General features: G+C 37.1%; 1 non-coding gene and 1 pseudogene across 1 annotated transcript; one reads left to right on the forward strand and one right to left on the reverse strand.

Moving 5' to 3' along the window:
* The first annotated feature begins 6651 nt into the window (after positions 1 to 6651).
* On the forward strand, positions 6652 to 7249 carry LOC133765944 (PRELI domain-containing protein 1, mitochondrial-like; annotated as a pseudogene).
* Positions 7250 to 280028: 272779 nt separating this feature from the next.
* Positions 280029 to 280163, reverse strand: LOC133768376 (U4 spliceosomal RNA). Its single transcript, XR_009866945.1, has one exon. It is a non-coding gene; the product is annotated as a U4 spliceosomal RNA (small nuclear RNA).
* Between the last annotated feature and the right edge of the window lie 8195 nt (positions 280164 to 288358).

The following is a 288358-nucleotide window of genomic DNA, read 5'->3' on the forward strand; positions in this document are numbered from 1 at the left end:
CTAATGAATTCTGAAGTTTTAATGACTTAACAGGTATGGACATATTATAGCTCAAGGACATCTGTCCAGTTTTGTGTACCCCTTAAACTAAAAATAGTTGTTTCTTTTCAAATGGTTTTAAAAATTAAACCATAAATACCATTTCACAATACATGAAGTTTATGAAATTCAAATTTCAGTGTTATGAAATTTTGTTGTCACACAGCCACAACCATTCATGCATGTATTGTCTTTTGCTGCTTTTGCTCAACGAGGGCAGAGTTGAGTAGTTGCAACAGAAACCACAGGGGCCACAAGGCTGAAAATATTCACTATCTAGCCTTGTAGAGAAAATATTTCCTTTCTTCTAGACCAAGATAATAGAAATTTGTTTCTTATTAAAAAAAAAAATCCTCGATCCACTGAAGTCCTTCCTCAAAGCATTGATTTCAGGACCTGGAGCCCCGCCATTTCTGCTCTCTGATGGTCATTTTTAATGTATTGTCCCATGGTTCCTGTGCTTATTTGCAACAAACTGTAGGGAGAAGAACATGGAAGAAAATGTACAAGCACATTTATGGAACAAGTTCTAGATATTATATACACTGATGCAGCTCACAGTGTTTTAGCTGAAAATCAATTCTGCAGCCACATTTACCCATGAGACTAAAAAATACAAGCTAGTTCTACAATATTAAATAAGAGGAAAATAAAATTAGTAATAAGCTGCAAGCTTCTGCTATAAACTTTTCTTTCAAAGTCTTCAACCATTTGAGACAAACATGTAAAGATAATTAGATTATCTTATTGATTTTATCAGTGAGTTGTAGGTAGAGTGAAAACAGGGAAAGGCAATTATCTAAAGATTTCTAAGAATGGAGCCAGGATTGTGCCATACAGGGTAATGCCACTACCTGTGATACAGGCATCCCATATGGGTTAAGGTTCACAACCTGGCTACTGCACTTCCCATCCAACTCCCTGCTAATGGCCTGAGAAAAGTAGCTGAAGATGGCCCTGGTGCTTGGTCCCCTGCCAGCCACCTGAGACCTGTACAAAGCTGGTGGGTACTGTCTTGGGCCTGGCCCAGCCCTAGCTATTGTGGCCATCTAGGGAGAGAAACAGCAGTTGGAGGGTTTCTCTCTGTGTCTGTCTCTCCTCCCTCTCTGTAACTCTGACTTTTAAATAAATAAATCTTTAAAAAAATTCTTTTTTAAACTTTTATTTAATAAATATAAATTTCCAAAGTACAACTTTTGGATTATAGCAGCTTTTTCTCCCCATAACCTCCCTCCCACCCGCAACCATCCCAACTCCCACTCCCTCTCCCATCCCATTCACATTGAGATTCATTTTCAATTATCTTTACATACAGAAGATCAATTTAGTATATACTAAGTAAAGATTTCAACAGTTTGCACCCACACGGAAACACAAAGTATAAAGTACTGTTAAGAATGGCAAACTTAAAAATATTACTGCAAAGAAATGATGGTACATGATATGTAAAATTTGATATAATATTATAAGATTCATTATAGAAATTTAAATAAAGTGTCAATGCAGCATAGAAATGTTAGAGAGGGTATCTAATTTTGTATGAGTGAATCAGGAAAATGTTTATATATGTTGAGAAATAGCCACTGTTTATTAATCATATATTATGTTTAAGACAAAACAAGATGTTTTATGGATTAAGTATTTTGTTTATCAGTTATCACCAAGTTAAAGTTTTTATTACCCATTTAATATATGAAAATATTGAGGATAAAATAATTTCATTTCTAAAATATCTGGAACTTTAAGCCACATCTTTATTGTACCTTTAACTTCTCTGTTATATCATATGAACAGGAAGATACAAAGGGAGCAATAGAACAGGGTCACTCTTGGTAGAAGATAATTTAATTGTAAATAAAAGTGTTTGACAAATCTTACCACAAAGAAAACAGGAGGTAACTCCAGGTGACTGGATTATGTGGGTCACATGGGAGAGTAGATGACGAAGATAGAAAGGCTAGTTGGAGGTCATCTTAGAGTTGTAGGGACCCAGCAAACATTTTGGCATGAGAGAGTGAGGTACCAAATTTGGGTCTCAGAGAGATTACTTGGCTGTCCAAGTAAAGGACACATTTGCTTGGAGAGATGAAGTATTTGAAGGGACATTTAAAATAAGCATCTATCATCTAGTCCATTCCACAAGTCTGGCAAGAAGAGTGAGGAAAAACATTGAAGATCCCCCAGAATAAGGCTCCTCTCTGCTTGTACTGAGGAACTCAACATTAGTTGGGTTGCATAGGTGGTCTCAGGAACAAGTTTTAATTAAATTGAGTAATAAAAAAGCACTGCACTTTATGGTGAGAAAGAACTCATAAAATTTTTGTACAAATGCCAGGTAATGTTTGCCTTAGTGTCCATGAGGGGTTTCATTTTTGCTGTTTTCAGCTCTATAAAAATTCTGCCTAAGAAAATAATGAAGATCCTAGTCTTCCTTAAGTGTTTCTTGAATCAAAGCTACTTCACAAGTTTGTCCATGGTGACTTTGGTAATCTAACTAAATCCATCACATACTAATAAAAAAAGCATGAGGTGACTTAAAAACCTCACACTACCTCATTATTTCTTCTTTGAAATTACATACATTAAAGCTTTTTTGGTTGGGGAGACTCTGATCAACTTTCTGTTTCTAGAATGATGTTGTTCTAAGAAAATCCCTTTCCCAAATGATAGATGCTTATTTTATCTGTCCCTTCAAATACTTCATCTCTCCAAGCAAATGTGTCCTTTACTTGGTCAGCCAAGTAATTTCTCTGAGACCTAAATTTGGTATGTCACTCTATTATGTCAAAATGTTTGCTGTGTCCCTACAACTCTAAGATGATCTCCAACCAGCCTTTCCATCCTCATTATCTACCTCTCCCATGTGGCCCACATAGTCCGGTCACCTGGAGTTACTCCCTGTTCTCCATGTGTTAAGTTCTGTCAAACTCTTTTATTCATGAAAATATTCTGTCTTTATATCCAAATACGTTAACCTGCTCAAATACATTTTTTCAGCCATATGAGGAGGAAACCAGTGGGTGGAAGATCTCTTTATCTGTCTGTCCTCCTCTGTAACATTGCCTTTCAAGTAAATAGAAAAATAAATTTTTTAAAAAGTTACTTTATCTAGGGCTTGAATTTTGTTATACTTTTCAAGGATAAACATATTTTGGGTATTGAATCAACAATATCAAATTTGAATATTTTTTACTCCAAAGCCATTCTATGGCAACAAGACCCTAGAGAGTGTATTTTCTAAGTTCTATATAGTTAGATTTCCTAGGTTTCCATGCTGCTGTCAGAACCATGTTTTTTCTCAAAAGGGTCACTTACGAGGAAGAAATTGCATAAGTTATAGCCTCCTTTACTGTCATTGTCACTCATCAATGTAATGTATTAGATGTAGTAGTCGACAATTAAATATTGCTAATATTATTCAAAGTAATAACAATGTTATGCTTTTTAAAATAAGAATCATTTTGAGTGTTTATGATGTGTATCATGATGGTTTGGATGGAGATCATGATTTGAGGGAACTGACAAATGTCCCCATTCATTTTCTAGTAGCACAATAGAAATCATTGTCAACATTAACAAAGCTTATGTGCTTGTATATGTATGTGAATATATAAAAAACACATATTTATGTATAGATATAGTGGAACTTTCTAATAAGCATTACTGTTAATATCTATAACAAGAATTGATTGCAGATCATCACTCTCGTAGGTCCACTTTTCAAGAAAATAGACTTTGAGTCACAAATTCGCATGCAAGAAGACTCTGAAGTTTTCTTTCTAGATAAACACTTAAGAAGAAGCAAAGAAAGGATGAATGGGTAAGAAGAAATGTTGATTTTTACTGTCATCAAAACAGAGGCCTCAGATTGCACCACAGGTGACAATAAAAAGGTTAATGAGGTGAAAGAGTTTTCCTCAATGCAGCTCTCCTCAACTACCTATTCTAGATGTCACTTTCCTTGGGCAGCACCTATGCTGGTCATGTTGGCTTACCTAGTGGATTTCTCAGACTCTCAGAGGTACTAACCTTTGATAATAATACCTATTAGACTAAGGTTACTACACTGGCCTATTACTTGTCAAAATAAGTTATTCAGTAGACTCCTAAACACTAAATGTAAACCACCTGACTACATGGATCAATATCAGCTCTACACTCTGATAATCGGAGTCAATTATGCTGCTTTCCCTACCTCATGGTCTGTTGGCAGGAGGGGAAAAAAAGTAGCTGGATGGCAGTCACAGGTGAAGGTTTAGAGGGATTCTGGTTGTGTTCCCTAGTGGAAGCATTCTTATTGTGAAAAGTAGGATCTCCAAACCCACAAATCCTAGAGATACAAGAAGCATATGCACAGATTGCCCAAGTAGATTACTGGATGTAGTGACTAGAGATATTACTCCAACTTCTATTTGGTTCCAGGACATATACATTCAGTGTGTTGATGATATGGCACCCTATAATGATAATTGGTTAAGGATATATGAGTATAGTATACAATGGAATATGATACCTCATTCTTCCAGATTTTAATCTCTAACCTGGTCTTCGTTAGTATCTTCAGAAGTTTTATTATTATTATTATTCTTACAGGCAGATGCTTTCTCAGTTGTACAGTATGTGATTGGACTTACTAACTTCATAAATTCGTCCTTATGGGAAGTTGCATGGCATCCTGTGTCTATGGATCTCACAACCTCAAAGCTCTCAGTAGATTCTCACCATACTTCTCCAGGATGGAAAAGCAAATCATGCCCAGAATGAATACTGTTTGTAAAAAGGAATTTCTCCCACTACTAAAGAAACAAAGGAAAGGTTCTATGAACTACCTAATGTGTCCACTCCAATTAGATTTATAGAGGTTGGAAATATGATCACCAGCTGCACTTAGGTATTCAAAGTACCCCACAGTGAGCTGGACCTAGACTAGGACTCCATTTATTGCCTGCCTTCCATATAACCCTAATTTAAACATGCCTCTGATTTTCTACATCAACTTAGACCATTTATTAAGTCACTCTTGAAAGTTTGGGTAGTTAGTCCCTATCAAAACTGCACATAAAAGAAGGTGTGATACTTCCTGAGTGGCCATATGTTGTTTTGCAAGACAGAAGCATTTATACTATCTCTTAGCAAAGGAGATTAACACTAGTTTATTCTGCTCACCTAGGGATGTTTATACATGTGGATGTGCATCTATCCACATGTATAAACATCCAGTCTCAGGATTCCCGTTTCCCATTCACAGCTCTGGCTTTCATGTGTTAGACTTGTCAGCATTGAGAATTGAACCTTAAGTCTTGCATATGATCTTAAACTTTTACTCAAATTTGGCTGAGGGAGGTCAGACTCTCCTTCGACATAGGTAAGAAGGCCATTTGGCTTTAAAATTAGCCTTAATTAGTAACTTTTCACCTCAGCATATTATTGTCTTTCTATCATGCATTGGTACCTCTCAGTAATACATTTCTGTTTCTAAATCTTCATAATAATCACATCTTCTGATGTTTAAAATCACCTAAAATACTGAAACTACTAATGCATTTCCTTCAAGTAATATTTCATCTCAGCACAGCAGTGGTAAAATGTTGACAATTTAGATAAACCACATGCCAGAAGCTATCAGTATTCCATCAAGGGCCACTACTGGGGTTCCTAATGTCATTCTAATGGCTGGTGTTTCAGATACTAATCTCCTTTTAGAGTTCAATTCCTTGGGTAATCTGTACCATATTCCTTAGGTTATACTCACAGGAAACACCCTCTGAGGTAGAACTTCTCATGCAGGAAAAGTTTTGGTGAAGGTCCTCAAAATCAACAGAGTAAGGGAGAGAAGAAAGGACTACAGAACAGAAGAAGATAAACTTTAGTCCATTTGCCATAGAAGTCTCAGATAACCCTATGAGAAGCCATGGAACTAGGGGTTTTAAATAGTAAATAAAAGAGATCCCAAACTAAAGAACATATATGGTTTTTTTGTTTGTTTTTCCCCTCCTGCTGCCCATTGCCAAGTCCCTGGCCATAAGCCAATCTTGGACATATCATGCCATTGGATAGGACAGCCTCTTCACCTAAAGGAAATTCCTGAGGAAGGGCTCAGTTTTGAGTCTACATTAGCTAACACCCCTGGCAGCTTACACAATGTGTGCTGTCTTGAAGTGAGGAGGGGAATGTGGGTGTGGGACCATAAAATTCAATAACCTAAAGCACTTTATTAGCTAAATATGTCCCAAACAAGATTATCTGAAATATTAAGTAAAACTATAGTAAAAATTGGGTAAGTATTCTTACCTTCAGAAATTTTTTTTGTGATATTGATGGAAGAATTATGGAAATAACCTATGCTGTTGGTCCAACAAAGGCATTTAAGTAAATATATCCCTATACGTAGAATGAAATAAATGTGACATAGAAGACAAGTACTCTGAGCCATGCCAGAAGTAGCACAGGACTGAGCAGGTCTTCATGGTGGTGGCTGCAGCTTAGGCAGTAAGGAGGTGACTGAATTGAGCTGTGAGCCTGGCCAATGTGTGCTGTGCCCTGGCAAACACATGTGCACAGGCTTCACAAACCTGGGGCTCTGCAGTTGCTAAGTCTGCTCTGGCCAGGATGATGGTAAAGTATTTCCTGGGCCAGAGCATGCTCTTACATTCTTGGGACCAAATATCCCTGGGACTGAATCTCTATAGCAAACATATCCTGATAGAAGAAACTACAAAGCAGGTGACCCCTAATCAGAAGCTCCTGTCTCATCAACACCTTACCAAGACCAACTGGATGCCCCACTAGGCAGGGCAATGGTTCCATGCCAATGTGTACATCCTGGAGGACTCTATGGTAGACCCAAAAAACTAGATCATGACCACATTCACTTGAAATGTCAGTCCCCCCTGGCTGATGGTTGTGGAGGAATTTCTTGGGTAAACTCAGACAATAACAGCTGAACTGAGCCTAAGTCTCATCCACTTTATTTGAGGTCTCTAGAGCTCTCCAGGAATTTAGTTCTTACCCCATTCGAAAGTCTTGGTCACCTTTGAATTTGAGTACATCTTGGCCAAGTTGCAAGGTGAGGCCCCTTACAAAATACTTGTTGGGACAGTCAAGGAAGTCTCAAGGACAAAGGAGAAGGCTCTGGCACCTACAGAGAGGGCCAAGACCCTTGCTAACAAAGCAGGAACAGCAACACCAGCAGCAACAACAGTTCATGTAGCCAGTTTGGTCCTGGTATGGCTAGGCCCTCCCCATCACAGCTTCTGCAGCCCAGACAGAGCAATCAGCCACCTCTGCCCATTGCCCATTGTGCTTTATTATTAAAAATAAGTTTCCAGGCCTGTGCCTTGGCTCAATAGGCTAATCCTCCGCCTGCAGTGCTGGCACACTGGGTTCTAGTCCTGGTCTGGGCACCGGATTCTGTCCCGGTTGCTCTTTTTCCAGGCCAGCTCTCTGCTGTGGCCCGGGAGTGCAGTGGAGGATGGCCCAGGTCCTTGGGTCCTGCACCTGCATGGGAGACGAGGAGGAGGCGCCTGATATGCTGGCTTCAGATTGGTGCAGCTCCGGCCATAGTGGCCATTGGGGAGTGAACCAACAGCAAAGGAAGACCTTTCTCTCTGTCTCTCTCTCTCACTGTCCACTCTGCCTGTCAAAAAAAAAAATAAATAAAAAATAAATAAAAAAATAAAAATTAGATTCCAAAAAGGAACCATCAAAGAAGGATGTAATTTTCTCTGAAGGGAGGAGAGAACTTCCACTTTGCATATGGCCCCATCTTAAAAACCAACAGAGTTTGTGAACTCAGAAGGCTTCCATAGCCTTGGCAGCTCATGACAAGAGCCTCGGATGATCACTGATGTCATAAATAAGAGTGTCAGTTGTTAAATCAACAACAGGAGTCACTGTGCACTTGTTGCCCATGTTGGACCTCTGTCCTTAATGAGTTGTAATATGAGAATTAACAGTAAAACTTGTCTTCAAACTGTACTTTGTGTGTCTGTGTGGGTGCAAATAGTTGAAATCTCTACTTAATATAGAGTTGGTTTTCTGTATATAAAGTCAATTAAAATGAATCTTAATGGAAAATGGAATGGGAGAAGGAATGGGAGTTGGGATGGGAGTTGGGGTGGGAGGTCAGGATTGGGAAGAAGATATATCCCTAAAAGCTGTACATATAAAAATTTGGATTCATTAAATGAAAAACTTAAAAAAATAAGCTTCTAGTCCTCTCTATTGTTTGGGTGGTAGACTGGAGCATACATATACACAAGGCATGTTATCTACATCAGTCTGTAGCCTGCTTTTTGCAGCTGACGTAAGAGGTACACACAGTGTGCAGGTAAAGGGGTAACAAACCACAGACTGGAAGCTCCCTGAGGGTCGAATTCAAGTTTTGCTTCTGAGGTATCCTAGTTAATTGGAACAATATCTAGTGCATAACTGACAATAAATATTTGCTTAATTTAGTCATTGCGCACTCTCCCAAAGAAGAAATAAAGAGTTATTCCCAATGTATTCAATAATATGGACACATATTTAGGAATCTGCATGTGAGTGCAAGATCATATATTGAAAATTCTTGAGGGACTTGTGGTCCTCTTCTATTGATCATTTTTCAAAGTAGTATCAAAATAATAGTGTCCACTTCTATTTATGGCAAAATATGTTATAACACACATTAGTCTTTTCTATTCAAATTCTCTAGGCCATTGTAAACCACACAACTGTAACAAGAAAGAAGTTATAGCAAATGAAAAGAAGCAGTCAATAAGATAAATTGGCCTGCAACATGACTATTTGATGATAAGCTGCACAATAAGAAAAGCTTAAAACATTGTATAGTTGGTATGATGAAATTTTAGATAAGTGAAGGTGGTTACCCAGTGAGTATGCCATTTCTATATAGACCTGAAGGAAGTGTGAAAGGAGTTTATGCAAATAGACAAAGGAAGAGTATCTCTGAATGAAAACATTGCAACTTGAAAAGACCTTTGAGGGGTGCATGCCTCTTTGTTCAAGAAATAAGAAAATATTGCAATGGGGACAAGAAGGAGACAAGGTGCAAGAGGTTCTAGGGACCATATCCTTTAAATCTTCAGTGTTTTTATCTGTTACAAAGACTTTGGCATCACGTTTAGTGAGAAAGGAAGCCATATGATCTGACTTTGCTTTCAAAGGACCACCCTTACTGCTGTGCTAAGAACAAACTTAGGAAGGCAAGGACAAAAGTTGGGAAAGGAGTTGAGAGGCTAGTCCAGGAACTGAGGGAAGATAATGTGAGGAGAATATGACAGTAGCTGTGGAATTTCCGAAAAGTCATCAGATTCTGGATGTCTGAGTATTCTGTGGTTGGAGCTGCCAGACTGTTCTGCAATGTTTGAGTTGAAGGGTGGCAGGAATGACTTTTTAGATTTCTGTGTTGAGTAACTCAAAGTATGATGAGCCTGTTTCCTGAGTTTGGGAAGGGTGTGGAAGGGGAAAGTGTCTTGTGGAGAGAATATAAGGAGCTCAGTCGCAACCTAAGTCTGAGATTGCTCTTAGACAGCCAAGTGGACTTGACACATTAGCAGCTGCATCCATGAGTCTGCAATCCAAGGAATAGGTCTAAGCTGAAAATGTACTTTTGGTGGCATTGCTCTATTAAGAGTTCTGGGGGTGCAGATAAACAAGAAACAAAACTAACAAACAGCCTGAGAGATAGAAGAACTAGGAAAGTAATATTTTGGAAACCAGGGAAGAATATTTTTGGGGGAAAAGAATTTTTTCACCATAACGTACAGAATATCATTTAACCATAATTTTAGAAATAACCCCTGAAGAAGTGTTTGGCTACAAGTCAGTAATCCAATAAGCCAATGGATATTTTCTCAATATACTAACCACAGGTATACAGAGATGAAGTAGTTTCTAGCTGCTAATTAGAGACGGGGTAAGTATTCAGGCTTCTTGAAGATTCGGGTTCCTGGAAGAATGTGGGTGTATCATTTTATCAGTAATATTCATTTGGAAAGAGGTTGTGTTCCTCCTTCATTTTGTGTTCAAAATTTTCCTACCGATATTGCTGTTACTACTGAAGCAGTGGTGCAAGGATATATACAAGTCATGGAGTTTCCATTATATAAAAATTTTAGAAATACTTTAATTTTTAACATCTGATAGAATAAGTAATAATCTCTAAGTCTTAAGCTTGTCCTAGATAAGCAAATACTAATGTAAAACTTATTTTGAATTAAGCAATTTCATGTCTATGAAACACCCTCTTAGAGATCTCAGTTATCCCATCTTTTGCTTTCATGTTGCTGAACTATAATGCTGTTAACATCTATTTCAAGTAATCTCCCTTCCCTGGTGATTGATGGTAGATACAACAATTATGATGCCAATGCTGGGGATAATTCTTCACAGATGTTGTAAAATTACAGGTTAAATGGGGAAAAGAGTTCCTTTCTTCCGGCCACCCACTCTTCATTCCCTTGAAATAGGTGCGTGGTGCTGTGTATCCTGTGCTGTAGGTATGCCAATTCCCCAGCCTGTCGCTCATCTGGTTTAAATGACTTCCATTTGCTATTTTAAAGCATGACAGAATGTTCATTTCAGACTGTTTTGCAGGTACTCTAAATGCAGTAATTCAGCCTTAAATTTTAACTGGCAATGGGAAGTCCATTGGGTCTGGCACAGCCATGCTAATTTTCCCCTTATTATAAATAACATTTGCCATTGCTAATAAAAAAATGAAATGATATGATGATTGTGATTTTCTTCAAAATAATATTACAGAAGGAAAGTGGCCTTGAACTAATAATTGGTAAAATTGGATGATAGATACATTGTGTCTACATCTTTCTCTGTTTAACTTTCCAATTTAAAAAACATTAAAAATAAAAACAGAGTTTATGTTATTTTAACCCTTCATAAACCTATATGTTCTCACAGGGAGGAAATATAAAAATTCCACAGGTAATTCTGCTCTCATTTAAAATAGTGAAGTCATGTTTCCTTGGTCAATTTGGACCAATAGATTATGGTACAGCATTTCTTTAGTTTTGCTTTGTTTTTCTAAGTGAGTTCATTGCAATTCTCATCAGAGGAAGTGGAAAGGATTTGGGATGAGGGACAGAAGAAAGAAAAGGATACTTGAATTGTCAAGTAAACAAGGAAGGTTAGAATGAAGGGTTTGGGGATTTAAGTTTTAGCCTAACCCAGCAGCTGACAAGTTTTAAGTCAAGGAAATCTGATCTATGATTTAGCTGAAATTTCTCCACCTGGATAAACTGGGGATGATTATTTGAATTATTCCCATAGATGTGTCAGGAAGCTCTACAAGTAAATATGAATGCAGAATATAACATTAAAGATGCACCACATCTCTCAATGCAGAAGAATAGTGACAGGTGTTTTTTGTTGTATGACATAATTTATTTTAAATGCCATCTTCCTACTCCATATTGAAATAATGTAAGTGACAAGTTTCTTTCATTTTTTGGAACCACTGATAGTCACATGCTCATCTGATGTAACCCAATCCACCTTGGAAACATTTCATTAGACATTCAGCCAATAAGTTGGTCTAATTTTTTTTGTTGTTGTTAATCTCCAGAGGTAGAGAGCATTTCTTTTCTTTAAATCCATTGCCAGTATCTCCAAGTATAATAATTGGAAAGTATTTCCAAGTGCCTAATTGAAATACTTACCACCACAATTTATTATAATTAACCTTGGAATTTTGAGGTATATTCATCAATCTTATTTCATCATTCTTATTATTTCTTAATGACCTGTATATAATTTTGCTTGTAATAAACTGAATGAGTTCAACTGCAAAGCTTTCCAGGCAAGAAACTGAAAGGGAAATAGAGGAAAATGGAAGTGGAGAAACAAAGAAATATACTTACTCAGTGGTTTTACTATTGAATATTAGATAACAAATAAACTACGTTTCATTATGCCAAAAAGAATGGAATTTGGAATCAGGTATGTGTCAAAGCTGCTAAGTCACCACCAGAGAGTCTGCATCTTGCATCAGAGTGCCTGGGTTCCAGTCCCTGCTCAAATCCTGAGCCAACTTTCTGCTAATGGGCAGCTAGGATGGGGTTAACAGGTGATGGCTCCACGCTTGGGTCCCTTTCACCAAGCCTTGGATAGAGTTCTTAGCTCTTGAATTCAGCCTGTCCTAGTTCAAACGTTATAGGTAACTTAGGAGTGAACCAACATATGGAAGATAACTGTCTCTTTCTCTGTTTTTTTTTCTTTTTTTTTTGAATAAAAATTAAGGTTAGAGTTTGTGAACTCAAGAGGCTTCCATAGCTTTGGCAGCTTATGACAAGAGCCTCGGGTAATCACTGACATCATAAACAAGAATGTCAATTGTTAAATCAACAACAGGAGTCACTGTGCACTTACTCCCCATGTAGGATCTCTGTCCTTAATGTGTTGTACTATGTGAATTAATGGTATAACTAGTACTCAAACAGTACTTTGTGTGTCTGTATGGGTGCAAACTATTGAAATCTTTACTTAGTATACACTAAGTCGATCTTCTGTATATAAAGATAATTAAAAATTGAATCTTAAGGAAGAATAAGATGGAAGAGGAAGTAGGAGATGGGATGGTTTGTGGGTGGGAGGGTGGTTATGGGGGAAATACTGCTATAATCCAAAAGTTATACTTTTGAAATTTATATCTATTAAATAAAAATTTTAAAAAATAAATAAATGGAAATATTAATTTTCTCAATATGTATATTCAATAAAATATGATCTTAGGGTGAGGTATGGAAAAGGGAAGGCTCCAAGCAACTGTTAAACTGAATAATATTTCCACCCAATTTGAATTAGTGACTAGAATTATGAAGGAGGACATTTTTGTATCTCATTATGAGGTTCTGAAAAGCTAAATGAAATCATGATGACCTATTATAAACATGTTTCCAAATGTTCACCTTGCCCTATATCCATATCCTTTATAATATGGCTTTCTTTTTCCCATCAAACAAGTAGTCTATTGTTTCCACCACTGGACGTGGTTGGCTTTGGACTTGCTTTGACTGATACTCACGGAGTGACCACTTCCATGTTCTCTTTGGGACCTCTATCCATGTGATGTGAGAAAGTGCTGACCAGTCTGCTTGACACATGAGACATAAACAGAAGAACCACTGGTCAAACATAACCAAGGAGTCAGAAGACCAGAAAAACTGACCAGTTAAGCTCAGTCAAAACTACAGACTTGTGGGATCATAAGTTAAATAGAATTGTTTAATGCACTGTGTTTTGGAATGGTTTATAACACAACAGATAACATATACAAAGATGCTAGGGAAACTGACAGGAAAAGCTTGTGTTCAATATGAAACTCCCTTTCTATAATGCAAATCAGGAACACACACAGTCACATACATTAGAAAACTATAGATAAGGCCGGCGCCGTGGCTCACTTGGCTAATCCTCCACCTGTGGCACTGGCACACTGGGTTCTAGTCCTGGTCAGGGCGCCGGATTCTATCCCGGTTGCTCCTCTTCCAGTCCAGCTCTCTGCTGTGACCCGGGAAGGCAGTGGAGGATGGCCCAAGTGCTTGGGCCCTGCACCCGCATGGGAGACCAGGAGGAAGCACCTGGCTCCTGGCTTTGGATGGGCGCAGCAGTCATTTGGGGGATGAACCAACGGAAACATGAAGACCTTTCTCTCTGTCTCTCTCTCTCACTGTCTAACTCTGCCTGTCAAAAAAAAAAAAAAAAAAAGAAAAGAAAAGAAAAGAAAACTATAGATAAGGTAAAATGTGTGATTGTAATTCCATGACCTGGTGATGCCTGAAATTAGCCCCAAGTTTTAACCACATTGCTTCATTCAGTGTTATTGTCATTAGAAAAATTTCTTCTAGTCTTTCTCAAAGACAATGGGGCTGTTTGCACGTTGTATTTGATAGTTCCTTCTCAAAAGAACTGAAGATTAGGATTTCTAGCAGTCTAAGAATTAAATGGCATTGGTACTTTTCTTGCACTGAGATAACCTAAATCATCCCAATATGTTTGCCAAGTTTCTTAGGATAATGCAGTACTCCAATGAAGAAAATCAGTGCTAATGCATTATTCTTAGAGACAATTGTTTGTTTGGTTACATCTTTTAACCTTAAAAATAAATAGATACTATTGTGTTTGTAGACATAGTAAACCAAAAGGCAGGAACTATGTATTATGGTTTTCTTAAATATTTGTTTTATTCACTTAAATAGGGGAAAGAGAGAGAGAGAGAGACCTGCCATCCTCCGATTTACTCCCCAGATGGCTGCAATGACCAGGACTGGGACAGGCCAAAGCTTCTTCTGGGTCTTCCACAAATATGTCAGGGGTCCAAGTGCTTGGACCATCTTCCACTGCTTTTCCAGGCCATGAGAATGGAGATGGATTGGAAATGGAGAAGCTGGGACTTGAGTTAGTGCTGGCATTGCAGGCAGCAGCTTTACCTGCCATGCCACAAAGCTGGCCCTCTGTTTTTCACTCTGAAATCCTAGCAACCTATTAGAGTACCTGACACACACCAGGCATTGGATACATAAGTTGAAACTGGATGGAATTAAGGAAATTTAACTGTTCATGTATTGAAGTATTCAAATCTATTCATGTACTAATTTTAAGGTATACAGATGCCAAGGTCATACTTAATAAATCAGTAGGTATATAAATAATGTAAATTTTGGTAGAAAATATGATCCAAATATGAAGTGTTCCTGGGAGGACTTGAGAAATTTTTCAGGTAAGATTTTTAGGAAATATGCTTCTGATGTCCTTTTAGTAGGAATTTTAATTATGTAAAATAGTCACTGGCAATGGGGTAGAGATAAATAAAGCAATAAAAACTTTTGTAAAGAGAACTGCTCAATACTATGAATTCAATATATATACTCCACTTTTTTGGTGTTTTTTTCCAAAGATTTATGTTATTTATTTGAAAGACAGAATTACAGAGAGAGAAGGGAAGAGAGAGAGAGAGATGTTGTCCATCATCTGTCTCACTCCTCTAATGGCCACAAGGGCCAGAGCTGAGCCAGGCTGAAGCCAGGAGCATCTTCCACTGCTTTCCCAGACAATTAGCATGGAACTGGATTGGAAATAAAGCTTCTATATGGGGAGCTGGAATTGCAGGAGGCAGCTTAACCTGCCATACCACAATGCTGGCCACTATACTTTACTTTTGCACAGATTGAATTAACTATCCATTGTTTTTTTTTTTAATTTTTTTTTACTTTTATTTAATGAATATAAATTTCCAGTGTACAGCTTATGGATTACAATGGCTTCCCCCTCCCATAAAATCCCTCTCACCCGCAACCCTCCCCTCTCCCGCTCCCTTTCCCCTTCCATTTGCATCAAGATTCATTTTCAATTCTCTTTATATACAGAAGATCAATTTAGTATATATTAAGTAAAGATTTCAACAGTTTGCACCCACATAGAAACACAAAGTGAAACATACTGTTTGAGTACTAGTTATAGCATTAAGTCAAAATGTACAGCACATTAAGGACAGAGATCCCACATGAGGAGCAAGTGCACAGTGGCTGCTGTTGTTGACCCAACAAATTGACACTCTAGTTTATGGCGCCAGTAACCACCCTAGGCTGTTGTCATGAGTTGCCAAGGCTATGGAAGCCTTCCAAGTTTGCTGACTCTGATCATATTTAGACAAGGTCATAAAAGACAGAGTGAGGATAGTAACCAATGATCCTAAGAGTGGCATTTACCAGGTTTGAACAATAATACAGCATTAAGTGGGGAAGAGGACCATCAGTACACACAGGGTGGGAGTAGAGCCATTGGTGGTAGAGTAGAGGTTATGATTACAAAGGAATGAGGCCCAAGTACGCTAGACAGGGTCTAGAACAAAGGACAGAGTCATTATTAGAGGAGCTAAGAAAGGTGCTGTCTAAGCTACAATTAAGTTTTCTGATTGAGAGGCAAATAGAACCGGATAGAAGGGGCTTGATAATAATCTGGTGGGCTTTAGGCCTTGTAAGTTAAGAGGCCCAGACCTATCTATCTCTTCACATGGGGTATATCCTAAGGGAGGTGTGAACCTCCTAGGGGAAGGCACTCTGTTGACTTTCATTACTTGGCTGGCCTGGGAGGAGAGCTGGCCAGGTAAAGGCAAGTGGCATCTCTAACAAGAAATTTACAGTTCTGCCTGCAATGTTGCTGACCCTACTTGACCATCCCCTCAGCTGCGGTGGTCACTTTGGAAGTTGGGCTGAGTGAAGGGCTTTTCAGCTTAGAGCCAATAAGATCTGTGGCTCTGACCTGGGCATCCTTCGACTCCAGGGCAGGTCCATTTCCAGTGATCCAACTCTTGGCAGAGCTGCCAGGGCTCTTCACAAGCTGACTTCTGCTGAAGCCCAGGCTTACCACATTGAAAGCCACTGCAGTGGACTGGCCTGTTGGGTCTCCTTGAGGGCAGATCACTGTACAGATCAGCCATTAATAGGCCTGCCACCCATTGCTTCTGATGCCTAGCTTTCTTTTCCTCCTGGTTTGTGTTAAAGCAGACCAGAGGATGCAAGTCAAGGGAGTGCCCGTGTCCCATCTCTAATCTTCGGTGGCCTGAACTACAAGTCTATAGTCACAGGCATGTTCTGTAGTAGTTTTTCTAAGGTAGACAATGTCCATGAGGAAAATTATATTCTCACATTAAAACTTTCTTTCCCTTTGGTCTGAAAGGGAGGTTTTTGAATCTAGCTATGAGATTATTATTTAAGTTCTTATTTTGGCTATGCTATTACAGAAAAAATGTTAGCCATCTCTTTTATAAGGTCTAAAGATTAAATTGTGCGTCCTACAGATTCCTTCATAATAGAATTAGTTTCCTACCTTGAAGAGAATAGAGAAATGAAAGAACAAGTTGGGCTTAGAATAGAGAAATGAGGGAGCAAGTCCTAGATCGCTTGCTGACAATAGCAATATCACATGAATACTTAGCAAACAGTTTCAACCATTAGATAACAACTTAAGAAAACATTTACCAGAAGGTCCAATGCCTTCTAGAAATTTTAAGAATCATGTATTTGAAAACACCTCTTAAATATCTAACATGGTGTAGTTTGTTTAACCAGTAAACTTAAGCACAACCATCTAATATGTTTTTAGTTTCTTTCTACCAACAAGTCTAAAACATATGATACACAGATTCAGGTCCCACAAATTAAAATGTATCTTTGATTGATTTTAGCAGCTTAAATTTATGGACAATCTTATCTATAAGCCATTTAAAATAAAACTCTTAATAAAATTTCCCCATGTGGACATACAATATGTACACACATATAATAGAGCATAATAGACCAATATAGCAATTTTAATAATAGCTTTTAAAATCTTTAACTCTTTTTGTATTTTGCCAATTGATTTGAATTGCTTTTTCTTTTTAGTAACCTCAGTTAACCATACTTTCTCTCAGTTGGTACTATTAATACATTATTGGCTTCATCTGTTTACAGAGCCATCCCAAAGTACTGAATACAATAGAAGTGGCTGGAAAAAGTCCATAGGAACCTATAGGAGGACAGCTAAACACAGAACCAACAACGCTTTAGTTTTATGAGCAGCAAATCATATATAACTGTGGATGACAAAAGACTTTAAGTCGCCATGTTTAAAATTATAAACTCATCAACCAACAAGAGGCACTTGCTTACTTCACAGTATTTTTGAAAGCACCTGTAGGATTTTACAAGTATTTAACCTTTAGGCCTCTGGGGCTTTCTCATTAAGATAACTATCATGTCTAGTAACACACGATCATTAGACTTTTTAATTCTCAAACATTTATATTAATAGCATTTTCCATTATAGAAACTTAAAGTTTGGTACCACATCACATCTTGACAGTACTTCTAATATAATCCAAATAGCCTGATTGGTTGGTGTCTCTATAAGATGAGAGACATAGGTCCTTCGATTTTTTTCAGTTGGGCCCAAACTGGAAAAACCAAAGTCCAGGATTTACTGGAAATTTTAGAGACCAGATTGTTTGAAACTTTGATTTTCTGAATGCCTGTCAAGAATGCCAAGAAGGCTCAAAATCCAAAATATCTGGTTGAAATAAGATTCCTTAAAATCATGACATAACATAGACCAAATTTGATCATTGTTACAAGGTGATTATTCAAATCTTTGAAAATAAGCACATATTTCAATAACCCATAGCTCTTAATAAAAATTCAGCTGTTTTTGAACAATTAGAATTTAACAGACATCAAGAGAACATAATAGATTACTTTAACACATTGCTTTAACAGAGCATCAGAGTTTAATTCTATGTCAAAGAGAAATTGAGCTTCCTGTGATCTTTTGCTGTGAGGTTTCCTTCCTTTACCTTCTTTCATACTGGTGACCATGTTTCTGTGTTTCTGTGTGTAACACATCTTTAAGCATCTTTTGCAGGGCAGGATGAGTGGCAACAAATTCTTTCAGTTTCTGTTTGCTATGAAAAGTCTTAATTTCACCTTCATTCACAAATGAGAGCTTTGCAGGATATAATATTCTGGGCTGGCAGTTTTTCTCTCTTAGTACCTGGGCTATGTCTCGCCACTCCCTTCTAGCTTGTAGGGTTTCAGATGAGAAGTCTGCTGTGAGTCTAATTGGAGATCCTCTAAGAGTAATCTGGCGTTTCTCTCTTGCACATTTTAGGATCTTTTCTTTATGTTTCACTGTGGTGAGTTTGATTACAACATGTCGTGGTGAGGATCTCTTTTGGTCGTGTTTATTAGGGGTTCTATAAGCTTCCTGTACTAAGATGCCTCTGATCTTCTCCAAACCTGGGAAATTTTCTGCTAGTATCCCGCTGAAAATGCCTTCTAATCCTTTCTCCCTCTCCATGCCTTCAGGAACTCCTAGAACCCGAATGTTGGGCTTTTTAATAGTATCCTGTAGATTCTCGACAATATTTTTTAGATTTCTAATTTCTTCTTCTTTTCTTTGGTTTGCCTGTTTCCTTTCCTGTTCTCTGTCTTCTAAGTCTGATATTCTCTCTTCTGCTTCACCCATTCTGTTTTTAAGGCTCTCTAATGTGTTTGTCATTTGATCTATTGAATTCTTCATTTCATTACGATTTCTCGCCACTATCACAGTTTCTTGTTCCACTAGTTGTTTCATTTCATTTTGGTTCCTCCTTAATGTTTCATTTTCACGAGAGAGATTTTCTATCTTGTCCATTAAGGATTTCTGTAGTTCAAGAATTTGTTTTTGAGAACTTCCTAATATTCTTATCAATTTTTTGAGATCTGCTTCTTGCATTTCTTCGATCTCATCATCTTCATAATCTTGAATTGGGTTGTCTTTTTCATTTGGGGGCGTCATAGTGTCTTCCTTGTTCTTGTTAGCTTGGTTTTTGCGTTTGTTGTTTGGCATGTTGGAGATATTTGGTTTCTTCACTGTGGTGTTTTTTCTTGTTACACTATGGCTCTATATTAAGTGGACTGTCTGCTTTCAGTGGAGCCTTAGAGGCTTGAGATGAGTGTGGACTGAGAGCTGTGTTTGGTTCCTCAGGGTTGAGGATGTGTCAAAGATGACACTCCCAGGTTAGGTGTGGTAAATCTGTCTTTCTTTCTTTCCTTTTTTGATTCAAAAGGGAAGTAATTCCACACAGCTGAACTTAATTGGAGGTAGTTAGCAGGCAAATGATATACCCACAGGAGCCAGAGATCGGAAGCTCCTTCTCAAGGATCACACAGGGAATCTGTGCTGCCCTCAGTGTGGGCTCCAATTCTCCTGCAGTCTCCTACTGGGTTGCCAAGTTAGATGCTAATCTGTTATTTCACCCCTCCCCCCAGAGTCAGGTGTTTCTGCTAGGCTCAGGGCCGGTGCAGACCTGAGGTCGCCCTGCTTATGACGTATTTCAAAATGGCGCCTGCTCTTTGTCTTGCTCGCCTTTGAGAGGTGAGCGGAGAGAGAGAAACTCGTGTCCGTATCGGTCACTTTTTTTTTTCCTCTCTATCTTCTAGTTAGCCTGGTGAACTTTTCTCCACGGAGTTTCAAGCCTCATCCCCTCTAGTCTCCTCTTTCCGCTTGCCCGCTGGTGTCTTGGGCTATGGAGGTTCGGCTCACCTCGCGTTCCAGCGCTGGTGTGTTGAGTCAGCCGCTGGTGTCCCAAACTTGGGCTCCCACGCTCTCCACGCACATCCACTGTGAATCACTAGTTCCAGAAGAGTTTCCTCTGCTGTTTCTTCCCCTACTCTTCCTTGACTCTGCAGTATCTCCACTTATATTAAACTGTCTCTCCCCCGGACTAATCTTGTGCTCCCTGCCTATTCCGCCATCTTGCCACTCCCCCTATCCATTGTTTTTTTGATTACAGTGTCAAATATATTAATTATGGTGAGCATTTGGCATAGCAATTAAGATACCAGGAAGCTGTGTCCCATGCATGAATGGCTCTCTCTGTCTCTCTTGTGCTCTTTCTCTGCCTGCTAAATAAATAAATGAATAAATTTCAAAATATAAATCTTTTCAAATGATGTTGATAAAACTTGATAGATTTTATCACTGAGTGAAAATTTTTCATTGATAAATTGAATTTTCTCCAATGTTTGCTCAGGTTGAGAATTCAAATATTTTAAGTTTAGTGTAGAAACTCAAATATGTGAATTGCTAAAAGACAAAAATAACGGATATTAAGAACCAAATTTTCAGTTTGGCTGGGGTTGGATGAGGCATACAAGTAAACCAACAATCTTTTTTCTTAGTAGACAGCTTGGAAAAACTCCCTGCAAAATTGCTAAAGATGTTTTAGGGAAAGGCTGCATTATTTCTGTTTAATAAAGTAAGCAGAATTATTTCTACATGAGCATATAACTGATAAGCTAAATACAATGGTGATTATTCTTTGTTATAATTCTATGCTTATTAAAAAATTTCAGGTTTTCTGGCCGACGCCATGGCTTAACAGGCTCCACCTTGCGGCGCCGGCACACCAGGTTCTAGTCCCGGTTGGGGTGCCGGATTCTATCCCAGTTGCCCCTCTTCCAGGCCAGCTCTCTGCTATGGCCTGGGAGTGCAGTGGAGGATGGCCCAAGTGCTTGGGCCCTGCACCCACATGGGAGACCAGGGGAAGCACCTGGCTCCTGGCTTTGGATCAGCAAGATGTGCCGGCGGCAGCGGCAATTGGAAGGTGAACCAACGGCAAAAAGGAAGACTTTTCTCTCTGTCTCTCTCTCTCTCACTATCCACTCTGCCTGTCAAAAAAAAAAAAAAAAAAGAAAGAAAGAAAGAAAAAGAAAAAAATTTTCAGGTTTTCAAGTTTATTTATTTATTTTTTGACAGGCAGAGTGAACAGTGAGAGAGAGAGAGAGAGAGAGAGAGAGAAAGGTCTTCCTTTACCGTTGGTTCACCCTCTAATGGCCGCTGCGGCTGGCGCGCTGCGGCCGGCGCACCACGCTGATGCGAAGCCAGGAGCCAGGTGCTTATCCTGTTGTCTCACGCAGGTGCAGGGCTCAAGGACTTGGGCCATCCTCCACTGGACTCCCTGGCCACAGCAGAGAGCTGGCCTGGAAGAGGGGCAACCAGGACAGAATCCGGCGCCCCGACCAGGACTAGAACCCAGTGTGCCGGCGCCGTAGGCAGAGGATTAACCTATTGAGCCGCAGCGCCAGACTCAAGTTTATTTTTTACATCAATGTAGGAAGGTGATATAATAGAGCCCAGAGAAATATTGAAGGAAAAAGCTGTGCCTTCAAGTTAAGTGTGGGAAGCTGGGTTAGCAGGGTTTCTCACCTTTGGTACCAATGACATTTTAGAACCAATAATTTTTGTTTGGGGAGAACCAAATGGCAATACATTGTACAATATTTAGAAATATCTGGCCTCAACCTACTTGAAGCTCCCTCAAGTTGTGACTTTCAAAATTCTTTTGGCCAGTGTGAAGTATCCTATGGGGAGTAAATACATTCTGAGTTGAAGACTTGTTCTGATCAATCACATATAGTTAAAAATTTTTTCAATTTGATACACAGTTACAATCAATTAATTTGAAATATTTGTTTTACTTATTTTTAAGCTGATTAAATATTCCAAATTCACCAGTTGATATTGTAACAGTAGTTAATTTAAACCATGACAATAATTTAAGTCATGAATGAAATAGTCATTCATCAAATCATTCAACAAGATGTATTATTGGTCACCTCTACCTACATTGCATTGAAATGAGCTTTTAAGAGAATACAAAATAAATTTCAGTTTTAAAAATAGCTAATAAAGATTTAGGAATATAGTGACATTTCCCACCCCACTCTTCCTCTTGATATGTCAGACTTTATTGGAATAAGTCTACTATGGCAGTAGAAATGTTTTTTCTTTTGTAGCTGTTATAGTAAATCTACAAGCATATGCACCTATAACTAGAGTATATATTTATACACAACATATACTACATACACTTATATTCTAGGTAACACGGACTTTTTCTAAAAAGCAGCATCCAGTACCTACCGTTTATGGCAATCATTTAGAAAACATGTGTAAAATATTCAAGTTAACTTGTATAAAAAGTATCCAAAAGGCCATGTCTCTATAACAGCAGAGCAGTGCTCCAAATCTCTGTTTAGATAAGGTCATTTAGTTATTTGAATTTATGGCAGGATTTATATTGCTATCTACAAATAGATATCAATAGTTAAAGAGATTTTATAGCTTTTTGACATTCAATATATTATGCAGGTTTAAAAGGCTCTGGAAAATGGATGAACTATCTGAGCTGAATAACTTTTCACTTGTAAAAATGTTTCTTGAAGTACAGAGCCCTCAGATTTAATACTTAGTCTTGCTTGTTTAAGCACAGGATAGAATGTGGACAGGTTTTTTTCCTTTGATAGAACAATCCCGAGGAACAATGCAATCTCCACAGGGTTAAAGCCAACATTAAAAAAAAAAAAGACATATCTTATTAAGGGAGATAATTTAAGTAATGCTTAGTTTGAGTGTTTCTCTTGAGCAATACAATTTTATTTCTCTTTTGACATGAAGTGTTTTTCCTTACCCATGGTGAGTTTAATTTTTTCATAGTCTAGGAATATTTTTATTCCTGAAATTAAAAAGTTTTTAGCAGTCCAAGTGTCTGAGATATTGCAGAAGCTCTCTTACATTGCTTTGCATTTATGAATAGCTTGTTATATTCTGCATTAAGGACTTACAAGAGTAATTTCAATTTATCAGTTAATAGTTTAGACAAAAGCCTGACATCCTGTGACCAACTAAGCCTCCAGGGCAGGCATTATCCATTTGACAAAACCATTGAAGACAGAGAAGTTGTATATCTTTGACTAACACAAATGATAGAAATTTTCCTAAGTAATGCATGGTCCTGAGTACTTCCAATGCAGTAATTCATGAATGTGACTTTTTTTTTTCATTGTAGATGTTATAAAATTTGTTTGTTGGAGGTAGGGAAGGAAATGTAATTAAAGGCTAAATTCAGACTCACATTTCATTTTAACCAAAAGAATATGTGTGATTTGGACACCAGTCACCTAAGTACTTCCTAGTTTGAGGCAGTGCACATAGTCAGCAAATCAAATTATCCAATAGCAAAACTACATCTGGCAGAGCTAACTATGCCAGGTAACCTTAAATGGAAGCTTGAGGATAATTAACTGTGTTGCAACAGTGGACTTTGCAGGTAAAAGTTATCAGAAGTTCCTCTTCATAGAATTATTATTAGAAGAATAAAATAGGAAGAGGTGAAATGAAAACATTAAACTTGTGGTATATGTATGTGTTTTAATGTCCCCTCTGCATTTGAAAGTGCTAAGAACAGCATATTTAATAAAAAGCAACTCTGGGGGGGTTCATTTTGTACTCTTTCAGTTTTTAATTTTGGTGTTAGCATCTGGTCCTTAGAAAAGGAAGTTTTAGATCAAATATGTTGCAAGAAAAGCCTTTGATAGATCATTTACATTTAGAATATCAAGGGGCTTTGAAAGTGGATTGATTCAGGTACCACTCTAACCTGAAAATGCCAAATGACTTTATTTTTGTTGTTGCCATTAATAATCTGAAGGGAAGATTTAATTTTTAACCTATCAAAGAAGATTGTGGATGCCTAGTTGTAATCATTTTTTACATAATTTATTACATTTTTGGATGGCTATTTCAAATTCATATTTGTGGAGTGCACAACACACACAGCCATGTAAATCCACACATACATTCCTAAAGTCTGATAACTTCAGACCTGGTAACACTTTTTTTCCTCTTACAATCCAAAATACAACTTCTATATGAAACCCAACGTGGGCCTGGAATCTCTATTAAGGTTATACATTTAGTGTTGTTTCTGAGGTTTGTTTTATTATAAATATTAAATGAAAGCCCCAGTCTTTCTGATATGCCTCATTCCAAGCAAATTTGTTTACAGGTATGACAAATTGTCTCCCTGGCTCTGAATCAGTGGTGATGTTTTAGGAGACAGTATGATTCTTTTAAAAGTAAAAGAAACAAGGCCGGAACCGCACTCAATAGGCTAATCCTCCGCCTTGCGGCGCCGGCACACCAGGTTCTAGTCCCAGTCGGGGCACTGGATTCTGTCCCGGTTGCCCCTCTTCCAGGCCAGCTCTCTGCTATGGCCCGGGAGTGCAGTGGAGGATGGCCCAAGTCCTTGGGCCCTGCACCCACATGGGAGACCAGGAGAAACACCTAGCTCCTGGCTTCGGATCAGTGTGGTGCGCTGGCCGCAGCGGCCATTGGAGGGTGAACCAACGGCAAAAAGGAAGACCTTTCTCTCTGTCTCTCTCTCTCTCACTATTCACTCTGTCAAAAAAAAAAAATTAAAAGAAACAAAAAAACAAATCTTGTGACTGAGTCTTTGGGGATATATGAGTTCAAAACTACATTTTCCTAGGCTGCCTAAAAAAGGCAGGGACAAATCTAGACTCTTCTAGTAAGACTCTTCTGGTAAGTTGAGTTAACATTGTCCCAACAATGAGTTCGTGTGAGGGATTTGATGTCTTTAAGCCTTATTGCAAGTATTTGAAGAACAATTTTAACTTTTTCAAGGCTAATTGTTCCCTGAAATACAATAGTTTCAATTTTAGCTAAACACTAGGAAAGAGTATGGAAAGAGGGACATTTAGAGCAAGGGATTAAGAATTTCATAAAGCTGTGAATCAACTTACAAATAACCTGCATATGAAACCCAAACACACTAGTTTTTTCACCCTAAGATTGTCCATCCTGTAACTCAAAACCCTTTGTCAGGTCTGAGAAATGGTTTGTTTTCATAACCTGATGTTGTTTTAAAGGGCAATACCCAGATGTTCTGAGTTTGTGATAAAGACAGAATTAATGAGTCTGTCTGTCCAACTGGAGCCTACTTATGAATTTGTATGGATGCCAATTGCAGGGTAAAGTGCGATGTTCTCTGTGCACAGAGGACTCACAAACATTTCAGAGCAAATAAAAGATTGCAATTAATCTTTGCTTTGAATGCTATTTTTTATAGTCTACCAACAAATAGTTTCAGGCATGTTCTGGGATCATTTTAAAATCCTGACTGTTATTTTTCCTCTTCTCTTCTCCATTTGTGAAACCTTAGAGCAATTGCTTCTGTTGATGCAAGTTGGATTTTACTATGTTTTGTTTCTTTAACCTTAAGCTTTACAGTAAGATGTACAAGTGAAAGTTATAGATTTCTCTTCATTTTCCAAGTTGCTTCCCTGGAAGAAATCCCTTCTGCCTTTTTCCTAAAAGACGAAAAATGTGTTTGAATAGAAACTGTAGCAGTAATGACCTTGGCTGAAGTTTTGGCCAAGCAGATCCCATGTGAACTAAGAGGAAAATTCTACCTAAGGAAAGCTGAAGGTCACTAGGGCCTTCTCAAAGTATTTTGACAAAGCTATTCCATTTCATTTCTTTCTTTATGTTTTTCAAAGCATTGAACATAAGAAATTATGGTGCAAATAGGTTCTATATCCAGTGTCTCTTGACACATGAAATATTGACATTTTCTGCCTCGTAGTAGTTTGATTGCTGATTTCTGTCTAAAAACTGAAAATGATCCTGTTGGGTTAAGGTTCTCCTTTAGCTATGTAAGGGAATTTGTATGTAAATCTCATTATACTGCATGGCTGGTTGGGTGTATGTCAATTGCTAGGACTGTGCCCCATGAAACTGGTGTGCTGGTTTAGAAATTATAATGTGTAAATTTAATAATAATTTTATAGTGCAGTTAGTTAATCTCAATTTAGTGCCTGTAGTCAAATGAAGGTGTAGACTTTTATTTTAATCCAATCTTTAATTTAGGATATCATCAATGTCTATTTAGTTAACTATTTGAGGACTTAGCATCTGTGGCCTGTCTTCCTAAAACACTTAACCATTAATGTATGTAGCAAAAATCATAATGAATTTCTAGGTTTGTAACATAAGATTGTAAAAATGAGTCTCAAAACTATTCTGTCAAAGAGAGGGAAACTAATAGTCCAAATTCTTTTAAAGATTTTATGTTAAGATAATATACAAGTATAAAATAATTTCCTTTTCTGGAATACAGCACATTTTAATTATTTATAAATAAGCACTTTTATTCTAAGTGTTTTAGTGATTTCTGGAACTTGACTTCACTTATTTCCTTTTGTGGGACTTGACAGTGCTTATCTTTTGTTATTTCAAGATATAGTGGAGAGGGGCTCAATGTTCATTTTTTAAGAAGAATATTTACTACAAGTTCTAAATTTATATTGTTTAATCATAAATCTTTTGTATATTATAGGAAAAATAATTATATTTTTGTTTTTTACCATGAGCTCAAAGTTAATTTAATTGAAATTTTTAGCTTAGTAATAGGGCATAATTGTAAATCACCTAAGTGTTCATAGAAATAATGTTTCTCATTATAGCTTAAATTAACTAACTAAGCTAAATCATATTTTAAGCTAAATTTGCAGGTAAATGAGATTTGACATCCTACTTTGGGTGATACAGCTAACCTAACTTCCAATTTCCAACTTTAATCCACATAATTTTATCCACATAATTTTTAATTCATGTATATATTTATTATATATATATACATATATATAACCCCACCTACTTGCATAAGAAATTTGATGTAAATCCCATAGTCTTGGGCTTTTTTGTATTATGACTGTCCTTTCAGAATTTCTTATCCATATATTTAAATTTCTTGCTTTGGACACCTTTCCCCCTCCAAAAAAAAGGGAAAATACTTTAAATTTTTAGCTGACATTGGATTTCCAATCCAAATTCCTCTGTCCAGAAGGTTGAGACATCCAGAAATGCCTGAAAATCTAAGATAAACATCAAATTTCTAACAGATAAAGAGAGAAAATAAAAGATAGAGGCTAAACAAAAATAATGGAAAATTATATCATTTGAAGATTCTACTGTAAAAAAATCAGGCGGTGATTATTTAGAACAATTCCTGAATTCTTCATCTCACACCATTTAGCCTGTCATGGATTATCCTTAAGCCCTACGGACTTTCTTTGATTTTTCTCAACCATGGAAAGCTCGTTTCCATCTCATAACCTCTGTGTTGGACATTTCCTCTGCTTAGAAAGCACTCCTCTGGCTGGCTCCTTCTCATCTTTAATAAAGTTAAATGTCATGTCATCATTGCTCTTTTCTGATAATTCAATCTAAAATGCATAATTAGGTTTTTTTAAAAAAAGATTTATTTATTTCAAAGGCAGAGTTACACAGAGAAGCAGAGGCAGAGAGAGAGGTCTGCCATCCACTGGTCCACTCCCCAGTTAGCTGCAACGGACAGAACTGAGCTGCACCAATCCAAAGCCAGGAGCCAGGAACTTCCCCCAGGTCTCCCATGTGGGTGCAGGGGCCCAAGGACTTGGGCCATCCTCTACTGCCTTCCCAGGCCATAGCAGAGAGCTGGATGGGAAGTGGAGCACCCGGGACTTGAACTGACGCCCATATTGGATGCTGACACTGCAGGTGGCGGCTTTACTCGCTATGCCACAGTGCTGGCACCCATGCATAATTACTTTTAAAACTTCATGGAAAATGGAATTATAATTAAATTAATTTTCATGCAAAGAAATTTTGAGGTTCTGATGCTGTGGTGCAGCGGGTTAAGCTGCCATTTGTAGCTCCATCATCCCACATGGGCACCAGTTCTAGTCCTGGCTGCTCCACCTCTGATCCAGCTCCCTGCTAATGCATTAATGGAAGCAACAGAGGATATCCCAAGTTCTTTGGCCCTGCCACCCATGTGGGAAACCTGGGTGAACCTCCTGGCTCCTGGATTTGGCCTAGCCTAGCCCAAGATACTGCAACAATTTAGAGAGTGAAGAATCAGTGGATGGAAGATTTCTAATGTATGCAGGGATTTCAGGGGTTTTGTTTTGCATCCAAATAAACTTTTAATATCATTTTCATGAATTTTTTGAAGTCCCCTTATAGTTACTATCTCTGAAATCATCGCCTTCTGTTTCCTTTCAGAACAATGACCAAAATATTTATTCTTTATATGTTCACCTGCTGCTTTATTTACTTTTTTAGTCATTAGCCTGTAATTTTTTATGAGGATGCTATTTTTTTTCCTGTCCATTATGTACCCAGAAGTTAGTACAGCCTCTGTTACATAGTAGATAACTAATAAATGTTTAAAATTAAAGTATTATTGAAGGCTGTGGCATAACCAGAGAACTAAAATCCTATCTCAAGAACCCTAGCTCTTACTGAGACATGTGAGAATCAAAAACAGTAATATAAGGTAGTCTATCACTTACTGATACAGTTAAAGTTAGAGTGAATGAGGAATCAGAAGTTCAGTGTTGTCTTAATACAACTGATATGACTTAAGGTTTGATGAAAATCACAGCTTAAATGACACTGTCAATATAGACTAAACTAATCTACTAATGGGGAATGGGACACCTTTTATTTTGTCATCTAAGTAATGCTTTTGAGTACATTCAATGTTGAAAACCCAAAGATAAAGCAACAAACAAAACAGACAAGTCTGGCTCTCAGGGAGTAATGTGACTTCTTGACTAATTCTTGAAGTTGTGTTTTAAATTTCAATTTCCTCGTTTGTCACACTGGGATAAAAATACTCATTTGTAGTTAGTACTATGAGTGTCACACCAGACCTTGATTTTCCATTATGAACTCTGTATGACCCTCCCCCTCCAATTTCTACATATTTTGCTACAAATTGGACATGTTATTAGTCCTTGTTGCCTTCCTGGAACATCAGATTGAAAAATACTATGCAGCTGCTTTCTGGATACATGGCAAAGACAGTTGTGATTAATTTGTGATGTGTTACTTGGGCACAGAAAGAATTACTTTTGATATGAAGTTAGGTATCTTCACATATGCCAACTAGAAGCAAGGAAACTGCTATGAGACTTTTATAATGATGCAATTCAAATGTGAGTTCTGGACTGAGTAGATGGCAGTTTTCATGGAGAAAGAAGAATAGATGCTAATTATATTGTAAAGAAAAGATTTTGCATGCTTTGTTAGCTAATTGAATCAAGGTGGTTGGTAAATGTAGGACAAGGAGTAACAAGACAAAGAAATCAAGCAAATTTGATGTCTTTTGGTCAGGAAAAATAGTACTAATGATAGAAACATGCAGGTGATGTAGTCTTCCCTTATCTATGGGAGATATATTCTAAGTTCCTCAGTGGATGCTTGAAACTAAATATTACCAAACTTTATTATACTGTGTTTATTCCTATATAAAAATAGATAAAGTTTAATTCATAAATTAGAATCCGTAAGGTATTAAATTAAGTGTGGGTACCGGGTCCTGGTCCTGGTTGCTCCTCTTCCGGTCCGGCTCTCTGCTGTGGCCTGGTAGGGCAGTGGAGGATGGCCTGGGTGCTTGGGCCCCTGTACCCACATGAGGGACAGGGAGGAGGTTCCTGGCTCCTGGCTTCTGATTGGTGCAGCGAGGGCCATGGCAGCCGTTTAGGAGGTGAGCCAGTGGAGGGGGGACCTTTCTCTCTGTCTCTCTCTCACTGTCTAACTCTACCTGTCAAATTAAAAAAAATAATAGAAAGATCATAACAATTTCACAGATAAAAGATCCATTCTTAGCCCTAGATTTTAGCTGCAGCAGTAAGCAATTGTTTTTCTTTCCTAATCAGGTTGAGAATTCTTACCTTTCCACTTGAAGGAATAAATTTATGGCTTCTCTTTCATATTTCTGGTATTACTATTTTTGTGTTTGGGTTCCTTATTAAGTAAAATAAGGGTTACTTGAAGACACAAGTACTGTGATATGAACAGTCACCTGATAAGTGAGAAAGATAGTGACTAACAGAGAAATAGTGAATACAGCCTGCATATGCTGCACAAAAGAATGATGCACATCTACATGAGATGAGATGGAGTGGGATAGCATGGGATTGCATCATATTATTCAAAACAGCAAGTGGTTTAAAATTTAAGAATTGCTTGTTTCTGGAATATTTCATTTAATTTTTCATATCTCAGTTGAAGTGTGTAACAAGTCACAGAAAGCAAAAGTAGATAAAAGGGGCCAGTGTAACTACCTTAAGCACTGAAGTTGGTTTGAGGAAAAGAGATGACACATTGAGTGTAAGTAGGTCTGATGAGATGAGCTGGAAAAGCTAACTCGCAATTCAAGTTGTAGTTCAGAGTTGGGGAAAGGATATAAATAATATTAGAAATGATGGTGGGAATAGAGTATTCAAATGATAGGCCAGAGATTAAATTATATACATGTTCACTCCTTTTCCTAGAAGCTCTCCAAGGTATTGAGTCCAATTGATATTCAGAAAGTTAATGAAAAATGCATATCACTGCAAAACTATGCATGGACTTCAAGTTTTTGAACTAAAACAAACTTATTTTTAAATTCCATTTCCACATGAGCATTCTGACATCCCTTGAATATGAAGATCACTAGTAAAGAAGGTGAAATGGCAGCTAATTTTAAGGAACTGGAGAGCCAAATACTGAGTTAAAGCTGGGTAGGAACTCATAGCAGACATCTTCACTTAAATTAAATTTTACTTAATCTTTATTTATGCTAAGCTAATCCTTGCTCTTTTTTTTGCTGTTGTTGTTGCTGTTGCATAAACATTTTATTGTTCTGCCTTTCCTATTTAAACTTTTTAAAATTTTATTTAAGGTATACATACAATTCTCATGCATTTCATATACACAGATTTAGAAACAAAGTGATGTTTTTCACCATACCTTCTTCCCACACATACTCCCATCCTTCTTCCTCCTCTTTCTCCTATTTCCACTATTAATTTTTACAAAGATCTATTTTCAATTTGATACTCATAAGATTAAACTTACAGTAAAAGTTCGACAAATAGTAACAGGGGAAAAAACAAAGGAATAAAAAATGCTGTTCCTCAACAGCAGAGACAAGAGCTGTAAACAGTTATTGAAACTCAAAATATCAATTTCACTCCTATACATTACATTTTATATACTCTATTAGTTACCACAGATCAGGGAAAACATATGGTACTTGCCTATTTGGGACTGGCTAATTTCACTGTTTCCAGTTTCATCTGTTTTGTTGCAAAATACAGGATTTCATTTTTAAAAGATTTTATCGATTTATTTGAGAGGTAGAGTTAAAGACAGAGATAGGCAGAGAGAGAAAGGTCTTCCATCCACTGGTTTACTCCCCAGATGGCACAACCAGCCAGAGTTGGAATGATTCAAAGCCAGGAGCCAGGAGCTTCTTCCAGGTCTCCCCCGTGGGTGCAGGGACCCAAGCACATGGGCCATATTCTACTGCTTTTACGAGCCAGGAAAGAGGAGCAGCCAGGACTAGAACCAGTGCAATAGGCATGTCTGCGCCACTTAGCCTACTAACCTAGAGCCCTAGCCCCCATTTTTTTTTAATTTTTGGCTAAGTAGTACTCCATAGTGTATATATGCCATAATTTCTTTATCCAGTCTTCAGTTGATGGACATCTGGGTTGATTCCATATCTTAGCTATTGTGAATTGAGCTGCAATGAATATGGGGGTGCAGATAACTGTTGTTTCATATGCTGATTTCATTTCCCATAGATAAACTCCCTCTTTCTTATTTCTTCTAATTCTTTACAATTACAAAAAATATATCCGTTCACATTCTAACAAAGGTAATTGGACCCAAGGAGTTTAGTCCATCTACTTATCAGACTTGCAAGTTGAGTTATAACACCTTGTTACTATAGCAAGGAAATCTGTCCCAGTAATACAGGAAGAGTATGTGAAAAGCAGTTTAACCATAATGCCAAAGGCAGAGCTGACCTAAGCATCCAACACTGGAGGAGAGTAGAGGTCTCTATCAAGCCAACCTTATAGTCTTAACATTTCAAGAGCTTTGAAGAGAAGAGTGACTGTATATTCTTATCACTCTGATCTTTTGAAAATTCTACTCCTAGCAAAGAGAGACTAATACTTGTCTTCAGATGTTAACCTAAATCCCTTTAAATTTGAAATAGAGAGGGAAAGTAGGAGCATTGAGCTCCCTAAAGGCAACTCACAGAGAGCAAGCCCTGGGGAGACAATAGAAATTTGAGAGTCTTTCAGATATTTGCAGGGAAGCATTTAAAGAGAGATGAGGGATATCCTGACAGCTTAGTCTTAATTTATTCTCAAGTCAGCAAAGGAAACAATAACTGTGCAAAGAAATGGGGTGCTGATTTGAGGTAAGCTAAGGATACCATGCCAAGAGGTAGCATACACCATGCAAAGAATGAGAAGGAGGTCTACTAAGCAAGTAATCTTCAGTCCTTTGCATTTGATGATTCAGAGATTATGACTGCTTTTTCAAAAAAAGTTTATGTAATATTTTCTTTTCTAATTTGAAAGGCACAGCAACAAAGGGAGATATATTTCATTTGGTAGTTCACTTTCCGTATGTCCACAATACCCAAGGTTGGGCCAGGCGAAAGTCAGTGGCCAGGAACTCCATCCAGATATCCCATAAATGTGGCAGGAAGCCAAGAACTTGTGTCGTCCCCTGCTATCTGCCAGCATGCATTTTAGCTGGAAGTTGTATTGAAAGCTGAGATAGGACTCAATCTCAGGCACTGTAATATGGGATGTGGGAGCATCAAGCACTGGTTTAACACACTACACCAGAATGGCAGCCCCTGATGGCAACTTTGACAGGCAGTTTTTCAGGAAGAACATGTCAAAAAATGTATTGACTACAAGTATAGCCAAATAATGTATATAAAATGAAATTATATGATGCATACCAAAGACAGGTATCACTGTCGATTTGATTCCTCTTTAAATGTATAAAACAGTGGCAGTGTTAGGGACTCATAGATCAACTATTTTTGAGAAATTGCATGAAAGTTCCCCTTTGAACACCTTCGCAGAGGTTTCACTGTGCTAGCATGGATTCTGGAGCTTACTGTACAGAGGGTATGGTGGCTGATATTCCATCTTCTCTTACCTTATATCGAATGCCTTGTGGATTCAGAATTTTGAGGAACACATTGTTGGAAACGTGGACCTATTATACTTAAAGCAGAAACCTGATCATGAAAAGTTAGAAGTTGAGGAGGATTGAAGAAGAGGTGGAGGGGAGGTAATTATCTTAACTCTGTCTATGAAACTTAATATACAAACAGATGATGTGCAACCCATGCACAAAAATAGAATCTTGATCCACAACCTTCAGCAAACAGCCCAGGAAACTAAACCTCTTATGTATGCCAAATCCAAAAAGGCAACCTGTTAAAGGTTAGACTTGAAAATCAGAATGATCTCTCCAGTGACAATGCAGGAAGCTAAGTAATAACTTCTGTAACAAGTGGTCCCAAATGACCAGTTCTTGATTAATAACTGGCAGCTTTAATTTTTTCCTCTAATTTTTTCATCTTAGGGTCAACTAGAGAAAGTCAAATGTGCACCCCTAACACATCACCTAGTATGCTTCACCTCTAGTTAACTCCCCTACAATAGCTTCCTTACTCCAGCCAATTGCCTCCAATCAGGGCACATCTAAAGTCTGCTTTTTCTCAGTATAAAACTTTCCTACTGTTAAGCTTGTCTTCAAATTTTTTCCAAAACCCAAGTGGTGGAGGATGATTCCCTTGCTATAGGAAACTTTCAATAAACATTACTTTCCTCATGTGGTGGGCGCTGGGTTATTTCCTCATCTGTATTTGACTAAATAAGATAAATTAATTAGGGTAGAATCTTGAGCAAAGAACACATTTGAATAAAGGGTTAAATTTCAGAACTTTCCATGTTTCAAAGCAAAACTGTAGGAGTCAGCAGAAAGAAGATTGAAGGTACCGTTGAGGGGTAGAGAGGCAGAGGGAACACATGACAGAACTAGGTCAGCAAGGAAGTAGGAGTGAAAAGCAGGGGTGAGACTTACAAAACAACGTAGATGAAGGTATAACTTTTTATCTCCTCACCCTCCATCCTTGCTCTCAAGGTCCAGGCTGAAGTGCCCTGAAGCTAAGTCCTGGCATTCTATTCAGCACAGAACACGAAATAGACTACTATTAAGGGCCTGGCATTTTAATTATTTTGGAGTTGCTTTGAATTGTCAAGTAATTACTTGACCACACAATAATTTTTGTTTCTTCAACAATGGAATTCAGAAAAAATGATTCACATGGAACAGTTTCAGCTTCTCAATTTGATTACGTTAAGGTCAGCATGAATCAGACAAACCTGTTCTTAATGTAATGGTAATCAGGATTCTCCACCCTGTTGCTCTGTTGTTTTCTTCTCCTCCCAGGTCTTCTTTGCCAAGAAATTCTCCACATCTCCACCTCTGCCGTTGATAAGTTTATTTCAGTCTCACAGCAACTTCCAAGCGTCAGTATTCATTTAGCTTCCTTGGATTTGCAGTTATTCTTGTTATTTCCAGCAAGGGACTTAATTTAAAGAGCTCTTACATTGGTCAAATTAGATGAATGTTTGAAATCAACCATGTCTTGCCTGATACTTAAAGTTGACTGAAGTTCTCTTGGAGTTTGTTAAACATGTTAAACACCAGGACTTATCCCAGGCCCCGGTATCAGAAACATTTCCAGTCAGACTCCCCAGTTCATATTTTAGCATCCCCTTCAGGTGAATTCAAATTCTTGAAGACAACTGTTATTGGACAGAGATAGGAAACTATACTTGGTGAATTAATTCTAGCTAGCTGTTCATTTTGGTTCAAGCCTATGAGCTAAGAACATTTTTTTTAAAACATTTTTAAATGACTTTTAAAATTCAAAACTCAAAAAATAATTCCAGAAGTCTCCAAGACTCAAATGTCAATTGTCTTTTTTCTATATCTACTCCCTTTTTAAAGGTGACTCATCTAATTTTTTTTAAGATTTATTTATTTATTTGAAAGTCAGAGTTACACAGAGAAACAAGGAGAGGCAAAAAGAGAGAGAGGGAGACAGAAGTCTTCCATCTGCTCGTTCACTCCCCAACTGGCCACAACAGTTGGAGCTGTGCCAGTCAGAAGCCAGGAGCCAAGAGCTTCTTCCAGGTTTCCCATCCGGCTGCAGGGGCCCAAGGACTTGGGACATCTTCTACTGCTTTCCCAGGCCCTAGCAGAGAGCTGGATCAGAAGTGGAGCAGCCAGGACTGGAACCAGCACCCATATGGGATGCTGGCACTGCAGGCGGCAGCTTTACCTGCTACACCACAGCACTGGACCCCTTGAGTGCTTTCACAAATTGAGTAAGTGTGAGCATGATTGAATGGTCCATTAGATCGGAAACGTTTTACAGTCTGGACCTTTGCAGAAGATGTTGGCTCCCTTGTTGTAGATCATGAGCTCCCTAGAATCAATAATATGTGTTAGAGAGAAGTAGCAAAAATTACTCTACCTTCTGCATTTTTCTCCTAGAACTGGCTTAGTCTTTAGGTCTAGGAATTCAGTAGCATTTCCTCCGTAAGGCTCCTTTTATTCCCCCAAAGGCAGCCTAATCAGAGTTGCTTCACAGCAGAGACAATGTCATAATAAAGGGGATTCTCTGCCTTGGAAATGTTCATTATAGTTACTTTTCTCAGAATGGCAAAAATTGGAGATATTCTCTGGAAATATCATGCTGCTGCCTTAGCTGAGGTTCTCAGTTTGGCTGTGCATTGAATCACCTACAAAACATGATGAAAATATAGATTCTCAAAGCAAATGCCAGAGGATCTGAATCAGAAATTCCATACTGGACACAAGGAATCTGGATATTTTCAAACACATTGTAGCTGAATCTGAATCTGAAGAATTTGCTTTTTGGAAATATTAACTTACAGAAATACTACAAGAAGATTATTGTTGTTATTAGAGAATAAGCTGATGGTAGTCACAGTAATTGGGTTCTGTTAGAATTCCCTCCATTGCTACTGAATAGTGACAGACTAGTTTTCAGGCTGAGGCATTCGATTTGGGTTTAAAAAAGGAGAAAATTTTCCAAAAAATGTGTATTTCTGAAACCTTGAGTAGATTAATGGGAAATCCAATGAGGAGAGGTTTGCAGGAATCTGTACCACATTAAGTGGGGGCATCATTTTGAAGTCAGAAAGATGCTCAAGATGATTTTATATTCTGTTTGTTTATCTAAGATTTCTTTGTAACTTGACCATTTTTTGTATTTCATTTCTTTTTGATTTTAAGGCTTCTCTTCAAAAGAAAACAAATCAACTTGTGGAATTATCTACAACTTGACCAAAGCCTATTCATTATTCCCTTAAGTTATCAAATCCTTTCTTTCTCTTTGAATCTTATTTCTCTAAATTGGGAAGAACAGGGACTTTTTGTGTACTTTCTGTATGAAACCATTCATATGAAGAATGAAAATTGCAAATTAAAGAAATATGAACCTAAAAAAAAGAACTGTGGGCCTTAAAATACTTATCTTTTCTCACTTCTCAATATTTCTAATTATATTCACCCTGCTTGCTACCAATTTTAGTAATATCACAAGCTTTTCATGATATCTTCTAGTAGAAAGCCTGCTATAAAATAAGTTCATATCTATATGTGTATATATATAAAATATATCAGACTATATATCATTCAACTATAAAAAGAAATGGCATTCTTAAAATCCCCACTCCCTTTCTGGTAATCAATAATTTCAAGTGGCATTCTGCTTTTTTGATTTGATTTGAGAAGTAACTCATTTAATAACCACCACGATAAGAACACATTAATTCATGTTCATTTTAAACAGATCATATAAGCAATTGTATGGAACAACTGAGTAAATATTTTCAGTTCTAGATCAGAATCTCTAGCCAGAAACACAAGGGTTATTTGGTTCATCAAAGCCCTAAGTACATAAGAGTGACCTACAATCTTGAGGCCTATGAACCTGATGCTGTGAATTAGAGAAAGATCTACTAGTCCGAGAGTGTTCGAACAATCCCAAGGCCCAGCCAGGAAGATGAAATATTCGTTTACTTCCTTCCCTTGCACTCTTTGACTTACCCCTCTGCCAGCAAGTCTAAGGGAGAGGATGAATCATTCCAGGAAGGTGGGGTGCATCAGCTGTCTCCATGAGCCCAGCTTGCACTGACTCATCTCTGAGGAACCAGGATACTTTTATGGCAGAGGTCAGTTATTTATTTATTTGTTGCATGCATTTGCTTTTCCAGACTTACACCATCAGCCTGCTGAGTGGGTTCCAGGAGCGAAAAAAAAAATTCATAAATTGAATGCATATGGAGAAATCCAGTCCCCAGCCAAGACCGCACAGGCTCCCCACCCTACAATCCAAGTCCACACCCTCCTGGTTTACATAGCACCTTTCTTCCAAGGAACCTAGCGAAGCTGCTCCAGCATGAGGGAATTAGACTAAGAGAAGGCTGTGTTTGAGCCTCCTTTTTGTCTAGTAAAAAGAACTACTGGGCCTCTGGAGCTCAAGGCCTCAGAGACTGTGGAATCAAATTAAACCTAAGTTTCTAGGTGTTTATCCTCACATTTTAGAACATCCAAATCTGAGAGAGAAAAGTATAAGGGAGAAGAGTTTGCCTCTGGAAGTGTATTCTCTGTAATCCCATTTCCACTAGACTTCTAACCATTTATCACACTCTTTTCACAAATATCAAGGGCTTTTTTGATGTCTTAATGTAGTATGATGTGACTAGTCATTCCATGATATTGATATTTTTTTTGAAAAGTTCTAAGGGATACATAAGTCATTGCAAATGAAGGAATTTGATGCATTCTAAGGATATATTTTTCCATTAATGACTTATTTCATCAACCTGTGCATATATAAGCTACTTTCATCTCTGCTTATTTTAAGGCCTAAACAAGGCTGAGCCTGAGGTAATATTCAGTCTATCTAGGTTGCCCTGTGATAGCTGCTATTTCTACCTGTGCATCTCATCTTCACACTCAGGTATTGCTTTATATTACTGGCAAAAAAAGTGAGAATTTGGGTCAAACTTTGAATGTTAACAATGTATAAAAACCTAGGGTCTGAGCCAAGTTCAGCTTCATCCCCAGCCTAGGCTAAATTACTAGTAATGCATCATGTCTCTTTCCCCATCCCATGGTTGTAACTTGTGGCACCTGCTGGTTCCTGTCTGCTTTGTTTCAATATCTGGATTCAATCTCCAGGTTCTGGACACCAGAACACTTATCTGTCCACGCTCTGATGCCTGGTTTCATTGATTCGGGATTTATTGCTCTAAGAAATGTAAGACCAGTCTTTTCTTTCCCAGTCAGGCCCCTTTACCTTTCACTCACAGCTTTCTTCCTCATACCTTCTGCAATGACTGTGAAGAACATTCAGAGTGATGCAGAGATGGCACCAAACATTCAATCCCCAATATGTGGAAATAAATGAGCCAGAACCCTTGAAAGACCAGCCTTTCCAAACTTCCCTACCATCATCATACCTTGCTGCAAGCAACTTGGCGGAAGAAGCAAACATCAGGGGAACATGATCATGTTATTAGGGATTTACAACAGTTGACATCACAATAAACCCGCAAACAAATGAACTCTAAGTAGCATTAAAGGCTCTTGAAACAGGATCTTAGAATTCTTTAGCTGCGAATAGCAAAACTTAAAAAGGTGGAATTAAATTTTCCAAGACCATAAAGTTTCTTACAATGTATATGAGGGTTTGGTTTCTTGAATCTCTATGACAGTATACACCTTGCTAATGTCTTGTAACATTTTCAATTGTGCATCATGACGTATCATTTTGATTCAAGTCTCCCAACTCTCAGTGCCATTCTCAGCCAGCTTCATTGATACCTGTTGAAGGACTTTGAAGTTTTTGCTTGTATTAGATAAAGAAAGCTAAACCCACCAAAATTAATCTTTCCCTAATCCCTCCTAAGCTCATATTTTGATCATATTTGTTATCTAAAACCCTTTACATGTCATAATCTCATTTTCCCAAAATTCTGATTATTATTTCTATATACATATATTACTTCTATTTTGTATAATTTTGCTTTTAGCAGCAAAGTAACCTCTCATTTACTGTAGGTGCATCTCTATTTGGAAAAAGCACTGACATCAATATATGTTCCTCCTAATTTCTTACTCTCTATATATCCTTAGTTTCACAATCCAATAATTCAGATATTTTATTCTCTGAACATTTCAAGTAATTGTACTTTAGAATCTATCAAATTTTAGGAGTGACAATGTTCTAGATATAAATTGAAAATCACCCCTTTTCCTAAATAATTTGGGTTCTAATTGTCAGGGCAGGACACATGGGCAGGATTCAGGTTTGTAGACCAAACAAGTAAATACATACTTGTTGTTGAGATGTCCTCTTTAAATGGTAGACTATAGCTCATTCGAGTTATAATATTAAAAAATCAAAAAATGAAAATCTTGTTACTTTTCTTCTGTAGCACTTAATCATGTCTATTGCTGGAGAATGAAATTCTTACAAGTGATGCGCATTGTCTTGCCATGGTCCAAACAATCAGTAATGTTCCTGTTCCTTTCTCAGTTGCCTCCTTAGATCTGTGTGCTGGTATTTTTCTTCCATCTACTGATACCACGGGTTTACTCTTCACCACCCACTCAAATGCTGGTGAATAAATCACATGTGCACAGTTTCATCTTTTCTTCCTTTTCTTTTTTAGAATATGTTAGGGCTGAGTAACAAGGGAGGTTTTTCCATGCAATGAAAACAATGGTATCCACTTCCAAATGAGTATCATTTATCTACTTCTACCTGTGAATCAAAGAATAAATTAAGCATGCCTCTGCACAGATAGTATTGTTTCCTACAGTATGAAGTCCAGGATAAGCAAATATCAACTTTGAACTCTTCACAGCACTGATGCTAGGTATCAAGTGTTTCCTGTAGGAGCAATTCCAAGTACCAAACCAACAGGAATGAATTTCTCTCTTTCTTTTTCACTCTGCAAGAGCACTATAGGAGGGAAAATTTTGTAATATTACTAAAAATAGACAAATTTAGAAAAAAATACCAAAAGTCTTTTTAGAATGTACTTTAGGTTGTGAAATTAGAGTGAAAAATATCATCTTGGATGTTATCCAACCTTTCATGAGGTTTCATATACTTTGGTCTCTCCTTTACAAAAGCGATTAATAATCTATTGATGCAAATCTTGGAAGTATTAGAAAACAACAACAAAAATTACACAGAAAGAAAATACTCTTAGCTACCAACAAGCTATCCAATTCTTCTGGTAATAAAGACTTTGCTTAGAATGGATTCTGTCTTAAACTTTTTTCATGTCTTTGCTAGCTCAGCAGACCTTTGTTCTGAATGCTTTTTGACCATTAGTGCCTTTGATTATAGATTACACCACCACTTGATTTATTTTTTTCTCAGGGGCAACATATTTCTTTCATTGAGCAACATTCTGAAACTTGGAAATCTAACCTGTGTTTTAGTCTTAGGGAAAGAACATTCATATGGTAAATCCTCCCCAGTTGGATTTGGTATTCATTCAACTCTTATATGGTTGATTTCAGGCCAGATTTAATTATGCAATCACCCTCTACTCAAAAAGGATAGTAAAATGTACAAGCACTTTCCAAGGCTTCTATTTAGTGGAGTGCCAGTTTTCTGGAAGAAGAAAAAAAATGGGAAACATTAATATTTTAAAATGAAGTAATAGTCTCTAAATGCAATTCTAGAGGACAACAATATCCATTTATTGCATAATTAGACATCTCTTAGGTATGAAATCCAGGCAGACCTCCTTGCATGTCTCTGCCAGTATTCAGAAAAAAAAATATTTTTAATCCTTCCTTTTATCAGAAAGAAGAAGGAAATGAGGGACCTGACCCGAATGTTTCATGATTTGAAATAAAAAAAAAAATTAAACATACCAGTACCACCTCTGAATTCAGGTTTTTTCTTCAAGAAAATTGTGGTCGCTTTAAACAGTTTCCAGGGAAGTATGTTTTTACACATTCTGAATTGCTTGTCCAGTCATTTTCTTATATTACATTACTCACATCCCTTGCTGGAGGAAATTCCCTCTTACAAATGCTGTATCACTGGGATGTATGTATATTTATGTAACCCCGGTGGTTTTGTTTCTTCTTAGGCAAACTCAGTGGCACTATTTCCTGAACTGAACTCTGTGTCTCCATTAATATTAATTTCACACTCACAAAAGACAAAATGCTCTCAAATCTCTCAGGTCTTTTCTGCAGAATCTTTATAGCTAGCAAGCTTTGCTCTGATGTAGGAGTTTACTAGAGAGTCCTCAAACTTCCTGGAAAACTCAGCATTGTAATGTGTTGGTTGAATGCTTCCAGGACAACTGTTCCCTTCCATACTGGCATGTATTTTCTCTCTACTAATGATCCAGAACAAGGATAAATCAGAGACCCTTAGCGCTAGCAAAAAGAAACATATTCAACAAATAAACAAGCTGGAAAGTTGAGCACTTCAGAGAGCTGAGACCCCCACACGTGTCTGGCTCATTTGAATGACCCAGAAAGGTTATGCAGACTTCTTGTCTTACATGAGCCTAGGAGGCCCCCTGGGAACAGCGACAGGCTCAACAGCCTTGACATGCTTGCCATAATAGAGAACAGCCCAGGGGCTCACCCTCTTTGTGACAATACGTTGGGATCTCACATGGTACATGACCCATATCCAGGAACCTAGGCACCATAAGTTGCAATATATGGATATAATGGCGACATGAGTCTGATCTGTTTCTTGTTTGTTTTGCTTTTTGCTAAACATGGAGGATGTTTTGGGAAAGTGGAACAGTTAACAGTGAGCTAGTAGTTAGGAACCATTTTCCTATGTCCTTAGACTTTCAGAAAGTGAATGTATGTTTATTGTTTTGACCTTTAAATAACTTGGAAGGGTACTACACCTTTAAATAATTATTGTTTAAAAAATACTGAGCTTACATGCAGATTAAGTAGCATGACTGCTTTATTTCCTTTCTCATTGCTGCAACGTGAGTACAGATTATTATCTTAACTATATACTTTAAGATTTTTCTGAATGGTTCACTTAATTCATATGTAAGTTTAAGAGAACATTTGGTAGGAAAATTTTACAAGTGTCTCTGTCCTAATTACTGTCTAAATATTATAATATGCATGCTTTTACATAAGTTTTTCTGAGTAGACAAAACCATTTTCCTAAATATTTAAGCCATAATGGTTTGCACTGTTACTCTTCACTAATTTTTCTTAGAAATGCTTTCTGTAAAGGTATTGGGCTGACTTCTTGCTTTTCTGTAAATGTGTGATCTCAACACTGAAAGAATCCTCCTGAATCCCTTTTCATTACTCACACATAGTTGATCATGTTAAGAGGCTTAGAACTATTTGGCAAACATTCCATGTCTCATGATTTCATGCAAGGCAGCAGAAAACCAATTATTGTGGTATTTCTTTTAAAAAAAAATAGAAAGTTCTCATCTGAGTTGAAGGCTGGGTGGAGCCCAGGGTGTATCTTCTCTTTGCTGGTTTTCAGTGAGGTCAACTTTTTTTCACAGGAGGCTCACTTATTCGATATAGACCAGGACAAAAGTACTGAGAGTATTAATGTAATGTGAATTTTTTCTGGGCAATCATAAATTGATTTTTAATCTGTTCTAGACCCAGATTCAGCAAACTGGATTTTGAGGAGACTCTTTAGAATTTCCAGAGGAATTGTAATATGAGAGGGTATCTGAGAGAGGTGGTGTTGAGGTTGGGGAGAGGAGCCTGGGAGACTGCTTATGCAATAATATGGTAGATTTGGGTTCATATTATGACTTAAGGAGATCCCTGTTACATCTCATTAACCTTTCAGCCCATTTCTTGCAGAGACTATCTGGGTGGCCAGAATAAGGAAGAATCAATGCAACTGGAACCTGAAAAAAAAATCAATGTGGAAGGATTGGTATTTGGGGGGAGGGGCAATGTTTTTGTTAGCGATTGACAAAGAAAATATGGCTTCAAAGTTAGGACATGAACCAGTGAGTTTTCACTTTTTTCCTCTTAACCAGACACGTACCTTAGATAAATAATTTGTTATTTCTCAGTTCCACAGAATTTAGAATTGTAGAGAAATAATACATCTAGAGGCAGTTAGAACAAAATTTGAAGCAAAAATTGCAACACTATCATGAATTGTGAAATTGAAAATTTTATGACAAGGGTCAAAACTTCATTTGGAAGTTGAAAAGCAGAAGTCTCTCTCTCTCTCTCTCTCTCTCTCTCTCTTCCTTAGGCAGAGTTACAGAAAGGCACAGGCAGGGAGAAAGATCTTCTATCCGCTGGTTCACACCCAGGTGGCTGTAACAGCTGGAGATATGCTGATCCAAAGCCAGGAGCCAGGAGCTTCTTCTGGGTCTCCCACATGGAATCAGGAGTTCAAGGACTTGGGCCATCTTTCTACTGCTTTCCCAGGCCACAGCAGAGAGCTGGATCAAAGTGGAGCAACCAGGCCATGAACCAGTGCCCACATGGGATGCTGGCACTGCACACGGCGGCTTTAACCGCTACACCACACCAGCCAGAAGTCTTATGTAATTACTGTGACTGTAATCTTATTCTTTCTTTTCTTAGCCCTACCCCCCCCACCCCCTCCCTGGCCAAGATGCAGGAAAATTGTGATCTACTCCATTGCAAGGCTTGGTCTTAAACAGATTTCAACCTGAACTAGCTTTATTTTTAATGCATCTCAGTAAATGGAACTGGATCATTAACCTCCCCAAATGAAAGTGGTCATTCCAGAGGAAGCAGGCTCTTCTTGGCCCTCAACCCTGGCACACTGTGGACCCTTCTTTTCCCTGACGACATCCCTTAAGCCTGACTGGAAAGTTTCCTATGCTGCAGCAGGTCTAAGGGGCATCCTGTGCAGTTCATCTCTCTCTCAATTGCTAATGGTAATTACCAGATTGAAAAGCCCAGATCATTATAAGGGATGCAAACAAATAATATCATTTTAGAATTTTAAATCTCATGGTTTTGTGCTTTTTCCCCCCATCATTGTACTGCTGGCAAACATCCTAATGAATCTCAGGATTGTCAAAATACTTGTTAGGAATAAAAAAGAATAGAATTATTGATAATCCACTACTAATAATCTATGTATGCTTTAAAAAGTATATCACATGTTTCTCAGCTGCTGGAGAGAAAATTTTGTCCTTTACTTTGCTTTCTTATGCATTTAAACAAAATCAATCATTTCATTTAGTGAAAAGAGTGACATTTCAGTCAAAAAGAAATCTCTCCCAAGCACACCCCTCTTGTCGCCCTCCATCTCTCTCCCTCTGCCCCTAGTCCTCTCTCACATACATATGCACTTTTCCAGCACTTTTATGCATAACACCCATTAGCACAGTTCCACATTTACAGCCACCACTATATCTGACCCCTCATTCATGAAAGCTCCTGCTGCTTAGCCTTAAGCTATTGGACTCCTGTCATTTCCCACTGAGCACACTGGGGTGGATTTGGGTGTCTTGCCCTCATTTACAATCTGAACAAAAGAAAGCCAAGCCAAGAAAGCAGCTGGCATCATAAAAACAGTAAAAACTCTAGCTGGCATCTCTGGCTGCCACTGACTAGCCAACTATCCACAGAAGGTAGTGCCAATATAGATTTCTGGGAAAAAACAACAAAATAGATTTTTGTCAATAAACATTGATTTGACAAGAAGTCTGACAAATCTATCCATAGCAACTGACACATACATCCACAGAGTACCAAACCAATGAGTACATTATGGACAAATTGAAAATCTGCCTGAGCTGGATTCATACATGGCACATGCTCTCCAAGGTCTTTATTTGCCAAATATGGTTATATGTTAGGTGTCAGTGTTGCACTCTGATACTGCTATCAGTTGACAACACAGTCCATGAACACAGAATGAAAACACATACCATTGGTCTGGGGTTGATATTTTTCAAACTTTAACGTCAATATAGGGCAAAGAATATATTCTGTAGTACAGCCTAAGATATGCACAGATATACAAAGGATAAATGAAATAAAAATCTCACAGAACAATACTTAACACTGTTGTATGTGACCAACTCAGTTGTATTCTTTCTTTTCATATTTTATTCATTTAATTTTACTAATACTTTAAATATTTGAACTATTACTATGACCATTGAAGTTGATTATATGAGTTGTGACATAATTTTAAATGTATGATTCAGCAATAAAAACTTCTTCATACTTCAGTATTTGCTTGTAATTCTCAATAACGTTGTGGGTTAGGTGTGATAAAGCTTTCTTTTCTGGTTATAAATGCATAACCATTATGCTAGCATTCCCAATAATAGATGTGGATCAAAAAAATTAACTGTATCAAATTTAATGGACACCGATTGAGTTTCTGCTATGTGCATGACTCTGGGAAAAATGTTCTAAAGACTCCTAAAGTTCAACCTGAAATTTTCTGTTAAGATCATTCATTATATCTAAGTTACCTAAATTATATTTAAAGAGTTGAAATAGGGGCCAGTGCTATGGCGTAGTGGGTAAAGCCACTGCTTGCAGTGCTGGCATCCTAAATGGGTGCCAGTTTGAGTCCCGGCTGCTCCACTTCCAATCCGCTCTCTACTTTGGCCTGGAGAAGCAGCGGAAGATGGCCCAAGTCCTTGGGCCCCAGCCCTCGCATGGGAGACCAGAAAGAAGCACCTGGCTCCTAGCTTCTGATTGGTGCAGCTCCGGCCATTGCAGTCATTTGGGGAATGAACCAGCGAGTGGAAGACCTCTCTCTCTCTCTCTGTCTCTGCCTCTCTGTAACTTTGCCTTTCAAATAAATAAATCTTTTTTAAAAAGTTAAAATAAACTATGCCTTTTTAAAGTTGATTATTCATTGATAATTGACTTACTGAATAAATTAGAAACAAGGAATCAATGAGAAAGGCAGAAACGCAACACAGTGTCAGGTCAACTAGTCTTTTTTTCTATGTAGGAAAAAATAATGCTGAAGTATTCACTGAACTTAGGGATGTTAGTGGGAGTTATAAGTGGAAACTCTTCAGTTTTGCAACTAGTAAGAGACAAGACGATCACTGGGATAAACCAGTATCCCTTTCAGTTTGTTGGTTAATTGTGGGGAAGTCACACTCCTTGATTCCAGAAATGAGCATTTGAACCATGAAATCAGAATATCTCAATGATCTGGTAGCTCAATATGGGCACATGACCCATGAGAATTATTCTTGAAAAACATGAGAGTTTTAAAAGTGTAGCTTTTCTTTCCAAATAGTTTAGACTTGATTGTTTTAGTGACTGTGTTAAAATATAAGCCTTGAAAAAAGTTACCTAGTTAAAACCTATTTAACAATAAATCTTTTCAATAAATGGTACTGAGAAAACTGGATATCCACATGCTGAAGAATAAAATTAGACCGCTATTTCTTACGACATACAAAATAAATCAAAATGGATTAAGCTTTAAAATTAAAGAAACTACTAGAAGAAAACTTAGAGCAAAGAGTTTAAGATATTAGAAGGGAAAGGATTTTTGGAACAGACCACAAAAGCAAGACTACACGAATAAGATCAACAGAGTGAAGAGACAGCAACAGAATGGGAGAAAATATTTGCAAATTATTCATCTGTCAAAAGTTTAGTCACTAGGATGTATAAGGAACTCACATAAGTAAGAAAATTTAATTAGAAAATTTATAACCTAGGCAAACATTTTTCTAAGGATGACATACAATGGCCAACAGCTATGCAAGATAAGTCAGACATCACAAATCAAGGAAACCGAATCAAAGTCAAACATAAGAACAAATCAAAATCACAATGAGATATCACCTCATTCCAGTTAGATTGGCTATTTTAAAAAAAAAAAAAACAAGAGAGACTGGTGTTGTGGTACAGCAAGTTAAATCACCACTTTTGATACTGACATCACGTATCAGGGAGTCAGTTCCATTCTTGGCTACTGTGTTGCCCAACCAGCTTCCTGCTAATGCACCTGGGAAGGCATTAGGAAATGTGGTCATTTGGGGAATGAGCCAGCAGAAGGGACAGTGCCCTCTCACTCTCTCTCTCTGTCTCTCTGTCTCTCTCCCCCTATATTTTTATATGCCTTTCAAATAAATAAGTAAACCATTAAAAGAAAAGACAACGTGAAGAAGATGGAACACTTGCACACTGTTGGTGAGAATGTTAGTAAAGCCATTGTGGAAAACAGTATGGAGCCTTTTCACATAATTAAAAAATAAATCTAATAGAACTATCATAAGATGCAGCAATTCTTTAAGGTGCAAACAACTTTTTTGTTTGCCAATTTAATTTCCTTAGGGTAAATTCCAAGGAGTGGGAAGGCTGGGTTGTATGGTAGGGTTATATTCAGGTTTCTGAGGAATCTCCAAACTGACTTCCATAGTGGCTTACCAGCTTGAATTCCCATCAACAGTGGGTTAGTGTCCCTTTTTCCCCATATCCTCGCCAGCATCTGTTGTTGGTAGATTTCTGAATGTGAGCCATTCTAACCGGGGTGAGGTGAAACCTCATTGTGGTTTTGATTTGCATTTCCCTGATGGCTAGTGATCCTGAACATTTTTTCATGTGTCTGTTGGCCATTTGGATTTCCTCTTTTGAAAAATGTCTATTGAGGTCCTTGGCCCATCTCTTAAGTGGGTTGTTTGTTTTGATGTTGTGGAATTGCTTGATCTCTGTAGATTCTGGTTATTAACCCTCTTTCTGTAGCATAGTTTGCAAATATTTTTCCCATTCTGTCGGGTTGCCTCTTCACTTTCCTGACTGTTTCTTTTGCAGTACAGAAACTTCTCGACTTGATACAATCCCAAATGTTAATTTTGGCTTTGACTACCTGTGCTTTCAGGATCTTTTCCAAGAAGTCTTTGCCAGTGACTATACATTGCAGGGTTTCTCCAATGTTCTCTAATAATTTGATGGTTTTGGGTCGTAGATTTAAGTCTTTAATCCATGTTGAGTGGGTTTTTATGTAAGGTGAAAGGTAGGGGTCTTGCTTCATGGTTCTGCACATGGAAATCCAATTTTCCCAGCACCATTTATTGAATAGACTGTCCTTACTCCAGGGATTGGTTTTAGATCCTCGATCATATATAAGTTGGCTGTCGATGTTTGGATTGATTTCTGGTGTTTCTATTCTGTTCCATTGGTCTATCCATCTGTTTCTGTGCCAGTACCATGCTGTTTTGATAACAACTGCCCTGTAGTAGGTCCTGAAATCTGGTATTGTTATGCCTTTGGCTTTGTTTTTGTTGTACAAGATTCTTTAGCTATTCGAGGTCTCCTGTGTCTCCATATGAATTTCAGCATCATTTTTTCCAGATCTGAGAAAAATGTCTTTGGTATCTTGATTGGTATTGCATTGAATATATAAATTGCTTTTGGGAGAATGGACATTTTGATGATATTGATTCTTCCAATCCATGAAAATGGAAGATTTTTCCAACTTTTGATATCTTCTTCTATTTCTTTCTTTAAGATTTTGTAATTTTCATCATAGAGATCTTTAGCGTTCTTGGTTAAGTTTATTCCAAGATATTTGATTGTTTTTGTAGCTATTGTGAATGTTTATTGCAGCTCAATTCACAATAGCTAAGACATGGAATCAACCCAAATGTCCATCAACAGTACACTGGATAAAAAAATTATGGGACATGTACTCCATAGAATACTATACAACAATAAAAAAACAATGAAATCTGGTCATTTGCAACAAAATGGAGGAATCTGGAAAACATCATGCTGAGTGAATTAAGTCAGTCCCAAAGGGACAAATATCATATGTTCTCCCTGAATGGTGACAACTAACCAACCACAAAAAAGGAAACCTGTTGAAGTGAAAGGGACCCTATGAGAAACAGTGACTTGATCATCCCTTGTCCCGACTGTTGATGTACAACTTAATACTTTATCCCTTTTAGTATTTTTTTTTTGTTCTAGTTAATACTATTGGTTGAACTCTGTAATTAACACACATTTATTCTTAGGTGTTGAAATTTAATTGAAAAGTGATCCCTGTTAAATATAAGAGTGGGAATAAGAGAGGGAGGAGATGTACAATTTGGGACATGCTGAATCGGACTTGCCCCAAATGGTGGAGCTAGAAATGTGCCAGGGGATTCCAATACAATCCCATCAAGATTGCATGTACCAATGCCATCTCACTAGTCCAAGTGATCAATTTCAGTTCACAATTGATCACACTGATAGGTCTAAGAGTCAAAGGGATCACACAAACAAGACTAGTGTCTGTGAATACTAACTGATAGATTAAAAAAGGGAGAGAACGACCCACATGGGAAGTGGGAAACACAGCAGACTCATAGAATGGCAGATGTCCTAAACAGCACTCTGGCCTCAGAATCAGCCCTTAAGGCATTCAGATCTTGCTGAAGAGCCCACGAGAGTATTTTAGGCATGGAAAGCTAAGACACTCTGGGAAAAAAAAAATAAAAGACCTAAATGAAAGATCTCTGCGAGTGTGATCCCAGTGGAAAGAACAGGTCATCAAAGAAGGAGGTAGCTTACTCTTAAGGGGATTAGAGAACTTCCACTTTGACTATGACCTTGTCTAAATAAGATCGAATTCAGCAAACTGCATAGCCTTGGAAACTCCTGACTAGAGCCTACGGAGATTTCTGACGCCATAAACAAGAGTGTCAAATTGTTAAGTCAACAACAAGAGTCACTGTGCACTTACTTCTGATGTGGGATCTCTGTCCTTAATGTGTTGTCCAATGTGAAGTAATGCTATAACTAGTACTCAAACAGTATTTTACACTTTATGTTCTGTGTGGGTGCAAACTGATGAAATCTTTACTTAATATATACTAAATCCATCTTCTGTATATAAAGATAATTGAAAATGAATCTTGATGTGAATGGAATGGAAGAGGGAGCAGGAGATGGGAGAAGTGCAAGTGGGAGGGAAGTTATGGAGGAGAAAAAGCAATTGTAATCCATAAGCTCTACTTTGGAAATTATATTTACTAAATAAAAGTTTAAAAAAAAACAAAAAAAAAAAAGAAAAGAACAACAACAAAAAAAGACGCAGCAATTCTACTACTTACTGGGTATATAGCCAAAGGAAATTAAATCATTATGTATATATCCAAAGGTATGAAATCAGTGTGTCAAGAAACATCTATACTCCCATGTTTTGGGCAGCAAAAATAGTCACACTAGGCAAGAAAAGGAAAAAAAAAATCTAAATTCTCACCAAGTGATGAATGAATAAAGAAATTGTGGCACATATACACAACGGAATACTATTCAACCTCAAAAGTAAGTGGAATTTTGTCTTTTGAAACAATATCTATGGAAATGGAGGTCATTATGTTAAGTAAAATAAACCAGGCACAGAAAGACAGGTACCATATGATCTCACTCATATGTGAAATCTACAAAGTTGATATCTTCGAAGTTGAAAGTAGAGTGGTGATTGCCAAACGCTGGGGAGTGCAAGATTGAGGGAAGGATGGGCAAAGTTTGAATAAAGTTCAATTAACTACACAAATTTAACCTTTTTTATATTTTGCCATATTCACATTAAACATATATAATATATATATATATATACACATATATGTGTTCTATTTTGAAAACAAGGGAGTATGTATTAATATCACATATATGGGATTCATGAAAAAGACCATAAAATGAAGAAAGAAGGCCCTATTTGTATGTAAGGAGTATAATTCAGTGAACAGAACATTTACAAATTGCTATATACTAAATAATATGGCATCCACATCATGTGTGGGTGTGTCTGAATTTTTGAAGTATTTTTGTCTAGATGAATGTGTATGGGTTTGATACTCAAAATAATATTTGAAAAAGCATCTAAAGTAAACACTATAAATAGTAACACTATTAAAATCTCTAAACTTTGTAATCAGGATAAATTAATTTTTGAAGAAAAACTCCTGTATGTCTTTCTATCTCTGTTTGTAGACTGACCTGATTGGTAGTTGCACTCTAGAGAAAATAAATCAGCAAATCAGATAGTTTTGAAATTCTGCATCACCAGCACATTAGGCCCTATTCATAAATGGAATTTGTAGAGTTGCACTAAGAAATTTTCCTTTCTCTATCATATTCATTCCACTAATTGTGGATGTTACGGGTGACCAATAAATGGAAAGAAAAAAACCTGAGATCAACTGAAGAATAGAGAAAAATCAGAGTTTACAAAATTCCATTGTTTATAAAAATGAACAAAATAGAGGACTGACAACATGTTTTAACTATTCTGTGTAGTTTAATTATTTGAAGAAGAAATAGTTGTTTGAGGAGAAGAAAAATAAGAGGATTTGAAGCGTCTTACACATGAAGTCTTCTTTCTCTTTAGTATTTCTGTGGGGAAGAGGGAATCATTCATTAATGGTGTGTGTTAAGTAGAATGGTGACAGACATAAATTTACCCCAATTTGAGCAATATTTTTTTAAGTTTTTATTTGATGAATGCATTTTTTCATAGATACAACTTCAGGAATATAGTGGTTCTTTCCCCCATATCCACCATTCCACCCTGATCCCATTCCACCTCCCTCTCCCGCTCCCATCTACTTTTTCATTATGGTTCATTTTTAGTTTGAATTTATATGCAGAAGTCCAACTCCATGTTAAGCATAGATTTCAACAGTTTGCACCCACACTACACACAACATACAGAGAACAAGATTTGCAGTCGATTCTCATAAAACAACTCATTTAGGACAGAGGTCCTACATGGGGAGTAAGTGCACAGTGACTTCTGTTGTTCCTTTAACAATTAACACTCTTATTTATGTGGTCAGCATCATTTTGTCTCTAAAAATGTAAAGATAACTCTTCTTACCCAAACCAGGAGTTTTAAGATCATTTCTTTGCTTTTTTTAGTTTGGATATTTTCAAGCTAAAAAATGGAAAAGATGCAGGTAATAGCTTGATTTTCCATTAGGAGTAATTATTGTCTGATCATAGTTACTTTGATATACATTTTTTAAAAGAGTTATTTATGAGTTGAGCTGCAATGAACATGGTGGTACAGAGATCTCTTTCATATACTGATTTCGTTTCCCTTGGGTAAATTTTCAGGAGTGAGATTGCTGGGTCATATGGTAGATCTATTTTTGGATATCTGAGCTATCTCAATACTTCCACAAAGGCTGAAACTGTTTACATTATACACCAACAATGGATTAGGGTACCTTTTTCCCCACATCCTCGTCAGCATTTATTGTTTGTTGATTTCTGTATGAGAGCCATTCTAACAGGAGTGAGGTGAAATCTCTTTTTTTTTTTTTTTTTTTTGACAGGCAGAGTGGATAGTGAGAGACAGAGGCAGAGAGAAAGGTCTTCCTTTTTGCCGTTGGTTCACCCTCCAATGGCCGCTGCGGCCGGCACATCGCGCTGATCCAAAGCTAGAAGCCAGGTGCTTCTCCTGGTCTCCCATGTGGGTGCAGGGCCCAAGGACTTGGGCCATCCTCCACTGCCTTCCCGGGCCACAGGAGAGAGCTGGCCTGGAAGAGGGCAACAGGGATAGAATCGGCGCCCCAACCGGGACTAGTCATTGTGTTTTTATCTGCTTTTCCTTGATGGCTAGTGATCTTGAACATTTTTTTCATGTGTCTGCTGGCCATTTGAATTTCCTCTCTTAAAAAATACATGTTCATGGGGCCGACATGGTGGCATAGTAGGTTAATCCTCCGCCTGCGGCATCAGCATCCCATATGGGTGCCGGTTCTATTCCCGGCTGCTCCTCTTCCAGTCCAGCTCTCTGCTATGGCCTGGGAAAGCAGTGGAAGATGGCCCAAGTGCTTGGGCCCCTGCACCCATATGGGAGACTGGGAAGTAGTACCTGGCTCCTGGCTTCAGATAGGTATAGCTCCAGCCATTGCAGCCATTTGGAGAGTGAATCAATGAAAGGAAGACCTTTCTCTCTGTCTCTCCCTCTCACCGTATATAACCCTATCTTTCAAAAAAAAAAAAAAAACTGTTCACATCTCTTTTGGGTGCCTCTTTAACTTTGCTTAGTGTTTCTTTTGCAGTGTAGAAGCTTCTCAGCTTGATGTAATCCAAGTTGTCAATTTTGGTTTTGTTACCTGTGCTTCTTGGCTCTTTTCTAAGAAGGCTTTGCCTATGCCAATGTCTTGAAGAGTTTCCCTAATATTCTTTAGTAATTTGTTCATAGATTTAGGTCCTTGATCCACTTTGACTAGATTTTTGTGTGTGATAGAATAAAGAAATTATGGTATATATATATATATATATATATATATATATATATATATATATATATATATATATATGCTATGGAGTACTACTCAGCTGTAAAAACTAAAATGAAATCCTGCCTTTTGCAACAAAATGGATGCACCTGGAAACCATTATATTTAGTGAAATAAACCAATCCCAAAAAGACAGATACCATATGCTTTCCCTGATCTGTGGTAACTAATAGAGTATGTAAAATGTAATGTATATGAGTGAAATTGACATTTTGAGATTCGATGATTGTTTGCAGCCCTGTCTCTACCATTGGGGAACTGTAATTTTTTTTTCTATATACTATTTTTAGACTCTTTGTTTAGTGCAGGGTGAATCTTATGAGGACAAAGTAAACTGAAAATAGATCTTTGTAAAAATTAAGAGTGGGTATATGAGAAAGAAGAGGAACAAAGGTGGGAATGTGGGCAGGAGGGAGGAAGGGTGGGAAGTATCATTAGATTCCTAAATATGTATATATGAAATACATGAAACTTCTGTACTGTAACAAAATCTAAAAAAGAAACGTAGTTATTTATGTATCTGAAAGACAGAGATACGGGGATGGGAAGAAGACAGAAACAGAGAGAGATCTTCCATCTTGTTTCATTCCCCAGATGACTGCTTTGGCCAGGGCTGAGCCAGGCTTGAGCCAGGAGCCAGGAGCTTCTTCCAGGTCTTCCACTTGGATAACAGGGGCCCAAACACTTGAGCCATCTTCCACTTCCTTCACCAGGCCATTGGTAGGGATCTAGATCTGAAGTAGATCAGCTGGGACTTGAACCAACATCTATATGGGATACCAGCATTGCAGGTGGCAGCTTTACCTGCTGCCACAACACTGGCGCAATTGTGAATTTAAGTAGGAAATGATCTCATATATTTTGTAAGCTGTTCTGAATGATCAACGAGTATATTCTCATCATCGAAAAAATTCCATTTAAAACATCTGTCTTCTGATAACAGCAAAGTACAACCGATGAGACTGTGGGGACAAAAGCAGTATTTAAGCTGTAATAGGCACATAAAGAAGAAAGACATATTTACTTTGCTTGTGTTTCTTTGTGTACTTTGATTGTCCCTTTTTGATTATTAATAGATAGAGATTCTGTTTTTATACATTGTTGAGAAACAAGTCCTGGTTAGCTTATAAAGGAAAAAGTAGATTATAAACTCTATGAAATTTTTGAATTCAAAGACTTTTTGATATATTTTGATTTGAATCATTAATGTGAATAGATCAAAACCTTACTCCCAAGTTTGAAGACTAATTCATTGTATTTATTTGGGAAACATTGTAATCCTATCTGTAGTTTTTGTGTATTTATTTTTAAATGAAAGTATTTGTGGAATTTCTGACTTATATCTAACACTATTCTAATTCATGTTATATAGCAATGAACAAAATAGATACAGTTATTATCATACTTAAATTTGCATTCTAGAGTGGCTAAATGGATATGAAATACCGGAAAAAAATCATAAATATGTGTTCATTTACTTGATGGTTTCTTTGGATTTTTGCAATTCCAATGTGGAAAACATAGCAGAATAAGGAGTTATAGGTTCATGGTGGAGGTAGACATTGATCACTTTGTAAGGTCATCAGGAAGAGCTTCGCTGAAAGGATGATGCTTGAATAAAGAATTGTAGAAAATCGGAGCTGGTGCTGTGGAGCAGTGGGTTAACACCCTGGCCTGAGGCGCCGGCATCTCATATGGGCACTGGTTCAAGACCTGGCTGCTCCACTTCTGATCCAGCTCTCTGCTATGGCCCAGGAAAGCAGTAGAAGATGGCTCAAGTCCTTGGGCCCCTGCACCCATGTGGGAGACCTGGAAGAACCTCCTGGCTCCTGGCTTCGGATCAGTGCAGCTCCGGCCATTGCGGCCAATTGGGGAGTGAATCATCAGGTGGAAGACCTCTCTCCTGCTCTCTCTCTCTTCCTCTTTTTCTCTCTCTCTCCTCTCTCTGTATAACTCTGACTTTCAAGTAAAATAAATAAATCTTTTTTTTAAAAAAAGGATTTTAACTTTTATTCCTGGTGAGAATCAAGTTACTGAAAACTTTTAAACCAATGATTAACATCAATGGGTGTTGAGTGTGAGAGAAAGGATGAAGGAAATGACTCTGCGTTTAGACCTAAGCAAATGGAAAAAGTGATCTGCCATTACTGAAGTGAGAATCACTACGGGTGTGAGGTGAGTGCACAGGGATCAGGAGTCTCACATTATTTAAATTAGATTTGAGAGTCTTCATCAACATCCAAAGTAGGATGATAGGTAGAGAGATGAACTTAAAATTCTGCAGTTCAATGTAGCTATAAGCTGTGGAATTGTTAGGTTCTAAAGAATATTTAAACCCATAAAATTAGGTGGAGTCAGGGGCTGGCCTTGTGGTGTAACAGGAAAAGCCACTACCTGCAGTGCCAGCACCCCATATGGACACCAATTCGAGTCCCAGCTGCTCCACTTCTGACCCTGTTCTCTGCTATGGCCTGGGAAAGCAGTGGAAGATACCCAATTCCTTGGGCCCCTGCACCCATGTGGGAGACCAAGAAAAAAGCTCCTTGCACCTGGCTTCAGCTCTGGTTGGTGCAGTCAATTGGGAAGTGAACCAGAGGATGGAAGACCTCTCTCTCTCTCTCTGTGCCTCTCCTTCTCTCTGTGTAACTCTTTCAAATAAATAAATAAATCTTAAAATAATTAGGAGAGTCACCTTTAAAAAGTGAGTAAATATAGAAAAAAAGATATTTGAGTCTTGGAATATTCTGGAATTATTTTTTGAGTTTGAATAGATGCAAAAGAACTTCCAAAAGAGGCTGTGACGACGTGAACTGTGAGGCTGAACCACAGCACTGGGACATTGTGTCCTGGAAGGCATATGCAAAATCACAGCAGTGATCGGTCATGTGTAAAAATATTGTTGATATTTCAAGCAGGAAGAGAGCAGAGGATTGATCACCGTGTTTAGTAACACAGAATTTGTTTAAGTGAAGATTATCCAAAATATATGTACTAGCTTATATCATATACTTATGTTCCCTAATACAGAACAACTAGAACATGGCCTGACACATAGTAGAAATTCAGAAAACATTGAAAAAACACGAGTTTCTAAAATAAAAAATTGAACTAAGGAGAGTAGCTAAAAGAAAATGGAAGTAGAGAACAGAATAAAATGAACTTCCTATGGGTTTTAACTAAATACTTAGTTCACAATATATAGTTCACAATATATCTATACTTTGATACTTTGATTTTTTTTGAAAGATTTTATTTATTTTATTTGAGAGGAAGAGTTACAGACTGTGAGAAGGAGAGAGAAAGGTCTTCCTTCTGTTGGTTCACTCTCCAAATGGCCACAACGTCTGGAACTTCACCGATCCAAAGCCAGGAGCCCCAAGCTTCTTCCCAGTCTCCCACACTGATGCAGGGGCCCAAGGACTTGGGCCATCTTCTACTGCTTTCCCAGGCCATAGCAGAGAGCTGGATGGGAAGTGGAGTAGCCGGGACCAGAACTGGCACCCATATGGGATGCTGGCACCACAGGCAGAGGTTTAACTTACGGCACCATGGTGCCAGCCCCAATACTTTGATATTTTATATTTAGTGTTTATTTATTTTTATTTGAAAGGCAGAGAGAGAGAAAGATAGAGAGACAGAGAGGGAGAGGGAGAGGGAGAGGGAGAGGGAGAGGGAGAGGGAGAGAGAGAGAGAGAGAGAGAGAGAGAGAGAGAGAGAGAGAGAGAGAGAGGCTGGTGCTGTGGCATAGTAGGTAAAGCCTTGGGGTTCATTGCCGGCATCCCATATGGATGCTGGTTGGAGTCTCAGCTGCTCCACTTCTGATCCAGCTCTCTTCTATGGCCTAGGAAAGCAGTAGAAGATGGCCCATGTCCTTGGGCCTCTGCACCTACTTGGGATACCTCGAAGAAGCTCCTGGCTCCAGATCGGTGCAGCTGCGGCCCTTGTGGCCATCTGAGAAGACTTCTCTCACTCTTTCTCTCTCTCTAACTCTCTTTCTTTCTCTGCCTCTGTATCTCTGTAACTCTGTCTTTCAAATAAATAAATAATTCTTTAAAGAGAGAGAGAGAGAGAGAGAGAGAGAAGGAGCTGGTTTGCATTGCACATGCCCACAACAGCCAAGGCTGGGCTAGGAGCTCCATCTGAGTCTTTGACATGGGTGGCAGCGACACCAGTACTTGAGCCACCACTACTGCATCCCAGGGTACACATTAAAGGAAGCTAGATTGTAAACAACTAGAACCCAGGCAATCTTCTATGGAATGCAGGCATCCCAAATGACAATGTAACCTGCCATCCACAACACTCAACCATTGTTTTTTTGTTTTAATATAAATAAATGTAGATTATACACATACACACACAAAGAAGTGTTTTCTACAGTATTTCTTAGAATCACAAAAATTAATATTAATACTCTAAATTTAAGTGATTTGGGGATGTGTAGGTTATTATCAGTGCCACTTTGTTAAATGATAATAATGAAGTCCTTCACAAGTTAATATTCAGATCCAGCATTACAGCACAGAGGATTACCATATCAGGGTCTGCTTCACATACCAACTCTTCCACTTCCAATCCAGCTCCCTGCTAATGTGCCTGGGAAAGCAGAGGAAGATGGCTCAAGTACTTGGACCCACTGTGACTCACATGGAAAACGCCAAGGGAGTTCCAGGCATAGTGGGTAAGGTTACCATCTGTAATATCAATATCTCATAGGGATGCCAGTTCATATCCTGGCTGCTCCACTTCCAATACAGCTCCTTGCTCACGGCCTGGGGAAAGCAGCACAGGATGGCCCAAGTGTTTGGGTCCTTGCATCCATGTAGGAGACATAGAGGAAGCTCCAGGCCTCAGCCTGGCCAGGCCTGGATGTTGCAGATATCTGGGGAGTGAACTAGTAGATGGGATATCTCTATCTCATCCTCTCTCTTGCAGCCTGTAACTCTGAGTTTCAAATAAATCTATAAATCTCTGCAGATTTAAGAAAAAAACTGCAAAAAGGAAAATATTTGTTAAAAATTATGAACGCTTGGTAGAAAGCACAAAAGTTTTTTGGGGGAAAGAAAAATAGAAAATATGTAGTTTAAAACCAGATTTAGTATTTCAGTCATCCATTTATCTAAGAATTATTGAGTAGCTCATAGATGATAAGTGTAATTTTGGACACTGAAGACCATATCCCTTTATTAAAACCTGCCAGTTACCCATAACATATGCTTTTCTTTTTTACTGTTAGAATCTTTTTGCAGAGGATAATGTGTGCTCTCCAAAATTTTCATTTTCCCAGACTTTCTTTTAACAAGGCTATAGGTATGTTTGTGGTATATGCATGGCAATGAGATGTAAGGAAATTTATAGATAATAGATCTCAGAAATTTTTTAGGAATTTTTAGGAATTATTTTAGGAAACTCACTCATTGTTGTCTTCTTTTCTCTTTTTTCTTGTCAATTTTGTGGTTATGACACCTGAAGATTAAGCTATCTGTGACCACTAGGCAACCAAGACAAGTATGGAGTCCTACAGGCAAGAGAAAAACTCCATTCCCTATTAGTATAATTAACCCTCAGTACTTGCTCTGGACCACCTATCCTGTAATTCTGGTTTCATGAAAACAATGATCCCTTTTCCTATATCTGCTGTCATTTATTAGATTTTATGGTTTAAGAATACCCTATTCTCAATGTTGCCACAGTATAGTAGAAAGAAAATACAGGTGAATACATTATTATTCTTAGGGTTATTAGATTAACAAAAGAAATGAGCACAAACATGGAATAACACAGGGCAGAGCTCTGTCTGGTGGATACAATAAACATTTAATTTAACTGTTACTCAAACCAACCCTTATGCATGAATAGTCATTAATCTGAAGAAGGCAGGAAAGGGTATTCTAGGCAGAGAACACAACATAACAAAAACAGGATAAAGTTTTAATCAGGAAAGCATAGTACATGAATTATTGTCATGTATCTGGAATTGGAGTGGAAGTTAATTATTATCAAGAACTCAGGCAGAAAGTGAGGCAGACGCAAGAAGATGAGGGGTCTTCTGGCCAATGTTTTGATGGCTGGGCTTTATTTTGGAGGCAGTGGGAAATCACTAGAAGATTGTAAGCAGGGACTGACATTATCAATTTGTGTTTTTGATAGAGTTGGCAGCAATGTGGAATATGAAACATAAGTGCCATCTCCCTTTCCTCCACATCAACCAAAAAGATATTGAATAAAATCCAAATATGCGGAAACTAAGGGATAAATACTGTCGTCGAGTATATGAAACATTTATGAGAAGGATGCTCAGCAGTTGTTCTGAGTGTCTGTGACAGACCAAACACAAAGGAATACACTTGAATAAAAGCAGTAGAGTTGAGTTGGACTATCAGCAAAAAAAAAAAAAAAAAAAAAAAAAAAAAAGAAAAATCTCAATTCTGGGCAGCCCTATAGAGCAGTAGCACCAGAATGGGCTGAAGCGGGCACCTGGAAATTTTCCTCCTAAATTGCTGAGACAAATGAAAGAGGCATTCACTTATGGAAAATTTTGAAATATTAGCTTTCCTGAGAGCAAAAGATTTGATGAAATATGTTTGGAATAGCCTTCAGCTTCATTGTTTTATGAGCTTTAAATCTGGAAGTGAGTTATTGTGTCCATCATCACCCCTAGTAAAAATACTCAGCTACATAGAATGCACACAAACAAAATACTAATCACTAGTATTCATAACCTATCATTCATCTCTCCAATTCAATGATTATACCAATAGAAATCAACATTACAATAAGTCCTTCAATAGTTCTAATAATTTGGGATACATTTTTCCACTACATGAAATGCCCTATTTTGCTTCTAAATATTTGCTAAATGGGTTTATAAAAAATAATTTTTTCCTGTATAATACCTCAAAAATTGAATGTTCAAAATGAATCTCCAGTAGGCTTATGTGATATAAAACATGCATTTATGTAAATCATTTGATCATAGAACTCCATTTTTCTAAATGAAGCTACAAGTTATTTACAAAAATCACTATGTATGAGGTGATAATATTTGTAAATTTCATTTGAAGAATATTTGTTAATAGAATATTAGGTTTCCTTAGTTGTAAAAAGAAGACAGAAAACATACATATATTGAGTGCAGTACTGTTCCATAAATGTTACATTTAATTTCCAAGATGTGTAGCAGCATATTATCTCATGAGGAAAAAGAGAGAAGTTGTTTTCTCATTGTCTCACTTCTAATAAATAACTACAAACTTTAATGGTGGGATTGTAATATAGACTATCTTTTAAACTTTCCTGAGTACTCAGCTGAGATGTAAGATGAGACAAGAGTACTACAGTTATAACATAAAATAATTTTTATAATATAACTTTATTAAGCTTTATTTTTATATTTGGTAGACACATAAGGTGATTGTGTTGATAATTATTCTTAAAAATAATATTTTAAGGGGCCAGCACTGTCGGTGCCTGCAGTGCTGGCATCCCAAAAGGGTGACAGTTCGAGACCCAGCTGCTCCACTTCCAATTCAGCTTTCTGCTGTGGCCTTGGAAAGCAGTAGAAGATGGCCCAAGTCCTTGGACCCCTGCACTCACGTGGGAGACCTGGAAGAAGCACCTGGCTCCTGGCTTCCGATTAGAGCAGCTCTGGCCATTGTGGCCAACTGGGGAATAAACCAGCGGGTGGAAGACCTCTCTCTCTCTCTCTCTCTCTCTGCCTCTCCTTCTCTCTCTGTGTAACTGTAACTTTAAAATAAAACAAATAAATTTTTAAAAAATAAAATTTCAAATTCTAAACCAGAGAGTCAACTTGAATAGACTGTTGGCAAAGGAGTTTCATATTATTGGGCTTTGCGTCCCATTATTCTACACAAGTTCTCAAATATCATTTAATCTAAATTCCTGGCACTAATCATTTATTGAGTTAATGTCATTTTTCTTGCTTTAAGTTTGTTTTTCTTTAAATAAACAGAAAACTACCAGTTCTTTAATGTGCAATGCAGTTGCAACCTTCTTAACATCTCCCTTTCCTTATATATCCTCCTAGCAATGATCTCTCTTTCCATAATTCTTTGATGTTCAATTTAGGCAACTAACTGGATGACTCTTGTCCAATTGGCCTTCTATTGCAACTATTTACACAATTACCTTAACTTTAGTATTAATCAAGACTGCTTGAGAGTAAAAACTATTTATACATTTGTTATATCAGAACACTTTGTATCCCACAAGACATTTTGTATTTTGGCTAATAGGTAAAGATTTGGTTTTTTTTTGTTTGTTTTTTTTTTTTTTATTTTTTATTTTTTGACAGGCAGAGTAGACAGTGAGAGAGAGAGACAGAGAGAAAAGTCTTCCTTTTCTGTTGGTTCACCCTCCAATGGCTGCCGCGGCTGGTGTGCTGCGGCCGGTGCACCACACTGATCCGAAGGCAGGAGCCAGGTGCTTCCTCCTGGTCTCCCATGTGGGTGCAGGGCCCAAGCATTTGGGCCATCCTCCACTGCACTCCTGGGCCACAGCAGAGAGCTGGCCTGGAAGAGGGGCAACCGGGACAGAATCCGGCACCCTGACCGGGACTAGAACCCTGTGTGTCAGTGCCGCAGGCGGAGGATTAGCCTATTGAGCCACGGCGCAGGCCTAAAAATTTGTTTTTTAAAAGTATCACTGGGGGCCGGCGCCGTGGCTTAACAGGCTAATCCTCCGGCTTGCGTCGCCGGCACACGTGGGTCTAGTCCCGGTCGGGGCGCCGGATTCTATCCCGGTTGCCCCTCTTCCAGGCCAGCTCTCTGCTACGGCCAGGGAGTGCAGTGGAGGATGGCCCAAGTCCTTGGGCCCTGCACCCCATGGGAGACCAGGAGAAGCACCTGGCTCCTGGCTTCGGATCAGCGAGATGCACCAGCAGCGGCGGCCATTGGAGGGTGAACCAACGGCAAAAAGGAAGACCTTTCTCTCTGTCTCTCTCTCTCACTATCCACTCTGCCTGTCAAAACAACAACAACAACAACAACAACAACAACAACAAATAAAAGTATCACTGGGGTCCAGTGCTGTGGTGCAGCAGGTTAACACCCTGGCCTGAGGCGCCGGCAATCCATATGGGTGCCAGTTGGAGACCTGGCTGTTCTACTTCCAATCCAGCTCTCTGCTATGGCCTGAGAAGGCAGTGGAAGATGGCCCAAGTCGTTGGGCCCCTGCACACATGTGGGAGACCCGGAAGAACCTCCTGGCATCTGGCTCCTGATCGGAGTAGCTCCAGCCGTCGCGGCCAATTGGGGAGTGAGCCATTGGATGGAAGACCTCTCTCTCTCTCTGCCTCTCCTCTATGTAACTCTGGCTTTCAAATAAATAAATAAATCTTAAAAAAATAAATAAATAAAAGTATCATTGGATGAATAAATGAACAGATGGATTCTGGAATTCCAGTGGCGTAGTATAATGGAATTATGCTTCATCATTGATTTCTACTATTTTCAGGCTTTAGATATTAGCTTGGGGTTGAGAGAAAGAATAGATAAACTGAGAAGTTCAAAACAAGATGAACTGAATAATAGAAATATGATATAGACATGTGACATATTTGTGTAAGTTGCTCATGATAAAATTAAAAATACCATCCACTCTGTCCACATTAATATATTGGGAAGTATCTATTATAAGGGACATGTTTATTCTCAGTTTTTTGTTTATTTTTTGCCCTTGAATTGTTTTCCTAAATAGATTAAATCTGAGATTTAAAACCTAGCAGCATTCACAAGATATACAGATAGCAGATATAACTTGGTTGTTTTGCAGCTATACATTCTTCAAAGACACATTTTTTTCTGTTCTTTTTTTTTATTTATTTGACATGTAAAGTTATAGACAGTGAGAGAGATAGACAGAGAGAAAGGTCTTCCTTCCATTAATTCACTCCCCAAATGGGCGCCACTGCCGGCGCTGCACCGATCTGAAGCCAGGAGCCAGGTGCTTCCTCCCAGTCTCCCATGCGGGTGCAGGGCCCAAGCACTTGGGCCATCCTCCACTGTCTTCCTGGGCCACAGCAGAGAGCTGGACTGGAAGAGGAGCAACAGAGAGTAGAACCCGGTGCCCATATGGGATACTGGCGCTGGAGGCGGAGGATTAACCAAGTGAACCATGACACCGGCCCCCAAAACACATTTTTTTCACCACTCTTTGCTGACCTGAAATTTCCAGACTTATGTAGGAGGCAAACATTAATCAAATGATCACGGTAATAAATGTGAAAGAGTTACTCTAAAATAAGATTTGTATAGCAAATGAGCGCATGTCATAGCAAATCTGACCTAGTGATCGAGGAACAGTCACATTTTCTTTATATAAATTTTAAAATCTGAAGAAATAATGAGTTAACTAGCAAATATTTGAAAAAGATGTTTTGTATGGTGGAACAACTCTGTGGTGGAACGCTCTATGATGATCAGGTGCATTTGTTGAAGCTAACAAAAACAAAAACACGAGCAGTAGGGGGGCATCTAAGGCTATAATACTTCTTTAGTCCTTGATAAGCAGAGAAGCAAACCATCAAGTCCAATAAATGAAAGAATCATACATATGGTTGTGGTTCCAAAATATCACAACCTTGGAAGAGTGAAGTTATGTGTCATTATCCAATCTAACAGAAAAGTTGCACATAATAAATTTTTAGAGATGGAAGAATGAATAAATGCTATTACAAAGTTCACTGCAGAAACTATATAAATGAATAACTTTGATTTTCTTTTCTCTCTATGGTATGCCTAGAGGTTTCAGGATTATGAAGGAAGCATCTGCTTTTTATAGGTTTTTAGTCTTCCATTGTTGTTTATTAGGAAGTCTGTAGTCAGCATTTTAATATCGATTTCTATTAAAGGGATGATGTATTTCTCATGAACTCTTAATAAGTTTCTCTCCCTCACTCATTCTGTTTTTTTATCCTATCCTATCCTATCAAAAATAACTGAACAAGGTGATATAAAATGCCCATTCCATTCAGTTTCCTGCCAGATGCTGTCAGATTGGGTGTTTAATACTCAGAGGCTAACCTTAAATTTCATGTCTTGACAATAGGCCAAGCCCTGAGCTAGGTGCTAGGGACATAGCAGAAAATATTATAATTTATTTATTTTCAAAAAACTTATTTTAAATGTGGAGAGACAGACACGAAACAAGTTTGTAAAAAAGAAGATGAATTGTGAGCATGGAAAACGCTGAGATATAAATATGATTAAGATAGAGTACTACTGGAGGATGACTTCTTCAGTTATAATGGACAAAAGCAAGTGAAAATTAGAAATATTTCTTCAAGGTCTCTGTTGAAAGAACATAACTATAGACTTTTATTTCAACAGTTCACTATAGGTGTTTAACATGTTTTAAAATTTGGTTTGATTTTTTTATGCTATCCATACCAAATATGTAAGAAGCTCTAAGTCCTCTAACATATAATCAGATTATATTAAAACATTCTTCTAGAAATTTGATATATTTTCCAGATGAGGAACACACATTTTTAAAATGTTAAATTTAAGTTAGATTATCAGGTTGGCTTGTCAGTCCTTGACAGTGTAACTTGCAGGGTCACTTGGTCCTCTCATTATCCTGCAGCCTTTGTAAGAAGTTATTATTCTACTGTTGGATGAACTTCACAGTGAGGATGTACTTACCAGACCAGAGCAAATAAGATTAATTCTGAACGCCAACTGAAACTGAAATTTTCCTAGGAAAAGGAGAAAAACGAGAGGGTTAAGATGAATCTGGGAGAAAGAGAACCAGTGGGAGGACAAGGAAGGGGAAGAGACAAATTGAGAGAACACAGAGGAGGGTTCTGAGGAGCCCAGAATGTAGACAAACACCTGCTGTTACAGGCTATTGCCCATGCTGCGGGCAGGTAGGGATTCTTCTCCACACAGTTTCCTAGAGGGCTCAGGACTTTACTGTTTATTTACATTGTCAAGTTCTTTACAAACTAGGGAGTGTGGTGAGGTTCATGGTCATTTAAAATTCAAGCTGAGAACGTTTACCAAAATGCCATTCTTGATAGGAGGTAACGGCCATGGTGTTCCTCAGAAATGCAATTCAATCCATATTCTTAAGTGAATAACTAAACTGAAGACAGACTACCATATTTATTTACCATATTTGCCTCCATACCTAACTACCTTCTTAAAGACACAAAATAAACTAAGATATGAAAATTTGGAATGGTGAGAATTTACCTAAAATCTCATTCTAATTCACCTTTGTTTCCACCAAAAACAGAACAAGAACAAATAAACCAAAAAGAAAATGTTAGGTAGGCCCTCTGGATCTCAATGTCTTTAACTAGGTAATGAGTTGAAAAAGACCTACACCATAGAGTTATTAGAGATGTTAAATGAGATTATTTGGGACTGGCATTGTAGCGCAGCAGGTTAAGCCACCATTTATGATCCCAGCATCTTTCCTCAGAGTGCCAGTTCAAGTCCCAGCTGCTCTGCTTCCAATTCAGCTCCTTGGTAATACACCTGGGAAAACAGTGGAAGATGTCCCAAATTCTTGGGCTACCACCAGCCACGTTGGAGATCCAGATGGCGTTCCAGGCTCTCAGCTCAGCCCTAGTTGCTGTGCTCATTTGGAGAATGAAGCAATGGATGTAAGATCCCTTCTCCGTCTCTCCCTCTCTCTGTCACTCTGCCTTTCAAATATGTAAAGGAAATATCTTTTAAAATAGTAATTGATATTATTTGTCTAAAATGTACTACATAGCAGTTTAAATGAATATTGGTCCCTAGGCAATATTGAATTGGGCAGGCAATGGGAGTAAAGAAAACCTCAATGGAGTAATATCAAACATTCAACTGAGTTACATATTGGCTCTTAAACAGAAATAAACATAAATCACTTTTCCATCCCAGAATTTTAAGATATATCAGGACATACTTGGGTGCCTAAGAGTGAATCGGGAAAGTGAATGTATTTCTGAAATCAGGTAGTGATATCTTTAATGGAGAATGAGAATTAGCTAAAAGAAAAAGTAACTGAAAAAATTAGAAAAACTGATTAAAGAGCACTTGAGTCTTTAAAATTTTTTAAAAATTTATTTTATTTACTTGAAAGGCAAATCCAGGGGAGGGAGGGGGAAGAGAGAGAGAGAGAGAGAGAGAGTGAGAGAGAGAGAGAGAGAGAGAATCTTCTATCTGCTGGTTCACTTCCAAAATAGCTGCAACAGCCAGCACTGTGTCAGGTTGAAGCCAGGAGCCAGGAGCTTCTTCTGGGTTACCCACGGGAAGTTCAGGGGCCCAAGCAGTTGAGACACCTTCCACTGTTTTCCCAGGCATATTTTCAGGGAGCTGGGTTGGAAATGGAGTATTTAGGACTTGAACCGGCACCCATATGGGATGCTAGTGTCACAGTCAAAGGCTTTACTTACTACACTACAATGCTGATACCATAAACAGCATTTTAAGGAAGAGCAGTTGATAGTGTCCAATGTTATTGTGTAAGAAATGAGAAATGTTTTTTGCATTTATCAACAGGGAGAAGAACTTAGAAACTTTGGAAGAAGTTGCTGTTGCAGAGGGATGAGGAGATGAATTGCTTCAGTTTTAGAAGTGAATTGTTCAGACCTGGTTAATGCCACTCTTAGGATCATTGGTTACTACCCTCACCCTGTCTTTTATGACCTTGTCTAAATATGATCAGAGTCAGCGAACTTGGAAGGCTTCCATAGCCTTGGCAACTCATGACGAGAGCCTAGGGTGGTTACTGGCGCCATAAACTAGAGTGTCAATTTGTTGGGTCAACAACAGGAGTCACTGTGCACATGCTCCTCATGTGGGATCTCTGTCTTTAATGTGCTGTACATTTTGATTTAATGCTATAACTAGTACTCAAACAGTATGTTTCACTTTGTGTTTCTATGTGGGTGAAAACTGTTGAAATCTTTACTTAATGTATACTAAATTGATCTTCTGTATATAAAGAGAATTGAAAATGAATCTTGATATGAATGGAAGGGGAGAGGGAGTGGGAGAGGGGAGGGTTGCAGGTGGGAGGGAAGTTATGGGAGGGGGAAGCCATTGTAATCCATAAGCTGTACATTGGAAATTTATATTCATTAAATAAAAGTTTAATAAAGAAAAAAAAGTGAATGGGAAAGAACAGGGAGAACGTATGATATTTGTCCCTTTGGGACTGACTTAATTCACTCAGCATGATGTTTTCCAGATTCCTCCATTTTGTTGCAAATGACCAGATTTCATTTTTTACTGCTGTATAGTATTCTATAGAGTACATATCCCATAATTTCTTTATCCAGTCTTCTGTTGATGGGCATTTAGGTTAATTCCATGTCTTACCTATTGTGAATTGAGCTGCAATAAACATTGAGGTGCAGACAGCTCTTTTATTTGCCAATTTAATTTCATTTGGGTAAATTCCAAGGAGTGGGATGCCTGGGTTATATGGTAGGGTTATATTCAGGTTTCTGAGGAATCTCCAAACTGACTTCCATAGAGTTTTACCAGGTTGCATTCCCACCAACAGTGGGTTAGTGTCCCTTTTTCCCCATATCCTTGCCAGCATCTGTTGTTGGTAGATTTCTGTATGTGAGCCATTCTAACCGGGGTGAGGTGAAACCTCATTGTGGTTTTGATTTGCATTTCCCTGATGGCTAGTGATCCTGAACATTTTTTCATGTGTCTGATGGCCATCTGGATTTCCTCTTTTGAAAAATGTCTATTGAGGTCCTTGGCCCATCTCTTAAGTGGGTTGTTTGTTTTGTTGTGTAGTTTATTTTTTTTATTTTTAATTTTTTTTTTATTTTTGACAGACAGAGTGGACAGTGAGAGAGAGAGAGAGACAGAGAGAAAGGTCTTCCTTTGCCGTTGGTTCACCCTCAAATGGCCGCTGCGGCCGGCGCGCTGCGGCCAGCACACCACGCTGATCCGAAGGCAGGAGCCAGGTGCTTCTCCTGGTCTCCCATGGGGTACAGGGCCCAAGCACTTGGGCCATCCTCCACTGCACTCCCAGGCCATAGCAGAGAGCTGGCCTGGAAGAGGGGCAACCGGGACAGAATCGGTGCCCTGACCGGGACTAGAACCCAGTGTGCAGGCGCTGCAAGGCGGAGGATTATCCTGTTGAGCCACGGCGCGGGCTTGTGTAGTTTCTTGATCTCTTTGTAGATCCTGGTTATTAATCCTTTTTCTGTTGCATAGTTTGCAAATATTTTTTTTTTCCATTCTGTCGGTTGCCTCTTCACTTTCCTGACTGTTTCTTTTGAAGTACAGAAACTTCTCAATTTGATGTAATCCCAATTGTTAATTTTGTCTTTGACTGACTGTGCCTCCGGGGTCTTTTCCAAGAAGTCTTTGCCTGTGCCTATACATTGCAGGGTTTCTCTAATGTTCTCTAATAATCTGATGGTGTCGGGCCGTAGATTTAAGTCTTTAATCCATGTTGAGTGGTTTTTTATGTAAGGTGTAAGGTGGGGGTCTTGCTTAATGTTTCTGCACATGGAAATCCAGTTTTCCCAGCACCATTTGTTGAATAGACTGTCCTTACTCCAGGAATTGGTTTTAGATCCTCGATCAAATATAAGTTGGCTGTAGATGTTTGGATTGATTTCTGGTGTTTCTATTCTGTTCCATTGGTCTATCCATCTGTTTCTGTACCAGTACCACACTGTTTTGATAACAACTGCCCTGTAGTATGTCCTGAAATCTGGTATTGTGATGCCTCTGGCTTTGTTTTTGTTGTACAAGATTGCTTTAGCTATTCGAGGTCTCCTGTGTCTCCATATGAATTTCAGCATCATTTTTTCCAGATCTGAGAAGAATGTCTTTGGTATTTTGATTGGTATCACATTGAATCTATAAATTGCTTTTGGGAGAATGGACATTTTGATGATATTGATTCTTCCAATCCCTGAAAATGGAAGATTTTTCCATCTTTTGGTATCCTCTTCTATTTCTTTCTTTAAGGTTTTGTAATTCTCATAGTAGAGATCTTTGAAACCCTTGGTTAAGTTTATTTCAAGGTATTTGATTGTTTTTGTAGCTATTGTGAATGGAATTGATCTTAGAAGTTCTTTCTCAGCTGTGGCATTGCCTGTGTACACAAATGCTGTTGATTTTTGTGCATTGATTTTATATCCTGCTACTTTGCCAAACTCTTCTATGAGTTCCAATAGTCTCTTATATAGAGTTCTTTGGATCCCCTAAATAATCAATCATATCATCTGCAAAGAGCAATAGTTTGACTTCTTCCTTCCCAATTTGTATCCCTTTAATTTATTTTTCTTGCCTAAAGGCTCTGGCGAAAACTTCCAGAACTATATTGAATAGCAGTGGTGAGAGTGGGCATCCCTGTCTGGTACCAGATCTCAGTGGAAATGCTTCCAACTTTTTCCCATTCAATAGGATGCTGGCTGTGGGTTTTTCATAAATTGCTTTGATTGTATTAAGGAATGTTCCTTTTATACCCAATTTGCTTACAATTTTCATCAGGAAAGGGTATTGTATTTTATCAAATGCTTTCTCTTCATCTATTGAGATAATCATATGGTTTTTCTTCTGCTGTTTGTTAATGTGGTGTATCTCTGTGAACAAAGTGCTAAAGTCAGATGTTGGTGAGATAAGAATACTTTGGTCAAAGATTTGATGAGATTGAGAAAGAATGCCAACAATCACTGAGAGGAACAATAAAAGAAACTGACAGTCATTCAAGGCAGCAGGGAACATTCACCTGGAATTGATGACCTTGACTTTATAAAGACACCAGCATGCCCACTTATGAGTATCTCAGGCAGTGATAATACTTATCTAAGTGTGGAGTAAGTTAATCTATTGGCTTGCAATGCCATTGGTATTTTGATATATGGAGATTATACAGATAATAAAGTGAAAAACTATAACATTTGGCCTAGAAATTTTTCAGTTGTGATGGTTAATAATTTTAAAGATTTTTTGGTTTATTTGAAAGGCAAAATTACAAAGCTGAGGGGAGGGAAATAGAGAGAGATCTTCCATCCACTGTTACATTCCTCAAGTGGCCACGATGGCTGGTGCTGGCCAGATCTGAAGCTAGGAGCTAGGAGTTTATTCCAAGTCTCCCACGTGGGTGCAGGGGCCCAAGCACTTGAGCCACCTTCTACTGATTTCTTAGACACTAATAGTAGCAGAGAGAGCTGGACTGGAAGTAGAGAGGCTAGGACTGGAACCAGTGCCCATATATGATATCGGCACTGCAGGCAGTGGCATTTTCTGCTACAGTATAGTGCCGGTCCCTTTGATGGTTTTAATTTTAGATGTCAACTTGAGTAGATGAAGGAAAACTTAGAACATTGTTTCTTGGTGTGTCTGTGAGATTGGCATGTGAGTTGGTAGACTGAGTGAGGAAGATCTGTCCTCACTATGAGTATGCAACAACCAGCTAGGGCCTGGTAGAACAAAAAGAGAAAGATAGTCTTTCTTTCTCTAGAATCTAGTACACATTCTTCTATTCTTGCCCTTGGACATCAGAACTCTTAGGCTCTCCAGCACTGGGACTCCAGGCTTACATTACTGTTACCCCATATTTGCAGGTCTTTAGTTTTGGAATGAGAATTATACCACTGAGGCTTTTAGGTGTGGGTTGAGCCACATAACCAGCATCCCAGGGTCTCCAGGTTGCAAACAGACTGTTTTGGGACCTCTCACCTTCTATAATTGCATGGGCCAATTCCTCTATAAGTAAATTCTCATTTGTCTCTCTGCAAGTATCTGTCTCTCTAGAGAACACCACTAGTAAGAGTGGATAAGCAGAGTGCCATTCACCCATCCTGTACCATTTTGTCAGATTTCTCTTCTATTTTCTGAGGCCCACAAGGCTGACCTCTGTGAAATGTATGATGTAGCCTCTCATAGCTCTGACTTGAGTTTCTTGAATGAAGCATCCATCAGGAGGTTAAAGGCAAGCAAAAAAGAGAGAAGATGGAGTGTTATCCCTGTTGCTTCCTGACTCCCTGCCTTCATTCTGTTGGTGATTGCATTCTGGTAACATTTTCACTCAGACAGTCCTTTCTTCTGTATAGACTCTAACAACACTATATCATTGTATTTCTCCTACAAATCTAGGAATCATAGTGGCTTCTCATTTTTGTTTCCTAATGATTTCCATAATTGTTTTTCTTAACCCCTACTAACACTTCTGTAAATTATTATGTGCCATTATTAAATTTTCCTTGGTGAAACCCTTGTGTGTACCATAAACTTCCTGTTAAGACCCTGACTAATGTAGTCTTGAAGGCCACTGTAAGGCCATTGTTCTTATTCATCATGAGATATGAAATCTTGGGATTATGTTGAGGCCTACTTGGATGTGTACTTTTGAATAGGTCACATTGCCCTGCTTTAATGTATTGATCTATAAAAGGAAATAATTGGACTATTGCATCATCTGTATTTTTTAAAGATTTATTTATTTTTTATTTGAAAGGCAGATTTTCAGAGGCAGAGGCAGAGAGAAAGAGAAGTCGTCCATCCTCCCTGAGGCAAGGAGTCAAGAGCTTCTTCCAGGTCTCCATGTGGGTGAAGAGGTCCAAGGACTTCGGCCATCTTTTACTGCTTTCCCAGACCATAGCTGAGAGCTAGAACGGAAGTGAAGCAGCCAGGACTGGCACCCATGTGGGATACTGGCATTGCAGGCAGTGGCTTTACCTGCTATGCCACAGTGCCAGCCTCCATCTGTATTTTCAAAACTATGAATTATATTAATCATCTTTACATTGGTTATTCTAATTTTTAAATAACTATATGGGTCAAAGATATGTCCTTTCCTCAAATCAGGGAATGCATCCATACCAAGCAATTCTTAAAAATGTCCTCCTTGGAGATTATTTCCTTTTAAATGTACTTCTATGCACTCTTTGATCATAGCTGTACTTTACCTATTTCAATGGTTGCAAATTTATATTTTATATATTCTATCTACTTGCTATAACTTTTGAGAAAATGTGTTCATAAAGACATAGGTAGCAAGGTTGTTTTCTAACAGTAAATTTAATACTGCATGGGCAATTATTACAAACTTTAAAATGACCATGTTTGGTTATCTATTTCTAATTCACAGGTGTTGACTATAAGATGAAAGGTCCAAGAAGAGATTCTAGGGGTCCAGCACTGTGTCATAGTAGGCTAGGTAGGAGCTGAGTTTCAGCTCCTCCTCTTCCGATCCAGCTCTCTGCTGATGGCTAGAGAAAGCAGTGGAAGATGGCCAAACTGCTTGGCCCCTGCACCCCTGTGGGAGACCTGGAAAAAGTTCCTGTATCCTGACTTCCATCTGGTGCAATTCCAACTGTGTGGCCATTTGGGGAGTGGACCAGCAGGTGGAAGACCTTTCTCTCTGTCTCTCCCTCTCTCTGTCTGTAACTCTACCTCTTGAGTAAATAAATAAAATTTAAAAAAAATATTCTAAATGTGCTCTTGCAAACCTACTTTTTACATATTTTAAACATGTGTAAGGTATTTATGAATCACCAGATAATCGTATTCAGCAATTGGAAATAGGTATTTTATTTATTTATATGGCCTTTTCCCATAATTTTGTTTGCTCAAAGCTAGTCAATTTGATTCTTCCAACTGTTTCTTAATATTTTAACTATTGGTATCACTTGAGAAATTATGAGTAATAAACATTAAAAAAACCTTTCAAAGAAAATATATTATTCCTTTGAACATTAATGGCTTTAGCATAGCTTATTGTAAGTTATATTTTGGCTTTTTAGTATTTAATATTTCTATAATTGCCCTTGAAAGTGCAGATTTTTAAAAATCATAATAGGTCCATTATCATTTTTGCCTTCTAGATATTTTAATGTATGCTTATTTCTACTTCAGCAGAAGTATAAAAAGGGGAATAATCACAACAGATCATATCTTATCTAGAAGAATAGAAAGGTTGCACTGATTTTTTGTGATAACAACAGTTAGATTTTATTGGCTGATTTTAGCAGTTTTTCATATGAATCATGTACATTTTGGCATCAATATGTAAAGTCTTCTATTGATTTACCATTGAATTTTTAATTATTTCTCTGACCTAGAATTTAAGGACCCAGAATCCTTAAGGTGACAGGAAATACACCAGTCCCCTACATCTTCTATATAAATGTGCATCTCTTTCAAAGCACAGGGTGAGGAGGATTACTGGCAGATGAGGGGCAGTATCTGTGCTAAGACGTCCCTTATATCACTACAAAAACTAATCCAGGTTGTTGTGTATTTACTTGTCTTATTCCTCACAAGGTTATTTGTACTTTGAAGTTAGGGATACTGATACTGTCATATTCACTGCTATATGCAGAACAAATCACTTCACCTGGTATTACCAAAACATAATAATTATAAATATATCCATCCAAAGGACAAGAAAATGAGTGTCAAGAAATAAAATACTCTTTCCAAATGTTTTAACTAATTAGTGGAACAAGGACTGAAATTCACATCTTGTGACTCAAAGACCAGTTTATGCCTTGCTTTTGCTACTTTCCTGGAACTTCTTTAACTTCCTGCATCCTATCTCTTACCTTGAACTCATTCCAACAAATAACTATTGAATATGTTTGTTTCTAAATTTCATGAGTGATTTTGTAAATCTGAAGAAAATTTTTCTTCAAAGGATATTTTCCACTTCTGCTACTGTTATCAGGGACATTCCCTTATGCTATGCCTATTTATGCTCTTGCTCAATCCTTTTCTGAAGGATGAAATATTGGACTTGTAATGATGCACATATGTTATGTAAATTATAGCAGCATTTTGTATTGCTTTGACCTTTACAACACCCTATAATTTGATTGGTTGACTAGTCAAGTTCATAGTGTTTACAGTCTTGCCCTTACTTGGATGGACATGATAAGATATGGTAATCCAACCAATCAAAAAATAGAATATCAAAAAGGTCAAAGTAGTATAATGTTTTCTTAAACTACAGTCTTCCTTTTACTGGTCAAATAACACATTCTCATAAAAACAGATAAATCATGTGAAATAAAACATATGTGAGATTAATAAATGTAACAAACGTTTTGATTTGATTGAGTTGATGTCAACTTCCTATTTTCAAATCTGGTTGTCTTTGAACCACTTGGATTTTTATTGGATTCTTGTTTTCACAAACTGTTCTACTTTTATTTGCACCTTTAGTAATATCATAGAGTAGAGCTCAGTTTATAGTTAGGGAATAGAAAAATAAAATCTGAAACATATATCAAAATTGGCCCATTCTCTTCCCCTTGACTGTATCAATTGCATTTTCTTTGTTTAGCCACTTCTTGGTCTCTTTGGAAATGATGTCTCATTTGTGAAATCTCTCAAGTTTCAGTACCAACGTATCTTCCCATTTGTTCTTTCCTTTCAGAAAATGTATCCAGAAAAACAGATTTTAAATTTTATTGACAAGCCAATATCTTTCAAATTTATATCTCTACCACTCTCATCTAAGTAACAGATTTTTATGTCTAATTACCTATTTGAATTTACCATTTGAGTTCCAGAAGAAACTCAGTTTCATTATGTCAACAAACAAACCATGACTTTCCTTATCATACTTTAGTTTCTCCAAATGTCCTTACTTCAGTCAATGACATCATCATCCATTTTCACTCAGAAGAAATCAAGCATTCTTGACACTTCTCTGACTCCCATTCAATATGTTGCATACTTAAACATTCTATTGTATTCAACTTTCTCTTTAATCACTCTGAATTTTCAGCTTAAAGTTATTACCATCTTTTACTGAGGCCACTGGATAGCAACCTTTTTTCTATCTGCAATCATTCTCATCTGGCAGCCAGAATTATATGTTCAAAATAAAAACATGACAATACCATACCTCTGCCATTCTCTTCCTCTGCAATACCACATTGATCTCAGGATACAGACTAAAATCTTTTAAGCTGTCCACAGGTTTCACATGCTCTAGTATCTGTTTAGTCTCCAACCACCACCTCTCTCCTGCTCTATGTTTCCATTATGCACTAAGGTTCTTAAAATGTTCTTGGGGCCTGCATTGTGATGTAGCGGGTAAAGCCACCTCCTGGAACACCAGCATTCCCTATGGGAGCTGGTTCAAGTCCTGTCTGCTCCAATTCCAGCCCAGCTCCCTGTTAATATGCCTGAGAAAACAGTGTAAGATAGCCCAACTGCTTTGGTCCCTGCACTCACGTGGGAGTCCTGGAAGAAGCTGATAGCTCCTAGCTTCAGCCTGGCCCCGTCCTGACTATTGCAGCTATTTGGGTAGTGAACCAGCAGAAGGAAGACCTCTCTGTATCTCCCTCTCTCTGTCTCTGTAACTTTCAAGTTAAAAAAATAAATCTTAAAAAAATAAAAAAAATATATTTTCTATTAGTGGAGGGTCATTGTCTCTATTTTTGTCTACCTAAAGAATTTTTTTCTTTAGTTTGGAAGAGTGGAACTAAGAATAGATTGTTCAGTAAATGAGTGAATATGGTCTGAGAAAAATAGATTGTTAACATCCACAAAGAAAAAAAAAAAGCAAGTAGATCTAGTTCTATCTTACCTGGATCCATAAATAAACATATGTCAATAACTGTAAAACAAGCAAAAAGTAAAATCATTACAGAAAGCCAAGGGACTTTGTTACAAATACATTTGTTACTAAATATACATTCTGTGAAAGTCATCCTGTGTCTTTAATCAAAGAACATAAAAAGAATATCAGTAATCTATGTCACCTATATCTGTGCTTTTGGCTCAAGACCAAATCAGAGTCATCATTCTGGGGTTATCCCTCCTCATGATAGCTCAGGTGGATTTGAGAAGAAGGAATAAGCTTATACAAATTTCCTTGGATTCTATAATGTTTGTGAAATAGCCACTGTTTCTATTTTCTAGAGTTCTAAATTCCTCAATTGTTTCTTTTAATCATTTATTAATTTATAGTGCATTTCAGGGCCGGCGCTGTGGCGCATTAGGTTAATCCCCCACCTGCGGCCACCAGCATCCCAGTGGGCACCTGGTTCTAGTCACAGTTGCTCCTCTTCCAGTCCAGCTCTCAGCTGTGGCCCAGAAAGGTGTTGTTGTTGTTGTTCTAGTACTACTGGTTGAACTCTGTAATTAACACACAATTATTCTTAGGTGTTTAAATTGTAACTGAAAAGTGATCCCTGTTAAATATAAGAGTGGGAATAAGAGAGGGAGGAGATGTACAATTTGGGACATGCTGAATCGGACTTGCCGCAAATGGTGGAGTTAGAAATGTGCCAGGGGATTCCAACACAATCCCATCAAGGTGGCATGTACCAATGCCATCTCACTAGTCCAAGTGATCAATCTCAGTTCACAATTGATGACTCTGATAGGTCTAAGAGTCAAAGGGATCACACAAACAAGACAAGTGTCTGCTAATACTAACTGATAGAATCAAAAAGGGAGAGAAAGATCCAACATGGGAAGCGGGATACACAGCAGACTCATAGAATGGCAGATGTCCTAAACAACACTCTGGCCTCAGAATCAGCCCTCAAGGCATTCGGATCTGGCTGAAGAGCCCATGAGAGTATAGTAGGCATGGAAAGCCAAGATATCATGGAAAAGAAAAAAAGAAGACCTAAGTGAAAGATCTCTGTGAGTGAGATCCCAGTGGAAAGAACGGGGCCATCAAAGAAGGAGGTACCTTTCTCCGAAGGGAGGAGAGAACTTCCACTTTGACTATGACCCTATCGGAATAAGATCAAAGTCAGCGAACCCTAAAGGCTTCCATAGCCATGGCAACTCATGACTAGAGCCTAGGGAGATTACTGACGCCATGAACAGGAGTGTCAAATTGTTAAGTCAGCAACAGGAGTCACTGTGTACTTACTTCTCATGTGGGATCTGTCCTTAATGTGTTGTCTAATGTGAAGTGATGCTCTAACTAGTACTGAAACATTATTTTTACACTTTGTGTTTCTGTGTGGGTACAAACTGATGAGGTCTTTACTAATTATATACTGAATTGATCTTCTGTATATAAAGAGAATTGGAAATAAAAAAAAAACAACCTGGTGTTAAATTGGAAATGGCATAGAAAATTAATTAATTTTTTTAAAAATATCATGTAGGATCTCTGTCTTTAATGTGCTGTACATTGTTATTTAATGCTATAATTAGTACTCCAATGGTAGTTTTTTCACTTTATGTTGCTAGATGGGCAAACTGTTGAAATCTTTACCTAATATATACTAAACTGATCTTCTGTATATAAAGAGAATTGAAAATGAATCTTGATGTGAATGGAAGGGGAAAGGGAGCGGGAAAGGGGAGGGTTGCGGGCGGGAGGGAAGTTATGGGAGGGGGGAAGCCATTGTAACCCATAAGCTGTACTTTGGAAATTTATATTCATTAAATAAAAGTTTAATAAAAAAAAAATCTACCAGATGATCCCACTTGACCCAGGAAGGCTTTCTGGAGGAAGTGATCATTGGGACTGAGATCTGACTGATGAATAACAGTCAGCTAGCATAAATCCAATCCAGGATGTAACTCTACTGCCAATGGTCTTCCAACAGCTTCACATCTCCAACAGAGAAATCCAAATCCCTGAGCATGACCTTCAAGGCCCTTTTCCTAAAAATGCTCTTTCTTACATTCACATACTTTGCTTCCCTTTGTCATTCCATAATGTACTTAAATGTCACTTTCACAAATTTCCAATTTAAGAAACAATACATTACTCAAATTGTTTTAATCTTATAAGTATTTCTGAACTTCCCTTGTTTTCTTATTTATCATCTACCTCCCTCAGAACAATACAGGCTCATTAGAGATTAATACTGGTTTTTGTTTCTCACTATATCTAAACCACCTAGAATTGTACTTGGCACAGAGAGTTTGCTAAATATTCCTTCAATGAATGAATACTATTTTGAATGACAGTATCTTTAGGTCAATTATAATCCCATTTATATTTGATTTTTTGCTTCTGTTTTGAAACCACACTAAATTAAATTTCAAAAATTGGAATAAATATTAATTTAAACATAAATCTTAAACAAACCAAAGCAATTATTTAAGTAAGATTATGTACATTCAAGACAATGTAGGAAGAGTATTAATTTTTCTTATTTCTCTGTTCTTTTAAGCATGCAAGGACAGCTTTACATATAAGCAAATTAAAAAAAAAATCTTCTCAGATTTTAAAGTTGACTCTGAAAGAACCAGGGTTAAGATCAAACTTGATTTTCTGGAACACTTGCCAATTTTGTGCCTTGTTCAAGCCAGAGTCATTTAGCACACTTACTAAGAACTTTCCTGCCTCTTTGGGCTAGAAAATATGTTGTGGGAGAGACCAAGAATTATTCATTCAGGCATTGGTAATAATGTAAATAAGTAGTCAAGACAATGGTCAAAGGAGAAATAATTTATGGATTAAAAGAGAAGCACATATAATTGTTTTCTGCTGACACCCCTTTGTGGTTTTGATCAGTTGAGGAAAACATAATGAAACAGTAAGTTTCTTCTTTTCAGCAGACTTAAAGATCTATCTTAAAACATAGGCAATGTACTTTACTGGAAAGTCACTAGTTTTAGTGAGGAATTCAAATGAGTCAAACAATTCAAATAAAATTAATTGAACATTATTTGTCAACTAACGTTTAGTAGAATACCTCTGGCACCTATTGACTACCGAATGCTTCTTTTCAAGGCCAAATCTTAGATCTAGAAAGCCTGAATATTTTCCATGTAAATTACCTTAATGACAAATAAGTGATGCATTCAAGGATTTCAGGTGAAATCCCAAACTACTTACAAAAATGAAATAAATTCTTTAATATAACATAGTTTATCCTAAAATTCATGAAGATTCTATTTTGTATACCAGATACATCTTCTCCATATTTTCCAATTCCCCAAATCTATGAGTAAAATTATGCTTCAGAGAAATGTGATTCTTAATTTCCAGCCTAATTCATTGACACTTTGAAAGATACTCATTTAGATGTTGCTAAAAATTGAACCATCACAGAATGCTGGAGTTAGAATAAAATTAGAGTATGCGGTGGGGAGGGGTCGACGCCTTGGCGCAGTGGGTTAATCCTTCTCCTGTGGCGCTGATTCTAATCCCGGCTGCTCCACTTGTGATCCAGCTCTCTGCTATGGCCTGGGGAAGCAGTAAAAAATGGCCCAAGTCCTGGGGCTCCTGCGTGCACGTGGGAGACCGGGAAGAAGCACCTGGCTCCTGGCTTCAGATTGGTGCAGCTCCAGCCGTTGCAACCATTTGGGGAGTGAACCAGTGGATGGAAGATCTTTCTCTCTGTCTCTCTCTCACTGTCCTTAACTCTACCTCTCAAATAAAATCTTTAAAAAATAAAATACAATAAAATAAAATAGAGTATGGCTCCACCCCTTTTGCATTAAAGAGGTTGTAAAATGGCTCACCAATATGCCCTGTAGTTTATTAGTACCTGATACTCCTTTTAAAGCCTTGAACTTTGATGTCCTCCCACACCATCCAGTCACCTTCCCACTGACCCTATGACACATTGCTGCTACATCTTTGTTCAATATAATTTCATGTTTCTGTGTAATTTCTTTAGCAACTACACGAAGTAGAATAGTTGAAACATCATGTCAAGTAAAGCCCATGGTAAACACATGACAAGTTTTGAGAGATGTTGCCTCATACTAAATTATTTTCTGAACACATTTCAATCCTCTCATAAAATCCTGGGCAATATAAAGATTATATTAGCGTGGTATATTATTAAAAAACAAAGAAGTTAGTGGGTGTTGGAAAATCAATAAAATAGTGAAGTCTGTCTTCTGGAAACCTTAACTACTGTACTCACACTCTTTATAGAAAATCAGGAAGCTTTCTGCATTATCACCATCACCTGAGCAGCTTGGTAGTCAACACTGTCAATAGTGTGCTCTCAGAAGTATCAGTATTGAAGAGGAGAACAAAGGAAATACTTTCAGACTTATGAAGTTTTAAATGCATGCTTGATTGATGATGTATTAAATACATAATAGCAAATAAATGCAAACAAAGGTTTTCACCACTTAAAGGATTGCTTTCTTAAGAACTACAGAAACTGCAGAGATACTTGTTCCAAAATGAGAGAATTAATATAAGAGAGAGAGAAAGAGGGAGACAGGGAGGACAGTTAAAATGGTATTATATTTGAAAGTGAATTGAAACAGGGAATTCCTTCACCAGTGATTTTTTTTTTTAAATTAAACTTTGGACCCAAGTATCTTGTATTCAACTATTTTCAACAATTTAACAAGAAGAGAATTTCCTCTCCCTCCCCCCCACCTCATCTATGCAGATATATGGATATATAACATCCTGGCTTTATAACCCCTGGAAGCATATCTAAAATCAGAAGCATCTAAGATTAAAATCTGGTGTTTAACTTATAAATGGTATACGTTGGGTCTTTTTAGGAATTTATTGGTCAGAATACTCCTTATAAAGTGGAAAGAACATTTTGATGAAGGAAAAACATTTCTAACAAGAGACCCTAAACAATAGTTTCCTCAGATTTTGAAGCCACTCCCTCAACACGTGATCCTTCTCTAATTCCCTGGCTGAGCAAATAACCATTTTAATTAGACTCTGAGGCAAGCAACATTGTGTCCATGGTAACAGGTATAAAAAGAACTTTAAAAAAAGGGGAAAAATGTGATAACTGAAAATGTGTTTAAATCATGATAAAAGGATTTAAACAGATGTTATTTTTTTCAATGTGTTATTTTAAAAAAGAATTTTAAAGGGCTCTTGATATGAAAAAAAATCATTTTTGGATGTGTCTTTAGGGAAGGTTTCTCACTCCTAAATTCTGTAGTTCATGGTTGCCATGAGTGAGTTAGGTACCTGTTAAACAAAAGGGATGCCAGAGGGGATATATCAGAAAGTAAAATTAAGGCACCTTCAGTTAGAAGCTTAAATTCTATTCAGTTAAATTTTCTTCTGTGCTATTTAATAGGTTGTATGTATAACAGTCCTTTTGATTAAAGTTTGTGTTCTGAAAACAGAAAGTGCCGAACTTGAATTTTAGAACTGACAGGTATGGGGATAAATCTACACATTTTTTTTTTTTTTTTTAGAAAATAAGATAGAAAGGAGGGAAACAGAATGGTCAATCCTTAAATGGTAGATGCACTTGTTTTGCACAATATGGGCCTGAAGTTGACCACCTCTGCCGTGTGTGCATTCCTTTTATAGATAGGTGACAGCTAGAGGTAGATTAGAAGATAAATGATAGATAGATAGATAGATAGATAGATAGATAGATAGATGATAGATAGATGATAGATGATAAATAGATGATAGATAGATAGATGATAGATGATAGATGATAGATAGATGATAAATAGATGATAGATAGATAGATAGATAGATAGATAGATAGATAGATAGAGCGAGCAGTGGCTAAGCATGGCTAAGGGACTGTGCCTTCTCTAGCAACCTGTTTTCAGTTTTCAGAATTAGCAGAAAGCCACCATGAACAAGGCTAAAGGAAGACAAGGACTTGTCCTTCCTGAGTTCATTTTCTGGTTTCTGCCAAGTTACATTTTTCCAGGAATAGTGACTCTGCCACTTTATTTGAAATGGCTAATAATTCCGTAAAGTGAACTTTTCCTCTGAGAGCACGGGCAAGTTCCACAGAGCTAAGTGAAGGATAAAGTAATAAGAGGAAACCCAGAGAAAGGAGGAGGAAGGGAGGCTGTGAGCTTGGCAAAAGGGTGGCTTATTTTGGCTGGATTCCTCCTGAAGTTTAAATACCTTCTGACTGAAGGCAAATTGGATGCTATGAAAAGCTGGAGTGCCCATGTAAAGGAAAACAAACAAGCAGTGACCCCGAGTTGGTCTTAGAGGAAGTCAGATCTCTGGTCGCTTTGCCTCAAATGTTGAAAGAACCTAACGCTTGATTTGTGTGCAACATGATTTTTAGTTTTATGGGTTTTTGTAAATAAACTGGTTTTCTGAGAAAACAGTGGAGATGAACTCTGAGGCACAGGAGAACATGTGGAAAAATAGAAGAATGTAAAAGACTTTGTTTTAAATTTCTATTCAGATCTGATATTTAAATTAATAGGCTTTCTAAGCTTAGTAAGTCTCTATTTATCATATATTAATAAGATAAAGAGTAAAATAGCAGTGATTACAAATCCTTTCTTATTGAGCAAGAAATCATACTCCACACATCATTCATAAATTGCCATAGTAATTAAAGACATTCTTAATTCTACACACATTCATTTGAAGATATACAAATACAAATACACACATTTACACGTATACACCCACATACAAATGGAAACAATATAACTGCATCATAGCTGTAGTTGGAGCTTTGTATTATTGTTTGATTTCACCTCTGTTTCTCTATCACAATATGCTACAATACCTACTTATAGTTAAATTCTACATCCTGAAGTTTCATTTTTCATTGTATCAATTTGATTAATAGTAAAATCTTGAGTATTTCTAAGACAATAGTAAGAAAAGAGGAATATTTTCCCATAGAGTATTATATATGAGATATGATTTCTAGGGCATTAATTGGTGACCGATGAGGAAGAGGTCTCTAGGTACATATGCTTATAGAAATGATGGCCTAGGTGTGGGCATTTGGTGCAGTGGCTAAAAACTGCTTTGAGGGGCTGGCGCTGTGGGATAGCAGATAAAGCCACCCCCTACAGTGCTGGCATCCCATATGGGCACCGGTTCAAGTACTGGCTGCTCCACTTCTGATCCAGCTCTCTGCTGTGGCCTGGAAAAGTAGAAGATGGCCCAAGTCCTTGGGCCCTTGCACCCACATGGGAGACCCGGAAGAAGCTCCTGGCTTCAGATCGGGGCAGCTCCAGCCGTTGCAACCAGTTAGGGAGTAAACCAGCAGGTGGAAGACCTCTCCCTGCCTCTCCTCTCTCTGTGTAACTGACAATAAATAAATAAATCTTAAAAAAAAAAAAAAAACTGCTTGGAATGTCTTGGTTTGTGCCTAAACTCTACTCCTGATTTCATTGTCCTACTAGTTTGCACCCTGGGGAGCAGTATGTGTTGGCTTGAGTTGCTGAGTATGTGCCACCAGTGTGGGATAATTGGAAGGAGTTCTGGACCCCTGACTTTGGCCTGACTCAATCCTAGGTTTGAAGGCAATTGGAGGAGTGAACTAGCAGATGGGAGATCTCTGTCACATTTCTCTATCGCTCTGTAATACAAATAAATAAAAAAAAAAGTAAGAAATTATAGGTCCAATTAAGTCATTAGTTTATGAAAAACTTCATGATTTCTAACCTGTTGATTGTGAATCCCTTGATGAAAAAGAGTTATTTAGCACTTGTCAAAGAAAGATGTTCATAGGATATTGTTTTTCACAGCTTCTTTTAAGAATAATAGAACTGAAGATGTGTACACTGGCAAACGGGAAGTTGCCCTGGATCCAGTCACTACTGCTCAAAGACTATATCTTTTTTTTTTTTTTTTTGACAGGCAGAGTAGACAGTGAGAGAGACAGAGAAAGGTCCTCCTTTGGCATTGGTTCACCCTCCAATGGCCGCCGGGGCCCGCGTGCTGCGGCCGGCACACCGCGTTGATCCGAAGCCAGGAGCCAGGTGCTTCTCCTGGTCTCCCATGGGGTGCAGGGCCCAAGCACTTGGCCCAAGCACTTGGGCCATCCTCCACTGCACTCCCTGGCCATAGCAGAGAGCTGGCCTGGAAGAGGGGCAACTGGGACAGAATCCGGCGCCCCGACTGGGACTAGAACCCGGTGTGCCGGCGCCGCAAGGCGGAGGATTAGCCTATTGAGCCACAGTGCTGGCCCAAAGACTATATCCTTTTAAAATGAATGCTGGTTACAATTGTATACACATTGGGTGAAATATTGTACAACAAGTTATTTTATCCTTAGGAAAATTCCATGGAATTAATATCTGCATTGAATGGATGAACAAAGGTCCAGAGAAGCTTAATGTTTTCCCAAGTCCACGTATCTCAGTGAAAAGAAGGAGCTAGCATTTGTAACATCTTTGTTTTTCTTGTAGGCTCTGTTCTGCCAGGGATAATAAGCAGCCAACAACTTACTTTTCAGATTCAAGACTTAACCACGAACCAGCCATGTACTATGTGAGTAAGAATACCATTCTGTGAAAGCAGAGAAAATAATCTTTGCATTCTGATCACAAAGGTGTTAGGAAGTATCCCCTCCAAAAAACAACTACAAAAACTATCTATGTAATGTAAAACTTACGAGTACAATTGCTTCATTTAAAAGATTTGTTCTGTTATTTGAAACTTCAAGTATGGGAATATTTTAAAATGCTCATAGAAAATTTACAATTAAAATATATTTCTGTGTATGGATATTCCATGCTTGAGACAATACACCCCATGTTGGAGTTTGTGGTTCAAGTTTTAGATCTGTTTATGATCGCAGATTTCTGCAAATGTGCACCCTTAGAGGTAGCAGATGATGGCTCAAGAACTTGGCTCCTTATCACCCACATGGGAGGCCAAGATAGGGTTCTTGGACCCTGGCTTCAACCTGGCCCAGCACTGACTACTGCCAGCATTTGCAGAGTGAACCAGTAGATGGAAGATATCTGTTTCTCTCTCTCTCTCTTTCTTTCTCTCTCTCACACACTTTCTGTCTCTCTCTCTGTCTCTCTGTCTCTCTCTCTCTCTATATATATATGTATATATATAAAAATACATATGTATCTCTTTGTCTCTCCCCTCCCTTCTCTCTGTCTCTGTCTCTGCCTTTCAAAATTAACTAATTAAAAATAATCTTTAAGAAATATAAATCTATTTTTTTGTGTAAAAGAATTTTGAAATCCTGGCATAGTTTTTTTCACAATAGCCATGTTCCAAAAACTTTTTGAAGACACTTGTATCTTCCAAATATTTTAAAGCTGTCTTAGTACTCAAAAGAAGTCTTAAAATCTGGTTGAGAAGCAGCACTACTTAAAGAAAACTTTAGAAAAAAATAAATAAAACCACCTCACAAAACATTAGCTCTTTCGAAACACAGTATCCAAAACTTGAGTTCAGATATATTAAGTTTTTGAAGTTCTCCAGATAATTTTAGTAATCACTACATATATCTTTATCCATATTATTCTTTCTCAGTGCAAATGGATTCTTTAGAGAAACATTATAACATTTAAATAACCATTAATATTGAGTCATAGGATTTTTTTTTTTGACAGGCAGAGTGGACAGTGAGAGAGAGAGAGAGAGAGAGAGACAGAGAAAGGTCTTCCTTTACCGTTGGTTCACCCTCCAATGGCTGCTGTGGGCAGCACGCTGCAGCTGGCACACCACGCAGATCCAAAGCCAGGAGCCAGGTGCTTCTCCTGGTCTCCCATGCGGGTGCAGGGCCCAAGCACTTGGGCCATCCTCCACTGCACTCCCTAGCCATAGCAGAGAGCTGGCCTGGAAGAGGGGCAACTGGAACAGAATCCAGCTCCCTGACCGGGACTAGAATCTGGTGTGTCGGCACCGCTAGGCGGAGGATTAGCTTATGGAGCCGCGGTGCTGGCCCCATAGGAATTTTTTAAGTCACACCTTCACCCTTTTATATTTGTGAGACCCTGGATAAAGTAAATCACATTCTCTCATCTTCAGAGTCCTCACACTATATTGGTAATAATAATATTGATTATAACACTATTATTAAACATATAGCAGCTCCAAAGATCTGTTTGCACACTATATACTTAACCTTTTATATTTTTTCTTTAAAAATTGTTATTTACAATAAATATACATGTTTATGAACTACATTGCAACATTTCAATACAGGTATAAAATATGTACCTATCAAATGAGGGTCATCAACATTTCCCTTTCTTTGACATTACTTCACGATCAGAGGCTTTGAGCTTCTTCTACTTGTTCATAAAATACATACTACATCATTGTGACCTATAGCATCCTCACTGTGAGGTGTAACATTAGGAATTTTATTCATGGTGACAAAGAGAAGTACTAAGATACTAATTGTTTCACTGCTAGGGATGATGGGACAAAGGGGAAAAAGGCAAAGCTAGGAATAGGAACCTGCTAGGCTTTCTCCTTGGTCTTTCTGTATTTGTACGTAATCATTCCCCAAGTTTTTTTTTAATCTATCTATCTTCCTTTCTGTCTATCTATCTATCTATCTATCTATCTATCTATCTATCTATCTATCATCTATCTCTTTGGAAAGCAGAGTGACAAAAAGAGAGGGAGAGACAGAAAGAAAGATCTTCCAACCACTGGCTTACTCCTCAAATGGCTACAACAATCAAGTACAGGAGAGGCCAAAGCCAGGAGCTTATAGGTCTATCTGGATCTCTCACTTGGGTAGCAAGGACACAAGTATTTCACCCATCTTCCGCAGCCTTCCCAGAGAGCTGGATCCAAAGCAGAGCAGCCAACACTCTAATACCTGGTACTGGCTTTCCAATTACAGGTTTAATCTGCTGTGACACAAAGCCAGTTCCTCTCCAGGTCATGTTCATCAAAACAGAACGTGAGGTATATGCTTTAGTTTCAGATATATTTTCCTTGTCTTCAAGACTGAATCCGGGTTAAATACTTTGTATTTTCACATTTCTTATTGATAACAAATACCCTTTTAAGTAAAATTGAATCTATGACCAAACCAGGCACTAAGATATATCTGCAGGCTTTATTAAATCTGCTAAGAGACCATGTTATCTTCAGAACATGCATTTGAAGAATTCACATGAACCACTTCAAGAGTTCACAGAGTGATCTTAAGATATTTTCAATATCAAGAATATCAAGTTCATTTTAATACTAAATATGTCTCAAAGATGAATTGTTAATAATAATTATAAATACAGATAGAGTTTTCTTGTGCTTGAGTAACCAATGATTTTCACTGAACAAGTACAAGGTAATACAAAATTGTATACCTTTGCTTTTGTTTTTGTTTCAATTGGTTAATTTTCTCAGTCCCTTGTCTTGGCTCAATCTGGAAATTTTTAATCATTGAAAAACATTAATTGGCTATTTTAAAGAGACTCACATTTGTAAGTCTATTTTGAAAGATATTTTTCATCTTGCATACTATCACTTCCCAATTTAAAGGTACAAAATCTCAATTTTTGTGTAAATAGTATAAGATATTGTCAAGATGTTATTAACGAAAAACAATGCATTGCAATAAAAAATGAAAGAGTCCAAGTGATTGTAATATCTTAAAATAAACAATTTTGTTACATTTTTACAATGATGGAAATAGTTTTTTTCCATTAATGTCACAAATTTGTCATTATAAGAAAAGCAAACATGACTGGTTTTAATACTTTTGTGTTTAACTTTTAAAAAAGGTTCTACTATGTTATACAATGAATGTGTGTTAAAATAAAATAGTCTCCATTATGTGAGCAATGTTGATAAATACCTTTGAAATATCCTGGGCAGTCAAAATGTTTGAAAGTATTCCTCTACACAGCAGTAAAAAAAAATGAAATCTTTGCATTTCCAACAAAATGGGTGAATTTGGAAAACATCATACTTAGTGAAATAAGACAATCCCAAAGGGATAAATATCATATGTTCTCCCTGATCTGTGACAACTAACTGAGCACCTAAAAGGAAACCTGTAGAAGTGGAATTGACACTATGAGAAGCAATGACTTGATAAGCCCTTGTCCTGACTGTCGAGGAACAGCTTATTGCTTTTTTTTTTTTTTTACTATTTTCTTTTTCTACTTAATACACTAACTGAACACTTCTCTTAACACAGAATTATTCATGGATGTTTAAATCCAATTGAAAATTGATTCCAGTAAAAAATAAGAGTGCAAATAAGAGAGGGAGGAGATATACAGTTTGGCACAGGTTCCTATGGACTTACCCCTAAGGGTAAAGCTAAAAACTTGCCAGGGGTCTCCAAATCCCATTAAGCTGGGTGGTACTAATGCTATCTTACTAGTGAAAGTGATCAAGTGCATAACTGATCATATGTAAAGGAATAAGTGCCAAAGGGATCACATAAATAAGACCAAGTGTCTGCTAATAATAAGAGACAGAATTAAAAAGGAGAGAATGAGCCAACATGGGAAGCAGGCCGCACAGCAGATTCGTAGAATGACAAATGCTCTGAACAGCACTCTGTCCTCAGACTCAGCTCTTAAGGAATTCAGATATGGCTAAAAAGCCCATGAGAGCATTTCAGGCATGGAAAGCCAAGACACTTTGGCAAAAAATGACCTACATGAAGGATCTCTGTGAGTGAGACCCTAGTGGAATTAAAGAGTCGTCAAAGAAGGAGGTACCTTTCTCTGAAGGGAGGAGAGAACTTCTACTTTTCTATGGCCCTGTCTAAATACTGATGGAGTTTGTGGACTCAAGAGGCTTCCATAGCCTTGGCAACTCATGGCAAGAGCCTTGGGTGGTCACTGAGGTCATAAATAAGAGTGTCAATTGTTAACAACAAGAGTTACTGTGCACTTGATCCCCATGTAGGACCTCTGTCCTTAATGAGTTGTACTAATGAGAATTAACAATAAAATGTGTATTCAAACAGTATGTTATACTTTGTGTGTCTGTGTGGGTGCAACTGTTGAAATCTTTACTTAGTATGGATTTGGTCTTCTATCTATAAAGACAATTAAAATGAATCTTAATGAAGATGGGGATGGGAGAGGGAGAAGGAGGTGGGATGGGAGTATGGGTGGGAGTGCATGTATGGGGAGAACTGCTATATTCCTAGTTATACCTATGAAATTTATATTTATTAAATAAAAGCTTTAAAAAAGCATTCCTGATCCCATTCTGCCAATAATTCAGTCCTTCCCTCTTAATAGAAAATCAACTACCAAGAAATAAGTTGATCTATATGGAATTGCCAATATTTAACAATCTTTATCTACAAAATGTGGCAATTTCTTAAAGTTCCTTTCAATAGTAAGTTTACTGTGGGGCAGAGGATACTCAAGTTAATATTATTGAGTCTATCAAGAAGTGCATCCTCCTTCAAATAAGAATGAAATAGAAAAATGTTAAGGCACAGTAAATTCCAATAGTTTAAAAAATAAACTCTATGTAGTACAAATAATTTTCTAAATATATAAAAGCATAGATCACCTTTATTTTGTAGGATGTTAAAGAGAATGAGCTTTATTATAATTACCTCTTCCAATTTGTAATTGCTGCAATAACTTCTTCAATTGTCACATTAAAATGCCACTGTTAATGACATGAAAATTGTTTTGAACACTAGTTATGACACACAGTGCTAATGCTACAACAATCTGCAGTTTATCCATTCATTGAGAAATAATGAAGAAAATAGAGAGCTTAAATAAGTCTCACACAAACTGGTACAAAATAGCATGTGTTAATGATCAGTAAGAACAATGTAGTTGTTTCATGAGATAAATTGCTATGAAAAGGTTTTAAGATATGGATTATTGAGATTATTCCAGAAGAGTAACTCCAAAAACTGAAATTCTAAGAGTAAAACCAATACTTGGCGTTTGGGAAAACTGGCACAGTCTCCCATGAGTATAAGTTTAATATGTGAGTAAAATGTATTATCATGATATATGTTATAATTTTCTGCTGAGGTATCTCATTTATACTTGTTAGTACTTCAAGAACCAGATTGGGAGGCCACGGGTAGTTAATGAGAGTTTAGAGTCAAACCCAGATCTTTTTATTCTGCCTTTAAAATTTCTCCTGACTAGTCAAACTTCTTCACTGTGTGAATCATTCTAAAACAAAATATCTGCAACATAGATTTCTTCTCAGTCAGGGTAGATTTTATTCCAAATATTAAGCCCTGTGGTAAATCAAAATAAATAGAAATGTTTAAAATATGCCCTCCTGTGAACTTCACTTCCCATCCCCTTTCTTCCTTTTTCTCTCTGCCGTGACTTTAAAGTGGATGTTCACAGTGACGAGCTCTGCTGCTTACCATTGGTCTTCAATTGTGGAGGAGGGTGTGGCAAGGGGCATCTTTCTTCCTTAAAGTTCAATTTATTATTTATTTGAAAGTCAGAGTTAAAGAGAGAGACAGACGAGAGGTCCTCCATCTGCTTGTTCACTCCTCAGATGACGGCAATGATTGCCTCCCGGCCAGGTGGAAGCCAGAAACTAAGAGCTACTTCTAGGTCTCCCAGGTGGACAGCAGGGACCCAAGCACTTGGGCCACCTTCTGCTGCTTTTCCCAGGCCCTTAGCAATGAGCTGTATCAGAAGTGGAGCACTGGGACAAGAAGTGGCACTTCTGTTGGATGCAATAATTTCAGGAAGTGGCTATGCCTGCTGTGCCACAACTCTGGTCCCAAGAATCATCTTTTTTTAAACCAAAAAACATTTTATTTAAGGTAAATAAGCACAATGCATTTCAAAAATACAACGTTAGGAACATAATGATTCTTCTGAGCTTACCTGCACTTGCATCTGCACTCCCACATTTTTCCTCCTCTACTAGTCCCCTTATTTTTTGCTAAGATCTATTTTCAACCAACTTTACACAGTAATATTAATTCTATACTAAGAAAACAATTCAACAAATAATATGAAAAAAAAAACTGTTCCTCAACAATCAAGACAAGGGCTGTTCAAAGTTATCACATCTCAAATCTTCAATCTCACTTTTATAGATTACTGTTTAGGTACTGTATTAGTTCTCAAATATCAGAGAACATATGGTATTTGTCCTTTTGGGACTGACTTATTTCACTAAGTATAATGATTTCCAGTGGCATGAATTTTGTTGCTAATGACGGGATTTCATTTTTTTTGCCACTATATATTATTCCATGGTGTACATATCCCATAATTTCTCTATACAGTCTTCAGTTGACAGAATTTGAGTTGGTTCCATATCTTAGCTATTATGAATTGGGCTGCAATAAACATGAGAATACAGATATCTCTTCCATAGGCTGATTTCATTTCCCTTGGGTAAATTAAAAGGAGTGGTATGGTTGGGTCATAAGGTAGGTCTATATTAAGTTTTCTGAGATATATCCATACTGCCTTCCACAGTGGCTGTACCAGTTTACATTCCCACCAACAGTAGATTACAGTACCTTTTCCTCCATATTCTTACCTGCATTTGTTTGTTGATTTCTGTATGAAAGCCATTCTAACCAGGGGGAGGTGAAACCCCACTGTGGTTTTGACTGGCATTTCCCTTTTGAAAAAAATGCCTGTTTGAGACTTTTGTTCATTTTTAACTATAATGATTGTTTTATTGTTGAGTCTGTTGAGCTCTTTATATATTCTGGATATTAATCATTTATCAGTTGCATAGTTACTAAATACTTTCTCCTATTCGAATGGTTGCCTCTTCACTTTGCTGAGTTTTATTTTTGGCAGTGCTGAAGCTTCTCAGCTTGATGTAATCCTATTTGTCAATTTTGGCTTTGATTGCCTGTGCCTCTGGGATCTTTTAGAAGATCTTTGCCTATGTCAATGTCTTGCAGTTTTTTCCCAATGTTCTCTAATGATTTGATGGTATCGGATCATAGATTTAGGTCTTTAATTCATTTTGAGTAGATTTTATGTAAGGTGAAAAATAGAGATCTTGCTTCATACTTATGCATGTGGAAATCCAGTTTTCCCAGCACCATTTGTGAAGAGACTATTCTTACTCCAGGAATTAATTTGAGCTCCTTTGTCAAATATAAGCTGGTTGTAGATTTGTGGGTCGATTTCTGGAGTTTCTATTCTATTCCATTGTCTATCTATCATTTTTTTATGCCAGAATCAGACTGTTTTGATTATATCTATATTCTAGTATTTCCTCAAATTTGGTATTGTAATGTCTCTGGCTTTTTTTGTGTTGTTGCTGTAAAAGATCATTTTAGCTATTCAGGGTCTCCTGTATTTCCATATGAATTTTAGCATCATTTTTTTCATATCAGAGAAGAATGTCCTCAGTATTTTTATTGGTGTTGCATTTAATTTCTAAATTGCTTTTTATAGTATGGACATTTGGATGATATTGATTCTTCTAATCCATGAACATGGAATATTTTTCAATTTTTTGCTGCTTCTATTTGTGTAATTTTTTGTAATTTTCTTTGTAGAGATCTTTGGTGTCCTTGGTTAAATTTATTCCAAGTTTTTTAGCTTTTTTTCAGCTGTTAAAAATGGTATTGATCATGGCAGTCCTTTCTCATGCATTGCATTTACAATGTATTCAAAGGCTATTGTTTTTTGTGTGTTGATTTTATAACCTGCCACTTTACCAAACTCCTTTATGAGTTCCAATAGCTTCTATTATTGGATCCTCTATATATAGAATCATTTTTATGCAAATAAGGATAGTTGACTTCCTCCTTTGCAATGTGCATCCTTTTAATTTCTTTTTCTTATCTTGTGGGTCTGGCTAAAACTTCCAGGACTATATTGAATAGCAATGGTGACAGTGGCCATCCCTGTCTGGTTCCAGATCTTAGTGGGAATGCTTCCAGCTTTTCCTCATTCAATAGGATGCTAGTCCCAGGTTTGTAATAAATTGCATTAACTGTGCTGAGGAATGTTCCTTCTATACCCAGCTTGCTTAAAGTTTTTATCATGAAATGATGTTGTATTTTATCAAATGCTTTCACTGTATCTATTGAGGTGATCATATGGTTTTTGTTCTTCACTTTGTTAATGCGATGCATCACATTGATTGATTTACAAATGTCGAACTGTTCCTGCATACCAGGGATAAGTCCCACTTGGTCCACGTGAATTATTTCTGATGTATTATTGGATTTGAATGACTATTATTTCGTTGAGAGTTTTTATGTCTACATTCATCATGGAAATTGGCCTGTAGTTCTCTTTCTCTGTTGTATCTTTTTCATGTTTAGGAGTTAAGGTAATATTGACTTTATAGAGTTTGGGAGTATTCCCTCCTTTTCAATTGTTTTGAATAGCTTAAGAAGAATTGGAGTTAGTTCTTCGTTAAATGTCTGGTAGAATTCAGCAGCGAAGCCATCTGTTCTTGGGCTTTTCTTTATTGGGAGGTTCTTTATTATTTATTCAATTATTGTATGGGTTATTGGTCTATTTAGGTTTTCTGTATTTTCATGGTTCCATTTAGGTAGCTTGTATGTGTCCCTGAATCTATTCATTTCTTCTAGGATTCCTGATTTGTTGGCATACAGCACTTTGTAGTAATTTCTGATTATTCTTTTTTCATTTTATGGTATCTGTTGTGTCATTTCTCTTTTAATCTCTAATTTTATTGATTTGAGTCTTCTCCCTCTTCTTTTTGGTTAGTTTTGCCAACGGTATGTCAAAAAACTCAGCTCTTCATTTTGCTCATATTTGAATTGTTTCAGTTTTGCTTATTCCTTCTCTAATTATAAATATTTCTTTTCTCCTTCTAATTTTGGGTTAGGTTTAGTGTTGTTTTTCTAGGTCCTTGAGATGCATTGATAGCTTATTTATTTGGTGCCTTTCCAATTTCTTGATTGAGGTACCAATCAGAATAAACTTTCCTCTTAACACTACTTTTGTTGTATCCTATAAGTTTTAATATGTTTTATTGTTGTCTTCATTCATTTACAGAATTTTTTAATTTCTCTTTTTACTTATTCTATGACCTACTGTTCATGCAGCAGCATGTTGTTCAGTCTCCAGGGTTTGCACATGTTCTAGAGATTCTTGAGTTGTTTATTTCCAGCTTCATTTCATTGTAGGCAGAGAAGATAAATGGTATGATTTCATTTTTTTTTAATTTTCTGAGACTTGCTTTATGACCTAGAATGCAGTCTATCCTACAGAAAGTTCCATGCACCAGTGAAAATAATTTGTATTCTGTAACTTTGGAATCAAAGGTTCTGTAGATATCCATTTGGTACGTTTGGTCCATTTGTTCTATAGTGTCAATTAGCTCTGTTGTTTCTTTAGCAATTTTCTGTCTGGTTGATCTTTACATTGATGAAAGTGGAGTATTGAAGACTCCCATTACTATTGAATTGGAGTCAATTGGATGAGAGGTGACAAATTCTTTCAATTTTCTGTTTGTTATGGAAGATCTTTATTTCACCTTCATTCATAAATGAGTGCTTTGGAGGTAATAGTATTGTATTCAGTTTTTCTCTTAGGAGTTGGAAGATATCTCATCATTCTCTCCTAGCCAGTAGGGTTTCAGATGAGAAGTCAGGTGTGAGTCTATTTGGAGATCCTCTGAAAGTAACCTGACATTTCTTTTGTGCACATTTTAGAACCTTTTCTTTATGTTTTACTGTGCAGAGTGACTATAGTGTTTCATGGTGAAGATCTTTTCTGATCATGTATGTTATGAATTCTATGTGCTTCCTGTACTTGGGTATTCCTTTTTTTTTCTCCAAATTTGGGACATTTTCTATAATTGTTTCATTAAAAGGCCTACTGATTCATTCTGTCTTTCCACACCTTCAGGAAGTATTATGACCAATATCTTGGGCCATTTGATAGTATCCCATAAATCCCCAACATTGTTTTTTAATTTTCTAATTTCTTCTTTTTTTTTTGGCTTAACCATGAAATTTTCATATATTCATCTTCTAACTCAAATATTTTTTCTTCTGCCACCCCAAGTTTGTTATTAGGACTTTCCTCCACATTTTTATTGAGTCTAATGAATACTTCATTTCCAATATTTCATTTTGATTTCTCTTTAATCTACATTTCATGTGAAAAAATTTTCATTCATTCATATATGGATTTCTTTAATTCATGTATTTGCTTCTGATTACTTCTAAGTGATTCTACCATCAATTACTTTAAATTTGTTTCTGGCATTTATTCAATTACTTCATCTTCACATTCTAGAATTGAAGTGTTGTTGTGTTCCTTTGGGGGTGTCATCTTGTCTTCCTTATTCTTGATTTTTGAGTTTCTTCATTTACTTTTAGGCATTTGTGGAGACACTTTTTTTTTAACTTTTATTTAATGAATATAAATTTCCAAAGTACAGCTTATGGATTACAATGGCTTCCCCCCCATAACTTCCCTCCCACCTGCAACCCTCCCCTTTTCCACTCCCTCTCCCCTTCCATTCACATCAAGATTCATTTTCAGATTTCTATATACAGAAGATCAGTTCAGTATATATTAAGCAAAGATTTCAACAGTTTGCCCCCACATAGCAACACAAAGTGAAAAATACTGTTGGAGTACTAGTTATAGCATTAAATAACAGTGTACAGCTCATTAAAGACAGAGATCCTACATGATATTTTTTAAAAAATTAATTAATTTTCTATGCCATTTCCAATTTAACACCATGTTTTTTTTTTTTCATTTTCAATTATCTTTATATACAGAAGATCAATTCGGTATATACTAAGTAAAGATTTCATCAGTTTGCACCCACACAGAAACACAAAGTGTAAAAATACTGTTTTAGTACTAGTTATAGCATCACTTCACATTAGACAACACATTAAGGACAGATCCCACATGAGAAGTAAGTACACAGTGACTCCTGTTGTTGACTTAACAATTTGACACTCCTGTTTATGGCGTCAGTAATCTCCCTAGACTCTAGTCATGAGTTGCCAAGGCTATGGAAGCCTTTAGGGTTCGCTGACTTTGATCTTATTCTGATAGGGTCATAGTCAAAGTGGAAGTTCTCTCTTCCTCTCAGAGAAAGGTACCTCCTTCTTTGATGGCCTGTTTTTTCCACTGGGATCACACTCGCAGAGATCTTTCATTTAGGTATTCTTTTTTTTTTTTTCCCCAGGGTGTCTTGGCTTTCCATGCCTACAATACTCTCATGGACTCTTCAGCCAGATCCGAATGCCTTAATGGCTGGTTCTGAGGCCAGAGTGCTATTTAGGACATCTGCCATTCTATGAGTCTGCTGTGTATCCCGCTTCCCATGTTGGATCGTTCTCTCCCTTTTTGATTCTATCAGTTAGTATTAGCAGACACTAGTCTTGTTTGTGTGATCCCTTTGACTCTTAGACCTATCAGAGTCATCAATTGTGAACTGAGATTGATCACTTGGACTAGTGAGATGGCATTGGTACATGCCACCTTGATGGGATTGTATTGGAATCGCCTGGCACATTTCTAACTCCACCATTTGTGGCAAGTCCGATTCAGCATGTCCCAAATTGTACATCTCCTCCCCCTCTTTTTCCCACTCTTATATTTAACAGGGATCACTTTTCAGTTACAATTTAAACACCTAAGAATAAATGTGTGTTAATTACAGAGTTCAACCACTAGTACTAGAACAACAACAACAATAACCAAAAAAATACTAAAAAGGATAAAGTATTACATTGTACATCTAGAGTCAGGACAAGAGCTGATCAGGTCATTGTTTCTTATAGTGTCCATTTCACTTCAACAAGTTTCCCCTTTGGTGCTCAGTTAGTTGTCACCGATCAGGGATAACAAATGATATTTGTCTCTTTGGGACTGGCTTAATTCACTCAGCATGATGTTTTCCAGATTCCTCCATCTTGTTGCAAATGACTGGTTTCATTGTTTTTTACTGCTGTATAGTATTCTATAGAGTACATGTCCCATAATTTCTTTATCCAGTGTACTGTTGATGGGCATTTGGGTTGGTTACAGGTCTTAGCTATTGTGAATTGAGCTGCAATAAACATTAATGTGCAGATGGCTTTTTGTTTGCCAAATTAATTTCCTTTGGTTAAACTCCAAGGAGTGGGATGGCTGGGTTGTATGGTAGGGTTATGTTCAGGTTTCTGAGGAATCTCCAGACTGACTTCCATAGTGGCTTAACCAGTTTGCATTCCCACCAACAGTGGGTTAGTGGTGGAGACACTTTTTTTTTTCCCCCTCTGATTGATTTTATGTATTTTATCTTGGACTATGCCTCTATGGCTTAGTGGAGTGTCTACTCTTTCAGTGAATATAGAGTCATGTGCTTGGTGTGGCCCAGGACCTCTGTTCAGTGTTTTGAGGTGAATGGAGTATCCAAGTAACACCCAAGTTGGGCGTGGTAATTTTTTTTTTTTTTAGAAGGGAGGGTTTGATCAGCTCTGTTGGCATGGTCTCATGCTCACTTCCTCTCCTCCAAAGAGACCAATGCCTAAGTGCTAATCCAGGTGTAATCTTCATCTGTGGGTGTAATCTTCATCTGTAGTTCCAGAAGAACCACACAGGGGATATGTGCAAGTTCTCACTGTGAGCACGGATCCCAAAGAAATGACTCTCACCAGGCAATCAGGGAGCCCTGAGCATGTGAAACCACACAATGACTATTCAGAGACCCAACCACACCCTGCACCCTCCCACACAGCCACAGTGTTTTCACAGTACATGGCAGCCCACAAGGCTCCCACAATCATGAGTTCCAAGCCCCCTGTCAAGTCTCCCAGCCAGACTCAGATGTGTCTTCTCAGCTTGTTGCTGGTTATGTGGATAGAAGTTGGCATAGCTGTTATGTACATCTGAAATGGTTCCTCCCCTCTCTCAGCTAGTTACAGGATGTTGGTGCTGCATGGTTGAGGAGAGAGAAACATGCCCCCCACCTACAGTTTTTTTCCTCTAGGTTGGCAGGTACACTGTCTCCCACAAGGCTCCAAGCCAGACTCATGCCAGGCTCTTTCTGCATCTTTACCAAAAATGGCTTGGGCTGCTGCAGTCTGGTCTCATCACACTCTCCAAAACTGATGCTGCTGGGGTCCTGAGTTGTGCGTGTCCATACCCTCCATGGAGATCCACAGTGTCTCCATAATTTGCATAGTGCTTCCTCTGCGGTTTTCTCCCTAACTCTTCCTTGACATTGCACTTTCTCTTCTTGTTTTTTTTTTTTTTTTAAACCATCTTCCCATAGACTAGATCATAAGCTCCATCCCTATTCTGCCATCTTGGATTCTCCATGAATATCCCAAGAGTCATCTTAGAGAAATAAGCATTATGTTTTTAAATTATCCATCAACAAGAAACATTATTTTAGCAAGTAAATCTCACTGGCAGTAGTTTAAATGTACACTAGTGACCTAGCCACATAGTCTTGAAAAATAGTAAAGTCCTCATCTTCAAAACTGAAGAAGACAACAATAATAGAAAAATGTTCATTATTATTTTTCTTTTTAATTTTATTAATTTGTAGATACACAGTGACACACACAGAGAGAGAGAGAGAGAGAGAGAGAGAGAGAGAGAGAGACCAAACAGGGCTGGACTAGGCTGAAGTTCAAACCTGGGAACTCAATTAATGTCTCCCACAAGGGTGACAGGAACCCAACCATTTGAGCTCTCATGTTACCCTCCAGGGTGTGCAATAGCATAAAGCTGGAACTGGGATTTGTTCAGGTCAGGACCTCAAAATCGGTCACACCAATAGTGAATGATGAAGAACATGCAGTATCTTAACCACAGTCTCCAATGCCCATCCCAAAGCATTGCTTCTTCTCAGCTGATGAAACCAGCCACCTGTGTGTATACCAGCTTGTTGGAGTCCAGTACATAGTTCAGAACACACTCATGTGTTCTGTGTTCTTTGTGTTTCACATTTAACCATAGATGCTGAGGGAGAGAATACTAAATGTGACACTATACAATGAGCTTTTCATGTGGTGTCTTTAATTACGAAGCATACATCCTCCTGTCTTAGAAAGATTTCTATCAAAAGTTACATAAAAATGAACCATATAATGATGTTTAGTAGGTATTTACCAGAAAATGTCCCCATATAGGCCTATGAAACCTAAATTACATATTTTCTAAATTGCAATTTTAGTAAGTTATATTCTTTTTCTGTTTTATGTTAGGAAAACATTACCCATTCTTATTTTATCTGTCAATATTTGAATTTTAAAAAATTTTAAGTAGTCAAAATCTTTGAGAAAAGAAATTTTAAATGTGTCAACTTATTTAAAAATGCAGTCCTTTCACAGTTTTAGTACACCATAGTGACAGTTAAAAATTGGAAAGTTTTTATCTAATGTAACTCAGTGTTGCTTATCTAAATGTAGGAAATTGTGACCCTTATTATTTTTTGGTTTATCTGAACACCAATCACAGGGAACTTGAGATTTCAAGTCAAAGTCACTCTTTCATGGTGATTCCATTTAGTCTTGTTCTATTTCTTACACTTGTCAAAAAGCTTGTATCTAAACTTAAATTGATGTCACATTTTCAGCTTTGTGAGATCACGACTATCCTTTAAATGTTCCATGGGCCTAAGCCAAATGAATAATTGTCTATCAGCTTATGGTTCATTAGGGACCACAAATCAGTTGAGTGGGAGGTGTTTCATCGGACACTATTCAAACCTATGTTTTGCTAGATTCCTGATGAATAGAACAGCCTGGGATAAGGAACTTTCATCTAGGAGCTCCAAGGTAGTTAGGCTGGTGGTGGCTAAGGCCTGTAAAGCTAATTGGGCAGATAAGAAGAAGGGGTAGCAATATGATCTGGACACAGAAAGGAGACATCCCTGGGTGCTTATTGGTGAGTAGAATGCTTAGCTGGAAGGGTGATCTATAAATAAAATTTACTAAGAAATTAATTCTCAAGAAGCATTCTCCACACTGAGAAATATAGCTGCAAACATTACGATTGTGACTTTTGTTTCTTTACAAGAGGAAAACTGTTTTCATATATTAATTGTGAATAGTTTCATTTTTATTAGCATTAGTACATTGTAATTGATGTTTAGTTTTATGAATAACTGTTTAAAATTCATTTTGACGAAAATTATTTCCAAATATTATTTTCAATTAGACTATTGTTTTAAAAGGAAGAAAATTGTATTATAGTTTTAAATAGATGATTTCTCCTTGTTCACTCTCTGATGTTTCTTAGCCTATATACATATGCTGAGGATCATTTCAGAGTGGATTTCCATGTTAATGTCATAGATTGTGTGTGTGTATGTGTAGATCAAATGATAAGCTAGACTTCTTCGTTTTTACTTAAACTATATTGTTATTTAAAACACTGACTAGATTGGCCATGAAATGAGTCATCTAGGCTTGCTATCTGCTTATTAGAGACGACTGATAATTCAAGTATATCATCCCTGCAAATGTGCCTGGGAAAGCAGCAGAGGAAGGCCCATGTCCTTGGGCCCCTGCACCCACATGGGAGATCCAGATGAAGCTCCTGGCTCCTGCCTTTGGTCAGGCCCAGCCCTGGCCGTTGCAGGCATTTTAGGAGTGAACCAATGGATGAAGACTTCTCTCTCTTTCTCTCTCTCTGCTTCTTAATAAAAAATTAATATGTTTACTTTTGTTTATTTGAAAAGCAGAGCAGCATAGAAGGAGACAGAGACTGCGAGAGAGAGAGAGAGAGAGAGAGAGAGAGAGAAAGAGAGAAAGAAAGAGAGAGAGTAAAATCTTCCTTCCAATCCTTCTCTCTTCAAATGCCTGCATCATCAATCAGGGATGGGCTAGGCTGAAGCCAAGGGCAGAGAACTTGATTTGGGTCTACTACTTGGGTGACAGAGGCTCAAGGACTGGCGTCATCATCTACTGACTCCAAGGTGCATTAGCAAGAAGGAAGACTGTAAGTGGAGCAGCCTCAAACCCAGGTACTCCTAAATGGGATATTGACTCCTCACTTAACTTGCTACCTCACAACATCTCACTTCTGTGTACCTTCACCTGTAAGTGAAAGTGTATATTATCTAGTTTGAAACTAAGAGTTTTTATTGCTATATAACTTTCTTAAATATCTGTGTTTAGTAAATTTACTGAATTCTATATGGTATTTGCATAGAATTTCACATATATGGTTGACATTAGAACTTTAGGTACCTTGTTATAAGCCATAAAAGCCTGACTAATTTTTAATCAATTTATGCACAATATCTTTTATTTTATATATCAATATATTCTTTTGTAAAAAGTATCAGAGTATCTTAATACAGAACTTTTATTCTAGATGAAAGTTCATGACAAAATCTGAGTCTTCATTATCTTAATCATTCAACTTAAAAAAAAGGAAGGTATTTCGTTTAGTTACATGGCAGAATTTTAAGTTATTGTTGAAAGTAATTGTTCACCTTGCCATCATTGGCATCAAAACGTGTAGATCTTAGAACTTCTCTGAGATTTCACACATCTAAGGAGAAGAAAAGCAAACTACACGGAACAGTTCTTCCACTGTGAAAAATAGCAAAATTCCACACCTACAACAAATTGCAAATTTTCACATATTTGCTCCAGGCAAACATTTGCAATTTTCACAGCAAATAAGGCTTTTGGCTCAAATACACATTTTTTTTTTTTTTGTCTTTCCCCCACCTTGGGAAAAAAAAAATCACTCTCCCTATTTTCAGAAAACCAGAAAAACACATGAGGTAAAAATACCAATAGTATCATGTTTATTGTAGGTATTTTAATTTTTATATATATCTACTTGGATAGAAAATATTAGTCCAGTATCATTCTACTTAATTCAAGGATTCATGAGTTTGGGTTGGAAGCCTGAAATAAAACTTAACTGTTAAATTGACCTGAAATAAAACTCGCTAATCAGAGATTGCTCTTAAAATGTTGCCTTGTGTTTTCAGGAAATATATTTTTTTTCAATAATCAAATTAAAAGGGAAGTTGGGTTTCCCCTACATAATTCTTCTTTTTTTTTTTTTTCACCTATAATACTGTGAGGCAAGGTTTCAGGCAAGGAACAATGAATGATATTTCCTAATCAACTATCAAGTACAGAGAATATTTTTGTTTCTACTAATACTTATATGAATGTGCACTGGTTTACCTTGGGGAGAAAAATATCACTATATTAATCCCTGACATGCAGTCCACAATCCAACTTCCTGCTAATGCACATCCTGAGAGGTAACTGATATGTCTCATGTGCTTAGATCCCTACTTCCCACATGGGGAGACTTGGATTTAGATACCAGCTTCTGGCTTGGGCCTGGCCAGCCCTGGCTGTTGTGGGCACTTGATGAGTAAACAGGCAAATAGGAGCTACCTATCTGTCTCTCTATTTTTCAAGTAAATAATACAAAATTTTAAAAAAAATTCATAGTGGGGGGCATTGCCACAGTACAATCATATCTGGAACAGTCTATTTATCAATTATTAAGTATTTTGAAATGGCAAGTACTTAGCAATAAATTATAATATTTCACTCTTTGGAAGACACATGAAACCCATTTGCTCAAAAATCTAATCTGTGAATAAAGTGAGATTTTTTTAAGAAGTCCACAAAAGAAAGAAATTATATGAATGCAATCTGAAAAATTAAATTCTATGTTTTACATTGATTGTACAGTAAGTTTACAGAGGGCAATACCCTGCTGCTGTGTTTGAGGGACTTCCCTTTTCTGTTAGTAGCACAGTGGCAATAGTTCCTATGGCAGTTTCCTACAATGAGATACTTTGTCATTCAGAACCAAGAAGAAAATTTTAACCAAATAATCACAAAATTTTCTGTAATGGTATTTGTCTAGTGCATATGTGAAAAGTGTCTGTAAAGTTTACTACATTTTGTCTCTATTTTCTGCACTTTTAAATCCTACGCTAATTGCTTTCAACAGAGTCGTTTCACAACTTTTCCAAGGGCCAGATAAATCAAATCAATGCAGCAAATGTTGATCATTTTTCTTTTTGCCTGATTACAAGACATTTGTGGGGGCCAGTTTTCACTTAAAAAGGAACACTTTAATTATGTCTATGTCTATATTATATGCTTATTACATAGCTAATTCTCTGTTGTACAGTAGTCAGCATACATTGAATTCTTACCATGTGCCACATTCCAAGTGCCAGTTATTCCTATTGTTGTACTTTTTCAGGACTTACCTTTCATCTGAATTACTAGAATCACCCCTTAACTTAGTGAACCCTGCTCTAATGTCTTAAAGGCCATATAATAGCACTTACTGAGTGTTTATTATGCTCTGTATTTTTGGTCAAATGTGCTAATGAATTATCTTACCTGTTCTTCATGTAAACCCAACAGAGACAGATATTAATTATTATATATATATATATATATGCATGTATATATAAAATAATGAAACTAATTCTCTCAGAGAAAAAGATAATTGCTTTTTTTTTTTTTTGACAGACAGTGTTAGACAGTGAGAAAGACAGAGAGAAAGGTCTTCCTTCCGTTGGTTCACCCCCCAAATGGCCAGTGCAGCCGGAGCTACGCCGATCTGAAGCCAGGAGCCAGGGGCCTCCTCCTGGTCTCCCAAGCGGGTGCAGGGGCCCAAGCACTTGGGCCATCCTCCACTGCCCTTCTGGGCTACAGCAGAGAGCTGGACTGGAAGAAGAGCAACCGGGACTAGAACCCGGTGCCCATATGGGATGCTGGCAGGCGTGGGATTAACCAAGTAAGCCACAGCGCCAGCCCCAAGGTAATTGCTTTTCAAATTTTTACCTAGAAAGTGTTTGAGTTGGGATTTGAAGATAAGTTATCAGCCCAGAGGTAATACTTAGAATCACAGGAATGCCATCCTTAATTTTCTCATACTTAACAATATCCATTCTTGTGTTCTGCAACTTTTGCAGGGCTAGCTGCAACTCTGATTTGGGTAGTTTATGGTTTTACTTGCTCACCATTCTGCAGAGGATAAAAGAGAAGCTCAGAAGGATCTCTATAACTTCATACCTTTGTTTTCTCCAGACTTATTTTTGGTTAGTCTATCACAGATTTATTTCACATGATAAGGAAGTGCGTGTAGGCTTACTTTCAGTGCCTACTGAGACCCAGTTCTATGCTGCGTTCATGTTATGTTTGTCTTCTGTCTAGAAAATTTTACCTACAGCTCTTCATTGTGATAATTCTAAGTATTAGTCAATAATTCAACAGTTTTATTTGTTTAGAACTTTCCTAATCACAAAAGATAAGCAACAAGACACCTTATACCAATCAACACAGCTAACATCCTGTGCATTAGTTTGTGTACTTATTTTATCGAGATTAACTTTTATATGTTGCTCTTCTACTAGACTCTTTGCACTTGTGTAAAAACACTACTTCTTTTTCTTCTTAAGATTTATTTATTTATTTGAAGTCAAAGTCACGGAGAGAGAGGGGGAAACAGAAATAGAAAGGGAGAGAATGGGAGGTGCGGATCTTACACTGGTTCACCTCCCAAATGGCTGGACCAAATCCAGGAAAGTGGAACACCATCCTTCAACTGGTTTCCATGTGCAAACAGGAGTCAAAGCACTTGAACCACCTTCCACTGCTTTCTCAGATGCATTAGCAGAAGTAGAGCAAATGGAATTTGAACTTGTACTTATATGTGATACTGGTGTCACAGGCTGCAGTCCAACCTGGTATGCTACAATGTTGACTTCAATTATTGTTTTGTTTTTTTTTTTCATCTCCAATGTCTACCACATTGCCTGGCGCATAATACAGATTCATAACTGTCTATTAACAGAGATAACTTTTGAGTGCAGGAAGAGACAGGGGTAGGAAAGAGGCTGTCTATAGCCCACAACATTGCTTTCATTTCTGTACTTTGCCTTCTCAAATGTTAAGATGAGACATTGTAAATATTCAAACAACTCTTAAAGTACCTAGTAAAGCTAAACCTTAATTAACATTGGGTAGGTTTTGCTGGTTAGCTTCTTTTATGCATGGTTTCATTTGATCTTCACAATATAGTATATAGGCATTGTTATTATCCCCACATAAGAGAAGAGGAAATTTAAATTTAGAGAACTTGAACGACTTCCCCAAGATCATGCTTCTAGCTGGCAGCAAAGGAATTGAAACCAGACCATTGGACTATAAGATTCTTTCTATACTTAAGATTATTAAAACTAACGAAAGGAAAACATTAATGTGTTCAGTTAGCTTTCCTAATGTGTTGGTGATTCATCACTTGTAACCGAAGCAGTGAAAGGACAGTGAAAATCTGTGTTTTGTCCCTGCATAATAGAGACAAGTCTGAATTTGGGGATATGTGATTTGTCAAATTCAGAACTATGTAACTTTTTGTAACAAAATATTATGTTCAATGAGAAGATTTTAAGTAGAAATATATAATTTAAAAGTAAGAACTGATTGCATTTTTATGAACTTTCCTTCCATATTTATGTTGCTTTTCAGCTACCATGTCCAGAACCTCTAATACAAAATTAAACTTCTTCATTGTAAGGTGTTTCCTATGTTGGCTCAATCATAGGACAAGAACTATGTGCTATGTTATATGATATGATAGCCTACAGAAAGAACAATAAGCCCTCTCTCTTCACATTTCTTTTCCAATGATTCTACAAACCATTAGAGCTGAAGGTAATATTTGGGATGTGGTAAATTTTGCAAAATAAATTCAGAAACTACTTGATGGAATAAAACACAAAGGTAAAATTGACTTTCTTATCTGATTAAAATGTATTTCATATTAATGAGGGCTGGAGTTTCACACTATATAAAGTTTAATAGTATAATGGTACCAGAAAATTATTATTAAGTAAATCTCCTATTTATTTAGCTAATTAGCTATCTACCTACATCAGTAATCTATCTATTTGCACAAAGGAAATAAAAGCTCGACTAAGAATCAGATCAGTAGAATTTGAAAAGGAATTACTGATATAATAACTTTAAAAAAGGAAGAAACAAGCAATGAACTGATTTAAAGGATTAACATGTCGAAGGAAATAGAGAAATCTGCACCTGCCCCTTTACACTAATATTATATGTAAATTTGTGGCATATAAATGTGAAATGACTGGCCAGAGCCATGGCTCACTAGGCTAATCCTCCGCCTGCAGTGCTAGCACACGGGGTTCTAGTCCCGGTTGTGGTACCGGGTACTAGTCCTGGCTGCTACTCTTCCAGTCAAGCTCTCTGCTGTGGCCCAGGAAGGCAGCTAGAATGGCCCATGGGTCCCTGCACCCGCATGGGAGACCAGGAGGAAGTACCCGGCTCCTGGCTTCGGATCGGTGCAGCGCTGGCAGTGGCAGCCATTATGGGAGTGAACCAACAGAAGGAAGATCTTTCTCTCTGTCTCTTACTGTCTATAACTCTCTCTCTCTTTCTCTCTCTCTCACTGTCTAGCTCTGCTTGTCAAAAAAAAAAATGTGAAATGACTAATGGAAATGATCTTGCCTCAGTGAGACTGATATAATTTGTCAGTCTGGCTACTTGTTGGATATATCTGATGAGAATAAAATAGAAAGTGAGAATGAGGGGGAGGTTTAAAGCTTGCTGCATAGAGAGATTATGACATCACAGTCTTACAGAAGAGATCAGGAAAGCGAGTAGAGAGGTTATTAGTCAAACTTGGGACAAGGCTTTGAAGCTAATTTATGCCTACAAGGAAATACCCAGAAGTCATAAACTGGAATTGTGCTATCTCCTGGACACACATACCTGTGGCTTTATATTCATACATGCAAATATCCATTCCTCCTGCATAAGGGATCATATATTCTTTCAGTTAATACTTCTTATTTTACACACAAAAAAATCCCAGTGGACAGTTTAAAAAATCCCTGATTTCTATTATGTGAAGATTAGTGTTTTCAATACAAGAACAACTAAAATAAGTAACTTAAATGAAATTTGTGAGTCTTTATAAGAAAAAAGTGGAAGTACATTATACAGGTGTTGTTATTACAATGTTAAACTAAAAATTGTAAATGCAATGTTTAAATACCAAAATATTCATATCCAAGTGCCAAAATTAATCTATTACACTTATTTACCACTTTTATTCCCAAAATATTGAGATACAATATTTTTGAAAAACATATTTTTACTGTATGTGAAAATAATGCTTAAGTTTAATTAAGCAAAATACTCTCTGTGTCAAGGAACGTTCAAGGTCAATATACAACTTAGGTAACAGTCCTCCTGTATCTCCTCAGATGGTAACTGAAAAATCAACATTGTTTTCTGTTTCAATTGTGTTCCTCCAGCACTGATTGTAATACTATTCCACCACCTTTTGCGAAAGCATTGACTGAGCAATTTTTTTTTTTTTTTTTTGGACAGGCCAAGTTAGACAGTGAGAGAGAGAGACTGAGAGAAAGGTCTTCCTTCCGTTGGTTCACCCCCTCAAATGGCCGTCATGGCCAGCATGCTGCGCCGATCTGAAGCCCCAGGAGCCAGGTGCTCCCTTCTGGTCTCCCATGAGGGTGCAGGGCCCAAGCACTTGAGCCATCCTCCACTTCCTTCCCAGGGCCACAGCAGAGAGCTGGAATGGAAGAGGAGCAACGGGGACAGAATCCAGCGCCCCAATGGGACTAGAACACGGGGTGCCAGCGTTGCACGTGGAGGATTAGCCTAGTGAGCCGTGGCGCCCGCCAGCATTTCTTCTGAACAAACCATTCAGGTAGCTGTTTATAGCAATATAAAATAATTACTTTTCTCAAATATCTCAGAAATCACCCCTATTTCATAAAAGCCACTTGCCTACTATGTTCCATATTATTGCATTTTCTAGACTTTTATGATTTATGTTCCAATTTGGTATCCATTAATTTTTATTTCAAAATTTTGATGAAATCATTGTATGCTATTATACTGATCAACAAATACTTTCATGACTCCTTCATAGTCAAGTTTTTGAAGACCTTAAAATGAAGGAAGGGCTAAGAATCTGTAAGACTTTTATTAGGAGTAGGAGTGATCTTTTAGCCTAGTGGCTAAGATTCTTCTGAGGATGCTCCCATCCCATTTTGAGTGCCTCTGTTTAAGTCCTGGTTCTACTCCCAATTCCAGGTCTTGCTGGAATGGGAGGGATCAGAATATGGCACAAGTATTTTGTTTCCTGTCACCAATTTGTGTGACCTGAATTGAATTAGTGTATCCTGGTTCCAGGATGGCCCAGCCCTGATTGCTGCATGCATTTGAGTAGAAACATAGGAGTCTCTCTCTCTCTCTCTCTCTCTCTCTCTCTCTCTCTCTCTCTTTCTTTCTCTCTCTCTCTCTCCTTTGTAAAACAAAGGAATTTGTATTATATTTATGTTGTTTAAATTATATTTCTTAAATGTTATTTTCTTACCAAGGTTTTTGAAATAATTGGCTATCAGTTTAGAAGTCACATTCTAGAATGCTAAGAATTCAATTTTTCTATCTTGATGAAAAAGGCAGAGACCTGTGATTTGGAAATCAGATAAGTGAGAAATTGAGTATATAACACAGAGAATATTTAATTCTGGAAGAGGTGATTTTTGTAAAATTGGTCTTCTGAGAGATCCATGGGAGTGGCTAGCAGAATACCAAAGGGAAGGAAATTATCACTGGTAACAAAAGCAAGAATGAGGACAACCTTATGTTCTCAATCTCGAAGGAATTTTATTAAATAACAAACAGGGAGAAATGATGAATTTGGTAAGAACATGGATTAGGTCCATACTCATCATGTAGTAGTTTTTTTATCTTAGGATTAACTTTTTTTAGGTTTTTTTTTTTTTTTGAGATTTATTTTTATTTATTTGAAGTGCAGAGGTACATGGAGAGAAGGAGGGAAAAAGAGACCTTCCATCTGCTGGTTTACTTCTCAAATAACTGCAAAAGTCAGGGCTGGACCAAACTGAAGCCAAGAGTCTGAAGCTCCATTTGCATCCCTGCCCTGCCCCACCCACATGTGGCAGAGGCCCCAGTACTTGGTCCCAGGCCCATTAGCAGGAAACTGGATCAGAAATGGAGCAGCTGGGTCTTGAACCAGCATTCATAAGGGATATTGGCATTGTAGGTAGCAGCTTAAGGTCTCAATTGTAAAATCCTTATCCCTCAGTTTTCTCAAATATAAGAAATGCACAGATTGTACCAGTATTTGTAACTATTTCAGAGAGTTATAACAACAGGGCAAGTGCTGCGCATGGTGCCCATTCCACAACAAGCCCTTAACGAGTGCTGGTTATCAGAACTCATGCCCCACCACCAGTCTCCCTTTCTCAGTATTCTTACACAGTAGGGACTAGGGTCAGATGTGTAACTCTCCCCCTCTGCCATTCTTTTCCTTGAAGGAGCATTGTAGCTAGAATCAGAGAGAGGGATTGTTGAGATGATCCCTTCACAGTTTCTGTGAGAGGAAAAAGACAGGATATGGTCTCAAAAACATTTTAGAAACCTAATGTGACAATTTTTTCCTTGTCTAGTAGTTGGGACAGTTTCTATTTTAATTGAGCAACAGAAAAAAATAATTCCAGTTCTACAAAAAGATCCATGTTAAAAAAGACATGGATGTTCCTGAATACTTACAGGAATTGATTCAATGAAGTCTCTCTGCCACAAAATTATGGACAACACGAAAACCATGAAAAAGAATTAAAATAACATAAATACTGAAATATTAGTTTTCTAAAAAAATGATCTAAATATGATTTGATAAAATATTTTTGGAGATTTACTTATTTATTTGAAAGTCAGAGTTACATAGAGAGAGGAAAAAGAGAAAAAGAATCTTCCATCTACTGGCTCACTCCCCAAATGGCCACAATAGCCAGATTGGCAGGTCCAAAGCCAGGAGCCAGGAACTTCATCCAGGTCTCCCACATGGGCCCAAGCACTTGTGTCATTCTCTGCTGCTTTCACCTGCTCTTGTGTAGGGAGCTAGATCAGAAGTGTAGCAGTTGGGTATGCACATGGGATCAGCAGCTGGGTCTCCATATGGGATGCAGGCACAGGCAGCTTTACATGTCATGCCACAAAGCTAGCCCCTTGAGATATAAATTTTACTTATTTATGTGGAGGAAGAAAATATGAAAAAAGAACAATCTGAAACCAGAAGACAGTGCAGGATAAAGTGAACTGTGACAGCTTCATTCAACCCATGATAGGGTACAAAGGTCCAATACAAAATTGATCTATACAGGTTAGACTCAAGAAATTCAAGCACGTCTAATGTAAAATGTAAAAGGTAAAAAACAGGAAAAAGGGAAGATAAAATACAGACAGGTGAAATAAAATATAAGAGAAAAGCCCCAAGCAAGAACAAAATAAGAAGCAATACTCACTTAAATTATTTTGTTTTTTTTTAATTTTTTAATTTTTTATTTCATAAATGTGAATTTACAAAGTGCAACTTTTGTATTGTTGTGGCTTCCCTCCCAACCTCCCTCCCTCTCGTGGCCCTCCCCTCTCCCTCTCCCATCCCGCCCTTTATCGAGTTTCATTTTCAATTACCTTCATATACTAAAGATCAACTTAGTATATACTAAGCAAGGATTTCAACAGGCTGCATTCACACAACCGCACAAGGTATAAGGTATTGTTCCACTAGTAGTGTTTTTAAGTTTCATAGTAAAACACATTAAGGACAGAGATCCTACGTGGGGAGCATGTACCCAGTGACTCCCGTTGTTGATTTAACAATTGGCACTCTTATTTATGACGTCAGCAATCACCCGAGACTCTGGCTATGAGCTGTCTAGGCTATGGAAGTCCCTTGAGTTCACCGACTCTGAACTTGTTTAGTCAAGGCCGTGTCACAGTGGAGGTTCCTTCCTCCCTTCAGAGAAAGGCGCGTCTCTCCTTGATAGCCTGTTCCTTCTGCTGGGGTCTTGTTCACCAGAATCAACCCTTGGGACATTTGGATCTGGCTAAAAGGTCCATGAGAGTCTCACAGGCATGGAAAACCATGACACGGTGGCAAAAAACAATCTAAATGAAAGATTCTGGTGAACAAGACCCCACTTAAATTATTTTGTTAAGAGAAGATTTTCTTGGGATGGTAAATTATCCTGAGTTACCAACTGGTAAAATTAAACAAATATCAAGAACAATAATATTTTTTTTTTTTGACAGGCAGAGTGGATAGTGAGAGAGAGACAGAGAGAAAGGTCTTCCTTTTGCCGTTGGTTCACCCTCCAATGGCCGCCGCGGTAGCACGCTGCGGCAGGCGCACCGTGCTGATCCGATGGCAGGAGCCAGGTGCTTCTCCTGGTCTCCCATGGGGTGCAGGATCCAAGCACTTGGGCCATCCTCCACTGCACTCCCTGGCCACAGCAGAGAGCTGGCCTGGAAGAGGGGCAACCGGGACAGGATCGGTGCCCCGACCGGGACTAGAACCTGGTGTGCCGGCGCCGCAAGGCGGAGGATTAGCCTAGTGAGCCGCGGCGCTGGCCAAGAACAATAATATTGAAGAGGCTGTTGTTTTGTCATTTTTTGAATTCATACTGATGATTGTTTCTCATTTAATAATTATAGGTGATAATGCTCAAGATGCAAAGCTTGTAATGTAAATGTTCTAGCAGTTAAGCATATGCATCAGGATTTTCAGTGACCTACCAAAAAACCCTGTTGGTTCACCATCAGATACAGAATTATGAAACTAAATTGATTTGTTGAACACCAGAAATGCAACCCAAAGTAAAACATTGTATAATGAGGGTGTATTAGTCAAGGTTTTCCAGAGAAACAGAACCAATAGGAGCTACATCAGGACAGAGAATCTGAATATGAAAATTGGCTTATGTGAGTACAGAAGACAATAAGTGTGTTCATCTGCCACCTGCAAGTTGGAGAACCAGGGAAGCTGAGGGGCTAATTCAGTCCATAAGCTCAGACTTGAGAACTAGTTAACAGATAGTTCAACTCCCAGTCTGGAACTAAATGCCTATGGATCAGGGAAAGAGGCTGCTGTTGTAAATCCCAGGGTTGGAAGGACAGGAAGTAAGACCGCCAATATCTACAAGCAGGAGAAGATGGATATCCCAGGTCAAGAAGAGAGAAAGTTCACCTTTTCTTTCTTTTTCATTCTATTCGGGCCATTAGTGGGTTAGACAATTCCTGCCTCTAATGGTTACAGGAGATCTTCTTTCTTTAGACTACTGATCCAAATGCTAATCTCTTCCAGAAACATTCTCACAGATATACCCAGAAAGAATGTTTTACCAGCTACCTGGGAATCCCTCAGCTCAGTCAAGTTGACACATGAAATTAACCATTACAAATACACCCCTTGTCAATTTGGCACTTATATGCATCTCCTTAAACCATGCTTAATCTCTAAATAAAGGAGATAACAAGTTTGGGGCATGGGGATGAATTGTAGTAACAAAAACCTTCTTCTGAGGGGCAACATCTACCAAGAAAAAAAAAAAAAAATCCTGAAACATGAAGATCCTTTACAAAATAGCTTCCTTAAAAGAGACACTTTTGTGCTAAGACAGACAGCTGACTTGAGAGAATTCCTTCTGATTTTCGAATTATAGGGCAAAGAATCTACATACAACAGGTGTGATAAGGAAATTGAGTGGACTAGCATATTCATTTAGAGAGGAGGGAGCCAGAAGAACTGATGGGACTCTGAAGCCAGTGAGCACAGGAAAAACGTTGGAAGCATTCTGGCTTAGCAGGACAATATTCTTGGACTGTAATTGTCTGCTTTATTTTATGAGATTGTCCACATAGTTTTCTCATGGTTTGAGTCTCTGCTAAAAGTCTGTTATACCAGAGAAGCACACCTTTCCATTCTAACTAAATTAACATACACCTTTTCTCTTTACTTCTTTATCCATTTGTTGTTTAAGTTTTCTTAATAATACCACTTGACTTATTACATATTTAATTACTTCTGTGTCAGTGTGCACTGATATAGCTCCATTCTAAAGTGATATCTAGGGTATAGTGTGGAGTCAGTGAATATTTATTAATATCAGTTACAAAGACTGTAGTTATTACAAGGAATGTTTCATTTTTCTATTGATAGACTATTTCATAGTCTTTATATAAGATTATGTCAAATTTTAACCTACAGATTATTCAGGAAGGTATTAATAAGTGATGAGAACATCAATTATGTTCTCACTGAACATTTCACTTGAACATTGTAGCATCTCCTCACCAATGTATCTCTTCTGCCAATAGACTCCCTCTCAAACTTGTCTCCTTTAGCTACATTCATAGGAATATTCATAATTAAGTTCATAGCTATTACTCATAGGACTATTTTAAAAATGGACAAACTGGATGCAATGGATTTGTCTTGATCAAATAATTGTATCTGCCAATCATTCGAAATATATCTTGAAGGAGAAGAGTTGTAGTTGGTATGATTTATAATAAGTTCTAACATTTCATATTGGCTACCAATCAGTAGCATTATCTCAAAACTACCCACCTTTAATTCTTGATAACCAAATGGTGCTATTAGTATATATTATCCCTAGTTCCCAAGACATACTGCAAGTGTCCCTTTCATCCAGATATCATGACAGTAAATAATAAAACTTGAAATCTTCTTACTTCTTATGGAAAGTTATGAAATAAGAAACCAAATCTGCAACTTTCTAATAAGAATGAAGGCTTCATTATTCACATTTCATCTTATGAAAATGGTCAAATAGTAACTGACCTAAAATTTGGAGTTGTTTGAAATATAAAAATAATTACATACACCTATCTGTGAATTCATTTAGAGGAGTAAGGAAATAGTTTAAGGAAATTTGACAATACAAAGTGCATACAATTAGAAAAACAATTAAATAACCTGTCAGTATCTCATCTTTATCTATACTCTTCATAATATAAATGTTAGGTAATTTTTAATCAGGTGAAATATTACAAGGAAATGGAGATATGTAGACATTCAGGATTGAGGAGAATTTAATGATTGCAAGGCTATTGTCCAAAGATCTATAGTAATTTAGAGTTGTACCACATTTCTGTAAAATAATAGTAATTATATTGATAATGATGATAAAATTTATTTTATAATCAAAATTTGTGATTGTTTTAAGTCCTGCCCATAACTTATTGTTCTTCCTTCCACTAAGAGGTAGGTTCCATGTCAGCTTCCCTTTTACTTGGGGCAACTTAGTGACTTGCTTGTGACAAAAATGCAATCAGTGTGGTCCTGTATGACTTTCAACTCTGGGTCAGAAGAGCCCATGCAAGTGCCTCAATCTTGAGATGTTTGACTTGGAGAAAGCTAACATCTGTATAAGAAAACTGATGACTGACCCTGCCACACTGAAATGGCCACATGCAAGCACTCTAGATAACAGCTCAGAGGAGCTTCCAGTCAACAGTTGGCACTAGTTGCTGGTCACATAAATAAGCAAGCCATCTTGAATGTTCAACCCAGAAGAACCTTCTGATGATTGCAGTCTCAGTGGACAGATGACTGCTGTTCCATAAGAAACTGGAGCAAGAACTTCCCAGTGAGTGCTTCCCAGATTCCTGATCCTTTTCCACCAAATCATGACCATAACAAAATCAATAGTTTAAAAAGTTAAATTTTGAGGTAATTCAGTTCACCAATATAGTAACTGGTACAGATTAAAAAGCTGTATTTTACAATCTCCCTGACCAAAAATTGTGCTGTCAAGTAATTTAACAGGTTGTATATTTATCCCAAATGGAAAACCTATTCGGAAGAATATCTTAGATTAGCATCATTTTTAAAAGTTTTAAATTTCTTGTAAATGACTTCACATTAAATGTATTATAATTTTAAAATAGTTCTTTTGATGTTGTTATATATTAAGCTTCCTTCCTTCCTCCTTCCTTCCTTCCTTCCATCTTTCTTTCTTTTCTTTTCTCTTCTTTTCTCTCTCTCTCTCTCTTCTTTTCTTTTTAGCAATATTTTTAGTTCCTGATACCACAAAGAAAACATCTTTTAAATTTTATTGAACTAATACTGGTTAACTTGTATGCAGTTAATAAAATTTGCCAGTAGATTTGTCCTTCAAACTGTAACTTAAAGGTATTAAATAATTATGTTATTACATTTGGCCAATTCTTTATTTCTCCAAGAACTTTGGCAAATATCCTTAGTGGAGTAGAAATATCTTTTATGAAGGTAAGTATCTAATTATTGCTGGGGTTATAGATATAATTACTTGGGTTGCAGGTAATGTGATTGTGATGATGTTACCAATCTTCTCCATTAGTTATACAGAAAGAATTATGCCAGCTACTTTCTGTGTAAACACAAAGAAACAGAAGACTGACAAAATCTAAAAATTTCATTCAATCTATGTTTTTAAACTAGGATACATATAGCTTTAAGATATACTAAATACATCTACACATTCCAGAACTTAAGCCAAATTGAACATTTTTTATTACCACTCTGTCCTGTGGTATGCCTTATAGCCAGTGATTATTTAAGGAAGTATCATTGAGCATTTATGCCTGTCAAATGGTATATTTCTTCTAAAGTTTTCTCTTAATATGGTTCTAAAACATGTTTGCTATTCATGGAAATGCACTATTTATCCTCACTTGATGCTCAGATCTATCTAGAAACCTTAAAAACATAGCTTCCGCTATAGCTTTAATGTGCTTCACTTCATATGACATTGAAGGCCAGTGTCAATTATGACAAACAGTGAAGCTCACAACTAATGATACATTTAAAGCCAATTCATTTGTCTCTTTGATCATATAAATGCATTGGCATTCACCAAGCCTGCTGTGATAGGACATTATAGCTACTTTGGAGCCATTTCATAGTACACTTACATATCGGTGCAGCTGCCACCAATGTTTACAAGTCCATGTGCTACATATTCTCATGGTATTTTTCCAGAGGTTAATGCTCATCCTCAAGAGATATTTATTGCACAAGCAATAACAGACCCACAGGAGCCATTACAGCTCTTAAGAGATTAGTGTCTATGATCCCATTTTTTTCTATCTCCTTCTTAGTCTATTTAGATGGCAATTTAAAAAGAAATCACTTATTGAAGCCATTTTAGTATATTTTAATGAAAAAATTAGGCTTACACCTGTAAATTATAGATTTTGGAATATAGCTGATTGACCTATAAATCAGGACCTACTGTTGGAATTATTAATATTTGCCTTTTGATTTGAGGTTATGTCCCTTTTCTTACTAATCCATCTTTGACAGTAGCATAGACAATAATGTACTGCTCCATAGAAAATAGTCACATCTTGCAAAGGATCTGGCCATCCTGCAATAGTTAAATGATAGTGAGGTATAGAATGTTATTCCCTAGATCCAACTCCTTGCAATATAACCTACAGAGGCTTTCTCTTCAAGAAAAATTCTCACTTGCAATTCATGTTTAGTCTGTTTTTCCTATCTTATCCTTAACAGCTGGGTTATATCTGCTTCCAGGGAAATGTGTTATGTATGTTTAATACCAATAGCTAAAAAGAATGGTGAAAACTGAAAATAGCCTTGCATTTAAGTTTAAAACAATCTGCCAAAGAATTTTTAAATTGTTCACAAAATCGGTGATCATGAAATTAATCATTAGCAAAGATTATAATGACTGAAGGCCCAGTCTACAAAAACACAGAAAATGCAACCAAAGATAATAATTTTTTTTGTTGTTCAAATTAGAGCTTAGTCACTAACATTGCTTTTTTGTATCAGGAAGACTCTGGTCCAGGGCTAACTTACTTTAAGTAGACAATATTTACTCCAATGTTTATGAACCAGTGTGTGAAGACAGAAGTTCCATTTTTCCTATGGCCTTATCAGTTTCACTCTTTTAGCCTTGACTAACCACATGTCCCAACTTCATAGGCTGAGTCAGGAGGTTTGTTATGATATTAAACCATTCTCATGCCCTCAAAGCTGTACTGTTGTTGCTCAAATTGGGAGAATTATTGGTCAATGGGGGCATTAGTCATAGAATATTTGTCAGGTCAGATGTATTGATGTTCTTCCTCTACCTATGAGGCAATGTCTCTGGATCCTGAGTCACGGCAGAGGACTGAGCAATTCCTAACCTGTAGATGCTAGTAACTGAGATCTCATTCACCCAGCTGGGTTTTGGGTGGGAGGTTTTGTTTGTTTTCTTCTTGGTACTTGTGAGGTTTTTTTCTCAGCTAGCATTTTAATTTTTAAACAAATCTCATAGCTTTCACTAGAGTAATGATTCTACATTCAGAGACATCATAGAGCATTTTGTCTGACAGTTAAAACTGACAAGAATACAGATACCAGTGAGTCCTGAGTTATGTAAGTGTAATAAGACATAGAATATGAAACTCTTACTCTAGCCAATGACCTCAATGCTGAGGAGTGTTAATGTGAAAATGGCTTTATCACCTCTCTTCAACTTTAGTTATCAATGCTGAGTGAATGGGTTTTTCTGACTCACTCTATCAAAAGAATTAAGAAGGTCCCAAAGGATTGATTTCTCAGGCAAATGGGGAATACTCAATGACAGCATAGTCAAGCAAAGACCCATGGCTGACTTTATTACTTGTTTACATAAAATATATTTAAAGGCCATTGTATAAAATGTTCATAGGATTTTCTAGCCTGAATTCAACTATAAAATATTAATGGATTTTGCAATAAGAAAAGTACCACCATATAATCTCTGTCAGTATTTCTTAAGTAAGATTTTTTAATTTATTTTCTGCTAATTTTGTACTAAAATACAATAGATACATTTTGAAGATGTATCCAAACCCTTGTGTTATTTTGACACTGCCATTTAAAAAGACACATAAACAGAATTTGATTTTATGGAATGATACATTTACAATTATTAGACTATTTTACTTATGACAATAAGTTTCCTTTCCAAAGGGCAGTCATTCTTTTCTCTGAGCTCAAAGGAATACTACACAGGTAGCAGTGAAAGATAAATGGCCCTTTCAAATCCTGAGGATTTGGTACTATAAGCTTTCTGTCTTATGGGGACTTTTTCATAATGCATGATACTAATAAAAAGCACTGATTTTAGTTTAGAGTGTAGAAAACCTACAAGATATGACAGGAGGATTTTTAAATAATTGAGTGATCATAAACCTAAATCCATTGAGTAACAAAGGTAGATTTTCCTCTGGGGAAGTGGTTGGAGAGTCCTCTGATGTTAGTAATCTAATTCTTGATGTGACAAGTAAATTAGTCACTCCAAAAAAAATAGTGTCATTACTAGTTTTTGAGACATGGTGAAAGGAGGAATTTATGATGCTTCATGCCAGAAATTGTGTTCGTTTTTACATGACATCTACAATATAGGTGGTTGAGGCAAAATCACTACCAAAAAATTACATGTGAAAAAAATGTCTCTGTTTTCCTTGAGCAATATGAAGAAGATGGGGGACAGACAAATTATATTTATAGCATGAGAATGAACTATTTTATCTCATTTTTAAAAAAACTACAACTTTCAAACAGCTTCCAAATTGGGATACTGCATCATTAAGCATTTGACATTTGTCCAGTTAAAACTATTGACTCATGCTTTCATTGCTTCTCCCTCAAATTACTGCAGTGCCACAGCTGATCTGACTATATTTTCCATTTCTTATAAATAGCCACAAGAAAAGTATTAATTATCCTTGTACGATTTAATGCACCAACTGCCTTAACCTTTCAGGTTTTCTTAAACGCCAGCATAACAAGGCATATCCATGGCAGCAAATGTGATTTATGACAGGAATCTTTAATTTCTGTTTTTAAATATGTTACCCACCGATCTGCATACATTTAAATTCGCCTGCAACACTTTTCTCTGTCTTGAGGCTGTTGTTTAATATTCAAGGATGATTTTTGTCCACATACATTTTGGTCTATGTCACCTCAGATTAAATTATTACTGTTTGCAGCCTTTTCGGAGCAGGCCTCAGGCCCTTATTTACAAGAATCAATGAAACAGTAATGAAAATCCATTTTTCATACTATCAGCTCTGGCCTGCTTTTATTTAGTTAGCTGTGTCTAAGCAAGCAATTCATTTTGTGCAAATGTCATGTAAGGAAAAAAGGATGAGCCGTGAAAGGGTTAATCATGAAATAAGACCTAATCTTTCCCCCATCGCAAAAAGCATCGGTAATGTTAAAATTAAAAAAAAAAGTCTTTCTTAATATATGCAAAGTAATGTATATTGACACATAAGCAAGGCTTTTCATGATGAATATTGAAATATATATGCAAAGCACAGGAAATGTGTAACATGTTATAGATCTTTCAGTGTACATTTAGAGGAAATGAACCATTTATATTCTACAATTTAGTGAATACCTACTGTTTATTGGTACAGAGCACATAGGAGTATATTTGTCTTAGTAATTTATTTAGGTAAATATATTTATTCTTCTAGGGGTTCTTGTGCTTTCCTTGGTTCTATAGTACTAGACATAAATATTTAACAATGCATTGTCTCAAATGTTATTCATGTAATTTATCAGAGAAAACAGTGGAGTTGTAATAACTTTTAAGCCTGCACCTTCTCTTAAACCTGAGATTGATTTAGAATGCAGGAACCTGAGCTGGATTTTCTTCATGCTGCGGCTGAGAATGATTTACTAGTTGTAACTGAGATAAAGCTAAACTAGTTCACCCAAAGAAGAAGATTCATTTATCCCGTTCTGAATCAGCTTTCTTAAGCTAACGCTATAGCCATAAAAATGAAAGGATTAGTGAGAGAATAGCATATTTAATTATTATGAATATATTTACCTTTATTTGCTGACCTACTCAATTTCCTTTACACATATATGTATATACAGAAATATATACAATTCCCAAGAGTATTCCTCTTGGGAATTTCTTCTAACTTTGACTGCACTTGCCTATAAGTGTGTCAGTCCAAATTATAGTTAAGTTTTGTGAAAGTGACTGTCCACCCTTTAATATCACAAAAGAAATAAATAGTGAGTGAAAGCACTTGGAGTATTCATATTTGCTATGGACTTTCTTGGCAACAAAAGTTAAAGTCTCAAAGCCTGACTTTCTATTTGCACATTTTTTCTATTATATTTGATATTTAAAAACCCACTTCCTGTATATGATGAAACAGTAAAGCTGCTAAAATAAGAGGATCTGAAATCAGGCCAATGTAATAGCTTCAGGTTTTTCTATGATCTGAGAATAATTTCAAAGAAGAAATTTCTGTGTCATAATTGTGAATGCTGCCATTGCTCATGACACCTGCCACTTACAGATCAATGTGAGGTCTGGTAATGGAATGTCATTGTAAACCAATCAGACATGAAACTAAAACATTTTGTCTACCAGAGTTACTAAAGTTCTATTTACCTGTAAAGTTGTACTTACCTCCTGCTGAATTTATAGCCATGTGAGTACACAGCAGTTTTTATTCAAATCATAACATGCTATATGTTGAAATTTTATAATACAGGAGCATTACAACCATCTGAATTATGAGGGTCTAAATTATCCTGAGAAATCAATCATTAGAGTTCTTTATTATTTGAAAGAATGCTGTTAGCTCAAGTCTGATAATAAAGAAAATAAATGACTGGTTACTAGGTAGGAGAAAATAAGTTACTTTTTTCCATGTCTTTTCTGTCAGAATTAGCCTGCTATTGGCTTGCCTTCACATAATGGCATCTATAAAAGCTGTTGAGGACTGAAAGTTTTCCTGACAGAAAAAATAAAGGTACTATACATTTAAAACTGTTGTTACTTTCTCAAAATATTAAAATAAGGAAATAAAAGCACAATGGTTTACTTTTAGATACCAGAGGCCATCCATTTGAGTTTATTTAGGTATTATTTTTAGCAGTAATCCACACTGCCTGTCAGTAATCTATGACATGTACAGTTAAATGAATATTGTTTATCTTGAGACTTCAACTTTCTCAGTGCCTTATTTTTTGTATACAGATAACTGTACCACAAATTTCAAACTTTACAAGACCAAGATGTAAAGATTGTATTTGATAGTTGGCCCCTAAATCACAAACTTCTGTTGATAAGGGTCAATAGGCCCAAGACTTATGTTCCATGATTTCCACTCAAAGCATATTATGAGATAGAACTCCTTCATTTTATGTCTATAAAACTTTGAGAAAATCCCAGGAAAAGGTCGATATTATATATCATTTTTTAATAAATAATAATAATAATAAATAATTAAATGTCTCTGAGTTGCATATCTCTTTAATATTAGGAAAGAGGTATTGGAAGAAGGTACATAAAATGTGATTTGATTTTTCTGTTGAATCTGATTGACAATGATTTGATTTTTATCTTTCTTTTTACTTTCTAAAGTCCATGCAATGACTAGACTCTAGATGCTATCTTCATAATAGTAAGGGTGTTTATAACACAGATGAGGTAAGGGAAATAAAGCCCTGTGAGAAAGAAGTGGATATAACAGAGGTGCTCAGAACGTCTCTTATTTAAACAAGATATCACATTTGCCTTCACTTTTCTTTCCAGTGTAAATTAGCTGCATAAGATATTTATCTGTTTTGAAAAGCATCTTCTTTTAAAATCTCCCTGAGATCATTTAGAAGAGACAGTATTAATTGCATATTGCTTCCTTCCTGAGACCTGGATTCCTGAACTGTATGAAGAAAAGAGAACTTTGGCGGTAAGGATGCGACTGGTGGACAGGAAGCCACACACTGTGATGGATGGATTTCAGTGTGCTGCCATAGTGGGGTAGGATAGGGACTCGGCACTGGCACTTTCTTATTATGCCAAAATTCACTTAACCACTCTTCCTCAGTTTTTCATCAGTAAAATAGTGATAGTTTCAGTGTCTATGTATCAGGGCCTATGGCTAGAATGAAATAAAACAATCCACACAAGACATTTAAAATTGTTCCTGGAATATATTAAGAACTAAAAAAATGCTACCTATGCAAAGTAAAAAGTTCAGAGATCAGTAGAGAGCTTTGTTTAGATAGACAGCTGCAGAAAGGAAAGTTATAAATGTGTATTTTCTTAAATTAAATATGCTCAGAACATACTGAGTGGGGAGCTATGGAAGGTAATTATTGTTATTGTGTTACCTTCTTTCCTTAAGTGGTGGGACTACTGCTGTCAAGAATTGAAGTTAGAATGATTAACACTGATTAAATAGTATGATGTATGTTAAAGATAGCCTGGGAATCTAAAGTGGTCAGATTCTATTCTATATTGTATTGAAAATGATGTTACCAGTGACACACTGCAGATCTACAAATTAACATTGGAATATAACCATTTATAATATGATTTGCATATTTTATAAAATCTTATTTATGACTTGTTTAAAATTCATTTTAAAATAACATTGATATATATTCAATTGTAGTCTACAGCATCTATAAGGAATAAGAAAAGAAAAACCAGCAATAACCACCATTATACTGTAAGCAGCTTTGAAGATTAAATGGAAAAAATTAATAAACATTCTCAATGAACAAAGCCCAGCCGCAGATTATTTTGTTTCTGCTATTTTATATGGACAGACATAGCTTACACTTTTAATATTTAACTAAATTTATGAAGATGTTCTATTGCATTGTTCATGTCTCAGATAAACTTGAAATTAAGAAACTGTGGTAAAGATGCAATAAAAAAAAACTGTCTACTAGAAATCTTTAAATGAATCACTTTCTGACTGGTGTACTCAGACAAAACTGGACAAAACGTTACAGTGAACACATTTGCTATCTAAAGAGAGAGAATAAAAACTGCCTACATCTTCAGATTTTGAGGACTTTGTCATAGCACAGAACGTTACAAACATGGGCAAGAGAAGTAGCTATGCTTCTAAGAGAATCAGAGAATGAATCAATTCATCCTGAGCATATTTAGATTCCATCGATGATTTATGACCATTTATAAAGAGAAAGGAAATATCAATTTCTAAATTTATATTTAATATTTACAAATATGCAAATTAGGCTCTCTCAGAAAAGTATAGCAGATGTCCCTATCTTTTAAGGCTGATGGACTGCCTAGGTATTACTTTAAAATGATAGATTGGCAATGAGAATAAAATATTCTACTCTATTTCTTCTTATTCATTTGGAAGCATTAATTCTTTTACAGAAGATTATACATGCAATCCAATCTTGACAGCCTGGCTCTGTGTAATGGGATGTTCTATTTAAATGTGAGGACATATTGATCTCATTCTGAAGTATCTATCTAGTATCTATCAAGAGGATAAAGTTTGAACATTTTCCATGGTGGGTCCTTTCCAAAATTTTTGAAATTAAATATGTTGTAAAGAAAAAAAAAACAGTAACTTTTCACTTCTTGATTTGGAGGCATTTAAGCAAAGAAAAGAACATTGAAAGAAGTTGTGATATTTCTTTACACAGGGTCTTTTAGCAGGAGGAGAATAGAGCATTTACTGCAAGGGGAAAGTGAGCCAGAGGACTTGATTCTCCTATATGTTAAAAAGTGGATAATATTACTAAGGGATTTTTGGACCACAATTGCAGCAATCTCCACGATATTCTAATTTATGGCAGTGTTCCTTCACATATACCATTTCTGAGTCTCATGAAAATGAATTGAATTAAGGGAAATCAATTTGCATTAGGATCTTGGATTTGCCTTAACTACATCAAATACAAGTTGTGGAAGTGTTCTAGCTAAACTATTTTTATTTTCCATATACATGTGTAAAAATGGCAAGCATTTGTTTAGTATCTATTCAATGAATAGTACTTTTGATACAGAAAGAAAATGGAATATTTCAACAAAATAAAAATTGACCATAGTCAGTGACTAAAATTAAGAATAACTAATATTTTTGTGAGTGTGTGGATATATGAAATACATGTAGGTAGATAAATAGCTATAGATACAGTTATAGATATGTAATATGAGAGAAGTTCAAAAAGTTCATGGAAATGTGAATTATCTATTAATTCAATTTTGGAGCTACTTTGTGTATTCCAAACCAAAGAAAACCATTTTCTTAAAATTATAGTTTAATAATATTTATAAGTATCAAAATATTATATTATTGATGATTTCCTGATGTCTGAGTTATAATCTCATACTTTAGAGGGTCTTGAATATGAATTGGAGATAAGTAACCTCCAATTCTGTAATGTATTCTTAGAGATTTCATCCAAATCCCTAATAAAAAGAATTGTCATTAAAGCATAAAAGTGAGATATTAAAAGATGTATACATGATACATAGAGATTATGCAGCTAATATTTACCATTGCTATTAAGTATTTTAAATTAAAATACAATTACTCAGGCTACTGGGACTACAATAGATTTAGTGCCTACATACAGAAAGGTGAAAAGAATACACTGTCTTAGAAATAAATGTGTATCCATTTAATATTCACAGGAAGTCAAATGATTTTCCTGAGAGATGCTTCCACTCATTTTTATATTATTTTCTATTATATATGAAATAAATTACCTCTTCCTGACAAACTCATGACTTTCTGCATGTGATATATTTTTCTCAAGAGGTACTCACTGCACATTTCTTCCAAGAAAAAAAGTTAGTCTTGTTATTAATCACTATATCACTGGAACCAAAAGTCAAAGGGATTTAATTACCAAATAATAGAACATAAAAAAGGGTAAAATTTTCACTTGTTGTCTTACTAATAGTTCAAAACATATACTCACATAATAGGCATTTCTATTTGCATATGGGATGCATTATTAAAACCAATTTGTATCACAGGGCTAATAGCTGAAGGAGTTGGCCCAAATCCATTCTGAATGAAGGTGGGAAGTCAGCCTGGAAGTCAATTTGCAGAATATACTCTTTCATTCAAGTGAGTGTTTCTGCAGAAAAGTTGAAAGATGCAAAACATTGTTGGTGAACTGCCCTATGAAATTAATAGGTTGAAATTATTTCAGAACCTTTTCCACGTGGACCCAGGCCAAGATTCCTAGAAAGAAGTCAACAGTACTATTTTACTAGTTGGTGATTACTGATAGTTTCAAAAACAATCTTTTTTGTGTATTTTGAAAAAACATATAAAAGAAGGAAGATTGTTTCACATTCATTCTAGCACTGAACTGTACTACACTCTTTTCAGACCTGGGCTGTCCCTCCACATCATATTTCTGTCTTCACTATTTGTGACCTCCTGGCTGGTCAGCCTGTGGAGTTCTAGAATACAGAGCCTTTTCTATACAACGCTGGTCACTCAGCGTAAGCATAATATTGGTAAAAATCATCCTTTTCAGATTGAACTCTATGCATTTTGGCCCACAGTACAAGACTAAAAATTCTTCATTAAACAATTAGGAGAAACTAAAGGAAATGACAATAGTGGGAACTTCCTATTAAAAATCTCAGACAAGAGAAAGCAACATTCTCTTTCTCTCTTCTATCTCTCTGCCTCCCCATACACACACACACTCACACACACACATACACTCGAGGTTACTAGACTACCTATTTTCTCCTTTTTCAGATGCTTTCTTTGCCTTTCTATATCCTGTTGTACTTGTGCTCTGGAAAGTTGGATTGTAAAAACTGCTGAGGCATGGAGGATAAAGCCACAGCCTGTCGCACTGGGCATTCTACGTAGGCCCTGGTAGGAGTCCTGGCTGCTCCACTTCCAATCAAGCTCCCTGCTAATGTGCTTGGGAAAGCAGCAGAGAATAGCCCAAGTACTATCTTCCTGTACTCATCTGGGTGATCCAGAGGAATCTCCTGGTTCCTTGTTTCAGATTGGCTCAGCCCTGGCTGCTGCAGCCACCTTGGGGCGGGGGGGGGGGGGGGGGGTTAAACAGCAGATGGACGGACAATCCCTCTCCCTGACCTCCTACCCCATCTCACTCTGTAACTCTGCCTTTCAAATATATAAATAAATCTTAAAAATCAAAAGCTCCTTTCCTTTGGCTTCTGGTTCAGTTCAGCAAATGGGAGGCAAAGGTATGCATCTGGAAGATGGAACAGAGTGAAGTGGCAACATTTATTCTACTGGCATCCGATGTAAGTCATCTTTCTCCCAAAGGTCACTGAACCTATTAGATGACCTTCAATTGAATGACAGTAGTAGTGAAAATTAATCCCTCTTACTTTGCCTTGTAAATCTATGGATGCTAATGCCTCTGGCTTTACTTGTCTCAAGTAAATGCATCATGTATTGTCATATTTTCCTTCATTGGCCCAACACTTGCTTTCTCTGGAATGTCTTCCAGAAATTACAAATTAAAATAACAATGAGATACCACTGCACACCTCTTGAAATGACCAGAATCCAACACTAACACCAAATGCTGGTAAAAATATGGAGCAAGGGGGCTGGCACTATGGCCTAGGAGGTTAAGCTTCTGCCTGTGGACCCGGCATCTATATCGGCTCTGGTTCAAATGCCAGCTGCTCCACTTCCAATCCAGCAATTTGAAAATAGCCTGGAAAATCAGTGGATGATGGCCCAAGTCCTTGGGCCCCTGAACCACATGGGAGAACTGGAAGAAGCTCCTGCCTCCTGGCTTCAGATCAGCTCAGTTCCAGCCATTGGGGTAGTGAATCAGCAGATGCAAGATTCTCTCTCTCTCTCTCTCTCTCTCTCTCTCTCTCTCTCTCTCTCTTTCTCTCTCTCTCCCTGTCTCTCCCTCTTGCTTTCAGTAATGCTGTCTCTCAAATAAATAATCTTTAAAAATTATGGAACAAGAGGAAATTAAATGCATTGCTGGTGGAAATGTAAAATGGTACAACCACTTTGGAAAACTACTAATTCCTTAAGATACTCAATACTCTCTTACAATATAATTCAGCAGTCATACTACTTAATATTTACCTAAAAGAGTTAAAAAATTATCTGCCAAATACCTTCATACATCTATTTATAGAAACTTTATTGGCACGTTGTCAAAATTTAGAAACAACAAAGATACCTTTCAGTGTATGCTCACATAAACTGTGATATTTTGACAACAGGATCTTACTCAGTTTAAAAAAAATTAATTATAAAACCATGAGAAACCATACAGAAACTTTGAAGACATATTATAAAGTTGGATAAGCCAATCTGAAAATGCTAACTAATGTGTTTCTGGTGTAGGCAAAACTGAGGGACTTTAAAACAATGAGTAATATTTAAAGGTTGGAGAGCATGGTGGGATGAAAACTGGATCACAGAGGATTCTTAGGGCAGTGGAATTATTCTGCATGATACAATAGTTGTGGATATACATTATTATACATTGTTGAAAAGATTATAGATTTATGGTGGCAATGAATGAGCTGTCAATTTTGGTTCACTAATTCTGATAAGTGTATCAACTTAGTGTGAAGAGGGGGCATATGGAGATTTTCCATACCTTTAGCTCAATTTTGCCATGAAAGTAAGATCTATTTGAACAACAAAAATTAAATTTGTTGTCAGTTTTTCAATTCTATTTTCATTATTATCCACAACAAAGCATAATCAGTGAAAGGAGGTATAACTGAGTTTTTTTCTGTTTTGCTGAATGATCGTGCCTCCCTGTACTCTACCATCAAATTCTCCCTAACTCAAGAACTGACCATCATGGATTTGTTGTTTCTATTAACAAAACTCATAGACATGTAAAATAATGTCAAATAATTGACACTGGATCACACTCTACAGAAAATTGCCAGTTTTACCTTTTTTTTTTTTTTGCCATTATACTGTATTTTAAAGCCTGTATCGACTAACATTCAAAATTAGAGATAAAGGTTGTCTTTAGAATCACAGATTAATTAATATGTGAAAAAATACTGTTTGGCAGAACCAAGTCATTATTATTTAAATATCATTGAATAGCATATGGAGGCTGTCTGGATTCCAGTGATACCATCTTTCAAGCTACTAACTTGAAGCTAATATTTGGGCCAATATATGTTTCTTTAAAAATTTATGTTGTGATTTTCCTCACTGTAAGCTTTTTTCTGTTTTTTTTTTTAGGATTTGTAATAATATTTCATATACACAATTTCATTTCATATTCAACTGGGTAAAGTAGAAATGACCATTGATATTTTCCTCGCATTTATTCTTAGTCATCAAGATCTTACTGAGAAATGAATTCAAATACTCCCTCCCTTGCTTTCTCTTTTTTTTGAATTTTCCTAACCTAGTCATTACTTACATCCTCAAAGCAAAATGTGCACTAGGAATTGCAAATCTATGTGTGTTTATCATTCTTATGTAGAAGGCAATAAGCAGAAAACTGACAACCCTTTTTCCACAAGAAAATGATCAAAATTTTTACCATGATTTTCCAGAACTTGCAAAATTTAGTCTATTCTTAACTTTCTAGTCACATTTTCCACTACTATACTCATTCCTTAACTTATACAATTTCTTTCCCAGGCCACAGGATTTAACAGCCTTAAGATATAATGTGTTTCATATCTAAGTTTTAAATATTCTCTCCTTTCTTGCTAAAACATCCTTCATTGTCCTCCTGATAGATATATATTCATCACCTAGGAACTGGTTGATGTCATTTGATCTGTAAAGTCTTAACTTTGACATCCCTGGAGAAAAGTGGTAGCGTCAAGTCTCCTAGGTCTTTATATGTATCTGTGAAATTTAGATCTACTCTACTAAACCAGAATTTCCTATAGGAATTTCCTATAGGAATTTCTCATTTATGCAAAGCACACAGTACACACCTGATAAATACTTTCTGGAAGAATGAAGGGATAAATGCATGGATTGCTAACTTTCAAAGTGAGGCTTAGTGAGGATAAGTAACTTGCTAACACAACTAGAGAATAAATTAGGAAGATGACAGGGCTGTTTCAGAATTCCACTATTGTCTAAGACAATCACCTGAGAAACTTTCTCAAATAGTTATGCCAACTCTAAGGCCAGACGCATCTCAGTGTCCCTAAGTCCGGCACCAGGAGAGACCCATTTCTCATGCTATTCTGGTGATTAGTTTCAGCAGCCAGGGCTAAGAACTCTTCAATGTGCCACACGTGGGTGCAAAAGCACAGTTGCTGGAATTATAGTCACTGAAAATCCTGCGCCAACATTCCCAGAGTTCCAGAATCTAGTTCAATAAAAGGAGAGAAAAGGAGAGTTGGACTGAATGGAGAGAAGAATGACAGATGCTGTGGAAGAGAAGGCAGACTCAAATCCCGCTTGCCAAAGAGAGGTCGTGTGGGGCCAATCACCCTTTGCAAGGAAACCAGAAATATTGTGAAGCAGAAATAAGTCAAGCAACTATACAGCTGCTTTTATAGATATATACTTATAGATATATATATATAGATATATACTTTTATATATATATATATATATATATGTGTGTGTGTGTGTGTGTGTAGAAATAGCAAGACAGATAAAAATTTCCTGGAAATTAATTGACTGCCATTTATTCATGCCAAAGTTACTACTGAAAAATCCTTATATACCATGCTTTGAAACAGCATACAGTTTCTTAAGTCAGGGTTAGAAAATCAACCAAAATTTTACTACATATTTATTTTTTGTTTGCTTGTTTGTTGCTACATATCCCCAAAAAATCATGCTCAATGCTTTCACCATAGTGGGAGAATTATAGAAAGAAAAAGGAAATATCAACCTGTAAGTCAAAATCGCCAAATACACACTTGCTTTTCACTATGCTATTGGTTTTGCTTGTATTTTTGTTTTCTGTTTTTTCCCCTAAAGACTTTATAAGGTATAAGGCATTCAACAATTTCTTTCAGAGTCAACCCAAACCTCCAATCACTGCTTACAGATCCTTGTTCTGCTGTTATTGGTTAGATACAAATTCCCTATCATCCCAAGCAATAAACACATTTTTTTCTTTTTTTTTTTAAATTCATTTTCCATCTACCCAGTATTCCTTTGTCCATAGCTTCTGGGTGTTACATTTCATGTAGGTGCTACAGGAAAGCCATCTGTGTGGATGGGCGGTGATTTGTCCCCCAACGGCATTAATGATCATCTCTGTGCTTCTCTTGTTTTGCGCTGGTCCCTCAGTTTTCCTCACCTTACAGGCAATTGCTAGTGTTGAGCTAAGGCATCAAAATAGATTCAATAGCAATGCTGCATGATCTTTTCATTATCTCAGCATTGCCTTTTTAGAAGCTTTCATTTCTGTGTTGTTGAGATGTTTGAAAACCCCTAAGTCTAACAAGCTTTAAAAACCCTCAGGAGTAACTCTTCTTTTCTTGCCAGTTATTTCTATGCTCTTGCATAGTTCACTTCTGCTTTAATCTTGGGGCCTCATTAGTTACTTTTATACTGAGATAAAGGGTTGAATTTTATGAAATGGAAGCCTGCACTCTTGAAAACACTGTCATTCTGACTGCTTCTGGGGGTTGCTGTTACTGACATTTATCTGGAGATATGGTACCAAAGCTAAACTTATTTTTCTTAGGTTCATCAAATTGATCTTTCAATAGTTAGGAAGAGCCTTGAGTAATCATATGTGGTTTTGTGGTGATGATTATAGAAATTTAAATATATAAGCAGAGCACAGCACATGGTGCACAGAAGATAGGCAAATTTTTGTTTGAATATATGTGATATATATGAGGATACTAAAAAATTTTGTGGAAAGTGGGATTAAAACATATTTGGTTTAGTGCAAAAATTTTTAAATCAATGCATACAAAGGGTCTTCAAAAAGTTCATGAAAAATGCACATTATGAAAAATTTATGTATAGATTTTAAAAATGCTTGGCACCAAAATAAACTTAACTGTATTTTTTCACAAACTTTTTGATGAACCCATCTATGGTGAAAGGAGGACATATATAGAGAGGGACAGAGATGGAGAAAGACTGAGAATTTACATGAGGACAACTTCCAGTGTCTATTTCATTTATCCACAGAAGAAACAGTGCATTAGAATTTCAGCAAAGTATACAGGGCCTAATGTGAGACCTTTGGGAAGGATGCTTTAGAGGCACTAAAAGATTATCTCCGACATTGAAAACGCCTGGTCTCTTGTCCTTGCCTTTCAGACTCTGTGCGTTCAAAGGCGTCGCCTCCAGGACTGGCTGCAGTGATATGCTTATAGCTCCATTTGCAGACTTTCTTATAGGTTCATAAATGGAGACTAGAAGGAGGAGGGAAAGGAATAAAATTTAATAACTGAATAAAAATGTAAATAAAGATTTGCCTAAAATTACTTGTCCAAGAAATAATTCTCCCTCCCCCTTAAGCTAATACTTTGATAAGCTCAGTACAGTGATCCTGATTTGGAGCGTGACCTTTGAAAATGCTCTCCAGCTTGATTAAAGATGTATTAAATTTGTTTAAATAAACCTCGTTGTAATGGCACATCATTTGTAAGAAGCTATTAGGGGGCTGGAAACTGTGCTGCTGTATTTGCATGAAAATGTGCCCTGCTCGAATTGAGGATCTCTCCTGAATTAACTGCAAAGGGAAAGTGACACTTTCATAATTTTTTCTGACAAAAAAAAAAAAAAAGAAAGGGAAAAAAAAGAAAAACTTTATGCAAAGCTCTTTCAGAGAGCAGGGGAGGGCTGCATGTCAAAACAGGGCCATAGATCAAGTCTGTGTTCTTAGGTCAACCAGAATTCTCTATGTTCTCAAGGTATTTGGTTAAATACAATCAATAATATTTATCTGTCAATTATTTTGCTCCTACAATGGCTTCATTTTCGATTCTGTGTGTGAGCACATGAATTGTTTGAGAATAACCAGATCCACAAGGATATTCAAAAAGAAAGCTGCGTTATCATATGCCTTAAAATCCCTTGACTGGAATTCTCTCCCTGGCTTCAATTTTGGTGTGGTCACTGAGATTGTGGGGATGCTTAGGCATCCTCCACCCAGCGCTCCCAAATGAAGTATATAGTTGCCAGATGTACTGTAATTCCTGCCAATGGCTCCCAAATGAGCTGCCATTCTGATGAAAAGGATCTTTCCTTTAAATCAAATATTAAATTAAAACCTTTCACATCTTCTTGTAGGAGTCAGAGTTCTGGGCCACCTGCCAATTTATAGGAACCCCACCCTCATTTCAGTCACCATTTCTCCAACTTGTCAGGTACCAAAGGCCATTTTTTTTTGTTCTGACTTCTTGATTGGTTACTCTGTTTTACTTATTTACTTATGAGAATTTCCAATTTGGTTTGCTGAATATCCCCATCATGTATTCAGTGTATGGAGACTTTCTCTTGAAATACATTGAAGATCAACTCTATAATATGCATATGAAGAAGGTAAAGAAATGCTAAATGGTTTTCTGTTATGCATAGGCTGCTACTCTGTTCTGGGCATTGTGGTAAGAGCTTTCTTCTTGGTTTTGTTTGTTTGTTTTGTTTTTAGTTCTTAAAATCGCCTGAAGATTAGATGATATCTCCATAATTACAACTTAAAAATCAGGCTCAGTAACAGGCCTGAAATCACATAATTAGCAAATGGTTGAAGCTGTTTTCAGATTTACTGTATTTGACTCTAATACCTGTACCATTTTATTTTATTAACTTTCAGTCAAATTTAGTATCTGTAGACAAACTAAAAGACTGAGTTATGAATCATGACTGCCAACATTGAATAACAATCCCAGATTCAGAGACATACATGAGTATGTCCCCAACAAGATAGACTATTCACATAGGAAAACATTCTTTCCTGGCCTGCAGTGACTAGAGAGGAAGAAGTACTGCCAATCATCTAGAATATCAACTTTAAATTTATTCTTTGCAGACGGTGATGCTTTCTGCTAAGTAGACTCCGCACATGTTCATCATTGAGATCTTTAGTATTTTCTATGAGATCTTAGTATAATGTGAGATTCAATAGTGACTACATTGAATTTGATAGATACATATATATATGCATTTAACATGATTTATTGCTTCTGAGAAGTAATGCTTTTCTGATGTCTACATTTGCATGAAGTTTATTCCAAAAAATATACAGCAACAGAGTTTTCTGGAGAGATTATTTTGAAGGTGACAGAGCACAACAATAGCAATCATTTTATTACAAGAAACAGGGGAAAAAAGGAGGTAACTCAGGGACAATTTGCAAAAAGACTAGAAAATGCATGAATGAACATTCTCTGTTTTTGAGAGAAGATCAAAGCATGTTTGAAAAATAATTCCTTTTGTTCTGTTATTGGATTTTTAATTATTATTTCCCTACCAATTTCCATATGAAATACTAAAATGAAAATACTTTAATTAGAAATTCTTTAGAATATTGGATAAGTCCAATCCTTTCATTCAACCACCAAAAAGTCAGGCAAAATAAACAAAGAACTGCCTTTAAGTTACAGAGTGTACAGAGTGGAATGGATAACAGTAACGTGGTTGGCTAACAGTGTAGTTACAAGCATTTCTTGATCAACAGCTTCTCTATTTCCTTTCTGCTACATTACTCTGTCTCACCTATTAAAAGGCCTTAGACTGGATATCTCCAAACTTAAGAAGTTCTCCAGAAAAAGCAGCACATCAACTTTGCAAAATTGTTTTGTAGTCTTTCATTTTTCACTTGAAGTACACTTTCAGTTTTTCTCAATGACTGATACAAAGCCACAAAATAAGGAAAAAGCAGGAAAATCAGGAAGTAGTAAAGCTCATTTCTAGACAGGTATTTGTTAAAAATTCTGTTACCTTTGCTTCAAATGAGCTACGTGCTCCTGTTCACTGTCTTCATCAGCTTAAACTTTGACACTCTAACTCCACTAAAAATCTCTGAAACATTTTCCAGAAGTGGCAATTATCATTAAGAGAGTGAATGAAAGCACTTTTTTTTTTATTATCTATATAGATCAGCTATAAGAACTATATGATGTCCCCAAGATAGGTAGAAGATCATATGGGAAGACAAGTACTTTGTCAGAGATTTTGGGTTTTTGCTGTTGTGGTTTGGTTTGGTTTGTTTTTTTTGCTATAAACAAAGCAAAAGTGGTCTCCCTCTGAACCTTTTGTATAGGAGAACAGGATTTAAATGAATACCCCTATCTTCTAGTTCATTTTTCCTCCTCATTTGCCTTCAGTTTTTAATTTACCATTCCCAGCTGAGATACTTGAGTAGATAGAATCAACCCAGCTCCAGGCTAATTGGTTCATCATGCACTTTATGATAATTTTCATTCTGGATTTTGATTAGGTCAGTATGGGGACTGCTTTGGTCAAAGCTTGTAATGATCTGCCTATTAACTCTGAAATAGGGTCTTTGACTGTACTCATCTTATTAGATATCTCAGCTGCCTTTAACTCTGCTAACCATGAAATATTACTGGACTGTCTTAATGTCCTATGGAGGAGTCTAATATTTTCCATATTAGCTTTAGCCCTGTTTGACTCAATTTGTTACCTTCATTGGAAGTTCTAAATGTTATTGATGGAGAGATGTCTTCTGTTTGCCCCTTAAGAATTGTTTGTGGGATCAGCTTATTACATATTTTTAGAATAGTAAACTGTGCCAGTCTTCTCTAAGTCAGTCAGATACGGTTCCATTTGTAGCTCCACCACTTACTGAATTCTATACCTATCAACTAAATCACTTACTATCTTTTTTGCTGGATTCTTCAGTGTAGGCCTAAAAAACAGTTGATATGATACATTCATAATGCATAGCACAGTGTTTGGCATATTGAACAAGTTCAATTAAAACTATCACTAATACTACTATTGTTTTAGGGTTATCAAAATATTGTGACACATTGAAATGTACTTTTTGACGAAATATAACATGGAAAATATGGATATTAGTTAAGGCTCAAACCAGAACAACTATGCTTCCATTTCTTTGATTTTTACTTTACTTTTATTATTTTTGTTCTGTAGCGACATTTTGTTTTAACTTCTACTACATCATATATATGTAGCTATATATAAAAAATTATAAATATATGCATAAAGATATGTAGAACTATTGCTGATTACATATATGTATATGGATATATAGTTCTGGTATTTCCACATTGAATTTTTGCCTAAGAAAGAATAGCTTTCCAGCTGCTTATTAATGCCACAAGTAAGTTTAATATATTAAACATTTGTTTATTATTTTTCAGTCATAAACAAATTGAGGGCTGGGCATTTCACTAGGAGTTAAATTACAGTATGAGAATCCTTTTTTGTTTGTTTTTTAAAGATTTATTTATTTATTTGAAAGGCAGAGTTACAGAGAGAGGGCAAGAGACAGAGAGAGTGGATGAGCGAGAAAGATCTTCCATCCATTGTGTCACTCTCCAAATGACCGCAATGGCTGGAGTTGGGCCAATCTAAACCCAAGTGCCAGGAGCTTCTTCAGGATCTCTCACATGTGTGCAGGAGCCCAAGCCCTTAGAGCATCATCTGCTGCTTTCCCAGGGAAAAGAAGCTGGGTCAGAAGTGGAGCAGCCGTCACAGGAACAGGCACCCAGTTAGGATGCTGGCACCACAGGAAGCAGCCTTACCCTGTATGTTATAGCACTAGCCCATGTCTGGGACTCCTGAATCCCATATTGGACTTCCTGGTTGGAGTCACAGCTAATTTGTTTCTCATCTAGCTTCCTAATAATGCCCATCCTGGGAGGGAGCAGATAATGACTCAAGTACTTGGGTCCTTGAAACCCATGTGGAAGATCTAGATGCAGTTCCTGGCTCTTGACTTCAGCCTGGCCCAACCCTGTATTTTTCAAGGGTATTTGGGGAGTGCATGGAAGATTTCATTGTCTCTCTGCCTTTCAAAAAAAAAAAAAAAAAAGGTCATCAATCAGATTTCTTGAGATCTATTAACTACATAATGAACCAAAGTTCTCAGATTAAATGGGAAGCATTCTGTAAGCTTCTGTCAGTCTAAAACAGATACTGAGCCATAATTTGTTAAATTTGATATTCTTCTTTTTCTTTACAAAACTATTTACTTTTTACCTACAGGTAATTTGACTCTAACTATTAATTCAGAAGAATTGCAGGTTACAAGGTGAACATTTTATCTTCCCACACAATACCTGTTCCCTTCTGAATTGTGGTGAGTTGTGTCCTAATTTTCCTTGCAAGAAAATTTCCAGAAATATAATTTTGTCATTTCATTTAGAAATAACTCGGTTTTGATTTTTTGATTGTAATAGATTATATGCAGGTGCAACACAGGTGCTGCTGTCGGGGACAGATGAGTGTCCCATCTCTTCACTGCTGACAATACTGTCTGAGGAAGGTACTGCAGAGAGTGGGAGAGGGACACTCTGCGTTGGGACAGGTTCTTACAGATGGGACCAACACGTCTGAGAGTACTGCGTTCGGTCTGATAGGCTTAGACACTTGGGGATTTTTGGGTATAATTTAGGTAATCTACCTTACTGGCCTGGCTTATTAAATTTAGCCAACTAACATAACACCAGATTCCAAACTTCTTCATTTTCAATCAAGGTTCATTCCCTTTTCGGGGCTAGAACACTCATGTTTCCTCTAAGCAAGTGTTCTTATTACAGTAATCAGGAAAACAACTCTATTCCCATACTTGCACTGTGTATCTCCAGTGGAGAATTTCTTTTTCTTTTAAAAAGTTGTTATTTACTTAAAAGGCAGAGTGACAGAGGAGAAGGGTGGTGGTGGGAGTGAGGGAGAGAAAGTGAGATCTTTTATCCTTTGTTTTACTCTCCAAATGGCTACCATAGCCAGGTCTGGGCCAGCCTGAAGATGGGAGGCAGAATCCCATCCTGGTCTCCTTCATGAAAGGGTGGCCCAAATACCTGTTCCAACTTCTTCTTTTTTTTTTCTTTAAGATTTATTTATTTATTTTATTTGAATGTCAGAGTTACGTAAAGAGAGAAGAGGCAGAGAAAGAGAGGTCTTCCATCCGCTGGTTTGCTCCCTAGTTGACCGCAACGGCCAGAGCTGCGCCGATCCGAAGCCAGGAGCCAGGAGGTTCTTCTGGCTCTCTCATGTGGGTGCAGGGGCCCAAGGACTTGGGCCATCTTCTACTGCTTTCTCAGGCCATAGCAGAGAGCTGGATCAGAAGTGGAGCAGTCGGGTCTCGAAGTGGTACCCATATGGGATGCTGGCGCTTCAGGCCAGCGCATTAACCCGACGCTGCACAGCACTGGTCCCCTGTCCCAATTTCTGCTGCCTTTTCAGGCACATGATCAGGAAGCTGGATTGGAAGTACAGTAGCCAAGACTAAAGCCAGCATTTCAATATGGGATGGCAGTATTGCAGGTGGCAGCACACCTGACTGCGCCACAATGCCTGCCCTCTCCAGTAGCGGCCTTTTCATCGAACTCCAAGATATACCAATCTGCCATCTCCTGTTGGAAGTCTTAAGGCCATTTCATACTTCACGTGTTTAACATTGTCCTCATTATCATTTTCTTTGAACTTCCTGCTTTTCTGTATTTCCTATTTCAAATTGCACTGTTCACTGAAAACTAAAATCCGAATTTCCTGCTGGGTTCCTCATGCTCCCCTCACCAACACACACACATATACACACAGAGATAGATAGAGAGAGAGAGAGAGAGGGAGGGAGAGAGAGAATGAATGAATGAAGTTGTATCAGTTCTGATGCCCTGGAATGCCTATTACTCCTTGGATCCCCTCTTCACCTGTCCCTTGGCATGTCAGTTCCTCCTCTATGAATACTCTGTGGTTTGTAGCTGATGTCAACAGTGGGTAAGAATTGATTACCTCCCCTTCAGCTCTTTCCTCTTCCTACAACAGCCTGTGCAGTTTTTTTTTTTTTTTTTAATTTGGTTGGGATTTTTTTGTCAGTTTGTTTTTCTGAGGATTTACCACTTTCCAACCTTATCCGCGTTTGCCTATTCATTTTTCCAAGGGAAAAGCTGATAATTTAGTTGTAAGCCAACTGACATATCTCTTTCCCCTGGAGTAAGTAAATAAGCTAAGCAAGTTCTATGAGAGGACCAGCTGGATTCCAGAAGCAGAACAGGAAAAGAACCTCCCTCTTCCTCCTCTTTGTAAGTTGGGGAAAATGGATGCATGGTTGGAACGTGGCAGTCACTATTTCAGTAAGATCCTAAGAATGAAGCCTACACAAGGGAAAAAAAAAAGAGAGAAGAAACTGTGCCCCGATGACGGTGCATTTTTCAGTTAAGAATGCTGACATGTTTACTTTTTTTCTGATGTGCTACTTTTGGAATCATTATTTTTGTTGCTGAAAATGTTCTTAATTCAAATAGTTCCAAACTACTTCTCCTTAACCCACTTCCACATTCATAGACTCTCAGGCAATAACTTAAAGGCAGGCCTACAAATAGTATATCTAAATAATTAAAAATCATAAATGAAATTAAAATATTTTAAAATAAAAATCCCCCCTATTTGTTAATATACATTTTTAAAGACAAAATTGAAAAAAAAAAAGCTGTTTCAAAATGACTGAGAATAAATAAAATATCAGACAGAATTTAAGCATTAGTTTAGATGTCAGGGTATTCTGTAATGGGCTAGTAACATTTGGGTGGTTAATTAAAATAAATTAATTAGTATTTATTATTTGTAGTATAATTTATTTTTCATAATTAAGTAATTATGATTATGGTTTTGATATATTTCCACTCTATTCACAGTGCTAATGTAAAGAGTAAATTTTAGATGTCATCACATTCTCTATGTATTAAATTTGCATTTAATTGTATAAAATTATTAAAAAGGAAGTGCAGAATAAGGAAAGGATTCATGTCCTATGTTTTGGAAAACACTTTGAACAGTTTAAACCATGTATCAGAACTGTAAATTATAATTACGAATTATGAGTTCAAACATTTTAGAACTTAAATTTATATTTTGTAAGTTTTATTAACCTAACTGGATGCTATTATTAAAAATAAAGTGATCATAGTTCTCCTGTTCTGTGTTCTAACCCAGATGTAAATAAATGGTACCATGTGTTGCAGTGTGGACCATAAGTGAACCTACATTTTACAAAGTTAACCATGTAGTTAATATTGAAAAAGTCAACCATTAGGAGCAGCTGTTGTAAATAGAGAAATTCATGATTGTCTCCAGAACTTTAAATTAAAACAGGAAAAGAAGCAGGAAAATGGAAGCTTGACATTCCTAGGAAATGATACTGTACACATGCTCTCTGAGAGGAAGGATCTGACTAGATAATTAATTTGCCTTTCCTTTTACAAAGTGCATCTACTACTCCAATGCCCCCTACTGTGGATACTCTCTGGTGTCAGCAGGAGAGAAATCTGCCCTATTTCCATGGCATTTGGATGCAATCATCTTGTATTGTAAGGAGTTAGGGGAAAAAGTTGGGAGAGCATTTTTGAAGCAGACTAGTGTGCACCATACAGGGAAACTCCAGGGTTATGGATTTTATTGCACCACTGCTGAGTGATAGATCCTGAACATCAGAGATTCTTGTCTGACATTTAATACATTTGTTTCAAGTTTCTGATATGCGAGGTCATCTAAGGTGTGGCACATCTCTTTGTCCACAACCAAGAATATAATATGCTCTTGTTTAATGATTGCATCTCCACAAGATGATCTCTCCTGTTAGGGACTCCCATTGTCTGCTGGAAAAAAAAAAAAAAATCTTTAGCTGGCATTCAAACCTAGGGCTATTTCCCACACTGCCTACTTCTATGCTTTTCACTCGTAGACCTGGCATTGACTCTGCTTCCTTATTTCCCTCTTACTGTGTCTCCCCTTACATGAAATAATCAGGATTTGTATACAGAATCTCAATCTAGTTCCCATGTCCTTAACATCTCGATTGCATCCAATTGTGCATTTGGCTGTTCCACCTCTATTACTTCACTCTCCTTAACAAGAGCATTTAGTTACTCCTGCCACTAAAGGGAAATACTCATACATACAATTTTATGGTATTTACTTTCAAACTTTATATTAAATCCTCACCAAAATGAATGATTTTCTCTATTTTGAAGTCAAGTCATAGTTGCTTTAACCAGATTACACACTCCTTGATGCGGAAATTATGCCGTGGACTTCTTTATGTGCCACATATTATGAACACAATGACCTATGGGATTTAATAGATACCTTCTTAATAAATCAATTTTTGTTTGAAATACCTGTAGTTGAAACATTCTTTCTCTATTATGAGTTATGGTGTTATTTGCTCTCCATCTCCAATTAATTTGGTGGATTTCCAGCTAGAACACCACGTCTGTATAATTTATCAAAGGGCCATTCCTCTTTTCCACTGGGGACACTGTCTCCTAGTTTGGTATCTGTGTGTGCTTGGGGTAGGCACCTGGTGGAAGGTCTGTTCCCACACTTGCAGATGGGTGCAGGGGAGCACACCGCCCCCTCGTGAAAACTGGCTTGCTATTGAGAGAAATACCTTATGTCCTTTAATCCAAAACCATTCTGCATGTTTTCCTTCCTAGGATTTAAAGAACATACTCTGTTCCCTTCCAAATGTGAGAAGTTGAATTTCAAAATAAAATGTGTCACAATAGCAAGAAAAAAAAAAGACAAAAGTGGATATATTCCTTGTTTCATGATCAGTTAACGTGTTTTACTTTTCCTGGTCCTGTCCATAGTACAAAGCTGTTCAAAAATACTGTAAATAAAAAGATTAAAACACTTGTTAATGTTGTGAATCTGAATCATTTCAAGAGAAATGCCAGAGAAATATTTCCCTCAATGTCCAGTCTAGACATGATAGTTTAACATCTACTCATCTTTGCCTCTCAACCATGTGGAAATCTTCCTTTATTCTGCCGTGAAAAGAAGAAAATTGTATTGTGCTTATTCTAAACCAGCTCTCACAACATGGGTCAATAGGGCAGACACATAGCCAGTTGTTAGGAATAAAAGGAAGTTACAATGGATTCTTTATTATCTATCTCTACTGGAGTGTACCTATTAATTTTTTACAGAGCAAATAAACAAAAATTGAGCCCCAACCCTGAACCAGGTACCTTGTACTGTTAGGCAAACAAGCTTCACATGAGCTTCCTGTCATCCAGAAGAATTGATAATCCCTGTTAAAATGCAAATATTGTTTCCACTGTATGCTAACATATCAAACCACTTAACCACAATTGGTTTGGCAAATTACTAGTCAGTCAACCAGTAGAATGCTGACCTGATGGGATGGAATTTGTTTATAGGTAAGTGTGAGAGGGAAATAACAGGGAACCAGAGATCTTTGGAAGGCATGTTGTCTAAATGAAATTTTCAGGAGACCAGTTGGCAAAGCATGTAAGTTTGTCAAAAGAAGTTAGAGCAATAGAAAGTTAAGTTCAAAGTTTTCAATCTACAATTTTCAGTTTCAGGATGATGTCCATTACCTAAACTCTTAAAGGTTTGGTATATTCTTCCTACTAAAGTAGATCTGGTCAGGAAGTCTTTGGGTCCTACGTTTTATATGGACAAGAACACGGAGAAACCAATGTGTCAAGTAAAATGCAGGTTTTTCCAACCTGTTCACAGCACCAGAAACAAAAGCAGGAAATATTTGTGTGACAGACTTAAATGAAGGTGTAGGCTCTATATGACCAAAAGCATCTGGCCCTAGGGACAACATTAGGTGCATCTCCCACTGATATTTGCCAAGGGGTAATCCTTATGTTCATATCTTTGAGTCTCCTTTGCAGCTTACGAGGATATTGCGACAAACTCATTAACAGGATCTAGAACCTACATGTTATATGAAATTAACTCACACAGTTATAATATACTACAGAAAAAAAGATACTTTAAAAAAAAAGATTTATTTATGTGAAAGGCAAAGTCACAGAGATGCAGAGGTAGAGAGAGAGATCTTCCATGCAATGTTTCACTCCACAAATGGCTGCAACAGCCAGAGCAGGGCCCATCCGAAGCCAGGAGCCTTGAGCTTCTTCCAGGACTCCCTAGCTGGTGCAGGGCCCAAGGATTTGACCCATCTTCCATTGCTTTCCCAGGCCATAGCAAAGGGAGGATAGGAAGAGGAGCAGCAGGGACTTAAACCAGAGCCCATATGGGATGCCAGCATTTTGGGCGGCAGCTTTACCTGCTATACCACAGCACCAGACCCCAAAATAGGTGCTTTTAAAGGGAGAGAGACGGTATTTTGTTTTCCTACTCCAAAAATACTCTTTTGAAGAGAAAGAAAAACTGACAATTGAGAAGTGGAAGTGGTTAAATATAACAAAAACCATATTTAAGATTGCATGTAACAATCAACATACTAAAATCAGTGTAACATTTTCCCTTTTTGTATTTTTCTTTGCACATTTGCTATAATGAGAGCATAACATTTCCATTATTAGAGATTATTTTGATTTAAATATGAGTGAAGAATGTGTCAATGGGAGGAACTTGGTCAAGTCTTTACAATTTTCCATGACAGTACACAATTGTGTTTAGGGAACCTGGAATGTACCATCTCACTGCTCCAAGTAATTACCATGCAGTAACAGATCCTTTTAAATATAAATTCAGTGCATATTTAGGAGCTAAGCACACTTAATTGAAAGCGCTACCAGTTGTCTATTCTAATAAGTTGCCAGCTAAATTGGAAAATACCCATAGATTGTTAAGTCCTTTACTTCGAAACCCAAACAAGTTGGAGAAACAGAAGTAGAAGTGGGATTCAAGCAGCTAAACATCACAGTTGTGAGTTTTACCTCCTTTCTCAGCAAAGCTTTTCCTGTCTTTTCAGTTGCATATCTTTTCATATTGTTGCTATTTGTTCCAATGAGAAGAATATTTTTATTAAAATGCATCTACCCCTGTCCATATCTCATGCTCTTTTTCAGCTTATTTCTATTTTGCTTGAATTTTATTTTAAAACTGTCCTAAAATATATATTGTTAACTTTCTTGATTTTATGATAGGTAGCTTTGAGGTGGTTATATCGTGAGATGGAAATAAAACTATTGCTATTCATTATAGATAACATTTTTAAGGATGACATCAGTTAATTATAGGCTCTATTTACTGCATTTCACATGTTTATTAGTTTTTATAATCCTGGAGAGTACAGAGATGAGTCTACCTTAAACAATGTGTTGTGAGCAGTCAAACTGGTTAATAGGCAGTCAGGTTGGTTCATTATCATTTAGTTCTTACAAATGATCCTTAAAGTTACTGTTTATTTTTATTTAAAAGTTAAAATCATGTGACCTAAATTGTTACACAAGAATTGCTGTTCATGTTCTGTGATGAGGACTTGTGGTTTGTTGGATTCTTAATTATTGTCATAAATACAGCTGTTCTTTCTCCATTTTATAGCAGCTATAAAGGAGATCTGAGAAGAGATGGTATCCCACCAAAATCCTCAGAAGTTATTTCTTGATATAAGCTTGATTTTTTATTATAAATTCAGAATGAGGCCTAGACACAGAGTGACAGTATTGACTGAATGTGTTATTAGATGTAAGGAATCCAAGTGGGGAAAATAAACCTTAGACATAGGCCTGGAAGAAAACTTAGCACGTGAGATAAGAATAATTGGTAAATAGGCAAGCAGTCATGTGTCTATTCACTGAAGAACATGCCTTCCTGCCCTGAGTTTGAAAGTAGATCTTCCTCTTCCCCCACTTCCTCACCTCCACATGACTTTGCAAAACAAAACTATGGTCAGTCTCATTCAAGAAAGATAATGTCATAGCTCAGGCTGCTGTAACAAAACACCATCTACTCCATGGTTTAAACAAAAGTAATTGGCTTCAAAAACTTCATGGAAATGAAATAGAGAGACAAGGTTATTTTAGTGCAAAGGATGTTGAAATCATTGCATACCTTTTTCATGATACGTATTCTTCATAAACTTTTTCAGATTCCTTTAATTTCTCATGGATCCAGAGGCTGGAATGCCCAAAAAGGTGCCAGCAAGACAGATTCCACTTTGAGGCTTTTTCCTTGGTTTTTAGGAGCCTGACTTTTCCCTGTACGTTCACATGACCACTTCTTCGAATGACAGGAAAGGATAGGGAGACACAGAGCAAGTTGTTTGCTGTCTTTTCTTATATGGGTGCTGCTCCCATTTTGAATATTCCCAATATGACTTCATCTAACCCAAATATGTTCCAAAAAGACTCCACCTCCAAATACTGTCACTTTGGAGATTAGGGCTTTGACATATAAAGTTGGGGGGGACATAACCATTTATTCCAAGGCAAATTTAGATGACTATTTTTTTTTAAAAATGCTTAAATTTTAGGCTTTATAGACATCAAGGAAGGCCATATCATAAAATGGCTTGTGTGATTTTCATTCTGTTTCTTTACATGTAATGGGAAGAGCACTGGCCTCAGGGTACGTGCCAATTGATTTTAAATCCTTGTTATGTAAGTTTCTAATTGTGCTAGACTTTGAATCCTTCAATGTCTAATCTCTACTAACCAATCATGGACAATTATTTTAACATTCATGTTATATTATAAAGTGCAAGAGAAACAATGTAAGTGAATATGCTTAGACCATAATTCTCAATATATGTTTTAAAAATGCTTTCATTAAGGCCGGCGCCGTGGCTTAACAGGCTAATCCTCCACCTTGCGGCGCCGGCACACCGGGTTCTAGTCCCGGACGGGGTGCCGGATTCTGTCCCGGTTGCCCCTCTTCTAGGCCAGCTCTCTGCTATGGCCCGGGAAGGCAGTGGAGGATGGCCCAAGTGCTTGGGCCCTGCACCCGTATGGGAGACCAGGAGAAGCATCTGGCTCCTGGCTTCGGATCAGCGAGATGCGCTGGCCGCAGCGGCCATTGGAGGGTGAACCAACGGCAAAAAGGAAGACCTTTCTCTCTGTCTCTCTCTCACTATCCATTCTGCCTGTCAAAAAATAAATAAATAAAAAAATAAAAAAAAAAATGCTTTCATTAGTGAACATGATTCCACATATGATCAGATAAAAGAAAGACTGCAATTAAGAAAACATTTCAGGGGCCAGGATTATGACACAGAAGTTTAAACTGCTAATTTGGATGCTAGAATTCCATATCAGAGTGCTGGGTATGTCGTGGTTGCCCCATTCCTGATCCAGCTGTATGATAATGCACTTCAAAAAACAGCAGAAAGTGGCAAGTACTTGGGCCCCTGCCACCTACATGGGAGACTTAGATGGAGTTCCAGGCTGCTGGCTTCAGCCTAGCCCAGACTTATCCTAGCCATTTGAGGAGTGAACCAGTGGATAGATCTTTGTCTCTCTCTCCCTCTTCCTCTCTGCCGCTCTACCTTTCAGACAATGTTTTTTTTTTTTTTATTATTTTTTTAATTAAATAAAAGAGCTGATTTACCAAAATAACCACTACTGGCCACAATTAACCAAATTACAACGTGAGGCCTGTCCTGCATTTGATCTTTCTTTTATTTCATTGAATTTTAAATCATTACATGAATTATAACCAAAAATATAACCCAGAAGAAATTCCTCTAAAGGTATTTTCATGAACTTATTCCACACATTACATTGGATTAGCAGTTTTACAACCAGTAACAATGAAAGCAAATGGTCTACAAATATGACCAGTCGACTTGTATTATGATTTTCTATGGAAATCATTTTTCTTGAGATCTCTAACGTTTTGTTTTGTTGATTCATTTCTAGGTGCTGACTAGCCCAAGTCACTATCTTCATATATTTCCTCTCTACTGCTAAATTTGCCTTGATATTTAATGGGAGACTTAGTAAAATCAACGTTCAGAACACTATAGTACCAAAGAGGCCCTTATATCAGGTTTTGGGCAAATTAAAATCTGTGTGGTCTCATCCAGACTTCTGCTCAATGCAGAAGTACAACTTCAACCCAGAAAGCATGTTTTACCACATTGTCTCTTATCTTACTAAAGAAAATTCCCAGAAGCAAACTTCATGAGTAACTGCCAATGAATCACTTCCAGTTAATCCATAGACCAAGATAAGATTTTGGAAATGAGTGCTATCTAGAAGGAAGGTAAGCTACAAAAACCATGTTGGTTGAAACTTGAGTCATTTTAGTTGTATCTATGAGCTTACTGAAACACAATTTAAGAAAGAGTGAAATTCTTCAACTTCAACGGAACTTTCAGAGTTCATTTGCAAGGTGTCATTTTCTGTCTTCTGTTTCTTCTTTTCGTGTTCACTGTACTCTTTCTATACTACTATCACTAGTTCCTAAGTAGAAAAGACCTTATGCTCTATAGACACTCAAATTGGTGGGAGTGAGAATGTTACACTTGGGAGTGTTGACGCTGCATAAGCCCAGAAACGGGTATGTCAGCTTCCCTGTGAATTGTGAATCCCAACACCATGAAGCTAAGGATCTCTGGAGACATAAGCTAATTAGCCAGCTGACAAAGGAAGTTTCAGGTTTTTGACACAAGGTATAGTGACACCTAGGCAATATGACCTGTCCCATGGTATTTTACATCAAGTCAAAATGACACCAAAAAACAGACAAAGCTCTTCAGATGATCTGCTACATCATCTTCCACCATGGGTTCACAAAGAAGGTAAGTAGCTGCCGATCAATTTGAATTAGTGTAACTGCTTCCAGCTACAGATAGCCACAGTAGTATATGAAATGCATTAGGACAGATGAGGAAGATTCAAGATTAAATCTGACACAGAAAATTCTAGGTTAAGAGTTTGGGGCACCTCACTACCTTGCACTTGACTTAGATGTGGATTCGGTGATTCAGCATGCTTGTAGCACAAATTCAAAGATCACAAAATATACATGCGGAGAAAGTAATAATCCTAAAAATCTATACTTTAGCAATCATATTACTGAAAACTGTTAAAATCCAACGTTACTCCTTTGTTTGTCATTCTTTTTTTCGCTCATTCAGGTTTTTTTTTTTTTAAGATTATTTATTTATTTATTTGACAGGTAGAGTTACAGACAGTGAGAGAAACTCAGAGAGAAAGGTCCTCCTTCCACTGGTTCACTCCCCAAATGGCCACAATGGCAAGAGCTACACCGATCCGAAGCCAGGAACCAGGTGCCACACACACACACACACACACCCGGTCTCCCATGTGGGCTCAGGGTCCCAAGCATCTGGGCCATCCTCCACTGCTTTCCCAGGCCATAGCAGAGAGCTGGATCAGAAGAGGAGCAACCGGGACTAGAACTGGCACCCATACGGGATGCCAGAGCCGCAGGCAGAGGATTAACCTAGTGCGCCACAGCACTGGACCCTCATTCAGGGGTTTTAAAATGGAATGCATTCCTCATGTAAAATTAGTCTGGCTGTGGAGCTGAACTAGAATTTTCAGAAATGATCAATCCAAATATTAATTAACAGTTTTGGGGGCCATCACACTGCAGAGCTCTGGTGGACACCATTCATATTGTGTTTTCCTATTATAAATTAAATACAGTTACATTGTATTCTGTTTTAAAAAAATGTATGAACTTCTTGGCAAAAACTTTTACAGCTTATGTAAACAGTCTACTCTACAATCATGCCACTCTGAAGGCTGTTAACCATACATGGGTCACACTTTAGGATAGCTTATTTAAGGTGGGTGTCACTAAATGTCATAATGCCTTTATAAGGGGAGTAGAAGGAAATGGAGGTCATTGATGGAAAAGAAAACCACAGATAGACTGACAGAAAATTCTCATATATGATGTATTATTCAATGTATCATCTTTCCTTCTCTAGAGCAAGGAATTAATTTTTAAAACTTTATTGCAAATACAAAATGGTGCACTGCAATTGCAGTGAAATGCAATGCCGTTAAAGTCTTTTTAATTTTCTTTCATTCTTGATTGCTAAGAATCATAAGAACCTTAGTCCTGCAACTAAACTAGCACCCCGGAAATATGGTGAAAATTATAAGACCTTAAAAACACAGTGAGTGGCCTGCACTATGGTGCAGCAGGTTAAAGCCCTAGCCTGAAGCGCTGGCATCCCATATTGGTGCCAGTTCTAGTCCCCGCTGCTCCTCTTCCTATCTAGCTCTCTGCTATGGCCTGGGAAAGCAGTAGAAGATGGCCCAAATCCTTGGGCCCCTGCACCCACATGGGAGAGCCTGAAGAATCTCCTGGCTCCTGGCTTTGGATCTGCACAACTCTGGCCATCGCAGCCATCTGGGGAGTGAACCAGCTGATAGAAGGCCTCTCTGTCTCTGCCTCTCTCTGTAACTCTCCCAAATAAATAAAATAAATCTTTTTTTTTTAAAAAAAGAAAACAGTGAGACAAGAGTACCTGTGCTGTCATGCTGCTTTCACCAGTCCTATGCGAAGACCCATTGGCAGAAAAAATCAAAAACAGAAAAAAAAAATCATAAACTGGAGATGTTTAACCTTTTGGATTTTTGTCATGGGTGACTACAAAAGCAGATTTCTGAAAGTACCCTATTCCCCACAAACCTGCAGAAAGCTGGGAAAGTTGGGCTCAATATTTCTTGCTATCATTCCAACAGTACTATCTTGGGAAGAGAATATTTCCAAGAAAGTATGTTCAGTTCTGGAAATGCTAATGGGTTGGCAACATTCCCCCAAGTCTTTCTAGCTTGAAGGAAGGAATGAGGGCAGAGTGCATCAAGTTACTGAGAGTACTTGCATTTCCTCTGTTTTCCAAATTGCTTACCTGTTATTCCCCAGTGCTTTGCTTTCCTGTGAAACAACTCCTATTCCTGGGAATTTGAAATTGCCTGAATGGTTAACCGTGGTTCTAGGAATATTCTGTTACCTGCTTGTGTGCTTAAAACTAACATAGATGGTCACCCCAAATCAAATATTTGATTTCCAACCAGTAAAGAGGAAGTAGATTCAGATTCAGGTTTCTTTAGGGAGGAGATCATGCTGAGAGGCAAATGAATAGCCACTGTGGGGAATTTATTTCTCCTGCTGAAAAAGCAAAGGCTAATAATAATTGAGGTTGATTTGCAAAATGTACAGCTTTACAATAATCATATGATACCTAGTAATTTTGAAATTGAGGTAAAAAAAGGAAGCACTTCAGAAGCCGGAATTATGAAAATCAAGAAGTTGCTTAAAATATTTGAGGGTGTGCTTAGAAAATCAAATGCCATATGCTTTATTTGCTTCTGAAGAGAGATCATGTTTTCCCTTGGAACAAATTGCACACACAGGTGTTTGATACAGGGTTTATAAGCTATCAAGAGGAGCCAGAATGTTTGGGGTAGGGGTAGGAGGTGTTAATTTGGGGAAGGTGGAATGTTGTGGGGGTGGGATGGAGAGAACACACAGTGGGGAACAAGCAATTTTTTTGCCATATTTGCAAACTGGGTGGAGTTGTTAGAATTTGCCACCTGAAAAAAAAAAAAAAGAATTTGCCACCTGAGTGTAAATCACTCTGCTCTGTGCAGTCAGCTTAGGGCTTTACTCCTCAGCTCTTTGCTTCTGCATAACCAGTCTGCGAGAAGTGGGAGAATTAATAGAATTAGTATATGTAATTGTTCAATCTGTATCTTTGTCTGCCAATTATATAGGACTCTTATGTATGTTAGATTAATATGCTTCCTGTTCACAAGTTCAAGTGGAAGTCATTATCACCTATGTTTTGTGAGAAAAATCAAGACCTCTTTTATTTGCTTTGTATACTGACAGAGTTTGATGCAAGAGTCCATCAAAACCTGATACGTAAGAAATCAATATCATCTCTTTGGGGAAATATGAAGGTTGTTTAAAAAGTTCCTGGAGAAATGGAATTTAAAGTAAGCTTATTTTGGTGTGAAAAAAGTTGAAATTCATGTGTAGTTTTTAAATAATCTACTTTTACCATGAAGTTTTTGAAGACCTTTCATATACTATATCATGTAACATTGCTTTTCAGTTTGTCTATAATGAAACACTACCAATTGACACAGTTTCATAAAATAGTTTGACATTTCATATCATCACTGTAGGATGTCAGAAAACAAAGCAAAAAATGAATACATGTTGATTAAAGAGGATCAAGCCCCATGCCACATATCTTACAGTACTTCACTGACTTTGCAATCTGGAGTGCAGACTCTCATGGTTTGATCTATATGAAAATCACCTTGATGCAAACAGTAAGCGTAAACATATTCAGTAATATGACTTAGGTAAGTAGATAGTTTAAAATGATCAAAATGATTATTTTGTGAAACATTTTCTAAATTGGTTTGTATAAAGTAGCCTGTGTCTCTTTAATCTCTCTATAGTCTTCTCTCTGCCAAGATGTTTTCAGAAACAAAAAGTATTGAGAAACTAAAAGGAAGTCAGTTAAAAGCTCTGAAAGCATATTTTAAAAGTATATTCTTACAGCTGAATATTATAGCCAACGAATTATTTACAACAAACAGAAATTAACCATTTTAATTCTCAAAATTATTTTAGCTAAGACAATTTAAAAAAAATCTAAACATGCTATTTTTGAGCCCAAAATATAGGATGTTTGAATATTTATTATTTCCTTTTGCATAAATATTAAATTATGGAAGTAATTCCCAACATGTTTTATTTTATGAAATTGAGTTTTAAAAACTAGATTTATTAAACATTTTTTTAATTAAAGGAACAATGACTGAGTATCAGAAAATTGCTTAACCTTTTCTCCATGAAGCTAACCAACATGCCATTAAAATCTTAAAACAAGGGGACAGTCTTTGTGATGCAGCAGGTTAAGCCAGGTCTAGGAATGCTATATCCCATATTCAAGTGCCTGGTTAACTCCTAGATGCTCTACTGCTGATCTAGATTCCAGGTAATGTGCACCTGGGTAGGTAACAAGTGATGGTTTAATTGCTTGGGTTTCTTCTCTCACTGCAGTAAGAGACCCAGATGGAGTTGCAGGCTCCTGCTTTCAGCTTGATCCAGTCCTAACTGTGGAAGGCATTTGAGAAATGAATGCCTGGGTGGAAAATTTCTCCCTGTGTCTTTAAAATTCAAAAAATAAAGCAAACATTAAAAAAAAAAAGCTGAAAAAAACCCTAAAGGAATCACTCTTATTAGATATTAACTTAAACCAAATCCAGTATCACAGAAGTTCAAAATGAAAGTATTTCTTTCTTGGTGTATTCATTGATAAACTCACTGGTAGTTTTTGAAAGGAAGCACATATAATTAGTTTGAATTACCTGAAAATGCTATTTTTTGTAAATATTCTGTACACTTTTGATAGAATATTATAAGGTGAGGATTAAAATAACTCAGAATGCATTAAGAAATACAATATGCTCTTTGGACCCAGGTTATTAATAATATTTGAATCTTGAAACATGTAAAGCTCTATATTCCTTAAAATAAATTAAAATATTATATTTTTTCAACTGTAATTACTTCAAAATATGTGCGGAGGCAGAGCAAGGGGGCTAGACTGAAGTGATATATTACTAGTAAATTCCCAAACTGGATGACTCAGTAGCATATAACCAGCCCAAAGACCAATTTGTGCTAATTTTACAAAACAGGGCTGCTAATGAAGATACTATGCAAACTCAAGAATGAAAAGAGATGTTAGAACAGCAATTTTAATATTTTCCTCATTTAACTCCTTATTTTTGCTTCCTCCCAATGTTTTATTTATTCCAGTGAAGATTGACAGAGTTTATTTATCCTTAACTAGTTAAACATATTAAAGGAAAAACTGCTTAATCTGGACAGTTGTAGATAGTAACAAACAAATGGAAAGGTTAGATAATAACAAAGTAAAGGGCACTTAAAAGAAGATGAAATGTGTTTTTTCTTATAAAACGACCCTTTATTTGAGGATAATTAACCTAGGATTATTATTTTGTTCATACTGTACTTTTCTTTTACTAAGGATTAGTTCTGATGTGGAATCTTTTCTTTTTTTAAAAAATAGTCCCTCTTGGATAACAAAGAATAGACAGCAACTCTTCATTTGTGTTATGTGGCTAGTTCTCATACTAATTATTTGTAATGGAAGCATTAAATATGTACCTTTGATATACTGAGTAGGAGGTCAGCATTGTGATGTAGCAAGTTAAGCCTTCATGTGTGAAGCTGCCAATCCCTACGGGCACTTGTTCAAGACCTGGCTGCTCCACTTCCAATCCAGCTTTCTTCTCTGGATTCCTAGCATTGGCCTGACGCAGCCCTGGCCATTGTGGCCATTTGGGGATTGAACCAATGGATGGAAAACCTCTCTCTCTCTGTATCCTCCTCTCTCTCTCTTCCACATAAATTAAAAAAAAAAAAAAATCTAAAAAAAAAAATCTAAAAAAAAACAAACAAACAACAACAACAACAACAAACAAACCAGATGTTGAATAACTTCTTTTAATTCTAACATGGGCTAGGCTCGTTTTGATTTTATTACAGAATGAAATTATTGGCCAGCGCCGTGGCTTAACAGGCTAATCCTCTGCCTTGCGGTGCCAGCACACTGGGTTCTAGTCCCGGTTGGGGCGCTGGATTCTATCCTGGTTGCCCCTCTTCTAGGCCAGCTCTCTGCTATGGCCCGGGAAGGCAGTGGAGGATGGCCCAAGTGCTTGGGCCCTGCACCCTCATGGGAGACCAAGAGAAGCGCCTGGCTCCTGGCTTCGGATCAGCAAGATGCGCCGGCCGCTGCGGCCATTGGAGGGTGAACCAATGGCAAAAAGGAAGACCTTTCTCTCTCTCTCTCACTATCCACTCTGCCTGTCAAAAAAAAAAAAAAAAAAAAAAAAAAGAAAGAAAGAAAGAAATTATTGCTTGCCTTTTTGTTTGTTTGTTTTGGTATTTTTCTTTTTAAAAAACTATTTTGTGCTCTTTAAAGGTAAGAGTTTGACTGCTTAGCTTAAGTTCATTAGATATTATATGATACTTAAAACTAAGCTTCAACCCTAATATGGATGATTTTAGATACACCTTAAAGAGGAAAATCAATTCTTACCAAAAATAGTTTTAAAACATGGCATATGAAATGCAGTTATTACTTAAGCCAAAGTCTGTATATGAATAAAAATAAATATGAGTTTATAATTAGAAGTTATAATGCATCCAGCACTTGTATTAATCTTGATGGCCTCTTTCCTCTCTCAGCTCCTGTGATGTTTATGAAATACTTGTTGTCCATATCATTCAAATCTGCAATTACCTGGTTGTTTTAATTTTTCATTTAATGGTTAGAATAGTTTGAAATTTAGGAGTCCTTAATGTCTTTCTCTTCTCCCTTTGCTTTTGCTTGCAATTATTTTCTAGTAACTGATTAACTACGCAAATGAAGTTCAAATTTAGATTACATACTGAAAAAGTGGTCATAAATAGGGTATTAGCTATGTTACTTTTAAAAGTTAACACTTATAATGTTCTATTTAGGCCAGATCTTAAATCTTTCACTTATTATCCAGGTAAAAATCTCAGGGACTAACTGATAATTAAGGTAATTAGAACTGAAAGAATTAATCTTTTCAACAAGAATAGCATTTCCAGACTGTGTAGGTTTAAGCCAGAAGAACAGAAACCAGACCAATATGGGGCCAAGTTTGGCTGACTCAATATAACAACACTGAGATGTGATGGTGTTGGCATAATGACATCATCATCTCTTGGGACCAATCTTTTGGAGTGCAGGTGGCAGGGCTGGACTGATCTCATCGGAAAATAGCTAACCCATACAAACCAACTTTTTCATGTTCTAGAACTGTTTTTTTCTGTCTATCCTCATCACTGGAATAAAGGATCTACACAAGTGGCATTTCAGTTTTAACTTCTAAGATGTTATGGGCAGTCAAGGATCAAACTTCCAACTTCACCAAGAGTATATACTTTTAATACTGATTTGAACAACATGTAATAGAAAAGTATAACAACCATACCGGCCTATCACTATTGTTTTTCATTTATCCTTCAAAGGGACTGTATGATATACTATCAAAGTTGATAGCAAAAACTGATAAGATATGGAAAGAACTGTGTAAATACAATCACTGAAAATAATTTCCCATCCAAGTGCCTTCACTCTGTTTGTAAATATCTTATAGAGATATATAATTTAGTTTTACAAACTCAACAAACTTTGATTTTAAAATATTAATCCAAAATCAAAACCACCAAACTCAAAAGTTGTCTTTAAGATCTAGTTTAGTCCTAAAGCTCTTAATATAATACCTGATCCAAATATATAACACAATAGTCATTAAATATCCAATCCAACTGCAAACCTGATTCAAATCATGCCTAAATGATATCATTTTTATTGCTTCTAGATACCTGCTTTCTTGAAGTCTCTCCATTAGTATATATCCTTGAGTGCTTATTTAGTCATGAGAGAAAACTTGGAAACCTGAAAGGGAGAGTTAACTTCATAACCAGTTACTACTCCTCATTAACTGTTTAGTATTTATCTCTAAAATTTCAAGGAATATTTATTATTCACCCACCTACGGTGAAAACACAGATGAACAGAACTTAGTTTGCAGCATTTATGTTCACATGAACTTTGTTTTATAGAACAGAGAGCCAAACATTTTAAGGAAGACCAATGATCTGTTTACCAAAAAACACAGGAAATAATCTTTAGGAAATTACTTTGTTCTGTGTTGGTAAGTTATCAAAGGCAGAAGAAAGTTGACATTCTATTTGTAGCTATAATTTGAAACTCACACCATTTCCTTCTTACAGCCACTCATTACAAAAACCACCACTCACCATGAAAGATTCTACAAGTAGACGCTCTTCCATTTAGATGGCCTCAAGAGAGCCTTGCAATAACAGATGGGTTGGTTAATTACAAAATTAAACTTTGTGCTATGATTGAGACATGATTTCAGTGAATAATATTTTCCAGACAGAATTTAATAAGCATCTTGTGGTTAAGTAGCCTTTTGCCCAAAAAAGGGAACCAGGTCGTTGTGACTACCTTCTACACTCAGAGAGCATGATGGTGGAGGATGTCAACTTGACCACCCCAGGAACTGAGTTCCAGTAACCTTATCAGGGTCTAATAGAGTGACTCCACCCTCAGCATTGTGAAAGAAGGGCTGTTGAAATAGCACCTGGCATTTCACCCTGAACTCCCGTAACACTTGCTGATTCACTGACCACAGTCAGGGGAAAGTACACTGGATGTTCAGCTGGTCTTCCTGGGGGAGCCCTGCTGGTAAACATGGGCTCGTCTGAGAAATCACAGGTTTTCACAGTCACATGCAGCAGTGTTAAATTTTTCTGAAATGGGGTAATTCAAATCGATTTTTAATATATTGAAATTTACAAACCTTAAAAATAGAAATCTAAATATTTATAAAAGGAATGTATAACACAATTATAAGTCCTTTTGTTGTTGTTTATGTACTCATATATCCTGCTGAAACATGACTGAGATAATCATCAACTGGTAGGTCCAGCAGTTTGGTTATTGGTGAAAAGACTTTCTCTCAGTAATTTGGAAAGATTTTGCTTAATTATTATGTTTGACTGACTTGAATGGGTTAAAGAGGGACAATTTTGTGCTTAGGCCACTAGTTCTGATACTTTCAGTTTCAGAAATAGTATCTGATCTGAGAACAACCAAACAAGACTTACTTGGATCTATAACAAATTTGAAATTTGTAATAAATGCAATTTTACATATGAGATTTTATATTTATCTTTTCTTCTATGCTGTTTCGAACACAGCTCTAGTTATACATATAAATATTAGATTCACAGTGGTACCATTCTGCACTCTAGTGTTTGCTTGTTCTTCATGAAACAAACAAAAAACATAACTTACAGAATCTCTAATGAATGGATCACTGTTTTTACTATGTAACTCAAAAGCATAGAAAATTTTATAAGCAAATGGATGATGAAGTAACTCTTACCTAGAAAGTATTCAAGTAATTGTTCTATTTTGAAAAATTCTCATCTTCAATTTTCTCAGTGATATATCAATTAGTCTTCTGGAAATGTCAGCACATGATGGTATGATTGTGTATTTTTCATCATTTCTGCACAAGAGGAAATTTAACATAGATAGGGTGCAGCATATACTTAATGAAAAGTTTCAAAATCAACGAATGACTGCACTCAGTAGAGTATAACTATCAAAACTTAAGTGAATTCAGCAAACACTTACTTCTGCTATAAAATATTGCTTAAATAGAATGGGCATATTACATTTAGGCTCCTAGAATTTTTTAAATCCTCTAATTTTAATAGTAATAATTCAGTCATATGGTCTGACTTAGGGAAAGAGTTCTGAAAAATGAGTCATAAAATTTGTTTGAAAATCATTACAAAAGTACTGAAACAACAGGTACTCCGATTACAGTATTTCTATAAATTGGTGTGATAGCAGATATATAAAGAGAATCAGCATTTATTGTATGCTTATTAGATACACTGTATATTATCTTCATCTTAATGAAATTATAAGAACTTAGAAAACTAACCATCAGGAACATTATTGAATGTTTGCGGGACAGAAGGATACTAAGTCATCAATTTGGTAAGATGTATTTTGTGGCTCCTTGTGTGCTTAATTTTTAAAATCAACCCAATTGAGGTATTATATGTTTAGAACACATTCACCAATTTTTAGCAGATTGAAAATCTGTGTATGTGTGGAACCATTGGCACAATCAGTGTAGAATCTTGTCATCAGTCCAGAGCATTCTCTTATATCCCAAACTAGTCTTTTCTTTCTTCCCTATCAACCCCAGAAACAATTGATTTGCTTCCTGAGACCATATTATTTTTGCTTCTTTATGTTAGTTCTCTACTGAATGATTGAAAGTTACACTTATACTTCTTAAAAATATTGTATTAAGACCTTTCTGTTTCCACTTAAACAAAAGTATGATATTTTATGTAGAATGAACAATGTTTTAAGAGTACATTGCAATATCCTTTCATTGCTTTCTTGTTTCTATACATTTTACTTTTGCATACTTTATAAAACTATGGCATTTTTATCATTTTACTTTAATGGATTATTTTAAAGTATCTTTGATTTAAAAATATTTAAAAATTTTAAAAATTTTCCAGTGGGTTTGATAAAATGTGTGTTTCTTACAATATTTGATATGTGATTAATCAAGATTATAACTATGTTAAAGTTTGATTGCCTTCATAGTTTTTCAGATGTTTCAGAGTAAAGTGTATGAGAGTTTTATATTTAAACTTACTGTTACTAAAATATTCAATTTTTCTTGTAGATTGTTCATTTTTGAAGTTGTGTTTTGGTTATGCATGTGTTCAGAATTACCTTAACTTCCAGATGAATCAGACCTGATATTAATACAGCTAGAGCAGTTTTATTGTCATTAATATTACACAGATATAATTTTGTAATGCTCTTTACCTTCAATGTTTTTGTGATTTCATTTCAATGCAACTTACATAAATATTCATTTTAAATTAAATCTGATAAAAACCCAGTCTTTTTTAGTTAAATCAATGTGGTTATGACATATTTAGATTTTATTTTATTTAAAACATCCTATAACTTTCAAATTTGCTGTTGTTTTTATTCATTCTCTTTTGTCTTCTTTTGGATTAATTAATATTATCTTTACCAATCCACATTCTCATCACCACCTCGTGATGTCCCTTTTCTCTCCACTTTAGTTTTTGGAGTATATTTTACTTTTTCCAGAAAATCTAAACATGACAATTTAACTAAACAAATTCCAAAACTAATATTTTTAACTTCATCCCAAATAGCAAAGGCAATTTAGAATTATTCTTTAGTTCAAATGTATTGTTAGAAGTTCTTACATTATTACAACCCAACATTATAATTTTCTCTTCCCTTTTAAATCTAGAAAGTAAATAGAATTTGTGTAGTTTTATAAAGTCAACATTTGTTTAGAGATACAGAAGTCACCATAATCTTAGTTCGTCATGGCTTGCTACTTCTCTGAGAGCCTTTGTAAGTATTTTTTGTTTGTTTTCTGGAAGTCTTCCATCATAAATCTTTTCACTGTCAGTATGAAAATGTCTAAAATGTAAGTTATCTGAAAATATTAATTTCCTAAGATTCTACAATAAAGTATCACAGGGTGGTTAAAAAAATACAATTTATTGCTTCATACTTTGGGCATCTAAAACTCTGGAATCAAGGGGAGGGAAAGGCCATACTCCTCCTAAAACCCTAGGAGAAGATGTTTCCTAGTTTCCTCAAAACTTTTCATAAGGTATTAGCAATTCTGGACATTCATTGCTTTGTAGCTACAGAGCTAAGTTTCTACCTCCATTGTAACATATTATCCCTCGCACATCTTTGTCTTTTTATTTCCAGAAAAGACACCAACCATGTTTTTTCACCCTACTCTATCCTGAACTCATTGTGTAATAGGACATTAACATATCTTTCAGGAGAGACATCGTTCACATGCTATAAAATTCCTTATCACACTTTGAAGATATTAGCAACTGCTTGCTTGCTTCCATTGTTAGTTAAATAGTCAGCTGTTGTTCTTGTCATTCATTTATAGACTATTATTGTTACTTTCCTCTAACCGCTTTTAAGAATCATTTTCCTTAATTTCTGTTCTCCAGTTTCAAAAATATTTGCAAAGGTATAAATTTCTCTAGCTATTCAATTGAGGATTGACTGCTTTCTTGAGCCATGGATGGCTAAATTTCACTCAGGCAAATTCTCACCAGGTATTGTTTTGAATAACACAGCTCTTTATTTACCCCCTTAACTCATCTTGAAATTTGGTTAGATGCATTTTGAAATTTCTTTATCTCACTTCCATTATTATTTAACATTGTGACCCAATAATCCAAACCATGAGGGATTGTGATATGCTCACAAGGAAAATTTTGACTTTTGGTAATGATATGAACTTTCTTAATTATTTTTGGGCTATCAAAATACATTTCATTTTTAAATTATGTATACTTATACACATGTATGTACTGAACTTTTAAACCTATTATTTTCAGTTGAGTATTTGGAAGGGAGTTCTCATCTGTTTATATGGCAGGAAGTAGAATTTCAAGACTCAAAAGCATGTGCTTATTTGTAAGGCTAATTTAATGTTTTTATTTTCTTTTTTCTTTTTTGGTTTGTTTTTTAAAGATTTATTTAATTTATTTGAAAGGCAGAGTTAGAGAGAGAGAGAGAGAGAATGAGAGAGAGATGAAGAGAGAGAGAGAGAGAGAGAGAGAGAGAGAGAGAGAGAGAGAGAAATATTATCCATTAGCTGGTTCACTCCCCAAATGGCTACAATGGATACTCCCCAAATGGCTACAATGAAACCAGGAGCCAGAAACTTTATCAGTCTTCAGTGTACATTCATGGGGCCCAACCTTTTGGACTATTTTCTGCTGCTTACACAGAATTTTTATCCCAACATGCATAGTAGACATCTATAGCCTAAGTGAAAATGTTTAGTAAAATATGAGCTGTTTTTAAAATGATTTATATATAGAAAATATAATTTGTAAGAACTGGGTCCATTTTTCATCAAAATTAAAAAGTTTTGATACAAGAAATCTTTACCAAATAGTATTTTGAAGATTCATAGAACCAGAATACTGTGGAAATATTTATTCAATCCAAGCATGAAATAATCATAATGATAGTCTATATAAATTCTAATAACATAAAATAATCACTGTCATTTCATTTTCTGAAAGTAGTCTCACTAATTCATTATATAACTTGTCATTTTAGCAATTTTTGTAGCATTCTGTTTTGTATAGTTACCTCTATATACTTCAAAATATTTTACAGCCCTGAAATAAATATTGTCTATCTAATTGTATCTGAATTCTTACTACCTGAGCCATCATCAGTTGTCTTCCAAGGTATGCATTAGCATGAAGCTAGGATCATAACTGGAGCCAGAACTCCTACCCATGCATTCTGAACATGATGTGGGAGCCACAACCAGTATCTTAACTGCTATGCCCTGTACCGTACCCTATAATATTTTAAAAAGCTGAATTGTGTAATATCTAATTACATTAACATTTCCCCTAATCTGTATACAAATACAGTCCATGACATGCCACTGATTGTAATTCTCTTAAATAGCATTTAATATAGTAAAACTCCTTCATTTGACATTAGGCCAATTATTTTACAGAATATTTCACATATTGAATTTATCAAAATTTATTTTTATTTCTTTCATGTGATTTTTTTTATTTATTTGTTTTAGATGTTCTATATTATGGCCTAAATGAAACAATTTTTCTGAAGTATCCTGATTTTCTCTTAATTATATTGGTATTAATACAGTCATGTAATCTTTCTCCTCCTCAAGTTTTTGTATTTTTTTTTAAGATCTATTTATTTATTTGAAAGTCAAAGTTAGAGAGAGGGAGAGAGAGACATCTTTCATCCACTAGCCCACACCCCAAATAGCTGCAATGGCCTGGGCCTGGCAAGGCTGAATTCAGGAGTCAGGAGCTTTATCCCAGTCTCCCACATGGGTGGCAGGGGCCCAAGCACGAGGGTGATCTTCCACAGCTTTTTCCCAGGCTATTAGCAGGGAGCTGGATCAGAAGTGGAGTAACCAGGACATGAACAGGGGCCCATACTGGATTTTGGCTTCACAGGGGACACCTTTATCCACTGTGCCACAAAGCTGGCCTCTCCTCCATTTTTAAAAATATATTTTAGAAATAAATTTGTTGCATTAGAAAATCATTTCCATTTTGCCAACTTTAAAATTACATTGCTATAGTGCAAGAGTTCAATTTGTGCATATGTAATGATCAGTTTAGGAATGATTTTTTTAAGAGAAATATTTTATCCAGGGCTTTTAAATAAAAATGATATTTCACATATAAAAATGAGTGTTGATTGCTGAGACTGAATTAACATTTAAAAATTTGTGATAATTGGGAAAGTCATTGTTGTACAATAGGTTTAACTACCATTTAAGACAACTACATGCCATGTCAGAGGGCCTGGTTCAAATCTCAGCTACTTTGCTTCTGTTCGAACTTCTTGTTAATGTACATCATGGGAAGAAGCAGATGACAGCTCAAGTTCTTGGGCCCCTGCCACCTACATGGGAGACCCAATGTCTTGGCTCTTGGCTTCATCCTGGTCCAGGCCCAGCTCTTGTAGGCATTTGTGAAGTGAACCAGCAAATGGTAGATCTCTCTTGCTCTCTTTCTCAATTTCATTATATCACTCTGGCTTTCAAATATAAGAAAATAAACAAATATTTAAAATTATGATAATTATTTTAATTATTACTACTAAATTACTTCTGATGACATAGTGTTTTCTTAGTTTTGTTTAAAATATATATTTTTATAGTAATTTTAAAGTTACTAAAACAGTAATGAAGAAATAAATAGTTAAGGCCTTTTATGACTGTTTAGTAAAGACTGGATTCTAAATATGATTACTGACATAATTGACATTATTTTTTAGGCTAAATTATTTTTATTTTAATTTTTAATTAGTTTTCAACAGATTCAATATAGTTTGTAGATACAATTCTAAAGATATAATGATATTCCCTTCCTTCCTTCCTTCCACTTTACTCCTTTCCTCCACCTTACCATCCTTTTTCCTTTCATTCTTTTTGTGTTTTAGTTTTTGGGATATCATCCTGTAAGTTTCCATCACAGTGAAAATGCTTAATGTATTACTTAACAAAACAAAGCAAAAGGACCCTCATTTAGTGAGAATATAGAAAATAGCTATAAGCAATAATTGAATGGAAAAGTGATCATTTCACCTATACACAATAAATTTTAAAGTAATCATAGAAGATTAAAACTATTTTAATTTTTAAGAGATTTATTCATTTATTTTTGAAAGATTTACCGGGAGAGAGAAAGAGAGAGAAGGAGAGATCCTCTGTACATTGGTTTACTCCAAATATCACTGCAGTGACCAGTGCTGGGCCAGGCCAAAGCCAGGAGTCAGGAGCTTCTTCTAGTCTCCCATGTGGGTGCAGGGGCTTAAGTACTTGAGTTATCTTCCATTGCTTTTCCCAGAACATTAGAAAGGAAATGAATCAGAAGTGGCTCAGCCAGGACAAAAACTGGTGCCCAGATGGGATGCCAGGTGGTAGCTTTACCTGTGACACCACGATGCTGGCTCCAAAACTATTAGAATTTAAAAATTTTAAAATAATTTTTTGTCTAAAATTTTCTCTTTCCAATGCAGTCTTTCATTTCTTTATGCAAAGTTTTTGTTATTAAGCCATACAGACTATTGTTAACACCTTAATATTAGAACAATACTGTATTGGTTCATTTACTAGGACTGTAAAGACACATCTGAAGCAGGCTAATGTGATAAACACCGAAGTTCATTTATTTCATGCGTGTAGAGCTTCAGTGGCATGGTGCTGCTTTGGCTCTGGGGAGGATATCACGGTTAATGAAATCACAACCAAGTATGTGTGGGACAAAGTAGACACACCATGGAACAGAAGTCCAGAGAACAATTCAGGTCAGATTCACTCTTGTAGCAACTTACTGTCTCACAACAGCTCAGGGAACCCATGCAAGCAACCCTAATCTCTTCTGAAAATAGCTTTCCTAGAAATATAAGGACCTCCCAATAGTCCCCACCTCTTAATGGCCTCAGATTGCCAAATTATCACTCTATAGACAAAGCTCCCAACACATGAATATCTAAACCATAGCAAATAGTCAGAACAAATTTGTATGTTAGCCGTCTATACAGAAAGAAAAGTAATGTATCTGACGAAAGAGATCTTGTTGAAGGGTAATTTATGAATGGAAGAGTGAATAAATGAGTGAATTTTTGAAACTAACTTATGATGAATGTCTTTCACACATAACACAGTATACTCATGTAAAATAGTTTTCAAATAATGGGGCCATTGTGGTGGTACAGTAATTTAAACACCACTTGGAAAGCCTGCATTCCTTGAGTGTTTGGGATTGTGTCTCCACCTTGTTTTCAATCCAGTTCCCTGTGCACACTTTACTAGGCAACAGGTGATGACTAAAGTACTGGAGCCCCTGTCATCAAGGTAGGAGACCCCAGATTGGGTGCCTGACTCCTGGCTTTGGCCTGGCCCAGCCATGGCTGTTGCTGGCATTTGGAAAGTGAATCAGAAGAGGGAAATCATTCTTCCTGCTGCTGTTTGTCTTTTTCTCTTTGTTGGTTTGCCTTTCAAATAAATAAAATTAAATATTTTAGAGTGTAGTATTCTAATAATATTTCAGATTTTAAATTCATTTAAAAACATGAAGAATGACACTATATATCTACAAAATTATATTCAAGCTTGCACTTGCTTTGATACATAAATTTTGAATGTTTTGAGCAAAATATATAACCAAAGTTATTTGATAGCTTCATTTCAATTCTTGAGTCTTAGAGGTTAAGATAAATGCTGTATAAATAAAAAGGCATGCAACACTCAGAACTGAGCCAAGCTGAAACCAGGAGTCAGGAACTTACTCCAGGTTTCCCACGTAGGTGGCAGGGACTCAAATACTATTGCCTCTGAGGTAGCACATTCACAGCAAATTGGAATCAGAAACAGAGCTGAGACTCAACCCCAACCAGGTACAGGGTATGGATGTCCTAAAGAGGCATCTTAACCACTCTATCAAACACTCACCCCATATTGTTTTTTTTAAATCAATATTCTGAAAGTTTTATTTGAAAATAATTTTAAATTTAAAGAGTTGCTAAAATACTGAGAGTTTCAAGTATATTTCACTAAGTTCTTCGTATTGCAATTTTACAAAACATGATATCATTAACTAAATTACTGGCTCTATTCAAATGTCCAGTTTTCATATAGTATTCTTTTCCCATACCCAGCTAGGACCTTCCAATGTTTTCAGTGGTCATGTCTCCATAGTATTCTCCAAATTCTGATGATGCGTATTCTGTTTATTATCATAAATGTTGTCTAAAATTCACAGTGAAATAATTTGGGTCTGAAATTGTATCTTTTTGTCATTTTAAACTATAATTAAATTTTTAAGATAGATGTGTTACTAATCACATTAGCTGTTTCGTGTTGAGTGAATTTCTACATTTTGTCTCACAGATAATTATTCAACTTCATCTAAGTTACTGCATTTATGAGTGTGAAATTGTTCATATAATTCCCTCATTGCTCTTTTAATATTTTGTCTCAGTCTTTATGACTTTACTTTCATTCTTGGTATTGGTCAGTTTAATCTCTCCCGGTTTTTGCTTTTTCTTGACCTATGTTTTTAGAGATATAACAATTTCATTGATCTTTTCAATGAATAAAATTTCCAGTGTACTCATTAATGCTTTTCTATTTTAAACTTCATTGATTTTTATGCTTAACTTTTATTTTTTTGTCTTCCTGCTTGTTTCAGTATAATTTTCTCTTCCAGTATCTTAGAATGGAAACTTATATTACTGATATTTACCTTCTTTTGTTTCAATGAGAAGCATATAACACTATTTCCTATAGGCTTTTGATGACTTTTAATATGCTAAATTTTCACTTAGATTATTTTGAATGTTTATTTTGTATAGTTTATTTATTTATTTATTTATTTATTTCTTGAGAGGCAGAGATACAGAGGGAAGAAAGGAGGGAGACAGGCACAGTGAGAGGACTCCTATATGCTGGTTCACCTTCCAAGTGGCTGAGCCAGTCTGCGTTCAGAAGTGGAGGGCTTTTTTGTTATTAATGTCATATTTTATCTATTAATATTGTATATCTAATAGAAAATTATTTCAGCAATATTATTTTTACTACTTGGTCTTGTCTTTTAAATTTTATATTTGAGTTAAAGTAATTTAAACAAATCATTACAGAACTAGAATATTTTGAATTTTATAACATTGTTACTCTTAAGGTGAGAATTATCCTTTCTTAAGTTTTCTTTTGACAGGGTTTGTTAATTTAAATTTAAAAATTTTCCATTGGCATTTCTTTTATGATTGGTAATGTATTGATGAAATCTCTCAGCTTTTGTTAGTTTGGAAAATCTTTATTTCTTCTTCATTATTAAAGGACAGGTTTGTTAGGTGTTTTATTTTTATTTGGTATGTTTTTCACCTCTTCTGCTCTTTCAACATATTGTTTCACTCTCTGTTTACATATAAACTTTCTACTGAGAAATCTGCTGGTAGTCACACAAAGACTCCTTGGTGACAAGTTATTTCTTCTCTAATCTCAAAAATCTTATTTGTTTCTTTATAACTTCATTACAGCATTCTTAGCGTGACCTGTAATAGATTAATTCTATTTGTGAATCTTTGACATTGTGTGCATATATGTTAATACACTTATTTAGATTCAGGAATTTTTAGCTACTATTTCTTTAATTGAGCTTCTGGTCCCCTTCCTTCTCTTTATCCCTCTGGGAATTTCAAAATAAATATACTGGCTTGCTTGATGATCTCCTATGAATCTCTTAGGATTTCTTTACTCCCTTTCATTCTTTTTTCTTTTCTGATTAGGTCATTTTAAATGACATGACTTTTTTCACTGTATTTTTGTGTTTTTTAAATTTTTAGAAATTTTATACAAGTTAAATATATTTCATATATACAGATTTAGGAATATAGTGATACTTCCCACCCATTCCTGCATGATGAAGTCTACTGTTTTGCACTCTAGTATTTTGGTGCTTTGTTTTTACTTTTTTTCATTACTTTCATTGTATTCTTCAGGTCCACAATTTCTGCTTGGCTCTTCTTTTGCAAATTTTTCTTTTTGAACCTCCTATTATGTTAATGAATTGATAAAAATAATTTATTTTCCTTTGATTTGAAAAGAAGTGAGAGAGATGGGGAGACATACAATTTACTTTGTACATGCATGGTAAATCTGATAATGTTATCTATTTGTGGAATCATGTGAATTATTATATTCCTCTTATGTGTCCTTCAGTTTTCATTTTCCTTGATGGCTTGCATCTGCTTCACCTGTTACCTGGCCATGGACATTTGGGTCTTTCCGACTTTTCTATTTATTCATCCACCCCACTTCTCTTATTTTTTCTCTTATGGTAGAGCCCTAGAAGTATAGATGTTTATTCTCTAAATCCCATAAAGTCAGGCTGTGTGTGAGAGATTCACCTTTATTTTTCTACAGCTATGCCCTGAAACGTTGAGGATCAAGTGCCTTCTGCCAACACAAAGAGCAGCACAAGTTAAGTGTTTGTTCACAACCTATAATGTTTCACATGCACTGTATGTGGAACTATGTGCAAGATGCAAGAGTTACACATGGGCATTTGCTGAGGCTGTAATTTTTGCATCCTACAGGGTTTGTGGGCCGCTTTCTTGGTGGAATCTTTGAGGAAGTTTGTAGAAACTATGGTTCTTTATTGAGTTCTGAGGCCAAGTTGCTTTTTTTTTTTTTTAAATTGAATAATTTGAAAGGCAGCATGACATGAATATACACACACAGAGTAAGAGATGGGAGTGTGGGGAAGAGAGAGAGAGAGAGAGAGAGAAAGAGAGAGAGAGAGAATTTTTTTCCATCTGTTGGAGAGAGAGAGAGAGAGAGAGAGAGAGAGAAGAGAGAGAGAAAGAGAATTTTTTTCCATCTGTTGGTAAACTCCCCAAATGGTTGCATTAGTTGGGACTTAGCATGGAGCTGGATCATAAGTGGAGTAGCTGAAACTTGAGCTGGTGCTCCAATATGGGAAGCAGGCATCCAAAGCAGTGGTTTAACATGGTGGATCATAATGCCCACACCTGTACCCAAGGTTATATGACCTTCTATTTTTTTCCCCTGGTAGTTAACTATCCCACCTATTTTTGGGAGCAAGATGCTCACTATGCTCTTTCTTTGCCCCATGAGATAAGTCGTGTGACAATGTTTGTTTTGTTTGTTTGTTTTAATTTTTTTCACATTATGCTATGTCTCCATAGTGGAGCATTGATGTGTAAATTGAAACTATCCCATCCTATTCAATGAATCTGATCTTGGATTGTCTTTCCCTACATTATGGATCTGGGACATCTCCATAGATCCCCATTTCATAAAAGTGCTCTTATCTATGGTTGGTTGTCAAAATTATATATTTTGTGAGAAGATTAAAGTTAAAATTCGTATTCCATCATCTTCTTGATAATCATCACTTTGAATTTGTTAATTTGTCTTCTGTTTGCATATTTCTGAAGACAGTTGTAATTTGTAATTATTTTCCTTTTTTTCTTCTGTATGGAATGTTTTCCCTCTCCTTTTCTGTTTGTATTTCACGTTCATCAATTTGAATATGACAGGTTGAGGAGTGATTATATCTTACAAAGTATCCTTGAAGATGTTCTCTAGGCTTCTCTGATCTGTACTTTTAATTCTATAATTAAACATAGAGTATTCTAAACTATTTCATTATATATATTTATATTTTAATTGAAAAAGTATATATGTACATGTTAAAAAATTATATATTTGTTAAATGTTATCCTTAGAGCTATTATGTGTTTTCATCTTGGCTTTCAGGATTTAAAAAATTAATATAAGGAAAACAGATTACAAGTAGTTCATAGATACAATTCTATGGATTTAATACTTCCCTCTCTTCCTCCATCTCTCCCACCCTTCTCCTTTCTTTCTTTTTTTATCTTTTGCAATAACACATTTTTAATTTCCTATATAGTCATAGGTTTAATATACCACTAAATACAGAGATAAACAAATTAAAGCAGTTTATTTTACTTAAAATATTTATTTTGCAAAGAATATTGTGCAAATAAGTGCATGACTTTGTTGATTATTTTTTATTTGAATTTCAACGTGTCAGGTTGACACATTATGTGATAAGTATTTATGATTATAAGTAATTGAGAATAACTTGGAATTGATCTTAAAACTCTCATTTGTCCCATTTGAATATGTCCCATCAAATTTTATGTGCTGGGAGCTGGGTACACAATGTATTCACAGTGAATTTGTAGGGCAGTTCGGTGTGGCAGATCATTGATGATTAGATTATGATGAGCCACCCTTGGAAGGGATTAATATAGTTCTTCAAGAATCAATTTAGTTTCCATCAGAGGATATTGTCATAAAAAATTGATCCTGGCTCTTCACCTCTCTCTGCTTCCTCTCTGGTCCTAGTGTCTTTGTCACTATCTATCTTTGTTATTCATTCCTGCCATGTAATGCAGATTTTCATGAAACTCTCACCAGAAGCTGACGCCTTTGCCTTACTCAGATTTCCGTGACAGTTAGCTAAATAAATCTTTCTGTATAAAGTATATAATTATTTTACTGTACAAAACAAAACAGACTGTGAGAAATTTTTTGTTACAAACCACCAAGGAATATTTAAAATATATTTTTCTTAATTCTCCATGAAATTTTGCTGACACAAAATACTGTATATATGTTTATGTAATGTAACCTTTTGGAGAGCCATAAAGCTTTTTTTAAAAAAATATTTGAGATGTTTTTATTTTATTTTATTTTATTATTTTTTTTTTTGACAGGCAGAGTGAATAGTGAGAGAGAGAGACAGAGAGAAAGGTCTTCCTTTTTGCCGTTGGTTCACCCTCCAATGGCCGCCGGTAGGTGCGCTGCGGCCGGTGCACCGCGCTGATCCGATGGCAGGAGCCAGGTGCTTCTCTTGGTCTCCCATGGGGTGCAGGGCCCAAGGACTTGGGCCATCCTCCACTGCACTCCCTGGCCACAGCAGAGAGCTGGCCTGGAAGAGGGGCAACCGGGACAGGATCCATGCCCCGACTGGGACTAGAACCCGGTGTGCCGGCGCCGCAAGGCGGAGGATTAGCCTAGTGAGCCGCGGCGCCAGCCTGAGATGTTTTTATAACTCAAGAACAAAATTGCAACTCCTGGGTTCACATTACCCATATTCAGAATGTGTAAGGTTTTGTTTGTTTGTTTGCTTGCTTGCTTTTTGTTTTTTTTGTGTTTTTATGAGACCTATTTATTTATTTGAAAGTCTTGGTTAAGAGAGAGGGAGAGACACATAGAGAGACCTTCCATTGGCTGGTTTACTCCCCAGGTGGTTGCAAAACCCAGGCAGCAGCCAGGAGCATCTTCTGGGTCTCCCACAAGGGTCCAGAGGCCCAACCACTTGGGCCATCTTCTGCTGCTTTTCCCAAGCTACCAGGGAGCCAGATTAGAAGTAGAGCAGCTTGGACTTGAACCCTTGTGGGTACCAATGTCTCAGGTAAAGGCTTTTTACCTGCTACACAGCAATGCCAAGCCCCAAAATTCATAGATTTTATGAACAAGTAATCATGATGACTTAACTATATTTTTTGTGCTATTTCATTTTTAAAAAATCAGATTTCTGCAGCCAGCACTGTAGCACATCGAGTTAACGCCCTGGCCTGAAGGGCCAGCATCCCCATATGGGCACTGGTTCTAATCCCGGCTGCTCCTCTTCTGACCCAGCTCTCTGATGTGAACCAGTGGATGGAAGACCTCTCACTCGGTTTCTATGTCTTTCTGTAACTCTGTCTTTCAAATAAATAAAATAAATCTAAAAAAATCAAATTTCTAACAATTAAGGAAAGTTTGCGTACAAATTAAAGGGATTTTTATACATATGATTCAGATTGGAGTTTGTTTTAATTTTATTGTTAAATGATTTTCTTTACATATTGATAATGATTTTATTTCACAATAAGCACTGTTTCATTGTGTAGACTTGTGCCATAAATCTGTGTATTAAAATAAAAATATAATATAAATATTGTGTAGAAATTTTTTATTAATACATTACAAATAGCTTGTTCTATTACAGCCATAATTGGTGAAGAATTTAGTTATGAAAACAAAAGACATTTATGGAAAATATATAGGCTTCATATGAGTAGAAATAAAGAAACCATGAAAAGCACAAAGAACAAAGTTAGGACAACAATATAACTTCAAGAGCAGTCTTGATATTGACATTTGATGATAAACTCATTTTGCTGAAATGATTACAGTGCATTTGGGAAAAGGTATATTTTCAATATAATCTTAAAATTGTAATCATATGATCAGTACATCTGGAAAATAACAGTCAAAATTAAACTGAACTTCGTCTGAATACTGCAATTTTTACATGGTTCTGTCAAATGTCAGGCATCCCTCTCCCTTACCAATTTCAAAAATGTTTCACCATGATTTCAAACAGTGAATCATCCCATCCTATGCCAACCATCTGTTTTGTCTGCCCCCTCATTGACTCAAATTAGATGACGGAGGGCAGGGCAGGTTCTCAAGAGCAGCCATTAACACTGGAGGAAGGTTCTGGCAGCAACTTTCCATTGGAAACTATGGACCATTAATACTGGCAAGAACTTACAGAGTGCTTAAGAGTAAAATAAAACCATGAGCAAGAAGAGCCTGTGAAATGATCAAAGCATAATAAGTTCAGCTGATCAGTATAAAAATAAACTACAGACCCAAATTCAGAAACTGTCAGATAAGGAGGGAAACAGAAAACTGAAAAGTAATATTGAGAAAGAATGTGTATGACAGAAAATCATGTGTTTATAAAATATATTGCCTTCTTCCACATTTAAATATACTTTCTTGTTTAGAACTTTTTATGTGTGAAAAAGGCCTGATAAAAATCATTTATTGTCATTCTCTTTTGTATCAAAGAATGTTTGAGAGAAATAAAAAAAGGAAGTGGAATTATAGGCATGGTGTAATGGACATGCTTTAGGAAAAGGCTTCCTGACACCATAAAAGGCAAACTTTAGCACACAGTGGTAACACTTCACTCATTTTCCTGTCTAAAGAAAACTAATATCCTTTCTGTCCAAAGGAATGGATGTCCTCAAATTCAAATAAGGTGTATGAGGTAACTAGAAAAACATAGATCTTTCTACTTTTTCTTATATGCAATGATTATTCATTTGATTGGTTTATTAAAGCTTGCTCAAATGTAGATAAATGTAGGCAATGTTTAATGATGAGTCTTCCACATAAAATATATTATCTTTAAAATATAAACTATTTATTACATTTAACTACATGTAGCAATTTACTGGTAGGGAGAATTGAAAATTCTGTAATCTCATATTCTATAATTAATGTGTTAGCATGTCAGGTAGTCTCCCTAAAAATGGATCCTGCATCTGACTGCTTCCTTCAGTTGGCCCTATTACCAAGCACTCATCATCTCTTTTGAACTTCTAAAATACCCTTGCTCCTCATGATTTGTTCTTTATATGGGTGTCAACATTATCTTTTAAAACTATAAATAAATTAATGGCTCCACATTCACCATAACCCTCCAATAACTTCCTTTCAATCTTGAAAGGAAATCCAACTTCCTATGATCTGGTAGATACACCTGATCTTCACCATACCTACCTCTCCTTGATCCTTTACTTTGCTCTGATAACACTGGACTTTTTTTCCTTCTTACATTAAAATATTTGTTTTTCTTCTTTCTTCTACTTACAAATTTCTTCTCTTAGAAATGTGTGTTGTTGGCTCTGTCAATTTTGTCACTCTTCCCCAGAAGTGTCCTCCTTTAGGAAAAAAAAAAAAAAAAACACCCTTTCTTGCCTATCTTATCAAAAATAGGCCACTTCTTTTCTCATGATTTTCTTTCATAAAATTCATCAGTACTAAAAACTTAAATCCTGTTTTTCTAGGCTAATTTGAGATTCTCTTGACACAAAAAGTTTGTTAAATACAGGGACATTTGCTATTGTATTTATTACTGTACATTTAAAACCATTTCTGTCATACAGTAATTACACAAAAAGCTTTGAAATAAATAAAAGAAGAATGAGTGGATGGATAATATTCTAAATTCTTTCAGTTCATTTCCCCCAAACACAAATCCAAATACGTGACCTCAGGCTATTCTCACCTATCTCTCCTCTTGTCCCTTGTAAACTTCCAATGCTTTTTGCTTACACCTCCCCATGTTTTTCTCTAGTACTATTATTTCCCCATGCTCTTGCTAACATAGACATAGATTTAGAAAATAATGTTTATTAAGCCATAGCACTATTTTGAATACTTTTGTAAGACAGAGAAGGAGACAGTGTGATTTTTAAAAGAATCTATTGTCTTTCAGAATCTTATAATCTAAGACAAGTATATAATATGTCATATAATTCTAGAAATATAGTTTCTTGATGAAATTAGGGATATTAGAGAAGTAATGCAAAGAGGGGAATAGGATATTTCTAGTGGAATGTTATGAACAAAACATGAAGGCTCAGGATATTATTAGTGAAGGCCACTGAACTTGTTATGGATGAGGAAAGGATTTGTAGAAAATGAATTTTAGGAATAAAGCTTTAGAGATGGTTAGGGGAAGGTATTGTATTGCAGCAGGTTACATCACCTCTTGGGATGCTTATATCCCATATCAAAGTGTCATTGCAAGTTCTGGCTCAACTGCTTCTGCTCCAGCTTCTTGCTAATGCATCCTGAAAGGCAGCAGGTGATGGCTCAGATACTTGCATCACTGCTATCCACACTGAAGAGCCGATGGAGTTCATGGTCTTCAGGGTGACCAGCCTGGTTGCTTCAGGGTGAGCCAGCCCCAGGTGCTGCAGGCATTTGAGGAGAGAATCAGCTGATGGAAGATATTCCTCTCTCTCAACCTCTCTTTCTCTCTCTCTCTCCCTCTCTCTCTTTGAATTTTAAATAAAAATAAATAAATGGAGATAAAGAAAGCTTGAGAAATCAGACTGAAACAGTGGATTAATATCAAAACAATGTATTGGATTTTTTATTCTTATACCCTTGTGTTAAATAGATTGGAAACAATTGAGGCTAGAATCAAGAAAAGCTTTTAGATGACAATACTTTTTATTTATTCGAGAAGTACAGAGAGAAACAGGAAGAGTTAGAAATTGAGATAAATATAGATAATAGGTGAGAGACGGAGAGAAGGAAAGAGAGAAAATGTTTCTGTGTTCTGCAATCCAGGTCTCACGTTGGGGAGGTAGGAACACAGTTACTTGAGCCGTTACCACCATCACTGCCTTCTCCATCAGCAGGAAGCTGGATTCAGGAGCGACAGTAAGGAATCCAACCCAAGCACTCTGATCTGGGATGCAGATGTCTTAATTGAGAGGCCGAACACCCACTCTAAGAGATGACTTTTTAAAGTATGGCATTGTGTGATGAAGACCTAGGCTGTGATAGACAGAAAAAATTTATACTGGAGTGACATTTATGCTAGCATATGTTCTGCAAAGGCTGCTAATGGACTATGCTGTTTCTACATCTCATTTTGCAAGTTGATCCAAACAACAGCTCACTATTGACGGAGCAGAACTTAGCAGATATGTGATGTGTGAGTGACCACAATAGAACTGATTTGGTCAAGTGGGCATTTGACCAAAAGGCAAACTTTCTAGGTATGCCAGTGATTGTGTATAAGACCTGAACTGCATAGCATGAAGTCTGTAGAAATATAGGTGATAGTTATTAATTCACCTTGACAGATTACCTACCTGGGGGAATTTGAATATGAGTTACATGAGGAAATATCCTGGAAATATACTTTGGAGGCCAAGAGAGGGCATGAACATTGAACAAGCCAAAGTTATAAATAAAGAGGCACAATGGGTAAATGGAACTTTGGTTAATAAGGAAAATAAGCAATAGTTGGCTGTGATAGAAGCAGAAGTACAGACACATTGATGATTTATACTAGTGTCAGAGAAGCCAAATGTACCAGCTAGCCTAACTCACATTCCAACCAACTTCTAAAAAACTCTACTACTTGTTCTCATTATAACTGTAATCTGCATTTTTCTCATGAGATGCCTTCCTACTTGTTTTTCTCTGTCTCCTTGAGAACTGGCTATGTAAGCGATATTCCTATTTCCTCCCTCCCTCCCTCTCTCCCTCTCTTCCTTCCCCCCTTAAGTCCTTCTCCCCCCTCCATCCCTCCCTCCCTTCCTTCCTTTTTCTCCTTTGTTCTATTCTTTATTTATTTCCTGTGTAATTATTTAAAATAAACATTTCTGCTGTGTAGCAATTGAAATAAAATAATCTAAGCATATAAAAACTTTAAGATTATTTAAGGGACCAGTACTGTGGCATAACAGGTAAATATACCACCTGTCGCACTGGCATCCCCTATGGGCACCAGTTTGGTTCCCAGCTGCTCCACTTCCAATGTAATTCCTTGCTGATGTGCCTGGGAAAGCAGAAGTAGATGACCCAAATGCTTGGGTCCCTGTACTCACGTGGGAGACCCAGAAGAAGCTCTGGGTTCCTGGCATCGGACTGGCCCACCTCCACTCATTGTAGCCATATGGGGAGTGAATCAGCAGATAGAAATCTCTGTGTCCCTCCTCTGTCTCTCTGTAACTCCACCTTTCAAATAAATAAATCTTTTTAAAAATATTATTATTATGTAACACTTAAGTATGCAAACAATAGACACTAAATACTAGCAATAATCTGTGTTTTGTGTGTTTGCATTTTGTAGTTCTTTTTTTTAAAGATTTATTTATTTATTTGAAAATCAGAGTTACACAGAGAGAGGAGAGGCGAGAGAGAAAGACTTCCGTCCACTGGTTTGCTCCCCAAATGGCCGCAATGGCCAGAGCTGAGCCAATCCAAAGCCAGGAGCCAAAATCCCTGGGTTTCCCTTGTGGGTGCAAGGGCTCAAGAACTTGAGCCAGTCTCCACTGCTTTCCCAGGCTACAGCAGAGAGCTGGATTGGAAGTGGAGTAGCTAGGACTCCAACTGGCACCTGTGTGAGATGCTAGCATTGCAGGAGGCGGCCTTATCAGCTACACCACAGCACCGGCCCATGTAGCTTTTAAAGTAACAGTCTCTCAATAAATATTGGTTAAACATTAGTCATCAAATGTTGATCTTTCCAATGTCATATCTTTTTACTGTGACAGAATGGATGATATTTCTGATATTGCTCCAGCTATTTATACTATGTAATAAGCTTAGTGGTATAAAGACAATTGACATGTACTATTAATGTTTCTCTGTATTAGCAGTTGGTTGTGCTCAGCTAAGCAGAGTTTATCTTGTTCGCCATAAGTAGTGGCTGGGGTTCAAACTGCATTTGGATATTGGGCTAGAAACTTTAAATGATGTTGAATTTGAAAACGATGGGACTCTAAGGGCACCTCTATGTCTATGAGGGCTCTCCAGCACTGAAACTCTGGGAAAGTCAAAATGATTGGATGATGTCTAGACTCCAAAGGCATATGCGGCAAACCAGATAACCAAGAAAAGGGAACTGTGTTGTCTTTTACGTTCTAATCCCAGAAGTCAAGTAGCAAGTTACTAAAGCATACCCATATTCAAGGGGAGAGTGGTTGGACTCTTCCTCTTGATGAGAGATGTGTCAAAACATTTGTAGACATATTTTAAAAGCATTACAATAGTAATCACATTTTCAAATTACATAATGAGTAGCAGTCTTAAAATGAGGGTGGGCAAACAGCCAATTCCCTGAGACTGAGGAGTTTTCTGGGTTGCAGGACTTCCAAAGCATATCCAAAATATCTTAGAAAAACTCAGAAAAATTAGTTAACCTACAATTATGTTTACTAGGCAGAAGATGGAAACACACGAGGAGAAAAATATTACAATTTTCAGTTTGAAACTCCACATAAGACCTACCAAAGAACTAATGAATTAGGAAAGCAATTCAGAAATATCTCTGAGTATGTAAAATTTTATTTCTCATATAAAACTTGTTAAATGGACTTCAGGTTGGAAAATGATGTATTTGGGGCCAGTGTCATGGTACAATTTGCAACGTTGGCATCTCATATGAGAGGACTGGTTTGAGTCCCAGTTGTTCTCCTTCCAATCAAGTTCCTTATTGATGTGTGTGGGAAAGCATCGAGAGAAGGCCCAAGTGCTTGGGCCGGTGCCACTCACATGGGACACCAGGATGGAGTTCAAGGATCCATTTGGCCTGGTCCAGCCCTGGCTGTTACTGCCATTTAGGAAATGAACAAATGTATGGAAGACCTCCTTGTTTCTTCCTTATTCTCTCTCTCACTTTGCCCTTCAAATAAGTGAAATGAATCTTTAAAAAAAAAAAAAACTGAAAAAGAAACCATTCCTTTAAAAAAAAGAAAACTGATGAACTAAATGCAGAAAACAATATCATATTTGTGCAAACACGGTTTCATTAATATGAAGACATAGCTAGGGATCACAAAACTTTTGAAATTAAAGAGCACAGTATTGCTGAAAATACATGCTTTGTGCATGTCCTGTCTTACTAACTTGATCATAGGTATATGAAGATTATATTAGTCCAAGTAAACATTGAAGTACATTATTAAGTCTTGGATTTCCAGAAATAGAGCTAATTTTGTCTTAAATAAAATAAAGTAACAGACAACCAAGATTAAATTATCTGGCAAGATATCTGTGTGGGGAAGTTCACACATCCTCCACACTTTCTGCTTCACTCTAATCAGAACTATCAGTCCTTCTCATTCTTCTGTGTATCACATTTTACCTGCAGTGGAAAAATACAGAAAATTCAAGTTTCTTTTCTAAAAAACATGTCATGTAAAAATCATACCAAAGCTTTTCTTACATTTCACTTTATTCATGGAAGAACAAAGTTAGATTGAACAATTTTCTTGAACAGTTTCTTGAATTTACTAACAAAATTAAAGAATCCTTTTAAATTGCAATACTATGCCAAGTTTTGGGGGAAAATGTCTAAAAACTTTATATGATTTTTGTTTCTGTTTTAACTCAAAGGAACTGCTGCCTTAATGTTCTTAAGCAAGTAAAAAATATGAGTGAGTATGTAATTTTAAAATTGTAGTGTAATAGGGTTTCCAATCAAGTTTCTAGAATGAGAGTGTTAGAATACCTGGTTCAAGGGCCGGCGCCATGGCTCACTTGGTTAATCCTCCACCTGTGGCCCCAGCATCCCATATGGGTGCCGGGTTCTAGTCCCGGTTGCTCCTCTACCAGTCCAGCTCTCTGCTATGGACGGGAGGGAAGTGGAGGATGGCCCAAGTGCTTGGGCCCCTGCACCCGCACGGGAGACCAGGAAGAAGCACTTGGCTCCTGGCTTCATATCGGCACAGCGCCAGCTGTAGCAGCCATTTGGGGGGTGAACCAACGGAAGGAAGACCTTTTTCTCTTTCTTTCCACTATGCTACATTGCATCCTTGGCACCGCAGTGAACAGATTTTGCCCTTGCACTTAATAAGTTCTTGAAGATTTAGTGTAACAGACCTAAAAGATATCCTTATGCAAGTTAGGTGGCTACTTATAATAGATGATAGATATTATTTATTAATAATTCTTTTTTACTTAAGGAGTATTAATCAGACTACATGTTGTAATCCATTGAATTTTTGAGGGTACTTCAAAAAGTTTGTAGAAGAATAAAAGTAAAGGGGGCTGGTGTACTGATGTAGCAGATTAAGCCTTCATCTTTGACACTACCATCACATAAGGTCACTGGTTCATGTCCTGGGTGCTCCACTTCCAGTCCAACTCCCTGCTAATTAACCTGGGAAAGCAGCAGAAGATGGCTCAAGTGCTTGGGCCTTTGCTACCCACATAGGAGATCTAGAAGTAACTCCTGGCTCTGGCTTAACCTTGCCTCACCCCAGACGATTTGGGGAATGAACCAGCAGATGAAATCGATCAATCAATCTCTCTCTCTCTCTCTCTCTTTGTGTGTCTCCTTCTCTGTAACTCTGTATTTCAAATAAATAAATAAATAAATACAGAAAGCGAAAATAAAAATAAGTTTATTTTGGTGCAAACATTTTTGAGATCCATGTATAGATTTTCCGTAATGTACCTCTTCACAAACTTTTTGAGAATTCTTTTTTGCATGGATTAGAGCATTTTTTTTCAACAAACTATTTTTAAAATTTCATTTTTCCATGAAGTTTTTGAAATATTCTTATATTTCATTTGACGATTAAGCCCAGGAGATAACATTTTCACTGAACAGAAGAGGATACTATCACACAGATTGACTAAAATACATTGCCTAACAGGTGGTAGCTCATTAGAATAAGAACCTGGATGCTTAAATCCAGGTTTCTGTGTTATTGGTTTTATGTGCACTGCCTGATAGATTTTATATAACATTTTAGGTATATATTTAAGAAAAGTTTTGAAATTCTATATGCAAATTCTTTCAGTGCACTGAGGTTTAGAAAATTAACTGAGCAAGGATTGTGAATAAAAAAAGAAAAATCTTAGGGGCCAGCACCGTGACTCACTTGCTTGATCCTCCACCTGCAGTGCTGGCATCCTATATGGGTGCCGGGTTCTGGTTCTGGTTGCTCCTCTTCCAGTCCAGCTCTCTGTTGTGGCCCGGGAGGGCAGTGGAGGATGGCCCAAGTGCTTGGGCCCCTGTACCTGCATGGGAGACCAGGAGCAGGCACCAGGAGGCTGTAAATCTATAACAATCCAATAAAATAAGTACAGAAAAAAGAAAAATAGTCTAGGGACCGACACTGTGGCATAATGAGGAAAGCCTCTGCCAGCGGCACCAGCATCCTATATGGGCACCAGTTCAAGTCCTGGCTATTCCAGTTCCAATCCAGCTCAGTGCTGTGACATGAGAAAGATGGCTCAAGTGCTTGGGACCCTGCACCTGCATGGGAGACCCAGAAGAAGCTCCTGGCTCCTGGCTTTGGATCAGTCCACCTCTGGCTGTTGAGGCCATTTGGGGAGAGTACTAGTGGATGGAAGACCTTTCTCTCTGTCTCTTCCTCTTTCTGTCTGTAACTCTACCTCTCAAATAAAAATAAATAAATATTTAAAATAATAATAAAAAGATCTAACTCCACTCAAAAACAAAACAAACAAACAAACAAAACCCTGAAACTTCCATACCTATACCTAATGTTAAGTCTCATTTTTCTAGAAACTATTATTATTCATCAACTTCTAGTTTTTCCTTTAGTAACATAAGTTCTACTTGGGGTAAAGGGATCACATAATAAAATGGAAAACATAGTAACTTTTATACTGTAATATTTCAGATACTACATTTTATTGGTTTTCCTAAATATTTACCATCTTAGTCCTTTTTCCCCCCAAGATTTATTTATGCACTTCAAAGGCAGAGTTACAGAGAGGCAGAGGCAGAGGCAGAGGCAGAGGCAGAGAGAGCGGTCTTCCATCTGCTAGTTCACTCCCCAGATGGCCACAATGGCAGTAGCTGAGCTGATCTGAAGTAGAGCTGATCAGAAGCCAGGAGTTTCTTCCAGGTCTCCCATGAGTGTGGAAGGTCCCAAGGACTTGGTCCATCTTCTACTGCTTTCTCTGGCCATAGCAGAGAGCTGAATCAGAAGTGGAGCAGCCAGGAATCAAACTGGCACCCATAAGGGATGCCAGCACTGCAGGTGGAGGCTTTACCCACTAAGTCACAATACCAGCCCTTTTAGTACATTTTTGATTTTGTAACAAAATAGCTGAGACAGAGGAAATCACAAGTAGCAGAAGGTTTATTTCTCACAGTTCTAGAGAATGGGAAGTGAAATATAAAGGTATCAGCTGGTTCAGCCTCAAGAGCCTTTTTCCTCGTTATTACACAGCAGAATAGCAAAGTACAGTGGTCACATACTCCCAAGGTCTTTTATTTTTTATTTTTTTTATTTTATTTTTGACAGGCAGAGTTGACAGTGAGAGAGAGAGACAGAGAGAAAGGTTTTCCTTTTTGCCGTTGGTTCACCCTCCAACGGCCGCCACGGCTGGCGCGCTGTGGCCGGCGCATAGCGCTGATCCGAAGGCAGGAGCCAGGTGCTTCTCCTGGTCTCCCATGGGGTGCAGGGCCCAAGCACTTGGACCATCCTCCACTGCACTCCCGGGCCACAGCAGAGAGCTGGCCTGGAAGAGAGGCAACCGGGACAGAATCTGGCGCCCTGACCGGGACTAGAACCCGGTGTGCCGGCGCTGCAGGCGGAGGATTAGCCTGTTGAGCCGTGGCACTGGCTCTTGGCTCTTCCCAAGGTCTTTAAGTGGATCCTAATCCACTAGGGAGGGCTCTACCCTCATGGCATAGTCACCATGTAAAAGTCCCACTTTTTAACACATTGCCTAGTATATTTCAGTCTGTGAATTTTTGGGAGCATATTCATACCATAGCTTGCACTTTTCCTCATTCACATTTCTCTTTTGAAATGGCTCTATGACTAGTATATTTTACATTAAAATATTAATAAAATGAATTAAAAATTAAATGCTGATTAATCTATTTGGATAAAGTTTTTGGATAGCACAGCCTTGGTTGATAGTAATATCAGATGAAAACAGAAAACTCCTCTTCTAAAAGGAAGAACAGAATAATGAAGCAAAAGAAAAAGGCAGGGTCAGCGCTGTGGCATAGTGGGTAAAGCTGCTGCCTGCAGTACGGGCAACCCATATGGGTGCCAGTTTGAGTCCTGGATGCTCTACTTCCAATCCAGCGCTCTGCTTTGTCCTGGAAAAGCAGTGGAAGATATTCCATGTCCTTGGGCTCCTGCACCTGTGTGGGAGACCCAGAAGACTCTGTCTTTGAATTGGCTCATTTCTGGTCATTGCAGTCATATGGGGAGTGAACCAGTGGATGGAAGATCTCTCCCTCTGCTTCTGCGTCTCTGTAACTCTGCCTTTCAAATAAATAAATAAATGTTTTAAAAAAGAAAACGACTTGTTTCAATTCTTATGCCCTGATTATTACTGGTTATAACCATGATGTGACACCACAGCTAAGTATCTCCGATTACAGTTTATTCTTGAAAGAAAATATGCAACTTACTCTGTATGCATCCTACAGGACTAGAGAACACAGTAATCAGAGAAGAGTCTTCAAAAAGATAACCCATGGAAAACAAAAAAGGAGTGCTCATATGGGAGAAAAGTTGAGGCTAGAGATCTTAACATTTCCAAGTTCCATATTCTAGTTCTGTGTTTTTGTTATTCCATTTTTTTCCTTTCATGATAAAGTTTTAAAATCACTCTATTATTCATTAAGAGTATGCTGGATGCAAGATACTGTCTCTCTGACTTATTTTAATTTCTTTAACAACTGTCTGAGTAGGACAATAAAGTATGGAGAAATTGAGGAAGTTTGCCATAGTCATAGTTAAAAATTTTAAATTGGGAACTTGAAATTTTATCTGACATTGATTGTTCTACCAAACATTAACAAAGAAAGTCAAGTATTATATATTGCTTAAACAAGTGCTCTTATAATGTCCCAAATGCATATATGCATTCAAATAGGATTTGTATGTGTGCAGGTTTTTATATCTACATGTATGTGTGTTTCCTTTCTATATCTCTCATTGTTTTGCTATGCATTAAAGAGCACAATTATGCTGTGTTTTTTTTCCATGGAATCATAATTTTTCAGAAGTAGGAGATCAGGTGCTTCATGCCACAGCCAAGCTTTTGGTAGAAATATTACAAGTGTAGATTGGACAGTGGCAATCATTAAGAGAAGGAAGCAAAATTTGTTCATGGTAGCTACCCTAAAAAGAGGAGCCAAAGGTTGCTCTTGTGGATATGTGAATGGGCATTGAGTTTGAAGGTAGTACATTCTCTGCTAATAGCTTGGACTTGCTAAAATTTCCTATAGTGTGAACATGTATGTTAATAAAATGATTAAAAGCCCAAATATTGATATTCTACTCCTATATAGAGAGACATCAATGAATTGATGAAAAGAAATTTAAGTGAATGGTGAATTTCTGGGAATAATTATGACATAGTTCTAAAATGGAACTCTTCCTATAAGTTTCTTTTTTTAAAAAAAATATTTATTTATTTTACTTGAAAGAGTTACACAGAGAGGGAAGAGGCAGAGAGAGAAAGAGAGAGGTCTCTTCCATCCGATGGTTCACTCCCGAATTGGCCGCAACAGCCGGAGCTGCACCAATCCGAAGCCAGGAGCCAGAAGCTTCCTCCAGGTCTCCCACGCAGTGCAGGGGCCCAAGCACTTGAGCCATCTTCTACTGCTTTCCCAGGCCACAACAAAGAACTGGATAGGAAGTAGAACAGCCGGGACTCTAACCAGTGCCCATAAGGGATGCCGGTGCTTCAGGCCAGGGCGTTAACCTGCTGTGCCACAGCGCCACCCCATCCTATAAGCTTCAATTAAAGCACTGTGTTCATGGATATCAGAGTCCAGTGTTTCCCTGTACATTAATTCATAAAGGTTCTTTGATAACCAATCCTTATCAGCATCATCAAATGTACTCTACAAATTTTATATGCATAACTTCTGGTGCAATCAGAGTATAACTGTTTACCTTGTTCTATATTTTCAGAGTGCACACATTGGGGCCTTATTCTCCTTCCTCTAGTTGAAAATTGAAGCAAATTTACTTCCTTATTCTATTCTTGTAATACTCCCATCTAAAAACATTCGTAAGGTTATTTAAAAGGAAACTATCATTAAAATTAATGTAGAGGTGTAGGAGAGTTGACAGGTTTTTATCTCTTGCTTCCTTTTTGCCTCCTGACTCTTAGCTGATGTTTTTAGACAGCTGGCCTCTTAGTAGGTATGACAGACAGAGGTAAAGGGGTAAACTAGAAAAATAACTTTTTGACTGATGTGAATACTGTTGTAAACTAGATTCATTATCTCGCCCCTGAAAGATATGAGATCCTTTTGATGTCACATACAAGGATTCCTTGGAGATTTGTCCCACTTTCCTGAGGGCCTCTTTCTTCTTGACTCACATGATGTTTTGTCACATGGACTCTTGTTCTTGGAGCCTCATGACATTTCTTGGCACAACTTCAAATGACTGCAGCCAAAATTCACTTCTGTGTGGTCCACATTCAGTTCACCAGGAATTCTCATTCATTCCTTGCCACAGTGAATTCTGGGTGTCAAGCAAATCTCAAATGTCTATCCTGTGGCAGATGATTGATTTATTCTATAAGTAATAGACAGTAGTTTGTGTTATCTAACATCAGGAAAACATTTCCTGGTTTCTGGTGTCCTACTAAGCTCCCTGCCCTAGATGTGTTGCAAGATTCCATTGCTCCTTTGTGAAGTGTTACAGAAACCCACAGGATGATCAAGGCTTTCTGAAGAAATCTCTGTTCAGATGACTGTTTATGCTCTGACTCAGCAGGAAGATCCAAGAACTGCAGAGCAAGATTCTGTTTTTTTTTTCCTTTATAGGTTTTTCCAGTTGAGATTCACTTGCCTTCCCTTTTGTATCTGATATCAATATTTATTTTGTGGGTATGTTTCTTCAAGGTTGAAATGACTTAATTTTTTTCAGTCTGTTACACAATAAAACATTCTTCTAAGTGATCAACACAGCTTTCACAGTATTAAAAAATATTTACATCACTTGAATTATACCATGAAATTCAAGTCAACTCATCTCTCATAGAATTAAAGATACACTTTGCAATTTGAAGAACCCAAATCAATTTTAGATAACCTTCTTCCCTTAGATATTATAAGTATTAATGTCAGTATATGTTTTTAGTCCAATGTTTCAATAAAAATTTTAAGGACAGGAATATGATATTATAATTTCTATAATAATGGCTCAGCACTACAGCTGTCATATAGTAATATAATAAATAATTGTTGAATAAAACAACAGATAAAAAAGATTAGCAGTTCAGAAAGAAGAGTACTACTTTCTTAGCACTGAGCCCATTTGAAATTTTTTAACATAGCATACAATATAATATAACCGTCAAGAGCGAGAGTATTGTCTTCTGTCCTAAATCTGCTGTTTTTTTGAGTGAAGGAGTGACACTGAATAATTCCCTGTGTCTTTTAAAATTCTCAGTAAATTATTTTTGTACACTTTTACCACCAAAACTCTGTAAACAATTCAGCTTTCTTCCTTTACATATATAAAGGTAAAGGGATACAAGAAAACTGTCAGATTCTTGTTTTTGTGGAATCTATTAATTTATTAAACAAAGAACAAACCAATTCAAATCTGTTTTTGCTTAAATGAGCTAGGCTAAAGATTGGGGAGGGGGATTTATTTGACTGCTGTAAAATTTTCATTTTGCATTAAAAAATGGGACCTCCTGGGTTTAAACTACAAACCATAAGGAAAAGGAGAATACATAAGAATAAGGATGTAAGAGATATTTCTGAGCACTGTAGAAGGGAATGAAAATCTGACCAGATGGCAAGGGAATTAAAATTGGAGAAGGTACAAGCAGGAATGAGAGAAGGTTAAGTGTCTGAGAAGGTGTGCAACTCCACACCTTCTTGGGCCAAGCCCGAGAGATGCTTGCCAAGATCCCAGGTGGATGTGAAGGATACCACAGAAGCAGGAGCATCGTTATTAACATATTAAATCCAAGGAAGCATGTTGTTGTGTGGAGGCACATTGAAGGGGGACAAGGCTAAGTTAGAGAGCAGAGAGCAGTGTAGCAGGATTCCACATACTGCTGTGTGGCTTGGAGAAAGCACAGCTGCTGAGTCCCTGGAGACACAAGAAGAAGAATCAGAGTGGAAGCGGTTTCCCACAATAGTTCTCAAAGTCCAGGCACAAAGGACCCTGAGCGACCTTTGGGGGCTCTATCAACATGGGGCAGCTGTTAACCCAGCAACTGCAGGGGAGACAGAAACTGATGCACAACAACTACATGTCAGTAGGGACCTAGACAAGGTAACCCTTCACAATAACAGAGTGATGTCTCAGTCTTCCTGGAATTTAGTTCATTCCTGGTAGAACGGAATAACAGCAGATGGGGAAAATGGGGGAATCCCCAACTGAGGTTGTACATGCATAGTTTTAAACTGGAAATATTTTGTATCCAGGACTAATTTTTTTTTGGTAGTAGTTCTAAATACTTAAGCTAAATGCTGAGTAAAAATACATTTAAATACTTTACCTCTAAACTTCATAGACTGCAAAAAATATGAAATTAGCATGCCTGTTTCATTGACTGACAATTTTTGCAAGCTCTCTGTGCTTCAATTTGTACATAATTATTAAAGGATATAACTAGGGTAGCTCAATACACCAAAATAATTTCCAATAACATTTTCTTTTAACTCTCCAAAATATTCCAGTTATGGTTATCTTATAATAACAACAAAAAGACCCATGGAATTTCCTTAGGTACAGCAATTCAAATAAGCCCTCATACAGTATCTAATGTTTTCTAAGTACTCATTAAATTATTGATGTTTTTCAACAGCATATCAAACTAATGAAAAAGGTTTAAAATGCGCAGAATTTCTTATACTATGGTAAAACGTTGATTTCATAGGAGAAATTTGGACAACATAGATGCTCTCCCAAAAGATGGCTGTGAAATATATCAATGATCCATTTCTACCTTAACACAAGAAAATGTTAAGTAACTAATAATAAGATACAAAATATCCCAACCAAAATATTTAAGAATATTTTCCTACAACTAAATCATGACAGAAGCTAGACATTTACAGTTTAAACATCAATGTGAGGAAGTGCAATGTCTATTAAGTATATTAACTCAAAATAGAGTTGAATGACTTGGGGTGTCATTCTACAGATTGGTTTCATAAAAAAAGACTTCTGGGAAAACATCTCTAGTCATCTTGATCCACTTCCTGTTTGACAACTCGTTTCTAGTAGTTTAGCTTGCTCTTCATTGATTAATGACACTAGGTCCCAGACAAAGCCATTCCAATGAAAGGCAAGCCTTTATCAATCAGGAAACTATTAAAAAAGAGATAATATTGGGCATTTGGCACAGTTGTTGGAAGGCTGCTAGGACTGCTTGCATCCCATATAGGAGTGTCTGGGTTTGAATCCAAGTTCCTACTAATGCACATCCTGAGAGCAGTAAATGATGGCTCAAGTAGTTGTGTTAGCCGTGGATCTAGCTCCTGTCTTTTGTCATCTGCCTGGCTCAGTCCTGATGGGCATTTAGCAGGTGAACCTGTGGATGGGAGATCACTGTCTCCATCTTTGTATTTCTATCTCTGTCTCTCATTTTTCTCTCTCAGTCTCTCTAATCAATAAAATATTTTTTTTAAAAAAAAGAGAGATAATGATCTATCATGATAGTATATACCATGCAGGAAGCAACTGTAGATTTTCTCCTCCTGTGAGGCAATTTCCTGTAGGGCTATTAGAAAATAGGCATCTAGCTGACCATCCACTAATACAAATGCTAAAATCCAGACAAGGAAGACCAGCTAAAGGTGAAACCCAGGCTCAGCACCCAACTCCATCTACTTCACAGGACAAAAAGGACCTTATTTCTGTACTCTGCACTGGCCTTCACACAGGATTTTATCCTTGAAGTCCATTTCTCTATACTAGCTCTTGGCAATCTCATCCAGTCTCAGCTTCAATTATCACCTCTGTGGGAATTACCCCTGCTGCTATCCAATCATTCTTCCTTTGTGTTTATTTAAAACCTTTAGTTCTTTTGAAGATCACTCTGCCCAGTCAACCACTATCTCGTTTGTCCTTGTCATCCATAGGCCTTCTGGGTTGCCTAGAGGACATATTTAGTTCATTCTATATTTTGACCCATGTGATCATTTGGTTGTCTTCCTTGTCCAGTGTCCCACCTTTAATGGCATTCCTTCCTTGTTATTCCTCTCTTGAAAGCAAGTTCACCGTATGGAACAATTCCAAATCCTGTCTTCAAACTACAGTCCTTAAGATTGTTGGGAACAGGATCCTTGTCTTTGTGGTTTTCAAAAAACTAAATTTAGAAACACTAATCCCACCTATGAAGCAACACATATCTTTTCATTTTAGTGTAATGTTTTTTCTATGTAAATTTTAATATCCCCTTTTTCATTTCTAGTCCTTGGTATCTTGATTTCTCAAATGTCCTGCTGTTCCTTTTTTTTTTTTTAAGCCTTTGCCTTTGTTTAATATAAGTCTCAATTCTAGGCCATTTATTCAATTCTGTGATACCAATTCAGTTGTTTTCCTTTATAGGAATTATGTCCATATGATAGCATTATTCTTGAGCATTCTATAACTCTATGTTGATTTAATACTGATTATGGAATGCATAAAATCTGTTCTTTTTACATTAATAAAATTTTTTAAAAGTAAACTAAGTTATCATTGTCACACACATTGATACAAAAAAAAAAAAAAAAGCCATACATGAGAAGGATCTACTCATCCTAACACTGGGCTAGGAACATATATTATATATGTTTTGTAGCCCTCCTGAAAACTTTCTCTGGTTGATATTATTATCTCCATTTTAAAGAAATGGAAATTTAGAAGTTAAATGTTGTTCCCATAAATCCAGAGCTAGTAAGGGATAGAATTAGAATTTGATCAATGCTGCATAAACCATTCTGCCATCCTAAGATAAAAGAATCAATCTGTTGACTCCTGTGAAAGCCACATCCTATATGTAAATCTTGATTTCAATGGATGCTTTCCATCCATCTCAGAATATCACTTCACGGTAAGGTAAAAATATTCCTATTTACAAATTAGGGTACTGAGGTACAAAGATATTACATCACCAGGCAAAGCCATGCAATACATAGTATGCTCTGGTGGGTGCTGGTGTTCATTTATTCAAGTTAAGTCTTTTAAATGAAATACATTATGTTAGGAAACTGGCACAGTTTTAGCCAGGTGGCCACATGGCCCAACCTCTGTGATCAAGCTCCACCCCCATCCTAATGGGATTCACTGCTCCCACTTCCCTGCCTGCCCTCAGGCAAAGTTTTAAAAGGGCCTGTTCCTGAACATGTGCTCTCTTGGCTCTCTTGGTTCTTCTCTCTTAGCTCTCTCTTGGCCCTTCTCTCCTGCGCTCTCTAGGTTCTTCTCTCTTGGCCTCTCTCTTGGCTCCTCTCCTCCTCTCGTCTCTCTTCTCTCTCCTCTGTCTCTCTCTCTCTTATAGTCTCCTTCTCTCTTTCCCTTCACTGCCCCTTCACTCCGGTCTGTTGGGTGTTCCCCAATAAGCCCTTTCCCTTACTCCGGTGTTCAGTGTGTTTTGTGATGGCTAACATTAATATATAACACATTAAACCACATAGTTTATTTAATGTAACCAGAAAGTATAATTATGGCGTCCAGGTGTCCTCTATAGACTTATATTCCCTGAAATTCCCCAATGGTCTAATACCACATGAACAAAAAGTCTGGGCTTCAAGATGCCCAGATTCATCTTGATATTTATTTCAGTTCTTCAATTGTTCTTTTTACACTTTGCAGAAAATGGCTTCAGATTCTAAAAGACCCAGCAGGCATCCCCCTCGGCAGAGTCAGGAAATCTGACACTTGGAAAGGCACTGTACAAAAGAGAATCACAGGTGCAATTTTAGGGAAAGAGATAATCAATAGATTCTAGGATCAATAAGTTATTCAGCTGTCAGGATGCTGCTGGGCATGTCAAACTCAGGGTACCTGGGCTTGAATCCCAACTCCATTTCCAATCCAGCTTCCTGCTAATGTGCCCTTTGGGAGACAGCAGAAGATGGCTCAAATAATTGAGTTCTTCCACCTATGTCAGATACCTGGATTGAATTCTTGGCTCCTGGTTTTAGCCTGGCACAGACCTGGCCATTGTGGGCATTGAGGGGAATGAATCAGCAGACAGGAGAGCTCTCTCTTTCTTTCTCTCTCAGAAATAAATGAAAATAAATACATAAAAAATAAATTATTCTAACAGTTCCAGATTCTGCCTGAGGATTAATCACCTTACCTCACAATTTTAGTTCATTTTTTTTAAATATAAGAGGATCTGAGTAATGTATAAGAATTAGATTATATCCATGGGGTAAAACTGAGGACAGCTGGAAACACAGGATAATCCTTGTTTTAAATTAATGTAGGGAGTTAGGCGGATCAGATGAAGAGCTAATGATACCAAAGATCAAATTTGCTCACTGGATCATTTTTCTTAAAATGGTCCCAATTCCCAGACACTGAAAATAACCTAGTTATTCAATCACCTTCTCCCCAGAAGGGCAACTGACACAGACATCCACTTGTCAAGGCTTAAAATACACCTGGCAAGAAATTTTGGAAACTTTCCTTTCAGTCTATGGTGTTGGCTTTCACTCTACTGGGATTGTGATTGTTGTGGGTCAGGAGTGAATCTGTGTAGCAATAGGCATTTGCTTTGGAGAATTTACTTTGATGATACAGGAATAATTGAGTGAAGGGCAGACTTTAGAAGAGTTGTGAAAGCAGTAATAAATATGACAAGCTCCAATGCAGATTTGTGTGTCCTAAGGGGACAAAAAAAAAAGCCATGAACACATCTAGTTTAATGATTTTGGGTGTCTGGGTGATAGTAAAAATAGATGAGTGAGGAAGTAAGGAAAATAATGTGGGTGCCTAGGAAAAAAGAATTTACAGTTTATTCCAGAAAATATTTATTTATTTATTTAAAAAATTTTTAATACATTAGATTTTCATGGTTCACAGCAAATGCATGCTAATGACTATAACACAATTCTGATCAATTTTCATGTTAATATAATATTAATTCAAGGTGTCCAGAAAACTTGAAAGTGAGTACATTTACTATTTGATTTAAACAAGAAGAAAGGGCTTATGTATGTTATAATACACAAAACACTTCAGGGAAATGGGAAATGCTATATTAGAGACAGGAACATAGGTAATTGTTTTCTCTGGTGAGCTGTAGCCCTTGAAAGCTCATTGATGTTATCAGTAAGGTGAAATGCACATTTTAGAGAAATGTAAATGTGTATGTCTATGTAACACACATTCAGTTGGGAAGAGACCCCATCCGTGTGTGCAAGATGAATTATACTGATGTCTGCTATAAATCCCCAACATAGCTCATGAGATCAATTAAGATGTTCAAGCAGCTACAAAAAGGATGATTGAGGCAAATGGTAACATCAGGATGACCATATGGTAAGGGGAAACTGGAACTGTTTGGATGTAGAATGAGAGCCATCGGAATTCCAGTTAAAATCACACACTACACAGCGAGGCGAGAGCAGAATGAGGCAGCCAAGAAAAATACAAGAGGAAGAACAGTTTGGGCAGTGGGAAAGACAAACAAGCTTGTGTTTCCAAGTCAATAAACAGGTGGAAGGGACAGAGGGTGACATCATGTATGTCTGCTCTCATTCCCTCCCCTGGATTAAGAGCCTCTGGGTTTACTGCATAGCCAGGTATTTGTCAGAGAAACTTACTGGATTTTTTCAGTAATGAGAAAAGGTTTTGAGGGCAGGGTTCAGCTGGAGGGGAAGACTGTTTCATAAATGAGACTATCAAAGGTTGTGGATACCCTTTTTTTTTTTTTTTTCACAAACAGAGCATATTAATTGCATGTCTCTAGGTATGATCTGGGGCAATTTTTCTCAAGGCTGTCCAGTGAGCTACTTAACCACAAGCCATCATCTCCACAGGATGTGATGGCCTTTGGAAAATTTAGTTCACCTAGAAATGCATTATCAGGTGATAAGAGCCTTGTCGGCTCATGTCACCCCAGTAGTAAAGTTTAAAAGGCTTTCATTTGTGAGGTTTTTTTTCCTAAACTGCCAAACTGTGATAAGCAATTTAGTCTAACTTTTCACAGCAGCCTCAATCTGTATTTACAAATGATTCCATGGTACGTTGAAAGGAATACACTGAAAATCTTCATCAACTAAGAATATTGAAACATAAGACCTTAACCCAGCCCATTACATGGAATATGTTGGTTGGAAAATACAGTAATCTTTTGATTTACAAATAAAGAAGTCAATCTGAATATATTTGTGTTTTCAGAAGATAAACAGGGATCCCAGATTAGGCCTCACTTCATGATAAACTAAGGTTTAAAGAGGGGTCTCCATTAAGATGAGGAGGCAAGAAAGCATTGTGTTTAAGAAGGGAAGTTTGAAGCAAAATCAGGAACTGACCATTCTGATTCAGTAAATAACTTACCCTCTCTGTACTTGAATCTTGTAGATTGTATATGAAGATCAGATGATATAAAATCCATAAAGTTTACAATGCAATATTTACTATAAACAAATGTTCACTAAATTTTAGTTATCATTAACATTGTTAGAAAAATGAAATAAGTGGTAAGGTAAGGGACATGTTGCTTCATCTTGAGTTGAAAAACGCAAGAAAGACAGTGGTTCTCTGATATTAATGAGCTTAAAAATCATCAAAGGAATTGATCAAGGCTGCTAATTTTGGGCCTTGACTTTAGAGACTTTGTTACTTTTTATATAGCATCCTCAGGTGATGCTGACGCAGCTGGTCTACTAAGCATAAATTGAGAACACCGAAGTAAGACATTCTGGGTAGGAACGCTGAGAAACCTCATAGCCATAATCACTAGTTATTAGGAATACCTGGGTCCCCCAACATCATAGGGCTCTTTATCTGATATTAATAAATATAAACACAAGCTTAAGTAGATGCTTGAGGATGTGATTTTCTTTATTTAAATATGTATACAACAGAAACTGCTTCATATCTTTTCTTAAAACTATTTTCTACAACTGTTCAGTTCTCTCATACTGTTTACTGAACACCTCCTCCACACGCTGTCCTACACTCAGAAATTATCCTGACGAAGCTCTTTTATAAGGAGCTTACTACAGTACAATCAGCAAGTTAATTAAATAAGTTGATATTTTAAATGTAATATAAAGACCATAGAAGCCAAGGATGATGGGAAAAAAGATAAACACCAAATCAGGGAACTGTATGAAAATGAGAGAGGCCAAATAAAATAGAGAATGATGAAATTAGAAGGTATAGGGAATGTATTCAAAGGTCCCCATTTCAATCCAATAACCATTTTTCTATGTTCCAGTATTATTTCAAGTTATTTTGTTGGGCAATGAGAGAAATTTAACAAAATATGAGTAAGTCTTTGTTCTAAGTGTGCTTATATTTTAGTGAAAGAACTATGTCACAAATGTAGTTTGAGAATATAACAAGTGTTACAGTACATTGGGATTTCTGAACCTTTTTGCTACTGACATGTGGCTGTGGGAGCTGACCCATGCTGATGGAATGTTCAGCAGCATCCCTGCCTTCTAATCATTAGTTGCCAAAAGTTCTCTGTCCACTCCTCCTCAACTCATACACTCAAAACTCTCCCGCTGTTAACAAATATCCTAAATGGAGTAAAATTTCCCCTAGGTAAGAATTAGTGCACTTCTGATACAAAGTTAAGAAATTATGAAAGGAAAATAACTTACAATACAGTGTATAAGAGAAGAGTGTTTGACTGATGGGAAAGGTTTTGACTGGCAGATTGTGAAGAAAAATACTTCAAGTAGAAAAGCCAATGACAGGGGCAGATGTTTTGGCACAAGGAGTTGAGCTGTCACCTGTGACACAGACACTGGCATCCCATAGGAAACACTGCTTCTGACTCTGCTCTACTTCATATCCAACTTCACGCCAGTGTTCCTGGGAAAGCAGCGAAGAGTGGCACAAGTGCTTGTGCCCCTGCACCTAGGTGGAAAACCTGGATAGAGTTCCAGACTCCTGGCTTAGCAGCCCCAGCTTTTGCAGCCATCTGGGGAGTAAACTAATGAATAGAAGATCTCTCTCTGTGTCTCTCCTTTCTGTCACTCTGCCTTTCAAATAAATAAATAAATCTTTTTTATTTTTGACAGGCAGAGTGGACAATGAGAGAGAGAGAGAGAGAGAGAAAGGTCTTCCTTTGCCATTGGTTCACCCTCCAATGGCCACCACGGCCGGTGTGCTGCAGTCAGCGCACCACGCTGATCCGAAGCCAGGAGCCAGGTGCTTCTCCTGGTCTCCCATGGGGTGCAGGGCCCAAGCACTTGGGCCATCCTCCACTGCACTCCCGGGCCACAGCAGAGAGCTGGTCTGAAAGAGGGGCAACCGGGACAGAATCTGGCGCCCCGACCGGGACTAGAACCTGGTGTGCCGGCGCTGCAGGCGGAGGATTAGCCTATTGAGCCACGGCACCTAATAAATAAATCTTTCAAAAAAGGAGAAGCCGGTAAACAAATAGCCTGCATGAAAATTGCATGGGTTTAGAGACAAAGCGTATGGTATCATAATGGTTATTACATGTCAGTGTTAAATTCATTAGACATTATTCTGAAGATACAGGAAGACATGTGAATATTTTGGAGCAAAGAGTAATGCAATTTGGCATTGACAGTTAGTTTGGGAGAAACAACGATGGAAGTTAAAAAGAGTTAAGTTATTGTAGTGATATAAGCAAAGATGATGGGGGTATAATTTGGATATTCATAAAGGAAAAAAAAATGGATCAAAGAAACACCATGGCAAGGTAGGCAACTCTGATCAGAGGTCACTAGAAGGAATAAAGTCCTGGCCTGCAAATTTGGTAAAAGGTAATGTAATAAATGAAACAGAGACCACCCAACGTAGAAGGATTGTCAGTGTGAAGGTGGCAGTGGAAGAAAAAATAAATTCTGTTCTAATATCTAAGATATATATATATATATATATATATATGGGAAAATATGTTCAGCAGGCATTAGGAAGTACATATAAGAAACTTGAGAAAATCACTTTCAAGTACCAAAGTGTAGCTTTTACCAAAGATATGTAGATGACAAAACACAGAGAGAAAAACTGCACTAACCACAAATTCTAAGTTCTAGTAGCCTTCAGAAAGCTTGTTGGACAATTTGTATTATGAAAAACTACATGGATTTTGAAAATATTGCACTAAATAAACTTATTTTAAAATTTCATTTCCATGGTCCTTTTGAAGTACACTTTTAGTACATAAAACATATGTGTTGATGAAGAGAAGTGAGGCTGGGAACAAGTGATTAGAATGGTGAGTGATGCTAGCAAGTAATTTCTTTAACAGCAAAAATGAGAAGGCAGAATTTCCAAATGCAAACTTAAGCCTCAGGCAGGCTGTTTGAGCAGAAACACATCATTCAATTTATGACAAACCCCACAGCCAACATTGTATTGAATGGGGAAAAGTTGGAAACATTTCCTCTAAGATCCAGAATGAGACAAGGATGCCTACTCTCAACATTGCTATTCAATATTGTCCTGGAAGTTTTAGCCAGAGCCATTAGGCAAGAAAAATAATACAAAGGGATACAAATTGGAAAGGAGGAACTTAAACTATCCCTATTTGCAGGTTCTATATATAAGGGATCCAAAATACTCCAATGAGAGACTATTTGGAACTCATAAAAGAGTTTGATAAAGTGGCAGAATATAAAATCAATACACAAAAACAATAGTCTTTCTATACAGACAATACCACAGTTGAGAAAGAACTTTTAAGATTATTCCATCTCACAATAGCACACAAAAAAATTAAATACCTTGACATAAATATAACCAAGGATGTCAATGTTTTATAATGGAAATTATAAAGCATTAAAGAAATGAATAGAAGAAGACACACACAAAAATGGAAAAATCATCCACATTCATGGATGGAAGAATCAACAAATCATCAAAATGTCCATATTGCCAGAAGCAATTTACAGTTTCAATGCGATCCTAATCAAAATATTAATGACAGTATAGATACTGTAGAAATTTGAATATAGACCTACCATATGACCCAACAATCCTATTCCTGGGAATGTACTCAAATGAAAAGAAATCAGCATATGAAAGTTATTCCCCCTTGGCCGGCGCCTTGGCTCAACAGGTTAATCCTCCACTTTGTGGCGCCAGCACACTGGGTTCTCGTCCCGGTTGGAGTGCCAGATTCTATCCCGGTTGCCCCTCTTCCAGTCCAGCTCTCTGCTACGGCCTGGGAGTGCAGTGGAGGATGGCCCATGTCCTTGGGCCCTGCACCCGCATGGGAGACCAGGAGAAGCACCTGGCTCCTGGCTTCAGATCAGCATGATGCGCCAGCCGCAGCGGCCATTGGAGGGTGAACCAACAGAAAAAGGAAGACCTTTCTCTCTGTCTCTCTCTCTCACTATCCACTCTGCCTGTCAAAAAAAAAAAAAAAGTTATTCCCCCTTGTTCATTGCAGTTCAATTCACAATAGCTAAGTTATTGAATAAACCCAGATGTCCATCAACTGATGATTGGATAAAACAATTATACACACACATACACACACAATGGAGTACTATTATGCTGTAAAAAAGTGAAATGCTTTCTTTTGCAACAAAATGGATGAACCAGAAACCATTATACATAGTGAAATAAGTCCCAAAAGGATAGATATCATATGTTTCCCCTAATCTGTGGTAACTAATAGAGTACCTAAAATGTAAGGTGAAATGGACATTTTGAGAATCAAGGATTAAACAGCCCTTGTCTAAAAAGTAAACTGAAAATAGATCTTATAAAAATTCGGAATGGGAATAGGAGAGGGAGGAGCAAGAAGGGTTGGAGCTTGGGAAAGTGGTAGGGTGGGAAGTATCACTATGTTCTTAAATATGTGTGTATAAGATACATAAAACTTGTATACCTTAAATAAAACATATAATAATATAAACTTATATAAAGAAAATAAATCATTGTATTTTGTCTTAGGAAAGTTATTTGACCAATAAGAAAGAATAAAGCTTAAAATAATATAAAATTATAAAAAGAAAATAAATCATTGTACTTGTGTCTTAGGAAAGTTACTTGACCAACAAGAAAGCAAAACTTATAATATTGATTAACTTCTACAAAATATCAACTTTTCTTTATTAAAATAATAAGTACAACTTGAGAAAATAAATTTAACTTCTTTATTATATTTATAAATGACAGTTTCTATTTGTTTAAAAAACGTCTTGAATAGCAAGGTCTACATTACACTATTTGAACAAAAACCCTGTTTTTTTGGTTTTCAATGTTAAGAATCAGAAGATGTAATTGTACTTAGAAAGATGTAAAGGTTATATACTTTGGGCCAGTGTTGTGACATAGGTGGTAAGGCTAATGCCTGTAGTGCAGGCATCCCATATCAGAAAAAGGGATATACCCAATTCGATATATATATATATATATATATATATATATATATATAACCTTTGAATAATAAAAGCCAATTCTGGAAACAGAAAACAGCAAGAACTTTAAAAATAACTTTCATCACTCTATTCAGAGAATGTTAAGAAGGAATGGTCCCGTGGAGGAAAAACGGCACCAAAGAAAGAGTTCTCGTTGAATAGAAGGAGCTCTTTTCAAGAGTTAAAATGGGCATCTCCAGCTGGAAGCGGATCACCACAAACTATCCAAAATGAATCAAAGGAATGATCCATATTTAGAAACTGTCTCGTATTGAAGACAGGACACTTTACACCCTCCAAACACACACACATACACATGCTAACAAAAACAAAAAGTGGATGCAGCACCAGCTTTTCAGTTACAGGAGATGGTGAGGTAAATTTTGTAAAATCTTAAATAAAACCAAATTTCAATATAGTATTCCATACCTAGCAAAACTATCAAATTTTTGTCAGAGAAAATATAGGACATTTTTAGGGAGTGAAACATAGAACATTTTCTCCCTAAGTAAGTTAAAAGTTTGTTGACCTGTGTATATTTCACTACAAAGAGGGAGTGTATGAAAAGCTGGAAAGATACAAGACATAGGAAATAATGGATTTCCAATATACCAAATTTGTAACAGACCTAGAGGGAAAAAAAAAAGCCTCACTAGAAGAAAAGTTCTGAAAAATCAGTAGTTTAAGTTAAACAGGGAATAAGCAAGAGACAACATAATGAAGAAGACTGTATTTCACAAAGATGTGAAGGTACTTCCAAAAATTCATAGAAAATACAACTAAAAATTAAGTTTGATTTGGAGTAACAAAATGAAATCTATGCATAGTCTTTTTTTCATAATACACATGTCCATTTCTATGGTCCCTGTAAAAGTTGAGAAAAACTTAAAATTATTGTCATTCCACTTGGGGTAAAAGATTTTAGAGGAAAACTATATGTAAGTAATAAATTATTGTCATTCTACTTGAGGTAAGGAGACATTTTAGAGGAAAGATATATGTAAGTAATAAAATCATGATTCAAATATAAAGCAAAATAAAAGCTGTCATGATTTTATCAGTTAATACTATAATTATTTAGTAACACTGGTACCATGTACATTTTTTCTTGGAAGTAAAAATAAATCCATAGCAGTAGAAATACATTTATTGGGACTCTATCAACAAAGAATAGCATATGGAGTGTAAAAATGATGTACTTATTACTTAATGGCTTCAACTTTTTGGTCAACCTTTGCATGTAGCACAAATAGCCTGGTTGTATTTTATTTAACTAAACTTAAGTGCTACATTTTTAACTTTCTGAAAAGATGTATTATTTACTTATTTGAAAGAGCGACACAGAAGGAGGCAGAGAGAGAGAGGGAGAAAGAGAGAGAATCATATCTGCCCATCAACTCACCAATTGGCTGCAACAACCAGGACTGGATAGGTTGAATCCAGAATCAGGGAACACAATTCTACTCTCCCACAAGGGTAGTAGGTTCCCAAGCACCTGGGCCTTCATCTGCTGCCTTCCTGGGTGCATTAGCAGGAAGCTAGATCACAACGAGTGAAGTTGGTACTCAAACAGCCACTCTAATATGGGGTGTGTCGTCACAAACCATGACTTAAGCAGCTGTGCCACCATGCTGGCTCCTAGAAGCAGAACATAAGTAATAGAACATTTGTTTCACTTATTTGTTTCACTTAAATAAGTGAAATTTCTGGTATAATCTTACTATTCAGGATATTATAAATATTTGATAATAGAAATACATAGCTGTTATATGCACTCTGATATTTATTAATAGTAACATTAAATGTAAGCAAAATAAAATCATGAGTGAGTAATTTTGAATGTCCAGATGTTTCAGTGGCATAAAGATCACATAAGTAGTTTTTAAAAAACATGCATATATGGCCAGCGCCGTGGCTCACTAGGCTAATCCTCCACTTGCGGCGATGGCACTCCGGGTTATAGTCCTGGTTGGGGCGCCGGTTCTGTCCCGGTTGCTCCTCTTCCAGTCCAGCTCTCTGCTGTGACCTGGGAAAGCAGTGGAGGATGACCCAAGTGCTTGGACCCTGCTCCCGCATGGGAGACCAGGAGGAAGCACCTGGCTCCTTGCTTCGGATCCGTGCAGCACGACAGCCATAGCAGCCATTTGAGGGGTGAACCAATGGAAGGAAGACCTTTCTCTCTGTCTCTCTCTCTAACTCTGCCTGTCAAAAAAAGAATGTATATCACATGTTTATTTGTCAGTGGTCAGCAGTTTATCTCTACACAAGCATATATGCATATTGTGTGGTGTATTTGTAAGGACAAAAGATTTTATTATGCATGTATAAAAATGACAATGTTTTGGTTTACATTTTAATAAACAGCCTGGTCAAAATATTATTTTTGAAGACTTATTTATTTACTTGAAAGGCAGAGCTATAGAGTGAGGGAGACAGACAAAGAGAGATCTTCCATCTCCTGGTTCACTCCCCAAATGACCAAAATGACCAGGGCTGGGCCAGGTTGAAGCCAGAAGCCAGGAACTTCTTCCTAGTCTCCCTTGTAGGTGTCAAGGACACAGGGAATTAGACTATCATCTTCTGCTTTTCTCAGGCCATTAGCATGGAGCAGGATCAGTAATGTACCATTCAAGACTCGAATTGGCACCCACATGGGATGCTTACAATGCAAGTAGCAGCTTAACCCACTGTGCACAGTTCCAGCCCCTCTATTAATGTTTTAACGCTAGGATAGAAACTATTTCACATGAAAACATGTGCTTTTTGGTATGTTACATCTTATATACTTAGTATGTTAAGATGAGAAGCATAGAATTTAACGTTATGCCCAAAAGGTTTGCAATGAGGTAATGGTATGAATCCTGGTCATATAAGCCATTTAGCTTTATTTACATGCTTACTAGACTTTTCAGAGTGCTATTTCTCTCATCTGTAAAATAGGGATAATAGGGGACCATTGCTGTGGCGCAGCAGGTTAACGCCCTGGCCTTGGGCGCCAGCATCCCAGGTAGGCACCAGTTCTAGTCCCAACTGTTCCTCTTCCAATCCAGCTCTCTTCTGTGGCCTGGAAAAGCAGTAGAGGATGGTACAAGTCCTTGGGCCCCTGCACCTGCATGGGAGACCTGCAAGAGGCTCCTGGCTTCAGGTCGGCACAGCTCTGGCTGTTGCGGCCAGTTGGGGAGTGAACCGGCAGATGTAAGACCTCTCTCTCTCTCACTGCCTCTCCTCTCTCTCTGTAGCTCTGACTTTCAAATAAATAAATCTTTTAAAAAATAGGGCTAACAGTACCTATCTTGAAGGTTATTGTAAGATTCAGAGAAAATACATGCATTGTACAAGACATTTAATAGTCATTCTCTAAATGGTGTCTATTGTTACTTTCATTTTTACTACTGCATATTTTATTCTATTGGCATCATAAAAATATAGTGAACCTTATGTTGCTAATGGTTTTGCTTTTAATTTTTAATATTTATGTTTGAAACAGAAATAAAGCACATGAGTAATAAGTTTAGTAAATCATCACTCGCGTATCTTAATTTTATAAATGGAGCACATCACCATCTAGCAACCCTAAGATTTTTAATTTTTTTACTCAACTAGGGTCTGATGAGATCACCAGAGCCTGACTTCACAGAAAAAACTCAGACACAAAGCCAAAGATAATTCTAATAATAAACTAGTAATGCCTCTGGCCAGCAATAAGAACTGAGGGTCAAGCACAGACCAAGAACTTTGTGTCAACATAAAGCAGTAGTTTCTATAACTATAATATCACTGAAACTTCAGACCTAGTGTTGCCCATGTTGATTTCTATTACTTTCTGTAATCTCTTCCCAAAAACAAAACAAAACAAAATGTGTTTCCCATTGCATTCTAATTTAAGGTACAAAGTAGAAAGTTTCACAAATACATTATTATTACCCAACTCATTGTCAACAATTTCCAAACACAAGAAATTGCCTGAGTTAAATGGCCTCCAGTTCTCTAGTAACATGAAACTCCACTTTTCTGTACAAAGCTTGGGAAGACAGCATATGAATCACGCAGGTGGCAGCATCCCTGGAAGCTCTCATGATGGTGTAGATCTGGAAACTATGAATCATTAACATTGTTGTAAATGTCAGTTGTCAGATTCTCAATGTCATTTGAGAATTTACTCTTACTTTTAAACTATTTCTGCCATTGCCACAGGAGTTATGCACACTGCATTATTGAAGTACTCATGATACAAGTTATTATTCTTTGACGGCTCTGGAAAGAACGTGGCCATCTCAGTGTAGCCACTTGGTGTACAGAAGAGGCAGCACTGGAGGAACCAAGTAGTTATGGTGCCTCCCATACTAAGTGGATGGGAACATAGCAACAACACATAGTCTGGATTTACGTATTCTGCTTCAGTTGACAGGCTCCCTCATTTGTAGATGTTGATGTTAAAAGTTTCTCTGTTAATATTATACATATATAATAATGTATTATAACATAATACTTAAAACCTCATGTTTTATATTAACATATGACATATACTTGTGTTATATTAATATCATATGCCAGGGACTGCAAAGAATTTGTTATTGTAGGAGAAAATTCTTCAGATGGAAAGTAGTTTAGCAGCCATCTTCTAGATTGCTTCGGTTTGTATTCTCTCATTACTAGAAAGGATACTGGACTTCTACCAAGTAATAAGTGACAGATCTTTTGTAAATGATTACTAAATGAATTAATAACTAACCTCCAAATGTCTATTTATAAGCAATAGAAAGAGACAGTTTGGTTTGTTAGACAAATAACCAACTCTCAGACATTATTCATTAAAATTTTAGTAATAATTGAGGCAACATCCACTAAAATATTTGCTACATAGAAATATTCAGTGGATAATGGAGAAGGAAACACTACTATTTATCTATCATGTATTTTCAATTACTCTATATATTTATCTATTTGTACTCATAACATGTATATGTGACACATGTCTAGTAGTTAATAAGTAGTTAATTTCATCATTTTTCCTGCCTGATGTAAACCCTGAAAAAAAAATCACAGCAATAACAAAAATTGTTTAGTTTTAGATAAATGCATTGAAATTTATAACTTCTGAATTTAAAATGTAGAAACATATTGTTTAGTCTTCCAATTTAAATCTATACTTCTTATGGTGTTATCAGGGAGATCAAAGTGCCTGAAGACATTCTGAATGTGAAATCACCCACACTGAAGTGTGTGTTGGCTAAAGCTCATCATCAATGGCTCTTGTTATCACATCACCCTGTGTTTTAATATACCTCTTTGTTTTCCCCCAATGGCATCTATTCCATCCTGAATTGCAAATATATTCAAGAAGTCTTAGTTGCCAAATAATCCTCACTCTGCTCTATAATAATATCTCTGAAATCTTTGATAATATATGCTAAATATGGAAACATAGCACCTAAATACAGAGACACATGAACCCAGAGATTAAACAGTAATGATGAAAACAGAGGCATGTTGACATCTTTGCCTATTCCTGAAATACTGGTTTGAATGAAAATGTATAACATGGAGCAATTTAATGCAAAGGCAGTGTCTTCTAACTCATGACAATCTACTGAAGGTACCATTTTCTTGAGATTACAAAATGACTCTTTTTTTTTTTTTTTTGGACAGGCAGAGTTAGACAGTGAGAGAGAGAGAGAAAGGTCTTCCTTCTGTTGGTTCACTCCCCAAATGGCCGCTACGGCCAGTGTGCTGCACCAATCCGAAGCCAGGAGCCAGGTGCTTCCTCCTGGTCTCCCATGCAGGAGCAGGGACCCAAGCACTTGGGCCATCCTCCACTGCCTTCCCAGGCCACAGCAGAGAGCTAGACTGGAAGAGGGGCAACCGGGACAGAACTGGTGCCCCAACCAGGACTAGAACCCAGAGTGCCGGCACTGCAGGTGGAGGATTAACCTAGTGAGCCAGGGCACCTGCCTGCAAACTGACTCATTTTAAATTTGATCTAAATGAAATAATTTTTCACATCTGCTGCCATAATTTTATTCAATCTCTTTTTGTTCAGTTTATTTAATATTTGTGGAACAACTATTTTCTTCACTAATACTACCTTTATTTTCCTTTATATAGTTTAGTAATTGACCCCAAAAAGTCTTCCCAAATGTGTTTCCTTTACCATAGTGGTTCAACAGAGAAGTTTTGGAATTAGGACACTTAACCATACTATAATGACATAAGAGAAATAATTCAAACTCTTCAAGATTGAATTTAGAATTGTATAAAACAATATATTGTTTGTTTATTTATTTATTTATTAAGTATTCATCAATTTATTTGAAAAGTAGATTTACAGAGAGAGGAGGAGGAGAGAAAGAGCTTCCATTTGCTGGCTCATTCTTCAAATGGCTCAGGAGCCAAGGCCAGTTGAGACCAAAGCCAGGAGCCTGGAACTCCATCTGGGTCTGCCATGTAGGTGACAGGGCCCCAGGCACTAGGGCTGTTTTCAGCTGCTTTCCCAAGTACATTAGCAATGCAGCAGCCAGGGCTCTAACTAGCCTTCAAGCCGGCCCCAGGGTATTGGTTATTTAATTATTGAATTTGAGAGTAAGAAAAGAAGAGTGTTCTGAGCATTTATTGAGGCTAGGGACTGGAACCTGGGTAACAGGTTATATTGGTGGTTGGAGACTTGCAGAGTTGAAATCTCCTGCTGGTGACAAAGGAGTTTCTACCCAAACTTTCTTACTATCTTTCCGAGATTTGGACCTAAGGGAAAAAGGAAAGGTGAACCTTAAAAGCTGTGAGTGAAGAAAGAATGGCATCACTTCTTCATTATATGAATGATAAAAATCCTCTCCTATGGTTGTGAAATTGATCATTTTTCTTTTAATTCAATCTTTGCTTCATGTGTTTTGAAGCTCTATTTGTCAGGTGCATAATAATGGACAGTTTTATCTTTTGATTTTGGGGTGTCTTGTTTCTCTTCGTATTCTGCATCTGAAGTCTACATTACTTGCACTGTTTGCATGACTTATGTTTATTTTTCTGCATTTAACTGCACTGATCATTGTCTTTATATAGTTATGAAGTCCCTCATAAACAGATGGTAGCAGAGTCTTGATGTTTTATATAATCTGTACATCTTGACTTATAATTGTATTATTTAGATCATAACATTTTAAAGGAAATTAATAGAATGTTTGAATATGTCTATTGTATTTTTTTTGTTTTCATTCTTTCTTCTTTAGAATTATTTGAATATATTGATAGTAAAGTTTGATTTAAATATTGAGATTCTTGCTACATCCTTTTTTATTTGGAGAGAGATAACACCTTCCACAATCTTGTTAAGTCAACATTGCACAAACTCACATATATTTTAAAAATGCCAAAGCTAAATAGTAGCCTCTACCTCCATTCTTATTGCAAAGTGAAAAATAATCTTTTAATTATGGAATATACACATATGCATAAATTTAAAACCATAATACAAAGCTATCATTTTTTCTGTAAATAGTAATACTTATTTATAAAAAACTTAGAGTTTAAAATCAGTATTTATTATTATTTTTATCTTCCTCTTCATTCCTAAAGATTCAAAATTTTTTTTAGTATCATTATTAAAAATTTATGTTTTCTTTAACAGATTCAGTATGGTTCATAGATATAATTCTCATTTTCTTTCAACTTGAAGAATTTCTTTGAGCCTGTCTCTTTGGATAGACCTAATTTATTTCTAATTTTCTGTTATCTCAAAGAGTCTAGATTTTGTTTTCAATCTGGAATTTTATTTTTAGTATGAATAAATAGTGAATGGAAATATATTTATTTACATTTTGAAATTTTTTTCTGACCTCCATCGTTTCCGATGACAAAACCAGGATCATTTGATTTCTTGTTCCCTGAGATGTGTGAAATCATTTTTTCTCATTGTTTTCAACACTTTTCTATTGGTTCTGATTTTTTATTGCTACCCTTTAATGCATGTAGGTATAGTTTTCTTCATGTTTATTATGTTAAAAATTCTCTGAGCTTTTGAATTTGTAAAGTCATACCTTTCAGAACATTGTCATGCGATGTTTTCTAAATTAAAATTTCTGCCTTAATGTTACTCTTTTTCTTCTAGAACTCCACAAATGTATTTGTTTAACATTTTAATATTTTCTTCAGATTGTGTTCATTTTAAATATTTTTTTCTTTCTACTTTTCAGATGTGATTATTGTTGCCAATCTACCTTCAGTTTCCTCTTTTCCCTGCCATCCCCAGTCTACATTAAATATGTCTAGAAAGTTTTTCATTTCATATATTTCATTTTTCAGTTCTCAAGTTTCCATTTGATTCATCTTTATAGTTTTAGCTCTTGTCATTCTTTTCATTCATGTTAGGACACTTTCACTTAACTTCAAGTAGTACATTCATTTTAGCAGTTTTAAAGTCTTTGTATGATAATTTGGGCTTGTGAGTCATTTAAGGAGTTCCCCCCCACACTTGAGATTTTGACCCATTTTTCTTGTTCTTTATCTGAAAAGTAATTTTCTATTGAATTCTGTACATTCCAATGGTATACTATGTAAATTATGAGTCCTCTTATATAGTATTCCAGAGATTGTAGGTAATTTTGTTTTAGTCACTAATCAATCTGGTCATAATGAGAAACAAATTATATCCATTCTTCTTGGATTCATTGCAATTCACATCACAATTCACATCACAATTCATTTTTTTAGTCTTTGCAGATTTGGGTCTGTGCAACCATTCATAGCTGAGGATCATTCTGAAGCCTGTGTGGGGGCCTCAAAACCTCAGTTCAACTCTGAAAGCCTTTATGGTGCAGTTTGGGGACAGCTACATTCGGGCACTGCAGGCTGGTAATTGCATTTGCTCATACCCAAATGTTGCATCTCCATTCTCTGCATCTCACAACAGGGATTTACCTTCACACTCTGGTCCCCTGAAATCCCCCCTTTGTTTGCTTCTTTTATTCAAAAACATATGATTTCTTTGAAGTTTTAGTCATGGTTAAAAACAGAAACGAAGGAAATTCATCTTCCTGTAGGTTGTACCTTCCAAGTTTGTCTTCCATGCAAAAACTTAAACTTTTGTCTATTCACTAACATCCTAGGGTAGTTTTTTGTTGTTATTGCTGTTTATTTTTTAATACTTTTTCTAGAATGCTCTGTGATAATCACTGGAATTGGGTAATGCACTGGAGTTCTTCAAAGCCAGAAATGAAAATATCTAGTCTTGTTTTTGATGTATATAATTAGGGTGCATAATAGTTGCCTCTGATTATGTTGTTATTTTGTGATTTTGATGTTATATCTTTCTGTGAACACTATACTATAAAACATATTCATCATCTCATTTGACTGAAAATATTAACAACTTCAATGCATCTATGCTAACAAAATTGCTACTTCTGGGTGGCAATGTTGTTTCATTTTAATTTTTATTTTACTATCCATGAAGACACTGCGTGGAAAAGGAAATGATGACTGACTTAAAATTTTGAGTCTTCATTTTAAGTTAGTGATAATAAATTTATTTCATATATTTAAGTGATTCTTCCTTACCTGGAAAAATCGTATTACTCTAAATATATCTTGGTATCTTTTGTTTAAAATTAGAACTAGGCTCTACCTAGATATATAAGACTGTAATCCATTTCTAGTTCATGGGGGCTGAGGGGTGGGGATTATACAACTGATATTACTGAAATAAATTAAAAAATGCATGAAAATGGCCATTCTTAGATACATTTAATGTCGAGTAAAAATCACACATAATCTCACATAGATAGATTAAAGATTACATTTATTTCCTTTTAAAAAGTTTTCTAGGCTTTATTGAGGCTATCAAAACCTCAGCTTCTTCTTTGAAGGTTTATTTTAATAAGGCCCTGTGGGTACCTGGCCCCATGTCAATTTGCATGGCTAACTAAATCTTCCTCTACACATCTCTTGATAAACAGTTTCAGCGTTTCTCAATCTTTATAGTCATAATAATTAACCTAAAATTTCTACTGTCACATAATTCCACATTAGCTAGGGGGCAGGGAAGCATCTAGACCCTGCCATCTATAAAATAGCTCTTCTTCTGATGAAATTTCTATTGTTTCCCTAAAATCATTTTTTCCTCTAGATTAAGCAATGTCAGTTTCTTTCTTCATGGTTCCTATTTTCCAATACCTGTCTCATGTGTATTTCTACCACTCCAGATCCCTTCTATTGACTGGTGGAACACTCCTGTGGTTCTGGATTTATGAAGTTCTGACACAATTTTAATCTTTTAGATAAGTCCCAGCTAATAATGCATGCAACTTGAACTTTTTTCATCTTTAGATTTCACAGATGATACTCATGATTCTAGATACACCCCATTTTCCTTGACTGGATAACATTGCTTTTTTTTAAAAAAAATATGCAATCAAAATCAATGAGTAACCAAAACGAAAGGAGGAAAGTAGTAGTCATTACAGAAAATCACTCTACACTTAGAATAAGATAATCTTATGTCCACTATATTGAAACCCATTACTTGTGAATAAGTATCTTGAATTTCCTTTTCTATGTGTAGGGGATTTTTTTAATTTATCAGAAGTTGTTCAAATACAGGTCTACGGGTAAGAGGAGAGAAAGAGAATCTAAATATTTATGAATAGTTATGCAGAAGATGCATCTTTTTTTTTTTTTATTTTTTGACAGGCAGAGTGGACAGTGAGAGAGAGAGAAAGGTCTTCCTTTGCCGTTGGTTCACTCTCCAATGGCCGTGGCGGCCAGCACGCTGCAGCTGGTGCACTGCTCTGATCCGAAGCCAGGAGCCAGGTGCTTCTGGTCTCCCATGGGATGCAGGGCCCAAACACTTGGGCCATCCTCCACTGCACTCCCGGGTCACAGCAGGGAGCTGGCCTGGAAGAGGGGCAAATGGGACAGAATCTGGCGCCCTGACCGGGACTAGAACCCTGTGTGCCTAGAACCCGGTGTGCCAGCCCAGAAGATGCATCTTAAAAGAATGCCTATTTGCGGAAGGGGAGAGGGAGCAGGAAAGGGGAGGGTTGCAGGTGGGAGGGAAGTTATGGGGGGGAAGCCATTGTAATCCATAAGCTGTACTTTGGAAATTTACATGCATTAAATAAAAGTTTAAAAAAAAAGAATGCCTATTCTCAATAAACAGAAAAACATCTGAATGACTTCATAACCATGGTTGTGCTAAAACTTGCAAATATTGTGCAGAATTGAGGCCATGAACTCAGCATTAGAGGTCCAAGGAATACATTTTTTGCCCAAAACTTATAAATAGTTGTGGCAATAATTTTTTATATGAACATGTGGCTTAGAAATCAATATCAGTTTAATTTGAAGTCACAGTAGAAAGTGAGAAAGTCCAATATTAACATTAGTATAATTGTAGCTATAATCAGAGAAAGAACAATTGATAAATATTAAAACTCTTTAAACCTACAAAAGCTAAAAATCTTGATGGGCAATGCCATCTTATTTGATGTCTTCCAAGGAGAAGAAAATAAGATTCAGTGGGAGTCAAGTGAAAACATCAGCCCAGACTTTTTAACCATAAGTTGCGAATTTTAATTTGTGTGACTGCATTTTGTCTACGTTATTCTCCCTCACAATTATATTCTGTACCTTCACTGAACAATTGAATGCAATATGATGCACTATGAAAAAATCTGTTCTAAATTACGGTAACATGAGGCATAGTCCTACAATTGGAAAACTGCTGTGTTTCCTTCTTTCAAAAATTGAAATTGCCAGAAATAAATTTATAAGTTTTCGAAGTATCAATTTACATAACAATTATTTTAGGTTACTAGTTGACAGAAATATGATTCATATTATTTGGATTCAAAATTCAAAACAAGTATTTGTAAAAAATGAGTAGTTCTTATTGATCATAAGCAGTCAATGAATTTCTTGAGAGCAAGGACTACATATTTTTCACTTCTGTACCTATCCTCACTTTGAGCAAGATAGACGACACCATATATGAAGATATTTCAAAATGTTCATGGAACAATAAGATTAAAAACAAGTTTATTTTAGTGTAAAAAATACTGAAATCCATAGATAGTTTTTTTATAAAATGTATTTTGCACAAACCTGTTTCAAGATAACTCATTATGTATGGATTTCAAAAATTTTACACCTAAATAAACTTATCTTTGAAATCCATATTTCATGTACTTTTTGAAGTACCCTTATGTAAGATTATTAGGTCAATGTATCACAATGGCAACTTTTTCTTCTGCAAAAATTAAGTGATATTTCAAATTTAGAATCAAGTGTAAAGACATTGGACATTTGGAAGATCTTAATACACATTCAAACTCCATTCCAAAATAATTTATTTTTGTTCTATACTATAATGCCTACTTATTGTTTCAAGTCCACATTGTACTCAATCCAATGCTTGTAGCTCTCCCTATTTTAACTGTCAGAAATTTGGTATCTAATGTGCACCACTTTGACATAAGTGTAACAAGGATTAATGTCTACAGGGGCCCAAAAAATTTAATTGCGTGGACAAGTTATTCCCATGAAAGGATGGTTTATTTCAGTTCCTCTTCACTTCCTTTTTCGCTCCTGCCTCTATACTTCCTTAGCTGCTACCTTTTACGTGTATGAAAAACCAGACCCTTCAGCCAAAAAATCATGTTCTGCAACTAGTTTGCCTTCTTAAACAGCACTATAAAAGAGGGGAAAAAAAAAGAATCTCCACATCAGCTCTACTTGGCATGAAGCATTTTTAAGAACAAAAAAGAAAGGGAAATACCCAAGCATTAAAAAAACTACAAGGCCGGCGCTGCGGCTCAATAGGCTAATCCTCCGCCTGCAGCGCCAGCACACCGGGTTCTAGTCCCGGTTGGGGCGCCAGATTCTGTCCCGGTTGTCCCTCTTCCAGGCCAGCTCTCTGCTGTGGCCCGGGAGGGTAGTGGAGGATGGCCCAAGTGCTTGGGCCCTGCACCCACATGGGAGACCAGGAGAAGCACCTGGCTCCTGGCTTCGGATCAGCGCAGTGCGCTGGCTGCAGTGCTCCTGCCGCGGCGGCCATTGGAGGGTGAACCAACGGAAAAAGGAAGACCTTTCTCTCTGTCTCTTTCTCTCTCACTGTCCACTCTGCCTGTCAAAAAAATAAATAAAATTTAAAAATTTAAAAAAACTACAAAACAGTAAACTATTATTTTTCTTTCTTTAGGTGAATTAAACTCTAACACCTTCAAGCAGATGCTTGTAGTTTCACTGAGAACACTGAGAACTTCAAATACTTTAAATCACCGTCTACATTATACTTTTAACTGGAGTCAAACTCTAAACCAGTTTTCATTGGACATCTTACATTATAGAAAGAGCTAGCGATTTCTTGATAATGATAGGATATAAACAGCACTGTCCCTTGCATTGTGTGGTAAACATGCTGATGGTGCATAAATTGTTATTGAATAAAAGGCACAGTTCTATCTTAAATACATTTATGGAAAGAAAGTAAGCAGTATTTTTTGTGACTCTAATACTTCATGTGTCCTATAAGAAAAATCTGTTATATGAGCCTCTTCCTCATTGCTTTCTCCTCTGTTAGTCCAATATTTCTGCCTTAGTATCCTATTTAGAAACATTATCACTGGAATGTAAGGTGAAGACTTTCATGGTAAGAACAGGCTTATAATCTATGTTTACGTATCACCCATTTGAGATAACTCTTTATAGCGGAGTTAGTCAATATTCAGTTTTTCTCTACTATGATGCATAGCTGTGATAATATGCTCTTGTATTAGGATTCATTTTATAGACTATTAATATCACAATTAATCATAGATTTTTAGTATTTCAAATAAATTTATAGAGGCAGGGCCATCCATGCCTTTAGTGTCTTTTCCAAAGAGAATCATATAGAACTCCAAGCCATTAAGTATTTATTGCTGCATTTGCTTACACTTCTTACATCCCCAGGAACATGAAGAAATGATAACATGAGATGATATGGTTCAGATTTTCTGGCCAAGGATTCAGGGTTCCAGTAGAGTGTGCTACTTACCTTGATGACTACTGTCTGTACCCAGCAATTCATGAAGCTAGAAATTGAAAAATAATAAAATTTCCATTCAATTATTGTCTATAGTTGCTGTCTATATTCCCAATAAACTAGTCTTTTTGCTTTTTACTTGTTAAACTTCTTATTCAGTGAATTAGTAAGCCTTTTTACTGAAATGTAAACTTAAAATACATTATCTCTGAAACTAAGAAAAAAAATAAAGAAAAGGAGAAGGAAGGAGTGTAGGAGTTAAGAGAGGAGGAGGGAAGGAGAGAGGGAGGGAGTGGGGAAATAACATCATGCTCTTAGAATTGTATCTAAAAATCACATCGAATCTGTTAAAAACTAAAAATTAAAATAAATTTTTTTTATTTGACAGGTAGAGTTATAGACAAAGAGAGAGAGAGAGAGAGAGAGAGAGAAAGGTCTTCCTTCCGTTGGTTCAATCCCCAAATGGCTGCCGCAGCCAGCGCTGCACCAATCCGAAGCCAGGAGCCAGGTGCTTCCTCCTGGTCTCCCATGTGGGTGCAGGGCCCAAGCACTTGGGCCATCCTCCACTGCACTCCCGGGCCACAGCAGAGAGCTGGAACCCAGTGCCCACACACGATGCCGGTGCCGCAGGCAGAGGATTAACCAGGTGAGCCACGGCCCTGGCCCCCAAAATAAAATATTTTTGAAAGAAAGAAAAATAGTAAAAGTTCATTCAATAACATGCTTAACATATACTAAATTCTTTGCTAGGTACTTTAATGAATGTTATCATTTATCTCATAAAACTCTTACTACCCTCTTACATGATATTCACTGGCATCATCTTCATTCTAATCAGGACACTGAGGTTGAAAAAACTTAAATTATCAAGAGAACAAGGCTAGTAATTATCAGAGCCAGTTTGAATCAGGCCTCCTGTGTGACTCCAGTTTTTCTGACTACTGTACTCCCTTTTCTTCATTGTACACTCCTGTTAGTGAGGCCCTGAACTTTTTCTTTTCTCTTGATAATTTATAATCTCTTAAGCTGTTCCTCTTGTCTCATTGTCTCTATTCCTTTCTAGACCCAAGTCTTCCTCCACATTACATGCTATTTCTAAAGATGCAAATATAAAAAATTCACATAAAGTCTGTTTACAAATTCTTGTCACCCAACAAATAAATATTAAACTTGTTACTTTTATTCAATGATTTTCTGAATTCTCCCATGGTCAGCATTTTGAAGAAATATTGCTACTGCTGATTCTTTAATCAAACTCTCTCATATTAGTGGCATGGGACTCTAATGAATACAATTTCTTACCTAGCAGCCCATGTATATATTTTTTCTTTATGAGTTCTAACAGAAGAAAGAGAGAAAGAGGAGACACTGAGATAGGTGGAGTGGGGGGGGGATTAATGCAGACAAGTATTAGGCATTGAATTCAAGTGAACTATGAAGAAAGCATGGAGCAAAAGCCATGTAGGACAGTAGAATGTATAACAAGTAGAAGAAAAGTATGAGCAAAAAGAAAATACAACCAGCAGTTGTGAGCTAGAAGACAAAATACAAAGAGAAGTGGAATCCTAAAAGAATAAAATGCTATTAAGCCAGTGTTCATCTCTTGAATGTTTTTTACCTTGTTGTGAGTGTTGATATGCATCTGACTGAGGTGGTTTCTCATATTCTCCAACTTATCTTTTATCCATTTTTATTCTTTAGTGTATTCTTAATATAAACCATCATTTGCTAATACTTTTTTTTTTTTGGACAGGCAGAGTGGATAGTGAGAGAGAGACACAGAGAGAAAGGTCTTCCTTTTTCCGTTGGTTCACCCTCCAATGGCCGCTGCAGCTGGCACATCGTGCTGATCCGAAGCCAGGAGCCAGGTGCTTCTCCTGGTCTCCCATGCGGGTGCAGGGCCCAAGCACTCGGGCCATCCTCCACTGCCTTCCCGGGCCATAGCAGAGAGCTGGTCTGGAAGAGGGGCAACCGGGACAGAATCCGGCGCCCCAACCGGGACTAGAACCCGGTGTGCTGGCACCACAAGGCGGAGGATTAGCTGTGGCTTGCCACGGCACTGGCCCATTTGCTAATACTTTTACTAGTCCTTAAGAGTTGGACCCAGGGGGCCAGCATTGTGGGGGAGGGGGGTAAGAGATGGTTACTGTACCAGCTACTCCACTACTGATCCAGTTCCCTGCTAATGTTCATGAGAACAGCAGAGGACGGCCCAAGGACTGAGGCTTCTGCATGCATATGGGGGATGTAGATGAAGTTCCAGGCTCCTGGCTTCACTCTGGACAAGACCTTGCCCTTGTGGCCATTTAGGGAATGAACCAGTCTTTATCTACCTCTCTCTCTCTGTAACTCTGCCTCTTAAATAAATTAATCTAAAAAAAAAAAACATAACTGGACACAGGCCTACCTATCCATACTGAACCACAACTACTCTCCTTAGTCACCAATGGTATGGTCATAACTTGGGGATTTTCCTGCACACCCTGTTCTGGTTTGTGTGGTTTTCCTGACTTTACATTTTGCTCCCTCCATTCATCTTTGAAATCTTGCTCAGGCATATCTTGCTTGTTTTGTCATCCCCTGATATAATCAGATAGTCTTCCTCTTGTACTCCAGAAGCACACCTGACATGGCCTCTAGATTGTGAACAGCTTAAGGGCAAGCACTAAATGTTTTCCATATGTATGCCTTTAGGTAACAGCACAGACCATATATTGTAGGTACTTAATATTTTATGAAGAGTAAAGAAGGCAGGATAGGAAGGAAGGAAGGAAGGAAGGAAGGAAGGAAGGAAGGAAGGAAGGAAGGAAGGAAGGAAGGAAGGAAGGAGAGAGGGAGGGAGAGAGGGAAGGAGGGAGGGAGGGAGGGAGGGAGGGAGAAAAGGGAGGGAGGGAGGATGGAGAGAGAGATGAAGAGATTTTTAAGAAATGCTATCAAATTACTCATTCAATTTCATTTATACACACAAATCCCTGAATCTCAGTTTTTCTCGCTCCCTTTTTAGTGAAGTATTAAGTGAATAAAATGGAACCTTGAGTATGCTCAACTGTATAAAAGTAAATGAAGCATACTACAAAAGCAAGTAAACTTCTCAAAGTAAAGAGAGTTACAAATCAGGTGTGTATCATTCAGTTTTCTGAGTCCAGCAGATTTCAGTTATTTAGATTTAATCTCTGGGCTCATAAACACAGTTCTTTTAAAGATTTATTTACTTATTTATTTTAAAGGCTGAGTATGAGAGAGCGAGAGCAAGAGAGAGAGAGAGAGAGAGAGAGAGAGAGAATCTTCTATCCACTGAGTCACTCCCAAAATAGCTGCAAAAGTCGGAGCTTGGTCAGGCTGAACCCAGGAGCCAGGAGCAAGGAGCCAGGAGCCAGGAGCCAAGAACTCTATCTCCCACATGGGTTGCAGGGTATCCCACAGGGTTGTAGGGGCCCAAACACATGGGCCATAATCTGCTGCCGTAGAGCACATTAGCAGGAAGCTGGATCTGAAGTGGAGCTACTGGGTCTCGAATCAATGCTCTGATATGAGATACTAGTGTCACAAGCAATGGCTTTAACCCATTGCACCACAGTTCTGGATCCTAAACAAAAATTTGAGATACATATCTCATGTCAGAGAATATAGATTTGTTGTAAAGATTTTTTTATTGCCACAAATCTATTTTATGAGACAAGGCTAATAAAGGCAAATTTAGTAGTATTTTTGGGTGTACTTTAAGAAGTCACTTTACTAATGCTTATTTACAAGATTGTCTTGACCTGTGTTCTTCTGAAAATCCTAGAATGGTTCTGTGACATACACACTGCAATATGCCCCAGGGAGCCATATCCTTCTTGATAAAAGCAAGTTAGGAAATAAAGTTGAGTATAACTACTGCCTTTGAACTCACTGAAAGCTATGGAGAATTATTCTAGTATTAGGAATAGATAGGCATTTGGTTACATAAAGCAATATATTCATGCCATGGTTTTACCATAACCAGAGGTGTTCTGGTCAAATTAAAACATTGATTTCAATTTATCTTTACAAACAAGAGCTTCTAAAACTATAATTATATTTTCAAAATGGCCAGGAGTAGCTAAGATTTTGGCCTCTGTAATCATCACTTCTTAGTGTTTCTTCCATGAATAGAGTTTTATGGCAAAGTGAACTTTGCAGATTAAATTAAGCTTACAGATATTGAGATAGGGGGACTATCCTGCATTATCCAGAAAGGGATCTCATGAACATTTGAAAGCTGGGAAAGTTTCTCCATGGAAGTAAAAAGCAGCCAAAATATGTGATTGAAAAAGAGGTAGAAGAGATTCAAAGGATGAAAGTGACTTCTTTAGTACTGACTTTAATTACTGGGAACACATACCAGAGAATGCAAATACTTTACAAGGTGAGAGCAATCATTGACCTCTAGCAAGGATACATGGCCTAGAGTCCTTCAACAGAATGGGAGTGAATTTTGCTAATAATCTGAATGAATCTGGAAGCAGATTTTCCCTACATCTTCCAGAGAGGAAGCAGTGTTGCTGATACTTTGATTTTGGGACTTGTAAGGTTAGGAACAGAAATTCTAGAAGAGTCCTGTGGGCTTCTGATAACAATAGATGTTTTAAGCTTCTAAGTGTATAATATTTTATATTATCAATAAAATGCTTCTATGACTTTAAACATTTTTATACATTATGAGTTATCATCAATGATCATCTATTACAAGTTAAATATAATATGCCTAGATTAATCTGTACCAGTATCTTTAACTTGGAGGTTAAATGGGTCTATGTACATTTTAGAAGTTTCATTTTAAACATTTTGTTACTACTATATGTTGTTTTGAAAACTTCAAGGCAGGCATTTGATTACATGAACTTGAAAATTTTTCAAGTTAATATCGCCATAGCCATTCTCTGAATTAGTGATATTATTGTCCATTCTACTTTATGTTTGCATCTATGAAAGGGAACACAGCATTGGGGACCTCTTTGATAAATCTCCAAGTAGAAGTTATTTGGCTTCCATTTAGGCACATGTCATCGTAGGGCTCCCTACTTTCTCACTCAGATACCAAATTAACTTCAAGAGTGAATCATTGGTGAAGCATATGTATCTGTCCATGATATCAAACGTAAGAGCTTATACTCCAATTTATGAGAGTAAATAACCATGAGAATGACTTCAAATTCCTTGCTTATCAATACTCATAAAAAGTGGAGTGAGGAAACATTTTTAAAAAATTAGTTGAAAGATATGCAAATTATCCATTCTTCTAGATGATCTAAGAGTCCATCTCTTGCCTTATTCATTCATTCATTGAGATGTTTTCTATTGAGCACCTACAATGAGGTTTGTCAATGAAAAAGAAACACAAATTCAACTTGGAAAATGAATGAATAAGCTAACAAAAAGTATTCTGAGAACCAATAAAACAAGGTAAGAGAAAACAGTGGCACTATGAGAAGAGTATTAACGTAAGGTCTTTTTGAAAATAAGGCTTTCAATCAGGTATTAGAGTTGGATTCATAAAATGTTCTGGAAGACACATATACTACGTAGCAAGAGGTGGGACGTGCTTGGCATGTTCAAGAAGCAGCAAAGAGGTCAGCATGGCTGTGATGAGATCATGGCTGTGGTGAGATGAGCTTAGTACAGAGGTAGAAGAACACTGCAGAGACCCTATCACAAGGAACTCTAGGAAACATTTTACTCATACACAGTAAATTTTAAAGTAATCACAGATCATTAAAACTATAGAAGTCTAATATTTTTAAAGGTTTATTTATTTATTTGAAAGTCAGAGTTACACAGATAGAGAGGAGAGGGAGAAAGACAGAGAGGGGTCTTCCATCTACTGGTTCACTCCCCAAATGGCCGCAATGGCCGGAGCTGCACCGATCCAAAGCTGGGAGCCAGGAGGTTCTTCTGGGTCTCCCACGTGGGTACAGGGGCCCAAAGACTTGGGCCATCTTCTACTACTATCCCAAGCCATTACAGAGAGCTGGATCAGAAGTGGAGCAGCCGGGACTAGAATCAGCCCCCATATGGGATGCTGGCGCTTCAGTCCAGGGTATTAACCCACTGTGCCACAGCACCAGCCCTGAACTATAGCATTCTTAATCATTGGTTTGACAAAGGTATAAAAACAAGTTTTACAAATATATTTGCTGCAATACTGATACAGCCATTTCCTTTTTGTTCACTTGTTTCTTAAATTTTAGCTCCCACATATAATGGAGAGCATGTAATATTTGACTTTTTGGGTCCAGCTCAACATGACGTCTTCTTGTTGCAGCCATTTTGCTGCAAATGGTAGAATTTCATTCTTTTGTATGGCTGAATAATATTCCATGTGTATATATACCACATTTTCTTTATCCATTCATCAGATGATGAATACCTTGTTTGATTCCAAATTTTGGCTATTATGAACAGTGCTGCTATAAACATGGAGATGCAGATATCTCTTTAATACATTGTGTTCAAATCTTTTGAGTATATACCCAGTGGTGGGATTGCAGGGTCATATGGCAAGAATATTTCTAGTTTTTCTAAGAAATCTCCACACTATTTTCCACAGTGGCTGCATTTACATTCCCACAAACAGTGTAAAATTATTCCCCCTTCTCCACATCCTTACCAGCATGTGTTACTCTCTTACCCTTTGTGTTTTGGGTTTTAGCCATTTTGATAGGAGTTAGGTGCTATCTCATTGTGGTTTTGATTCGCACTTTCCTGATGGCTGGTGATGTTAGGCATTTTTTCATATATTTGTTTTACATTTGTATTTCTGCCTTTGAGAACTGTCTAACAAAGTTCTTTACCCATTTCTCAACTGGATTGTTTATTGTTATTGTTGTTGTTGTTGAGCTTTCTTGAAGAGAGACAATGTTGGCTTGGTCCTTGTTTGTGCTAATGGTAGACAAAAGTAAGAAGTGGTTCAATTCAAAACATCCTGAAGGAAAAGTTAGTGAAAATTATAAGTGTTAATTATGAAATCAATAAAGATATTAAGGACAACGCTAAGATTTCTTGTAAGAATAATGGACATAATGGAGTCACATTTTCCTCAGAAGCTAAACTTGGGGAAGGAGCAGTTTTTAGTGGTAAAACCAGATTTGACTTTCTTTTTAATTTTTTATTTTGTAAATAACCTTTTTGTTTCAGAATAATTTATAATTGACAAAATGAAAATAGCGATGCTGTATGCAGAGTTCTCATATACAGAACACTCAGCTTATGCTAAGTATAGGCGGCCTGTCAGTAAGGAGGTTGAGTCTGGAGCTCAAAGAAGTCAGTGATAGATATATTTTAGGGTCATCCACATAATGAGGATCTCGAAAATCACTAGTCTGGTTGAGGACACCAAAGGAGTGACAAAATTATCTATTTTCAAGTTGCAGGCTGTAGCTGTCTTTCCTATACAATACTCCATTCGCATTTATTTTCCCTACACATATTGAGATTTCAAAACTAGGCTGAAATAAACATTGGGGAAGTTTCTATAGTGAGTTTAGCTTCCCCTGAGCCATGTGCAAATGAGCATATTTTATACATATATATTTATATAAAACCTACTCTCATAATACACATTGGTCAAAATGCCTTTGTCTGTTTAAAAAAAAAAATCATATGTGCACTCTACCAAAAAAAGTTCTAACAGCTATTTTTCACTGCATGTTCAAACAAACAAAAGAGGCAAAAAGAGAAACTAAACATTATTTTTAATGATAACAGGCCACAACCTCACCTCAGAAATGTACATGCACACTGAATTGTGCACACATCAGATGGATGCTCTATACCACTTGAAAGCAAATTATTTTTAAAACAAATGCTGTCAAGACTTAAGTTAGGGAGCTGGCACTGTGGTGTAGTGGGTAAAGCTGCTGCCTACAGTGCTGACATCCCATATAGGTACCAATTTGAGTTCTGGCTGCTCCACTTCCAATCTAGCTCTCTGCTATGGGAAAGCAGTTGAAGATGCCCAAGTCTTTGGGCCCCTGCATTCACATGGGAGACCCAGAAGATCCTGGCTCCTAGCTTTGGATCAGCGCAGCTCTGGCCATTGTGGTTATCTGGGGAGTGAACCAGCAGATGGAAAACTTCTCTCTCTCTCTCCCTCTCTCTCTCTCACTCCCTCTCTCTGCCTCTGCCTCTCTGTAACTATGCCTTTCCAACAAATAAATAAATCTTAAAAATGAAAAAAAAAAAAAACTTAGGAGAATCTGACTTCTGGCCTCTCCGATGAAACACTGAGGCAGAGCTGGCAAGTTAGAATTTCTAGCATCTAATGTATACAATTCTTGCAAGGAATAGGGTTGGGAGGAGAGAGGTTCGGATCATATAGAACTCCTCACTGTGGGCAAATTCCTGAGTGCCTGTTATATTGTGAATATTCAAATGAACCAATTGATCAATCAGTTATCCAGCATATGGGGAAGACTTCAATTTGCCACAATGTAGAGTAACCTTTTTTAGTAATTTCTTGGGGTTAAGGGCTCAGGGTTATTGCAGCAGTTAAGATGCTGTTTGGGACACCAGCATCCTATATTGGAATACCTGGGGTTAAGTTCTGCTCAGCTTCCAATTCCAGGATCCCTCTAATGCAGACCCTTGGGGTGAAGCAGGTAATGCCTCAGTCAGTTGGTTCCCTTACACTTGCATAGGAGATGTGTATGGAATTCCATTCTCTTGGCTCCACTTGGCCAAGTTATAGTTGCTGTGAGCATTTGGGAAGTGAACCAGTAGGTGGAAGACTTCTCTCTTTCTCCCTCTCCCCTTTCTCTCTCTCTCTCTTTTAAATAAAAAAAAATAAGTGAATAAATGGAAATATTAAAGAAATTTCTTCAGGTTGAGAAATTTTGTTCCTTGGCCAGGTAAATCAGGTCACCATTATAGTTACTGAGATTGCTTTAGTCCAGGTCTCCTGCTAGAGAGAAATAATTTACCCCTGTAGTGCACAAATCCCTTGTTATGTATAATCAGTTTGACGGAAATATTTCCTTAGGTCGGACATGGAATAGGCACCCCTTTTATGATAGTTTCTTGGCAGAGGGAACCAACTTCAACAAACCAACCTTTTGCCTGTAACACTGCATACACATTTACCACCTCTAACCTTACTTCCAGGCCCAATGATGATAATAATTTTAAGGACTGGGAATTATAAAGCTTACTTGGCAGACTTTTCATATTGCAAGTGATAAATCAAACTTGGGGTGCTTGCCAGCAAAAAGTTATTTCTTATCTGAGAAAAGATATGAGGGTGGATCAGATACAGACAAAGCAATTTGGTTAAAATACATGATGGGTGCAATGGGTGGGCTCTGGTATTATTTTATTGCCTTCCTCATTTTGGTTTTTGGCTCACACACCTCGTCCACAAGCAGTGTCAGTTGGCTATCGCTTTTGAAACAGATTTTCTTACTTTTTTGTTCTTATTTTATGAAGAAACCTATGTTAACCCTTGACTAGTAGAAATAAGAGAAGTGTTTGCCAGGCATGGTCTCAGTCATCCCCCTCCCTTAGGGGATCTGCAGACACTTGCAAACATACAGCAGTGTTTTTCAGTCACCCTGATTTCCCAAGTGTGTAAATCCCCGTATCTTTTCCCCTTTACAGTGAGCTCTCATTTGGGTGCTAATCGTTTGCATTCTTAAATGCCACCTGTTGAAAATAAAAGTCTCATGACATTTGCAAATTTTGGTTCATCCTGGTTCAGCTTTACACAGCAGTCAAATTTCACAGTGCTTAGCAATTACTTTATTAGTTGCTCCACCCAACAACCATATGATGTCAGAAACTTCATCTCCTTCTCCGTCTTGATTTCTTTCAGTCTCTCTCTCTCTCTTGATCTTGCTCTCGCTCTCGCTCTCTCTCCCAATCTCTCTCTCCCCCCACAATGCACCATTTATTATTATCTAATTATCTACCAAATCTCTACATGTGGCTCAAAGTAGTCTATATCACTCACAATAGCTAGTATTTGAGAAGATAGTTGTTCTCTTTTCTCCGAGTCGACCAGAAAAGCTGAGACACAGAAGCACAGCCATTTGTCTTATTAGAGATTTGTTGTTTTAGAAACAACACAGTACACCACAAGCCAGGAGGCTTCTAGTCCTAGCTGTGTGGCTTTTGGTATCTCACAGAATCACTGCCAGCTTACATTTCTCCATTGGTTAAAATGAGGCGATTGAATGAGTTCCAGAGTGTCTCTCAGGGATAGGGTCCCACTGTTATGATGTAGCCAGGAACACATATGAGGTAAGGGAAAGATCTGCAGCAAGACAGTTTGCCAATCCCCAGGCACAGTGCCCCTCCTGCACATGACATGCTTTCTGATAATGAACCTAAGAGGAAGAGAAGCAGGGATGCATATTTCCCCAAAACCTGATTTGCATACATAAGAAGTACATTTTACTGAAAAGTTTACTTTTAAAATATTTTTTGAGTTCTTCAAGATTGATTTTGTCCTGTTATCAGAGATTTCCTTTGTATGGTAATTTTCTCAACACAAAGCTTTAACGAGGAAATAAAGAGCAGTGGTTGGTTTGTCTACCACAGGGCTTACGTGTTCAATTTCAGCCACAGCATTTACCAACAGCTCAGTGCATTGATCGTTATGGGGAACCAGGGATTCTTGAAAGGGGCAGGGCAGGATGTCCCTTTCTACAGAGGATGAATGCTGTTTCAGGGGTTCTGGAGTTCTGATTTCAGTCAAGTTCCAGTGGCTTTCAACCACTTCTCTAAACCAGAATGAAGAAGCAGCTTCAGGGGTAGTGTCCATTTTACTGAAATGCACTCTGATTAGGCGTTGAAAGTGCATTTGCTGCGAATCCTTAAACTTTACAGCGCCATCAAAACTTACAGCAGACCCTGTACCCTGAGACAGGGCAGAATCCCCTGCCGCATGCTCTCAGGTAGCAGGTGAAGACACTTGCCTTTAATTACCGTGGGCTTTCCGCTCAGCTTCTTGCCTCCTGGTCAGCTGCCCCTGAATCTTTGGCAAGGCAGGCCCTGTACAGAGCATGCTCCCCTCACAGGCATTGCGACAAGATTGTGTTTCGGTTCCAAAGGGTTAATCCCAAAGTGAATTCTTCACATGTGTAATTCAATACTTCATAACTGCTGAAAATTGGAGTCCACATAATTTATTTTCTTTGGTCGGGCACATTTGCCTCATGCTTGGCCGGGGCTGACTTCAGAGAGACACACCTAAAACTCTCAAGGGTCCCAAGTGGCCCATGTCAGTTGTACAGAGAGATTGTGGTACTTGGATAGAGCCCAAGGATTAGGTGTTCCTGAGAAGGCTTTTTTGGCTCTACAAAGCCTTAAGATGTCATGGGAATAGGCTGCACTCCCTTTTCCCCCATTGAAGGCCACATATCAACGGGGCATCTAACCACTCAGAGACAGGCTTTACACAAAGGTATACATTAAAATAAATAGAACATGCAACCAGAAAGAACCGAAAGAGGGAGGAATTGCTAAGTGGAGACAGGAAACAATTGCTTCATTGTCGAGGCGGTGATCTTAGAACTGCAGAGTGTAGCGCCATCTACAGGGCAATTTGTAAAGTTGGAGCTTCTGGCTGAAAACGCAGGACTAAACTTGACGAGCAATTTTCTCGCTGTACAGGCTTCACCTAACTCATGAAAAAAATCCTACTTTTTCACTGAAAAATGCTCGTCCCTCTGATGAGAGGAATTGAGAGAATGAGACCAAGATAGAAAGGGAGATGGGAGGTTTTTTTTTTTTTGTTTTTGTTTTTTTTTTGTTTTGTTTTTAGGGGGCTTTTATTCAGCTCCTTCTCTTACTTTGGCAGTAAATATTCTCCTCATCCTCCCAGTACTCATTTAATCTCTTTCTTCCCTTTTCAAGAACTTCCTCTCATTTGGTTTCCTCTCATTACTCCTCAGTTTGGGAGGGGGCATGTGTATTTGTACCATTCAAACAAAATAGAAGGCTGTGTTTGTTTGAACACCATTCTTGTACTTCCTGGCAAGCATTTGATTTTAAAGAAGGTTCAGGTTCTTAAGTTTAAAAGAGCTGAACAACTTGAAAGTAATAATTAAAGCCAACTCTGTATGCGCACATTTCCTTCCCCCCACCCCCTTTATTGTAAAAAGCCTTGCTTGCCAATGGAGTGGCTGCTGTCTAATGCTATTTCAGCAGGAGACCTGGGTTTCAGGACAAGATCCAGGCCATAGGGGAGACTTGATGGCTCGGGGAATTAGTAATGGGATTTGGAGCCCTTCATTTCTAGGTCACTGGTTTGAATAGAACCCAGGTCAGTAATGACTGAAAGTTGTTACCACCCTACGCCTGCTCTTCCTGAACTGATCTGAGACTGCCCACCATTCCATCCCCCAGTGCCTGTGGCCCAGCTGCACTAATGGAATTCATTGACAACCTAGCTGTTATGACTTAGGACTCAATGTGAGGCAGCCCAGGCTCTGCCATGTGCAGAGGCAGGGTCCACACCCTGCTTCATCTGCCTTCTCATGGGAAAATGCAGAGGCAGAGGGAGAGAGAGGGAGAGCGAGTGAGGGAGAGAGCACTATTCTGCATTTCTGTTTGCTCTGGGACATATTAATTTATCCCCACTCACCCTAAATCTCTTAAGCATTTTATCAGCAGTCGCTCAAAGGTAAAATCCATGGAGAAGTAACAGACCAGGCAACAGAAGGCCAAGTGTTCAAATACTGGATTCCAAGTGAACATATTCTAAGACGATTGATTTAAAAGATATGAATTGGGAGAAACTGTTTTCTCCTTTAAATTTCTAGTGCTGGATAATCATGGTCCTTTGAAAGCTTGCTGAATACTAAATTTGTGCTACTAAGGTTTGGGGAGAAGGTAGACACTTTCAGAGGTTACATTAGAAGTTTTGAAAAAATAATTCCTGCTTTATTTCTTTTCTTTGTTTTGTAAGAAAACTGCTTGCTACAAGAAGATGGAGATAGTACAGTGGAAACGGTAGATATTCAAGGGCAGTGCAGTACATCTCCATTCTCTGTTTCTGCCTGCAGCCAGAGCCCAGTCTCTATTCTCTGAGTTACTTGAGATGGAGCTGCTGTTAAAGAGAGGCAGGAACCGGCCTCCCCATGGGGATGAGGCTGCTTCAGAAAGGAGCTGAAGTCTTTCACAGGGCTGCCTGTCAGTCCCTGGGCTCTAGAGCAGCAGCCCACATATGCCTGGCTCTCAGTCTTTCCAGGGGTACCACATCCTTTCCCTGGGGAAAGGGGAAGCCAGCCCCTGAGAAAGAATTATGTGTTTATAACCAATTAAGAAATTACGATTATATAGAGACCCATTTATATTAAGTTTATATTTAGATTTCCTTTTCAGACAAGTGGGTTTTTAATAGCATTGATTTTTAGTGATAAATCAATTACAGGTGCTTACCACATTGCGAAGATACAGGCTGAGAAGTTCCAGCGAGAGAACTAGGTAAAGGAGGCCAAATGGAAAATAGCTCTCTGCTCCCATTTGGTTCTGATTTACTACTTCTAGCTCTACTTTTATTCCTCTTAGATATCCTTGTGTTTTGTTTGCATTTTTGTTGTGTTCGTCTTGCTTCCAAGAGTATCTGTCTGATTTTATTCTTTTATTTTCGCATTTTGTTTAGGAAACGCAGTCTTCTACTTTTTGCTAGGAATGTGGCAAAGCACTATGGCTAATGGAAGGACTTTATGACCCAGTTCTGACCTTTCAGCCAGGACATCAAGCTCCACCCCAAACTCGGATGGCCATGAGACATTAATGTTGATTTCCCTGAGGGTTCCAGTGAGGCCCTTAGCACTGTCCCCACTTCCAACCGTTTATGCTTCAGTGCATCTTTGTGTACCATCCATTTTCTTCCTTTTCTTAGAAGAATCCTTTTTTTTATGATTTATTTCTTTATTTGAAAGGTAGAATTACAGAGAGAAGGAGAGACAGAGAGAGATCTTCTATCCAGTGGTTCACTGCCCAAATGGCCATAATATCCAGGGCAATGCCAGGCTGAAGCCAGGAGCCGGGAGCTTCTTCCAGGTCTCCCCCATGGGTACAGGGCCTAGGAACTTGGGCCATCTCCTGCTGCATTCCCAAGCACATTAACAGGGAGCTAGACAGGAAGTGGAGCAGCTGGGACTCAAACTGGCACCCATTTGGGATGCTGGCCCTGCAGGCCACATCATAACCCGCTGCGCCACAGCGCTTGCTCCAAGGAGAATCCAATTTATAACCTATTCTGTTACCCTGAGAATCATAACCTCTCGGCATGGATGGACACTTGAGGGTCAGCATTTTCACCGACTTGTGTCAAGAGGAGCTGTCTCCTCTTCCAAGTAGCCCAGCACATATTTGTTTAACATCTCCCCCAAGGCAGGAAATGTAGTGGTGGACACAGTTGTCTCTGTGGAGCATGGAATCAAGTACAGAAGAAGTAACCTATAGTTATAAAGGTGTTAAATACTGACTAGCAAGGCCGGCGTTATGACACAGTGGTTAAGCCACTTCCTGTGACATTGGCATCCCATATCTGAGTGCCAGGTTGAGTCCTGACTGCCCTGCTTCCCATCCACACTTCCTGCTAATGATCCTGGGAAGGCAGAAGACAGCCTAAGTACCTGTGCCTCTGCTATCCATGTGGAAGACCAGGATGGAGTTCTGGCTCCTGGCTTTGGCTTGCCCTGGCCCTAGTTGTTGTGGGCATCTGGGGAGTGAACCAGCAGGTGGAAGATCTTTCTCTGTCTCCCCTTCTCTCTCTGTTGTTGTACCTGTCAAATAAATAAATAAATAAATCTTTTTAAAACACGCTCATCAGCTTTGTCTGCTACCATCTTTCCAAGCCTGGACCATAACCCCCATGCTATTACCTCATCTGATCTGTGAAATTCCAGTTGGTATTTATCTTCTACATATTGCCTCTGGGGGACTTTCTGCCCCTTCCAAGGATCCTATTTCTTTAACTTCCTCAGAGCTGAGACTTGGAAAGAAGTCAGCTGCTATGCAAATACCTGGTCCACCAGGAATGTCAGATTTGGCCATTGTGGTTGGATTGTGGACCTTAGAGGTAGAAATTGGGCACCCAAACACGGTGACTATTGGCACCAAACTGTATATTTCATATGTTGAAAGAATACATTAGATCAATTTTGCAAGATTTCAAAGAAGGAAAAAAAAATGATTGGGAATACCTGCAATTATATCTCAGATTTTCTTACAGAAAACTTTGGTAAGGAAGGTGGGAACTGAAGGTTGTCACAGTTCTGGTGAATCACCTAATAATTTTAGTGACACTGAAGAGATGTGATCATTCACAAAGTGATTTTATCTAAGGAAGCATGTGTAGGAAAAAAAAAAGCACCCTCAGTGTGTAAATTTAGTATCAATTTTATTTTGAACTGTTGAATGTATTTACTCATAAATGACATGAATTTAAAACATGATTTTAAGGTTAGCATTATTTTGATAATAATAAAAATTGAAACACTAAAACAACAAAAGGAAAAGAACTTTTCCTTCTGATCTGAGTTTAAAAACATCATAAAAATATCCTCCAAGATGTTTAGCAGAATTTTTAAGATTTACTTTTTGCACTCAACCCAACTCCCTCCCTTGGGAAATAAATGTAGTTACATGGTTTCTAATGCAAAGCCATGAACAAAAGAAAAAAAAAAATTTAAAAAAGAAAATAATGTGCAAACCTGTAAGTCTGTAAGGGGAGACTCTGGGCTCCTACACCTTCAGTTTTACTTTCCTGGACTAGAGCATGGTTCCTAAAGAGAAACAGTTCTCAGAGAAAAGATCCTTGGACAGATGAGTTCCCTCTCTGTTACATTTGGCTAACCAAGTGAGTGAAAGCTAAAATTAACTTTCTGCAAGCTTTTTTTTTTTTTTCATATGTTTTATTCACAGTGTCAGCCTTTAGAGGGTAAGTCTGGCCTTGCTCAATGCCAGCCAGTGTCATCTGTAAGTGTGGGCAATGAGTCCATTCTTGCAGTCCTACAGGGCCTTTTCCTAAGAAGACATGGAGATATGCCCACCAGAGGCCCAATCCTGCCTTTTGGTACCAAAACCCAGGACATTTATGATTAACCACTTTCTATCAATTTTCAGAGCTCATAACAGGCTCTTCTCTAGGCTACATCTTTGAGGAATCAGGAAAGATTTTAAACCAGAGGCCCCTATTTTACATAAGACTTAAGTACACATTTGCAGGCTCTGAAAGTGTGTGGAACATGCTAGGACCACAAGCTGTAGAAAGTGTATCTGAGAGTGTGACCAGTGAGGAAAGCAGAGTTAAGGGACTGAGAGTCCTGATGACCTCTGAGGAGCCTTGGATCCAGTTGTGTGTGAAGCCACATACAGCTTACCCCTCGGTCACTTGAGTATCTGAGTCAAGAAGTCAGTTTGAGACATTTTCTTTCATAGTAACTAACAGAGTTCTATCCAAGCTACTTTCCTTTGTAGTACATCCTACACTGACATCCTTTTATCTGTAATTGTACAGTACTTACAATACCCATAATTTTATTATATTCTCTGATTATTTAATGCAGGAGCATTCTTCTACAATGAGATCTCTAAGGATGGCTGGAAGCAATGCAAGAGGATGGAATTTGGATTCACCCTGATTTGAGTCACAGTGTGACCTTAGATAAGTTGGTTACCTTCTGTGGTCCTCAGCTTCTTCATCTTTAACATGGAAATATGGGGGCCCGGAGCTGTGGCGCAGTGGGTTAACTTCCTGGCCTGAGGCACCTGCATCCCATATGGGCGCTGATTGGAGACCCAGCTGCTCAATTTCTGATCCAGCTCTCTGCTATGGCCTGGGAAAGCAGTAGAACATCGCTCAAGTCCTTGGGCTCCTGCACCCACGTGAGCAATCAGGAGGAAGCTCCTGGCTCCTGGCTTTGGATCAATGCAGCTCCAGCCATTGCAGCCCATTGGGGAGTGAACCAGCGGATGCAAGACCTCTCTCTTTCTCTCCCTCTCTCTGCCTCTCCTCTCTCTCTGTGTAACTCTGACTTTAAAATAAATAAATAAATCTTTACAAATAAATAAATAAATAAAATGGAAATAAGGCTACTTAAAGTCCTAGATTGCTATAGGGATTAAATGAGATAATGAACACAAATAGCCTAGTACACAATAAACATTTAATAAATGCCTGCATCATTTGCTTGAGAGCAGTGACTGTCAGAAAATAGAGGGTTTTAAATGTTTCAAAACACTGGAATTCCTTGGGTAAAGGGGAATAGCTAGGCAAAGGTTAACTGGTAGTAGGAACATAAAAACTAACTCTATCTTTGCTCAAACTCCCTATTTCATTTTTCCCTCTTATTGCATTCTCATTTTATCTCAGTCCATGGTGAGGTACAAAGCCCCCAAATGGCCCTGTGTTTTGATTTCTTCCATTCCAGAGACTTCTCACTGTGCTGGGATGGCTTATTCTTATTGCAAATTCCTAGGAAAGACTGATTTCCTTAACTTATACCAATTAAATGTAGCCAGGCAACAGGTAAAAATTATATTAACTTGGTACCTTCCACAGTAATGCAAGATCGAAGTGAGGGAAGGAGATACGATTTATTAGGCTATCCCAACATATGGCATTAGGTTATAGGGTTACATTTTTAAAAGTTGTTGTGAACCTTCTCTCTTTTTAACAAAATGTTTAATGTACCTTAGTGTACCATAAACTCATGTTAAATGGACTGACAAACAGAGGAGCTGAGTGATTTCTTTATCACCACACAGCAGGAGAAAAAAAATCAGCAATGAGATCTGGCCTCTTAGTTCCTGAACATGATCTCAAGAATCTTTAACTCAAATATTTATCAGGGCTTCTTCTTTAAGTGTGACCATGTCAATCTTTAGTAGATGGCTGTTATAATGTTGATATGGACACATTATGTATGAAAAATGGTTAGCTCAACACTTGCAGAGACTGATTTTCACGCATTAATAATCTGACCATTTAATTAAAATATAATGCCCGAGGGTCCCAATCCACAGCACAGAATGACCTAGAGAGTGTCCTTTCTTTGAGAGGTAGGAGATAAGAAAGAAGTAACTCAGTGACAGGTTGATCAGACCCAACATCTGTGTGACATCTTGCAGGATTTCTAGCTCTGCACAGATAGTTTGCTTCTTTGTTTTGTCTATTTATTTGCAATGAAAGGGGTGGAGGCAGAGAGAGAGAGAGAGAGAGAGAGAGAGAGAGAGAGAGAGAGAGATCCCATCTGTTCACTAGCCAAATGCCTACAAAAACCAGGGCTGGGCCAGGCCGAAACCAAGAGCCTAAACTCAATTTGTGTCTTAAACCATCACTACTGCCTCCCAAGGCAGGCAGTAGCAGGAAACTAGGTTGCAAGGAGAAGCAGGATGGCATCCTGATATGTGGGGTGGGCATCCCAAGCAACATCTTAACTGCTACAACAAATACCTCCCTAGCATCTTTGTTTGGCAGGCTTTCGTTTGTGTTTCATGGACTTTGAGTGCACCACAGTGAAACAGATATGTGCAAACTTTGGTGGATGTCTTTGCCCCATTTTCAGCGCCTGAAAATATACGATCATGAGATGCCTCAGACACAGGCCCACTCTAAAGGTTGTTTCCTCAGCCACTGTAGACTAGAAACTTCCACACAAGTGGAGAAGCTAGCTCAGAAACTCATAATGAAAAGTTTTCGTGTTCAGTCCACTTCCTAGTTTACAATTAGTTAGTAATCCAGCTCTCAAAAGCCCGGGACTGAAAGAGAAGATTTCTTAGTTACACCAGCAGGGGCTTGGTTGCTCTTCTCAGTGCATCTGAGTAATGTGGTTATGACCCTGATGTTCCTTATTTCTGCATTGGCAGGCCCAACCCTTCAGTTCATTCTAAGCTCGGGGGTGGGGAGCAAGTTCAGGGCCTCTCAAGTTTGATCTCCTTCTTGGATGGAGGTAGTGCAGCCTTCTCAAAGCAAGTCATCATTGCAATTCTTATTGCATTACATATTAGTTGAATCAAATTGAGCTATATTTGGCATCCAAGCTATTTCTTAAAAAGCAGTACTTTGTATATGAATTTTAAGTTCGGTTTATGTTCTGTCCAGTGAATCTCATTCATTGAAAGTGGATCATGTTGGAATTTCCAAGGTACCCTGGGTTGGAAGCAAGCAACACTTGTTAGAGAACATTCATCCTGCAGAGAAGTTTTCTAACACAAAGTCACCTCTGAAACTAGGAAAGCTCTGTGAGTCCTTTGCCAACATGAGCATCTGTACTTTTCAGAGAGGAAGACTAAGTGCTAGGAGTCAGTCTACAACAATCCCTCTTCTCTCCCTGAAGGCTGTTTGCTCTGACCTACTGTAGATTTTTATATAGCCCCATTGTTTGATTTCTGTTTTGACTACCCCCAGTGTTCTGAAATGTACAACAAAATATAGCTTAGTGAGAAAAAACATATTTCTGTATTTCTGTTTAGTAGAAATAGTTGGTGAGTTAAATCAAGTGCCCAGGTTGTTTATTTATCGTTTTAAGGATTTGTTTTATTTATTTATTTGAAAAACAGGGTGACAGAGAGAGAGGGAGAGATAGAGGAAGATTTTCACTGTCTGATTGACTTGCAAGTCACAGCAAAAGCCAGGGCTCATCCAGGCTAAACCCAGGAGCCTAGAACTCCAACTGGGTCTTCCATGTGGGTGACAGAGACCTGAGGCCATCTTCTACTGCTTTCCCAAGTGCATTAACAAATAGTTGGATAAGAAGCAGGACAGCTAGGACTCAAACATATGCTCTGATGTGGGAGGTTGGTATCACAAGAGACAGCTTAGCTCATGCAGTACATCAGAGGCCCCAGTTTCCTCAGCTTTTCAATTTGCTTAGTTTTAAGACATGCAATAGTCTACCATGATGTAAAAATGTACATAACCAAAGCTCATGAAGTTAATAGACACCATTCAAAAATTTGAGTTCAATCCCTAAGTCTTTTGCTTTCAGTCATTAAAATATCTGAGTCATATGGCAGTATTCTTTTGTAGAAAAAAAAATGAGTAAAAACCCACTTAGTTTTTTTCCCATATTCTGATCATCTTACCAAGGAAAAGAAGTCATAAACCCTTATAACACAAAACAAAACAGAAACTTTTCCTTTTGCTAATCCCACTGAATTTTGTCAAAGTGAGATTTAAGGCAAGAAGGTTGTTTCTTGGCAAGAGAATTCTGCAAGGAAAAGTGGCTGAAACTTTGCATCGCTGCATTCATTTCTGGTCAAGCTGCCTTATCACAATTCAAACTTTTGTGCTGGGAAACTGCTCTTTCTTTGGTACCTTTTCTGCCAGAATTCAACTCTAACAACAAAAGTTTATAAACAATGAAAATTCCAGCTGGTTGACATCAGTGTCACGAAGCTTTCTCTTCACACTGATACAAATATTTACCCTGAGCTCTGGCAAAGCTTTCCTTGCCCATGTCACCCTTAATCATACATTTTTTCTTGATTGAGTTATGCTTTCCAGTACGTGATTTGCTCTGGTTTACTTTTTAACACATCCCAGAGGCTTCGTCAAAATCAACTCTGGGCAGGCCATGTCATTTGGTAGCTGCCAAACATGTTATTGAGAAGGATCTTGGCAAATATCAAAGCAGTCTTTCCTAACTGCTCTAATAAATGTGTTTGTTCCTCTTGACCACCATTTACTTTTTAGGTCCCTCATATCCATAACTTGATGAGCCAAGAGAGTAAGCAGAGATGCACTCGGTTCCCTTTTATCTGTTCCCTTGAGGTAGCCTGCTCATTTCTCGCCCAGGCACCTTAGTGCAAAGAACTTGAAAACTTAAAAGGTTTCATCAAGGACTCTTTATTTCCTCCAAGAAGACACAGGAATTATTTTCAAAAGGTTAAAACAACAGATTGATGTACTCTGTTACTGTAGGGAAGTCTCCTACAACAAATATTTGCCACACCAAAATGACTTGTAGAGGGATTAGCACAAAATATTGCAAATATTTCTACAAAGCCTCCTTGCCAAAGCAAAATATTGGGTTCTCAGCACTAGGTCCTTACAAAGTCATTTTGAAGTAGATTAATAGAGCAGAATTTAGGGAAGTTTTCCTCCCAATGGTGACACATTTGCTCAAACAGGTGATGACATTTTACTTGAAAGAAATATAAATACTTATTCAAATTGCATCAGTTTAGGCTTATATTACATTCATGTTTTGGAAAAATCTAGACATTATACAAGAGCTATAAAGGTACCATGTGTCACTACACTATCTCGTTTGTACATTATGTAGTAAGCTGTGCATACTAAGTTGTTTTTCCTTGTCTGTTTTGCCTGTGCCAGTTAAAAAATAAATCTCAGAAATGAGATGGAGGGGCCTGCACTGTGGTGCAGTGGGTTAATGCCCTGGCCTGAAGCACCGGCATCCCATATGGGCGGCAGTTAAAGTCCCAGCTACTCCACTTCTGATCCAGCTCTCTGCTATGGCCTGGGAAAGCAGTAGAAGATGGCCCAAGTCCTTGGGCCCCTGCACCCGCATGGGAAACCTGGAAGAGGCTCCTGGCTCCTGGCTTCGGATCCACCCAGCTCCAGCCATTGTGGCTAATTAGGGAGTGAACCATTGGTTGGAAGACCTCTCTCTCTCTCTTTCTGCCTCTCCTCTCTCTGTGTAACTCTGACTTTCAAATAAATAAATAAATCTTTTTAAAGAAATGAGATGGAATTCCCACCTCCGGGAAACTCACCATTTTTATTGTCGTTTTCATTGTTTTTCTTTTCCCTGCAGTCATAATGGACCTCATATGTGTGTGACACACACACACACACACACACACCCTTTTTGCACAAAATATCTGTACTTTGCTTAAAGAGTTTACTCTTTCCTTTGCCAACCTATAGGGTTTACCTATCTAGATTTCTGTGTTTTAGTGAATATATTGAAAATGCAGTAATTTGCATAAATCTTACCTACTGGGATCCCATATAAAACTATCTGAAGATCATATAAGAAATGATAATAGGGGCTGGTGCTGTGGCACAGTGGGTTAAAGCCCTGTCCTGAAGCACCAGCATCTCATATGAACGCCAGTTCTAGTCCCATCCAGCTCTCTGCTATGGCTTGGAAAGCAGTAGAAGATGGTCCAAGTCCTTAGGCCCCTGCACCCATGTGAGAGACCTGGAAGAAGCTCCTGGCTCTTGGCTTCTGATCAGCTCAGCTCTGGCCATTGCAGCCATCTGGGGAGTGACCCAGATATCTCTACCTCTCTCTGTAACTCTGTCTTAAAAAATCTTAAAAAAAGAAATGACAATGAACTTAGGTGTGACTAATACATTTTAGAACCTGGAATTTACTAAGATATTCTCCTCAGTTCCAGGGCAGAAGTTGCAGCAATTTCAGGCTCATGGAGGGTCATTATTATTTTCTATCACAAGGAGTTCATGTAGTGTAGGAAAATGAAAGGAGGAGCTCTGAATAGACATGAAGGAGTTAGCACAACTTCCCACATACCTAATGTGAACTGTTTACAGGAAAGAGAAGAAATGCAGTGTGCCATTCTCAGTGCAAAAGCCTGAGCTCCATCAGAGTGATAGGTAGAAGTTATTATCTGCACTTTACAGGCAATGAGAAGAAGGTTCAGAAAGTTTCACTAACTAACTTAGGTAATTGAGCCAGTGAATGAATGAAGATTAGAAAATCAGATCTAATTGGGTTTAACAAATAGGCTCATGTTCTTTGCACCACTCATTGTGCCCCTGAAGTGAATCAGAGTGCCGGATTCTGCCACCTATACACAGTTCCCTGACTTGTCTAAGGCATGGGGGAATTTAACTCAAATGGACAACCAATTAGGGATTAATCTCCTGTTTTTATTGATATTATTATAATGCCCAATGTGTAGGGGTTAATTTACATTTTAAAATGGTAGTCTTTGTGTCCCATCTATAGTTTGCAAAATTCCAGTGTTCTGAAGAGGAGAGTTAGGAGGTGTAACTGTAGCTCACGTGGTAGCCAAAGACATGGTGCTGGATACTTCGGTTACCCTGCACTAAGCAATTATAATCTTGTTTTTTTTTTTCTGACACATTAAGTATTATCATAGGATTTTTCTTTTTTAAGATTTATATATTTATTGTTTTAAAGCCAGAGTTACAGAGAGAGAGAGAGAGAGAGAGAGAGAGAGAGAGAGTTTTTCACTCAGTAGTTCACTCCCCAAATGGCTGCAATGGCCGGAGCTGGACCGATCTGAGGCCAGGAGCCAGCAGCTTCTTCTGGGTCTCCCCACACGGGTGCAGGGACTCAAGCACTTGGCCCATATTTTACTGCTTTCCCAGGCCATATCAGAGAGCTGGACCAGAAGAAGAACATCCAGCTCTCAAACTGGTGCCAATATGGGATGCTGGCACTACAGGCGGCAGCTTACCTGCTACACCACAGTGCGGGGCCCAACATTTTGCTTAAACAAAGATTTATATTACAAAAAGTATATAATGTTTTACACCAAAGAACTTTAATGGCAAAGCTTTGGTCATGTTAAAAATATTTTAGAAATATTTTTGACCCAGACTTATCTTAATAAAGTTCTAACTTTTGTGTGTCACAAAAAAGTCCAAAATCAAAACGCTGAGTCAATGATGAGTGCTCAACAGAAACATACTGTCCATTCACCTTTCCAAAAGTAAGAATGGTTAGATTACTAATAATATACATTCATGATGGTTAAAGTAACAGATCTATCTCTGAAAACAATATGTATGTGTATAACTGTGCTTTCATATTGCTAATGAGATTGCTTGTTCAAGGGACTATGTTAGTAATTAAAAGGTCAGTTTTCTGACCTTTATTTTAGATTTTTATAGAATATGCACGGTACAGTTAATGAGAAAGTAGTTCTTCATTTAATTTTAACCAATATATCGTGAATGAATAATGTTTCTGAGATTTCCATTCCTTGCAAAATTGTTCAGGACGTTGTTTACATCATGAGAATCTATCTGTTTAGGTCTACCGAACCAGAACTTCAGGAGACAGCAGCAAAGTCTGTACTGTGAAATCACACCCAGGAGGGCTTGAATAATCAATCAAGTGGGGAACTACTGATCTGGCCTGTGTCATTTTCAACTGTGAAAGGCTTATCCTACTCAAGGAGGCTATTTCATGTTTACATAAAGCTTTCTAATTCTTTTAAGCACCACACCTTAGGCCAAGCTCTGTCCGGATGGTTTCCAGACAAAATAAAGTGAGGCTGGGGTGAGAGAAGCCGTGTGGGCTGCTGGTCTCTACTGGCTTCTTTATTCACGGCAGCCCTGCCATCGAGGGTGACGTGCACAGTGGCTCTGCCTATCCTTTCACTCTCCCTCACATGTAGGTCTCTCCCTCATTTTCACATCCTCGGTCTGTAGCACAGAACCTGGCACACTTCAGGTATGTGGTGCTTGTATGTTGTTTCTACTGAATGAAGGCATCATTTCAGTGGTAAGAATTTCTTATGAGAGGTCTATTTCCTATCACCTTCTTAGCTAAATCAATTGGTTCTTGATTTTCAGCAATTGATTTATCTCCTTTTTCCTTAGTGTCTCTGGTAACTTTGCTTTTTTCTCTTCACTTTTCTTTTAACATCTTCCCATTAGTTTCCACGTCTTAAAAAGAGTCCTTTCTTGAACTTCTTCCATAGGCATAACCAATCAATCATCCATTCTCTCCTCAATTTCACACAAGAGTATGGGTCCTCAGAGCATACAAGCTCTCCTGATGCTGCTCCCAGACCATGACCCCTGCTGGCACAGCTTCTGCTCCCATGTGGCTGCATGTTTCATAAGGAGAGCTACTAAAATGCAGGCAAGCACAAAGTCTTAATTGCTTGCTAGCAGGCACTCAGCCAAAATGCTGTTAGCAGAATGAAACCCAATCTTAGAGAAAAAGTGCTGAACCCCTGCTCAAGATCACCCAAGCCCCATATGGATTGCATGTGTTTTAGGGGAGATTTGGGCATGATGATGTTGTTTTCCACTCCTTTTGATTGGCATATCATTCTGTAGGTTGCTGGAACATTTTATTAGTGGTGTAATAATCCCAGATTTAAGACAACTTTAAGAAGGAACACTGTACCTCCTTTCCCAATTTATCACATAGACAATACATATTCAATTTTTTATGCTTCTCTGAAACCAATGCTTTTGATACTACTTCCAGCAAAGTTGTTGCTTGTAAGAATTCCCACATAGACATTTTGAAGTTGTCACTGTCTAACTCTGTTGTTTGATAAATATTTGGTACTCACTAATTAACTTCCCCGAACCTCACTTGAATCATCTTTATAATGGGAAAATAATAATGCCTTTCTTATAGGGTGGCTGTTAGTGTTTAATGAGATTAAAAGCACTTGGCAATGTCATGTACACACAAAATATTTCCAATAAATGTTGGCACTTAATTTTATTGCTAAAAATAATAGTCTAATATATCTTAAAATATTTAACACATGCGTTTTGGTGTTGAGGGTTTCAACATTTTCTCTTTTGCCTGTCACATTCAGGAATATATTCTAACGTATTTTTCTACTGCACTGTTTTCTAAAGAGATTAAAGACTACACTTCTTGTGTTATATGCAACAAAAAAACAAGCAAGCAAGATATAAAGACATATTGGTCCGTAGGTTCTTTTAAATATTAACATCACAGTGCCAGGCTCCAAAACTTCCCATCACAGTGAGATGATGGAGATGAGTCTTAAGCATGAATTCTTTTGGTCTTGCAGTGCTTCAGAGAACATGATTTTCAAACTAATTACAAAATCTTAAGAGTTCTAAGGTATATTTGCATCCCTCTTTGAATCATTCTTTCCTGGGAGTTTATGATAATCTTTTCTTACACTTTTGTCTGTAAAGGATTGTTTCCAATGATCAAGGGATAAATTCCTCAATACCAAAGTCTTTTTTCCCTATCTTCCCTAAGAGTTTTAGAATGTTGCACAAATAGGATACCTAGTGGTCCACCTTAACATCACAGAATTCCCCAAGGAGCATAAAGATTCTACCTTCTTGAGATACACTTTTCATTTGCTATAATAATGAATTAAAACTCAAAAAAAGCAATGCTAGTGGTTGCTGTTGTCAGTTTTTATAATGTTAATCTATTGGGTGATGTAGAAGTTTTTAGCACAGAGACGTCTCATCCCAGAACTTTCATTAATATATCAGGGACTCATATGATTAAGTAATATATCCAACATTAAAAATTACCTTTGTCATTTTCTTGGTAAACAATGAGAGCTGGATTTGATGAGAAAGACATTATCCATATGGTAATTTGATATATTCAAAAATCAGGGTAGGCCATTTAAATTGCTAAGTTCAATAAAATGCCATTAAAGATATCTTATTCCCTTTCTCCCCAACCAATTCTGAACCCCAGGAAAGGGTTACCAAGAGAGCCTGCATACTGTGTCTTGTTTAACTTTGAATCAGATATGGCTCCATTTATTTCTTCAAAAAATGGTAAGAATTAATTAATATTAATCTATAATCACATTGGTGAAAAAATTAATGGAAATTTTAATAAAAATATAACCTTAACAGGATTTGAAGTTGTCTTTTATAATATATAGCTAACACTCTGTCCACTAAGCAAATGGGTGCCAGTTTTTGAAATCATAATAATGAACTGTAGGATGATTTTTCTTTTGTTCCTTATGTATAAGGACTTTTGAGAAGTACAAATAAAATACATAAAAAATAAAATAAACTTGATAATTTATCAAATTTATTCAGTATCCCCATCTCTTTAAAACATACATTATTTGGAATTTTGAATTGCCTGTTGATTCAAACAGATTATGCTTTTCCTTCCTTACCTCCCAACAGTTGTTTGTCTTTGCAGATTTATATTTTTAGATAAGCTTGATAATAATAAATGTATACATCAAGTTATTTTGAGCAATTGAAGACAGGAGAATATAAAATGACAGGTATACATTTGGCACACTAAATAATTTTGCATAAGGAATATTTTGCATGTATGTTGAAAATTAATTCACTATTAAAATAAAAATTACCAAGGGTAAACATTTATTTACCAAAACACAAATAATGAAATTCTTTTCTCTATTTATCATATACTCTAATATTTAGCAAAGCAACTCCTCCATATTGTAGGTATTTTTAAATAAATGACATTTTGACCTTTCAAAATATTTGTTAATTTGTTAATTTGTTTTTGGCATTTACATACTGTGTATTGTACACAATACAATGCTATGTATAGTGTAGACTGTTATTTTTGCCACTGCATTTATTAGTCCCTGTCAATATTTTAATGCCAATATTGTATGTTAAGAGCTATTTTTCTTGGCATTACATTAGTCAGAAATCCTTATCAGAAGGCACTTCTTCATAGCTACAGACTAATGATAAATTAGCTTAACAGTGATAACCTTAACGCAAACAAAATATCCTGAAATCCCTTTTAAATTGTCAAAGAAAAAAGATTAAATAGCATGAGAAAAAATGTAGCAATAAGTAGACTTTTATTATATTCTCCTAATTTGAAAATTGATAATTCATGTATTTATGGTTATTCTCTGCAAAGCAGAATTTCTGATTAACTAAAGTGATGAATCCCTGACTACATCTAATGACAGAATTGACAGTCTTAGCATGATAATTAGACCCACTGGTGGACACTCACAATGAGGCAGAAACAGGAATTCTGACTCTTTTTCTATTTAATATTACAATTCAAGTCATGTTTATGATCAGTGGTGTGGCAAATAATCTTGTCCCTTTCTTCCTTGCAACTACCCAATTTCCTGGAAACAGCCTGTTTATTCCAAAAGAATAGCATGAGAAAACAACAGAAAAACCCATTGATTCTAGGAGTCACTTTTGTGGTGAACTATTCGTCAGTCGGTTATTTTTCCTTATGTTGGGCAAGACTTAGCCCTGAGCTGTAGGCCTCCAAGAGCCAAATGCCTTCCTCCATGGACAACTGAGACTTTCTCTTAAAATATTCCCTTGCGTTATCTAACCTGTAATGTTTCCCATCTTATTTTCTTGCTGTCTAAATATAAAATGTAGGAGATAATATTGTAGATACACAATGTTTGCACATTGGAGCCATGCAAGGTAAAGCAAGCCAAGAACACACTGAAAAAGAAAATTGACATTTTATACCTGAAAACTAATAAAAGTCTGCTATTGATAAAGAGAAGCAGTATGATTTAATTAGTTGAAGGAGTGTTTGTGTGTTCATTCCTCTGCTTCAGTGACTCTCATCAAGGAGATACTTTTGGTTGTCACAGCACTGAAGGATACGTATTGGCTTCTAATCAGTAGGGGCCACAGATGCTGCTTAGTATCCTACAACGCACAGGATAGCACTTCCCTCCCTGCCCCCACAACCAACAAAGAATGATCTGACTCAAAAACATTACTACTACAAAGTGTCTGTAAACCCACTTCACAGCCAGTGAAATTGGGCTAAATCACCCTTAAAGTAATTTATCTTCAATGTGTAACATTGACAAAATTCAGGTGAAAAATATTTATTATACAACACATTTCGTCTGATCAAAAGGGCTTTTGTACACATTATTTTGTGCGTAATACTGTTGTGCTTAGGAGTGCACAAATGTTCCAGAAACAGTTGTCCTGTGTTCACTATGGTCAGCACTCCACCATGGATATCCCATCTGGAGCAGTCTGATGTGGATAATAATGGTGGAGTGTACTTGCTGTCTTGACTGTAGTTATTACTGTGATGTTATTTTAGGACTAACTATTGTTTGCCCATTGGACCATAAAAGTGTGTCATGTAAATACAGGTTTTGGAACACACAATAGTCTGTCCATGTGTGGAAATATACAGAAAACAAGCCTCATAAAGTGCCTTTTAATAGTATTTGTTGGGCATGTGAAGTAATTCCTTTTCAAAGTTAAATCACTTGGAAAAAAAGGGGGCTTCTCTTTTCAAAGACCCCGTAAGTAATTATACTGCATTATACATCATTCACGTGTCACTGTAAATTTTGTGGTTAAATGGAAGCAGTTTTGAATGACAGGGTACCAAGCAAATGTCCAATATTAACCAAACCTTTTATTTATTTATTTATTCTCACCTGAGTTGCTCTTTGAAATTGAATTGGGGGTAGAGGGTTAGTATTTATGTAGCCAGCAACCTCATATTTGACACTTTATCCTAGAATTAAATTCTGAACACTAAAATATCTCAGAAAAAAAAAGCCAAATGAAAACAACCTTCAAAAAAGATCCTTAACAATAGTGGAGCCATATTTCTCAGTAGATATTTTCAGTTACATTGACAGCAAGGAAATAAAATAGGAACTATTAAAGGCCAAAACTGTAATAAGAAATCTTATACTTTGAATCATACCTAGAAGTATATACTTAGAATTGTGTGACTGTCTTATGGGGCATTTGAAATCTGTGCTTCATTGATTCACATTCCTGTAATAGTGATGAATAGTTTCATACTGAGATAATTTTAATACAGTTAGAGGGTAATGTTTACAGTTATATATAATAAAATTGCCCAACTCTTCAAAGGGACTTGATGCTACACTGAGCAACCATGGTTATTAAAACAGTGAGTGGCCTGTAGACTTTCAGGTCTACACCTTGACAGTCTCCATGAAATCCTCCAGAAAGGGGGGTATTTGGCTCAGTGGTTAAGATTTCACTTCGGGCCGGCGCCGTGGCTCAATAGGCTAATCCTCCGCCTTGTGGTGCCGGCACACCAGGTTCTAGTCCCAATCGGGGCGCCGGATTCTGTCCCGGTTGCCCCTCTTCCAGGCAAGCTCTCTGCTGTGGCCAGGGAGTGCAGTGGAGGATGGCCCAAGTGCTTGGGCCCTGCACCCGCATGGGAGACCAGGAGAAGCATCTGGCTCCTGGCTTTGGATCAGCCCGGTGCGCCAGTCACAGCGTGCCGGCCGTGGCGGCCATTGGAGGGTGAACCAACGGCAAAGGAAGACCTTTCTCTCTCTCTCTCTCTCTCTCTCTCTCTCTCACTGTCCACTCTGCCTGTCAAAAAAAAAAAAAAAAGATTTCATTTCATACTCCCTTGTCTCACATCAAGTGCTTGGATTCAATTTGTGATTCCACTTACGATATTGCAGCTTTATATGAATGCACACTCTGGGATCAAGTATTTGGATCCCTGTAGCTCATATGGGAGACCCAGAATGAGTTGCACACTCCTGGCTTAGATAAATTTTGGGCATTTAGGGGGAGCGAATCAGCAGATACATGGGATCTCTCTCTTGGTCCCTAGCTCTCTGCTTTTCAAAAAACAATAAATACATAAATAAGTGTCTAAATGTTATATAATGAGTTTTTGTGAATTGTGGTATCCACAGACACTTTAAGATTGGTAAGTAACTCTAGAGAGTTATGGAAATTTTATTTTCAAAACAAAGAGTCAAAAATTCTATGATGCCCATTAAACTAAGATTTTCTTTCTTTGATTCCAACATTTGAAGAAGTGAGTGGGAGAGATTTAAGATAGACATTATTTTTCTTTTTTATTCAGATTTTACTCCATCAATTAAAACATATTTAAATACTCTCTAATAATAATCAATTTTACATTTGAATTCACCATTAAGTGTTTAGTTTAAACCAGTGATTCCATTAAATCCTTAATTCTATTTTGTAGTTGCTCAAATAGAAAAGAAAAAGTAATTTGAATAGCAGTTTTTATGAATGCAATAATATATCTCCAATTATAAGAAACTGACAGCTTAACAAATTTCTGTAAGACATGTACCTTTTAAATTATATTGCCACATAAGAAAAGATAACATATAGGAATTTGGCCAAGTCAGTTTTGGAGATCTACTCTGCAATATAGTTCACATGGATCTTTTTTCATTTAAATAAAATATCAAATACATCTTTTAACAACTGCCCCACCCCACCCCAAAAAATCCAATCAGTGAGAGCTGACAATGTGAATTTTTTTTTAATTTTATTTATTTATTTGACAGGTAGAGTTGCAGACAGTGAGAGAGACAGAGAGAGAGAGAGAGAGAGAGAGAGAGAGAAAGGTCGTCCTTCCGTTGGTTCACTCCCCAAATGGCCGCTATTGCCAGCACTGCACTGATCCAAAGCTAGGAGCCAGGTGCTTCTTCCTGGTCTCCTGTGCGGGTACAGGGGTCCAAAGCACTTGGGCCATCCTCCACTGCCCTTCTGGGCCACAGAAGAGAGTTGGACTGGAAGAGGAGCAGCTGGGACTAGAACCCAGCACCTGCATGGGATGCTGGTGCTTCAGGCGGAGGATTAACCTAGTGAGCCATGGCGCCGGCCCTGACAATGTGAATTCTAAAACAAGACTGCATCATTTAAATTCCAGTCTACAACTTCCATCTTGCATTTTTAGGCAAGTTAAATAACCACCTGTAATTTAATCTGCATAGCTCTAAAATCATTATAATAGTATCTGCCTCATAGGTTGGTTGCAACAATTAAGTGAGTCAATAGATTTGAAATGTTTAGAATATGTCTGGCATTAGTGGAAGAGTTGATTTAAATCTATTCTTCACATTTTCTCCTTCACTTAAAGAAGAAACGTGATCCTTAAGTGGAACTGTAATTTACTCATTGTAGATTCATTATATCAATCCAAGTGACTGTAAGTAACCTGGGGTTTAGCCATGGACATATTTCACTAGAGAAGTGATTAATAGTAGCCTTGGTGTGGGCATTTGGTGCCACAGTGAGGTCACTGTTTGATATGCCAACATCCCATATTAGACTTTCTGTACTCAAGTCCCGACTCTATTTTCAATTCCAGCCTCATGCTAATGTGTACCCTGGGAGGATGCACATGATGGAGACCAAGTGTTTGGTTCCTGGCCACCCCTAAAGATTGAGTTTTGGTCTCTTGCCTTTAGCATGGCCAAGCCTTAGCTATGGGTAACTTTCAAGAATATATTTCCTAAGATTTTGTTTGAAGGCAAAGGCTCTTAGGAGCAATAACACACGTGATTTTTCTTTATGAAGTTCCATTCAAGGTATAAGGACATACATAAATATCAGACTGGTATGTTTTTTTCCCTTGGGATTTAATATATTAAATACATTCTCTTTTTTCACCAATGTTCTACCCGACATTGTAATACTTTACTATAGAACATACAAGACAATTGATCTGATTACAAGTTCATTTGAAATATATTGAGAACCCCAATTTTGTGTGATGTGTGTTCCAAAGACCTAATAGCAGAACTCTCAGAACAACTGAGAACATTTAGGACTGGCATTAGGGTTAAGCTGTATTACCTCAAGTTAAAAAATCCTAATAACAGAAATAACTTTTGTAAAATCTAATAATGTTTTCTTCAATCCGACTCAGTAACTTGAATTTTAACCTACTTCTTCCTTTGTTCACTATTTCCCAGCAACACTGGCAACTTTTTAGTTCCTCAAATGAACTCATTTCCTTATTTCCACAGAAATGTAAAACAATATTGTTTTAAATGCCTGTAATGTTGTTCCGCCTTTTAACCTGTACAACACTGTCTCCGCAGGGACAAAATTTGAGCTGTCAACTTTTTCAACTTCTAAAGTAGATTGTCTTCCTATGACATCTTCTATCTTCCTAGACTTCTTTTTTGTAACATTAATTCAAGAATATAATGTATCATTTCTTTCAAGTCTTTTTTCCCAGTGTACCATAACCCCCAGGGGAATTTAGATGTTATTTGCTTTTCTCATATTGACATGCCATTGATATAACACTGATTCACCCATTTCCATAAAAAATATATATTGACATTCTAGTCTCTTCTAAATTCTTGTCTTGTTTCATCTACTCTACAGTTCTATTCAACATGACAAACAACTTTTGCTCATTCTTACTTAGACTCTTTTTTTTTTTTTTTTTGACAAGCTGAGAGGACAGTGAGAGAGAGAGACAGAGAGAAACGTTTTCCTTTGCCGTTGGTTCACCCCCCAATGGCTGCTGTGGCCAGTGTGCTGTGGCTGGCGCACTGCGCTGATCCGAAGCCAGGAGCCAGACGCTTCTTCCTGGTCTCCCATGTGGGTGCAGGGCCCAAACACTTGGGCCATCCTCCACTGCACTCCTGGGCCACAGCAGAGAGCTGGACAGGAAGAGGAGCAACTGGGACAGAATCCAGCGCCCTGACCGGGACTAGAACCCCCGGGGTGCCGGCGCCACAGGGAGAGGATTAGCCTATTGAGCCACTGTGCCGACCTACTTAGACTCTTAAATGGTCTCACCATCTTTTACAAAGCATATGTCAATCCACAAACCTGGAAAATCATCCTCAATACTTCCCTTTTCTTTTTTTTTTTTTGTTAAGTATTAAGGTTTTATTGAGGATAGGGCATCCATCAGAACTGTCCACTCCCTCATCTATGGCTAAGTCCTTTCCTCTATATGTACCAAAGGCATGAGAATGTGTCTACCTCCCTTCTCCTCCACAACTGCTATGTGTAGCATTTAGACCATTTCCACATGAGTAATGTGAAGAAAAATTTTAATAAAAATGTTTATGAGTATTAGTAAGAATTTTATTACTACAAAAAATTACTGGAGACAAGCTAGCTATGAAAGAAAGGACAATTTAGCTCACAGGTTGAGAGGATGAAAGTGAAATGGATGCTATCGCATGGTGGACAGTAGAGCACACACAGAGGAAAGATCACATGGAAAGCCAAGAAGAAGGAAGGCACTGGGTGAGGTCAACTTTTTGGCTGTTTTAAGATTTTTATTTATTTATTTATTGTAAAGACAGAATTGCAGAGAAGCAGAGGCAGAGAGAGAGAGAGAAAGTTTTCAATCTGCTGGTTCACTCCCCAGAAGGCAGCAACGGTTGGAATTGCGCTGATCCGAAGCCAGGAGCCAGGAGCTTCATCTGGGTCTCCCACACCAGGAGTTTCTTCTGGTTCTCTCACACAGGTGCAGGGGCCCAAGCACCTGGGCTAACTCCCACTGCTTTCCCAGGCCATAGCAGAGAGCTGGATCAGAAGTGGAGCAGCTGGAACTTGAACCAGCAACTGGTGCCCATATGGGATGCAGCACTGCAGGTGGAGGCTTTACCCACTATGGCACAGCACTGACCCTAACTTCAGGCTTTTATAGCAATCCTTTCACAAAAACTCCATGCTGGGGACACTCCCCATGCAAATGCCCCATGGGCCTTCCATTAGGCCTCATATCCTAAAATTCCTAACAACTCCCAGTGTGCTGCCCTAGGAACCAAGCCTTTAACACATGGATATTTGGGGGACATTCAGCATCCAAATCCTACCAAAGGTTATGTTAAGTTTGAGGAAACGCTCCCCCCTAAATGTCCAAACTGCTGGGTTTAGTCCATCTAAGACAGGAGTATGGAATTCATTCTAGGTTTCCCATTTGAGCATCAGGGATTCAACTACTTGAGCTCTCACCTCCCTCTCAGGTTGTACATTAATAGGAAATTAGGCCAGAAGTAGAAACCATGATTTGAACTCAGACATTCAGTTTGGGTTGTAGCTGCAGTTGTCCCAGGAGACAGATTCATTAAATTTTGCTTAAATATTCAGTTGCAAAGAATGAGAGAGCGAGAGTGAGAGCGAAAGCGAGAGCGAGAGCGAGAGCAAGAGCGAGAGCGAGAGCGAGAGAGAGAGAGAGAAACAAGACACAAACCAGCAGTATTTCAGGATCTCAGTGCTAGGAGCAATGGGTAGCTATTAGTAATCTAGCTGAAAGCACAATTTGAGGGAACAGTTACTGACAGTAGATGGGACAATGATATGATGAGAAGAGCATAAGATAAGCTGTGCCCTGTGCCAGAGGAAGAGGACCCCGACGGCAAAGAGGGAAGCAAGGGGAATCAAGGTCCAGTCTCATTCTGCTACCACCCTCTATTCTCAGGCTGCAATGCTTATTAAGTTACCCAAACTAGAAGTTGAAGCACAAAGATCGCCATGAATGATCTAATGCTACGATTGTGAACTTCATTTCATTCACAAGTTCATGATTGTCAGCATTTTGAGGTCCACGGGGGTTGGACAGAAAAGCCTGATAATATTCTGCACAGCATTTTTCTCCTAACCTCTATTTCTTTTTACCTTGACCACTGTAGTAGTTTACTAACTGGCATACCACTTTCTCTCTTACAAACACATGTCCAGTCTGTACACAGTAGTCAGAGTTCTCTTGTTACAATAAAATCTGTAGTAAGTTCCTCTGACTCAAGTATCTCTATTATTATTTATTTATCTGTAATCACTAAATCCCTTTTTCTAAAATTTCTATCATCAAAGTTAATTTTCTTCATTTATCTCCTTACAAGAGTGAGTTGAAGGCAAGCATCACCTACATTCATATCTTATTTCTCTACCAGTATGACAGAATAAAATAAGTGCTAAAAATCACTGGATCAGTTAATGAATTTCAAAAGATATATTTCTAGTTTTAAAAGTTTCCCAGATGATTCTAATGTTCTAGATTTAAAGTTGTTATTTGAATGCTCAGTCTTTGAATGTTCTAGATTATGAAGAAAGGAATTAAGATAATTAATCCTAACCCCTTTTCTCCAATTATGTTAAGAACTCACGATGCATTCAGGAAACATGGACTTTGCTCAAGGTTGTCTGAGTCTTTGTTTTACCTCTCTGATGCTTGAGTAAGCCATCCAAGTGTTTCTTCCTTTTCATAACTTAAATACAACAACTCTACGGTGAACCTTCCTACATCTAAGTGTGCATTTGAGGAAGAAAATTATTTACCAAGGGAGTATTCTAATGCCTTCTCATAATCAGAACAAATAGAACTATAGAATAACAAATTATTTTCTACAATTTAAACATTTAATACTTTTGTATATATAAGAACTGCCATTGCAATGAGACTCTCTTTTTTCCATTTTAATGCTTAATTTCTTTATAATCTGAATCAGGGTCACTTAGGTTCTATATACCTGGCTCTAATATTTTTCTATTTCATTTCCGAGAAATTTCCTTTTAATATCTTTTGTCCCTCTCAGTTGAAATATAGCCCATATTTCCTTATTTGCATGCAGATGCTAATATGCACTGGATACACACCTGATGGTTGTGGTGCTAAGCAATTCCATTTTTGTGGTAGACTCCGTTTTTAACACCACTTTTGCCAAATATTTTTTTCAAAATCTACTGATTTACTGTTTTGAGATATAAATAAAACTAATGTTTCTGAACATTCAACAGGTAGTAGAATAAATGGGGCATCAACAGAAATCAATATTGGCTTCATTTTAGAAGAGACAGGAGTTGAATAAATAGGAATCAGGATTTTGAGTATTGTTTTTTCTTGAAATCTTGGCATTTATTTAACACAGAATTCACTTACTGAAAAATCTAATAGAAAATTACCCAGGTTTTATTAATTGATAATGAGATTTTCCACTACAGCTTTATATGTGTTTTATGTTTTGTAATTTCTTACTGTGCCAAAAACTATTATACAAACACTTGGTTACAACTGAGGAGATGGATGGTAACACATAACAGACACAGGGAGGAAAGTCTGCTACTGGAAGTAGTAGAGATTAGATGTTAGACCTAGTTCCCTTTGAAAATCATATGCCACAGAGGAGATAATTTCCCCAACAGCTTTTTACAGAACCATTTTCAGTAAGGTAGTAATTGTCCCCACACTTCATTTTCAGGTGGAGGAATGAAATGAAATATACAGCCATTTTTATCTTTAACCTAATGCATGAGTAACTTCACATGCATGTCTACTTATACATGCATTATTTGTCCTTCAGGTGTATTGAAACAACCATATTGAAAATGCTTAAAGACCATGAGTTATCTGTGTCTTCAAACTCATACTATTTAATTGAGATTTTTACTGTTATTAGCATTATGACTTCAAAATTGAAAAGAAGTGAAATCCTGAGTCCAGAACCAACAGGGAAATTTGGGGTGGAAGATAAGCACTCCATCTTGTCCCACCTTCTAGAGAGGCACAGACAAATTGAGCAGGAAGGTCAGCAGCATCCACATAAAATATCGAAGTGCCAAAACATGAGCTTCCTTAATTTTGTCTTTTATTTTAGACTTAGATATCATAAACTCAATTAATTTTCAATTAATAAATAATTATCAAACATTGCTAATTTTAGACACTGTGCTAAAATTGAATGAGGCATAACATTATTTTTCTTAATTTATGATTCTTTAGACTCTACAGATATTTGAAAAAGCAAATGCTTTTATCCTTACCTAGATCTTGATAGTGACTGAGTAGTGAAAAATTGATAGTCAAAAGACATGTCTATCCACATAGGCTTTTATTGCAAAATCTGCATTACAGTCTTAATCGGCTGTGTTTTAAAATGTATCTAAATATTAGGTCCTGGGGGAAGATCAACATTTGGAAGAAAATGCTAAAATATAGCAGCTAAAGTTAATACGTATTAATACTCAGTTATCTACAAGTATTAATAGAAAAAGCCTTTCCAACTATTATAAGATGCTACAGTGTTAATCTACATTTCAATAAGATATTGAAAGCCAATACTAGAACTGTCAAGGACCTACTCCTAAGTTTGAGAGAAACCTACAAAGGAATGCTGATAGTTTCCATTTATGTGACATGCAAGTATTATTTTATTAAAAAATGTTCTTATACCTTTAGACATATGAACACTTTCTGTTACAGATTCCCATGAAATTCCACAGATACTGTGTAGTATGTGATGTTACCTATATAAAGCATCCTGAAACAGAAAAAAGTGATTTGAATAAGCAAGATCTCTTCTCTTTCCACTTGTTTCTATCTAGAAAGCATAGCAAAATCTGAACCTTTGAAAAGCAGGTGCTCACATTTGAAAAGTACAGACTTACTGAAGGAGTTACAAAGGATGAAATTAAAAGTATATGGTAAATGATGTTTTGGTATTTGTTAAAGATTTGCAGCCTGGGAGACTCTCATTTTAAATAACCCTGTGGATTTTAGCATATAGATTGATGAAAGGATTCCTGATCAGTATATATTCCTAAAATGTAAAAGAAGTTTCCCTAAGTCAGTAAAAAATTAGTGTCACCCAGGCGGGCTGGAATTCTACAAACTGAGATACAAATAAGTTAACCTAACCTTAACTTCGCCTGCTATTGAGCCCTTTTCCTTTTCTTTCTATATTCTTAATTTCAATCTTTCCTAAAGACACAAGCTAATCACTGATGGCTTGTGAGATGAATTTGAACAATATATGGACAAATTTTATTATTTGTAAAATGTGAATACTTGCAAAGTTATTGTAACATGCTTATATGAAGGAGAATCCATGCTTAGAAAATCACTTAGCATTACTTAGAAACAAAGGCAAGATTTTTAAAAATGGGTAGATTTAAAGGAAGACATTATAGTTGGCATATATCTATGGTAAAAAATAAAATGTTAAGGTAAGACCCAAATGAAAGATGCAGTACACTGTGCTCATCATTCCAATTCTTCTCAAAGACATGTGATCCCATTTTGAAATAAAGTAGATCTATACTCTTTGAAAGGTTTAGTATTTCAATAATGATTTCATCAAGCATTTTTCAATGCATTGTATCCAAAGTGAAAGCTTTCACTATATCATAAAGTCTAATGTCAATTGCTATGTGATAGGGAATCATTGTAGTGAAATATTTTGTGTTTCATCTTCTCCATCAGTAAAAAAAAAAATAATTTAAAATGTTACTTTTACTATCTAAAGCAGGTTTACATATCCTATGAAACTCTCCCTTTCTGCCATGGTCTTGAGGTTTCAATTTTGCATATTAATCAAAAGTATATAAGTAGGATGCATTTAATTTTTTTTATCATGTGGATTTATAGCCACTCACCTGCGGGAACCAATGCAGGACTTACAGTGTCAGTGAGAAAATCCTTGCCCTCTTGAACCATGGATTTTCCCATATGAACAAGATTTTGAACACAGAAAATTTGGGCTGCTTATTTTCGACAAAACCCCATACAATTCCAAAAAAAAAAAATGTAGGGAAATGGGAACTCATACAAACTGCCACACTTCCTAAAATCTAACCTCTTGAAATATTTTTAAATGCAAGTCTGATATCAAGACTTGCAACAAATACTTTATATCTTTTCAGTATGTGTTATCAGTCACACTCTTATCTTTGAAAGTCTATTCTTCCTTTTTAATTTGATCTTGATTTTATAAAAAATGAATCATTTAAGTTAATGTATGCTTAGAAAACAGTACAGTTACTGCTTGTCTTGGTTAACTATACTACCGAACACCAGGAGGGAATGAGTGGAAGAGAGGAGATGTGAGGAGAGAAGTAATGGAAAGAGAGAGGAAACAGAGAACTAAAATCTTCTTTCTAGTATTATATAAAAATCGATTAGATTTGAAACCATAATGGCAATCATAGCCCAGTCTCTATCTAGATAATAACACTCCAAGTGTGCTACTAAAGTTAAGTTTAAAATTCATAATAATTTACATTCAACATTAAGTCATGCCTTCAAAAGCATAACCACTAATCAAGGGTCTCAAAGCCTTCTATCTCATACCCAATAGGCACAGCCATGTTCTGCTTTTTGAGTTCAAGTAGTCACTCTAGACTTCAACTTCTCACATGGTTATATCTTCTCTAAAAACTGAGTATCTTTTCCAGGAAAGTATATTTTAAAAAGAATGATAACTTTTTTTTAAATTGTTTTTACTCAGAGAAGTTCAACAAGTTTGAATTCAAAAAGAATGGGTTAGGTCATTATTCATTGCCGCTCACGATGTTCAGGGGCCAGTACACAAACAACACATTTCTTTTCTAAAAAACAAGCCATGCGAGACATAGGACTATATAAGTGTTCCAGTATGGTGGCTTGTGATTACTGAAGGTACCTTAGCATCCTCTTCTGGAAAAATACAGAACACAGAAACAAAACCCTTTGATTATGGACATACTTCACAAACACTAAAATGCACCAGGAAATAAGTAATAGGTAAACTACTCAGACTGTGACATTAAGATGAATGAATACAGGAAAGCACAGGGTCCCAGTGGCAGTGCAAAGGAAAGATTTGGAGAAAAGCAGAGTAAGTCATGCAACTTAGTGGGAGACAAAAGCCTGTGCTGAAATACTGCCACTTGAGAATCTCCAGTCGCGAAAAGTTCTGAGTGCTTTCAAAACATGACTGTCCAGTTATTGCGCCTTAATGGGTTTGCAGTTCTCTCACATAAATTCGCACTGTTGCCCTCATACTTAAAGGAAAGTTGCCTAATTTAGCATCTTGAAAGAATGGCTCAGTGTAGGTCTTTCCAGAAGCAAAAGCTGCAAGGAAAATACATGTGTTCAGGCATTTTTCGTTATTTAAGATGCGATTTTAAGAAGCAGAAGAGAAGAAATAAGGAGAGTGAAAAAGGGAAGATGGAAACACCAAGTAAGAGTGAATCACAAGGAGCCCTTCTGCATGCACTCATGCCCTCCAGGCCTCGGAGAAGCCTACACGGTGCCTCAGGGTGACAGAACCCTGGGGCACTCTACTCTTCCTGTTTCCATTGATTGACGGTCATCCTCGAGGTGTACATGCTTCCCATTCACGGATTATATTTCTGTCTGGGTTAGTAAGATCCCACATCATCAAAGAAGATCTTGTGACAGGCATCAGAAAGACCCACAACATGCCCAAGGTATAAAAGCTGGCATCGTCCTGCCATGCTGACGAGTCTACAGCACAACTGCTGAAATTCAAAGTTGTCTAGGTTGTGTTGTAGATCTCAGGAGTAAGCTAAAAAGAGCCAAGGCCTCACTGTATGGTACAATATGGAATAAAAACTGGGGCATCAGAACACAAAACGAATTAGATTAGCAAACGTCAGAGCTCAGCGTCAGATATGGCTAAGGAAAAGTGAGTGCCACCACCATCCCCAAAGATCTATGGAAAGTTTCAGTGAAACACTGGGTCTGTGCACCCTGAATGTGCCGGGCATGCTGGATCTTCACGGGTAGTCTCTCCTACGAGACATTCAGGTTATCCTCTTGCGGAGTTCCAAAGAATCTTTCATCAGACAACTCATTTTTGAGACACATAAAACCCACGAGTACTAGTCCTAAATTTATTAATCTCACCAATACGTCTGAGTTTTAAGAAGATGTTCTGACTCTCCTTGCAGAGAATTGAAGCTTCACAGCATAAGGGATTGCATAAGCAGTTCACACCAGGTAGTTATTGTTTGTCTTAAATAATAATAAAGAGCAATTATCGGGCGTTTTCCAAATGCTATCACTCTTCTAAATGTTTGACATACTGTAACTATGCACAATAGTCCCTGAGATAAGTGCTATTATTACCTTAATTTTTTTTCCTGTATGGATGTTAAGGCACAGTGAGGTAAAGTGACTCGCCTAAATTCCTCAGCTGGTCAATGTCAGAGATGGAATTCAGAACCGAGACTCGGCTGCTATCAAACCCTAAAATACTGAGCATCGTGCCCCTTGGGAAGTCTGAGACACTGAGTTCTTAGAAATCCAGAAATGAGGTCTCCTCTACAGTGTTTATTACTTTGCAACCAAATTCAAAGAAACACTTTATTTTTGTTTTTAATCTCAATATTAACTTCTTAAAATGATCTAATATGTTTTCTCGGATATATATGTAAAACTATTTCATTTCATTTTTTTTAATTTAACAATAAAAATAGGTCAAGCACCTTTGTTAATTAACTCTATTTCATTAAAATCATGACCTCTAGTTTAAAATGCTTTCACTCTTCTGTGTTAAATTTATGTGGATGGTCCATAAACAGTCCCTAATTAGTCACATGTGTATTCAGATGTGGGCTTGTGTGTTATAAACTAACACTGAAGTGTATAAGGAACTGTCAGTCAGATCAAAAGTCAACTGAAAATCATCCCGTTTGCAAAGCTGAGAGCTTGTCACAGTTAGTTAGTCATAAATGTTTAAAACAGCAACCAAACTTTTATTCTAATTGAGCATGAGTTGAAAGGCTATCCACTTTGATGTCTTTACTTTTATCATTTGTATATAGGTTTAAAAACTACTATTATGCTTTTAAAAAAAATCCCCTCTTGGAGTTGTAGACATTACTTGATTCTGAAAATATACAGGTAGATCAATCTGTAATTGCAAAGCCTTTGTACAGTTTCCAGTTATGCCAATAATCTTTCATGTGCAAATATTCAGAAGTAAAATTCTTCACTCTTTTTTTCCTCTATTTGATCTCTCATATATGTCATTAAAGACATAAGGAATATATATCTTTGTAGTGGTATTTGGGGGGCTTTTAAAATATAGTATTCTTCTAACCATATTTTTTCGGTCTTTAGTACAAACAAAACCACAATTTTTTTAAAAATTAATAACCCACAATTTTTAGTAAAATTCAGTTGTATTAAGGGTACCATTTGAGAGATTCAGATGTGTAGATTGGAAAAATAAGCTGAGGGCAGCACATCAATAAAGCAATGAATTCAAGCATCAATCTTGTACACATTCCCATCTCTAAGTCTAGAATTTTCATGAAACGCCAACATTCAGGGTCATTAGCCTTTAATTTTCTATCAAACAACATTATCAGTTAGGATAGGCAATGCTGGAAACACTTCACAGGCTACCCAAAAACTATAATGATTATTCTACCTTTACATTTCTATGTTATAAACCCCATAAAAATTATGATTTATGTTCAAAGATTCAATTTTCATGTAAAGATATGTAAATAATGAGAGGAAATATATATTTACTCATGTCATTTCCATTTGTAGTTCTCTTTATTCCTTTGTGTAAATCAGTATTACCATTCCCTAACGGGTTCATCTGTCTGGAGAACTTACTTTAATATATCTTGTAGGGCAAGTTCACTGGTGATGATTTACATGGTAGGCTATATATATATCCCAAAAATAAGGTATTTAGCTTTCATTTGTGGAAAATATTTAAGTCAGCTATAGAATTCTGAAATGATATTTTGTCAATAAGTACTTTAAAAATATTGTTCCACTGATTCTTACTTGCTTTGTTTCACATCAGACATCTTAGTTGAGGACATTTGGGTTGATTCTGTACCTTAGCTATTGTGAAATGAGCTGCCATAAACAAGGGGGTACAGATAACTCTTTTATATGCTCATTTCATTTCCCCTGGGTAAATTCCCAGGAGTGAGATGGCAGGGTTTCATGGTAGGTCTATATTCAGAGTTCTGAGGTACCTCCATACCATCTTCCACAGTGGCTGTACCAGTTTACCTTCTTACCAACACTTATGGTTTGTTGATTTCTGTATGAAAGCCATTTTAATGGGGATGAGGTGAAATCTCATTCTGATTTTGATTTGTATTTACCTGATGGCTAGTGAACCTGAGCATTTTTTCATTTGTCTGTTGGCCATTTGTATATCCTCTTTTGGAAAATGCCTGTTAAAGTCCTTTGCCCATTTGTTAATCAGGTTGTTTGTATTGTTGTTGTTGAGTTTCTTGAGCTCTTTATATATTCTGGATATTAATCTCTTATCAGTTGCATAATTTTCAAATAAGTTCTCCCATTCAGTCTTCATTTTGCTGAGTGTTTCTTTTGCAGTGTAAAAGCTTCACAATTTAATGTAATCCTATTTGTCAATTTTGGCTTTGATTGCCTGTGTCTCTGGTGTCAAATACTTTCTCTGCAACTATTGAGATAATCATATAGTTTTTGTTCTTCAATTTGTTAACATGATGTATCACATTGATTGATTTGAGAATGTTGAACCATCCCTGCATACCAGCGATAAATCTCACTTGGATCAAGTGATTGATCTTTCTGATGTGTTGCTGGATTAAATTGGCTAGTATTTTGTTCAGGATTCTTGCATCTATTTTCTTAGGGAAATTGGGCTTTAATTCTCTTTCTCTGTTGTATCTTTTTCAGATTTAGGAATTAAGGTGATACTGGCTTCATGGAAGTAGTTTGGGAGGATTCTGTCCCATTCAGTTGTTCTGAATAGCTTGAGAAGACTTAGAATTAGTTCTTCTCTAAATATCTGGTAGAATTCAGCAATGAAGATGTCTGGTCCTGGACTTTTCTTTATTGTGAGTGTCTTTATTACTGATTCAGTTTCCATCTTGTTTACTGGTCTGTTTAAGTTTTGTGTCTCTTCAGGGGTCATTTTAGGAAGGTTGTATGTGTCCAGGAATATATTCATTTCCTCTAGGTTTCCCAATTTGTTGGTATACAGCTTTTTGTATTAATTTCTGATGATTCTTCTTATTTCTGTAATATCTGTTACATTTTATTTTTCATCTCTAATTTTATTGATTTTATTCTTCTCCCTCTTATTTTTGGTTTGCTGGCCAATGATTCATCATTCTTTTTTATTTTTCAAAAAATTAGCTCTTCAGCTCATCTTTTGTATTTTTTTTTTGTTTTGGTTTCAGTTTTGTTTATTTCTTCTCTAATTTAATTATATCTTTCCTCCTACTAATTTTGGATTTGGTTTGCAATTTTTCCAAGGTCCTTGAGATGCACTGATAGCTCATTTATTTGGCACCTTTCCAATTCCTGGATGTAGGCACCCAATACTATAAACTTTCCTCTTAATATTACTTTTGCTGTATCCCATAAGTTTTGATATGTTGTATTGCCATCTTCACGTCCATTACTGAAATAAAGTATTAAAGTACTCCATTACTATTGTGTTGGAGTCCATGTCTCCTTTTAGGTCCATTAACAATTTTTTTAAATAGACATGTGTCCTGTAATTTGGTGCATAAATGTTTATTATAGTCACATCTTCCTTTTGAATTGATTCCTTAATCATTATATAGTGCTCTTCTTTGTCTCTTTTGAGAGTTTTTGTGTTAAAGTCTATTTTTTTTTTATATATTAGGATGGCTACTTCCGCCTTTTTTTTGGTTTCTATTAGCATGGAATACCTTTTTCCATCCTTTACTTTCATCTGCAGGTATCTTTGTTGGTAAAATATATTTTTTGTAGGCAGGAAATAGATGGGTTCTGTTTTTTAACCCAATCAGCCAGTCTATATCTTTTAACTGGAGATTTGAAGCCATTTATATTCAAGGTTACAATTGATAAGTTATGGTTTGGCCCTACCATTTTTGCATAATTTACATAAATATTTCTATTGTTTACTTTAGCTTTCCTTTGCACTATTACTGGGAGAATTTCTGCCTTTACTTTCTTTCATAGTGATGACAATGTTTCTGTGGTTCTTTATGTAACATATCCTTAATCATCTTTTGTAAGGTTGGATGAGAGATGACAAATTCTTTCCATTTCTGTTTGTTATGTAAGGTCTTTATCTCACCTTCCTTCATAAATGACAGCTTTGCATGGTATAGTATTCTAGGATGACAGTTTTTTTTTCTCTTAGCCTTGGCATATATCTCGCCATTCTCTCCTAGTCAGTAAGGTTTTTGATGAGGATTCAACTGTGATTCTAATTGGAGATCCTCTAAAAGTGATCTGGCATTTCTCTCATGCACATTTTAGAATATTTTTTTTATGTTTTCTGTGGATAGGTTGACTACAATGTGTCTTGGTGAAGATCTTTTCTGATCATGTCTGTCAGGACTTCTATGTGCTTCCTGTACTTGGATATTCCTATCTTTCTCCAATCTCGGGAAGTTTTCTATAATTATCTTGCTAAAGCATCCTTCTAATCCATTAGCTCTTTCCATGTTTTCAGGACCTCCTAAGACCTGTATGTTGGGTCATTTGATAGTACCACATAAATATCCAACACTGCTTTTAAGTTTTCTAATTTTTTCTCCTTTTTTTTTTTTTTTTTTGGTCTGATGGTAAAATTTCCATTGATTTGTCTGTTAACTCGGATATTCTTTCTTCTGCCTCACTGAGTTTGTTGTTAAGGCTTCCCACTGTGTTTTTATTTGATCTATTGAATTTTTCACTTCCAATATTTCATTTTGATTTCTCTTTAAGACCTCAATTTCATAAGAGAATGTTCATTCATGTCATGTATTAATTTCTTTAATTCAAGGATTCACTTCTGATTAGTTATAAGTAATCCTATGATCAATTTTTTGAATTTAGTTTCCTGCATTTCTTCAATCTCTTCATTTTCACAGTTTAGTATTGAACTGATGTTGTGTTCCTTTGGGGGCATCATGTTGTCTTTCTTATTCTTCTTTCTTGAATTTCTCATTTATTTTAAGGCATTTGTAAAGATAATTGTTGGTTTTATTTCCCCCCCTGATGATTTTTATCTTTGGACTGCATTGGACTATACCTCTGTGGCTTAGTGGAGTTTCTTCTCTTTCAGTGAATACCCAGAGGCATGTGCTGGGTGTGGTCAGGGAGCTATATTCATTGCTGCAGTGTGAGGTGAGTATCCAAGGTGACACCCAAGTTGGGCATGGTAAATCAATTTCTCCCTCTCTATTTTTTATCTGAGGGGAGGGTTTTGATCAGCTCTGCTGGTGTAGTCTCATGCTCAACTCCTCTCCTTCAAGAACAATGCCTAGACACTAGCCCCTGTGGGTGCAATAGTCATCCATACTACTACAAGAACCACACAAAGGATCTGTGCAGTCCTCTTGAGAGCATGGATTCTGCAGTAATGACCCTCACCAGGCAACTGGGGAGCCTTGAATGTGTGGAGCTGCCCACATTGACTGCCCAGAGACCCAGACAAAAAACTCTGCACCCTCCCACACAGACACAGTGTTTTCACAGTGCCAGCACACAAGGTTACCACAGTTGCAAGTGCCTAGCTCCCTGTCAATTCTTCCAGCCAGACTCATGCATCTCTTCTCAGCTGGTTACTGGGCACTCAGACACAAGCTGGGGCACTGTTATGTATGTGTTACAGGACACAGATGCTGGGTGATTGGGTAGAAAGAAACATGCCTCTTCTTTTATTTCCTCTAGGTTGGCAGGTACACTGTCCCCCACAGGGCTCCAAGACAAACTCAAACCAGGCTGTTCCCACAGCTTTATCTCCAGTTTCTTGGGTTGCTGCAGTCTGGTCTCACCTCACTCTCCAAAGCTGGTGATGAGGCTCTCGGTTGATGGGGTCCTGAGTTGTGCACATCCATGCTCTCCACAGAGGTCCACAGTGTCCCTCTAATTTGTGTGGAGTTTTCTGTGCAGTTTTCTCCCTAGTTGTTCCCTGAGACTGCACTCTCCTCTTTTTTTTTTTTTTTTTTAAACCACATTCCCTAAGACTAGAGCAATAAGCTCCCTCCCTATTCCACAGTCTTGGAATCTCCGCAACCCTTAGAATTTCATTCTACATATTTTTGTATTTTGCATACCTTTACATAACTTTTTGGCTTATGAAATGCATTTGTAAGAACTGGTTTTTGGTTTGCTTTGTAACAATTGTTTTAATACCATTCCTATTTTTTTTTTTTTACAGTCTGTGTTCATTCTGGCTTTGTTTCAATTGATTGATATTTTCCTTATTATAAGCCATTATTTTCCTTCTTTACATGCCCATAAATCTTTTATTAAATGTCAAGCATTATGAATTTTACCTTGTGATGTGCTGAGCATTCCTCATTGCTATAACTCCTTTTTATGGTATGCAATTTAGTTACTTGGTAGCAATTTTAAATTTTCAGGTTTAGCTTTTATCATTTTTAAGTCAGGTCCAAAGAATGCCTTGGTTAAATATTTCTTCATACAAAGGCAGAACCTTCCTGAGTACCTAACAGTGGTCCATGAATTAAGAATTTCCAGTCTATGGGGGACACAAGCACTTTCTGACTGCATACACTTAGCAGTGCTTTGGATGATTCTTTCTCAATCTTGGGTATTTCCCTCACATACAAGTGCTGATCTTTTCTTGTTGAATACTAGAGAGGAGAGGACCCTGTGTATAGGCCCAGCATTCTTTTCTGCTGCCTGTCCTTTCACGTATCCTGTCCTATTAATTTGTTAGTGGATGATGTATACAATAATTACTTTCCTGTGTCCTGGCACATTATCAACTATTACCTTCGTTTATTTTTCTTATTTTTTTAAATTTACAAAATAACTGGTTATTAAAAATATACTGAATAATCCTAAAATATTTTAAGGATGCCTTCAATATAGAATCGCCATGATTCTATAAAATCTATTCCCAAGCCATCTCACACTCATTTAATTTAATGTATAACTATATAAACTCTAAAATAATAGAAAATTTTATATTAGACTCTGAACCACCTTAATTTTATTAAAGAATAAAAGCCGAGAAACAGTAATGAAAATATAAAAAAGTACACCTATTAATGGTAAAGGGTTTGTTTCTGGTTTTTCCTTCCAGAGACACATCCATAAAGAAAAAATCTGGGATAAATGCAGAGCATCTCAAAAGAACAAAAATAGTTACAGTATATTAAAGGGATAATTTGTATAACAATTACACATATGAAAAAAATTCAAACAAAACCATAATGTCTAACATATTAAATAATAATTTAGGAACATTAATCAGCAGTTTTCTGTAATGTAAGACCACAGCATGACAGCTTTAATACTGTTATTATATATGCAGTACTTAAATAAAGCACAAAGTGAAAATGATACAGTGTTAGCATATTTGGGATTAAATGGAGAAGAACAAAATTGTGAAGTACTAGACAAAGAATGAGATGAGAAAAACAAAGTTACTCGTGGATTCTTTATTAAGAGGCCACTACATTTAGAAATATTGACCTCTAGTTCCCACCACCTATAAAATAGTTCATCATGATTTAGACTTGGGTGTGGGTGATCTGGTCACCCATTTCCCTACAGCTTCCAAAGGTAGTTGCATTCTCCAAGTCAGGTAAATAAATTTCCTTATCTGACTATTTAAGTCTAATGAAGATAAAGAAAAGAGATTCTATTTATAAATGTCTTTTATCATCAATCTTAAAGAATAACTACCAGTATTTTTAGTTTCTGAAAGTGGTTTAAAATTAATCTTCCCACAGAAAAGATTAAGCAATGAAGTTAAAAGCTACATGAAAAACAAAACATCAATAAAGAGAAAAAGTATTAGGAGAAGAGTAATTTTGGTAGTGTTGTATCTTGGATTTCTATTTCTGAGATACTTAGGGATTTCCTGGGTTTCCCAAATTTTTCTTAGATTTGAGGAGCTGCCTCATCTTTCCTCCTTTACAGTAGTCTATTATTTATTCATACTTTATTTAGCTGAAACTCATCTAGTGCAAGTGGAATTTCTATGATTTAATCTAGCATAATTCTGGAACAAGTGGAATGTATGAGCTGAGTTGATCCTTTTGTGACTTAGCAGTATGAAACTTTCACATTTAGGAGTCGTAGCTTAATAGTAAACTATGCATGGGATTATAGCATGGACCAAGTCAATTCCAAGTGCTCAAATTCTAGTTTACTGATTTTAGTTGTTTGTCTCTGAATTCTAAACATTTAGTAAATTATAAAGGATTTGAGAAATGAAAGATTAATAAAGAACCAGCTAACCATGTGTTAACCTGGTAGAGTGCAATGCTAACAGAATTAGGGGCATGATTTTTTTTTTGTTTGTTTGTTTGTTTTCACCTGTGTGTGAGAATGCAATGAACTTGATCTTCAAGATACGGGCCCATAATCAGGTTAGTTATTTATCCATTTACATGGTCATGGAATTTTAACATTATTCACACGACTTTTACCCCATTAAAATCAGTTTAACAACTATTTACATTTAGTGCTGTTTTCCTTTATCTTACCTGATTTTAAGTGGACCAGTGTCACAATGCCATGGGATCATGGACATATTTGGGATCTGATTAAAGAGAAATTGTGTAGGGATTGCATTTGGTTTAGGTATATTGATGTGATTTACACTGATTATTTTATATGACATTATTTTCAGTTCTATTGGTATAGGAATGTTTTCCATGAATACTTCTGCCACCAACATTGTCAAGTCTTTCATTATCAGGACAAAAAGGATAGGAGCTTGTTTGGCAGGATGAATATTTCTTTTATTTATTTATTTATTTTTTGACAGGTAGGGTTATAGACAGTGAGAGAGAGAGAGAGACAGAGAGAAAGGTCTTCCTTCTGTTGGTTCACCCCCCAAATGGCCCGAAGCCAGGGGCCAGGTGCTTCTTCCTGGTCCCCCATATGGGTGCAGGGGCCCAAGCACTTGGACCATCCTCCACTGCCCTCCCGGGCCACAGCAGAGAGCTGGACTGGAAGTGGAGCAACTGGGACTAGAACCTGGTGCCCATATGGGATGCTGGCGCTGCAGGATTAGCCTGAGGATTAGCCAAGTGAGCCATGTCAACGGCCAGGATGAGTGTTTCTTAAAGCATTGAGCATCAAGGGTGTTTAGACAATGGAGGGAAAACAGGTTTGAAGCATTTCCAGACAAAAGATACTCTGGGGAAAACTAATGAGAATTATCCTAAAACATTATGTTAAAATGATAGTAAGTTATGATGCTTGAAGAAAATCAAAATTGGAGGGCTGGCCCTGTGGCACAGTGGGTTAAGCTGCCACCTGGGATTCTGGGATTGTATATTAGAGCACTTCTAGCAACCTAGCTGCTCCACTTCCAATTCGGTTCCTTGCTAATGCACCTAGGAAGACAACTGCTTGGGCCCCAGCCACCCACGTGTTCCAAACTCCTGGCTTCAACCTGACTCAGCCAATTGAGGAGTGAGCTAGCACCTGGAATATTTCTTTCTTTTTTTGTCTCTCCCTCTCTTTCTATCCCTCTGCCTTTCAAATATATAAAATAAGTCCTAAAAAAAGAAAATTATTATCAAAAATCTACTTTTATTAAACATTTTTGAGGAAACAGCTAATGATTTTTTGACAGTGATGTAGAAATACAATAAAATATATTAAAATAATTATCATGTACTTATAAAAAGCATTCCACAATAAAGTGTAGAGAAATAAAGCATGATTTTAAAGGTGGGTCAGAAAGATAAGCAATAAGAGAATTTCTTCTTAATTTCTCTGGGTTGTTCTTTGTGTTAAAGTTTATTTTTTCAATTTGTAGTATTAGGGATTTTTCCTCATTCTAAATAGTTATTTACTTTAATTATGAATTTTGATTTTTAATCAGTATTTTTGTATTTAAAATATTTCCTGAATAGTATAAAATGGAAATAGTATAAAATAGAAAAATATATAAAATAGAATAGTATAAAATAGAAAAATCTTATTACTTTGGAGCACATACTTTGCAAAATAGAACTTGGTAAAGGATTTGATTAAGAAAAATAGAGAATAGTTTTTAAAAAGCAAAACTCACTGTTAAAATATACTGTTAAATTCTGTTTATTAAATGGTCTCATGGAAAAATTGATAGCCAATTTTTTTTTTAACTTTTATTTAATGAATATAAATTTCCAGTATACAGCTTATGGATTACAATGGCTTCCCCTTCCCATAATTTCCCTCCCACCCGCAACCCTCCCCTCTCCCGCTCCCTCTCCCTTTCCATTCACATCAAGATTCATTTTCAATTCTCTTTATATACAGAAGATCAATTTAGTATAAATACTTCAACAGTTTGCACCCACATAGAAACACAAAGTGAAACATACTGTTTGAGTACTAGTTATAGCATTAAATCAAAATGTACAGTACATTAAGGACAGAGATCCCACATGAGGAGCAAGTGCACAGTGGCTCCTGTTGTTGACCCAACAAATTGACACTCTAGTTTATGGCGCCAGTAACCACCCTAGGCTGTCGTCATGAGTTGCCAAGGCTATGGAAGCCTTCCAAGTTCCCCAACTCTGATCATATTTAGACAAGGTCATAAAAGACAGGTTGAGGATAGTAACCAATGATCCTAAGAGTGGCCTTAACCAGGCCTGAACAATTATGCAGCATTAAGTGGGGAAGAGGACCATCAGTACACACAGGTTGGGAGTAGAGCCATTGGTGGTAGAGTAGAGGTTATGATTACAAAGGAATGAGGCCCAAGTGGACTAGACAGGGTCTAGAACAAAGGACAGAGTCATTATTAGAGGAGCTAAGAAAGGTGCTGTCTAAGCTACAAGTAATTTTTCTGATTGAGAGGCAAATAGAACCTGATAGAAGGGGCTTGATAATAATCTGGTGGGCTTTAGGCCTTGTAAGTTAAGAGGCCCAGACCTATCTATCTCTTCACATGGGGTATATCCTAAGGGAGGTGTGACCCTCCTAGGGGAAGGCACTCTGTTGACTTTCATGACTTGGCTGGCCTGGGAGGAGAGCTGGCCAGGTAAAGGCAGGGGGCATCTCTAACAAGAAATTTACAGTTCTGCCTGCAATGTTGCTGACCCTACTTGGCTGTCCCCTCAACTGCAGTGGTCACTTTGGAAGTTGGGCTGAGTGAAGGGCTTTTCAGCTTGGAGCCAATAAGATCTGTGGCTCTGACCTGGGCATCCTTCGACTCCAGGGCAGGTCCATTTCCAGTGATCCAACTCTTGGCAGAGCTGCGAGGGCTCTTCACAAGCTGACTTCTGCTGAAGCCCAGGCTTACCACATTGAAAGCCACTGCCGTGGACTGGCCTGTTGGGTCTCCCTGAGGGCAGATCACTGTACAGATCAGCCATTAATAGGCCTGCCACCCATTGCTTCTGATGCCTAGCTTTCTTTTCCTCCTGGTTTGTGTTAAAGCAGACCAGACAATGCAAGTCAAGGGAGTGCCCGTGTCCCATCTCTAATCTTCGGTGGCCTGAACTACAAGTCTATAGTCACAGGCATGTTCTGTAGTAGTTTTTCTAAGGTAGACAATGCCCATGAGGAAAATTATATTCTCACTTTAAAACTTTCTTTCCCTTTGGTCTGAAAGGGAGGTTTTTTTTTTTTTACTTACTGTATACTTCGCTGATGGCGATGTGAATCTAGCTATAAGATTATTATTTAAGTTCTTATTTTGGCTATGCTATTACAGAAAAATGTTAGCCATCTCTTATAAGGTCTAAAGATTAAATTGTGCATCCTACAGATTCCTTCATAATAGAATCAGTTCCCTACCTTGAAGAGAATAGAGAAGTGAAAGAACAAGTTGGGCTTAGAATAGAGAAATGAGGGAGCAAGTCCTAGATCACTTGCTGACAATAGCAATATTACATGATAGCCAAATTTCAACAAGAATTTTAGATAGAATTAAAGAGGTAATCCCTAAGATTTGAGATAATTTTACATACAGTTCTTCCTTTTATCCCGCTAGTCATATAAGTGCTCCATGCTAGTTGATTTTCTTCCTATACCATAAAGTATTTTCCTAACAATTCCTGTAACTAAGGTTGAATCTTCAAATGTCTTGGTGTTTTTCTGACTCTTAAATATAATAGATGAAATAGGAAAGATATTGATACAAATTCTTAAACTCAGATGTTCAATATTTACAAATTTTACTCATAACCATTTTTTATCTTCTAGTATAATACAAGCAATTCTTCCTTTAAGGAAACCATATATTTGAAAATTGGTCTCACAATCTGAAAATCTGTTTCTAAATATGTTTTTATTTCCTGTGCTTTGGGGATTTTATGCAAAGCATCATCATTGCATATACCCATGTTTTGCCGTGTTTGCCATAAGTTTTACTCCAGTTATTCCATGTTTTCAGGTTTTCTATTTAGTACTTTGATATTTTGAGTTGCTTTTTTTAAAAGAATTTATTTTATTTATTTGAAAGGCACAGCTACAGAGAGAGAGAAAGAGAGAGAGAGAGAGAAAGGTATTCCATTCACTGGTTCACTCTTCAAATGGCCACAGCAGCCAGAGCTGAACCAGACCAAAGTCAGGAGCCAGGAGCTTCTTCTGGATCTCCTACATGGTGCAGGAGCCCAGGGACTTGGACCATCTTCTGCTGCTTTCCCAGATGCATTGGCAGGGAGCTGGATCAGAAGTGGAGCAACCAGGACTCAAAGCCTATATGGGATGCCAGTATCACAGGCAGCAGCTTCACCTGCTATACCACAATGCTTGCCCCTTTAGTTGATTTTTATAGGTGGTATGAGATAAGGTATAAATCCAGTCTTTGGTACACAAATACTGAATTTTTTCAGTACCACTTATTGAAGATATTTTCCTTTCCCAAATGTATGTTTTTGGCTCTCAGTGTAGGTGATTATAGTTAATGATAACTTATCCTATATTACATTTAGTTAGAAGAAAGGATTTTGAATATTCCCAAAGCATAGTAATAGTAAATGTTTGAAGTGATGGATGTCTTATTTGTTGTGATATGATCATTATACACTGTATACATGTATTGAAATACCATATTCTAGCCCATAAATATGTACAATCAATATGTGTAAGTTAAAAAAAGTTTTCTGAAAATCTGTCTTCTGCACATTTAATATAAAAATACAGCCAAATATGTGGGTTCTTCAAAAAGTTAATGGGATAATAAAATTAAAAATGTTTATTCATTATAAAAAGTTTCAGAACACCTGCATAATTTTTTTCAAAATATATATTTTCAATGAACTTTTTGAAGACCTGTTATGGAATCATACATATATGATTTATTCATGTCTTAAAAACATTATTTTGAGTTGGTCTTTGTAGTTTTAGCTTTGTTAAAAATGGCATTTTACTCACATACCTTATTAATAGAGATATTGTCTTCTAAAGTAAATTCAGCTCTATACTAAGCCATTATTTTTAAATGTTAGCATATTCTGTGGGGTAGTTAACTATATTAAATATAAGTAGTTAAGAAAAGGCCAAGGTCATGTGTTCAGTATTATTTTATCTCTGTGTGTCGACCCTTCTTATATATGAAAGTGGGCTGTATAAAGATTAGATACAGTAATGTATGTGACTCTTTATGCATGTTTTCCCCTCTGTATTCCAATACTTTATACTGGAGTAGCACTGATTGGAATATGGTGGTGGTTGAAGCAAAAATAGCTTTTTTTTTTTTTTAACCAAACTCTGCTTCTTAACGTTTGATATCCTGAAGTTACTTATAAAAATTAATTAATAAACAGGAAATTTCACCACAGAACCGATGTTTGAGAACCTCCAGTTCTAGTATGACTGTGCTTCATCTGTGGATCCACTGCTGTCACTCAAATCTGTCTCATGACAGACAGATTCTTTTAATCTTTACTCAAGCCACATTTTTCCCATCAACTGAAGTGCAGCTTAGGCTGCAACCTTAAGTGCCCTTCCTTAATCTTTCAACTGGCATATATAATATAGGGAAAAAATAACTCCCAAAAGGCACCCGAGTGTGTTCCCAAAGACAATGGATCAGTGTAGGCGAGGGGAAATTCTGAATCCTATATGGGTTTGGGTATTGGTCACTCAGATTGTCCTCTGCCTCTTTTGGCCTCATGCCTGGTGCCCAAGGAAGAGGGGCGGGGGAGATTGCAAAGTTTGACTAAGAACTGAAAGAGTTCTTTCATTAGAATCTCTGAAAGATTTTGGAAGCCCAAGGCAATAGTACTTTGCAACCTCTGTCCTGGGATTAAGAGGAAGGAGGGTGAGTAAGAGGGTGGGGGGTACTTTTCTCTATTCAGAGTTTCTATCGAGCATGAAAATGTCACCGCGTCTGAGCAGCTGATCAGCTGACAATTGCAATGTAGAAAAAATGGGAGATGGTATTTCATTGCAATGAGTCTTGGAGATTCCATTTCAACATTGATGATTTGGAATAAAATGGGAGAACACAGTTGGCCATTTGGGAAGGAGACATTACAGTGGTTTGGGTTTCACTGAAAGAGCCAGAGTAGGGGTAAAAGATAAAAGCAGGAGCTGACAGAACTATTTCCTTAGCACAGTAACACAATTCTGAACCTATTTTGTCAGTTTGTAAAGAGTCTGATACTCTCTGAAGGCCCCAACAAGTTGAACTATGTACTCTGCAATAAAGGAGATCACAAATTTCCAAATGCAAATGTTTCAGTAGTAATTTGCATAGCCTGGAGTTGCACTAATATTGCATTCTTGGAAACTGCAGTGACTTGCAGACACCTTCTCTGTAGGGCTTTACAATTTGAAGTAGCAACTACATTCTGAAGGGCTTCTCATTTCTATCCCACCACCACGTTACTCTGATTATGTGGTAAGTTACAATTTGTAAAGATCTCAGTATTTTCATCAGACAAATTGGAGTTTGATTCCTGGGTCTCTCATTTACATGCTCTTCATCTCTTCATCTTGAGCTAATTGCTTCTCTTCCATGAGATTCTTTGCATCTACAGATAGGATTTATGTGAGTGTCAAATTAGGCAGAGTACTTAGTAAGTGCTCAATAAATTTCAATTAAAATAATTATTTTTCATTACTATTTTTAACTGTGCCAAGGTTAACATGGGCTTTATTGGACCCTTTCTAACTTTTATATATCATGACCTTTCCATTTATTGCCTACTAGTATGACTATACACACACACACACACACACACTTACCTTGATGATCAACAAACCATCAAATCCTTCCTCTGTATTAGGCAATAGATAACTTTAAGAGCTATCGCTCTGGACATTATAGAGTTTCATCCTCTGGACTCCCAGAATTATTTGGAAGAATTGTTTTCATGTACTAAAACTCCCATAAGTCAAATGGGGAGGAAACAGATTGTTTTGATCTTATAACCTGGGGAACCATGAGTTTCATATTGCAAGGCTGAGGAAGAGATCATTTTGAAAAGAGAAAGTTTTGTGTTTGGAAGCTCAAGAAGAGAAAACAAAAGATCTTCACTATAACCTTCATGGTGAACAGGAACCCACATCAAATGAGGCACATGATTCAAGAAATTAGGAGTGCAGTGGATAAAACTACTGAATTTTTCCACTACTTAGATGTATAGCAGATATTTCTAAAATAACTTTATAGTGCTTTATTATTTAAACTATTTATTAATAGTTTAAATTACTGAAGAAATAAGATACAGAATATTAGATCAATTATTTTTGTGAATTTGACGAGAAATCTTAACTCATGTATTTGTCAATCTAACAACACACAGCACAATCTTGTTTGATGTGGCTATGAAATAAATTTTGAAGTTGGAAAAACTTATTTCTCACACTACGTTATTCATACTACTCAAAGTTGTTTTTCCTATTCTAATTGTTTTGTCTTTTCATATAAATTTTAGGATAGTCTTGGAAATATTTATAAGAACCCTAATTATTGTATTAAGCCTCTTGGGCATAATTGATACATGTAGAATGTTGGGGCTTCCAAATCACAAGTACAATGTGCTTCACTATTTATTTAGATCTCTTTTGATTTCTTTCATCAGAAATTGTTAGTCTCCATCATGAAAATTCTATGTCTATTTTATTAGATTTAGACTTTTAAATTTTGGTATACTTTCAAATAAATATAAATGGTACTATATTTTTTATTTTTGTGATTTATTTTTAGCATATTTAGGGACAATTGATTTTTGTTTATCTTGTATCTGGTATTGCTGAGCTCACTTACTAGTACAGGATGTACTGGATATTAGGATTCTTCAAACAGGAAATATTATATTTACTTCTCTCTGATCTGTAAGACTTTCACTCCTTTTTTACCTTATTGCACTGGCTGGAATTCCAGTACTATCTGGAAAAAATGGTAAGAACAGACAGCCTTGCTTTTTTCAGAGTCTTAGTGGAAAAGAATTCAGTCTATCGCCATTATGTATCACATATTAACTGTAGGTATTTTGTCCATGTGCCTTAATAAATCAAGAGGATTTTCCTTTGCCTCTGTGTTTTCCTGAGGATTAGAGAGGCTATGCACCTTCTCCATGACCATCCTTAGAAGCCTCAGAGTCAGATGGAGAACACAAGGCTTTCTCTTAAAATGGCAGTTTCTCCGGGAATCTATGTGCAACTTAAAAGGTTTGAAAAGCATGGTGAGAAACTCATGAGAATACAGTGTGGCTAAACAAGGGCTATGGAGCTGATGTTTTCCTTAGTGGTTAAGATGTCTACATCACACATTGGAGTATCTGGGTTTGATTCTTGTCTCCAGCTCCTGACTTAAGTTTAATAATGTAGACCTTAGGAAATAGCAGTGATAGTTCAAGTAATTGGTTTCATGCCATCCATATGGGAGACTTGGATTGTACTCCTGGTTCCTGGTTTCTGTCCAGGTTTCAGATATTGGAAAGTGAACCCATGGATGGGTTCCCTCTCTAAAATAAGTAAGTAATTTAAAAACATAAATATAGAGAGTATAATAGAATAGAAGATTTTTTACACAATTCAGTAATCTGTGGATAATATCTCTTCAGTCAGTTCAGAGAATGGGCTAGAATGGAGTGAGACTGAATCAGGGACCAAGTTTCGTGTTTTAAACTTCTTCTTGGAAGAATTGGGGAGGTCCAAAAGTAGGAATATGGAGGTTTTATAGTTTCTGATTTCATATTAACTATTTTGATGCCACCTAATTTTCTTGACATATACAAGATAAAATAATAAAACAGTAACATTGCAACAAATATTTTTTCACAGGGAAGCAAGAATCAGATGAAAACACTTCTAAAATCCTTCAGAGATTTACCCCAAAAGGAAGAACTAGACAAAAAAGGATAACACGGCCTAATCGTCTGCCTTGCGGCGCCGGCACACCAGGTTTTAGTCCTGATCGGGGCGCCAGATTCTGTCCCGGTTGCTCCTCTTCCAGTCCAGCTCTCTGCTGTGGCCCCGGGGTGCAGTGGAGGATGGCCTAGGTCCTTGGTCCCTGCACCCGCATGGGAGACCAGGAGGAGGCGCCTGACTCCTGGCTTTGGATTGGTGCAGCTCCGGCTGTAACGGCCATTTGGGGGGGGGGGGGGTGAACCAATGGAAGGAAGACCTTTCTCTCTGTTTCTCTCTCTCTCACTGTCTAATTCTGCCTGTCAAAAAAAAAAAAAAAAAAAAAAAAGGAAAACACACAATTTTAGAAAGAAGTATAAGGAAGACTGTTCTCCTCAAGTCCATTTGGAACTTTGAGATGGATTAGCCTTGGACAGTGTCCTTAACTCATATCTACGAAGATGAATAAACTAGGAATGGCAGTAGATGAGATAAGGAAGAGAGAATATTCTAAATAGTCTCCTGATTCTCCTTCCCTGTGAGGTGCAGGCTTTGAGCAATTCTGTGCCTCCAGTAGAGGCATAGAATGTAGTATTGAGATTCATATGAGATGAATATGACGATGAGATGTTCATGGCAAGGGGTATATTACCTAAACCCAGGGACTGGTTGAAGGTTATGGCTCAGATATGTTGCTCCCAGCTTTCCTAACACCAAGAATTTTCTTTGAGGATAGGAATGAGAGGAAAGAATCCTGAGATTGAGCATACCAAGTTTCCTAAAATAGTACGTTTTCAACTTAAAGAAAATATTATTTTGTGAATGAATGAATGTATTCTTTTCAATCAGTAGAATTGGAAACTTATAGGAAGCTCAATTTCTGTTACAGGTAAATAATGACATTTGCAGATTTTTATATTTGAAATGGGATATAGACAGTTTAAATCCAATAAATATGTTGATGGATTAATATAGTTTCTTCACAAAGTAAATATCTCAATCAAGACTATTCTATTAGAACATATTCGTGTCAGTTTGGCTATGGGGTTTTGTGGATATGATTGTGGTATGACTAATACTACCCTTGAGAAAGTAGTAAATATTATTTTTTTAAAGTTAGATCTTTCCTTACTGAGTCAAAACAGGCATTTTGTATTATACTGCCGTATAATTAAATTTTCTCTACAGCCTAGCAACACTCAAGAATATGATCTGTGGCACTCTAGAAGGGCCATGACTGTGTAAAATTTTAAAGTGTTTGAAAGTCTTCTCCATCTTGGCAATCCTCTTTATCTTTATGACCTCATCTTTCCTTGTTCATCAGGTAACAAGTGGCTTCCTTCAGCCTTCAGTTGACCAGAATTAACCACAGGAATTAGCCACCCAGAACTACCAGATGCACTGTCTTAACTTCCACATTCATCCAGCATCCTCTAAAGTAAAATCCACAGTAGGACACATTAGTTAATGTTCAGTTTACAAATAACCTATAGAATTATTTCATTATAATGGAATGATACGTGATAGTTGAAAAGATTGTTTCCAACTGGTGGTAAATTTAGAGAGAAAAAAAAATAAATTACAGGGAGCGATGAAACCTTAATGGTATTATGTTTTAAAAGGAGAGGGATTGCGAGATATTCATAGCATTACATGGATCTTACATGTGGCATTTAAGCCACAAGCAGGCCATGCTCATTCCCCAGTGTATCAGAATGACCCTTAATCTTTTGTTTAGTTAAGTTTTACAGATTGAGCAGAAATATTTCCCATTAGATAGATCATGCATTGCATTTCCAGGAAGCTATGGCTGGCTGGCTATCATAAAGAACAAAATTCAAGAACAAAGTTTACGTGTACTTTAAAATGTTTGCCAGATAACCAGAATATTTTCCACTGCTTCAAGGATCTCTCCTATATAAGAAACATTTAAATGCTTATCTTGGAGTTTATTTTGGAGTATTATTACCTTTGAGAAAGCATTGTTATTGGGCACTTTTTTCTAGAAGACATTAATGTGGATAATTAAAAACATGCAATTCTACCTCTCTGCAGGACTTCTATGAAACCACTGATGGGCTGTTTTTCCTTGTCCTTCTAGGTGTTGCTGACTGTGGGCTCAGAGTAATAAGAAGAAAGTTATTTTTAGGTTGGCATAAGTGTTTTGGTAGCTCTAAACTAAAAAGCCTTATTTAGAGTTTGTATACACTACTACAGTACATTGTGTTTTACACAAAGCTAATTGCTTTCCTTAGTTTTGCCATTATCCATTTTTTTCCTAATAAGCCTTTTCCCACTAAAGAAATGAAAATATTGTAGATTTGTATTACTGGTTGGAAAAAATAATTTAAAAAAACCCAATGTATTAGAACCTTTATTCCTGCTACTATCACCCCAGTTTAAAGGACTTTTACATCTTCATCCATTTTGAAAATAGAAAAGGAAATGTATGTGTTCTAATACAGTCTCATCTATAACCAGGTGACCCAAAGGATCATTACCTGTCTGAATATTTGCCAAGACCATGGATAAGAATAATTTTTGTGTGCCTCTTCTGCTCACAGGTATTCCAGCAGTCATAATAATCATTATACATCTTTGCTAAACACTTAGCCATGCCCTAAGCTCTGCTGGTGCTGAACAAAGCAATGTTAACTCCTCGTGGATCTTGAACTTTGAAGCTTACTATCTAAAACACTGAAATGAAAGACCATCGGTTAAATAGTAGCTTGAAGTCTTACTATCAAGTTTCAAGCCCAATTTATCCTGACAAATGAATACCAAGTTGAATATAAAACCAAAACCACTGTCCCCAGGCCATTGAACATTTGATAGTATATGGAGATGTAGTTCTAAATAGCTAATTCAGGATGTGATTACACTAGCCATTCAAATCAGAAAATGTGGTGATTGATTTGAACATGAATCGTTCTTATGTCCAGCCAAAGGAGCATGAGAACTATCTCAGCCATAGGCAGAAACAGAAATTTTATTAGACTGAATTCAAGTGCTTCTGAGTGAGTTGAGGAGCTGAGCTACAGGCTAGCAATGCTCTTCCCGAAAATTATGTGTTTGTGGAAAAAAGCAGGATGAAATAGAATTAGGCATCACTACTTCAATTTCCTGAGTACTAATTAATTTTGAAATATTATTCATCCCATACTTTTACAGTTTACTCCTAAATTCCTGTGTTAAAGAGAGACTGAGCTCAGATTAAAACAAAAAAGTACCCCAAGTAGATCTTTGTAAACATGCTAACTGCTGCCTCTTTCTTTCCATGGCTATGCTACCACCATGACCAGTACCCCATGCTGTCATTCTCTCCTTCTCCAGGCTCCTGTTTGGTACTTAGCTATAGATTCCTTTATACTCTGAATTCCATGCAGCTCCACGAATTGCACCGAGCTAACCATTGAGCCAGACTTGTTCACCATCCATTCTCCACAACCAGACTTGCCTGCCAAAGGGTCTTTAAAACCTCCATGGAAAAAAACAAGATTCTAGTTCCATCTACCACACCCTAGACTTAGCAGTAATAGAGCAAAGTTTCTGTATTTAAGGTGTTAAAGAAAAGGATGAAGAGTTCAAAGAAGGAAGGAGAAAGTGTTTTTGAAGACCACTAGGAGAATCAGGTCACTATCTGCTTTACTGTCTTTGAAAGTACATTTTTAATAACAAAGGTGTATTCCACAAGCACAGTGATGAGGAACTAATGATGGACTTTCTGTAGTGACTTAACACTTTTTTACTCACCAACCTTCTCTTCCTTCATCAGTTAATATATACTATGTATTCAATTAGAAAACAGTAAGGCATATATTTATGGACCATTGTTCACAACAGCCAAAATTTGGAATCAAGATGTCCATCATCAGATGAATGGATGAAGAAAATTTGGTATATACATATACAATGGAATATTACTCAGATATAAAAAAGAATGAAATTCTACCATTTGCAGCAAAATGGATGCAACTAGAGGCCATCATGTTGAATGAAACAAGCTGTACCCAAGGCAAATACTGCATTCTCTCCTTTATATGTGGAAGCTAAAAACTAAAAAGCAAACAACAAAACAAAGGTCTCTGTGTATAGGTATTACTGAAAATATAGCTTTATAAAAGTTTATTCTATACCTTTTCTTTTTTTTAGTTAATTAATTTATTTGACAGAGTTATAGACAGTGAGAGGGAGAGACAGAGAGAAAGGTCTTCCTTCCGCTGGTTCACTCCCTAAATGGTCGCAATGGCCAGAGCTGCGCTGATCCGAAGCCAGAAGCCAGGTGCTTCTTCCTAGTCTCCCACGCTGGTGCAGGGACCCAAGGTCTTGGGCCATCTTCTACTACTTTCCCAGGCCATAGCAGAGAGCTGAAGTGGAAGAGGAGCAGCCTGGACTAGAACTGGCACCCATATGGGATGCCAGTGCTGCAGGCGGAGGATTAACCTACTGCGCCTCGGCGCCAGCCCGTATTCTATACCTTTTCAACCAATGGTTAAGAATGTTGTACTAGCATTGGGTTGTTTAAATGATCTGTGATTACTTTAAAATTCACTCTATATGGGTGAAATGGTCATTTTTCCATTCAATTATTATTTATAACTGTTATCTATATTCCCACTAGACTAGGGTCTTTTTGCTCTTTACTTATTAAACTTTTTACTTGGTGAAGTATTAAGCCTTTTTACTGTATTGTAAATTTAAAATATGTTATTTCAAAGCTAAAAAAAAAAGAAAAAACAGAAAGAGGGAGAAGGAATGAGAGGGGAAGAGAGAGTGCGGGGAGGGGGAGGGAGGGAAGCAGGAAAGGAATATCATTATGTTCTTAGAATTATGTCTCCAGGGCCGGCGCCATGACTCTCTTGGTTAATCCTCCACCTGTGGCACCGGCATCCCATATGGGCACAGGGTTCTAGTCCCGGTTGCTCCTCTTTTAGTCCAGCTCTCTGCTGTGGCCTGGGAGGGTAGTGCAGGATGGCCCAGGTGCATGGGCCCCTGCACCGCATGGGAGATCAGGAGAAGCACCTGGCTCCTGGCTTCGGATCAGCGCAGCGCTCCAGGCGTAGCAGCCATTTGGGGGTTGAACCAATGGAAGGAAGACCTTTCTCTCTGTTTCTCTCTCTCTCACTGTCTAACTCTGCCTGTCAAATAAAAAATAAAAATAAAAAGAAGAGTTGTGTCTCCAAATCATATTGAATCTGTTAAAACTAATTTAAAATATACTAATTTTTTTTTAAAAAAAGGAAAAAGTATCTAATATGAGTCAGGCACTAGACAAACTCATTATCCTTGCTCCTTGCATATTTAGAGCACTGATATTATTTCCTAAAATTATCAGTGGAGGAGAATAGGAATCTGATGTTGTCATAGGCATCACTCTGGATCCCACGATCTTTGCTCCCTGACATCCTCTCCTGGTTATGTCACACTATGTGGCAAAAGGGATTTTTGCAGATGTAATTGAGGGTACTGATCAACTGACCTTAAGATAGGAGGATTATCCTATGTATGACCAATCCAATCACATGCATCTTTAAAAGCAGAGAATTTTTTGGTTAAAGGCAGAAGAGATGCAGCAGAACAGAAGGTCAGATAGACTCCAAGTCTGAACAAAACTCACCTTTGCTGGCTTGAGATGGAGATGACACATGGCAAGGAATGTAGGTGACCCTTAGGAGCTAAGAGAATCTCCTGATTGACAGCAGCTTGGAAATGACAGTGGCAGCCCCCTAATCACTAAGAACTGAATTCTGCATACAGGCAGCACTCCACGGACGTCCAGAGAAGATCCCAGGCTGACTGCCACTTTGTCTTCAGCCTTCTGGGACTCAAACAGCAGAATCAGCCCTGCCCTCTCAGGCTATGACAAAAGCGAAAAATAAGTCTGTGTTGTTTTAAGCCTTTAAATTTGTGCCAATTTGCTATGTCACTGACAGGAAGGTAATAATGCATCTCATGAACCATCTTCTACAGAAAACATGCAACTGCACATGGGTGCACATGCACACCATGAATGCCATTCTACTCTGCTCCTTAAATTTTACAGCTAAATGGAAACAGTAAGAAAAATTAGGGGATAACCTTTAGAAACGTCACATATCTATATTAGGTAACAAAGGTAATAGCAGAAGATTTCATTTTCCCCATCATTACAAGTGGAGTAGGTGAGTCTAATTCTACTCACTTTGTGAGATTTAAGTGTCATTACAAGAATACAGCACGTAGAACAATCCTTAGCACATTTTTTACACTCCAGGCGTGAACTCCTCCTCCTTCTGCTCTCCACTTCTGGCTATTCCTATATTTCTTTACATTTAGTTTTACAGAATCATGCACCCTGAAAAAAATGACATAAAATAAGCGTCGCCAAAACTGGCAGTAAACCAGTATTATCTGCAATGTTTGTTCAATAGAACTTCAACAACCCACACCACACTTGCTGACTGTAAGTTTTTAGGACAGAGCACACACTCAGGAATCACGCAGGCTGTGTTTTGCCAGACTTGATTAGAATGGGAGTATCAAGAACTGAGTTACGGGAATCTGCAGATGAGAACGGCCCTAGGACACAACTGAGGGCAGAATCATTGCTGCTTCTGTCAGCCAGGCAGCCTACTCTGTTTTCTCTTCATGTGTTTCAGGAGTGAGCCAGGGGAGACAAAGAAACTGTGTTTCTTTCTACTTCTGAGTTTAGAAGGTTAGGTAGGAGGGCCTTGCTACAAAAGAAGAAGGAGGAAAAAAAGATAGCACCATAGTGTGACTACACACAATCATACCTAGAGCTGCTGAGCTGATACCTGCCCTTGTAATTCAGCTGTGGTTGAAGCTGGAAAACCTGCCGGGTTTGTGGGAACAGGCCTCTGGTAGCAACTGTGACCGTTATTTTTCTCTTTTATGGTGCTTCCTTTTAAACTATGTTTGAGATCTTTGTTGTAGACGTGTACCCTGTGGCACCGGCCTGGTGTGTAAAAGACATCAGTAAGATAGAGCACATGAAAGGATATAGCATAAGTGTGACGAATTGCAATGACAAGGCTGAGTTGGAGGTAACTTGTGAATGATAAAGTGAATTGAAAACTCCCTTTCTATGGCAGTGCAAAGGGGAGATGAGGAGCAACCTGAGGATTTGGACAGTGATCTCTTCCCTGGAAAGTGTGGCCACACATGTGATGGGGCACTACACCCTCAACATACATTTAAGGTCTGCCTTAATTCTGTCCAAAACAAATATTGCCTGCCATCAACTGCACACATTATTAGCAATAGGCTACATGAGTTAATCATTCATGAAGGTGGGGAATTTGGCATTGAACCAAGGTTGAGCGATGTGTGAGTAAGAGATGAAAGAGCCTAGCCTAGGTATTCAGAAGAAAGACCAGCACACACACGGTCATGCGATCAACAAAGCAACGCAGTTATTAAAGCCCTCCCATGGTGAATAAATACAAAATTACCAATGACAGCTTTAAAAAAAACTCCTTTTCCTGTAGTGACCTTTTTGTACCCCTTCCTGCTTTTGACTTAAGAAGCAAAGTTTAGCTTATAAAAGTTAAAGGATCAAATCAAATTATATCCCAAACATCAACCAGACATCAAACAAAACGAATTGAAGGAACATAGTAAGTTTTACTATTGGACTGAGCTTGACATTAAGATACGGCTGCTTTGGCATCTTTCCAAGGGGACTTCCTTAGCATAACTTCCAGGATATTGTTAATTTGGGAGAAAAGCTGCAAAATAAAAGAAATTAAGGCTCTGTTTCAAATATAACAGCTTTGGCAAAGTCACCTTTCAATCAGTGTCAGTTGTGTCAATGTCCAGAGCATCTCCCAAGATCCAGGCGCCAAGAACATGCAGTACCTTTGTATTCAAGTGCAGGGAAGATGAAACTAAAAAAAAAAAAAAAAAAAGTTTATTCTCATGTAAAATTTTAAAAAATTTATGCAAAGTTTTTTCATAATCATAATACTCATTTCAATGAGCTTTTTTATCTGTTTGTTATTTACATAAAGGGAACACATTTCATGTACTTCATATATACAGTTTTAAAAGCATAATGATACTTCCTACCTTCTCTCCTTCCCTCACTCCCACCTTCCCTCCTCTTACTTTTGTTAATTTTTAAAAAAAATTTATCATGAAATACCTTCAATTTGCTTTATAATAACAAACTTAGCACTCCACTAAATAAAGAATTCAACAGGATCCCACGCTATGGCATAGTAGGTAAAGCTGCCACCTGCAGTGATGGCATGCCATATGGGCGCTGGTTTGTGACCTGGCTGTTGCACTTCCAATCCAGCTTACTGCAATGGCCTAGGAAAACAGTGGAAGATGGCCTAAGTGCTTGAGCCCCTAAACCTGTTGTGGAAGACCTAGAAAAAGCTCCTAGTTCCTGGCTTTGGATCGGCCCAGCTCTGGGCCATTATGGCTATTTCAGAGTGAACCAGCAGATGAAAGACCAACCTCTCTCTCTCTCTCTCTCTCTCTCTGTCTCTCTCTCTCTCTCTCTCTCTCTCTCTGCCTCTGCTTCTCTGTAACTCTGCCTTTCAAATAAATACTTTTTTTTAAAAAAAAGTATTTCAAAAAAAGGATAATCCCTCCAAAAAAAGGAGAATTCAGTAAGTAGCAAGTAGAAAAAACACTGTTCTTCAAGAGTATAAGAAATTTTTGAGGAGTCCTCCTGTGATATGGTGAATTCTTTTATTTACAACTGGAATATCACTATTGTACTCCTCACCATTTTTTGTACAAATTATCTTATTTGTTTCCTTTTTGCCATACAAATCAAATGGGAAAACACTGCTCAGACTTGTCACACTTACTGGTACACTATTGCTAAGAAATAGGGTATTGATACCATGAAAGCATTACAATGTCCAGTGAAGCTTAGGAAATAACAGTGAACAAATCCCTGTGTCTTGTACAGTCATGAGAGCCGGTGTCAAAGGACTCTGCACTCTGGAACTTGGTAATCCCTGCCGCCTGATGCTTTCTGGTGTTGGGTCCTTTCTTATTAATTTCTCTAGTGTCTTCTTAACAGCTATTGGCTACTTTTGTTTTAGTCAAACAAGGCATCTGGAATGATTTCTGCATATCTCTTTGGGGAGAAACCTCTCAATCTGTACTATGTTATCCATCATATATATATATATATATATATATATATATATATATATATATATTTATATTTATATATATATAAAGTGCTGTGATGCAGTGGGTTAAGCCAACAACTGCAGCTCCAACATCCAGTATTGACTCTGATTCAAGTGCCAGCTGTTCCATTTCCAATCCAGCTGCCTGCAAATATGCCTGGGAGAGCAGCGGAAGATAGCAGGTAGCTTGGGTCCTTGGACCCCTTCCCCAGCATGGGAGACCCCCAAAGAAGCTTCTGGCTCCTGGCTGCAACCTAGTCTAATCCTGGTCATTGTGGCTGCTTTGGGAGTGAACCAGTGCATTGAAGATTTCTCTCTCTCTCTCTCTGCCTCTGCTTCTCCCTGTATGAAACTCTAGCTTTCAAATAAATCAATAAATCTCTAAAAAAGATTTTCATGAGTAAAATATTGTTTTAAAGAGGAATATTGGTGGCCAGCGCTGCAGCTAACTAGGTTAATCCTCCGCCTGCGGTGCCAGCACCCAGGGTCCTATTCCCACTTGGGGCACCAGATTCTGTCCCGGTTGCTCCTCTTCCAGTCCAGCTCTCTGCTGTGGCCAGGGAAGGCAGTGGAGGATGGCCCAAGTGCTTGGGCCCTGCACCCACACGGGAGACCAAGAGGAAGCACCTGGCTCCTGGCTTCGGATTGGTGCAGCGTGCCAGCCGTAGCAGCCATTTGCGGGGGAGAACCAACGGAAGGAAGACCTTTCTCTCTGTCTTTCTCTCTCACTGTATAATTCTGCCTGTCAAAAAAGAAAAAAAAAAAAAGAGGAATATTGGGGCCGTCGCTGTATTGTAGTGGGTAAAGCAACCGAATGCAGTGCCTGCATCCCATATGGCGCCGGTTCAAGTCCTGGCTTCTCCATTTCCTGTCCAGCTCTCTGATATGGCCTGGGAAAGCAGTGGAAGATGGCCCAAGTCCTCGGGCCCCTGCACCTGTGTGGGAGACCCAGAAGAAGCTCCTGGCTCCTGGCTTTGGATAGGCACAGCTCCCGGCCATTGCTGCAAACTGGGGAGTGAACCAGTAGATGAAACACTTCTCTCTCTCTCTCTCTCTCTCTCTCTGTCTGTCTCTCTGTCTCTCCTTCTCTCTCTCTGGGTAACTGTTTCAAATAAATAAATAAATCTTTAAAAAATAAAGAGGTAGATTTGTATGGGCATTATTTACATACAGTATTGTATCCAATGGCTATGGCTTTGTATTAAAAACATAGAGAATTTAAGTAATAGACACACACCGCCTGTGGTTTTTGAATATGTTGTTTAATATTGGGCACTAAGACTAAGAAAACACTGGCAAAAAAAAGTTTATGTCTAGAGTCAGTGATTCTAGAGAAAGTGGTGAATAAAGATGCCTCTGTATATGTCTATGAGAAATATATGCACAAGAAAGTAAACACAAGGATGAAATATAAAAGCCTTAAAACATTTACATAGTTTTCATGTTAAATTCAGGATACAGGACAGTATGCACATTATGCTATAATTTATTTTAAAAAGGGATATGTGCACATTTGTGCGTATGAAGACCATCTCTCATTAGTTATACAAAAACCTGGCAATAGTAGCTGTCCTTAGAAAGCCTAGTTTTCACTGAATATATTTTGCATTGTTTGGGTTTTTAACCAGGGCATATATTAATTAACAAAAAATTTAATTAGAATAAAATTGCTATAATAAGGATAAATAACCCCAATTACAGATATTTGTTGTAGGATTTATTCCAATAGGAATAATTAGAGGCACATACGTATTGATTATATGCTATGTAACAGAAAATTCAATACATTATCTCTTAAGTTATTGTAAAGTAGAAACTCCTATCCTATTTATAAAGTTAGGTTGAGACACAAGCTTTCTTAAGAAAACGTATGAACGCATTTAGTATCACTGCTATTATGCAAAAGGGAGGTAAATTTTGATCCCAGGTTTGATTTTGAGCCTCTTGCTTGTATCTACCATTTTACAGAAACTTACAGAAGATGATAGAATTCCAGTCCTATTTCACCAAGACTTTTCAAAGATCAGAGCTGAGAAGTGAATAATTTTGGGTCTTTATTTGCCATGAAGTCAAACAGACAATCTGGTAGATAAACAAATGAGTCCTGCTTTTGAAATCTGAATGCTGAAAATTCTAAGGTTAAAAGCAGGAAACCTTAGAAAGAAGGTTCAAATAATACATTATAAAAGACTACAGTCCTGTACGGATCTTTTGGCAGATAACCTATCCAGGCATTTAGAGTGAAGATGAAAGCTTAGAGTTACTTGAAAAGATAGAGAACCAGAGAGGATATTCAGAAAACAGGATGAAATAATTACATCTGGGAAACAGAGAGGTGAGCTCAGACTCTTGTTTTGGATATAAGTAAAGAGGGGGAGCTGGGAAAAGCAATAATTTCTTGCTTCATATTACCCGTTTCAATACTCTTCCCAACTGTTCTCTCAACTTCATTCACATTCTCACGATTTCTTCCAAGCCCTGGGCTGATTTCAATAGAAATGACACATATTTCATTGACCTTCCTGTACACTCTTATTAAAGATATTCCCTTAACAATAACTGTTTTAGTTTTTGTTGGAAAATTTACAATTATACAAGCTAGCCAATTATTGTATCTGATAATAGCGAAGATTGACCAATGGATAAACATGCTGAGCCACAGCAGAATTAACATTGTGCCTCATATTTCTTTGTTATACAAATTATAACATAGTTTCCAAAGTTTTATTTAGACTGAGAGATCCTAATTAGACCTGATTGATAGAGGCCTAAAAAGTATTCTAAACTTATCTGAACCTCCAGTTAATGCAATATTTATTAGGTTTATACAATAAAATGAATTAATGTAAATGAAATAAGTTTGGAATTTGGGATAATTCACTCACAGTCTGAGCTCCATGGGATTTATGTGTGTTAGGAAGTAGTTTGTTTGCTGAGTCAAATAATACAGTAAAGTCTTTATAAGAATTGAAAGATTTCATGTGGATGAATGTTGTTTCCAAGCAGCTTCTATCGGGAAAAGTTTTCAATTAGCAATAATCGTGCCTCGGATAAACCTCATTGGCTATGCTACTGCCACTGTGCAAAGCTTCCAGGCATCTTCTAGAACAGTTATTTTCAATTGGGAAGAGATTTCTTTCTCCTCAAGGTTCATTTGGCAATGTTAGGGACACTTTTGTTTTCAGTATTTTGTGTGTGGGGTTGGGAGGGTGCTACTGGCATCTGCTAGGTGGAAGCTAGGGAACTGTGAAACATCCTAATGCACAGGACATCCCCATAAAAACAAAGAATTGTTCAACCCAAAAGTCAATAGTTATGAGTTTGGGAAACCTCTAAAACATCCATTTCTTCTATATCAATATGGTTATTCAAGCTATGCTTTGTCACTCATTAACGTGGGCCCCCTAAAACTTTCACCAGAGATCCTTTGCTAGTCTTGTTATTGCCTTAAAATCTTTAAACTATTAGGACAGAATCATGGCATAGCAGGTTAAGCTGCTGCTTCCGGCCTTGGCGTTTGACGTACAAGAATCTGTTTCTGTCTGGTTGTTCTGCTTCTAATACAGCTCCCTGCTAATGCACCTGGGAAAGCAGCAGCTGATGTCCCAAACTTTTGGGCCCGTGCACCCACGTGGAAGACTGAATGGAGTTGCATGCTCCTAGATTTGGCCTGGCTCATGCCGAAGAATTGCAATCATCTAGGGACTGAACAAGTGGCAGAAAGAGATTCTCTCTCTCTCTCTCTCTCTCTCTCTCTCTCTTTCTCTCTCTCTCTCTCTTCCTCTCCCTCTCTCTATTGCTCTGATTTTCAAATAAGTAAAATAATTCTTTAAAAGAGTCCTTAATGTATTTATTCACTAGATATATTATTTGTTAAAATTCTAATTGCAGACATTGGTCTTAGTATTTGGAAGTATGTAGTAGCCATTCTCATAACGTCAGCATTAATATGTGACAATCAAAAATACGTGAACAAAAGTGGACTGAATTTATTTTAAAAATTGTCACACAACTCACAAATTTAAAATTGCCTTCTTTTTCTCAGACTAAATATAATCTAAAAGAAAATTCAATTCAGTTTTTTATATTTACAAAAATACTTGAATTTAAAATGGTTGGATTTATTTGAGAAGACAATATTTAATAAAATTGAGTATTTTGGTGGTTGGGTTTAAAATAGCTATTTATTATATAATATACACTATCAGAAAACAAATAGGGATAATTATAGACTCGTACCTATTGTAATTATTTTATATTATTATTATCATTTCATATTTAGTAACCTGATTTTAACAGGAGCTTCTACATATTTTTGCAGGGACCTCTAAAATCTACTAGACCCTGGATCAGCTTTGTGTTAATCAAAATAGCCTTCCTCTAATGGTACACATTAATAATTATGTTCTCTTATGTATACAAAGAACTTAATCTCTTTCAGATGAAAAAAAATTCAGAACTCACAATATTCTTTATAAAATAATTTTTTTTCTATTTATTGTAAGGAAAAGAGAAAACTAAGCAATAATAATACTTTAACATTAGAAGGCAAATACAGAAACTTTTTTGTTCTGTTTTCCAAACTTCTTTTATAATGTCTTCTAAAAATAAATAATCATTTATTGCTATTCATGAAAATGAAAAACAATCTAAAGGATAGACTCAGCAAGAGAACCACACCTAGATTATGTAATTGCTTCCACCACAAAATCACTGGGCATTAGGTAAAGGGCCAAAACATTCTCTCCTACCAAAATACTTGAATATAAAGGATTTTGATTCATAAATTAAAGTTAGGTCAATGAAGAGAACATTATGAACCCATTTCTAAAAGTATAAGAACTCCAAGCATTAATAAATGTACTTTTGAGCTACAAAGAATCTTAAGAATGGGTAGAAAGACATGAGAGTAAGCAAAAACTGAAGAAATAATCAATTTAAATTCTGTACTTAATCCAAAGCCTTTATTCTGGCTGCTCTTGCTTGGTATAATAATGAAGCCTGGGACATTTTGAAATTCTGTGATTCTTTGACCTTTACATATGTTATGAAAACACTTATGAAAGGCGGGAATTTGGTAAAGAAGGAAACTTGCAGCTTTGGACATCCTCACCCTAAGTCAAAGCGCCTATTTCAAGTCCTGGATACTCTGCTTCCAACCCATCTTCCTGCTCATCTGCACCATGGAAGCAGCAGTTGATGGTCGAAGTACTTGGGTTCCTGCCATCAATATGGGAAACCTGGATGAAGTTCTAGTGTCCTGGTTCTGGCCTGACCCAGCCATTTCAAATCACCAGCATTTGGGGATGAAATAGCAGATTGAAGAGCTCTCCTTTTTTTTTTTTTTTTTTCTTTCTATTGTTGCCTTTCAAATACAATGAAAATAAATGAATTTTTTAAAAAAATAAATAAAAATAATTTGTGAAAACATAATTTCAGCTTTCCCAAATTGTGATCTTTCTACACCAGTACCTATGTTACCACAACACAGAGCTCTCTGGATTCAATGTATAAGCAACATGAACTTAAAAGAAATGAGTGACCTCTTGCTGAAAATCAGTATGAGCTCAAGAAGATAGAGGTATAAACAATAATAAAGTCCTCATTTTGCTGAATAGGTTTGTATGAACAGCACAATTGACTTCCTATCAATGTTAGGAGACTATATTTGATTTGAAAATCATTTTCTTCTAATAGCAAGTGGTAAAACTAAGAAGGAAATGCCTTTAAAAATGAACAACTTCAACCTCATAAATTCTGATTACTCGGTGTGCGTGTCTTCCGGAGAGTCAGCAGACATGAACAATTTTTCCTCCACATTCTAAGATGCTGTTTTCCACTTTCTTTGATCATTAGCACATACTAAACATTCTTTTCAGCTTGTGAGAGCTATCTTTTATAACAAAGTGTTTGGTCTTGCATTTGCCCTGAGTTTCTATCATGGAGCTTCTAAAACTCTTAAAATTTCCCAAATGATAGAAATGTACTTGTTGCTCATGAACATTGATAATGAGGAGACTCATACTTTGCACCCCAATGGTATCATACTGGGGATGGATCACTGGAGACATCACCTACAGGATTACATGGTTGGGATTCTTGACAGCGCAACACCCTTAGAGGGGAAAGGGACCCAGAACCTGATTCAATCATGTGGCCATTGATTTGATTAGTATCCCTAATATCATGAAACCTCAAGAATAATATTGGACACAGAACCTCAGCAGCATTTCTTGATTTGTGAACATAATGATGTACTGAGAAGGTAATGGCCCAAATTCCAAAAGCTTTGAAAACTGTGTTCAGGACTCTCCCAGACATTGTTCTATGTGTTTCTTCATTTAAATCTTCTTGAAATTCATAATTTGCAGCAAGACTGTATCATAACAACAATACTTATTTGAGTTCTGTGATCCATTTCTAGTGAATTGTCCATTTGAGGGGTTGTGGGTACCACTGAGTTTGTAACCAATAAGTTGAGGTAATCTGAAAGCACCCTAAATTTGTAATGCCATACAATGAAATGTCTTGTGGAAGACTTAACTCTTCATTTCTGAGGTCTGTACTGACTCCAGATAGTAAGTATCAGAATGGAATTGGGGGCCGGTGCCATGGTGTAGTGAGTAAAGCTGCCACCTCAATGCCAGCATCCCATATGGGTGCCGGTTCAAGTCCCAGATGCTCCACTTCTGATACAATTCTCTGCTATGGCCTAGGAAAGCAGTAAAGGATGGCCCAAGTCCTTGGGCCCCTGAGCCCACATGGGAGACCTAGAAGAAGCTCCTGGCTCCTGGCTTTGGATTGGCACAGCTCTGGTCATAGCTGTCAGTTGGAGAATGAACCAGCAAATGCAAGACACCTCTCTCTCTCTCTCTCTCTCCCTCTCTCTCTCTCTCTCTGCCTCTCCTTTTCATTCTATGTAACTCTGACTTTCAAATAAATAAATAAATCCTTAAAAAAATAATGGAAATGCAGTACACCAATTGAAGTAAAAATAGAATTGGTGCTCTTACGATTATAACTTGAATGTCAGGACTGGATGGACAAACTGGTGCATCTCCTGTAGTTCTTCAACATCTCCCTGCTGCTTCTGCTGTTAGGGACCTCCTAAAAATAGCTTTCTTTTAGGAAATGATCAGCTCTACTCTAGTGTTAAGGAGGAGTGCCTTTCCCTTAGCTACTCAGCCCAAAAAGTTAGAACAAGTCCTCATAAGCAAGGTGAACTTTGCTGAATACTATTGCTACTGGAAGGAAAGCAAAAATACAAAGATCGTTAGCATGGCCCTATTTTCTAGATTCTCAATTGCAAAGCCATTGGACATTTCCTATAGCTGGCTCACTCTTGACCTTGATCAAGCCTCAATCTTATGAAGTACCAGAAAGAAGAAAATATTTTCTCCTAACTTCAGCTTCCCACGTCCTTATTTCTAACTCTGAGGAAAATTTTCTCTGAAATTATTGATTGTAGGAATAGTGACTCATTTGGTGCAGAATGGTAAAGTCATACAGCCCCAGAAACATTTTAAAAATCAGAAGAGATATCAGAGATCATCAATCTTGACTTCTAGATTGTCTATAGCCCTGTCAATCTTATCCCATATCTTTCTTTCTAGTATCTTTCTTTCAAGTATGGTTAATTTCAGACCTTCAATAAGATTTTCTTTTAACCAAGTTAAAAAAGAGAGCTGGACTGAAAGATGAGCAACCAGGACTAGAACCAGCACCTGTATGGGATGCCGGCGCTGCAGGCAGAGGATTAACTAAGTGAGCTAGGGTGCTGGCCCAAGATTTTCTTTTAAATTTCAAAGACTACAGAATTTCTGCTAACCCTATGCCTACGTTTCTTGACAAAATGCAGTGGTCATCTTCTGCAGATGAACATCTCTGCTCAGTTCAGTGGTTGCTTCGTAATTTTTCTCAAAGCAGTGTGCTGCTGTTCTCGATAACTAGAAGGCTCACTCAAGAGCTGTTCTCAGAACAAAATAATTCTGCCCCAAAGGTAAACTAACACCATCACCTTTTAAGAAACTTAAAATATTTTCAACATTTTAAGAATTATTTTTGCTCTATATCTTACGAATATACATACATGAATCAGTGCACTATGGTCCAAGGAACGTATTATGACCACAAGGATCTAATTATTGAAAATGTCATCAAAATACATTGTGATCATATTTTGTAAGCATGATATATTTTAGCATGTACAACTGATTCGTTTCCAACTTTAAAAACAACTTGCCCCTTAGATACTTTGCATCGTCTGTTGAAAAATTGTTCCCATGCCCTGGGCTGAAAAAGTATGCTGCCATCTGGATTTAAGACCATTAGTACAGAAATAAGAACTTGTTTTAAATATATCTTGCTTCACAGTTATAAAAGGGATAAACTTCAAAATTTGCTCAATTGCCCTTTATTTGCTAGTAATAATGGACAACATCTTTACCTTTTCAACTCTCATATATTTTTATTAGTTGTTTATTTAACCAAGCACAGCAGCATTTCAGTAATGTGCATCTAAAATTTTACTGTTCATTTGCTTGCATCTGCAGACCCTGGAGGTTCTACATACCTGGCCCTGATCTTTTTCCACTCCATTTCTGATAAATAATTCTTGTCTATCTTTGCTTCCATCTCATTTGAAGCAAGGCCAATATTTTCTTATCTGCTTTCAGATGTTTATGTACATTTGATACGCGTCTGCCTTGTCCCTAACATTAAAGTAATCATATCTCCAGCATATTCTTTGCTTAACAATAATCTCACCAAATAACATTAATATATACATGCTGATGTACAGATATTATTAATAAAAAACTGGGTAGTTCCTTTATTCTTATTCAGTCAGAAAGCATGATCTGTAAACCACATGTAGTTTAGTGACTACAATTTTTAAAAAAAATTATTTTGTTTCTCAAAAAGAAAATTAATAGCCACTTTTTTCTTAACTGGGAGGGAGAAAGAAGCATTATCTCTAGGTTTTGCTTAAAGAAAACACGCATCCTTTCCATTCCTTTCCTCTTCTTCTCATGACCAGAGAGTGAAACTGGTTCTCAATCTCAGTGAGGTGACATGACTGATAGCAAAGAAATACTATTGTGATTCAGCAATTGCAATACCACTTCTGTGGCAGCGACATGGCCCTAGAGGGAGTAGAAGTTACTGGCTGGCTCTCAGGCTCACCCAAAGACACCTCCAGGGTAAAACGCCGCTCCAGTGAGTCTGAGGTGTCCTCTGCTTGGTGAGAATGGGGAAGGATCTGTCCCTGCTCTTCCAAGACAAAGGGGAAAGTCAAATGTGTGATGCTGCCCCTTGACAAAACCTACTGCTTCTTACACACTGCTACTCTTTCTCTCCTGTTAATACGCTCAGCACAAGGAGCCCAACCAGTACACTGACCAATCCATACTGTAAATACTGACAGAACCAAATGGAACGTAGCCCTGTTTACTCACTTTTTAGCATGGAGCTGGATTGGAAGTGGAGCAAACAGGATTCAAACCTGTGCCCATATGGAATGCCGAAGTTGCAGGCGGTGGCTTCACCCACCATGCCATAGTGCTAGCCTTATTTTTACTCAATTTTTTTTAAACTTTTATTTAATGAATATAAATTTCCAAAGTATAGCTTATGGGTTACAATGGCTTCCCCCCTCCCATAACTTCCCTCCCGCCCACAACCCTCCCCTTTCCCGCTCCCTTTCCCCTTCCATTCATCTAAAGATTCATTTTCAATTCTCTTTGTATACAGAAGATCAGTTTAGTATATATTAGGTAAAGATTTCAACATTTTGCCCATATAGCAACATAAAGTGAAAAAACTACCATTGGATTACTAATTATAGCATTAAATAGCAATGTACAGCACATTAAAGACAGAGATCCTACATAATTTTTTTTCAAATTAATTAATTTTCTATGCCATTTCCATTTTAACACCAGGTTGTTATTTTTTTTTCATTTCCAATTCTCTTTATATACAGAAGATATTCAATTTTTAAAGGATGTGCTAGCATGTTATTTTCTGCCTTTAGCAATTAACCAGAAAAGGGACCATACAATTTAAAGAGGTTACAAAAAAGTTGTTTTTTATTTAAATAACATTTTATAAAGCCCCTTCAGAAAATATATCTATACTTATATCTATGTATCTACCTACACACACATACACACACACTTGTATATTCATAAATGTACACATGCATACATATACTTAAGTATACAAATGTATATATATATATCTATTGTATATTTTCATGTTGTTCCTAAAATATTAAATTTTATTTATAAATTTGCAAATCCACTAACTCTTCCATTTTTAGTGGATAAGTACATATATGAGTTGTTCTAAACTGAATATTAGTTGTCATTTCATGCATAATCCTATGAGATAATCACTGGCTACTTTTCCATGAATTATTAAAATCGTGCCTTCTTCTTTAAGAATACCTGTCAGTGACTTCCTAAATACATGTGCTTATGCTTTTGAGTTGTATGATTTGCCATGACACAGAAAAAAGTATAGGCTCTCCTTTTATTTCTTCACCAACATGATAAAAAGCACTTCTTTGATTTTTGCCTTGGGTTTGTGATTTTTTGCAACTTACCTGGTTATTGGTAATTCCTGGTATTTCACAATACCTGTGAGTTTGGAGGGGAACTAGAAATCCTGAATTTTGTGCATTATCAATCTCTTTTCAAAAATCCTGACCACAAATGCCCAATTTGAGCCAGCAGACCCTGGGACGTATGAAGGGATCCAGGCACCTCTTATCAGAGAAAGAGTGAGACAGTGTTTCCTCATGATCATAGTAAGAGCAGCAGTGAATCTAAGTTAAAAAGCCACCACAATAGCATCTACAAAATGACACACTGCTCTCTGAAAGCAACATGCATATTCTCAGGGATGGAAGGTCAACAGCTATAAGCACAGCAACATAGAGCTGTGTTTCTTCCTTTTTTTTTTTTTTTTTTTTTTTTTTTTTTTTTTTTTTTAGAAAGAGGAGGAAAGTGGTTCTAATTATATTTCTTTTTCTTTCTCTTCTCCAACAGTTCTGAGGGAGTACAATGAGAACAACTCCTTGTGTTCAAGTTCAGTTTTGGGAGAGAGAAGATGAACTGATGTTTTTGAAAGTGAAATCAAGTGGAAAAACATTGTAGTCTAGCTAACATGATGGCTACAAAATGAGTACAACAGTGCAAAATACACAGATATTTTCTGTGAGTGAGGGGAAGGAGAAAGCAGCGACAGTTCGAAGCAAACTAAAGAACACACAGGAAAGATAC

The sequence above is a fragment of the Lepus europaeus genome, chromosome 1, assembly GCF_033115175.1.
Source record: "Lepus europaeus isolate LE1 chromosome 1, mLepTim1.pri, whole genome shotgun sequence".
Classification (NCBI taxonomy): Eukaryota; Metazoa; Chordata; class Mammalia; order Lagomorpha; family Leporidae; genus Lepus; species Lepus europaeus.